Raw genomic sequence first — 219096 nt, forward strand, 5'->3', positions numbered from 1 at the left:
CTCACTTTTAGCAGAGTATTTGTTACACTGACGATTTGAATGTGACTCATTTTCCACCACGTGACTCCACTGAAGTTTTAGTTGTCACAACTCACGATCTGTTGAACCAGAGAGTTTTAATTGTTTGAGTCACAAAGAACTAAAACACTCCAATTCTGTCCATCCCTCCAACAGAAGTGAGAGACCTGTTACACCAGGGACAGATCACATATCACAGGGATGACACAAAGACACAAAGAAACGCTCAGACTCACAGCAAAGGACAATGACAGTCTCAAAGTAAACTGCCTGTCTTTGGACTGTGGGAGGAAGGTGGATTACCTGGGAAAACCCCACACAGACACAAGGGGTACACGGTAACTCCACATAGAAAGGCCCAGCATGGTCATCTGTCTGGTTCAAACTCAGCACTATCATGCTGTGACACAAAAGTGCAAATGTGAAAAGTCAAACAAAACATCAAGTTAGGATTAATCATCTCAAACCCTTTCAGATTTATCTCGTGGCCCTTTGGGAACCACCGGATAATATATTGACCTCGATAAGCTATAACAGTGAAGTACTTCACTGTATCAACAAACTCATGATTAAATCAAGATTAATACATCAGGAACAGAGGTCATTTTTTTACTTTTGATGCTATTGGTACATTTTACTTTGTGCTTTTACTTCTGACTCATTATTAATAAATTCAAAGTTTACATTTTACTTGTGATGTAGTATTTTTTACCTTGTTTTAATGATACTTTTACTTAAAAATCTGATTACTTCCTCCACCATTGTAAAACCAGTGAAAAAGTACTCCACATGCATTTGACCTGGGCTGACATTAACTGCTTATTATTGACTGTAATAACAGTCAATCCAATTCATTCAGGCCTCATGAAACTATATGCTTTTTAAAATTTGTCAATGAGAAGTGAATACACGGAAAAGCATCAGCTATAGAGACACAGGTACAAGAAGCAGAAGAAAACCAACAGCAAGAAGATAATTAGGAGAATAGGAGATCCTGCAGTATGATCCGAAAGAAGTAATAATACGTAGTAATCATTGACACTGTGTCAGAGCAGTAACGTGAAAAGCTGAGGTCTAAACATCCTGAATGTGACTTATTTTATCTTTCAAAGGGAAGGTATTTTAGGTTTAAAGTCACACAGCATGGAGTTTATGGGCTAAACACCACATCAGCATCTGTAGGTCTGTTTTTATAAATGTTTTATTTTCATTATTGTTGGTGTATTATGTAAAATCTTTAATTTCATTATCGTTGTTACATTTCATGTTTTTTTTAAGATGGACCCCAGAAAGTCCAACAGTACAAGGAAATAAACATCAAACGGAGGATCATCTAAACTTAGAAGAAAATACTTTGGGTAACAAAACTTTCGTTCAGGTTCAAGCCTAATATTATGTTTTCAAAAACGACCTAAAATGTACAAATGGGATTTAAAGCAGGAACTGAACATCTACCATTTTTAGGAGAGCGTTCAGTTACTATGGTGGTTTTAAGATGAGTCTAACAGTTTGTTGATGTACTTTTCTTTATCACCTCTTCCAGTTAGCATGCAGGTCATTGCAGTTTGCATGTTGTGCCACAAGAGGGAGCCGTTTGGCCTTTAAAAGGGAACGCTCGAGGTTAAGTACTTTATTTACAATTCAACTTTTTAAGAATGTAAATATTTTCAGAAAGTAGCATTGAGAGAAATAAAAACCCATAGAAGATAAATTCACAAAGAATCAGTGGTACAATTTGGACTTCAAATGTCACTATATCACAGTGATGATCCTGACTTGAGCTTCAATGAGTGAACTTTCACTCTTTTACCTTCTGGAAAATCAAACTCATATTGTGATAGAGCTGGAAACCTCGCTCTATGAATTTAAAATACTTCATCTCGCTTGTTTACAAGCTTGAACCAGTAAAACCTTCACTGATACTGGTTGCTGTTTGTTCCTCAAACTCTGCTGAACCATGTAGCCTGGACTCAAAAGGACCGTGTGAACTGCTGCAGTTCAGGCTGAGGGGGGCGCGCCAAGCCAAAGGATTGTGTCGGGGACCCTCTGAGGTCAGCACGGGTCAGAGCGCAGCGCCTGACAACACATACACATACACACACACACACACACACAGCACGCACACACACAAAAACACATACACAGACGCACATTCAATTAGGCTTAATGGCTTGAGGCTTGTTTGTATTTTCCTGTAACAGTCTGGTTTACAGATGTTACTGTGATAACACTATAGATCAAAACACACACCCACACACCCACACAAACATACACACACACAGTGGTCCACACTACTTGAATAAGCAGATACAACGACCATCACCCGCTGATACCAACAAGAGTAGGCTACATGTTTGTTTATTTTATTTATGGAGCCAGTCTGTGTGTATTTGTGCACTTGTGCATTTTTGTATTTGTAGCAATAGGCAACAGAGTAAAAGCTTTTTTATCAAATCAACCACGCATAAACGTTATAAATAAACTGTAGCAATAACAGTGTAGGTTTTATGAGGCAGATATCTGTATATTTGTATACATTTTTATTTAAACATGTTCTGATTATACGTTATATGCACAATAAAGGTGGATTGGGATTCATTGTTGACCTGCTATCTTGTATATGTTATAGCCAAAGTGACACTATAAACAAAAAAATATTTGGAAGATGAAAACCTGCTTATTTAACAAATATTAAGAAAAAGTAATTATTGTGGACAGCAGATGAACCTGGAGGTGAAACATATTATTCCAACAGTTTCCACTCGCACCTGTTACACCAAGAATGTTTTTTTTTTTGTTATAATGTGATTTCTATATTTCATCCAAATATTTTCCCCCTCACTTGTTTTTCTGTGACTCATTTTTCCATTAGATCTTCTTTTGTACTGCAAATTGGTATCTAGAGGAGCCCATATGAGAAATAAAACCAAATACAGCCAAGCTGTCAAACATTCAAAATCATTTCAGGATATATTTAGATTTTGTCCAATTTGAGGCCATTCTGGCGAATTTAGACAGATTCCAGCCCAAAATAAATATAAATATAAATTTTAGGGATAATTTTACTCTCAAATCAGCAACAAATCGTAAATTCTTTAAATAAAATCAATAACAGCACATACGCAGAGGTTGCCAAACATGTATGAAATAAGCTAAAACGATGGAAACGCAGTAATATGGTATATATTTTACACTGAGGATCATATTAGTGGAAACCTTTTACGTGTTTTCATTCAGTCAGAGTTGGCAGGCCATTTCTAAAACATGGAAAAACAAATTTCACATCAAATAAGCGCAATAACTGTTAACAATAAATATCCCGACGCATCATTTGGTTTCATTCTGCATGACGCAACAACTTGGCGTTACCAAATCTGTCAGCAAAAACTTCCAGAATTTAATTCAGTGAATTAAAAAAAGCAACAGCACATGAGTCCGGTTATATTTCAAAGGACAAACACATAAAAAGTGTTAAAAGTGCACAGTCAAGTAATTGGATTTAATGCCCCCGTCCCGCTCGCTCGCGCTTTTCTCTCCATGGTGCACTAAAAACTCGCCAAACGCCTCTTCAGATGTCTTGTGAGCTTTTCTTTATCAATCTCCGCCGCTTTTTATTCTTCGACATCGCTCACAGGATCAAATATATCCCAGCACTGGCGAAGGTTTCGAGATTAAAACGTTCACAGTGGAGAAAAGGACTGGGTGCAAACTGTTTTGGCGCATGAGAGCAGTCTGAATCTGTGAGAAGGAGCGCACACAATAAACCTGTTGTTAACCTTGCTGTGAAAATATGTTTGAAGAAAACAGCCAATTGTTGTATGAAATGTATTCAAGTATAAAATAATGCCCTTTGTTTGGGGGGAAAAACTTGAGCAATGTGAGGGTACAAAAGTCCCCTGTGGCATTTACTAGCACCCTTTGTGCAGTGTGCGCTTTGGCGTCTCCACTTGGCGCATTACCCAGGCCCCTTTAAACGCGATTGTTTCTTTCTTTCTAATGACATTTACCGGATCAAAACATGCTGTTAATTCGATCAGAAAGCTTCACCCTTCATAACAATGGCAGTATAATTTCTTCCAAAGTTTGTTAAGTTGACCGAAATTAGGCAAATGAATAGGGGTCTCCAGGCTACCCATCTTGCAGGTGACGGGGAATAATGCGCGTTCACACCAGCTGCATTCTTCTTTATTTCTCCCTTTCTTTCACAGCATTATTAAAATTTAGGCCAATGAAACTATTCATTCGACTGAATAGACATTTTCTTATAGGATAATAGGATACAAATTGAGCCTCTCCAAAGAGTCTCCAGTGGTGGGTAACCCTCGTGTGCCAGAGGCTGCTGGAGACGCTGGCCTTGACGCAGACGACGCTCGTGTGCCAGGGCTAATCACACACCTGCCTGGGAGTCCTGCGAAATAAAGAATGTAAACAAAAAGCTTGCCATCTCTCATAAAAGATGGACGTGTCACCAAGTCGTGTGAGAAACGCCGAGAACAAACGGGGGGACTCTGTCTCCAAAAGATCTCCCCTGAACTTGGCGGAACAGCCTATTAAAGGCTTACTTAATTACTCTAATGACACTGGACAGGCCTTAAACCTCGGACCGGGCTTGGACGAGAGTTAAGATCGCTTGCTGGGATTTGTAAACAGGCGATCGTGTGAGAAACGCGAGTTGGAAGAAAGAGTGTTTCTTTTTTCGCCGGCTTTGTTTTCAGTGCGCACAGTGCGCCCCGCCGGATCAGGCGATCCCAACGCTCAGTTCTTGTTTCCCGCCTGGGTTCTTACTATGCAAATAATATTCCAAAAGTAATCACGTGTCTTTAGAACAGCCACGTGGATTAACAAAGCAGGTTTGCCCCCCTGCTAGCCCATGGCTTTAGATTTTTACTATTTCTTTAACTGATCCTAAATGCACACATTTACCCAAAAGCATGTCTCTAATCCCATGGAATAATTTACACCATGAATGCAGGAGTCCCTTGGATGATCACTTTAAAAGGGGCAGTTCTCTACTCACACCTCAGTCCGCTTCATCTCCTACCAGAGCAACACACTTCTTCATCATCCAGCCTAACTCATTTTAACACTTTTGACAGAAATTCGTCGATGGCATCGAAGATGAAAGACAGGAAGGTACGCGCTCCTCGTGCGCTCTGCATTTTGACGACTTAAATATCATGGCAACATGACACTTTTAACACTTTTTAGTTGCAATTTGGAATTTTGTACTTTCAAGAACTATTGTCAAACTGCTATTTGGAGTAATTTTTACAGCAGTGGAACCGAAATCCACTGTGCACCTGCTTGTGGCACGCGTTACTGGACGATTAGGCGCGTAATGATGTGAAAGAGCCTATCTGACAATTAAGCAATATTTAGTGACAGTAATCGACTTAATTACGTTAAAAATACCTGATTTTGGTTAAATATGCTGAAAGGTATGTCTACTGTGTCCAGTGGCGGCTCAGATTTATACAAACTCTCCAGAGCGCGCAGATGTCCGCTGCGCGCTCTGGAGCAACAAAGCGCGCGGCGCGCAAAAGCTGCCTGGAGTTTGTGTACAGTCCCCAGCAACACGTTCTTCGTAATTCAGTGGACTACTGCGTGTTTTAACTTTATAATATGTCTCTGTAAGTTGAGATTCACTTCAGTGATTCCATGTGCTCATGTCGTTTCTCCTCTGTTTTGCAGCGAACTCCCATCTCTCACAAAGTCATCGAGAAACGAAGACGGGACCGAATTAACCGCTGCCTAAACGAACTAGGGAAAACAGTACCGATGGCAATGGCAAAACAGGTAATGTAATAATATAATATTTGTATATTTGATTTATCAATTATGCTATCTTGATGCATTTTTACAACTGATCGATGGATGCTTATAGCAATGCTACTGATTGGAGGTTGATAATTGCGGTCGTTCATCTTGTAATGTTGAATTATTTCTTTACTTTTTTTTTAGAGCTCTGGAAAACTGGAGAAAGCTGAGATCTTAGAAATGACAGTTCAATATCTGCGAGCGCTGCACTCAGCGGATTTTCCCAGAGGGAGAGAAAAAGGTCAGTAAACTTTTTACGCATCTCTTTTACTTTACGCATTAAACCACCACCAGCCTGTCCGCAGAATGAAACTGAATTTCTCTATTCTGGTTGCATATAGATCCGTGGTTACTGGTATATTTGTGTAATTTTTTATTCTAATTATTGTTGAGTGAATTTTTAAGTGAGAATTTCTAGATAGTCGACATTTTGTCCAGTTTTACGCACCGGAATCACACTACAAAAACTTGGCTTAAGATATCGACAGGGTTGTAATCGTTGTTCACTTTATTTAACTACAGGTGAACTTCTCGCTGAGTTTGCGAACTACTTCCACTACGGATACCACGAGTGCATGAAGAACCTGGTGCACTACCTGACCACAGAGGACAGAGCTGAAACCAAAGACATCAAGTACGCACGGATCCTCGCCTTCTTACAGTCCAAGTCCCGTGTGGTTACCGAGCCCGTGTTCGGCTCCGTCGGCTCGATGCCAGAGGCGTCTGACTACCTCGGCCAGCTTCTCTCCTCCCCGGAGCACCAAAACCACAGCCCGTCCGACTCCGTGTACCAGCAGAGTCCACCGGGACACTTCTCCTGGCACAGCTCGGCGCGCAGCCCGGCCATCACGTACCCAACAGTGCCGCTCTCTGCGCACACACAGCAGCACGGTGGATACCTATCACCGGTGCAGGGACTCGATCACCACTATTTTAACTTCATAGGTCACACGCACGCAAACACGTTTAGTTTGCACAGTGCGCAACACGCCATGTAAAAACGTCTGCTATTTTTTGTTGTTCTTTCTATTTATATAACTGTGAATGATGGAAACTGTTTCTGTACATGTTGTAAATAAATATTTCTGACTTAAATTCAGCTTATTTTGTCTCTATTTAAATTGGCTCAGATTAAATCTCAGTGCGTAAAGATCATCGAAGGTACAATTACAACATTGATGCCTTTCAGAAAGAATCCATTGCTCGAAAAAAAAGAGAAGAGAGAAACTAGTGCTCATATTTAAACGTCAGTGAATTCTTACAAATTTTGTGGAAATGTACGAAAAGGAGATTATAGTCTTTATCCTCGGCATTGCCCTTTATCGTATTATATAAATGAAAAACAAATTGTGTTATAGATTATTCTTGTTAGGAGTGACTTCACAATAAGAAGGAAAATCATTTGAACAAGAGCTGGACTCTAACTTTATCCTAGAACCCCCAAAACACCCAGTTTTTGTGGCGTACTACAATCTGTACCGAACATTTTATAAAGCGCAAAGACTATTATCTTTAGTCTGGCCCACAGACCTGCTTAAGGATTTATCTGTGGGTTTACTGAGTGACACATGAGGTTCCAGGGTGGCAGACATGAGCCCCACTGGGCCACCCTCTACCACCTTAAACAAACTTAACACACTTAACAAAACCATTGATTCATACAACACTCCCCCTTCCTGAAAATTTACATCAGATGTTTCATTAAAAAACAAGACAATTTGGTTTGTGATGGAGATAAATAATTGGATGAATATGTTCACACAAGCAATACAAGATAGTGTGATACTGAAGAAATCAAAGCACATTTGGAGTTTCCAGGATCTTTGAGAGTTACAGAAGAATGTGTCACAAACAGGATAAAAGTTGCCGTCTCTGAACTTTAGCCAAGTTTGACTATTTCCATATATTTAGGCAAATTAGACTTTTCATTTGGATTAGGAGGGGGTGTTATGCATGATGGAGGAGAGGCACCTTGGTTAAAATGTGGCATTAACCAATGAGTAAAAGTTGGAATTTTCTCCCACAAACAGAGCGAGCAGCTGAGGAGCAACATGCATCTCCATGAATTATCACAAGAAAAACCATGAACCTGCTCTCGAGCCTTTCAAATTGCTTTCCTCACTTTGCCATATGAGAGCAGTTAGAGGCTCTTTGCGTCGCACAGAATGAGGAATTAATCCGATCAAAAGAGAACTGTTTTTGGCAAGCTGCTGTCTGCTATATGTGACCACACGCATCTCAATAAATGCATCAAACTGCTTCCAGACCCCGTTCTGTCTTTCTTTAAGTGAGTTGTATAGAGGTGGATTGTAAAAAAAAAGAGAGAGGGAAGGGGGGAAACTTCTTGTTGTTCCTTTTCCCCCCTTTAAAACCAAGGAGCCCCATTGTGGAGCATCTGAAAGGGGAACAATCTCTGCCTCCTTGTGCTTCATCCTTGAGTGATTGCGAAGAAAAATAATCAACACCATGAAATCAAAGTTTCTCTCTGACAGCAGTGCAAGAAAAGAGTGAGAAGCAAAGAAGCAAAGCCTATGTGATTGCACATGTCTCTCTCCTGTGTCATTTCAGGCTCCTGTACCTGAACATGACACCAAAAGACAGAAAACTGAGTTGCGTTATGTGTCCTCATATTTGCACGTATGGACAGATATAGGATTGATGCAAGAATAATTTCCGGATGGAGGGGTAGATAACGGACGCATGGATAAGCCCACATTAATCGGTTGGATGGTTGGATAAACCCACATTAACCAGCCTCGGACCAAAAAGGACAGGCAACAAGAGAGGGCAAATGAAAGAAAGAAAAACATTGGGCATGCAGATGGAAAAAGTGACAATACGATAAAAGAGAAAAGGCTTTGAAGAAACACTTGGATCCCTGCGGCGCCAATATTGGTTTAAATCCTGACTCTGAACAGGAGAAAAAAGACTCATGTGCAGCCAGATGAGAAAGATTTAGCCACAGCACCTCACATGAATAATAATAAATTGAGCAGGGATAAGAAAAAAAAAAAACTCCCCAGCATTTTATTGTCATGTAAACTGAGTGAAGCTCCCGTTGGAGAATGTTTATCTTTTGCATTAATATCACATGCTGAACATGAACAATCTGCTCTTGTGAGAAATTATTCATCACTTGAACGTCAAAGAAGAACAGCATCGTGCTCAGACACTTTCACTTTGATTCAGATGAAAGAATGGACAAAAGTTTATAAAGAGAAAAGCATCTTCCTCATCCTGTCGAAACAGGAACTATGGTGGGAATCAGATCAATTCTTCATCCATGAGAAATAGTCAGGGCCCGAGCACGGACAGTGCAAAGGTCCTATTTCTTTTCATTATTAGGGAAAATCTATCTGATATTTGACGCCTCGAACCTACTCAAAAAATCACAAAATTTTGCGGGCGAGTCAGGCTTGGTGAAAATGGTTGTATTCTGGAGTAACCGGAAATGGGCGTGGCAAAATACCTCAACAGCGTCCCCAAGAACGCAGCAATTCATTAATCAGTGTCTTTAAAAATACATAGAGAAGATCACTGTTCCTGGCTGCTTTACAATACACAGCTCAAATGAGCTCAGGCAGGGCATGATAACATGGTCAGAATGGGGACATTTCCTCAAAACCGTGTTTACATTGCGGTGCGACAAAGGTTGATCCTTCGCAAAAGGAGATGAAGTTGTCCTAACTGTACTGTGCATTGTCCAATCAGCACCAAAAGCCTGTCTCATCATCACATTCCAGACCTGAACAGATCTTTTAGTCTGTATGTAGTGATAGCGACACCTCCTGGCAACAGGAAGTAAGCTTCATTATACAACTTTAATTTGATTGATATTAAATGTTTTAATGCATGATAAGTGGGCTTGGTTCGATGTTGCGTGCTTGACAGAGGAAGTGAAGCATACAACACTGAGCAGTTTTCAAGGGGGCGTGGCAAAATGGCTCAACAGTTCCCCCCAAGACCCCAGGAACGTGTTCACATTGACCGATCTTCACAAAAAACGATAAATATGTGTATCATGACCAGACAAACAGAAAGGTCTTTGGATGCTATTGGAAAACACAACAGGAAGCCTGCTATTTTGCATTTAGTGGCCAGTTTGGCCATATTCCACATTTTAACTTTGAGGTACTTGTACCAGGACTTACATCAGATAAACTTCGAATTGAGATGAGTGTCATGACAACAAGATGGAGATACAAACTAACTCAAAGATTGATTTTTTCGTCACACGGTGTGACCGTGGCGTGACATCAAAGTTTGATTACAAGCCTATAAAACATGATGTTCTGTATCGCAGACATACAGTTGCAATCAGAATTATTAAACCCCCTCCCCTCAGAAGACATTATAGTGATGTGGATGACAGATAATGACATTAAATTACAAAAAACCTCATTAAACAACAAAAGATATTTATTGATACATATTTCAGTTATTTTGACAACAGAAGTTGACTTAACTTTGAAGTTCAAATGGAAAATGTAACTCTTTTAACACATGTGCATGTTCAGTATTATTCAACCCCCAGCTTCAGTACTTTGTGGCACATCCTCTAGCTTTTATAACTTCTAACAAACGTTTTCGGTAATTGCCGACAAGCTTCTTACACCTCTCGATCAGAATCTTTGCCCATTCTTCACGTGCAAAAGCCTCTAGCTCTGTGATGTTCCATGGCTTCCGTGCTGCAACTGCCCTCTTTAAATCCCACCAAAGATTTTCAATCAGATTTAAATCTGGTGACTGAGAAGGTCACTCCAGGACGTTACAGGATATTTTTTCTCAACCAAGCTTTGCTTGACTTGGAGGTGGGCTTTGGATCATTATTTGTCTGGAGAGTCCAATGATCACCATGGTTTAATTTGTCAACAGAGGGCATCACATTCCTCCTTAAAATGGCCTGGTATTTCTGAGAATCCATGATGCCAGGTACACGATCAAGATTCCCATTTCCTGCCGCAGAAAAACAACCCAACATCATCAATGACCCACTGTCAGGCTTGACCTTGAGGATGGTATTCTTACGGTCATAAGCCTGGCCTTTTGCATGCCAGACATACCGCTGGTCCATATGTCCAAATAGTTCTAGTTTGGTTTCATCAATCCATAGAACTGTCACCCAAAACTCATTCGTCTTATCAGAATTCGTCATGGGATATTCTAGTCACCTTTTGATGTTCCTTGAGGTCAAGAGCTGAGTGCGTCTTGGAAGTCCTTGTTCATTCAGTGCACGTCTTATAGTTGCCACTGAAGCGCTTGTACCAGCCTTCATCAGGTCGTCCTGAAGGTCTCTTGCAGTCACAAAGGGGTTTCTCCTAGTTGTTCTGACTAAATTGCTGAGGGCCCTTGATGAAATGTTTGGCTTTCTTCCACGGCCAGGCAGCTTGAAGCTGCTCCATAAGTTTTAAACTTCCTTATAATGCTCCCAATGGTGTCATATTTTTGGAAAGTCTTCTTATACCCAAGGCCCTTCAGGTTTGATGAAATCATCTCCTCTCTCAGCTTTTGTGCAAGCTCCTTTGTCTTTCCCATGATGCACCTCACCTTGAATACCTTCAAGGGTGGGGTTTATATATGCATCCCAGCTGAAGCAAATGAGGGATCATTATAGAGTTCCTAAAGGCTTAATTATGTTTCAACTCCACTTTAGGCCATAAAAAGTGTCAGACAGCTTTAAAAACAACGATATTATAAAGGGGTTGAATAATTGTGACATGGCTATCTTAACAAAATATATTGTTACAGAGAAATACTACATCATGCATTTTCTGTGCTGATTTTATGTATCACTCAACTAATAAAGAAGGCATCTGAAGCAGAATCTTGCTCTTTGAAAAAACTAATTGATAAATCCTTAAAATCTTTGGGGGGTTGAATATTTATGATTGCAACTGTACATGGACCATGCATCCTCTGATGCTGAGCCGTAAACTAACAACTCCACTCCTGCAGTGACAGTGTCAGTGTTCATAGATCATAGGAATCTTTATGTCATGCTAGGGTTACGTCTCTCTCTTTCAGAATTGAGACATTTCCTCAAACCGTGTAAACATTGAGGTAAGGCGAAGGTTAATTTGTTACTTATATCATATATGGGAATTATTAGAGGCAATTATGATCCTATGTTTAACCTTATATGGTATAAAATGTCCTTTGATCCTTTGATCATTTTATCCTTTGATCCTTTGATACATTGATCTGATCGGAACTCATTACTGTATCCTCTCATTGAACAAACCTCACTTGCTTCCTTGATCCTGAGATGAGCAGCTGCACTTTTCAAGACTTCGGAGCAAACTCTGCGATGGACAGAAAACCCAGCAAGGTGAGATCATTTGACTTTAACTGTCCGTTGCACTGTTATTTATTATAATATATTCATGTTTGGGCTAAAGCTCAAATGCATTTTCACAGAGTTTGTTTAGTTAATGCATCACAATTTGAGTGTCTGATATCCAGTGAGCTATATAAATATTAATAATACTGTACTTCTACAAATCAAATAATCATAATGCGATTTTTTTTATAAAGTTTAAACACATACAGAAAGTATTGATTTTGAGGTAGCAGTTGTTTTTGTTGCACAAATGTGTAAAACAAAACAGATAATTTAGAATTATAATGTTTTTACCGAAGCTAACAGGTAAACAAAAAAGAGATGTGCACTATTGATTTTAAGGTTCAAGGGGAAAGGGCCGAGTCTGTTATATTTTTATTAAGTACTTTTCCCTCACTCTTGTTGAGGGTTATGGGAAGAGGATGTCACACCTTGTTAAAGCCCTATGAAACAAATTGTGATTTGTGATTATGGGCTATACGAATAATATTTGATTGATTGATTGACTTCAACTGAAGTTAAACACATGCCAAATGTTGTGTTAAGGTGGGACTGGAGTTTAAATCATGAATTCTATGTTTCATTTTTCAGGCCCTTCGCCGAGCCCCAACATCTACAACGGAGCGGTTGGCAGTGGCGAAAAGGAATTCCCTTATTATCGCTGGAGCTTCTGCAGCGTCGGGGAGATCTGCTGGCACAAAATGGAAAAGGCAGGTTGAGCACGACAAAGCGCCTGAGGATAAGAAAGCTCGTGGTGAGGTGACTCAGCCTGCTCTCCTTCCTGAAGAGCTCAAGAGGATCTGCCTGTCCTATAAAACACTGGAGAAATGGTGCAACATGCCCTTCTTTGCCACCACGGTGACCGGCTGCTTCGTCAGGGTAGCTGCTAAAGCCGGCATCAGCGACCAACCCTACTTGGTTGCTGAAATTGTGTCAGTGATGGGGACGAAGAATGTCTACCAGCTTGGACCAAACCGGACAAATCTGGAACTGAAACTCAGGCACGCTGGAAAAGAACAGATTTCGCCTCTTAGGTGTGTTTCCAGGCAGGAATTCACCATGAGGGAGTTCATGCAGTGGAAACTGGCGATGATGGTGGCTGGGACCAAAGTTCCAACATCTGAAATAATCGCGAGTAAAGAGAAGTCAATCAAGGAAGCCCTGGATCACACATTCACTGAGGGAGAGATTGACTTCATTGTCGCCCTCAAGGATGGATTTCGAACAGCACCTCTGAATTTTGCCAAGAAGAAAATCGAATTATTGGATCAACTGAAAGCTGCAAAAAGTCAGGGAGACGCCGACAAGGTGGAAAAGTTTCAAGACGAAGTGACAACGTTGGACGAGGAGACACAACGACTTTACGAACTGAGGACGCCAAAGCATGCCCCAAAGATCACCATCCCTCGCATTGCCATGTCCAGGAAACGACCTGCTCCTAAAGCACAGAGTGAGGAGTACCAATACGGGGACCCTTTCACCCGGAAAAAGACCAGGCCCATAATTTTCACAAGCCTGAAAATCGAGGCCGTCCGTAAAAGAGTTTACGCTGAGCTGGACTTGAGGTACGGCCCTGGATTCCCACCAGAGAAAGAGGACTGAGCTCCCCCACCATCCTGCCACCACCTCCCATATATGTCACTTGAATATGTCACTCGATATACACTTTAAATAAATGATCTTAGTTAACATATTGTTGTGATTCATTCTGTGTGACTCCTGCTGGTGATGATTCACTCTGACAACTGAAAGTTTCCAAAAAGTAATTATTGGTCCCAAAAATCCAGTACCAGACAGACTGTACTTCATAAGTTATCTTAGTTTATTCAACACTCAAGAGTCTTTATGGTCATATGTAGTAAAACAGACAATCCTCCAAATACAAATAAATAAAATACCAATAAAGATCAACTTATTAATATCGATTTAAAATATGATTTATACCTCTGTTCTACAAACTCAACGTGCAGACAGTGTTGGTTTACTTCACGTCAAACACACCCAGAGGTTAATGGTCTCCTGGATGAAATGGACAATGTGCTGACTCTATTTAAAACTCGTGGCTGCGTAGTTAAGCATCACCAAGCGGCGCACAAGCACCTCGATCGTTTTCATTTTATATCGAATTCTGATAGTAAACCAAACTTATCCTCAAATACTTTTGCATACAAATATAACCTTTTTAGAACATTAAATCAGATTATTTGACTCTTTAAGACATAATTGTACTGCTAAAATTATAATAACTATATTTCAAGCTATTACCACACACTTCTGTTGACATCACACACTTACCTCCCCACCCAATTAAACTCATTTACCTGCAATTTCTCCACTTCTGTCTCTCCTTACAGTCAGTGTTAATGTTGGTGTAAATATACTGGTTCCTAAACTGGAGGTCATATTCATTCAGATGATTCCAATGATCTCCGGGTTCACATGATCGCTTCTTTGTAGACTGTAACGTGTCATATGATGATTCTGATAAAGGCCGAAAACGCCTTGTGATAATGTTGCTCTGTAGTTGAAGGTCTTTAATCTTATAAATAATCTGTAAATGAATCAATCTGAGAAGGGAAAACTGCTTCCTACTCCACAATGTAGCAAAAACCTGTGATCGGTGTGTTACCTCCACCAAGGAGTTACTTTTTTCACCCATGGCTCCCAATTCAGTGGGGGATCCAGTGAACTATTAATGATAAATAAATTATTTAGGTAATCAGACCACTTCCTATTCTCTTTTATATTTTTGTCAGGATTAAACAATGTGTAGGACTGTTCGGCCTTGGCGGAGGCATATGCTCTGCTGAGTGTTGTTTGTGAAAGATAGATGGAAATATCGATAAAGACTGGAAAGTGGAACACTAAATACTCACTATATTCATGCTGGTCAAGAAGTCTGGCACATGTGATTTTACATGTGAGCTAATCTGTTTCCAATAAGCTGAATGGCTCTAAGTTGGCTGTATTGCTTTATATTTTAAGGATAAGAGAGCGGTATAAATCCTCTCATCCTTCTCTCTGCAAGAGCTTAAACAGGCATGTGTCCCAAACTGTGGAACTATTGCTCTAAAGGGTGACAGGTCAAAAAATACTGGAGAGCGGCTGCTGTATCCTAGAGAGGGACGCAAGGGTTGTTCTGATATTTGCACATGCACAAACACTGATGGCTGTCGGCTAAGCCTCTGACTGAACAACTGCAAATCTTCTTTCCTTTACCATACTGTGTGTTTGTGTTGCACCTCACATGAATAATAATAAATTGAGCAGGGATAAGAAAAACAAAAAAACTCCCCAGCATTTTATTGTCATGAAAACTGAGTGAAGCTCCCGTTGGAGAATGTTTATCTTTTGCATTAATATCACATGCTGAACATGAACAATCTGCTCTTGTGAGAAATTATTCATCACTTGAACGTCAAAGAAGAACAGCATCGTGCTCAGACACTTTCACTTTGATTAAGATGAATGAATGGACAAAAGTTTATAGAGAGAAAAGCATCTTCCTTATCCTGTCGAAACAGGAACTATGGTGGGAATCAGATCAATTCTTCATCCATGAGAAATAGTTAGGGCCCGAGCACGGACAGTGCAAAGGTCCTATTTCTTTTCATTATTAGGGAAAATCAATCGGATATTTGACGCCTCTAACATACTCAAAAAATCAAAAAAAATGCGGGCGAGTCAGGCTTGGTGAAACTGTTTGTATTCTGGAGTAACCGGAAATGGGCGTGGCAAAAATTGCTCAACAGAGCCCCCAAGAACACAGCAATTCTGTCTAGTTTAACAGATCTTCACGAAATTAGATACACACGTGTTTCATGTCACAAGAAACAAAAGGCACCAATATGATTAACTCAACAGGAAGACAGCCATTAGGGAGTAAGTGGCCATTTTGGCAATTTTACACGTTTTGGATTTTAACGAAGTTCTCCGAGAGCTTTCATCAGATCAACTTCAAATCAGTGTCATTAAAAATACATAGAGAAGATCACTGTTCCTGGCTGCTTTACAATACAGAGCTCAAATGAGCTCAGGCAGGGCATGATAACATGGTCAGAATGGGGACATTTCCTCAAACCGTGTTAACATTGCGGTGCAGCAAAGGTTGATCCTTCGCAAAAGGAGATGAAGTTGTCCTAACTGTACTGTGCATTGTCCAATCAGCACCAAAAGCCTGTCTCATGATCAGAGTCCAGGCCTTTACAACCCCATATGTCAGTATTTAACCCTGACATCAAAGTTTGATTACAAGCCTATAAAACATGATGTTCTGAATCGCAGACATACAGTTGCAATCAGAATTATTCAACCCCCTCCCCTCAAAAGTCATTATAGTGATGTGGATGACAGATAATGACATTAAATTACAAAAAACCTCATTAAACAACAAAAGATATTTATTGATACATATTTCAGTTATTTTGACAACAGAAGTTGATTTAACTTTGAAGTTCAAATGGAAAATGTAACTCTTTTAACACATGTGCATGTTCAGTATTATTCAACCCCCAGCTTCAGTACTTTGTGGCACATCCTCTAGCTTTTATAACTTCTAACAAACGTTTTCGGTAATTGCCGACAAGCTTCTTACACCTCTCGATCAGAATCTTTGCCCATTCTTCACGTGCAAAAGCCTCTAGCTCTGTGATGTTCCATGGCTTCCGTGCTGCAACTGCCCTCTTTAAATCCCACCAAAGATTTTCAATCAGATTTAAATCTGGTGACTGAGAAGGTCACTCCAGGACGTTACAGGATATTTTTTCTCAACCAAGCTTTGCTTGACTTGGAGGTGGGCTTTGGATCATTGTTTTTCTGGAGAGTCCAATGATCACCAAGGTTTAATTTGTCAACAGAGGGCATCACATTCCTCCTTAAAATGGCCTGGTATTTCTGAGAATCCATGATGCCAGGTACACGATCAAGATTCCCAGTTCCTGCCGCAGAAAAACAACCCAACATCATCAATGACCCACTGTCAGGCTTGACCTTGAGGATGGTATTCTTACGGTCATAAGCCTGGCCTTTTGCATGCCAGACATACCGCTGGTCCATATGTCCAAATAGTTCTAGTTTGGTTTCATCAATCCATAGAACTGTCACCCAAAACTCATTCGTCTTATCAGAATTCGTCATGAGATATTCTAGTCACCTTTTGATGTTCCTTGAGGTCAAGAGCTGAGTGCGTCTTGGAAGTCCTTGTTTATTCAGTGCACGTCTTATAGTTGCCACTGAAGCGCTTGTACCAGCCTTCATCAGGTCGTCCTGAAGGTGCCTTGCAGTCACAAAGGGGTTTCTCCTAGTAGTTCTGACTAAATTCCTGAGGGTCCTAGATGAAATGTTTGGCTTTCTTCCACGGCCAGGCAGCTTGAAGCTGCTCCATAAGTTTTAAACTTCCTTATAATGCTCCCAATGGTGTCACATTTTTGGAAAGTCTTCTTATACCCAAGGCCCTTCAGGTTTGATGAAATCATCTCCTCTCTAAGCTTTTGTGCAAGCTCCTTTGTCTTTCCCATGATGCACCTCACCTTGAATACCTTCAAGGGTGGGGTTTATATATGCATCCCAGCTGAAGCAAATGAGGGATCATTATAGAGTTCCTAAAGGCTTAATTATGTTTCAACTCCACTTTAGGCCATAAAAAGAGTCAGACAGCTTTAAAAACAACGATATTATAAAGGGGTTGAATAATTGTGACATGGCTATCTTAACAAAATATATTGTTACACAGAAATACTACATCATGCATTTTCTGTGCTGATTTTATGTATCACTCAACTAATAAAGAAGGCATCTGAAGCAGAATCTTGCTCTTTGAAAAAACTAATTGATAAATCCTTAAAATCTTTGGGGGGTTGAATATTTATGATTGCAACTGTACATGGACCATGAATCCTCTGATGCTGAGCCGTAAACTAACAACTCCACTCCTGCAGTGACAGTGTCAGTGTTCATAGATCATAGGAATCTTTATGTCATGCTAGGGTTACGTCTCTCTCTTTCAGAATTGGGACATTTCCTCAAACCGTGTAAACATTGAGGTAAGGCGAAGGTTAATTTGTTACTTATATCATATATGGGAATTATTAGAGGCAATTATGATCCTATGTTTAACCTTATATGGTATAAAATGTCCTTTGATCCTTGGATCATTTTATCCTTTGATCCTTTGATACATTGATCTGATCGGAACTCATTACTGTATCCTCTCATTGAACAAACCTCACTTGCTTCCTTGATCCTGAGATGAGCAGCTGCACTTTTCAAGACTTCGGAGCAAACTCTGCGATGGACAGAAAACCCAGCAAGGTGAGATCATTTGACTTTAACTGTCCGTTGCACTGTTATTTATTATAATATATTCATGTTTGGGCTAAAGCTCAAATGCATTTTCACAGAGTTTGTTTAGTTAATGCATCACAATTTGAGTTTCTGATATCCAGTGAGCTATATAAATATTAATAATACTGTACTTCTACAAATCAAATAATCATAATGCGATTTTTTTTATAAAGTTTAAACACATACAGAAAGTATTGATTTTGAGGTAGCAGTTGTTTTTGTTGCACAAATGTTTAAAACAAAACAGATAATTTAGAATTATAATGTTTTACCGAAGCTAACAGGTAAACAAAAAAGAGATGTGCACTATTGATTTTAAGGTTCAAGGGGAAAGGGCCGAGTCTGTTATATTTTTATTAAGTACTTTTTCCTCACTCTTGTTGAGGGTTATGGGAAGAGGATGTCACACCTTGTTAAAGCCCTATGAAACAAATTGTGATTTGTGATTATGGGCTATACGAATAATATTTGATTGATTGATTGACTTCAACTGAAGTTAAACACTTGCCAAATGTTGTGTTAAGGTGGGACTGGAGTTTAAATCATGAATTCTATGTTTCATTTTTCAGGCCCTTCGCCGAGCCCCAACATCTACAACGGAGCGGTTGGCAGTGGCGAAAAGGAATTCCCTTATTATCGCTGGAGCTTCTGCAGCGTCGGGGAGATCTGCTGGCACAAAATGGAAAAGGCAGGTTGAGCACGACAAAGCGCCTGAGGATAAGAAAGCTCGTGGTGAGGTGACTCAGCCTGCTCTCCTTCCTGAAGAGCTCAAGAGGATCTGCCTGTCCTATAAAACACTGGAGAAATGGTGCAACATGCCCTTCTTTGCCACCACGGTGACCGGCTGCTTCGTCAGGGTAGCTGCTAAAGCCGGCATCAGCGACCAACCCTACTTGGTTGCTGAAATTGTGTCAGTGATGGGGACGAAGAATGTCTACCAGCTTGGACCAAACCGGACAAATCTGGAACTGAAACTCAGGCACGCTGGAAAAGAACAGATTTCGCCTCTTAGGTGTGTTTCCAGGCAGGAATTCACCATGAGGGAGTTCATGCAGTGGAAACTGGCGATGATGGTGGCTGGGACCAAAGTTCCAACATCTGAAATAATCGCGAGTAAAGAGAAGTCAATCAAGGAAGCCCTGGATCACACATTCACTGAGGGAGAGATTGACTTCATTGTCGCCCTCAAGGACGGATTTCGAACAGCACCTCTGAATTTTGCCAAGAAGAAAATCGAATTATTGGATCAACTGAAAGCTGCAAAAAGTCAGGGAGACGCCGACAAGGTGGAAAAGTTTCAAGACGAAGTGACAACGTTGGACGAGGAGACACAACGACTTTACGAACTGAGGACGCCAAAGCATGCCCCAAAGATCACCATCCCTCGCATTGCCATGTCCAGGAAACGACCCGCTCCTAAAGCACAGAGTGAGCAGTACCAATACGGGGACCCTTTCACCCGGAAAAAGACCAGGCCCATAATTTTCACAAGCCTGAAAATCGAGGCCGTCCGTAAAAGAGTTTACGCTGAGCTGGACTTGAGGTACGGCCCTGGATTCCCACCAGAGAAAGAGGACTGAGCTCCCCCACCATCCTGCCACCACCTCCCATATATGTCACTTGAATATGTCACTCGATATACACTTTAAATAAATGATCTTAGTTAACATATTGTTGTGATTCATTCTGTGTGACTCCTGCTGGTGATGATTCACTCTGACAACTGAAAGTTTCCAAAAAGTAATTATTGGTCCCAAAAATCCAGTACCAGACAGACTGTACTTCATAAGTTATCTTAGTTTATTCAACACTCAAGAGTCTTTATGGTCATATGTAGTAAAACAGACAATCCTCCAAATACAAATAAATAAAATACCAATAAAGATCAACTTATTAATATCGATTTAAAATATGATTTATACCTCTGTTCTACAAACTCAACGTGCAGACATGTTGGTTTACTTCACGTCAAACACACCCAGAGGTCAATGGTCTCCTGGATGAAATGGACAATGTGCTGACTCTATTTAAAACTCGTGGCTGCGTAGTTAAGCATCACCAAGCGGAGCACAAGCACCTCGATCGTTTTCATTTTATATCGAATTCTGATAGTAAACCAAACTTATCCTCAAATACTTTTGCATACAAATATAACCTTTTTAGAACATTAAATCAGATTATTTGACTCTTTAAGACATAATTGTACTGCTAAAATTATAATAACTATATTTCAAGCTATTACCACACACCTCTGTTGACATCACACACTTACCTCCCCACCCAATTAAACTCATTTACCTGCAATTTCTCCACTTCTGTCTCTCCTTACAGTCAGTGTTAATGTTGGTGTAAATATACTGGTTCCTAAACTGGAGGTCATATTCATTCAGATGATTCCAATGATCTCCGGGTTCACATGATCGCTTCTTTGTAGACTGTAACGTGTCATATGATGATTCTGATAAAGGCCGAAAACGCCTTGTGATAATGTTGCTCTGTAGTTGAAGGTCTTTAATCTTATAAATAATCTGTAAATGAATCAATCTGAGAAGGGAAAACTGCTTCCTACTCCACAATGTAGCAAAAACCTGTGATCGGTGTGTTACCTCCACCAAGGAGTTACTTTTTTCACCCGTGGCTCCCGATTCAGGGGGGGATCCAGTGAACTATTAATGATAAATAAATCATTTAGGTTATCAGACCACTTCCTATTCTCTTTTATATTTTTGTCAGGATTAAACAATGTGTAGGACTGTTCGGCCTTGGCGGAGGCATATGCTCTGCTGAGTGTTGTTTGTGAAAGATAGATGGAAATATCGATAAAGACTGGAAAGTGGAACACTAAATACTCACTATATTCATGCTGGTCAAGAAGTCTGGCACATGTGATTTTACATGTGACCTAATCTGTTTCCAATAAGCTGAATGGCTCTAAGTTGGCTGTATTGCTTTATATTTTAAGGATAAGAGAGCGGTATAAATCTTCTCATCCTTCTCTCTGCAAGAGCGTAAACAGGCATGTGTCCCAAACTGTGGAACTATTGCTCTAAAGGGTGACAGGTCAAAAAATACTGGAGAGCGGCTGCTGTATCCTAGAGAGGGACGCAAGGGTTGTTCTGATATTTGCACCTGCACAAACACTGAAGGCTGTCGGCTAAGCCTCTGACTGAACAACTGCAAATCTTCTTTCCTTTACCATACTGTGTGTTTGTGTTGCACCTCACATGAATAATAATAAATTGAGCAGGGATAAGAAAAACAAAAAAACTCCCCAGCATTTTATTGTCATGAAAACTGAGTGAAGCTCCCGTTGGAGAATGTTTATCTTTTGCATTAATATCACATGCTGAACATGAACAATCTGCTCTTGTGAGAAATTATTCATCACTTAAACGTCAAAGAAGAACAGCATCGTGCTCAGACACTTTCACTTTGATTAAGATGAATGAATGGACAAAAGTTTATAGAGAGAAAAGCATCTTCCTCATCCTGTCGAAACAGGAACTATGGTGGGAATCAGATCAATTCTTCATCCATGAGAAATAGTTAGGGCCCGAGCACGGACAGTGCAAAGGTCCTATTTCTTTTCATTATTAGGGAAAATCAATCGGATATTTGACGCCTCGAACATACTCAAAAAATCAAAAAAAATGCGGGCGAGTCCGGCTTGGTGAAAATGTTTGTATTCTGGAGTAACCGGAAATGGGCGTGGCAAAAATTGCTCAACAGAGCCCCCAAGAACACAGCAATTCTGTCTAGTTTAACAGATCTTCACGAAATTAGATACACACGTGTTTCATGTCACAAGAAACAAAAGGCACCAATATGATTAACTCAACAGGAAGACAGCCATTAGGGAGTAAGTGGCCATTTTGGCAATTTTACACGTTTTGGATTTTAACGAAGTTCTCCGAGAGCTTTCATCAGATCAACTTCAAATCAGTGTCATTAAAAATACATAGAGAAGATCACTGTTCCTGGCTGCTTTACAATACAGAGCTCAAATGAGCTCAGGCAGGGCATGATAACATGGTCAGAATGGGGACATTTCCTCAAACAGTGTTAACATTGCGGTGCAGCAAAGGTTGATCCTTCGCAAAAGGAGATGAAGTTGTCCTAACTGTACTGTGCATTGTCCAATCAGCACCAAAAGCCTGTCTCATGATCAGAGTCCAGGCCTGAACAACCCCATATGTCAGTATTTAACCCTGACATCAAAGTTTGATTACAAGCCTATAAAACATGATGTTCTGAATCGCAGACATACAGTTGCAATCAGAATTATTCAACCCCCTCCCCTCAAAAGTCATTATAGTGATGTGGATGACAGATAATGACATTAAATTACAAAAAACCTCATTAAACAACAAAAGATATTTATTGATACATATTTCAGTTATTTTGACAACAGAAGTTGATTTAACTTTGAAGTTCAAATGGAAAATGTAACTCTTTTAACACATGTGCATGTTCAGTATTATTCAACCCCCAGCTTCAGTACTTTGTGGCACATCCTCTAGCTTTTATAACTTCTAACAAACGTTTTCGGTAATTGCCGACAAGCTTCTTACACCTCTCGATCAGAATCTTTGCCCATTCTTCACGTGCAAAAGCCTCTAGCTCTGTGATGTTCCATGGCTTCCGTGCTGCAACTGCCCTCTTTAAATCCCACCAAAGACTTTCAATCAGATTTAAATCTGGTGACTGAGAAGGTCACTCCAGGACGTTACAGGATATTTTTTCTCAACCAAGCTTTGCTTGACTTGGAGGTGGGCTTTGGATCATTGCTTTTCTGGAGAGTCCAATGATCACCAAGGTTTAATTTGTCAACAGAGGGCATCACATTCCTCCTTAAAATGGCCTGGTATTTCTGAGAATCCATGATGCCAGGTACACGATCAAGATTCCCAGTTCCTGCCGCAGAAAAACAACCCAACATCATCAATGACCCACTGTCAGGCTTGACCTTGAGGATGGTATTCTTGCGTTCATAAGCCTGGCCTATTGCATGCCAGACATACCGCTGGTCCATATGTCCAAATAGTTCTAGTTTGGTTTCATCAATCCATAGAACTGTCACCCAAAACTCATTCGTCTTATCAGAATTCGTCATGAGATATTCTAGTCACCTTTTGATGTTCCTTGAGGTCAAGAGCTGAGTGCGTCTTGGAAGTCCTTGTTTATTCAGTGCACGTCTTATAGTTGCCACTGAAGCGCTTGTACCAGCCTTCATCAGGTCGTCCTGAAGGTGCCTTGCAGTCACAAAGGGGTTTCTCCTAGTTGTTCTGACTAAATTGCTGAGGGCCCTTGATGAAATGTTTGGCTTTCTTCCACGGCCAGGCAGCTTGAAGCTGCTCCATAAGTTTTAAACTTCCTTATAATGCTCCCAATGGTGTCACATTTTTGGAAAGTCTTCTTATACCCAAGGCCCTTCAGGTTTGATGAAATCATCTCCTCTCTCAGCTTTTGTGCAAGCTCCTTTGTCTTTCCCATGATGCACCTCACCTTGAATACCTTCAAGGGTGGGGTTTATATATGCATCCCAGCTGAAGCAAATGAGGGATCATTATAGAGTTCCTAAAGGCTTAATTATGTTTCAACTCCACTTTAGGCCATAAAAAGAGTCAGACAGCTTTAAAAACAACGATATTATAAAGGGGTTGAATAATTGTGACATGGCTATCTTAACAAAATATATTGTTACACAGAAATACTACATCATGCATTTTCTGTGCTGATTTTATGTATCACTCAACTAATAAAGAAGGCATCTGAAGCAGAATCTTGCTCTTTTAAAAAACTAATTGATAAATCCTTAAAATCTTTGGGGGGTTGAATATTTATGATTGCAACTGTACATGGACCATGAATCCTCTCATGCTGAGCCGTAAACTAACAACTCCACTCCTGCAGTGACAGTGTCAGTGTTCATAGATCATAGGAATCTTTATGTCATGCTAGGGTTACGTCTCTCTCTTTCAGAATTGGGACATTTCCTCAAACCGTGTAAACATTGAGGTAAGGCGAAGGTTAATTTGTTACTTATATCATATATGGGAATTATAAGAGGCAATTATGATCCTATGTTTAACCTTATATGGTATAAAATGTCCTTTGATCCTTGGATCATTTTATCCTTTGATCCTTTGATACATTGATCTGATCGGAACTCATTACTGTATCCTCTCATTGAACAAACCTCACTTGCTTCCTTGATCCTGAGATGAGCAGCTGCACTTTTCAAGACTTCGGAGCAAACTCTGCGATGGACAGAAAACCCAGCAAGGTGAGATCATTTGACTTTAACTGTCCGTTGCACTGTTATTTATTATAATATATTCATGTTTGGGCTAAAGCTCAAATGCATTTTCACAGAGTTTGTTTAGTTAATGCATCACAATTTGAGTTTCTGATATCCAGTGAGCTATATAAATATTAATAATACTGTACTTCTACAAATCAAATAATCATAATGCGAATTTTTTTTATAAAGTTTAAACACATACAGAAAGTATTGATTTTGAGGTAGCAGTTGTTTTTGTTGCACAAATGTTTAAAACAAAACAGATAATTTAGAATTATAATGTTTTTACCGAAGCTAACAGGTAAACAAAAAAGAGATGTGCACTATTGATTTTAAGGTTCAAGGGGAAAGGGCCGAGTCTGTTATATATTTATTAAGTACTTTTTCCTCACTCTTGTTGAGGGTTATGGGAAGAGGATGTCACACCTTGTTAAAGCCCTATGAAACAAATTGTGATTTGTGATTATGGGCTATACGAATAATATTTGATTGATTGATTGACTTCAACTGAAGTTAAACACTTGCCAAATGTTGTGTTAAGGTGGGACTGGAGTTTAAATCATGAATTCTATGTTTCATTTTTCAGGCCCTTCGCCGAGCCCCAACATCTACAACGGAGCGGTTGGCAGTGGCGAAAAGGAATTCCCTTATTATCGCTGGAGCTTCTGCAGCGTCGGGGAGATCAGCTGGCACAAAATGGAAAAGGCAGGTTGAGCACGACAAAGCGCCTGAGGATAAGAAAGCTCGTGGTGAGGTGACTCAGCCTGCTCTCCTTCCTGAAGAGCTCAAGAGGATCTGCCTGCCCTATAAAACACTGGAGAAATGGTGCAACATGCCCTTCTTTGCCACCACGGTGACCGGCTGCTTCGTCAGGGTAGCTGCTAAAGCCGGCATCAGCGACCAACCCTACTTGGTTGCTGAAATTGTGTCAGTGATGGAGACGAAGAATGTCTACCAGCTTGGACCAAACCGGACAAATCTGGAACTGAAACTCAGGCACGCTGGAAAAGAACAGATTTCGCCTCTTAGGTGTGTTTCCAGGCAGGAATTCACCATGAGGGAGTTCATGCAGTGGAAACTGGCGATGATGGTGGCTGGGACCAAAGTTCCAACATCTGAAATAATCGCGAGTAAAGAGAAGTCAATCAAGGAAGCCCTGGATCACACATTCACTGAGGGAGAGATTGACTTCATTGTCGCCCTCAAGGACGGATTTCGAACAGCACCTCTGAATTTTGCCAAGAAGAAAATCGAATTATTGGATCAACTGAAAGCTGCAAAAAGTCAGGGAGACGCCGACAAGGTGGAAAAGTTTCAAGACGAAGTGACAACGTTGGACGAGGAGACACAACGACTTTACGAACTGAGGACGCCAAAGCACGCCCCAAAGATCACCATCCCTCGCATTGCCATGTCCAGGAAACGACCTGCTCCTAAAGCACAGAGTGAGGAGTACCAATATGGGGACCCTTTCACCCGGAAAAAGACCAGGCCCATAATTTTCACAAGCCTGAAAATCGAGGTCGTCCGTAAAAGAGTTTACGCTGAGCTGGACTTGAGGTACGGCCCTGGATTCCCACCAGAGAAAGAGGACTGAGCTCCCCCACCATCCTGCCACCACCTCCCATATATGTCACTTGAATATGTCACTCGATATACACTTTAAATAAATGATCTTAGTTAACATATTGTTGTGATTCATTCTGTGTGACTCCTGCTGGTGATGATTCACTCTGACAACTGAAAGTTTCCAAAAAGTAATTATTTGTCCCAAAAATCCAGTACCAGACAGACTGTACTTCATAAGTTATCTTAGTTTATTCAACACTCAAGAGTCTTTATGGTCATATGTAGTAAAACAGACAATCCTCCAAATACAAATAAATAAAATACCAATAAAGATCAACTTATTAATATCGATTTAAAATATGATTTATACCTCTGTTCTACAAACTCAACGTGCAGACAGTGTTGGTTTACTTCACGTCAAACACACCCAGAGGTCAATGGTCTCCTGGATGAAATGGACAATGTGCTGACTCTATTTAAAACTCGTGGCTGCGTAGTTAAGCATCACCAAGCGGCGCACAAGCACCTCGATCGTTTTCATTTTATATCGAATTCTGATAGTAAACCAAACTTATCCTCAAATACTTTTGCATACAAATATAACCTTTTTAGAACATTAAATCAGATTATTTGACTCTTTAAGACATAATTGTACTGCTAAAATTATAATAACTATATTTCAAGCTATTACCACACACCTCTGTTGACATCACACACTTACCTCCCCACCCAATTAAACTCATTTACCTGCAATTTCTCCACTTCTGTCTCTCCTTACAGTCAGTGTTAATGTTGGTGTAAATATACTGGTTCCTAAACTGGAGGTCATATTCATTCAGATGATTCCAATGATCTCCGGGTTCACATGATCGCTTCTTTGTAGACTGTAACGTGTCATATGATGATTCTGATAAAGGCCGAAAACGCCTTGTGATAATGTTGCTCTGTAGTTGAAGGTCTTTAATCTTATACATAATCTGTAAATGAATCAATCTGAGAAGGGAAAACTGCTTCCTACTCCACAATGTAGCAAAAACCTGTGATCGGTGTGTTACCTCCACCAAGGAGTTACTTTTTTCACCCGTGGCTCCCGATTCAGGGGGGGATCCAGTGAACTATTAATGATAAATAAATCATTTAGGTTATCAGACCACTTCCTATTCTCTTTTATATTTTTGTCAGGATTAAACAATGTGTAGGACTGTTCGGCCTTGGCGGAGGCATATGCTCTGCTGAGTGTTGTTTGTGAAAGATAGATGGAAATATCGATAAAGACTGGAAAGTGGAACACTAAATACTCACTATATTCATGCTGGTCAAGAAGTCTGGCACATGTGATTTTACATGTGACCTAATCTGTTTCCAATAAGCTGAATGGCTCTAAGTTGGCTGTATTGCTTTATATTTATTTATTTTTTATTTGCCTTTATTTAACCAGGTCGGTCCCGTTGAGATACAATGACCTCTTTTCCAAGGGAAGCCTGGCCAAGACAGCAGCATACAAAAAATGTCAACAGTCACAAGACACACAAAAATCACATAACACAGATCAAATAAGATAAGTTCCCTGTTCCCTTAAGATAAGGCAACAGGACTAAAGCTCCGGATTCCCACCAAAACAAGAACAAGTGCGGTATGAAGCCGCTCCAATTTCTCTCACACGAGTCTTCAAAGTTTCAAGGTTTATGAGCTCCTTTAACTTAAGAGTTTTTTGCAGTGCATTCCAAGCAGCAGGTGCAGCGAACTTAAAACAGTGCTTACCAAATTCAGTGTTTACTTTGGGCATAACTAATAAATATAGCTCATTTGAACGTAAGCAGTAATTGCTCTGGGATTTAAAGATGTACTTACATAAGTAGTGGGGGAGTAGTGGGGGAGCAGACCCACTCGAGACTACAGACTGGGATGCACTCTGCAGCCCCCACGGCACTGATATTGACAGCATGACCCACTGTATCACTGATTATATTAACTTCTGCGAGGAGAACACTGTGCCCTCCAAGCTGGTACGGTGTTTTCCCAACAACAAACCCTGGGTGACCCCCGAGATAAAGACCCTGCTGAACGAGAAGAAGAGGGTCTTCAGTTCGGGGGACAAAGAGGAGCTGCGCAGAGTCCAGAAGGAACTCCGGCTGATGATCAGGAAGGGGAAGGACAGCTACAGGAAGAAACTGGAGAAGCGGCTGGAGCAGAACAACGCCAGGGACGTCTGGAGAGGGCTGCAGACCATCGCAGGCCACGGAAAAGGTGTGGGAAGACAACAACCCAGCGGGGACAAGGACTGGGCAGACGAACTGAATCTGTTCTTCAATAGATTTGATTCCCCTCCCCCCGCCCCCTCTTCACACCTCTCCTGGCCAGCCCCCCCCCCCCCCCCCTCCTCAGCCTGCCACCTTCGACACCTGACCCCCACCAGCCCACCCCCACCCCATCTCCAGATCATCATCCCCCCTTGATACTCTCACCACTCCTCACCCCCACACCCCCACCCCAATCATCCTCCACCCCCCTCTCTATAACAGATGATCAGGTGAGAAGCCAACTCAAGAAGATCAAGGCTAGGAAGGCCCCGGGCCCGGATGGTATCAGCCCAAGACTGCTCAAGGACTGTGCTGACCAGCTCTGTGGTGTGATCAGGCATTTGTTCAATCTAAGCCTGAGCCTGGAGAAAGTCCCAGCCCTGTGGAAGACCTCCTGTGTGGTCCCGGTGCCGAAGACGCCGCGCCCCAAGGAGCCAAACCACTTCAGGCCAGTTGCCTTGACTTCTCACCTGATGAAGACGATGGAGAGGATTATCCTGAGACACCTACGACTGCTGGTGGGCACACAGCTGGACCCCCTGCAGTTTGCTTACCAGCCTGGGATTGGGGTGGACGACTCAGTTACCTACCTGCTGCACAGATCCCTGCTACACCTGGAGGACAGCAGGAACACTGTGAGGGTCATGTTTTTTGACTTCTCAAGTGCATTCAACTCCATCCAGCCTTCACTGCTCAAAGTGAAGATGGAGAACGTGGGAGTGGACCAACACCTGGCTGCATGGACAACGGACTACCTCACAAAGAGACCACAGTATGTGAGGCTCCATCACTGTGTGTCTGACGTGGTGCTCTGCAGCACAGGTGCCCCTCAGGGTACGGTGCTCTCCCCTTTCCTCTTCACCCTCTACACCTCCGACTTCACCCACAACACCACACACTGCCACATCCAGAAGTTCTCCGATGACACAGCCATCGTTGGATGTGTTCCTGAGGGGAATGACCTGGAGTACAGGGCGGTCATCACAGACTTCGTCAGCTGGAGTGAGCTGAACCAGCTTCAGCTGAACACCAGCAAGACGAAGGAGATGATCGTGAACTTCCGGAAAAAAGCATCCTACTTAACACCAGTGAACATCCAGGGATTGGATATAGAGGTGGTGGAGAGCTACAAATTCCTGGGTGTTCACCTCAACAACAAACTGGACTGGTTGGACAACACACATGCCCTCTATAAGAAGGGCCAGAGCCGCCTCCATCTGCTGAGGAGGCTGAGGTCCTTCGGAGTGTGCAGGGCTCTCCTCAGGACTTTTTATGACTCTGTGGTGGCCTCAGCCATCTTCTACGCGGTGGTCTGCTGGAGGGGGGGTAGCACGGACAGAGACAGGAGCAGGCTCAACAGACTGATAAGAAGAGCGAGCTCTGTCCTGGACTGTCCTCTGGACTCCATTGAGGAAGTGGGGGACAGAAGGATGTTAGCCAAGCTGGCGTCCGTCATGGGCAACACCTCTCACCCCCTACATGACATTGTGGGGTCCCTGAGCAGCTCCTTCAGCAGCAGACTGTTACACCCACGGTGTAAGAAGGAGAGGTTCCGCAGGTCCTTCATCCCGGCCGCAGTCAGGCTCTACAACACCAGCACCACCTGATAATGTTGTAGTCCCTGTCGATTATCTCTATCTCCACTCAACCTCTCACCATAGCTGTATTTGTATTTTTATTTTTCTTATTTATGTTTGTATTTTTTGTTTTACTCAGTCCACTACCATGCACAATATTTATTTACAACACTTTACATCTATATTTATATCATGGTCACTTAAAATGGTTACATTGCATTATTTATATTTCCTGTATGCTATGTTGTAGTATTATTTATATTATGGTCACTTACTTTTTAATTATTTTTCTGTATCATGGTCACTACTGTTGCAATATTACTTATAATATTTTTGTTTTCATTACAATAACACTTACATCATTCCACTTTATCCCCAGCACCTGCTTTTGCACAGTGTCTGTTTTGCAGGTTGTTTGTTATCTGTTTGTTATCTGTACTCTTATTATGTGTAGTCTGAGTAGTGTACATATTGTGATCTTTTTTATTTGTGCTTCGGCACTGTTACTTTAATTCTGTTTTCCTTTATTGCTGTAACAAGTGAATTTCCCCATTGTGTGGATAAATAAAGAAATCTAATCTAATCTAATAGCTTTATAAATAAAAATATGCCAATGTATAAGGCGGCGTGCTGCCAGAGATGGCCACTCAACTCGAGCATATAAGATGCAGCGGTGAGTGAGGGCTTTACAACCAGTGACAAACCTTAAGGCACCATGATATACAGTGTCTAGAGAGCGCAGACAGTTAGCTGGGGCATTCATATACAAGAGATCACTGTAATCAAGTACAGGGAGGAAAGTGGTAGCAATCAACTTTTTTCTGGTAAAAAAAGAAAAACAAGATTTGTGACGGAAGAAGAATCCCAGTTTCACTCTTAATATTTTTACCAGATTTTCTACATGTGGTTTAAAAGAAAGTCGATCATCAATTAAAATGCCGAGATACTTGTAACAGTTCACAAGTTCAATTTCATACCCTTGCAATGACAAAATGCTGGGTGGAGACACGGGCACTTTTCTGCCATTGGAAAATATCAACAGTTTGGTTTTGGCGGCATTCAAGACAAGTCTTAGTTCAATGAGCTGATTTTCCACAAGGTTAAAAGCAATTTGTAAGTTGCCAAGGGCTTCGGCAAGAGTGGTGCCACAACAGTATATACAGTGCCTTGCATAAGTATTCACCCCCCTTGGACTTTTTCCCATTATGTACTGTGACTAACTGGAATTCAAATAGACTTAAATAAACTTTTTCCCGTTTGATCAACAAAACATGCATAGTACTTTGGAGGTGCAAAATAAATTTTATTGTGACACAAACAATAATGAGAACAAAAAAGTTGACATCTGTTGGTTGCATAAGTATTCACCCCCCTGTGTCAATACTTGGTAGAACCCCCTTTCGCTGCAATTACAGCTGCAAGTCTTTTGGGGTATGTCTCTACCAGCTTTGCACATCTAGAGATGGAAAGGTTTGTCCATTCTTCTTGGCAAAAAAGATGAAGCTCAGTCAGATTGGATGGAGACCATCTGTGAACCGCAATCTTCAAGTCTTGCCATAGATTCTCTATTGGATTGAGGTCTGGGCTTTGACTGGGCCATTTTAAGACATTAACATTCTTTAATCCAAACCATTCCTTTGTAGCTCTGGCTGTATGTTTAGGGTCATTGTCCTGCTGGAAGATGAACCTCCGCCCCAGTCTCAAGTCTTTTGCAAACTGCATCAGATTTTCTTCAAGGATTTCCCTGTATTTGGCTCCATCCATCTTTCCCTCTATTCTGACCAGTTTCCCTGTACCTGCTGAAGAGAAGCATCCCCACAGCATGATTCTACCACCACCATGTTTCACTGTTGGGATGTTGTGCTCAGGGTGATGGGCAGTGTTGGGTTTTCGCCACACATAGCGTTTTGCATTGAGGCCAAAAAGTTCAATTTTGGTCTCATCTGACCAGAGCACCTTCTTCCACATGTTTGCTGTGTCTCCCACATGGCTTCTGGCAAACTCCAAACGGGATTTTTTATGGATCCCTTTCAACAATGGCTTTCTTCTTGCCACTCTTCCATAAAGGCCAGATTTGTGGAGTAGACGACTAATAGTTGTCCTGTGGACAGATTCTCCCACCTCAGCTGTGGATCTCTGCAACTCCTCCAGAGTAACCATGGGCCTCCTGGTTGCTTCTCTGATTAATTTTCTCCTTGTCCGACTCTTCAGTTTGGGTGGACGGCCTCCTCTTGGTAGGTTTGCGGTTGTGCCATATTCTTTCCATTTTCTTATGATGGATTTTATGGTGCTCAGAGAGATGTTCAAAGCTCTGGATATTTTTTTATAACCTAACCCTGCTTCATATTTCTCCACAACTTTATCCCTGACCTGTTTGGTGAGCTCCTTGGTCTTCATGATGCTGTTTGTTCAGTAATGATCTCCAACAAACTCTGAGTCCGTCACAGAACAGGTGTATTTATACTGAGATTAAATTGCAGACAGGTGGACCCTATTTACTCATTATGTGACTTGCAAATGTGACTTGTGAATGCAATTGGTCGCACCAGATCTTTGTTAGGGGTTTCACAGTAAAGGGGGTGAATACATATGCACTCAACACTTTTCAGATTTTTATTTGTAAATAATTGTGAAATCCATGTAATATTTCCCCCCACTTCCAAATGATGCACTATTTTGTGTTGGTCCATTACATAAACTCGCGATGAAATACATTTTAATCTGTGGTTATACCATGACAAAATGTAGAAAAGTCCAAAGGGGGTGAATACTTATGCAAGGCACTGTAACTGTGTCATCAGCATAAAAATGAAATTTGGCATTTGGGACGTTACTGCCCAATGTATTTACATAAATAACAAACAGAATCGGGCCAAGAACTGAGCCCTGTGGCACACCAGTAGAGACATTTAGCAGTGTGGATGAGCTGCCTTCAAAACAAACACATTGTTTTCTATTAGACAGATAATTATTAAACCAGCCAACAGCCTGCTCAGATAAACCTATATCAAGCAGGCGTTGCTTCAGAATGGAATGATCCACTGTGTCAAAGGCCTTAGAAAGGTCAACAAAGAGAGCTGTGCACACTTTCTTTTGATCCAGCCAGTCTATTATATCATTAGTGAGTTTGAGTGAGGCTGTAGTTGTGCTGTGTTGTTTCCTAAAGCCGGATTGGTATGGGGAGAGAATGTTGTTAGTATGGAGAAAATCTTTCAACTGATTGTTTACTAGACCTTCAAGGACCTTTGACAGGATGGACAACTTGGAGATGGGTCGATAATTATTCAAGCAAGTAGGGTCCCCCCCTTTCAAAAGGGGAAGGACGTAAGCGACTTTCCAAATTTCAGGAATACAATTTGTGGTGATAGTGAGGTTAAAAAGATATTGGAGCGGTTTGGCAATAAAATCAGCTGCTAACTTTAAGAAATATGGTTCCAAGTGATCTGGACCTGCAGATTTACTGATATCAAGAGAGCAAAGAGCTCTATGGACCTCTTCCACTGAAAACAACCTAAAAACAAAGGAAGGTTGACCAGCAGAGATAAGGCCTTGAGACATGTTTCCAACATCTGGGGCAGAAGACGCAATATTAAGGGCAGGCATAGCAATCGTGGAAGAAGACCGAGAGAATAAGGAGCCAGAGGCAGAAAAATGAGTATTAAAACAATCAAGTATAGTTGCCCTGTCAGTTACAGTGGTAGCAGCATTAACAATACAGGGTGGGAGTTCGCTATGATTATCAGTGGCTGAGATAGATTTGATCACTTTCCAAAATTTTTTAGGGTCGTTTCAATTTTTCGTTATTGCAGAGAGATAAAAGCTAGACTTTGCTTTTTTAATAAGAAAGGTAAAAATATTTCTGAGTTGCCTAAATATAAGTTTATCTGCCTCAGACTGTGTCTTTCTGGCCTTAGCCCAGGCAAGATTTCTATTATGCAGTAGATCGGCTAAATCGGGCGTGAACCAGGGATTATCCCTCCCCTTAACCTTATATCTTCTGAAGGGAGCATGCTTATCAAGCAGGGAAGATAAACCTTCAGAGAAAAATTGCCATGCAGTCTCTACATCATTAATTAATTCAATACGATCCCAGTTAAAATCATATAAATCACGGAAGAACGCCTGTTCAACAAAGGCCCTCATATTACGTTTTATCAAAATACGAGGTTTGGATTTTGGAACTTTGGCATTTCTGACTGCAGCAATCACACAGTGGTCACTAATATCATTTGCAAAAACACCTGACATCGAATACTTGTGCAGTACATTAGTCAAAACCAAGTCAATTAAAGAGGATTTATCTGGACACTTCAAATTTGGGTGTGTGGGGCTTTCAATGAGCTGCGTAAGATTCAATGAAAGACAGGAATCTTTGAAGGCATCAGAGTTAGAATTTAGCCAATCCCAATTTAGATCACCAGTTAATATTATTTCATTATAGGTCAGTTCAGCTAATAGCTGATTCAGAGAAGTTAGCGCTTCAGCAGTAGCTGAATGGGGTCTATAGCAGCCCACAACAGTGATAGAAAACCCATTTGAAATATCAAGTTTTATGGCTAAGAATTCAAACTGTTTACTGATTGATTTGGACTGCAGGACATTTACATTAAATTTTGATTTACAATAAATTGCAACCCTGCCCCCTTTCCTAGGACGGTCAGCCCTAAATACATTATACCCTTTGATGGCGATTGCTTTGTCAGAATAAGATTTACTGAGCCACGTTTCCGACAGAACAATGACATCTGCATCAGTTGATTTTGCCCAGATATGCAGCATATCAATCTTTGATGGCAGACTACGAATATTCAGATGTATTAAACCTAGCCCGGTCCTATCCTTAAATTCAGCAGGTGTGTTACAAATAGCAATGCCAGGACCAGGATTTGGCTGGATACCAGAAATCAAGAGTAAAAGTAGCAACAGAAATCTTTTCCTATTAATTTCAGGGTTGCTAGGTGTTTCTGTTTTGGAGTGTAATCTAGCATGCAACATGACAAGAGACTTATCAGACTGTAAAAAGTTTGATTCCAGGACAGAGGTGCAAACAAGACATAACCATTGTGCAAAGACAAAAGGATCCAAATAAGAATGGGTCAGCACTTGTTCACTTCGTTCACTGAGCAAGTTATTGGTTTCAGGGTTTGGAATGATTGGAGGAGAGAGCACAATACCCGATGTGCACTCCCCATGGTAGCAGGTTAACCCAGAATCCGAGAAAATCACAGTAGCGATGAGGACCATGAAAAGAGAACACATAGTACCAGCACAGAGTTCAGTCCCATAGAGAAAACCAGGGGCAAGAAACGGTGTATCTGAGCAGGATACTGAAGCGAGCCTCAGGCTGCAGAGCAGGGTGGATGAACAGGCATCAGGCTGCAGAGCAGGGTGGATGGAACAGGCCTCAGGCTGCAGAGCAGGGTGGATGGAACAGGCCTCAGGCTGCAGAGCAGGGTGGATGGAACAGGCCTCAGGCTGCAGAGCAGGGTGGATGGAACAGGCCTCAGGCTGCAGAGCAGGGTGGATGCAACAGGCCTCAGGCTGCAGAGCAGGGTGAGTGGCACAGGCCACAAAAGCAATGCACAATGGATGAAGCGGATCCCAAGGCAGTGTACAAGAGACTGCTGTATGCTGCTGTTAGCAACAATCTCAAGCCCAACCACAGCAGCAACAGGCAGAAAGTCAATCACACCTCACAGTTCCAAGAAGCTGAGAACAGGCCACGGCTATGGCTAGCAACTCAATCCACAATCAGAAGGAACAGGCCGAAGCATAAGAGGCAGAGCAGCCTTCCAAAGCAGACAAAAACATGAATAATCCACAGACCTTTGAGAGTTGACCGTTCATCAGCACAAAAATCCTAAAAAATCCTAAAAAATCCCAAATAAAAACAATAAAACAAGACAGACACCTGACAGAGACAAAAGACATGCGGCCATCTTGGATGAAATACACACGTGTTTCATGTCACAAGAAACAAAAGGCACCAATATGATTAACTCAACAGGAAGACAGCCATTAGGGAGTAAGTGGCCATTTTGGCAATTTTACACGTTTTGGATTTTAACGAAGTTCTCCGAGAGCTTTCATCAGATCAACTTCAAATCAGTGTCATTAAAAATACATAGAGAAGATCACTGTTCCTGGCTGCTTTACAATACAGAGCTCAAATGAGCTCAGGCAGGGCATGATAACATGGTCAGAATGGGGACATTTCCTCAAACCGTGTTAACATTGCGGTGCAGCAAAGGTTGATCCTTCGCAAAAGGAGATGAAGTTGTCCTAACTGTACTGTGCATTGTCCAATCAGCACCAAAAGCCTGTCTCATGATCAGAGTCCAGGCCTGAATAACCCCATATGTCAGTATTTAACCCTGACATCAAAGTTTGATTACAAGCCTATAAAACATGATGTTCTGAATCGCAGACATACAGTTGCAATCAGAATTATTCAACCCCCTCCCCTCAAAAGACATTATAGTGATGTGGATGACAGATAATGACATTAAATTACAAAAAACCTCATTAAACAACAAAAGATATTTATTGATACATATTTCAGTTATTTTGACAACAGAAGTTGATTTAACTTTGAAGTTCAAATGGAAAATGTAACTCTTTTAACACATGTGCATGTTCAGTATTATTCAACCCCCAGCTTCAGTACTTTGTGGCACATCCTCTAGCTTTTATAACTTCTAACAAACGTTTTCGGTAATTGCCGACAAGCTTCTTACACCTCTCAATCAGAATCTTTGCCCATTCTTCACGTGCAAAAGCCTCTAGCTCTGTGATGTTTCATGGCTTCCGTGCTGCAACTGCCCTCTTTAAATCCCACCAAATATTTTCAATCAGATTTAAATCTGGTGACTGAGAAGGTCACTCCAGGACGTTACAGGATATTTTTTCTCAACCAAGCTTTGCTTGACTTGGAGGTGGGCTTTGGATCATGGTTTTTCTGGAGAGTCCAATGATCACCAAGGTTTAATTTGTCAACAGAGGGCATCACATTCCTCCTTAAAATGGCCTGGTATTTCTGAGAATCCATGATGCCAGGTACACGATCAAGATTCCCAGTTCCTGCCGCAGAAAAACAACCCAACATCATCAATGACCCACTGTCAGGCTTGACCTTGAGGATGGTATTCTTACGGTCATAAGCCTGGCCTTTTGCATGCCAGACATACCGCTGGTCCATATGTCCAAATAGTTCTAGTTTGGTTTCATCAATCCATAGAACTGTCACCCAAAACTCATTCGTCTTATCAGAATTCGTCATGGGATATTCTAGTCACCTTTTGATGTTCCTTGAGGTCAAGAGCTGAGTGCGTCTTGGAAGGCCTTGTTTATTCAGTGCACGTCTTATAGTTGCCAGTGAAGTGCTTGTACCAGCCTTCATCAGGTCGTCCTGAAGGTGCCTTGCAGTCACAAAGGGGTTTCTCCTAGTTGTTCTGACTAAATTGCTGAGGGCCCTAGATGAAATGTTTGGCTTTCTTCCACGGCCAGGCAGCTTGAAGCTGCTCCATAAGTTTTAAACTTCCTTATAATGCTCCCAATGGTGTCACATTTTTGGAAAGTCTTCTTATACCCAAGGCCCTTCAGGTTTGATGAAATCATCTCCTCTCTAAGCTTTTGTGCAAGCTCCTTTGTCTTTCCCATGATGCACCTCACCTTGAATACCTTCAAGGGTGGGGTTTATATATGCATCCAAGCTGAAGCAAATGAGGGATCATTATAGAGTTCCTAAAGGCTTAATTATGTTTCAACTCCACTTTAGGCCATAAAAAGAGTCAGACAGCTTTAAAAACAACGATATTATAAAGGGGTTGAATAATTGTGACATGGCTATCTTAACAAAATATATTGTTACACAGAAATACTACATCATGCATTTTCTGTGCTGATTTTATGTATCACTCAACTAATAAAGAAGGCATCTGAAGCAGAATCTTGCTCTTTTAAAAAACTAATTGATAAATCCTTAAAATCTTTGGGGGGTTGAATATTTATGATTGCAACTGTACATGGACCATGAATCCTCTCATGCTGAGCCGTAAACTAACAACTCCACTCCCGCAGGTTAATTTGTTACTTATATCATATATGGGAATTATTAGAGGCAATTATGATCCTATGTTTAACCTTATATGGTATAAAATGTCCTTTGATCCTTGGATCATTTTATCCTTTGATCCTTTGATACATTGATCTGATCGGAACTCATTACTGTATCCTCTCATTGAACAAACCTCACTTGCTTCCTTGATCCTGAGATGAGCAGCTGCACTTTTCAAGACTTCGGAGCAAACTCTGCGATGGACAGAAAACCCAGCAAGGTGAGATCATTTGACTTTAACTGTCCGTTGCACTGTTATTTATTATAATATATTCATGTTTGGGCTAAAGCTCAAATGCATTTTCACAGAGTTTGTTTAGTTAATGCATCACAATTTGAGTTTCTGATATCCAGTGAGCTATATAAATATTAATAATACTGTACTTCTACAAATCAAATAATCATAATGCGATTTTTTTTTATAAAGTTTAAACACATACAGAAAGTATTGATTTTGAGGTAGCAGTTGTTTTTGTTGCACAAATGTTTAAAACAAAACAGATAATTTAGAATTATAATGTTTTTACCGAAGCTAACAGGTAAACAAAAAAGAGATGTGCACTATTGATTTTAAGGTTCAAGGGGAAAGGGCCGAGTCTGTTATATATTTATTAAGTACTTTTTCCTCACTCTTGTTGAGGGTTATGGGAAGAGGATGTCACACCTTGTTAAAGCCCTATGAAACAAATTGTGATTTGTGATTATGGGCTATACGAATAATATTTGATTGATTGATTGACTTCAACTGAAGTTAAACACTTGCCAAATGTTGTGTTAAGGTGGGACTGGAGTTTAAATCATGAATTCTATGTTTCATTTTTCAGGCCCTTCGCCGAGCCCCAACATCTACAACGGAGCGGTTGGCAGTGGCGAAAAGGAATTCCCTTATTATCGCTGGAGCTTCTGCAGCGTCGGGGAGATCAGCTGGCACAAAATGGAAAAGGCAGGTTGAGCACGACAAAGCGCCTGAGGATAAGAAAGCTCGTGGTGAGGTGACTCAGCCTGCTCTCCTTCCTGAAGAGCTCAAGAGGATCTGCCTGCCCTATAAAACACTGGAGAAATGGTGCAACATGCCCTTCTTTGCCACCACGGTGACCGGCTGCTTCGTCAGGGTAGCTGCTAAAGCCGGCATCAGCGACCAACCCTACTTGGTTGCTGAAATTGTGTCAGTGATGGAGACGAAGAATGTCTACCAGCTTGGACCAAACCGGACAAATCTGGAACTGAAACTCAGGCACGCTGGAAAAGAACAGATTTCGCCTCTTAGGTGTGTTTCCAGGCAGGAATTCACCATGAGGGAGTTCATGCAGTGGAAACTGGCGATGATGGTGGCTGGGACCAAAGTTCCAACATCTGAAATAATCGCGAGTAAAGAGAAGTCAATCAAGGAAGCCCTGGATCACACATTCACTGAGGGAGAGATTGACTTCATTGTCGCCCTCAAGGACGGATTTCGAACAGCACCTCTGAATTTTGCCAAGAAGAAAATCGAATTATTGGATCAACTGAAAGCTGCAAAAAGTCAGGGAGACGCCGACAAGGTGGAAAAGTTTCAAGACGAAGTGACAACGTTGGACGAGGAGACACAACGACTTTACGAACTGAGGACGCCAAAGCACGCCCCAAAGATCACCATCCCTCGCATTGCCATGTCCAGGAAACGACCTGCTCCTAAAGCACAGAGTGAGGAGTACCAATATGGGGACCCTTTCACCCGGAAAAAGACCAGGCCCATAATTTTCACAAGCCTGAAAATCGAGGTCGTCCGTAAAAGAGTTTACGCTGAGCTGGACTTGAGGTACGGCCCTGGATTCCCACCAGAGAAAGAGGACTGAGCTCCCCCACCATCCTGCCACCACCTCCCATATATGTCACTTGAATATGTCACTCGTTATACACTTTAAATAAATGATCTTAGTTAACATATTGTTGTGATTCATTCTGTGTGACTCCTGCTGGTGATGATTCACTCTGACAACTGAAAGTTTCCAAAAAGTAATTATTGGTCCCAAAAATCCAGTACCAGACAGACTGTACTTCATAAGTTATCTTAGTTTATTCAACACTCAAGAGTCTTTATGGTCATATGTAGTAAAACAGACAATCCTCCAAATACAAATAAATAAAATACCAATAAAGATCAACTCATTAATATCGATTTAAAATATGATTTATACGTCTGTTCTACAAACTCAACGTGATGACAGTGTTGGTTTACTTCACGTCAAACACACCCAGAGGTCAATGGTCTCCTGGATGAAATGGACAATGTGCTGACTCTATTTAAAACTCGTGGCTGCGTAGTTAAGCATCACCAAGCGGCGCACAAGCACCTCGATCGTTTTCATTTGATATCGAATTCTGATAGTAAACCAAACTTATCCTCAAATACTTTTGCATACAAATATAACCTTTTTAGAACATTAAATCAGATTATTTGACTCTTTAAGACATAATTGTACTGCTAAAATTATAATAACTATATTTCAAGCTATTACCACACACCAAGGGCGTAGGATTATATAGGGACGGTAGGGTCCCGACCCTACCAAAATCCAGCCTCTACTGTGTAGTCCCTACCAATAATACACCCGCTGTCCGTATTGTTTAGGCAATAATTATAGTACACAAAGGGTTAAAAATCAGTCTCTGATAGAAGTCCCGCCTCTAAACAACTATCGCGCTTTGATTGGCTGTAGCGGTTTCCCGCAAACCTATATTCAACCTGATTGGCCGTCCCCGCTGTCACTCCATCTTCTTGTTAAAAAAAAAAAAAGCTACCGGCAACTTGCTAGTCCCAGACAGGAGGAGCAACAGGACGCCTCAGTGCATAGCTAATATCTGCATCTGCGAGTGTAAGTTCTGCCTTCGGTCACGTCAGCGAGACGGATTTTAATATCAGTGATGTCATTTGCAGTAACACTTAAATTTGTGTGTGTTTTATGCTTGTGCGTGCGCGCGCTGTGCTTGCATGTGTGCGTGTGTGTGTGTGTGTAGGATGTCGAAGAAACGAAAACTGGACATAAGAGACTTCTTTAGAAGTCAACGTGTAAGTTAATTAAAAGGTTATATATTTTAGAGCCATAACAATACTGATATTGATTATTAGTCAGCATAGGCTATAATGCCAAAGAGATCCGCATTTTAAGGTATAGGCCTACCATTATTTTCATGTTTTATTTGTGTGGAAAGGGAGCAATGGTTTAAAAAAAAAATTTGGGATAAATAAACATTAATTAAATTTAATAACCTTTATTTTCCTTCAAGGTTTCCCTCTCATTTACAGTAACAACAAGCACATTGCAGATGCTCATGTGATTTTATACATATATATTTTGGGGGAATAAAACATAATAATTGTGTGAACATTTTGTCTACCCATGTATGTACCCTAATATATCTGTTCATATGTCATGCATCAACATACTTCTGTCAGGTGACAGACAGTGGAGAGACTGGAGGAGATAGAGGAGGAGAGACTGGAGGAGGAGAGACTGGAGGAGATAGAGGAGGAGAGGATAGAGAAGGAGAGACTGGAGGAGAGGATAGAGAAGGAGAGACTGGAGGAGAGGATAGAGAAGGAGAGACTGGAGTAGAGGATAGAGAAGGAGACAGAGGAGGAGATGCTGTAGAAGATGAAGGAGAGGCTAGAGAAGGAGAGGCTGGAGGAGATGGAAGAGAGGCTGGAAAATCACAGGTGAGGTTCAATAATGATTAATATGTTAGTCATGAGATTCAGCATTGTGTCAAATATTAGTCTGATTATGACCTGAATAACAATAGGCCTATATTAATAGTGTGTTTGCAGTAGTTGCTACAGCGTGGTCAAATGTATACTGTGATTTCTTAGGAAACTGATCCAAATGGAGAGAGCAGCAGGGAGAGTGCCAAGGATAGGGTCAGGGAGAGTGTCAGCATTCAAGAAGATATTCTGGACAAACCAAACCAACCTCACCCAAATTACATTCCAGTTCAACAGCTGCCACACAAGCTCCTCCATTTTCAAGAGAGTTGGTTCAAGCAGTATCCATGGCTGCACTATAGCCCCTCCATCAAAGGGGTTCTCTGTTTTCACTGTGTGAAAACATACACTATAAAGAAAAGCACACTATATAAAAAGGTAGACCCTGCCTTTTCGTCAAAGGGATTTAATAATTGGAAGAATGCACTTGCCAGTTTTCAGCGGCATCAAAATACCAAATCCCACCATCATGCCATGACAGTTAGTGCTCAAGAGGGAAGCCCAATAGATTCGCAGCTCTCAAGTGCATGGGCACAGCAACAAGAGGATGCTAGGTACTGCCTACAAAATATTGTAGGATCAATACAGTACCTTGCTAGGCAGGGCATAGCACTGCGAGGCCATGAGACAAAAGATGGCAATCTATTTCAACTTCTGAAATTTAAAGCCAGGGATGATGTACGTCTCAGTACTTGGTTAGCTCGCTGTCATGACTATACCTCTCCTCAAGTGCAAAACGAGGTTTTGCAGATGCTAGGAAACTGTATTGTCAGGAGTATTGCACAATCCATCCAGATGCTACCAGTTTTGCAGTATTCACTCATCATTGATGGCACACAAGAAGTCACAGGAACAGAACAAGAGGCTATTTGTTTTAGATATGTGGACCAGGTCCACGGGAGGTTTTCATTGGTTTGTATGAGGTCCCTGGTACTACTGGAGTGGAGATTGCAAGAATGGCTGAGGATGTCCTCTTGAGGCTCAATATTCCCATTTCTGGGTTAAGAGGCCAGACATATGATGGTGCTGCTAATATGTCAGGCAAATATTCTGGAGCACAAGCAGAACTGAAGAGACAGCAACCGTTAGCGTCTTAACACTGTCTTAACCTGATTACGCAGTCTGCATGCAGAGCCAGTCCCTTGATCAATGATTCCTTACAGTGGGTGCATGAGCTTGGCACATTAAACAAGCAATCAGGAAAATTCAAGAACATATTTTCCAAAGCCATAAGTTCAGAGGTACCATTAAAATCACTCAGACCACTTTGTCCAACCAGGTGGACAGTGCGGGGCAAAGCTATCAGAGCGGTGCTGTCTCAGTATGAACGTGTTTTGTCTAGCTTGGAGGAGATGGCATCAAGTGGGTCAAACACAGGCATGAGAGCAAATGGTCTGCGTGAGAGGTTTGAGAAAGGGAAAACGGTACTTGGTCTTTGGCATTAGAAGTGATAGAGGAGCTGGAGTGTCTGAACACATCCCTTCAAAAAAGGACTGAAACTGTTGCAGGTATGAGAAGTGCCATACAGTGTGTGAAATCTACTGTACATGCCAAAAGAAATAAGGAGAGCTTTCATGAGGTTTTTGAGAAAGCAGTGGCTATGGTTGACTCCCTTGGGATTGAGCCCATTCAGATTCCTCACCAAAGAAAGACACCAAAACGATTCACGAGTGAAGCAAGCCAGCACATCCCCAAGTCAGCAGAGGAGCATTATAGAACAGAGTTCTATAAAATGCTTGATAGTGTGCGCATTCAGTTTGAGGAGAGGTTCAACCAACCAGATCTAAATGTCTTGCAAAAGCTGGAGGAAACTCTCCTTACTGGAGAAGTGAATGACATTGTAGATCAGTACCCAGAGCTGAACAGGGACATACTAAAGGTCCAACTAGCCATGTTTAGGTCCAAATACACTGTCAAATCTAGTGTTGAAGTGGCAGAAATAATGAGAGGATTGACAGTTGAAGTGAGAGGTCTGTTTGATCAGGTTGAGTCCCTTATCAGGCTGCTTTTAGTCATACCAGTTGCATCAGCTGAGGCTGAAAGAAGTTTCAGTGCTCTCAGGAGGCTTAAAACATGGCTGAGAACCACCATGACTCAAGTCAGATTGAACAATCTTGCAGTGTGCCATGTCCATCAGGAGACACTGGACAACATTGACCTTAAAGAAATCTATCAGCAGTTCATTTCTGTTACAGAAAGACGTAGGCATGTGTTTGGTTCTTTCAAATAGGAAGAGCACAATGGACACTAATCTGTGTATATGTTAGTATTAGTGATTCCTGGCTGATGACCCTGCAGCTGGCTCATGGGCACTGGAGGAAGAAATGCCCAGCAGGAAATTATACTGACCTGTACATTTAGTGATACACCTGTTGTTGTATTATTTCAAAAATATTTATTTACAATGTTGTTGATGTTGTTTACAGTTGCACCAGAGTAAAGTTGAAAACTCTTCTAAGTTGACTCATTTTCTTTCATTAGTTGCTTTAACCTATAACATTACAGAATGCATATTCTCTTTTGATATTCAGATATGCATTATAAACATGTTAATTAAGCCGATTTATTGATTTTTTTTTCAATTATCAGTGCGAATACAAAAAAAACCTATTAACTTTAGGAAGCACTTTCATATCCCACGGACCCCACCAATGTCCAAATCAAACCTACTCCCTTGCCACACACCTCTGTTGACATCACACACTTACCTCCCCACCCAATTAAACTCATTTACCTGCAATTTCTCCACTCCTGTCTCTCCTTACAGTCAGTGTTAATGTTGGTGTAAATATACTGGTTCCTAAACTGGAGGTCATATTCATTCAGATGATTCCCAAGTTCTCCGGTTTCACATGATCGCTTCTTTGTAGACTGTAACGTGTCATATGATGATTCTAATAAAGGCCGAAAACGCCTTGTGATAATGTTGCTCTGTAGTTGAAGGTCTTTAATCTTATAAATAATCTGTAAATGAATCAATCTGAGAAGGGAAAACTGCTTCCTACTCCACAATGTAGCAAAAACCTGTGATCGGTGTGTTACCTCCACCAAGGAGTTACTTTTTTCACCCGTGGCTCCCGATTCAGGGGGGGATCCAGTGAACTATTAATGGTAAATAAATCATTTAGGTTATCAGACCACTTCCTATTCTCTTTTATATTTTTGTCAGGATTAAACAATGTGTAGGACTGTTCGGCCTTGGCGGAGGCATATACTCTGCTGAGTGTTGTTTGTGAAAGATAGATGGAAATATCGATAAAGACTGGAAAGTGGAACACTAAATACTCACTATATTCATGCTGGTCAAGAAGTCTGGCACATGTGATTTTACATGTGACCTAATCTGTTTCCAATAAGCTGAATGGCTCTAAGTTGGCTGTATTGCTTTATATTTTAAGGATAAGAGAGCGGTATAAATCTTCTTATCCTTCTCTCTGCAAGACCGTAAACAGGCATGTGTCCCAAACTGTGGAACTATTGCTCTAAAGGGTGACAGGTCAAAAAATACTGGAGAGCGGCTGCTGTATCCTAGAGAGGGACGCAAGGGTTGTTCTGATATTTGCACCTGCACAAACACTGAAGGCTGTTGGCTAAGCCTCTGACTGAACAACTGCAAATCTTCTTTCCTTTACCATACTGTGTGTTTGTGTTGCTCTCTCTCTCTCTGTGTGTGTGTGTGTGTGTGTGTGTGTGTGTGTGTGAAGAAGGGTTACTGTCGTGCTTTGGGAGCGAAGCCAAAGACGGTACACAAGCTGTGAGAAGCTCAACATGTAACGAGTGCAGACAGGTGTGTGGATCCAATCGCACGACTCGGAGACACAAGAAGGTGCAATTAACCAGCTTTACTGTAGAATATTGGTACACGTCACGGCAGTCCAAACACGGGTACAATAATTCCACAGGAGACAGGCAGCGGCAGAGTTCGTAATCGTTCCAGTCCAAGGTCGGTACACGGGAGGGCAGTTGATCACAGGGCAGGGTATCCGGCAGGGAAAAGGCAGAGACGTAAACCGTTAAGCAGGCAGGGATCGGTAACAGGAAGGCTATCAGGAGGAATTGCTGGAACGCTAGGAACATTGAGAAACAAAGACGAACTGGCAACGCCACACAGGAACGCACAGACTAAATACACCGGGTGATGAGGACCAGGTGCAAACAATCAGGGAGGAGCTGACAATCACCCAGGTGGAACACACACACACGAGGGAGGGAGTGAGGAGTCTGAAACGAGAGGAGAGGTGAGTAAACAATAACAACAACACATAACAAGAATAAGTTATAAATCTCCAGCCAACTTAACTTAATAAACTGGGCTGGCCATAACACAACAGTCAGTCAGTCTGCTGGTTGCTAATCAAAGTGCTCCGGTGGCATCAGATCTCGGCCGGCTCACCTCAGGATGGTCGTCTGATCGGCAGCATGAAAAGACAGAGAGACGGAGAGTGGGGGGTGGGAGGGAGGATGGGAGGGGGTGAGACAGAGAGACAGAAACAGTGCGAGGGTGCTAAGAAAAGGGGAGGGGAGGAAAAAAAAGAGGGATGAAGATCATTCCCACAACAGATAGCACTATCTCACAGGGGTTTAAAGGGCCCCCTCTCTGTACACCCCCCAATCCCCTCTCCCCTCCTCTCTTTCTCCTCCTCCCCCACCCCCCTGTTACCCTCACCAATAATGCCAAAACTTGGCAGCCAACCCAGTGCATGAGCAACAGTTTCCCATCAGAGAGAGAGGCAGCCGCCCTACTGCCTTGGCACCGGCGAGACGTCTGGAGAATGGCGGGCACTGTAAGAGAGGACGAGAGCGAGACATGAATAGAGTCTGTGATGTTAAGACGAAAGGAAAAAAAACAACAACACATATCAACGGGTTTTGATCGTCTGGGGGGAGATTCTTGTGGGCAGATTGGTAAAAGTGTAAAAAAGTTATAATATTTGACTGGTTTTCATAGCGATAGGCAAAAGGTGGGTGTTTAAATAAAGATATTAAATGAATGAAAAGGATTTATATTTCTCCAAACAGCTTTTCTGTATTGGTTCATCCACATTGGGAGAAAATGACGTTAATCTGAATTTATCTGCTGTAACATCTGACATTTGCTGTAGGAGGCCTCTCCATAGTCGTCTGTGCCCCCTGCCAAGGGATGAGGGGCTTCACCTTTTTACACTTGGCACAACCCGCCATGCGCTCACCAGCAATGCCATCAGATTATGCAAATCCACGGAGATGTCCCATTCAACACTACCTCCATTTAGAACTGGGATATTTGAGCCAAAAATGAATAGAGTGATAAAGGAGGCAGTGTTTTAAGGGAGGGAGAGCAGCGAAGGGTCAAAGACATCTCCGATATAAATGAAAACATAATGAGTACTGTACAAAATATCCCACTGTGGAGCTTCCATTCGGTCACGCCCTCACTTCTCTCGCTCTTTGTCTCTTTCCTCTGTTTTCTCGTGCACAGGGCGGCCGCTAACCGCAGACAATCCGAGAAAATATGGAGGCCGAGAGCGGCATGGGAACAGCCCAACAAGCGTGCAACGACACACTATAGAGGAGAGCCGTGAGTCAAAGAAACAAAAACAACAAACAAAAAGAAACAAACTTGGACCAAGGTCTTTGTTATTCATGAGGAAAAGGAGAGCAAGCTTGTTAACTTGCACAATTAAGGCGTCATTTGCCAAGAAATTGTGCAGTCTTTGTTTTTGGGGGGACAAAAGGTTGAGAACGTGTGTTCTAGATTCGGCGCCGCGAGTTTCACGAGGGTGGGTTCGGCCCCAACAAGGGACACTTTTGTCACGAGCACAGACAGTGTGACATCAGAAAGTGCTCGAGATAAATCAGGTGATTTTGCATGGTAGTTAGACAAAGAGCGCCATACATTCCAGGATTTGTGTGTGTTGATAAAGGGCGTATGAGTAAAAAGAGGAGGCAAATATAACAACAGCATGTGAGTAATTTCACAAGACGTCTCCAACAGAGTGGGATAATTTATGTTTTAATGGCTTTTTGTTCAGGACTAATGGCATTAAGTTTAACAACATCAATAAATTATGGATATTTGAAAGAATATATTTAATCAAAGAACACACTAATCAGGACATTGGGATAATTTCCCCCTCTAGTAGAATAATTAAGAGAAGATGTGCAGCTTCTCAATTTTTCTGTCAATATTTTGCCTTTATTGGAATGACAAGTTTTATATCTTTAGTACATTTTTATCTATGTTTTAATTCAATTACATTTTTTATTAATTTCTAAACTTTAAGAAGATGCACATCAATGAAATTTCATACAAGTTTATACTGATATGAGATTGATAGCTATATTTACTAGTTACTTTACAGATTACATTTTATTTTCCTAACAATATCTATTTATTACCAGAGATTAAACAATCAAACCACTGATTATATGTTTAAACCTGATTGTAAAGCAGGCAAAATAAATGCAGCCTCAGTGAGCTAACTCAATAATAATAATAATAATAATATAATATTAAAACATTATTCAATCTGTTTGAAGTGCAATTTCTATTTTTCCTGCTACTAATTCATGTTTTTGGTTTTTCAGAATGAGAAAGGCTTTTTTCTAATGTGGATGATCCCCATCAACAATCTGTTGCTAAAAATGGTTTCTCCTTCCCGATGCGCTGCACACATGAGCAAAAGGATCAATGTCTTTGCTAGATGCAGAGCTGTTTTGTTTTGTGGACGTTGACCTGCTCTCACGTTTTATTTCCCTGCTCCGCTGCAAAGTCGTCCTTTCAGCCCCGATCACTCTCGTGCGTGTGAGGCTGCGTTCACGTGTGAAGGTTTCTTTAAGAAAGACTTAACGTCGTAAATCCGGGATGGTTTATTCCTGCCAGAAATCTTTCTCCAACATAACGCTTCAGTGATGTGGAGAATATGAAAACTGACATGATGAATCAGGAGAATGCAACGTGAAGCTGCTTGAAGCTGTGTGTGATGTGGTCAGACGGTCACAGCTGAGGCACCTGACAAACTTGACGCCCTGGTCGACTCTTTGCGGGGCCAAAAAGAAAGGGTAAATAAAACCCAGAGGTCCTAATGTGCTCCCTGTGCGCTTGGCTGGACTCATGAGGGGCGAGCAGGGGATGTTCGGCCTTTTGTCCGGCGAGCTGACGGCCGCTGCTCTGTATTTAGCTGTGTCCTGGGGGCCAGCGTAGGGCCAGTGAGGTGGGGCCCTGGGGGCTCCACAGGTCACCCTCTGAGGTCACGATCTGAGTAACCAATCCAGGGAAAGGAATAAAGCAGAAATGAGACTGGCAGCCAGTGAGGGTTGAAGACTTCATCTTAAGTGACCGCATGCTGCCGAACTGAATGAGATCCGGTCCAATACATTTTCTCGTGTGAATGTCGACAGACTGAATGCTTTTTATTTTTAACCCAATGAGCCTTTTGGGGAGAGGCAGCGTTCGTACAAAAGAGGAAGAAGCAGGAGCAAAGAAAGGAATTCACACACCCAGAAGAGACACACACACACACACACACACACACACACACACACACACACACACACACACACACACACAGGCACACAATTAAAGCAAAATTCAAAGACAAAAACCAATATTGTAAACTGCTTTTCCTTTAGTTTTACAACATATTGGACGTACGGTTGTGGTCATCGTGGCGGCGGGTGTATGGTCAGACCCTCGCTGACCTCACTGTGACCTTCACAGCAGGGCACCCATGTCCAACACCACGGACATGAGGCAACACAACACAGTCCGTGGAAACAACAGCCACGTCAGGAAATCAGTTTGAAATACAACATGTCATTCATCCAGTCAGACGGGCTGAGCTGCACTGATGCACTTTCACACAGTATGGGGGGGTTCATTCACTTTTTAAATAAAGTGGATTCAATTACAAAACAGCAATAACATATTTCACCAAACCCTTAGGATTGTATGTTTTATGGTGTGTATATAAGATATAATCAGCAGTTTCTCAAAGGGAGAGAAGAGGAGGAGAACATGCAACATGTCTCCAATTGAGTCCAGCTGGGGACATTTCTTTTAAACCCTCAGGCCACCAGGGTGCACTCACCACTCCAGACTTTGTCAGTGATAAGAAAGAAACGTCATTCACCCTGACCCACACACACACTGTTAGTTTAATCCCAGCTTGCAGTATGTGGACCTCGTAGCGACTTGTTGTGTGTGTGGACACAGACACACACTCTCAGTGGGGTTAAAACAAGTTAAACAAGTTGCTTTTAACTTGATACCTTCTTTAAACTTTAGTAATTACTGAACATCAAACATTACAAATATCGACCTGTCGCTGTTCTATCAACTGAAAGAACATAAAATAACTTATAATACAAGAACTGAATCCATAGTGTTTGTGGTTTGTTGATGTTTTCAGGACAAAAAACATATTATCATATTTATAAAACTAATGTTTCTGTTTTACTAACTTACACCAAATAAAGCACAATTTAGTGTGAGCTAACGTTTAAACTAACATCAGTTTACCCTCTATTATACAATTTTACACATAGTTGTAACCCTTGCACACGTCATACTGACTCATCTATAGGGACTGTGAAGATACAACAAAGGTAAATTAAGTTATTCTTATTTGTACTTTATCCGTAATTACCAAACTATGGTAATCACTTCATCAGATTTTGTGTGATTTTTACAGACGTATGAGCAGGAGTGAAAACATAACCTCCTTGTTATAAATAATGTGATCTTGAATTAGGATTATTCTGTCAAACATCCTTTAAAAAAATGTCTATGAGTTGATCTGTCTTTACTGCAAAATATCAGTCCAGCTGCCTCCGCTTAACTCCTTTTACACACACACACACACACACACACACACACACACACACACACACACACACACACATACAGACAAAGGAATGTTTTCTTATGCACAGCATTAACGCCCATTAGGAAAACAAACAGGGGTTTGAGAGTGTATCATTCAGACGTATCTGCTGCCGCACTCGGAGTTGGCAGCTCTCCCTGCCAACATGCCAACACTGGGGGGGGGGGGGGGGGGGCGGAGTGACTCTCAGGCTTCATCCATTCACAGCAGCGACTAAACTGATTCTCTGAGCAGAAAGAGTGAATGTGACCTTGTGTTTTGGATCCAGACACTAATCTATACACAGTGATTCTTCAGTCTAACTTGATATTGTCAATCCGGAATACAGGGACATATCATTACATTCTTTTTTTTGTAATGACACTGTACCACGTCTGAATAAACAGATTTATTTTAAAGATAATTCAAAAAAGGTCCGGGAGATAATATAATACAGACTTGCTCTTACTGGACGAATTTTTTTTTTACTAATGCAAACTTTTGTAAAGGAATTTAGCAAAGATAATTCATTATGGATTTATATATTTTTTCAATACAATTTTGGGATTATTAGGTGTTTTATTTAGAGACATGCATAAAGTTACAGCCATTCAAAACTTTATGTCCAGAGAGGTCAATGACACATTATTCTCAGCTGAAATCCAGCGGCAGAGAGGGAGAGAGGGAGAGAAATGGAAGGATTAAAATCTGCCAGAGAACAAGCCCGGGTTTGTGGGGAGAAGACACCCACAGATAACGTTCTGGATGGCCGCTTACGCTTCCCCTTTTCTCTCACCATCATAAGATAGCAGAGGGGAGGGCAAAAAAAAGGGACTAACAAGATGCACATTTTACATTGACAACTGTTATTGTTCCCCTTCCTAATCTGGCCCACCATCTGAGAGGAGGGCTGCGCTAAAGAGCAAGGGGCTTTAACGGGAGGACGAGAGCCAACTCAGGGATATGGGAGGAGAGAGAGAGAGAGGTGGGGAAGGGGGGGGGGGATGCAGGGGGTTGGTCTTTGGCTTTAAGGAGGGGATCAGTAGGGAAGTGTAGAATGGATGTTTCTTTTTCTGTATGGGGGGGAACTTTGTATTTGACTGTTGTTTGTATCTGTCTTTCAGTGGCCTGATCCCCGTGGGCCTGGACAGGGAGATGCCTCTATATGTGTTAGCATGTGTGGATGTGTGTGTGTGTGTGTGTGTGTGTGTGTGTGTGAGGCAGGGAGAGAGAGAGAGAGAGAAACTGATGGTGGGATCTACCCCTCTTCTTTCCTACAGCTGCAGCTCAGCGGATTAGCCGTCATCCACAAGGCAACATTACACAAGTAGCCTTTGAACAAAAGTCATGGATACTATTAATGATATGGTAATCCGTAATGGAGCTACCTCCCAGTAGTGATTATACTGACATGGGAAGAATGTCCAAGAGTCCTGGACGCAACTACCCAAACAACACTGTGGCTATTGTTGGCAGGTCTGCACCTACATCCACTGGCATCAGCCGACTAACAATCCCTTCCTGCTACACACACACACACACACAAACTGCCCCCTGCTTTTTTGACACCCTTCCCTCCACCCCGATCACCCTATGAATAAAAATGAAAACCCAAAAATGGATGGAGAGAAAGAGAGGGAGGGAAGGGGTGGGAGCGGAGGGGAGAAAAACAAAGTGTCTTGGCCGGGATCAGCCGGGGATTTCTCCCTATGTGGTTCCCACACACTGACTCCAGCTCCGCTCCCTCTGCCCGGGTCCATCCTTTCTCCTCCTAGTCAGGGGAGACCACACAAACACTAAATGATTTCATGATTTAATCTGGGACGGTGGTGGAGAAGATGAGCGTTGAGTCAGTCCTCCTCTTTTTATTCTTGGGCTGGTACAAGCCACTATAGTGGGTGTGGTGGAGGTGGCGGCGGCGGCGGTGGTGGTCCGGGGGGGGGGGGGGGGGGGGGGGGGGGCCCTGTTTGCCAGGGTAAATGTTCTCCACTGGACAGGCTGGGTCACAGCGGGGGTGTTTAACCCTAAAAACCTGCCTCTTTTAAAATACAATTACCAATTTCTGTGTTCACTCCTGCCACTAATCCACTGAGAGCTCAGAGTGCACGATATCAGAAGAGCGTGCACTGTAATAACAAACAATGAGGCACATCACATTAATTACAGTGCACGACTTAGAGTGTACGGAGAAATTTACACAATGACTAGCATTCAGGACACACCTCCACATACCTTTTTTCATCATGATCGATAAAACACTTCCAGGGGAAATTATGAAAATGTTGAAAAAACACTGTACCTTCAATCCTGAAGAAAAAAATCCTGCATCCAACCCCTGATCCAGATTGGCACGGAAATGTTACAGGTTCCTCACTGACCCAAACCACATCCTTCCACCTTGTATCGTGGATATCCGTTTCATTGTTCTTGTGAAATGTGATTCACAAACAAACACACATCAAAACAATCCATGAAACATGACATCCTTAATTACCCAAAACTTCATGGGTCTGTTTGTTAAACCAGAAACTACCTTTAGGTTCCGAGTCCTCTTTCCCAAATGGAACATACTTTACATTGAAATGTCACACAGATCATACATTTTTGTGTCTCATATATTCACTGCAGACAAAACAAAATTACTTGTCTTCGGGGTCTTAGAGAAATCAGCTGTTTTCTAGCCAATTCATTTACCGATCTGTGCATTCATCATATATTTCATGTCTTTATATTTATAATAAAGGATGAGCAGTGCATACATAGAGGAAGTGTTAGTGTCAGTGTTGAGTACTAAGACTGGTTAAAAGGTAATTATATAGAAGATATAAATGTTGAGTAACTCAGGAATGGACGATTCAGGGGAAACTAGAATATGAATGATTGTTGTTAAAGGAGTTGTCAGGATTACACTTATTAAAGTTAAAGTTTAGGTGTCACATGACACAGAGTAAAAGAGGGAGAAGCTGGTTTACTGAAAAAAAATGCACAGGAGGTTATGTTTTCATTGCTGTTTGTTCGTTTGTGTGTCTGACTGTCTGCAGTCTTGAAACTTTATGGAAGGGTTGGGAAAGGATCAATGAAGAATTCAATAAGTTTGGGATCAGATTCAGTTAAGGGATCAGATCCTGGATTTCTCTTTTGTTAACAAAGGGCGTCTATGAACAATTTGGGGAATTTCTTAAAAATGAACGCAGAGATCCGTATTCAAACAACAGGCATATGTAGAATGCTAATACATATGAACTGGTGAAATGAGGTGTGAATTTAAACAGTTTGCAGAAAATGTCTGTGTACATGGTATATATATCAAATCTCAATACCTGTACTGTACATGCAACAGAAAGAAGAGGCCATCAGCGTTGAATGTGGTCTTGAGTATCATTCTTTTTAGTAAAGATAAAAAAATTCAAAGTAGTACATTACAAGGTCCTGGTCAATTGTTAGACTTTTTCATTGTGTGATAATTTGTCATCGTTAAAACTAAGACAACTCCTGACTGAGGCGGAATGGCATTGACCTACATGTGTGCACAACACTGGCAACGTTTCCCTTTAACATGATTGAGACTCAGATCGACTGAACCTGAAACTGAGCTGAAGAAAAAATTGGTCTTCTAAATCAGTGAAAAGACAGAAGACGTTAATTTGCAAACAAGTGGCAAAAATTAAAAAGCCACATGTGAGGCTCGTCCATTCAGTTTAATTATTCAGATTTTACACAAACCAACTACCACACATGTACATACAAAAGTAGGGAACCAGACAGAAACTAAGGCAATAAATGATCTACAGTATTTCTTAGACTGATGCTCTCTACTACAGTTTTGTCTGTGATTTATTTAATTTGAAAGACCTTTTCAAAAAAACAAAGTTTGTGTGGATTGAAAAACTTATATTCGATAATATCAGATCAGTATTAGTATTGAGGCCAATTCAAACCTCTCTGCTGAATCAGTGTATGAAGCCTCCATTCTTTCAATCTGTCAAATTTTTGGGGGGTGCAGATCGTTCCACAGACGAAGCGTTCGGAAGCCCCTGGTTTCAAGAGGGCCCGGTTTATTCATGCAAATTTACTAAATAACATTTAAATGCCACTTCGTCGCCATTAGCTTGGCTCTGGCTCAGGCCTCTTTGTAACAACTGTCCTTGCTTGACTGATATGTCAAAGTTGAGGACACGGCGAAAAAGACGAGAAAAGAAAATACCACACAGGCACTGACACCGGGATCAATCCGATTTGGAATGATTTAGCATTTCTACGTTTTGAATAAAAATGAGAGCGCTAGACGGTGGAGCAGTTTGATTAGTGGGATCCTTAAGTCCCCCGGAGCCTTCAGGGCCTTTTCTCTCCTCCCTCACTGCCAGAAGAAAAGTCCTCTTTCTCTCTTTTCACAGGTCCCTTGGTACCCCAGCTTTTTCCTCACTGTTGGTATTACAAAATCCCCATTGAAAACAACCCTTGTCACCTGTCAACTAAGCCCGGCCGGTTTGCTAGGTCTTTATCCCCAGCACATACACTCACACATACACAGAGGCTGACTCCCAGGCCCCACCCCACCCCCATTTATGCACATCTCTCCCTACATTCATACACATACATAGACACAACTGCAAATCCCGACCGCACACACACACTGACACACACTCACGCCCACCCACTCACCCATGCTCACACACTAAAACCACATGTCTGAGAGCTGTTACTATAGCAGTTTAAAATTCATTACCCTGTTCGCTTTAACAAACGTCCACACTGGGATGGGCGGCCTTTCAGCTGCGCTACTGCCGAGGCCCGAGCCTTCACGTGCACGGAGAAGGAGAGGGCTGCTGCATCGTGGGCCGAATCTGACGACCTGTTGGGAGAGACCAACACAAACAAAGAACACTGAAATGTAAAAGTAAAAGACAAAAGGAAAGTGTGAGGTGCACATCTTGAATTTCCTGGGGACACAACCCAACATTAAATAGAGAATGAGAGGTTTCTTTAACAAGGGTAGAGCTGTGGAATGAGTGGGATTGTTTAAAGTATAACTGGTGTTTGTGATTGGTGTGTGTTTGTTTATTTGAAGCTAATCTTAATTTATTGGTGGAATTAATGTAAACTCCACAAACGAAGTATTTAACTTTTAGGAGAGGCATATAAACAACAAATATTTGCTTTAAAATGCGTTATAATGAAAAGACAAGCAGACATAGAACATATTCAAACTATTAATTTATCCGGGGGTTGATCGTCTAAATCACCTCATTCAACTTTTTGGATACTCCAAATTGAGGTTATGGTATATCCCACCAGTCGTACGTGCATTTATTTACTAATTAAATCTTCATGCCATCCATGAGCCACACTACGAAATACTTTTTTCAATTTTTCCCCCTGGTTTATTTCCTTATGTTATGTCTGAACGTATCTGTGGCCAACTGTTATTCAGGATAGGAAACTTAACTGATGCTAATGCTCGACACCACAATATCAGTTAGGATTTACTATGCCTGCATGAGTTCATAATATAATATAATGATAGAAAGCTTTCATATTAAATTACATTTAATATAAGCTTTATAGGGCACAGTGAGGATTCATCATCAATCAAATATATCACTGCTGTTATATCATAATAATTGAAAAGACCGTTTAGAAAAGAAACACATTTTTTAAAGTTTTTTTAAGAGTACAACATTATAGTTTTTATTAATCATTAATAAGATGTTTATAAGCAGTTTATAAATAATGGACTAAATAAATGTTTTAAGGAATTTATCCAAATCAATTCATTTGTGTGGTGTTAAAACAAAGATATTTGTGATTTAGCAGTAAGTTTATTGTTTCCAGTAATTTACTGATCTATATGAATAAATGTCCCTTGGCATTATCACATTTCCACTCAAATAAAAGTATCCCTGCTTCTTAAATCACCATTACAAATGGATAATGAACACCTCAGTTGTTACTGAGTGAAAGCTTGTGCAGAGCAGCTGTGCAAACCTGAGCTTAAGTGAGAGCCCCAGCGACGGGTGCCGGGTGGAGGTGGTGGTGGTGGTGGAGGGGCTTTTTAACTGATGGCCGTAAGGGTCAGAGCAGAGGGTGGTCATCCGGCCCGGTCACTTAGCCAAGGCCCAGCGTGCCCCGAGCAGCCGTCGCTCATTAACCCGCTGACAGCCACTCCGGACACCGATGAGCCTCGCCTCACACAGAAGGGTCAACGGGTCAATCAGCCCTCTCTTCGGCCATCACATCAAGATGGACGCACAAGCAGCGACTTATCCCCCAATCAAAGGGTCAGGGATGCATTGTCGGTGTCACTCACACGCACGCACCCACACACACACACACACACACACACACAAACACATACATACACACAAAGTCTAATCAAAACAAATTGATTTATCAAAGGTGTTAAGAGTTTAAAAAAAATGAATAACCTAATCTAATTTGAAGGTTTTCAGATGACGCGGGACGTATAAAGACGTAGAGACATATGTTTGACTGAATATTTGTGACATTAGTATGAAAAGTACAATAGAAACACAAATGTGTAGCCCAACGAACAATATAAAAGTCTAGTAACAATTTCTGAAAAACAAAATGACACTTTACACTTAATATAATATATGTAATCAAACATTAATCTAAACCATCCACTATTTAATTATATTTAGTAAGTAAGTTAAGTGTATACATAAATCACTTTTCATAGACAAGAGTCCCTAATATATGTTGTAAAGAAACATAAAAATATAAATAACGCAAAAGTCAGTTTAAACAGAGTTAAACTCACTTTTAAATTATTCCAAAGCCAGCAAACCCTAGAAGTGTTGGTAGGACTTTCCAAAACTGAATTCTGTATGTGACAGGGAGCCAATGAAGAGGAGTAAGTGGAATGTATGAAATACTTAGGGGATGTAAAGTGCTGTTTAAGTTACTTTCAGATTAAAAGTTTAATATAAACGGGTATTTAAATCGTTTTTTTGTGTGGGTTGGTTCCAACTTCCTCAAATATGAGGATACATGTTGTTTTTCTAAGTATGGGTTTGAGCAATAGAGCCAGATGCAACGTGAAGACTTCACTCCTGTCTCCGAGCCATTTCTGATATTTTATCATTTCTTTCCAGACTAAATGGTTTTTAATCATTTAATTTGCAGTGAAAATATTTGATCTCCCATTTTACTTTACTTTAGTGTCCATACAGTTTATCGGCACTTCATGCTGCAGTCACATTCATCGTAAGGGATCTACACTTTCCAGTCCTCCTATAATTGGGTGAAGTCCCAGCTCTTTACTCTTTGTCTCTGAACACAAGACAAACATAAAAGATGTGCAGAAAATTTTGCCCAACCTCTCCACAACACAAAGGCAATGAGAAAACCAATACATTTTAATACGTCCATACCACCAGTATCGCACAATAGAGCCGCTGGTTAAACTCCTGACCCACTGTGTGACTGAGGGTTCCTTATTAGAAACTCTAATTCCAGATGAGATTAATCCACGGCTAAAACGACGACAACCATTTGGGCCTGAGGGCCTTAAATGATCTCAGGGTCTGAAGAGGGTGTTGTCTCTGAGAGAAGTCTGAAGAAAGGCTGAATGAAGTTCACACCCTTATAGGAAACCATCATCTTGAGGGTGCTACATAGATTACTCCTCTGAGTGGATGAAGGTTCTTGTTTTCTGAGCGAACGCGAGTCCAAGAAGAATTCTTTTATCGTGAGTGAGAGATGAGAGCTGCTTCTTGGTGTGAAGAAAACAAAGCAGTGGGAGGAAAACGATGCTGAAACGTCAGGGGTTTTGTTTCTGGCTTCATACTCTGTTGTGGGGGTTGTTGCAAAATCCCATTTAGATCCCTGCACCTGGCGAGAATATATACACACTCATGCAATAGTCAAGTGGTGGAAGTGAATGATGTTTCAATATCCTCTTTAAATAAAACCTAATCGCTGGATTGTGTATGTTGCACCATGACTGATTCATGTTTTTACTTGTATTTATAAAACCTGCTGTTTACAGGGACTTCTGAATAAAAGCTACAAAAAAAACTACAAAAACACATGAGAAAGATTTTTGATAGAATCTTGACTATGAGCTTTTTGGGCTCGGTGCCTCTTCAGGTAGGTTTAAGTAAAGATTAACTTCCCCTCAACTGACTTTGTGATTTCATCAACTGGGGGCAGATAAAGACTAAACCAGTGAATAAACATTTGGACATTTCCTATTCTTATCTCAAGGCCTCCGTAAACCCTGAAAATGAACTGCGAGCAACGTTTACTTTGTCTGATTTATCCAATTAAGGGAACTTAATCGAATCAAGTCTCCAAAGGCCAGCGTCAGAGCTGGAGACACTTCTGAACCCTGGACACTCCGCAAATATTTAACGTCAAAGCAGCAAATGCTAAAGTTGATGTAATTGGCCTCTGACATTTTGTTGGTGTGGTTATTTTTCAGTAGAATTACACAAACACTACTTAACAGATTTCCATGAAACCTGGTCGAAGAATGGGACAAGGGCTAAGAGAGAACACAGTACATTTTGGCAAAGATCTGCACAAAGGTGTAGATAAAGGAATTTTCCATTTCTTTAACTTTGTGAGGCAAGTTAGACTTTTTAACTGATTTCCCACGAAATGATTAATTTAGAGGACTGATATCTGCGAGTGTGTGAAATGTGATGCAGCTTGATTGATTTCAAGGGGTCTGGGCCTTGGTGGAGGTCTACTGAGTGCCATTCTAGTTCAATTAGATAAAGAAAGATTTAATAATGGAAAGATTTATTAATGGAAACAAGTGTATTTTTGGCTCTGCCAATTATATTTACTAAGATGACGTCGAGACCAGCATGATCTGCCATGTCTCCTCTTAAGTGTTTTTGAACCAGTGTCACCAGTAATACACAATGAGCTTCAAAAGTTAAAATTTGTTTGACTCCAGCTTCAGACCTTCTCCTCTTCACACTCGTCCTCTGTCTCTCTCTCTCTCTCTCTCTCCCTCTCTCTCTCTCTCTCTTTTTCTTTCCCAAACCCCAGATCTGCTCACATATTCCCTCTCTCCCATTTTTGGATTTCACCCCACCTCTGGTTCCCATGAACTTCTTTTTTTTACTCTCAGCCTCTCTCCCTTGGCCCCAGTGTCTCTCACCCTCAACCCCCACTCCTGCCATGTCCATCCCTTCGTCCCCCCACTGACTGTGTGTCTCCAGGTCTTCCTGATTGGTCATGGGGATTTCTCCTCCTTCTCCGCAGCAGCGTGTGTATGTGTGTGTTTATGTGTGCGTGTCACCGTGGCCGCTCGGCGATGGGCACTGCCTTGACTGCGGGTGAGAGAAGTCAGCTGCATGACGCTGTCTCCTGTTTTTTAAACCCACACAGACACACATGTGCCTTTGACTCATATTGTCCTCAGTCGGTGTTAATGAAAACAGGCCAACAGCCAATAATGGCACCAAAGAGAAGAGAGAGAGAGAAACAGTTAAATAATCTCCTTCTCTCTGAGCCCCGGAGAGCTCTGTCTGTCTGTCTGCTCAGGAGATCTCAGTGTGCGTCCACCAGAGGATTGTACTGTGGTGACTTTAGACAGGACACTCGTGGGACGGAGCATTATGAAGAAATAAACAGCCAACATCATCTCTTAGGAAGGAGCTGAGTTCTTCTTGATGCATATTGTGTAAAAGGTTGTGATAATGTGATCATGCTGCTTGTACTATTTATATCAGAGTTAAATGACTACTATGGACTTTAGTTATATGCACTGTTTTAAAACATCCTGGAGATTTCTACATAACTTTAATTCAGCTGTATCCAAATTTTTCCTATAGTCATCAAAACCAACAAATATTTGATCCCACTACAGAATAAGTATCGTCTGTATAGCCAATGTCTGATGTAGTTATACTATTATCACTGAGCCACAGTGTTGCACTTGGTGACATGTTAATTACAATGAATATGGCCATGTTGGTTTATTCTGATTAATACTCACTTCTCTTAGGAGAAACAAATGTGTAGTAATCTACTGAAACCTATATATTTCTCAATAAATGTGCAATTTACTACTGTTTGCGTAACATTTGCTAAAATAGAAAGTGTGCAGCTGTTTTCGCCTTTAAAAAATCTATATATTAAACTATATACCTGTTACTGGTTTATGTAACCATCAAGAACCATATAGGCTTCAGGCTGAGAGCTGAGAGTGCAGCTGCTACTTTTAAGCTGTGTTTGTATATAATGTTCATATGTATATACACATGTATACATATTGAGATTTAACTTTTATCGTTGCAGCACAACTCTACATGAGGTATATTTACACATTTATACACACACACACATATATATATATAGTTTTGCAAAGTTGTGGTGTATCGATACAAAGTTAAATCTCAAAATAATCTCTGTATTTCAGCTCAGTTATTCCTTTCATTCAATTCAAAGCAAAAATAATTTCCTAACAATCCATCTCTATGGTGTGGAACTGTTGGAGTCAGAATCAACCAGTGGCTTCATGCTGGTGAGTTTTGACCCTAATATCTGTAGTTTTAACCTTGTCTGACAGTCGTAATCTCCATTATCTTCACGTCTGAGCTGCTCTGAGATAGACAAAAAAAAAGATGGTTTTCACAGTTGCTTCTTAACATATGAAATCAGTGACTGTATGCTGCGCTTAACGGCTTTGTGTACGCTTGTGTGCATGTTTATATGTGTGTGGGGCGGGGAGGGGGGGTCTAACTGTCTAACACCTGCAGCTCTTCATACTCAAAATGCAAATCCAGGCCCACACCCCCTCCATGACCCCTCCCTCAACCTCCTAGATCCAAGGTTACTGAGCAACGAGTTTCGTAAATCTAGATCAGATTTAAATAACAGTGCAAAAAGAGTTGCAACGGCACTTAACACGGAATTAAAGCTTTTTGTGGAAATAACGTGCACAGAAAATTTTCGGATCCAGATGATTCATTGACCAACGTATTCTGCTAAATCAACTCTTATCCCACATATAGTCTGTACATTTTCAGATTATAGCTCTCAACTTTTGGTGTATTTTTTTTACAAATAATGATAATAATAAAGTATTCTGTGATACATAGCAAAAACATTGTGGTTATTCGATAAATTACAGTAAATTGTAAATCCTGTGAATTTAAGTAGTTTACTTCAATATTGCCAAAATAAAGATTCGGACATTATCTCATTGCAAAGAAACTGACACCATCCTTTACAACCGAGAATCATCAGCTTATAAAATGGAGTAAGATTATAAATAGTCCCTGGCAGCCCAGGATGGAGATGCTTTGTGAATTGGTAACAGTTAGTGAAGTCTCTGTGCTGTGAGACAGCAAAAAAAATGTGACCTCTGCCTGTCTGAGAGCAGGTGCTAGACCAGCCTCCGTGTCAGAGCACCTGCTTCACTGAAGGCAACAACATGAGCAAGAAGCTGATCCCCAACCAGCTCTGAGGTTGCAGCCCTGCAGTCTGACCTCTGACCTGCTGGTGGGGAAGACTTAGGAGCGACTCTCTTTGGGGGGACGAGTAAAGTGGTGCATTATCGGCTGTTTTCTATTGTTGTGTCTGTGGAGTGTGGAGTAAACCAGGGGGAAAAGCACCTGTTTCACTGGTTTATAACATTTGCTCTGTGGGGACGCTCCTGACGCTCTTGAACGTAAGCCAGTTCTCTAGTGCCACCCACTGGCCTTGTCCAGACACAACACAGCAGCATGGAGACCAGAGGACAAACTGGAGCTACAGCAGATTCAACGACACCAATTTGGTCTATGTGGAGTTAAAATGTATTATTTTTTTGTGGAAATAAGCTGCAAAAACAAAATACAATATTGTATAAAAATATTGTTAAAATCAGAGAAATACCTTGTAAATTAGATTCAATGCCTTCAAGTTATACTTTTAATAAAGAAGCAATAATAAGAACATCAATCAGAATTATTATTATTATTACTAATAATATAAGTTTCTATGTGGATTTTAATTAAATAGCTGTTTCTAGTTTGATAGTGTGTTAGTATAAGTATAGTTAACATTTTTTATATTTTGTCTATGGACCTATACACGAAGTCGAAGTGCGCCACCAGGTGGTCTTGAGTTGTTACTTAAAGTCCAGAAGTGAAGACCGAGAGGATGAAACCTTAAAAACATGACATCTTATTAAATTGAAGTTTGTCATTATTCTCCCTTTGAGACCTGTTTAAGTTTTCCAATAAGAAAGATCACATTTAAAAAATTTAAATTCAATTGAAATCTTTACATGTAACTGCTTTATTTCAATGATTTTGAAACGTTATGGCACTGCCTACTTTGTGGTAGGGCTATACGAATTAACTAGTCTCAGAAAATGGTTTATTCAGTGGAACCAAACGAAGACAGTGGGTCGGTTTGCAACTTCATGATCATACTGTTTTTTGTAAAGTCAGACAGAATCTTATTTCCGTTGCGATACTTCACAACAAAATTAATCAGAGTAGTTTGGCATGCTTTCCGGTGTCACACTTACTTTGAAAGACAAACACTCTCTTCCGTTCTTCCTCTTTTTAATCATCTGCTGACTTGACGCAGTCTTTCAACAGGTGCAAAAAATGAATGGGAAGCATAAAAAAAAGTCAGTTTGCTGCAAAGAGTCAGACTCAAATAAAGTAAATGACAATAAGACACAGTAAAATATGTCATACGGAAATGTTGATAGGCAGGGAATATCAATTTATGGGTCTGTTATGATGTGAAATGTTTAAATGGGTTAAACTGTGAGATTCATAATTGAAACCTCGGTTGGTTCCCTCTTTAGATTCGATTCAATAAGTCCTCGATTCATTTTGAGTATTTGGGAAACTGACTTGTCACCACAAGTGTATGTCTGGTTTGTGGCAGACAAGTTCCTCTGCGGCTGCACTGGGAAACTACATTATTACCACGATGAGAATAAGATAAGATTAATAAATAAATAGATTGAAATAAATTGTTACTTTCATCCTAATCCCATTTCACAGTGTGCCCTTTAAACGTCCCCGGCGCAGACTTGGCAAGGGGCACGAATATGGCGCAGGTCTTAACCTTCGACCTCGGATATTTATCCAACCTCGTTTTTCCGTTTGACAGAATCCAAATCCATCACTCAAAATTCTCGCGATAAATGGCGCGGATATATTAGGGCAGATGGAGGAGCCTCGTCCACTTGCAGGGGCGTTGGGTTTCCTTGAGGACCAGTGTGAGGTTTGGAACAGTCAAGGGTCTCGAGTGTGCACCAGAAACATCCAACCATGTCGGACGCGGTGATCAGTTTCATGAAGGACTTTTTGGCCGGTGGTGTCGCCGCTGCCATCTCCAAAACTGCTGTCGCTCCTATCGAGAGGGTCAAGTTGTTGCTGCAGGTAAAATAATTGATCCAACTGTTGCCCACAGCGTGGCCACGTGTTGACTGCCTTGTGCGTAAAGCATGCGTAAATGTTGGATAACTGATCCACCTAACATCAAATTGTACAAATGGATATGTTTTTAATAGAAGCAAAGTGTACTCGTGGGTGAATTGGGTTAATTTGATCCGGTGCCTAATGTCAAGTGGCACGTGGGAGCTCTTGCGTCAATGTGGAGATGGTTTTACGCACCGGACTTTGCAACGTTGCTGCTCTGACGGGGATGGTGACAAGTCTTTGATATGTGATTCCATAAAATCAAGACATCAATAATTTATGATGCTATCTGTTTATAAAGTTAATTTTTGCCCCACTTTCACAGACGACCGCAGTAATATTCAGAGAAATTGAATTGCTAAATTTAACTTGGAGTAAGTAATCCAATACAGAGCAGAATCTCAAGTGACAGGTGAAGAGCCTGGAGGCCGCTGCCACCACTACAGCACATGATGCCTGGATACAGAATAAGAAACAGATACTTATATTACGTTAAAATAATAAGTTATCAACAGTGAAATAAAACATATGAGCATTTACTATATCGTTATTATTATTAAATAAGGCGTGACAAAGTTCATTTGCACAACATTTAACCATATCATATTAACTCCCTGTGGTATTCACCTATTCTTTTCTTGTCTCTGCTTGCAGGTCCAGCATGCCAGCAGACAGATCACCAAGGAGATGCAGTACAAAGGCATCATGGACTGTGTGACCAGGATCCCAAAGGAGCAGGGCTTCATTTCCTTCTGGAGAGGCAACCTGGCCAACGTGATCCGGTACTTCCCCACCCAGGCCCTCAACTTCGCCTTCAAGGACAAGTACAAGAAGGTCTTCCTCGGTGGAGTGGATCAGAAAACACAGTTCTGGCGCTACTTCGCCGGTAACCTGGCATCCGGCGGCGCAGCTGGGGCCACTTCGCTCTGCTTCGTCTACCCTCTGGACTTCGCCAGAACAAGACTCGCCGCCGACATCGGAAAGGGCACAGCCGAGAGAGAGTTCTCCGGTCTCGGCAACTGCCTCACCAAAGTCTTCAAGAGCGATGGCATCAAGGGTCTCTACCTCGGCTTTAACGTGTCAGTTCAGGGCATCATCATCTACAGAGCGGCCTACTTCGGATGCTTCGACACAGCCAAAGGTGCCGCACATCTGTCCGACCTGACCTTTAACATGTTTTCAACATCTGGGTATGTGTGTTTTCCAGTAATAAGCGAGTGTCTTCACTCTTCCCTCGTGCAGGCATGCTGCCAGACCCGAAGAACACGCACATCTTCATCACCTGGATGATCGCCCAGACTGTCACGGCTGCGGCTGGTATCATCTCATACCCCTTCGACACCGTCAGGCGTCGCATGATGATGCAGTCTGGACGCAAAGGAGGTGAGTGTCACTCACGTCCTTTAACTGAGCAATTCTACCTGCTTGGTGCATTTTTACGCACGCATCCGTGGCATGTACGCATCACTAACTCGGTCTCAATTTCCACAGCCGACATCATGTACACGGGCACAATGGACTGCTGGAGGAAGATCATTAAGGACGAGGGATCAAAGGCCTTCTTCAAGGGGGCCTGGTCCAACGTGATCAGGGGCATGGGGGGTGCCTTCGTGCTGGTGCTGTACGACGAGATCAAGAAGTACACATAATAAACTCTCTCATCTCCGAGTGCCGATGGGAAACCTTCTCTCTGTTTGAGTCTTAAATCTTGGGATCGGGCGATAACAGCTTGTGGTGAATTACAATGTGGATATGTGCTCCTCTGCAGCAGCCCAGGGAGGAGAGGTGCATTTGACCTGGGTTTAACATGCCTCCCTCTGTATATATCCCATCTATCCTGTGCATCATCACATCTCCAATCAACCACCGGTCACTGCCCGCCATATGCTCCTCGTTGTGACCACTCTGACCCCTGTGTCCAACCTCATACACAATTTTATTAAAAATAAAAATATTATTCAATGGTCCAGTTTTTTTCCAACACATGTTCTATTGTCACGCCCAACACGTCATCTGCTGTTAAATGGACTTGTCACAGTAAAACACATTAATGATGGCTCTGTTCTATTCAAAAGTCACAGCAGCTCTTAGTGGCAGCACAAGGGGAAAATGTATCAAGACATACAAGTAACATTGAAAAATAATCTAGAATGAGTAAGATAAATATAGATATACCATATACAATATTAGGCTGTTTTTTTTAATGCAATTTAAAAGGTACATTTATCAAAAATCCTTTGCAATATACAATATGTGTAGCCCTCTTTCTTAGATTTGGGATTCTAGTCATATACTGTGGGTCTAGATGGTGTTACTACAGTCAGTGTAAACCCAATAGTTAAAATATCTGTATCAAGATCATGAAACCCTCTTTAAACTGAAAGATGAAGCCTGCGCCTGGATTTTCACTTCTAACAATCTGTTCTAAACAAGAATTCATTAAAAATCCTCTTTCGTTTTATGGCAATTGGTCACGAGAATGTTAGACAATTACTTAAGATCAACTGTTCTCCAAGATGTAAATAACACACTTCTTATTAATGGAACGAGCAGCCTTTTTATTCAAGTATCAATATATTAATAACAACAAATATTAACTTCCCTATATCCTTGTAATTTTGTTTATAATTCTATAGCACATCAGAATTTTGACAATTGTGAGAAATTGCAGAAATAAACCAAAATGTCACTTACGGATATAATAAATTAATTTTTGTTATTTTTGTAATGCATAATTTATAGTAGCAGTTGATGTAAAGGCAATATTCTCTACAGAAATGCACCCAGCGATCTTAAGAGTAATGAGAAGCCACAGTTGAACTATTGGAGTGCATAATTAGAGAGCATTGTTTGCTATACGTCAGCATCAAAGAGTAGAACATAATTCCAACTTCTTCATAAAAGTAAACTTGATACAAGGTCTACAGCAACGTGCTTCTTAAACTGCGTTCAAACACAAGGGGCTGTTTCTCCTGGCGGCCCCAAGGAAAATGACACTACATTACATGTCATTTGGCAGTCGCCTTTATCCGAAGCGACTTACAATTAGTCCATTCAACATCTATGAGGGGCCATTTAGGGGTTCAGGATCTTGCCCAAGGACACTTTGGCATGCAGATGGGGAAGAGTGAGGATTGAACCGCCAACCTAGGCCAGATAATATTCCAGTGAGAGAGAGAACAGCCGGAGGTTCTCTGGATGATTCACGGCGAGCGAGTGGGCACATTGGTGATGCTGCTAACCTCCATCGACGCAAAGCCGACAAAAAACACACAAAAAATCTAATATCTCAATATGAAAAAGCAATGCAGTACACAAGGAAGACACCGACGACGAGGATGATCCAGAGACCTGGGAAACTCCCGCTGTGTTCTTCGTATGTCAAAGGAATAACTCTGGAGTTCATGTCTGAAAACGGCTTGAGTAGCTGCAGCGTTTTTGTGACGTGGGTGCAGGCGTGCTGCCGGAGTCTGTGGTGGTGGAAACTGCTCTGGAGCTGTGTCTGGTGGAACTAGCAGACCTGGGACCCACTGCACAAAAGGAAGACACTTATCAATACACGCTCAAAAGAAATACCAAAAATTTTTCAACTTCTACATGTCATAGTGCAGGTCAAAACCCACACACAAGCACACACAGCAAATTGCCATTGAGCAGCTTTTATTCTACTTTGCAGGTTACACGATAATGCTATAAAGATGCAAGAAAATCTGCCCTTAATATAATCCTCAAAACTCCTAGATTTATTTAAATCAACAATAAAAGTGTTTTTGCGCTAAGAGCAGGAGCTTCAGCTAAGTTGTTATTGACGTGTGTTTCCACAGTTGCTTTGCTCTGTCTGAAAGTCGTGTTCTGTAGCCGTCTGATGGAGCAGCAGCACCGTGACACAAGCTGATTCTCTTTGCCCGTCTTAATCAAACCATCAGATTCAAACACCCACAGGCTACTACAGAATGTTCTGTTCACACCTGTACTTAGCAGTGACCACATGAGATCAGATCACAGATATTAAAACAAGGTCTGAGGTCAATGACTCCCTGTGAACCTACTTTTGAAGAATGATAACCCTCAGGGAGGGCTGTGTACTCAGGTGGTCAGATGCTGTGAAGTTACCTCAAGAGTGGGATTGTCTAAAACTGAAAATCCACAATTCCTGACCTTCTTGGATCTGTCGTACATATGAAATATGTAAATGGAGGAGAGATGGACAAGAAATGCTTGTTTTTAAAAACAGTCATGTGAAGTTGAAGACCCTGTATGAGCAGGTGTCCAGTTGCCAATTGAATTTGAACACAATCAAATTGTCAGAAGAAGAAACAAAGAACTTACCTGAGTTTAATTCGAAGGAGGACCTATCTTTCCGAGACAGTGGGTAGACAGGACCTCCATAATATGATGCTAGTCGCTGGTAATCCTTCTCCTGCTCGGAGCGCTTCATACCATATGAAGGCTTGGCAGACTCCAGTCGCTTCAGGAAAGCCTGCAAGGAACACATTCATTTCACCTTTTGAGAACCCATTCTAAGACATATCTTCTCGTACCACTAAATAAATCAAACCACCTATGTAACCGTCTTGAAACTGTCAGTTTCGATACATTGTTAAAGCCATCATGTCTGAGACGTTCAGGTAATCAGACTGTTGCAGATGAGGGAATATGTTTCAAGGAGGATGGTTGAACATCAAGTGCTTTACCTGTGCGAATTGAGCACTTAGATGTTCAGGCACGTATCCATCAGGCAGTGGAATCATCTGATTGTTTGGGTAGTGGCTTAAACGTTTGAACATTCCCGTATATTATCATAATTAAAGTCAGCTAGTATCTCTTGCTGTGTGTTACTATGTCTGACTTCAGCCACAAAACTTAAATAAGAAGTAAGACTCACAACAAACACACACAAATTCTCGAAAGATCTCCTGGATCTTACACTCACTGCAGACAGACTTGTCCCCTACTTATTTCTACAGTGTGTGAATAATTATAAATCTCTCCCCTCTACATTAGAAAATTAAGTACTTTGTGCGACTGGCCAATCTTGAAAGTGAACAACTAGTTCTACTTGTGCAGGACACATGTATGATGTGTTGGGTGGATACACTCATCACCCGGCAGATTCAATTACTTCACTCTAAGAATAGAGAAGGCGAAATGCATGACGTAGAGAGAATCAGGAGGAAGAAGAGTTTGTCCTGATAATGACGGGATCTCATTCCTCTATTCAAAAGCAATAAGTATTAATTGTCTAATCAGTAAAAATGACGAAACATTAGTGACAATAAAAGAAAAGAATGAGGAGTTTCCACTGTTTTCACTTATAAACAGTAAAAAAAAAAAAAGGCTCCTCCAGAATGAACTTGCTGAATTCACACTGCTGCTGGTCTGAACCTGTGCTTTTATGACTGCGTGGTCAGGCAGAGGGAATACAGGAGGAGAGAGGCTGCAGCTGCAGACGCTGAACTGTCTGTTAATGTCACTCTGTGGGTCTGAGGCGAGCCGCCCACCTGCTGCCGCCTGTCTCAGCCCATCCGTGTCTGCTTTCAGGGGTGACGCTTCACATCTAGTATCCTTAAACATATAGTAGGACGTATTCGTTTCCAGTGATCCTTATCATGTTAACGACGATATTAACAATGCAGAAAAGATTTGCATTTATGTTTACAGTTTTTGGAGGAAGATTATGTCTATTTTTTTATTGAAGATCTATATATTTGGTTGTATTTTTTCCACTGTAGTGACACATATCACAAACTAAACTTGACCTATCTTTTCATCTATACATCCCCACCTTATATTCTATGATATTTGGAAGATTTGCAATTGTTTCATTGTGGTCAATGGACTGTATTTATATAACACCTCTTCAGTCTTATCAACCACACAAACCGCTTTACAGCAGTCGTTGCTATATGCAGCACGGCTGGAGGTGCTGGGGATCAAACCAGCGACACCGTGGCTAGTGGACGACCCTCACTACCTCCTGAGCCACCGTCGCCCCATATATTAGGATGATATTACTTTTCTTTTATCAAATAATCAAATTGAAATCTCTTTTGCAAGAAAGACCAGAGAAGGGCAGAAGACAAGTAAAAAATAAAAAACACAGATTTAACAAACAGGACAAACACAGAGCAAGCAAGACAACACAATCAGAGACATACTGAAAATTGTATGGTAAAAGTTACCACAATAAATCAGTTTGGACTATACGACAAAAAAAACTCTGGAATTCATCCCATATGTTGCAAAGATTTTTGTTCTTTGATCTCTTGATCTTTTTGTTGTTTTTGAAGGCCAGCCCAATTTTTCATATAGTTCACAGTGATGAGTATGCAATGTGTTGTATTGGAGCGAGGGACAGGAATACTTGCTATTTGCAAAGGGTGAGTTTGTGACTCTATTAATAGAGTGTTTTTCCACACTGACCTCCGATTTGACATCAGAGCTTGATAAAAAAAAAAAAAAGATTGAATCAACATCTTCTCTACTACCTTCCATGGATCAGATGCCACAACTGATGTGTGCTGATGATACCACCGAACCTTAATCCAATAAATCATTGTTCATTCACACGGATCAATCTCACTCACCAGATTCTCTGTCTCGATGCGTTTCTGGTCCCGACGCCTGTTAACTGCGCTGTGATGAACGTGCATGGCAGGCGAGTGGCCGGCTCTCTTGGTTTTCTTCTTCGCCGCACTCTCTGGTCCGGGCTCTGCAGAAAGGCGCGACAGCACCCGGAACAGTCGCTGGTTCTCCTGATCTATGCGCTGGACATCGTTGTTGTTGAATGAGAAGTTCTTCCGGTTTTTCCGTCCAGGATAAGAGGCGGCCGGTCCACCTCCAAGTTGACTATCTGAAATGAAGGAGCCTGATGGAGGAAAAGGACAAAGGTTCAAGTATTTTCATTTTCTTTAACAGAGTTGCTCGGTTTTATGCAAAGTGAATAAACTTAATCTGAGGCATCTCCTTTTATGCCCAATACTTTGTCTAGTCCCAGTTAAATGAACATAATTGATAATGTTTGTTTGTTAACTTACACTCTGAGTCCTCGTACTGAGGTGTCTCGCTGAGGCCACTGGAGGGCACACTCTCCTGCTGCGGCTCTGTCGGGCTTCGCTCCTCTGCCTCTGTGTGGTTCAGGTTCAGCGACTGCAGGGGGGTGATGTCAGGAGAGGAGAGGGGGCTCACATTTGTCACTGTGTCGTCCGACTCCTCTGTACAGCTGGTGGTCATGTCCTGAGATCCTGCCCCACCCTGTGTGGACCGTCCCTCTCGAGGGGATAAAGAGGACTTCTTGGGTTTGTGAGGGATGGGGGACCTTCTACAACTACAGCTAGAGCTGCTTTCGGAGTCCTCGGTTGAAGAGGAGGATGGAATTTGGCTGCGCAATTTTCTTGTCGGTTTTTTAGAAGCTTGTGTATCTCTCCATTTCGAGTGTTTGGACGTGGACCCCGCCTCTTCTTCAGTCTCATCTGGACTCTGGTTGTATATGTCCCTCTCATTTACCTCATCCAACAAAGCCATGGATGTCTTAGTGGGTCTTTTAGAGAGCACCTTGTAATCTTCCTCACCATCACTGCTGTCACTGCTGATGCCTTTATCTGACATAGAGGCTGCAGGTGATAGGTTAGAAACCCTTCGCTTACTTTCCTCCTTTGACAGAGAGCTGTTCTTTTTACTTTCCCCACTGCTTCCGTTGCTGTTAACTTTCTGCCGGTGTTTTTTTGTCCCATAGGTCCTCTGGGACAAACCACTATTTGCTTTTTCAGTCTGTTTTGCTGGAAGCTTCTCTTTCACTGGTGCAATCTCCGTCGTTTCACGTCCTTCTCTACTGACGCTACCGTCGTCAGCATCACTGTCGAAAAATGAATGATCCACCTCATCTTCAACTTCACTGGAGGTGAGCATGACTCATCTGCTCTCACCCACTGAACCTGTCGGAGAGTGTGAGGAATGAGATGATGTCATTTATTGATTAAAGAACAATTTTTTTCCACAATTTAGGACATTTTACATAACATTACCTTACTTTATAATACAGCTTACCATAGTGGTCTGTCATTACATCCACACAACATTAAAGTCATGTAGCAAACTCATAAAAGTATCGATCAACAGTTTTCAACCTGCGTCAGATGAGCAAAGAATTAGAATTAGTTCAAGGTTCCCACGCTTGCCTTGAAAAAAAATTCCATGCTACCTCCTGATTTTCCAGGTACCATATTAAGTGATGATCTATAGGCCCCTGAGGCTTCCCGCATGTATTTGACCCTTCTATTGAGATCGCGAGCAACGTTTCTCGGTTATTATTCCCACCAATCTGAAACTATAATTTTAAAGTCTATATCACCAGGTTGCCTGCATCAAATTCCAACATCTAATATACCAGACAGGATGCCAAGAGCATGCTCTACAACATGGGATCATCCATTTCTATCTACAGTAAAAGCTTTTCACATGTAGAGGGTTTTTATAAACTCATCTTAATTCTGTGCTCAATAGTTTCATTTTATTACTATTTTACACATCATCCAATAAAATTTTCCAGGACCACTGTTTCAATTTCCATGTAGGTGCTCACTTTTGCTCAGTTTCCATAACTTTTCCAAACCTGGAAAATGAAAAAGTAAATTCCATGTTTTCCATGGATTCCAGGTACCGTGGGAACCCTGTAGTTATCTACAATGTATTGCACGTTAGAGCTTAAATGATTGATGCCTAGAAAATAAATATTTTTTAATTTTTAAGTATAAATAATCTATAATAATTATCTATATTTGTGCATAAGCTTTAGTCGTCAAATAATACAAAGTCAGTGTGCTGGATAGAGATGGATTGTTTTGACAATTTAAGTTTAGAATATTATTGAATATATATTTTTAGGAAAAAGAAGTTTGCCTAGTTACTGGCAGAGTAAATTCACTTTAGATGTTTTACTGTGTTTGTTTTGTTTGATGTATTTTCTGATTTGTCAACAAGTCTGTTGGTTTTCGGTTGTGGATGCAAAAAAGTATTCCTTAAAGCAGAACTTCCAATTTGATCTGTTTTATTTGGCATCAGGTCAAGTTGTTATTCGATTTGAGGAAAAGACCTTCAAACATACAAGGGATGTTCACCATCTAGTCCTATCTTCTTAAAAACAAGTTGCATATCTTTAGAGGCTAAAACAAAACCAAGCATATAGAGCCATTGCCTGAGCTTGACGAGACTGAGATGCAGAACTGTCATTTATTTGTATCTGAGGAGCTGAAAGCTGCTAACACACTGGCATGGTCTTGTGTCTCATTTGAATGAATAACAACGAGTGCACATATTAAAACGTCATTAGTCAAACATTGTAATTATGTATGACAGACATATTTAACTTGAGATTTAGACCGACGAGCTCTTGTAATGATAATTCCGGGTCAACAGGGACACTTTCCTCCGCACAGTACACAGCTGCTCACCCAGGGAACATGATGGAAAGCCTTGGACCTTTGAAATGAGGTTTTTATCCAACTAGCTTAACTAAACTCCAGCGGGTTGTAGCTAACTTCAGCGGCGTGGCAGCGAGATCGTACCTGAGGTCGAGGGACAGACGCTGGTTGACGTGTCGGTTGATGAGCAGAAGAAACACAGAAACCCCGTCGGTGAGGGAGAGCTCAGGTCGTGGCAGCGGTAGCTCGTGGAGTCATTTCCGCTCAAATCGTGCAAGTCGTAAAGGCATTTCCGGTGTCAACAGAAGCGGCCTCTGATCCGTAAAGGCAGCTGCCTATGTTCCACGATGTTAAGTTACAACTGCCTCTGTCAGGACACTGTTTAGAGGCAGCTGCCTTTGGTGTAAAACTGTGTGGAGGCAGCTGGGAGTGTTTACACAAGTGTTTGTCTGAGGGCAACTTCATCTGTTAGTGATTTATTCAATAAGATAAACACTCAAAATGATTCAACAAAAGCTCCACATCTATCAGATCCATATGCATGGTCTTGGTGTCTATGGATTGGTAAAAACTCAAAGACTGTATTCTCAGTATCACGTACAGTGTGTCTGATACTATGCCTGAGTAAACTGTGATAAACCTAAGGAGAAATGTACATTTGTATTCTTTCATACAAATGTTCAAAAGGTTCAACGTGTAGAATTTAGTGACATCTAGTGGTGAAGTTGTACATTGCATCTAAACACCCTTCCCCTGACCCTCCCCTTCCAAACACAAAAGAGAACCTGTGGTGGCCTTCAGTTATCATAAAAACTCAAAAGGTTTAGTTTGTCCAGGCTGGATTACTGTAAAACAAAACATGGCGGCCTCCGTAGAGAGGACCCCCTCCTGATATAAATATAAAGAATTGAAATATAAAGGGCAAATTCTAGGGTAAAGAAAACAACAAGCCCAATTTAGATGAAACACACAGTGAAAACATCATTAGGATTATTGTATATTCAATTTCTGCCAATAAATCCCTTTCAAATCAATCCTGTACATTGAACCTTTAAATTCTATATAACAGCAGATATATAAAAGAGTACCTGGGCATAGAGCCATAACCCCTAACCCCTTAGACACTTTTTTGGGATGAAAACTAATATATCTCAATATTTAGCATAGAAAATATATATTTGGGAATTCGTCTGTATTAAAATGCAGACACATAAACTACCATGTTTTACAATAAAAGTGGAGAAATACAGATCAATTATTCTTGGTGCTCAGAACAGTAACACGCTGATAAACATTCACAAACAGTGACAGCTGCCTCAAATGTTTCTGTGGCCACCGGAAGTGCCGCCACGAGCTGCCGCTGCCACAGGCTCGAGCTCGTGGTCTCTCGAGCTGCCAGAGCGACATGTCGTACAAGTAACAACAAGACGTCACTTCCTACCAACAGTTGCTATGCGGCAGCCAGCAGCGTTAACCGGACAAATGGATAAATGGCCAAGAATAAAACAAATATACACTCGAAAGTTATCATAATAGTTTTTATATTTATATTTTATATATTTTTGGAATTTATTTATATATATTTTAACCGTTGTCTTTATTTATATATTTCTACTTATTTTGTATACCTCTTGCCAGTTTTTTTTTTTTATCTTAAGTCTCTGTTTCATTCCTAAAGTGTTCTTATTGATCTATCTTATTTCGTGTCATTGATTTTATTGTAAAGCTCTTAAAGTTGCATTTTATATATGAAAAGTGCTGTATAAATCAAATGTATTATTATATTATTATTATTGTTATAAGTAACGATTAAAAAACACAGAATACAATAAAAGTATACAACACTTACCTACGCTGTTCAGAGACGGTTTGTTCCTTTATACAACACGAGAAATAAAAATTGAACGAGGAGCTCAAGACACAGTTAAAGGGACAGATGCCCTTCAAAGTAAAAGTTCAGGAGACTCAAAGTCCTACTTGATGATTGATGGCGATCTGAGAGTAATACGATGGATAAATGTTATAATCTTCATCCAACAGATTATATTATTGCGAGATGGTAAAACTCAAGAGCTATATCAATTAAATTTAAGCTCACATAAAACTTTTCACGTGGTTTGGGATTTATTCTGCAAATTTATTTTATATATAAATGTTATTTTTATATATTGACTAAATTCCAAGTGTCTGCGTCAACATGTTAACACTACCTGGCTTTTAAACAGAGATTTCATAGAGACACCAAAATATAACCCCACATTGCCATGATTTGCCCTGACAGTCAAAAGTAAAACTAAACACAAACTATTTAAACATACATAGGAACAGAAGCTGTGGAGGAACAGAGAAGAGGTCATTTAGTTTTTCCATGGGGATCTATTATGCCAAAGTAACTGCTCCCTCCAGTGCATCTCCATTAACAAGGGAGGGGATTATCTGGAGGCGCGTCCCCTGAAATCACAATTTGTCATGGTTTCCTCCTTATAACGTAGTTAGACCTAGAAGTGACACACACTGATGAAATGCCGATGTCCTGGGACAATGGTCCTTGGAGGAATCTATCGTATAAACCTGTGTCTGGTCACTGTCATCGAATTTACATGCCAATGCAGGATGGGTAGAGATGGGGATTGAATAGGGGTATTACTGCGGCCGTCCCACACAATCAACCCATGCATAAGAAACCACAAAGAGTGACAGTGTAACATTCAAAGATATATATTTTTTTTAAATCATAAAGTGCACATTTCTTTATGTCTGCTGGTAAGAGGGGAAATAAATCTGACTCTGACAATTTGTGAAACTCTATTACAGCCAGTGATTGTTTTCCAATAACGTCAGAGGGATCAGCGATCAGACTCCAAAGGTTAAAGTCGCAGATTCTCCAAGAGCAAAGTATTTGTCAAGATGGAACCTTCACATGTTTCTAAGACGTCCACAGCAAAATTGTAAAAAACTGTCAATAAACTGTTATTCGTTCACCCACAAATATATAAATCACAGGAGCCTAACGATATGAATGAGGATATATTTCACTTCATTTTATCTCATCTCATAGATGCTACTTGTTTATAAATGAATAACAAAAAAAAATCCCTAATTGTCTGTTACAGGACTATAGCAACATATTGTATTGTTTATTAAATTTCAGAAACTCATAAATATAAAAAAAAGAAAAGAACTTCAAACTTTGAGAAGCAGTAGCTATTTCAATTATTTTATTTGAATACGTTTTATCAGTCAAAAATAATTTGGGTTTTACTTTCTATTGCGATGACTAATCTAACTAGAATGGCACTGAGAGGGCACATACCTCCTCGGCCCAACAGTCCCCTAATTAAAACACAATTAAATTCACTAGATAGAGAGTCTTTATTGGATCTGCACTAAATTACAAACACATATGTCAATCCCCTATCAAAAGGAAAGCAAATATATTGTACAGTTTAATCATTTTATGAGCTGGTCTTCAATCGGACACAAGATTGTTTACAGTAACCAGAGCTACAACATCTTTAGGTTTTGAAAACCTTGAGGCATCATATCTATCTTGAAAATAAAATGAGCCTGTTAAGGGACCATATTTCACAAGTCTTCTTTATATTAAATAATAGCGAGTACTTAGAGTGCTCATTATGATGATAATCAGAAATGACTGAAATTGGCAAAGTTGGACTTGTTCCTATACAACAAACAGGATATAGTGTGACTCCATGAGTTTTCCATATTCTTTTCCATTATGAAACAATGTCCATGAGACAGGTTGTGAGCTCAGATGATCTTTGGCCTCTGAGGCAGACACAGATTATAATACGCTGTCTGATCCCAAAAGTCTGGTCCTTTCCATCCACACCAGCCCTGAGGGAGATACAATACACAACAAGGTCAACACTGTTCATGAAAAGTTTTTTTTTTTTTTTTTCACACCGAGCAAAATACAGCCACTGTGAACAGTTACCTTGTCTGTGATAACCTGCAGGTCTTCTGCTCCCGTGTAATGTGGATCTAAGATGAGATAGCGGATCTGCCCGGAGGTCTCGCTCCAGGTCACACCCAGAATAGTGTGAGCTAAAACTCCCCCACCTGCAACACAGCTACTGTTAACAAACCTCTAAATCTGACTGGGAATTAAAGATCTACTGACTTTGTTAGACACAACTAAAAATTATTCTTACAACATAATATATGCTTTTGAAAATGCAGAACCCCCCTTTCACTAAGTCCGGAATATAGTATTTGCATTTAAGGGGAAATGTGTTGTTTTTATGAGCGGTTAATTCAAATCTATTAATAATTACAGTATACATTACCCAAAGAATTACATTGATCAAATAAGCATCACTGTTTCTCATACTATCGTTGAGGCTATGAGGATAATTCACCCTGTGTTGACAGATGCGATACTAAATGTGCCTTGTGGTGATTAGACAGATTTAGATGCTGTCTAGACTCTGGAATAAATAACCTGTCAATCAATTTAGGTCCCACAGAAGGGTCCAGTCCTGTATTTGGAATTTTCAAGGTGATCCAATATATCATATCATTGTTAATTACATTGTTGCTGTAAATTGTAGGTATGATGATATTATAATCTTACAAAAGATATATATCCAAATGTATTATTTACATATAGTAAACAATACGGTTATAACTATGTGTTGTTGAGTAGGTTGATTTAAACACAAAATGCTTATGATAATAATAATCTGTCATTCAGCTCACCGATCATGATAGGAGTTCCCTCTGTAAGGAAGTGGTTGGCCAGTTCTCTGCCTTTAGATCCCAAGTCAGACCCCTGACTGAAAAGTACACAGATTAGCTTTCAGATAAGAAAAAAATAAAACATCCATTAGAAATGTATCATACACAAGGCGCTGATATGTAACCACACCTCACAAACATGATCTTGGAGGTGACCCCGAGCAGCTGGTTCAGAACCAACTGAACCTCTATGGATCCGATCCACTGACGTGATCCCACAAAGGACGACTGCTTGTCTCCAACATCCGCCAAAGCCTGTGAAACAGAGACCAGCAGATATGCAAATTAAAAACAAATAGAAGTAAAACAGGTATATTTCCTATTGTGTTGTGGTCAAGTTCACAGATATACCTGTTGGATCTCCTTGTGAGTGGGCACGGGCCGCTCTACGAAGCCTTGCTGCTGGAACCAGGAGCAGATGGTCTGCAGGGAGCGATAAGCGCAGCCCCAGCCATTGTCATCCATGCGGTCCTGCATGTAGTGGTGATAGCTGTAGATCCCCTGGACCAAGTACAACTTCAAAAAAAGAAAAAAAACATTATTATGGTCTTATTAATGCACATTTCTGCAGCAGACAGAGTGTGACATGGTAATTATCCGTACCTTCCCATCATCCACAGTAGGGTGTGTGAGGGCCAGGTGAGGGTTGCGCAGGTAACCGTCTCTGTAGGGCTCGCTGGGAAAGTGGTACACATTGGCTCTTCTAAAATAAGGCCGGTCATCGGGGAGCTCAAACTGTTGATGCAGCTCCTACAGACAGAAATGTCATGCAGAATTCATTTACAAGTACAAGCTGGAGCTAATCCAACGGCTGCCGGATAAATACAAATGTTGGACTTTCTGTATCTCAGTTCTCGTCTGGATCACATTGGAACGACTTAGACTCCACCAGAGTTGAACTCTAATATCAGGAGATCTACAAGTTGCTTGCCAGTGCATTATAGATTTTAAGGAAGCTCAGTCTGAGGCTCTCACCTTACGCTGCGTCTCCAGTTGGCCGTCAGCCACTCCTGCTGGGTAAACCACGGTCACTAGGCCTTTAGGCTTTGGAAGAAGAAAGTGCAGCGGTTCGGGCACCAGCAGCGTCGTCCCTTTCATGTGCCGCAGGGTCACTTTCTCCATCTCACACAGCTGGTGAGTGAGCGCTTCCACAAGGCTCTCGCAGGCACTGCAACGTCACAACCAATATCGTCAACAGTGAGAAACGAGGAGTACTATGTTTGGTGTAGAATATTTGAAAAAGTTTGATCAGTAGTATGAATCCAGATAAAACAAATTAAAATAACATACTCTCTGACCGTGTCGTCGCAGCTCGTACAGACAGCACAGTCCATGGGAAGAGTCGCCGACAGGAAGTGGGACTTCTGGGCTGTTCTGGTGAGGACGGGAGCTGAGAGGGGACCTGGGTTTGTCACCTCCATCATCAGTTGAAGGTTTATGACACTCTGCATGATACAGATACAAATATGGGGGAATATAAAACACTTTAGGATGATGCAGTGTTTTCAAATATCTGAAATGATCCTGCAGCTACGGTGTGGAAAATGAGTTGGCTGATATTTTTTGGTCCATGCGATAAAAACTTGAAAAATATTCTTCAGTGTTCCAGAAATATTTCTGATCTATTGGGACATTATTACTATTTCTGTCTTGGCACTCCCACACCCTGAGCGCTGTTAGAAAAACTTACCGCCGCTGAACTTCTCCGGCTTTTCTTTTTTCCAGATTTCTTGCCAAAGCTCTCCTGCTCGTCTGACCTACAGCGAGTAAAAATAGGAATGACTGTGCTGCTGATGAAGAAAGAGACAAAACTACAGACTCGTCCACAAGATCAACAAAAGCTGTTACTGACTCACTGTATCCACTGATGTACGTCTTCAAACAGCATGTCTGGCGTTATGTCCTCAGGTGTGACATGTATGTCTTTGTTTGGCCAGATAACAACGGGGCTGTCGCAGACCGCGAGGGCACAGGATTCAGATTGCACCTGAGAGCGAAGGGTCTCGAATGTTTCTGAGATGGCCTTGTGCATCCGAGACACTGACACAGGGACAGGGAGAGAGACAGTGTTAATCACTTGAACATTTCAACACAGGATGAGGTGATAAGGACGAGGTCTGAAGTTACTATACATAAACATTGCGTTGGTTTTTCATGGTTTATTAGAGACCGCCTCACTTAATTCAGGGTAAATCTTGAGCTGATTTCAGACATTTGTTTTAAACATATGAATAAATCAGCAGGAGATTATCTAGGTCAGAAATTTTTGCAACAACAGGAAGAATTTCCGGAATATTCAGTCGAGGGATGGCGCCTGGTGTAGAGGATGCAGGGTGCATTACATGACGCCAGGAAAATCATGTGTTTGTTGTTTGTTTACAGAAGATCCCCACCAACAACGGCCCTCGAGGCAAATGCTCTTGAATCTCGTTGTCTTTCCAAGTTGACATATTCCCCAGTTAAAGGTTCAGTATGTAACATTTAGGTGAAAGGGATCTACTGGCAACAATTAAATACAAATTATCCTACTTATATTTTCACTGGTGTGTTTCATCTAAACTGTACGAATTGTTGTTTTATTTTCCTGTGTTTTTTTTACAGTAGCCCAAACTGGACAAACCAAACACCTTTTGAGTTTTTATGACAACTAAAGGCTACCACAGGTTGTCTTTCATGTTTGGAAGGGGATGGTGAGGTGAGGGGTAGTCAGCTGCAACATGCAACTTCACCACTAGATGTCACTAAATTCTACACACTGAAACTTTAAAACTTCAGGACAAGTTTACTATGATATATAAAAAGATTTTAATCATTTGAATAATCTATGTAAGGACAGCTCAGATTAGGTGATGGCAAACCAGCTCATCAGCCTGAGACATCATCCGCCAAGTGAAAATCGTCATTCCAGCTCCCTGCAAGAATTCCTCACACAGTAACTTTACTTTTACTTTTCTAAGGGATTTGAATACAATATTCACCACTGGTGAACTTCCTCACATGTATATAGGATCAGATAAGGTACAGGAGGGGAGTGAACCCTGAAATAAACAAATACAAGTCGGTACCATCTGTGGTGTCCAGGTGACATCTGAGCTCCAGCTGCCCTCTGAGCCGGAGGATGGTTCCAGTGAGGGAGGGAACAAGCTGAGGAACCAGAGGAGAAGTTAGCAGCCTGACCCAGAACCAGCTATATTATCATTAGAACCAGAGGAACCACAGAAGAGAAGTTAGCAGCCTGACACAGAACCAGCTAAAGACAATCAACTGCATTATCATATTTAGTGTTGAATAGAACCCGAGGAACCACAGAGGAGAAGTTAGCAGCCTGACACAGAAGCAGCTACATTATCATATTCAGTGTTTAATGGGAGCTGATAGACGCGGTGAGCAAACTGGGATCAGTGGAAACAGACTCTAACACTGAACCGTGTTCATCTGAACCCGCTCCCTCATCGGTGTCTCCATGAATCTTCTAAACTCACCATCGTGGAGCTGAGTTCTGTCACTTCAGGATCCGGAGGCGGACATGTCTGATGGAGAAAACCTCTGACGTGTCCGTCACCGCTGCATCCTATTGGTCCACACTGACTCCACCCACTGGTGCTGCATTCAGGGTAGCTGGTTATTTTGGAATATAATAACAGAATGTTTATTTCTCCCTTCTTATTGACGATCAGCACAAAGGGCATTTTCATCACATTTCAAGTCCCAATGATGAAAACAGGACTTTGACAATTTGTTATAATGACTTAAATCAAAGACGAAAAGTAGGAATAGCATCAATATATGGTGTGCTTTGTAGAAAATAAAAAATATTTTCCTCCTAAATTCATATACATTTGAATATTTTGTTGTTGTAGAAATAGACTCAGCTGCTCTCAAACTCTCAACTATAAACTGTACATGAAGACGAATGACATGACTGCGCCCCCAAAGTGAAGCCAAAGCGTCTTGATCGCCCTCTGGTGGCTGGTAGTACGTGTAATTTTCGGTAGTTCATATCATACCGGTGTTGCTTCAACGGCTATTTCACTCAGTAAGTTTGGTTGTTATTAGTGTTTTATGCTACAAAAAATTGACAGAACAACATAGTTGACAGCTAAAACTGATTTGTGGAGATCGAGCTATACCTCCGGATAATGAGAGGATGCTGGAGACACGTTGTCCATCTTTCTACAGTATGCTTTAATGATGAAAAAATAAATAAGAACACTGGGGTTCTTGAGTAGAACAGATCTGTCGTAATGCTTTGAGGAAAACATTATCAAAATATCTACTGTGAGAGCCTGACTATCAGGAACTCTTGTAATTCAGACAGAAAGCGAGAATGAGCAGCCTCATTGGATCCCCCTTACCTTTAAATACATCCATGGTCACATCTGTACAAATAACTGAGGCACTAAGTACAGTAAACACATACTCTGTAGTGGTTAAGATTCCGAAATGAAGGGCTTGTCACACAGAATAAAAGGCTATAGCACATATTTAGATCATCATAAATCTACACTATGTTTTTACATTAACTGAGATATAGATCACTAAGTAGCTGAACTCTGCATCAAGGGCATAACATTGAGACAATTCCTTTTTGGTCATCTATTACTCTTCATTTGTCGTATATAGTTTACTCTCAATTTAGATTTGTTTGAGAAATAATACACAATATAACAGAATCTTTTGGCACTTGACAGTGGGGAATGTTAGATGTACATTGGGGCAGAGTCATACTGCTTCCTGCTAATGAGTGTAACGTAAAAACTCCTGTGGGGGTGCTGTCTGTACATTATCAAGTGTGTTCGGCTTTAGTGAGGCATACTACATCTAATTATGCCAGCATCAGTGCCCAAGTCTCCCATCTTACGCAACACTTGAAAACATGCATCAATATCCTTGTTTATTTTATCTTTTTGTTCAGCTATCTATTTAAAAAATGTATATATTTATATATTTTTGCACAGGGCTGAATAATTCAAAGGGATTAATACATAGAATGAAAAATACAGTAGAAGCTGTTTCTTGGTGCATTTCATATTTGCCCCAGGCTGTTACATTGCAGCCATGCATGCAAGCCGGGCGGGCGGGATGAGGACACAGGGTTAGAGACACTGTACTGTATGTGGTTAGTATGCATGTTAGAGGAGGATGCTTTCTAACCATCGTCGCTTCCAGCAAACATCACCACGAAATACTATTTGAACTCAACAACCTCGAAGGAGAAAGGAAACGATCACCAGAAGCTTCGCTTGAAGTAAAAAAGACAACAGAATGTATTTAGCTGCTTTTGCTCTGCCGAAGAGAAATATCTGTAACTGAAAGGACCTGAGATATCAAAGGCCTATGTCAATTGAATATGTAAAAAAAAACTATTGACAATTCTTATTGATTGTGTCACAGTAAAATAAGGGCAATGTCAGAAAGCAGAGTTGAAATTGATTCTAGTTTTTGCTCAGTGATGTTCTAGTGTAATGTTTCTCGTGGAAAAAGTCACCATGGGTTTGTTAGAATCTGCTAAAAAGAGATGAGATAGTTTGTGCAGTACTGGGCCTGTGGCAACAGCAGTATGGGCATATGCTAGGGGTACCAGAAATTATAGAAGAAAAAAGGAATCCAAATAATTAACTTTCACTTCTTTTACCTCTGGCAAGGAGGTTATTTCCCCCCCCTGTTCATTTTTTTGTTGATATGAATAATTTTATATGAGCAAGATTACACAAGAATAACAGAACTGTTTTCCATGAAATGGGACCAGGGCCAAAAAAGAACACATACAATTTTAGTGCAGATGCGGATAAAGAGGCAGATCAAGGACTCTATTTTTTACACTTTTGTTAACATTCCGAGTTAGGGCTTTTTGCAGCATTTTTGTTATTTTCCCAGGGAATGTTCAATGGAACTTGAGGGGGAAATTCAGACATGTCCGTGAGAGATATTAATGAGATGTGCAACTTGGTTGCAACAAAAGCCCCAATCGAGTGAGTTTAAATTTAGTTTTATATGCATTCCGCTGTCGAAGATATGTACTTTTATGAAAACTAATCTGATACTAACATGTCTAAAATGTGCAAACTCCAATGCTCCTAATTAGACTGGATTCAATTACCTGACCTGAAATAGATTCTGATGTGCACTCCCGGAATTTTGATCTAAACATCCATTAAAGGGCTTCAACTTGAAATCTGCTTGAAAGTAATAAAACTGTGTGTACATTTTAACTGTCTGAGGTCATGGCTGTTAAGTTCCTGTGGACTTAACGTGCTGGGTTTGATTGATTGATATCTATCTCTCTGCGTATCATCAACAGAGTGGATGGTCTTTTGGGGAGTGTGTGCCCGGGTCTGAATAAATGGAAACTCACGTTACAAATACACATTCATCATCTGCACGTTGACAAAGATTATCCTTGGATTCCTTTGGTTGCTTAATAAATAAAGATGACTCACTTGGGCTTTTTCCTTTTACTACAAATTCAATTCATGCTATTTAGATTTTTTTGCGACCATTTGGCTAAATTATACAGATTAATATGTGTGTGATGAATATAAACTCATGATTTAAAGATAATATATGTGTTAAATTAAGGGACGGACTTGGACGGAACTTGATTCTGCGATTTGAGATGATGAAGATGTTGTGTCCTTACTTCCAGCCCCTCCTCTTTCTCAGGATTCAGATTATCAGTATGGACATATTGGACTCAGGCCCAGGGTCTCCAGAGGTCAGGGGGCCCCTAGGCCCTGTGGAGACTGTCTATGAAATGACTGCAAGTATTTCTTTTTTGCAAGCTGCACCGCTCCAAAAGACACAAATATCTGAAAAAGTTGCAAAACCAGTACAAAGAGACAAAAATGGCCATACACAAACACAAAAGATGAAGACAAAAATTATTTTGAAGAAAACTAAATGAAGAAACACAAAAATGGCTACAGAATGGGTTTATGTCAAGTAGTTGATGTCTATCTCCTTCAGTCTGTGGGTCTTATATCAGAGTGGTGGGTCTTTAGGCTCCATCCCCTTATATTCCATCCATGATCAGTCATATCTATTGTCTTGTTCAGTTTCCATAAGTGACTGAAATGATCTTTGAGGACAAAGAGGAAATTGGCCTGTGCCCAGTGACTCCTGCAGTGTAGAACAGATGCTTCAGAGTTTATCGTCTTCACCTTCCGCTCCAGTTGTGTTTTACTCTCCAGCTCAAAAAGAAAACAACGATTAGAATCACAATAGCACAAAGCCAACACTCCAACTGTGAGACTTTTCTCCCCTGGGACTGAATTCACTGTCTCACCTTGGCTCAGATTAGAAAGTCCATGTTGTAAATAATCCAGACAAAGAGGTTTGTTCATGCCGGTGCCGCTGGTGCCGTCTCCTCTGGGTCCTAGTGAGAGGCAACAAAAACAGCTGTCAACGCTGTGGTGACAGATGTGATGCTAAGACCTGACGACGGCCTGCAGATCTCCACACTTCACCTGTAATCGCTTCTCATCAAATTCGAACACACACGCTTCAGAAATAAATGTCTATTTACTGTAAGTCTTTTGAGTAAGAAGTTCACTTTAAACTTAGATGAGAGCCGAGGTTGTCAGGCTCAGTGTTCCTGTCTATGTAGTGGCACCTTGAGGTTGCAGAGTTTCTATTGTTTTATTTTGTATTATTTACAGAGAACATCTTAAAGACAGACACGACTTGGTCACACATGGCGCCACATGACAGGATCCCCCCCTTTATCTCTAACCTATTAACATGTTAATGTTTATAGCAGCTTCCGGGACCGGGTCCAGAGTTTTTCTGCAAGAAATGACTCCAACTCCCGAGTGACAAAACTGTTCATTATTTAAGCCCTGAAATGGATTTATTATGTCAGACAATGAAATCGCTCTTTTTCAGCCCAAACAAGGCCAGTGAGCAGAGCCTCAGACTCATCGTGGCCAATAAAAGCTGTTTTTGACAGAAATGTTACAAATTACCCCTGAACATGTCTGATCAACACCCGAGCATTTCCTCAGCCCTTTTGAAAATAAACAAATCAGAGTCGATTCATGTTGCACCTCAACCTGAACCAAATCATGGTCAGTGTATGTTGTGTGTGGTCTTTGGCATAGACATGTAAGAATAGAAAACATGATGAATATGATGTGTGTTAATGAGCAGAGTAGTAGAGCTGAAATAGTTTGTCAATCAATAGACAGAACATGGATAACTATTTTCTCATTTAAAACAGTAAAGTTTTCTATTGCAACTCTCCTGTTACTCTGTTGGACATTGATATGCAGCCTTTAAAATTGCAAAACTATAGATGTCTTCTTTTTTACATTTGTCCATTATTTTATTTTTATTATTTTATTTTATTCTTCCATGTCAAAACTTGCTGCCAGTGCCTACATTACCCACAACACCACTCAACTTGCTCTTAGCATTAACATTTTCATATTTTTCATATTTTCTCATGTCAATATAGTCTGAAGACATCAAACAGGATTCCACAATTCCTATGACACCAACATTCCACTTACAAAAACAATGAAAGGACGAATCATTCAACACATTTATTTCAAATGAAACTAATTGTTGCCTGTAGCCATGATTATAATTAGAAGAAGTGCTGATAAGGACTGTTAATGTGACTTGGAAGACTGAAACAAAAGGGGCTGAATGTAAAATGGTCATGTGGGGGGGTTGTGGGTTGTTTGAGACGACATTGCGATTTATAATCTTCTAGACCAGATAAATAGATTTTCAGGTGTTTTATAAGGGAAATGCAGAAGTGAAGATATGGGTGATGTAGGTAGGTAGGTGTGTGTGTGTGTGTGTGTCCATGAGAGAGAAAGAGACGGACAACAGAGAAACGAAATAATTAGAATAAACTTTAGAAGCCGAATGTAAACTGAAAACAATAGTATCCTGTCCCATCAATAACACAATAAAGACCACATCCTCATTGTGCACCACAGCAACATCCTGGACATAATAGGAATATGTTTATTCCCTTCTGTGAAACCAGTTTCATATGATGGGACCACAGACTGTACATGGGACCCAGTCCAGCGCATGATCTAAATAATAAAAAGTCAGTTGCATGCGAGGAGTCGCCTGGAAATAATGTCTCTGTGCTGATAGGTTGTTCAGCTACACCAGCCCCACTTGCGCATGGATTGGCCTGGTGCGCTCTTCTCTCCCCCCTCCAGTTTCTCATTGGCTTTTGGTAATGATAGTTCTTGGCCATCATTTGCCCATGCAGTTTTTTTTTTTCCAATGAATATATTGTATGTGGTCTTGTGGCTCTGATGCTGCCGATCATTTGAATCGGCGGAGCACTAGGTAGAGGAGGAGCAGGAGGAGGCGGAGGAGAGCTCTCCTGGATGAGCGCACCAGATGATGGAATTTCTCCCGGAGACCGCAGCTGCTGCTCGACCAGAACAGTCTCCCCCGGAGATAAGATAGAGAAGAGCCGCAGAAGAAGGAGAGGAGTGTGCCGGCGGTGCCAGGCTGCAGCAGGGGGGGAGGAAAGATGTTCTGCGCGAAGCTGAAGGAGCTGAAGATATCCGGAGAGTGTCCGTTCTCCAGCGGCGCCAGGAGGAGCGAGCTGGGAGACTTTGAGGAGCGCGCAGGTGAAGCCGCGGATCTATCGCCTATTTCTAAGGACGTGCACGGGAAAATTGGCGAGGACGTGCCGCGACACAAGCCGAGCAGGGGCAAAGTTAACCTGCACACACTTGGGGAGAGCATCCGAAAGCTGGCATGTCCTGAGGTGAGACAAATATGAATATTCACTGGCCTAAAAAAGAACAAATTAATAAATCACATTAATTGGATTGTGCAATTTGTGTCCTTGCACCATCACCGCCTGTTCCTCCCCTATAATTAAAGATAATCCTGCTTCTCTTAATTATCTGTCATAATTAAAGCTGCATTAATAAAGTGTGGCCAGACAATGACCTTAAACTTGCTGAACACTTTGCCATTCAGTTTCACAGACTGCACGCGGCCCTCCATCGAATGATGAGACTCAACAGGGACTCTGAAAGGTAACATTTCTTGTTCTGAAACATCCACGCCAGATGCACTCCTCCTCCCAGACAGACACAATAACTACTATGCAGCTACTGTAAATTACAGGCCCCTATACCACCATCACCACAGCACGTGCTCCTGTATTACCAGTAATGATGCTGAGATGTTACAGCCTCTTTTGACCCTCTGTTGCACAAGATTTCGCTCTCACTACCAGACAGAGAGTAATGACGACAACAACAACAAGGTGTGAGGCAGACCCAGACTGTTATGGAGACAACGTTACACAATCGTCTGAAAAACATAGTGGAAATAACAAGCTGACATTGGAGTCTTCACGATGAATCTATCAGTATTGTCATATAAGATGTAGATTCAAAATGATTATCAAATAAGCAACTATTTTGATCATTTATAAATGTTTAATCTTTATATTTAAGCTAAAATGGCAAAACATTTGTTGGTTGCAGCTTCTAAAATGAGTCAGTTTGCTGCTGTTATGCTTATATATAACTGATAATTGCTTATTTTTGGTGTTTTGGCCAGACAAAACAAATGGAGCAGAGCTGGGAAATCAACGAGCATTTTTCACGAGTTAATTGAGTTTAGATATTTGGCAGATTAACAGATTGTGAAAACTAGAGGTAGCTGCAGCTCTATTTGGATGTTTTCCCGAATACAGTCCACCGAGCACTGGTTCATGTGTCTAAATCCTTCAAATTCATTGTCTCTCCAGTCCAACGATTTGCTGCACAGGCGATCAGCGTTGCAGTCAAGAACCAGAGCATTTATTTGAGATGATCAACATTTACTCGAGTAAAACAGGTAAAACACGTGATTATCCTTTTTATACTTCTGGGTATTGTGAGCTTTCCTCCCATCTTCACCTGCTTCCCCTTCATGTGGCTTCCTGACAGCAATCCCTCTGGACGCGTTGAAAGTCTCTCTCGGCGTGGAGCTCTTCAACATGTGTTACGAGGAGGACGGACACATTCTGCGGGTGGTGGGGGGAGCTCTCCACGACTTCCTCAACAGCTTCAGCGTCTTGATGAAACAGAGCAGCACGCCGCCCAACCCGGACAGAGAGGATTGTGTAAACGAACCTTCAGTCCTGTGCTTAGACAAGGATCCGGGTCTGCTTACTGTCTATTTCTTCAACCCCCACCCAACCACTCAGCTTTTTTTCCCTGGAGTCATCAAAGCTGCTGCTCGCTTGCTGTATCACACCACGGTGGATGTGTTGATGGACCCCCCCAGTGCCAAAGACAGCATCTTGCAGGCCAGCCCGCAGCCCAGTCTTCTGTACACAGTTGTCGTTAAGGATGCTAAAACTCTGAGCCCCAGTCCGCTGAGGGCTACCTCAGCTGGGACCCTTCCCACCACTCTGTTCTCCACCATTTTCCCCTTCCATCTGATCCTGGACCAGGACTTGGTTCTGGTTCAAGTAGGACATGGCCTCAGGAAGAGACTGAGCAGGAAGGATGGACCGAGGCGATCCACTACCTTCCAAGAACACTTCTGTATCGTCTCCCCGCAGATCAAATGTACCTTTCAGGGCATCCTGACCATGCTGAACACGCAGTTTATCATTCGGATCAAGCATGGAAACACAGATAACACAGGGAAGGTACGTTGATATATCTGTGAGATATCTGTGAAAAGTGACGTCACTGGCTTGTGAGGCAGAAAAGGTCTTCTGGTCAAAGTCTTAATATTAAATCAAGTAAGACAGGATAAAAGAGATCTGGTTATTTATAAGCAGTCTGGCTTATTAGTGGTGTAGATGGCCTGAGGTAGAGATCAACATTATACCCCCAGTGGAGATCAGAAGCAAATGTCAAACCTTTTTACCCATCAAAGGCCCAGCCCTGCTTGTGCTATTTATGTAAGGGGGCACAGCGATTGGTCGCCATGACATGAAAAAAAGCATCAGCGACTCAACATGACAGTGGTGTAATAACTAATGACATCCAGTCAGAGAGGATTCCACACAAGTCATCCAGTGGTAATTTAATCTTAACCTTTAGTGAGTCCATTTACAACAGGTAAAACTTAAATGCACAAACAGTCCTCTTCAATTCAATCCAGCTGCAGCAAATTGCACACACAGAGAAACAGATTTTTTTCATGCATTATTCTCTGGGAAATTTGTGAAAATATAAAGAATACAAAAACAACAAAAAAGCCCTATCGTCCAAAACCCTGGATCCGCCCCCTGATCCAAATCTGTGTCTTGGAAATCCGCCCAGTAGTTTCTCTGCAATCTTTCTTACAATCAAACCAACAAACAAACGGAAAGCGTTCACAACATAACTTCCTTGGTGGAAGTAATCAGGAAGTGGAGGAGGTAGTGTCTCCATTTCTCGGGTTGACGATGTATAACCCTGTAAGCAAGTCTACTTAACACAAATATGACTGACATAGAAACTGAAATGGCCCATTCAACATTAATTACATAAGAATTTGAAAAATACTGCTGTAGCTGTAATTTTTCCTATAGCTCTTGAAGAAGACTAAGTATCTGCTGCTTGGTCAGACTCTACTAGTATAAATCAAACCATTAGATTGATGACAGCGAGTTATTAAACACACATGATCTAGTATTCCTTTTTTCCGGGAAAATTGACTGAAATGTCAAAACATGCCACATCTTGAAAGGTAACGTTGATTTTAAAGAAATGCTGTATTGACTCTGTTAACTGGATCTGCAGCTACATTTAATTTAATTCAATGGCCGATGCCCCACCCCCACTCCTGCTGATAACCAAACAAACTTGGTTGAGTTACTTATTACACTAATCATTAGCATTCGGATTCAAATAATAAGTATTCAAAGTAGCATAAAACCCTAATTCTAATGTCTAGCATATCATTTTACCCATCTTGGTCGAAGTACTAGCATGATAAGATTTCCAAATTAGCCCAAAAACTCAAAGTCAAGGCTTCACCAACAGCTTTGAATGTGTCTCCCAAATTTAATGGCAATCCATCCAACAGTTGCTGAGATGTATCGCTCAGAGCCACAAATATTAACCTCATGGTGGCGCCAGATAAAAAGTCTGCATGTCAAAAAAGTTGCTAGAATTCATCCTCTGGGGACCATGAATGTCTGCACCACACATCACAGCAATACATCCAATAGTTGCAGAGATATTTCAGTCTGGAGGAAAGTATTGGACTTGACCAGCTGTTCTTGCAATAGAGCCGCGCTGCTGCTGTGACTAATGTAAATGTTGACTCTGACGGGACTTTTCCCTGGAACATAAATAAGCTTTTGGTTGTGTTTAGTGTCGTGGGTGACAGACAGCTGCAAACAGCTGCCGCTTCACCAATAACATCCAAATGGAACGTTTGCTTTACTTTTCTCTGTTTACATGTCTCGGTCTCGAGGGAGTTTATGTATCTATGTTGCTTATTTTTTTAATGAAAAGATGCCACAGAGAGAAATAACATTATTTTGATTCAGTTGTGGGAAGTTTGTTCTTAAAGAGAACAGTAGAGGAGCAGGGGGGGGGGGGGGGGCTTTATTCTGAAGTAATCGTAATCACTCTTCTTTCAACTAAAAAAGTTGTTGAGTTGTGAGGACAGTTAGACCAGAAAAAGCACCTTACTCATCATATGATTTTTCCTGTCAGCTCATGGATCTTAAAGGTCAGATGATCTTCGTGTCAGAGTCCAATGCCATCTTGTTCCTGGGCTCCCCGTGTGTGGACAAGCTGGAGGAGCTGACCGGCCGCGGCCTCTACCTGTCAGACATCCCCATCCATAACGCGTTGCGTGACGTAGTCCTGGTTGGTGAGCAGGCCAAAGCCCAGGACGGTTTGAAAAAGCGTCTGGGGAAGGCGAAGGCAGCCTTGGAGCATGCTCACCAAGCCCTGGAGGAGGAGAAGAAGAAGACAGTGGACCTCCTCTTCTCCATTTTCCCCGGCACAGTGGCGCAGCAGCTGTGGCAGGGGCAAACGGTCCAGGCCAAGAAGTTCGACAGGGTCACAATGCTCTTCTCCGACATTGTGGGCTTCACAGCCGTCTGCTCGCGCTGTACCCCGATGCAAGTGATCACCATGCTCAATGAGCTGTACACCAGGTTTGACCACCATTGTGGAGAGCTTGATGTTTATAAGGTAGGTTAATGGGCCGTGAGTGCATAACCGTAATGTTAAATTGTGAACGTTCTTACGTAATTGTAGCTTTCGTAAAGAGCATTTGGGGTTGTACATACAATATTTATTACCACTAGATGGCGCACTTCCACCAGCATCTTGAACCAAAACAAATATCCCCCCCCCCCCCCCCCCCCCAGCGTGACTTCTGCGTTTTAGTGTAAAAGCGACTTTATGCTACTGCTGTAACCTTGTTTAGAAAGGTGCTATACAAATAAAGTTATAATTTTGTCATATTATTATTTGGCTGCCCCACTCTCGAGTTAGCATGGCTAGCATTTTTAACTGAGCCGTGGTGGGCTGTGCTGCATTAAACCCATAACATGCATAAAAATAAGGTGTAGCACTGATGTTAGTGGTTTGACAGATCTGTGGTGGGCAGGCGTCAAGTGTATGTACGGTGTTTGTGCTCTGAAAGACATCAAAATACAGAAAAGGGTCAAACATTATCACGACTGGAGTTTGAGCCTCACATACATTTATATAACCTTTAAACCACAGTGAGATTGATTAAAAAGATACAGCTTATTTTGTTTTTTAACTAAAAATATAAAATTAGGATGTTTGGTACTAGGAAAGGCTACATCAAAAAAAAATTGGTGCAAATTCCACAGAACTGACATTTTTTAAGTATTGCTTTAGAAATTTAAACAGGTTGAAAGGGCCGTAACTCAGCCACCGACCTTAGTGTCTGCCAGAGGCCGTTAATCTACAGGGAGGTTGTATAATATAATCAACGTGTCACAGAGCCATAACAGACAGAGCAACATGTTTGACAAATATCTCGTAAAACACTAGGAAGTCAGATGTTCCTTCAGGTCCCTGTTTCCACTCCACATGCACGAGCCTAAAAATAGTTTTCCTTGTCTCATAGCCGTCTTGGCCACACCGCTCCAGACTGCTCTGCGGTCCAGATTTACACGTAAAAACGCGAAGAAGAGGAAGACAAAACGTTTCTGGACATTTTAATATGACCCAGGATCAAGTGCTATTAGAATTTAAGTGTTATTATTCCTAGTTTCTTGCCCCCTGTCTTGCACAGCAAGATGAACAGCGAGTGAGATTCTTAATCAAAGACATTTTGATGAATATCCACTTCACATTCATTATTCTGTTCAAGGTTCATTGCCTTTATTGCACAGTTCATTTTAAATACAGTTTTAACTCCCTGGATAAACAAAGCTAATACTTCAGATCCACGATAAGAAGCATTGGACTGTGGGTGGAGGGGGGGGGAGCACAAACAGCATCTTTATTCTGCCTCAGCGGCCGGGTTAAAAGTAATTTGAATGATCCTCCACTGTGTTCAGGTGGAAACCATTGGTGATGCGTATTGTGTCGCCGGGGGCTTACACAAGGAGAGTGAGCTGCACGCCGTCCAAATTGCACTCATGGCCTTAAAGATGATGGAGCTCTCCGATGAAGTCAGGACGCCAACTGGAGATCCAATACAGGTGAGAGTCAAGTACTGCAGGCTGTGATTCTCCTCATCCAACCATTTGAAAGAGAAAAAAAATGCTTTCTATGAATATGTACGAGATTGAATGAAAGTTAATTTAAAATACATTCTTAGACCTTTGTTTAATAAGTTATAGTTATGCTTTCATTTAATGGTGTTGACTTATTTCTTTACATTGATTAATTTCCAACCCCGGCAGATGTAATAATACAAATACTTGGATTAATCAAGAAACCGAAAAGCGACATGATGCTTTAATGTGTTTAATATACAAATGATTTGAGTTTTTGTCTTTCTTCGAAGGCAGGATTGTGTGTCGCACACTGCCTGCAGCCGTGTGCACATTTAATCATTTTGCCTAATACAAACAAAATGGGAACCCACTCATAAAAGCCCTGGTACCAGTGGTCAAAAGCTCCACAGGATACCTTTAAAGAGCAGTAAATAATGTATTAGTCCAGGACTATTTTCAACTGCAGATTTGGAGAGCTGGTGAGAATATGTAGAGCAGCAGGGCTGAGTGTATGCCTTCATGTTGGGGTCAAGATTTCTTGCTGATTAATTTTGACTTTACATGCGATTTGTTGATCATACAAGAAATAAGGAATCATAATTTAAAAGCATCTCTTTTATTACTTGAAGCAGAGAAATTGATCTGCAGATGCAAAGCAGGGTTACTTGAGAGCTACACTGGTTTAGATCATCTCATTAATATCTGTTGATTAATAAAAGACGAGCAGAATGTGTTGAATGACTCTTTTTTTTTTCTAGATGCGTATTGGCCTTCACACTGGCTCAGTTCTGGCTGGTGTAGTCGGGGTGATGATGCCGCGCTACTGCCTTTTTGGGAACAACGTTACTTTGGCCAACAAGTTTGAATCGGGCAGCCAACCCAGAAAAATCAACATCAGCCCTACAACCCACAGGTGAAGTTGCAAATTATCAGATTTCCATTGCCCAATCTTTGTTGGTGGTACCTGTTCCCACAGGCTATTGATGCAGAGAGTTAAAAAACTGCGTTTGTTAATAATTGTTTGTAGATTCATGTTTTCCCTGTGTGCTGTTTGTCCCAGTTTGCTGGAGCATCGGCCAGAGTTCGTCTTTGTTCCCAGGAGCAGGCAGGAGCTTCCGGCCGACTTCCCAGAAGACATCCCTGGTGTTTGTTACTTTTTGGAGGCGTCCTTCGAAACGGACTCAGAAGTGAAGTCAAGCTGCTGCACGGCCCAGAAATGTTAGATATCAAGAAATATAAGCGTGTTCAGTGAACACGGTGTAAACCCCTGTTGTCTTTGGTTGTTTGGATATTGATGATATTGTCCGTCAGTCAAACTCTCGCAGCCGCTTGATAACAGAGTTGTCAGTTTGCTGTTAGACATGAGTCTCGTCTCTGTACAATTATCTGTTTGTATTGTTATAGTGGAAAGAAACACTCGCTTCCTGCATTTTTCTTCCAGAATGAGTCATCTCTCCAAAGTGTTCTCCGAGCTCCCAGCACAGACTGTCAATAAAAGATTTTCTGAAAATTTTCTGACAAAAAAAAAATACAGCATTGAAGAGGTATAAAATGTAGACAGTAAAAGGTGTTAGCTGTCTTTTATTTGCAGATTTGTAAAGAAATGTATACAGGTCATATTGCATAATGTAGATATTATTCAGAAATACATTCTGGATGTTGATTCTCAACGTGATGCAGTTTAACGGAGTCGTTCTTTTTGTCGAGGTTGTTGTCTGTAAGTATCTGACTGGTCCATTCACGTCTGTCAAGATAGATATAATGGTTTCCTGTGCATCAGTGGGAAAGATTTCATGACAAAGGATATGGAAACGCTGAAGCAAAATTTACCGTTATTCAACGAGTTATGATCAAATAAAGTCATGTGGATTAGATTCAGGTGCCTTATGGGAACTGAATGGGCAGGATCAGAGATGTTAAAAATGTCAAGCTGGTTATTCCTTGTCAATTTTACCCCCCCCCCCCCCCCCCCTCGTTATGGTTCAATATGAATTCACATGTCAATCATTTCTTCCAGAGGTATTTGGTCCTATATATTTTATATATTCCATTTATTAGACAAAAGCATTCCAATTGAATTTTCCTAATAGAAGTAATGTATTTATACTTTTTAACACTCTACACATGTTTATACTATATTTATTACATGAGTTTCACAGCACTCCTTTCCCATATAGAGGAAATACGACACAACAGAAATACAATGAATGTTCTACTATCACTCATAATGATGTGCTTTAATCATTGTAATGTAATCAAAATGCAATAAATATTGACATTAAAAGACATAAGTGACTGGCTCCACACTGTTTAGAGTAGTATTCTATAAATAAATAAAAAATGTAATTGCTATTTACATGAACAGCTATGCTATGATATAAAATGGTGGACAGTAACCGGGTATATTATATTTCATTTAAGTCATGAAAAATGCAAATACAATTTTAACTTACTTGCATTTACAGTGCAAAATGTTTTAGTTTTTAATCTACTATGCACCTTTGTGTGACAGCAGTGACAGGTTACCTTGATTTGATATAAAAAACAAAATACATAACATATATAAGATGCATCACATAAATGAATACGCATTTTAGATATTACATCATCACTAACGATAATAGTGCAACAATGAAATGTGCCTTTATATTTTGATATTCACTCGTAGCAATACACATATTGAGAACTTGTACTTTTGATACTTATTTTACTTTTATTCAGTAAACTTCTGTTATTTCAATGATACATTTTCAATGCAGGACTCTGCATCTAATTACATCATACAAATGTTTCTAAATAGTCATGTTGCCATGCAAATCACTTTTTACGAAATAAAGAATACTATAAAAATTACTCGAACCATATATCTAATATATAAAAAGATGTATATAAAATATATATCGTAAAAATACTATTTTCTAAAACTAGTTAATACTATATTATATGTTAAAATTAGATTATATTTATAAATGTTAGTATTTTTACAACAATGAATGAGAAAACAGTTATTATCTGAAAAACACTTGCACTTCTCAGATATTTCATGATGTTCAGTTTAGGAAACACAAACTATGAATAAGCGGAAATCTCAGGTTCACCAGCATCACTGTGACAACGGCAGCTGCGTCCCCATTGGACAACAATCCCTTACGTAAGAGCAGCACTGCGCCGCCATTGGCCAGACCCACCGTCAGTCGCGAGGTGAAGGGGGAAAGAAAGGGGGAAGGGGGCGTGGCCGCAGCAGAAACAGCATCTGTAGCAAACGATGAAGGTTGAGTCACAATCATCGGGTTTTATCGCAGAATAAGGAGAAAGCGGAGCCGCCGACATTATGGTATGTTTCCACACGCGTTGTATTGTGTCTTTAACATATTGTGTTTGTGTGGCGACGCGTAGCGGTGGACGTTTCCTGTTGGTTCTGTCCACTGTGAGGCAGTAACACAATATTTAGTATTTGCTGTGTTGTGTATTAACAGGTGACACACATCTGCAGCAGGGTGTGTTTTAAGTAAACATGCATGTGATCTGTGTTATGTGTGTGTGTGGGGAGGGGGGGGGGGGGGTAAATGTGCATTGAATGATGCTGACGCTGCTCGTGTTTATTCCCAGTATGGATTTGTGAATCACGCCTTGGAGCTGCTCGTTCTGAGGAATTATGGACCGGAAGTGTGGGAGGACATCAAGTGAGTTCATGTGCATCCTGTGTTTACCGATGGTCCGAGGATCAGGCTGAGGCCATCCACACCACAACACAGATAGATACAGATACAGATATATATCAGGCAGATCTCAGACCAGCCTGCTGGTCAGAGAGCTGCCTCTCAGCTCCCACTCTGTCAGTGACAAGGTGTCAGCAGGTCCTGACATCTCCTTTCATTGGAATGATTCACCTCACTCTCTACAGGCTCACACCGACACCCAGTTAACATGAATACACCACATTGAGAATTAGTTCCCACAGAACATCCAGTATGAGGCTGCAACAGCCAAAGATTCTATCAAGACTTAACGTTTAATATATATTTATAAAGCTGATCCAAAGTGAGGATAGCTGACTCACATTTGTTCTACGTCAGCTTTGTACATGTTTTGCTGTTTATCAAGTGTTTGTTATTCTTGGCTCATAAAGTTTAAAACAACAACAACCTTCACTCAAGAGCTTAAGTCAATCTTTAAACTAGAAATAAGAATAAGAAGAATCATCAATCATCATATATATGGACTTTGTTGTATAGGTATTGATGAAAAGGATATTGCGATAATAAGTTTAATTGTTTAATTGCCCAGATTACTCACTCAATCAGAAGTCTTGTTACAATAATTTGAGAAAAAACAACAACACGTAAAGTAAGTACGTGCAAGTATGGTCAGATACAAATATAAATATATATCATATTATATATGATTACTGTTACTGATGCATTAAAGTGAACATTTTAGATCTGTAGCTTCTTTACATGTTGTTTGGGAGTTTCATGGGTAAAAAATGTTTTATTTAAAAAAAGGGTTGTTTTTGCTTTAATGCAGTGAAAAAGGGAAATATATTTAATAAATAAAAATATTTATCTTAGAAATTAAGTGAAGTAGAGAGTGAAACATAATGTAGAATAAAGTTTTCAATAAATGTAAAGTTAGTAAGTTACATTCCAACTCCTTGAAGCTGCTTTATGTTAGTTTGATTATTGAAGCCCATACAGACGATTATCACTGTTCAGTGAAAACCAAGCATTTCCCTGTTTTAGCTTTTTCACAAAAACTATCAAAACTAACAATTTGTTCCTTCATGTGTTGAAAAGTTTGCTCCCCTTCTCAAGATAAATTTACCGACTTAAGAACATGTTGTTATTATCTAGTAATTGCAGTGTCAAAGAGCTGAGAACTGGAATGTTGTCTGAGCTCATGAAAAGTTAACTTTTTGGAGATATTGTGGATTTCGAAAGGATAATAGTTTATGTTTCATTTAGAAGTAGAATGTGGCACATCGCAGTACAACAGCAAGTTGAAAGAATAAAAACCTTAATGGAGCAGAGGCCCTTCAACGTGTTTTATTCATAGTGATGAGAATGATCGTGGCCAGTTACATCTTAGAGGATTGATAGCATTCCATTCTCCAGTGTAACGCTCACACGTCATTTGTTCTACATGTTAAAACACTTTGCCCCCTCGTAGTTTATTTTTCATCTGCAGTATCAGCTGCCCTCAACTTGACCCTGTTGAAAAAAGAAAGGAGGAAAAACACAGCAGCAGCTGCCTTGTGTAAATGTTTTCAAGCTTCTCCAGCCACCGCAAAAAAGAAAAATACATATAGCGCTGCGCAGCATCTCCGAATGTAACTCATCGTTATTTAACGCACGATTTATCATGTTTGGTCTGTTTTCCGACTTTGGAAATGAATTTTTATTTTCTTTCCGAAAGCTTTCGAGGCTTGGTATGTTTTTCCAGCTGGTAGAGGTTGTGATAAGATGGCGGCTGCTGGTCAGGCCTGTAAATCATTTCTGTTTTCTCAGTTAAACAGGAGTAATCAGATCCTCATTAAGATTTCTGACATTTAAAAAGAAGTGGATGTCAAATGTATAAATAGTAAAGTGCGTATTCACTGTAGTGTTGAAACCACACAACAACTTCAAAACAACATGGAAACCGTTTTTATTTTACTGACTGATTTAACATTCAATAATCAATAATCAATTCAATTAATAATTTAAATATGTAAACCCATAAATGAGATTTGTGAAAAAGGGTTGTATATTATTATTATTATTATTTAATTTGATGTGATTTTAAAATATGTTAAAGCAGGATATAATTATGTTAATCTGCATTTCACTCTACGTCTACCTTTTGCTTTTAAGAGAATGTTTTGCATAGTTTCTAATGTGTCCATGTGTTTTATTTCTTCTCAACGATGCAAATATTAGCATGCTGTAATAAAACTACAAACAAGTACTGATAACTGATTGAATTGGCTGGGGGGGAAGACCATATAGATACCTACTGTCTTTGTCTGTAGTTTAATAGACATTGTGGCGTTTCGAGGGTTATTCTCTCTCGGCCACTTTACCTTATCTTCATTCATGGGGTTAGTTCTTGTCATATAGGGACTCTGATCTACCCTCATATCTGTACTTGCCATAGGTTGTTAATTTCAGTCATAATTTTCTAAAAAGTCAAATTTAACTTTTTGAAACCTGCAGGAATCCTTATTAATCCAAAAACGGAGTAAGAGTCGATTGCTTGAATAATGACAGTGACTGTTTACCTGTGCTTCAACACTATCTGCAGCTCGTGAGTAACAGCTTCACTTTGTTTTCAGGCGGGAGGCCCAGCTCGACATCGAGGGCCAGTTCCTCGTCAGAATCATATATGAAGACGGCAAAACGTACGATCTTGTAGCGGCCGCAAGTAAAGTTCTGAGTAAGTGACAGAATTTCTCTTTAACTATATTGTAAATAAACACACACTCACAGTAGATGATATATGGTACAAATAGAGCTTAATGACACAAATACAGTGTGTGTCACAAGCTGAGACATCAACACGCTCTGTTCTGTATTTCAGAGATCGACGCAGGAGACATCTTGCAGATGTTTGGGAAGATGTTCTTTGAATTCTGCCAGGAGTCCGGATACGACACCATCTTGCGAGTGTTGGGATCAAATGTTCGTGAATTCCTGCAGGTAGGGTTCTCTCCTCTTCTGTAAATATAACAATGTCGGGCTCATCTGTGGGAAATGTAGAAAAGGATCAAATCGATGCAGAGATATCTTCCCTTTGTGAGTCCATGTCAAAAGCTGGCGTGTACATTTCTTCTAATGCATGTGAACAGATGACTGATACACCCAGATACTTTCTTCTTTTCAAACTTTTAGTGTTTTGTGGCTTTGTCTGACAAATGAACCCTTGGTGATGTCACAGTGATGTCATCAGGGGCTAGAGACTTCATGTTAGATTATAGGAATTGTAGGATCCAGAGTTTTTGGAGCTAGTATGTGAACACCATCATCTGTATGTAAAGATGGACGACATGACTGCTCCCGAAAAGTGAAGGCAAAGCAGGTCATATATCTCACCTCCTCCAATCCTGGACTGCTCCTGCGCAGACTCTGGGAATATGGTAGTGTTTGTATCTGGGATATTTTCATTTTAGTAGTCAGAGGAAGTGGTCTTTTTTTTTATACAGTCTATGGTGGATAGAAGTTGAAAAGTGCCACCACAGCACATACTTCCAACAAGGCTGAAGATCTATCTCGCCATGTTACTCAATGTAAAAAAAAAATCCTGGATCCACCTGTTTATCCGCATCCACTTTGAAAAGTAATGGCTTTTTCCTTGGGTCAGCTCCCAGCCCTCAACTAAATTTCATGGAAATTGGTTCAGTACTTTCGGAATCATCCTGCTGACAGCCACACAAACAAATGGCAATGAAAACCCAACCTTCTTCAGGAGATCTCATCCTCTACTGCCTCCTTCTTGAACATTCATATTTAAAATCTGTCTCTCTCAACTCATTATGGGGGTGCACCACCCTTTAATGTTTAATGCATTTTGTCCAGCTCATCATACCTCTGCCAGCTTTGAATTAAAACGTGCTGTGATTGAATGTTGCATATTTTATCTTCAAACTGAATTTTCAGAATCTGGACGCTCTGCATGACCACCTGGGCACCATCTATCCCGGCATGAGGGCTCCCTCGTTTCGCTGCACCGACGCCGAGAAGGGAACCAATCTGATCCTTCACTACTACTCGGAGAGGGAGGGCCTGCAGGACATCGTGATTGGCATCATTAAAACCGTCGCTCAACAAATCCACGGAACAGAGATCGAGATGAAGGTGTGCGTCGCTGTTGTCATCCCCCTCTTTGTGCTCGGTGCCGGTGATAAATGAAGATGACTTCCTTTTTGTTTTGCCTCCCCCTGGTTTCTCTCTAAATTATGGTACAACATTCAGTGAGGCCTTTAAGTGGTCGTAATGCTTTCTGTCAGAATGTGTAAGTTTCAGTCTGGGGACATAACTGAAGACGTAATAACGTGGAGATTAAACAACAGAAAGTTTCCAAATATCCAAAACGGCAACAGAGCAGCGCTGTGACAACTGCGGCTCAGCACTTCGTTTTTTGGCATCTCCTCTTTGAGTCAGAGGATATTTTTAGATCCAAGTTATAGAGTCTCGAGCTTTGAGATGTCGGGGATTTGTTTTTCCTTTCCGTGGTTTTATTTTAACTTTTTTTTCTAAGTGTTGTTTCATTTGTATCCGACTCGATTCATTAGATAATCAATCCTGAGAGCCTCACAATCTGATTTGTGTCAAACTAGTCAGAAAAAAGCAAGATCTCCTAAACTTCCACAGATCACAGTGTGTAATCTACACTAATACCTGGGGTTTGTTATCCTCCTCCGACATTAACTCTACTTTAACCGGAGTTTTCTCCTCATTTTCAGGAGCGAGTGACATTTACTCTCAAACTGAATCATGTTGTACAGACAGGCTAACATTTTTGCCAGCAATTGTGTGTGTAATGAAAGAACAGAAAATGGCAGACGCTCCAAATGTGACACCCAATTTTTCTGGAGGTATTAGCCTCTGTTGCTGTGGCAACCGGGTGCAGAGAGCGCAGCTTGACGTCAGAACGCCTTATGCCCATAAACCCACAGAATAATGTCCTGTTCTACCCTCCTAATTTTAGAATAAGACTCCGGAGATTAATAATAATGTTAATGGGATGATATTTAATCACACTGAAAATGGCAAAGGTTACATTTTTTATCCAGAACTGTGTCACTGCAGCAATCATGTGCCACAATATAGGGGGAGTTTAACTCATTAATCAGAAGAGCAGCATCCTAATGCAAGCGTTCTTGTTACACAGATGATCCAACCGAAAAGCGAGGAGTGCGACCACATCAAGTTCCTCATCGAGGAGAAGGACTCCGAGGAGGAGGCGTTCTACGAGGATCTGGACGGCTTCGAGGAGAACGGCACGCAGGAGACTTGGATCAGTCCGTACACGTTCTGCAAGGCCTTCCCCTTCCACCTCATGTTCGACAAGGACCTGATGCTCACCCAGTGTGGGAACGCCATCTATCGAGTGCTGCCACAGGTTCATGAACTCAGCTCCTGATTGTGTCTCTGTGTTGATCTGGATTTCTCAAAAACTACAGAGGAATTAATAATACAGACAACAAATATTACAATCTATTCTCATTCTAACCTTCTTATTTTTGATTCCCCAGCTTCACCCGGGCTCGTGTATCCTTCCCTCAGTCTTCTCTTTGGTCCGTCCTCACATTGACTTCAGCTACCACGGCATCCTGTCTCACATCAACACCGTGTTCGTCCTGCGAAGCAAGGTACAGTCAGTGTGACACATACTACACTAAACACAGTTCATCACATTGTTGTTGGTTGATCACATCAATATTTTTATTCTGAAATAAACACTGGAACAGTCCCAGAGTCTACATGATCAAAACCTGATTTTATTCCACACGACAGAATGTGCTTATAGTCTTATGATAACATATTGATAGGGATGAGCAAGCTGATATTTTTAGAAGCTGCATAATATTTTGTTAATGTGGGTTTCATCAACACCGGTAATGAGGATGAAATTGTTTACGTGGCGAGATTGTTCAGCGTGTGAACAATCAATCAAATAAATGAATAATTTTAATTTAGCATAGATATTTATGCACAGAGCAAAGAGTGCAAGGGTTTTATATTGAATCCTGAGACGCAGATAGAAACTCGGGTGGTTTGCAGTACAGTGAGAAGAGGAAATGTTTGAATTTGTGTACTTGTGTGTCCTCACGGGACAGTCAATTCTTACATGTCAGTATATTAGCGGCAATGTTGTGAAAATGCACATGGGACTCATTGTGAGGAGAATTGTCTCAGAGCGCCACCGAATTCCACATGAAATCTGAACTAATGCTCTCCAGTGGTAAAAGATGCACACAACACGTAAAGCAAAAAAAAGGTATAGAAAATAAAAGTTGAGCTGAAGTGGTGCACAGGTTTGAGGGAAAGATTTGAAGAAGAACTTCGTATGAAATATTCATAAGTATGATGTAATCCTGCCAGGAGGGCGTGCTCAACGTGGAGACGGTGGAGAACGAGGACGAGCTGACGGGTGTGGAGATCAGCTGTCTGAGATTGAAGGGACAGATGATTTACTTGCCAGAGGCGGAGAACATCCTTTTTCTCTGCTCACCCAGGTAAAGCCACAGAGCCTCGGCTCCGACAGAAGCTTTACGCTCAATATCCAGACCCAGACTGAAGGGGAACACTCCACTAGTCTGGCACATATTCAAAATCCTGACAAATAAAATGTGTTGTCATTTAACTTCAATTTATATAAAATAAAACTAATAATATACATAAACATACAGGCCAATATAGTTTTGAATACATTTTGAAGCTTGCTACATCTGCTCAAATATCTCACCAGTATTTGTGTTAGTCCATTGGTCGTCATTACCACTATATTGATAACATGCTGAAAGGTTATCTCCATTGTGTTAATGTTCCCAATTTAAAATATTTGAACCTAAAGATTTTTTAGTAATATTTTTACACATATATTTACTTCATTAAAAAGAGTTTGTCTTGTTAGTCATAAGTCAACATCTTATTTTGAACATATAGAGAATGAGTACACATAGTATGCCATATACACAAAGCAGTGGGAGTGTCATATCTCATCATAAATACTTATACTTATTCATCGTTCTTATTGATCATATCTCATCATAAATACCAAGTATCACATTTTTTCTAAAATAAATTTGTATTCTTATACATTGAATTGTTAGAGCTGAATAACATTGGTGCAAAAACTACAAGAAAAACAGTCTATGACTTCAACACGAGTACGTTTCACATCAGATCTTTTCTAATATTTTATCTCTATATACTGTATCAGAGGGTAAAAGGTGATGTATTATTTATTCGCACAAGAACAATTTATATTCTATGACTAACCCAACCAAATGAATTATAGGGCACATGGTGAGAGAAAAACATCTTGACCAGGAAACAGAGAGACCTGTGAGCTGGTAATTACATGGCTTTTCCTGCAGTGACCTCCATTAGCCTCCGTGGCCTTCATACAACCAATCAGACATCTCACATGAAATATCGGACGCGGGAGAGCAGGGTTTAAGAGATCTTGTCCTCACGGATCGAAAACCACTTTGCAGAGGACGAGATCGGTGTTTTCACGAAGGGTTGCCGCCCGAAAGGAAATCAGCAGAGACACGTTCACCGGACTGGAGAGGTCTGGTACCACGCAGTGTCTGACCTCACGCTGCAAGAACAACATTTATCTGGAGACAGTCCATGATCTCACTGCTGCTGGTTCCCACTTCATGCTCGGTTTTAATTACATCTCGTTGTTGAGATGAGCAACACGTCTGCAGTCCTCCTCCCTCCACACACTCAAATCAGACATTTACGACTATTGCTGTTTGAAAATAACTCACTTCAGCTGTAATGAATGAATATTGCATGCCGTGTCTTCTCCCCCCTCATCCATTCTCCATTTTTGTGATCAGTGTCATGAACCTGGACGATCTCACGCGGAGGGGGCTGTACCTGAGCGACATTCCGCTGCATGATGCTACACGTGACCTGGTGCTGCTGGGCGAGCAGTTTCGTGAGGAGTACAAACTGACCCAGGAGCTGGAGATCTTGACGGATCGTCTGCAGCACACACTCCGGGCCCTGGAGGACGAGAAGAAGAAGACGGACAGGTCGGGCTGTTTTTATCGATTGTCATTTTCCATTTTTTGCTCAGGATATACCGACATGCTGCACCTCCAGCTTTGAGTAAATGACAGAACTCTTATTTTAGACATAATTCATCGTCAGCTCAAATAACGACTCTCATACCTGCCAGATATTTATTTACCTCAAACACAGAATTGTAAATAAACTGTATTGACCCACTCAGAATCAGAATCAGAATCAGAATCAGAAAGGATTTATTGCCAAGTAGGTTTGCACCTACCTGGAATTTTCTTTGGTAAAAAAGGTGCATACATTGAACATAAAACATAAAAACACAATAAGTACTACAAAAACACAATAAGTACTTCACATAAGAAGGAAATAACTATACATAAAACAAACAAAACAAAATAAATATAATATATAAATGCAAAACAGGAGAGAATGAGGATGTGCAATGTGCAATATACTGTAGTGTGTGTGTTAATGTAACACAGAATTGGGGCGTGGGGGCGGAATAAGAGTCAAAGACAGGTGGGGGTCCCGGGCCTTATTGATAAGGCCAGCTGCAGCCGGGAAGAAGCTGGTCTTGTGGCGGGAGGTTTTGGTCCTGATGGCCGGCAGCCTCCTGCCGGAGGGAAGAACCTCAAAAGTAACTGAGGCATTCACAAAAAAACACTGATCCCCAGGGAATTCCAAAGCTGTTCCTCATGAAAGTTTGCATATTTGTGTCTGTCGTCATCTGACCACACATTCTCCTAAATGTAATATATCAGAAACCCCCACAGGGAATTTTATCACATGTGACACAAACAATCACTTGGACTCGACGAACTGATAAGATTTTAATGGACAAAGGTCGAAAACCCACAAGAATTCATGAGCTAATTATGACAAAGTTTCACACAAATGTCTAATAGGGTAAAACGTGATATGTACACATACATGATGTATGAAATGTGACAGCCAAAGGGTCAAAGGTCAGCTTAACTATCACATCATAACTATCCACCAAAAAACACCATCATTCAGAAAAAGAAGGGGAGATTGAGACGATATTTCCTAAAATCGATTATTTTGCTATTTAAGAGGCCGGAAAAGGCTATTTCATTTTAAACAAGTAAAATACATAGATGAGGTAAAGGACATATTGCCCCCGTTGAGGGGTCGTGATCCTCAGGTTGGGAACCACAGCTCTGAGCAATAACTCAGATTTTTCACTCACATCTTAATTTGTTTAAAAACTTGAAACTTGAAGTCACTGAGAAAAACATTCCTATTAGAGTCATTCAAGAATATTTGGATCCCAACACTCGGGAAGATGATGTCGTATTCTGAGTCTTGGCAGAATTTAAGAAACATCTTCCCAAACATCTGCAAGATGCGTCAATCTCTGAAGAACAGACCCGAGCTTGTTAATATATCTCAGCGTGTAACACACATTATGTGTAACTATATGTTACATGCCTGTAATTATCTGCGGGGAAGTCAACCTCCAGCTCACCATGTGTACACTGGTGTTATTCTCGTTTTATCTTCCTCCAGTGGAAAAACAAACACCAAAGATCGTTCATGAACTTGTCTTTTAAAAGTTGGGCTTATTGCCACTTATTTTTCAACTACTCCCTTTTATGGACTGATTTTAAACAAGGAACACCGGAGATCCAGTGCGACCACCTACGGTCAGAATCTATTGATATACTCAAGTTGATATTTGCCTCAGCTACTTTTCAGCCCCTGTTATGGTGAAGACACTTTGACTCCGGCTCTCAGAGGAAGGCCTGTCATAGTAATTTGGCACAGCAGCGGGTGACAGCTGGAGAGCAGCACGGAGGTGGACCGTGCTCTTTATTAAGACTGGAGCAGCCCAATCTTCTTCTCATAGGAGAAGACTTCCACTCCCCGGATGGATCCCGACATTATTATTCTCACCTCTGGTCTCAGCGCCTCAGGCTCCCAACGTTGATTAGAATTCATGGCTCCACTTTAAATATTAATGATAACTGTTGCTGCTCTGTCAAGCTTCACGACAATGAGCCTCCCGGCCATGAAAACATATATTTATATGCTGTTTTGCTGCGTATTACCTCATTAGAAAAATGTCTTTATATGCTCATGTATGTGAATCATTTAAGATGTTATAGATAAATAAGTGCAGCCTTGTCTCCTGGGTGAATACACTTTATATACACATGTATAGATTTCTGTTTGGTTACTGTTTATCATGTGTCCTCAAACTACGATGCATCATGGAAGGTATTTTGCTTTTAACAGGCTGCCATGATCGAACTAGTTACCATAGAAACACCACACTCCCATCCGAGAGCAGCTTGCATAGCAAAGTGACCGAAAGGTGGGGGGGGGGGGAGCGTGTAACATGCCGATCCAACGGCCAAACTTCAGTCTGGCAGCCCCGGCCGATCAACTGCTGCCATAACCACGCTTCCAACTCAAATTGTAAATTTCTCTCCTTCCTCTCAGATTGCTCTATTCCGTTCTGCCGCCCTCTGTTGCCAACGAGCTGCGGCACAAGCGGCCCGTCCCGGCCAAACGCTACGACAACCTGACCGTCCTCTTCAGTGGCATCGTGGGATTCAACGCCTTCTGCAGCAAACATGCTTCGGCCGAGGGCGCCATCAAGATCGTCAACCTGCTCAACGACGTGTACACGCGTTTTGACATCCTGACAGACTCTCGCAAGAACCCTTATGTGTACAAGGTCAGGAGCAAGAGCTGCACCGTATTACACATCATGTTTATTTCTAGATATCTCTATCTCTAAGAAGGCTGAAAAGGACTGGAGTTAAGCAGCACAGTGAAAAGTAGCATTTCCTAGAGCTCATATCTCCACAAGGAGCGTCAACTCGCGTTCAATTTCACACACTCATAGGTATCAGTCTCTTAAACAGCTGTATGACCTATACCGCATCCTTCCACCAAGTGTCGTGGTAATCTATAAAGTACTTATTGTGTAATCCTGCTAACAAACGAAAAGTCTCCTTATTAAACCACAATTAAATTCACTTTATTTCAATTTCTATTTGGATCAAATTGCACACATTAATAAATATCAGTCCCTTCAATGCATCTTATTCTTATTTAATTTATTTTAATTCAAGATCCATGAATTATTCTCTGAGAGATCAATGTGCAAAAATACCCGTCTCACAATGTTACAGAAAGGGGATAATAACCCTCCTGAATCGACTCTCTCATCCGGATCTGCACAAAATATTCAAGGGGTTTTACCTTGGGTGATGCCGTACCCCTCCAGAAAACTTTATGGAAATCGGGTTGAGTTGTTTAATCCTGCTCACAAACAAAAAAATGCAGATGAAAACAAAAGCTCCCTGGTGGAGGCAATAATCAAGCTGCAGACTTCAAATCTATTTAAATAAAGAAGTACAAGTACTGTTCACGCCGACTTTCTGAGCTGGTTTCTCCAGCTTTAATGCACGAAGCCCCCCCGACTCTCTGTTGACTGATGTTATGTAATTATATCCACACAGAGTCAGTAAGAGAGGATTTATACCAAATTGACTTCAGTTTTTCACCATGTGAAGAGTAGAACCAGCTTCTAAACACGGTGCAGTCTAACCGAGGCTCTGCACGGTTTTATAGGCCTCGTGCAGCAGATTTACACTCCAGGCTTTCAGACAAGAATGCACTTTAAGAAGTCAAACAGACCTCGCCACTTCCAGAGGATCAGCCTCAGGCACTGGGTCACCAAAAGAAGTAATATTTACTCTAGGAGCTGAATGGCTCGGTGGTCCCGGGCTTTTCAGCTGGGCTCAAAGAGGCCCTGGATGTCTTAAAGCTGATGTAAGTGTTTAAGTGTTTATCTCAGGGTGTTTCAGTTTATTTTTAGCAGCACGGTGAATTCAAGAAATCTCAGTGGGAACAGATGATTTTTGCATGGAATGACACTAAAGGCACAGATGAACCAGGCTCTGATGTCATTCACATGTCTTTGCTCCCACAGGTGGAGACGGTGGGTGATAAGTACATGACAGTGAGTGGCCTGCCGGAGCCGTGCACGCACCACGCCAAGTCCATCTGCCACCTGGCTCTCGATATGATGGAGATCGCTGGACAGGTCAAAGTGGATGATAAACCAGTACAGGTGTGGTAGAAACAAATTCAATGATTATCCCAATATCTATTTCATCTATAGCAGTATAACAAAAGTCCAATACGTATCAGTATTATTTGTATGCATTGTGGACAGTGAGGACGTATATAACACATAATTGATCAACCTCAGAAGTGTAAAATCAAGTGTTTGTCATCCTCTGCTCATAAAGAAGAAAACCACAACCCTCACTAAGGAGAAAAAGGCATCAGTCTTTAAACAAAAATAAATGATTATTATATTTATTATGATAATTTACTACTGACTGAAAAGAAAGTTTTTATCTTGGCTGTATCGCTCAACTCCATTGGGAAATATATATTTTGAATCAAAGTTTATGAATCAAATTAGGCGTTGATGGTTCTGAAGGCGTGAGGGTCCTGTGCATCACGTCCTCCAGGGGAAGCTCAGAAGGGAGATGTAGGCTGGTTTTATTAATGTAATTATAATAATAATATGTATATATACATAGCACATCTCATAAATAAATCCAGCTCAAGTTGCTTGACAAATAAAATAATATAAATTGAATAAATGAAATAAAATATACAAAAGCTTTTAAAAGTTACACAAAACACCAGACCATGCAAAGTTGTTATAAGAATGAAAAATTACGTTAAAACATATAAAGTATTAAAAGACCAAAAGTCATGATAAAATCCAGAAGCACTAAAAAAATGCGACTAACAAAACAGGATTGAAAAAGAGCCGCAGTGTAAATAAGTTTGGTGAAACAATCTGATAAAACACAAGGTTCTGGATCGAAATAAAAAGATCTGTTTTGTTTTGAGATGGTTCTTTTTGAGTTTGAGTGTGGGCAGAGCACATGTATAAGAATAATAATTAGTAGTATTTTTGTGTTATTTTGAATCCATGTTGGTTAGTTACTCTCCTTCGTTGCCGTTTCAATTTAAATTTTTGCCGCATGTGTTTATTTCATTAGCAATAGAAATGTTATTTTGGCAAAGATCCTTTCCCTCTGCTACCGTCCAGTTTTTCTTTGAATCTCCAGACGGTAACATGTAGGACTTCTATTGCAGCCGACTCAATACGAACAACTCCTCAGCCCTGGGCCCTTTTCTCTTGCTGATTGATTTTTAGAATAACTGCATCTGTGCATCTGGACATATTTCCACGGTGAAGTAATGCGCAGTGAAAAGTTGGAGAGAAAACAGCAGACTTTTGTTTAACCGAGTGTTGGAGATTGTTATTGTATCAATGACTGTTGAGACCTGACTCTGGAAAATCATGTCTGCTTAACAAAAGGCTGTTTATTTTGGGACATGGCACTGGCTGAAGAGGGGTCCGGTCTAGAAGCAAAAACAGACTCAAATCATCTCACGACCCCGCCGCTAAAAATAGAAACTCATTTGTCGCAGACACTTACAGCGTCTTCACGGTCTGAAGACAATAAGCACTGAGGAGCCTTCAGGTTCAAGTATAAATATTAGGCTGTAGATTGCCTCAGCCTACTTTTGGAAGTGATAGTTTTCCGCCAACCCCGATTTCTGGCAAAGCAAACCTTATACCCACCCACCAAATGTTGCACCTTTTCAGTCAGAAGCTTTAAGATTTTGTGCCAACACACTAAGAGAAGTGTCTCACTCGATAACTGCTTCAATGTTTTTATCTTGTTCTTTATCTGTTAAACACAAATCATTTCCTTTGTCCTTGTTTTAACATTTACAAGGTTTATTATAAAGCTACGATTGTTTTTCCTCAAATTCAATTTGTACATTTTGTGTTATGTGGCTTTGAAACATAAATCAGTGTAAAGCGCCCGGTTCAGGAATGAATTTAACACAGATAACAAATTATAAAATTGAGGTAAACTTAATATTTAAGCCTGAATTTTTCAGTACTTGACATGAAGTATCAACATTTTTGGCATCTTAATTTGCTTAGTTAGAATTATAACCAAAAACACGGAGCAATAATAATAGATTTCGTGAAGAGTCTCTTCATGTGTCTCTCCAGATCACAATCGGTATCCACACGGGGGAAGTGGTGACTGGGGTGATCGGGCAGAGGATGCCCAGATATTGTCTTTTTGGAAACACGGTCAACCTCACCAGTCGTACTGAAACGACTGGTGAAAAGGGAAAAATAAATATCTCCGAATATACTTATCGGTAAGTGAAAGCACCTCCTTGTTTCATACCAGTGGCATATTGTCTCCTTTTTTTATCTATGCCAAGGACTTTAGGTTTTACTCTGACATGACCCAAGAAACTCATTACATTTTGGGGATTTAGGGAGATAGGGTGTGTGATTCATAAATCATGGATCTTGATGGAAAAAATAGTGTATAGGGGACTGATATTTCTGAGTGTGCGCAATTTGGCGCAGATCCTGATAAATATATGGATGGAGTGAATTTAAATCTGGTTTAATAAGGGGACTCTTGGGCCTTGACGGAGGTACGCGCTCTACTGCCCTTTTAATTTCATCAGTATTTATTCTTCCTCTTTGTTCAGTAATTCCTTTATAGGGAAAGGCCACGAATAGATAAGAAGAAGTTGGAAACCATTTTGACATACGCTGCTATAGGAATCGTTGACAGAAATATTTGATGTTTAATGTTATTTGCTAAATTGTGAGATAAGAACTCACCCGGGCTCATATACAGCGTGGTTGATTTGCGATACTTCCAGGTGTTTGCAGTCTGCTGAGAACGCCGACCCTCAGTTTCACTTGGAGTATCGAGGACCCATCACCATGAAAGGAAAGAAGGACCCGATGAAGGTCTATTTCCTGTCCAGGACGTCCACAGACTCAGAGTCGGCCACAGAAGAAGCTTGAGCGTCCAAAGCTGATGAAGACTTCAGTCTGGCCCGGGTTTGAGAACGAGACGGATTAGAAGAGTGATTATTTATCCACAGACAGATATTTGTAGAATTATGAACCACAGTTTGTTTCTGATCAAAGTGAACCTGTTCCCTGTTTTCTCCCTGACTAGTGACATCACTTCACAATATGTTTTGGGGGGTTAACACAACATTGCAGTGTTTCATGATCAGTAAAAGTCAGATATACAATGTTTGATTCACTCTTGGAGAGAAATAACTCACGTTGCTGTTTTCGGAAGGTTTGGATAAGAAAAGCATTTTTCCATCTCATACATGTTTTTAGTTACTAATTTTATACACTGTTCTTCTGAAGTTTGCCAAAAATATTGAGAATCTATTCAGCTTGCCAAAATGACTCATTTCACCTCAGATAAATGAAATACTGTATTTTTTAAACTTTGACATTTTCACCGTTGGAACAACAATAATTACATCTGGATAAAGAGTGTAATTCAGATACTAGTAATACACTCTTTCTTAGTAGTAAAAATAAAAATCAAGACGTTTGTGCCAAACATTACTATCTATTTGAGATATGAGATTTTACACTGAATATATTTCACAGGCGTCAAGACCATTTAAAGAAATCAGAATTTATAAATGTAGTATTTATGTGGATTTAATGTTCTTCTTTAAAGATGTATAACATGTAGCGTTATTTTTTTAAGTCACAAACGATGCAGTGTTGAGCCATCACTAAACCTGTGTTATCATATATCGATCACTGAATCCTAGAATATTGTCCCATAAATATAAATGTGAGTAACCACGACTTTATTTAACATATTTATTGCACCTTTCTACTTATCACACAGTCAACTTGTCTGGTTTTATTAAATAATAATGAGTAATTATTTTCAACTGAGCTCTGTTACTTCTACTTATTTATTGTTAGTGTTACTTTTGTATTTATTCTTTGACTCTTTAGTTGAAATGTAATGATCACCCGTAGAGAAACAAATGTAGTACATTTTACGATGGAGGAAACTACTATAGAAGTAAAACTGTGTGCTTTATGTGTTTGGTTCATTTCACCTGTGTACATGTGCTGTATTTTTTCACCACGTTTTTTTTTTTTTGTATTACACGTCACATAGTGTCCTCTCCAAGAAGAAGAAACAAACCGGTGCCTCATGCGCTGTATGAGTGCAGCTCTGTGGTTCTCAGACAGGATTGTTTTAATAGTGTCTCTGTGGGGAGGTGATCTAATAAAAAGTCTAAAGACATATTGTTTACTGTGTGTACTCTTTTGTACAGAACAACCTCCGCGGTCAGATCGCATATTATGGCTCAAATAAAAAAAAAAACATGAACTCCATTTTATAGTCTAAGGGGTGTAATAAAGAAGATTTACTTTGCTACTGTACCGAGGTCCATTTTATGATGCACCTGTACTTTACTTAAATTGATTCATTTTCTGGTACCTCTCACTTTACTCCACAACATACATCAGCAAATATCTGTACTTTTTACTCCTCCACATTTCACTATGGATTGTGTTCATGCTTCTTTATTTATATAGTTTTGAAAAGAAGTCAATACCGGGAAGGTAACAGTAGACACTGGTTTATTGATTTATGAAACATGCAAAATGAATTTGGCAACAACCATAACCAGACACTCAGCCATAATGACGCAGAAGAGAATAGGCTACATTCTGCAAGTACTTCCACTTCTAATACTTCCAAGTCTATTTAAAAGCAAGTACCTGCTGTTAATCAAGTAGACAAGTTAATGTTGAAAATAAAATGAATCAAATTAAATTTATTTGTACTTTTACCTAAGTATTATATTTGTGTAATTCCTTCAGAGTATAAGTCAAAGAATAGCATTAACTTGCACAAGGTATATTACATTGTAAAGTGCTCTCTCTAGTGGCCAGACAGGAGATTACCACCATGGAACTGTGAGCGGCTGACACCTGCTGCTTTTTAGTTATTGAAGCTTTATAAGTTTTCATATTGACATAAATAATATCATACTAATGCCATTTAAGACCCTGCAAGTTAGATAGTACACATGGAGTAATTCATACGTGTTGTTTTCATTCCTATTATAGTATCTGGGTGATTTATGGACTGATCACTTTTGTTCATATTTGTCTTATGACGTGTTTCTTATTTTCGGTCAATTATTTACTCTGTGAGTTTACTGCATCTGAAGGAGGAGGCCAGTACATTCTGAAAGACGCGTTATCACTGACTTGTCTGTGCTCCACATTATCTAATCAGGATGAACTCCTTTTTCCAGGACTGTAAAACAAAAGGTCAGATTGAGGTTTTTGAACAGTCGATAGTTTATTTTAGATTCCACATTTTTAGACTTGGTTTTTAGATTCTTTTAGATTAAAATACCTTCATCTGATCTGTGCCAAATTCCTTCTGCAGCAGGACAATGACCCCAAACTGACTCGTAAACCTGTTACCTTTGTTTTTTACATATCTGTCGGTTCAGAAAGTAAACTTCAACTGCACTAGTTCCCTTTGTATATTTATATGTCACTTTAGAAGGGTAATGCCTTTTGTCATTATCTTTTTAACGTCCTCTACAAATCAACGTTGATAGGGGCAATCATGTTAATCGACAGCTGATATTGTTTGAACACTCATATATGGTCATAAAATCATGTGAACTTCAACCACTTGAGGTCGTCATAAACCTGCTCTGCTTGCTTGTTCCCCTTTAAATGCTCTGTTCACCCAAAACTAAACAGAACCTCTTCTCTCTAACCCCTGGTGGTTTGTGGCCTTCCAGATAGATTTGGTATCTCTGAGATGTTCCGTCTTTTTAAAGGGAACAGAATTCAGTTGTTGAAAGTTTACATTTAAAAAAGTGAAAGGGCAGCATTTATTTTAAGAATAGGCGTTCCTGCTTCTTTGGATCAGTCATCGTCAGGCTCTGCTTTACACCCGTCAGTCAATCTAATCCATGTATGTTAGACCTGTGTTTGAGCAGTCATGTGACTCGGCCCCCGCCCCACAGCTACTTAAACATAAAGACAGTGAGAAGAATGGTCCAAAAATGTTTTGAGCAATGCATCATCAGTTCATAAGAAGTATAAGTGTCTTCTTTTTTATATTGATGTAGTACTCGATTTTAAAAAGTCCAAATCTGCTCTGGAGTGTGTCAATAACAAAACCAGTTGTATGTAGAATAAAACATCTTTATCCAGTATATGACTCTAAAAGTGTAGAGACATTTCTATATCCTGAAAATGAATTGTTTGACCTTTTCAAAATGAAATTCAAAACAACCTTATTTGTTCCCGGAAGGCAATTCAAACTGTCATCGTAACTATATCATATAAATCTGAACATCCGTCCAAAACCTTGTGGTACACACTGTGACACAATACATGACTCATCGGTTCTGTAAACTCCAGCAGAGCTACTTTGTGACATTAAACCAGATCACGAGCCTCCTGAACTTCCTACTGAAGTAACAAGGTTAAACTATCAGATTGTGCTGCTGCTGTGCTTTCGAGTGACCTGAACGGAACGGAGCCATTCTAAATGTCATTGTGGTTTGAGGCTCTGTTTCTGAAATACAACCTCGGAGCCTGAGCCTGCATGAGGAGGAGAGTCTTCATATTACATCATCATCTCACCTGTAGTGTTACAGCTGATGCCACAACTTTCAAACCTGGTGTGATATACTTGTGTTAAAGATTAGCTTCAGGCTCACCGGCCAATGTCATCACCCCAGTCATAGTGGAAGCGTCTGTCTTTTGATAAGAGGCAGATTCTCAGGTGGAGGAGAAGGTCAGGCAACATGGTAAAGATTAGAAGACACTCAGATAAGAGTGAAATCAACCTTGATGCTTGTTGTAGTCGAACCCTTCGTCAGACTCGCTGGGGATACACTTGCTTTTATTCTCTTCAGAGAAATATTCCTACAACATTTTGTGACCTTTGCCCTCAGAAAATAAACGTTTTTAGATCATTCCTTTGCCCCAAAAAGACTTTAAATACCACAACAGCCAAACTAAAAATCAACAAGACCTTTGACCTTCCACCGTTGTGTTTATCCAGAGAGATAAAAGATGTCATACTCAGTTGAGATAATGGCAAATAATAGCATTTGTTTATTATTAACTTTGAACACTAAAGGTCAATATCCAGATTAAGGTCAAAGGTTTCCAATAAAACACTTTATCTATCAATCCGATCACCGATTGGAAACAATTGCAACAAATACAGTGACACTGAGGGAGATAAGGTTCAGTAAAAACTAAATTAAAGAAAAGCAAACGTTGCAACCTCCCTCTGCAAACAGGTAGAACAGGTTGACCTATTTAAAAAGTACTCCTGTGGTTTATTGGGTTATGGCACGGTCCCTCCTTCCCATTCAAAACCATGACATTGCCCAATCGGCTGCGGCTGGTGCTATTGCCTTTGAAAAAGAAAAAACAAACCCATCAGCGTTTGGATAGATGGTGAGATAAGAGGGTGTGTGCTTTAAAAGGGTGAGACACTCCCCGCTGCAGAGTCCTTCACCTCAGCCTCTCACCGCCACCATGACTTTCGACGGCACCTGGAAAATCGAGCGCAACGACAACTATGACAAGTTCATGGAAAAAATGGGTGAGTGATGTCACGCCCCACTGATGATCTGCCGTAGACTCTCAGGGATAAATGTTTAAAAATAGATGCTTCTTTTATTTCTTCGTTTAGTCCTTGTGTAAAAGACTTGACACTTGATAAGGCAGCTGATGAAGCACTGTGCAAAGCTCCACTGGTTCTTAATCAGCACTTAATTTACGCAGCAAACAATGTGTGCACTCATAATTTAAGTCATAAGTTAATACCTTCTCATGCTCAAAAATCATACCAGCCTAGGAACATCCCTCTGTGCACAAAAAGTGATGAAATCCATATATTGATCATTATTGGTGTTGGTCTGTCGACAGGTGTTAACATGGTGAAGAGGAAGCTGGCCGCTCACGACAACCTGAAGATCTTCATCCAACAGACCGGGGACAAGTTCCATGTCAAGGAGAGCAGCAACTTCCGCAACCTGGAGATAGACTTCACCCTGGGGGTCACGTTCGACTACAGTCTTGCAGATGGAACTGAAGTATCGGTGAGTACATCTGGTATCTTGTGGTTACACACGCGCCTCTCATTTATTTCTTTGCAGGATTATGTAAAAAACGAATCAACTGATTTCCAAAACATGGCGGAGGGATGGGGCCTGGGAAGCTTTGATGCAGATTAAGGGGATTTTCTCTTTCTCTGACATTGCAACATGGGGCATTTTAAATTTTTGTAAAATGTTCAAGAAATAATGCACAGTTCTTGATTTTCAAATGCTCAGGACTGTGTTTTTCCTCCATAAGAAGGAGACAATCATGTGTATCCGGGCCTAGAGAGAGATGCTCTACTGAGACATTGTTCAAAAACACATATTTCACTTCAACTTTGAACCTTCGAGCTGCAGGACAGATTTTCCTTCTGTTAGCTGAGAACACTGTTCATACATCAAGGCTTGACCTCGATCGTGGAAACCATTGTGCCCTGCTGGTTTTGTGCCCACCACTCCTGACTGAGCTTCATGTTTCCCCCTGCAGGGCTCGTGGACCATGGAGGGAGACACGCTGAAGGGAACTTTCGTCAGGAAGGACAACGGAAATCAGCTGACAACGACCAGGATTATCCAAGGGGACGAACTCATACAGGTGGGAGGAATTACCTTCACGCAAATGCCCATTTGTAAAGCAGTTATGTGGTGCTGGGATAAAGTTTGCTCAGTATTAGTTATTTGATATTCCAGCTGTAACTCTTGACCTAAAAGATGCTGGCATATGCTTTAAAATACACAATTCAAAGGAAGTGAATATATAAATTATGAAAACACATTATAACTGGTCTTTTTCCTCCAACAGAGCTATAGCTACGAAGGCGTGGACGCAAAGAGGATTTTCAAGAAGGCTTAGACGAGAAGCGTTTCCCTTCAGGATTACAATCAGTATTGTGTTGAATTATGAATTACTTTCACCAACATGACCTAAAGTGCACTAGACTTCATCTGCCTGTATAGAAAACAACATCTTTTTTAATTGCACCATATTTTGATACTTGCAATAAAGAAGGTCTTCATATCTGTTTTTTTTCCCCTTTTTTTCATGAGAGGATTGTGTGAATTTGAAGCAGACACATGAAAACGAGTTTAGAGTGGTACAATAATTTAAACTTTATTCAACAATGAATAAAAAATAAATATATATTATCTACAAAAATATAAAGTGTAGACAGATTTAACACGTCTCTTTTAAATTGGTCTAAACTTCAAGCGAGCAGCCGAGTCGTTCACCGGAGCACCGGCGACGTCAGACCGGACTCTGACCACACACAGAGGTACGACAACAGGTGTGTAGGAGTGTTGTACAGTGTAATTAGGCTCTTTAGTTTTTATATTTAGCGCAAGATAAAAGATATGGTTTTGATGCAATGCCAACTGTGACACAGTGTGACACAGGTTAAAAAGACCTGTTGAAGAATGGGCCTATATAGAGGACGGTAAATAAAGCCTTTAACTGATGGCTGCAGATTGTGGGTGCAAGAGGAAAAAAATCAACGTTCATCTCCAACCGCACTCATTCTGTTCATGAAGTAACCCAAATCAAGCACTGGAACAAAATAAGTTTTGTATGTTAAGGCTCCTTCAGACTTAAAAGCACCAATTGACCAGGAGCTGGGATGCACTCGCCTCCCTCTGCCTACGATATATGAAACCTGCCAATTGCTGCTGCAAGAGGAGCAAACTGCTGCTTCCAAGTCTGAAAGGGCCAATAGGAGAATTAGACCTGGCACAGCACCACCCTTCAAATACAGATCAACGGTGCACACAGAGGAGTGTCACCAGATATGTCACTATTAGCATTGCATATTCAAAAGTTTGGACATGACCTCTCCAATCACTTCCACTCATCTCCCTCGTTCTGTAAGTGTGGTTTCACTCACACACACACACACACACACACACACGTATGCACGCACAACAAAAAAAATGTCCCACCGAAAACTTCAAGGCACTCTCGATACAACTGAAGACACAAAGTTCAGAGTGTGAAATAAAAAACTGAAAACAATAAAAGAAATCTCATTTTCTTTTTTCTTTACAGATACAGAAAATTAAATTAGAATAAAAAATACTGTTAAATAAATGTTAAAACAATTTGTCACACAACTAACCAGGGAAAACACTTTGCAGGTGAGACAACATGGAGGAAACCCGGTTAATATATTCAACTCAGCTTCATCTTGTCCAGTAATTGAACGACTTTTATGTCATTAGTTCGAGAATAGATTTAATTATAATCACCTCAGCACAATCGAATCTTTGCATGTGTCACCGCGCTTAGTTGAATTCAAATTAATCAAAAAACCTTTTTCAAATTGCTGAGGTACATTTTATGCCTCTTTTTTCTTAGATTTAAATATAAATATAACATGAAAAATGCAAGATGTTCCCATTTACTTTGTGTGTGATTATTATCCACAATGTCGGACACAAACATGAAGTATAGTGACTCAGTGTGTGCAGCTGAGAGAGACAACAATGCAAATAAAATTAACAAAACACGTGCATGTATAAATGGCAGGATGATCAGGAAAGTGACAAAATATTTGAAAGTTGAAAACACAGATTTCTTTTTAATGTGTATTCTCAGGAATGTCTGATGGACACAATACAAAGCTTAAAAAACACTGAAATGTGCCGTCAAAATAATCTCAAAGTAACCGTCAGTGGATGCATAGTTTGTCTCGGACAGTCGTGTTGTTCGCATTATATGTTTGTATTTACAATGGATTCATAAACAGCAGATTATTCAAGCATTAAAACGTTTCCAAATCAACTGCAGTAACAAAATGACATTTAATGAATTTACTTTATTACCATTAAGTAAAATCCAATAGAATTTCTGTTCGTTGGACTCAGTCCAGTATTTTCATGCTCATGCTCAAGCTGTACACGCAGCTATTAAGACTTCTGTAAAGGCCACATGCAGGTTTTAGAACATTAATCCTATTGACAAGAATATTTGTTGTACGGTCAATAATGATAATAATATCGGATAGGCAAATTACCTATATTGGCATCTTTAGGAAAATACCTGCAATTACACACCTGTTTAAATATTTCAACTTCAACAGGAAGACTGAGAAAATACAATTTGACATCACTGAGTTTAAAAAAAAAAAGGATTAGAAGGATCGAGGTTCGACTACACAAGTTTACATGATGGAATTTAGTGACACATAACCTGAGGGCTGTCTCTGAAAGTTCTCTACATATTTATCAGTGATTGATTTGTTGTTTCCCAAAGAAATGTACAAATGAACAAGAAGCTCTTTCCACAGATTTGTTTTTGTTTTACGGCCGAGGAGGTGGACTGTCATTCATCGACTAATAAATGTTGTGAAAGAGCTGATAAGTGATAACAGATGAGACGAATCACTAACTAAATTAAAGTGTTGCCACGTCTGCTCCCTGGTGAGCCAAAGCCCTCGATGTGCAGAAAGTCAATGAGCGTCTCACTCTCGCTGATTCAGCCTCCTTCAGTGACACTACCGCCAATCATGACTGTAAAGATGGAAGACATGACGGCTCCCCAAAAGTGAAGCCTAAATGTCTTGATCGCCACCTGCTGGGTGGCAGGAGTAGCGTTCATAAACCCATGGATCAAAGTGGAGCGTGGATGCTTGACCCTTGCACCTCAGGACAGATTTGTTTATACACTGCGCGTGTTTACTTTTGAGGAAAACAAGTAGTAACCACCTGTGAGGGAGAGGGAGCTTTAGTGCGGCTCATATCAACTGCACAAGGACACAATGACCCAGACGGTCAAAGTTGGCCTCGATTACTTTTCTCTGAATTTGTACAGAAACATGTCGCCTGACCCAAACTCAAATAACTTTTTCCCTAAATATGGTTTCAATCATTTTAGGTAGTTGTTGTTGTTAGCACACTGTTGTTTGTTTAAATATACATTTTTCCAGTATGTGGTTTTAAATAGTAATTTGATGCTATAAAAAATGGGGGTTAAACATCGTGATTGACAGCTGAGACAGACTCAGGATTGGTCAAACGCATGAATCGATGAGACCTCGGCGCCGCAGTTCCTACTGTGTGCAGAGGAGGAAGATGGTTCCACTCGCATCCAGGATATCTTAGCTACATTTCTGGATAGTGGAAGTGGAGACGTGTCATCCATCTTTTTAAACAGTCCATATCTGCTGAGGAGTCAAACCTCGACCGGTAGGTTTTATTTCGTTGAGTAGAATGACATCATGTTCTGACGAAGGGAATTCAACAAACCATTTCATGTCATCGTGCTGTGATTTGTTATCACGCCTCATACCACAGTACAATCCATCTACCGGTAGCTCACCATATCAGTACATCACAGTTCTGCAGCACTTTTGCAGAACTGCTGTAAAAAATAAATAAATAAACATTTTAAACTTGAGTTAAAGTGACCGAAAGACTCTTTTTGTGCAAACTGGAAACAGTCTAGATTTTGGTAAAAACAAATATCTTCTCGCAGCAATGCAGCAGGAGAATGGAAGACGATAAATGTGACGGTTGAAAATCCATCAAACAATACGTAACAGCTTTTTAGACATTTTTCTTCAGTGACGAGCTTGCATAAATAAAGTCCACTCAGTTTGGAGATGTCACGCTTCAGAACATCTTTCCATTCCCTAAGCTCTTTGGCATCCAGTTAATTCTCAACTGACCACAGTCCATCTCCGTAAACACAACGTACCGACTCAACACTCATAAGAAACCACGATCGTCCAGTCCTTTGGCCGTCACCGGGTTCCATTTTGCAGTGGGTTTATTGCTATTATGGCCTGTGGAGAGAGATGATGGTTTATACAGGTTTCTCACCACAGCGGAGAAGACAACGGATTTCTGTCACTTCTCATACATCAATATCTTTTAAATAGAAGTGGGTGATATAAATAAAACCTTCCATCGGGGCAATATACAGTTTTATATCGGGATATAAATGCACAAAGATCAGAAATGAAGCTATTGATGCATTCGAAAGAGTGAACACATATTTGACAAATCAAGTTGTTTTCATTACATTGATGCAGATATCTTATAAAAGTCTGTATTTGCCATATAACAGTTCCTAATTATAGGGACACAAGGGATAATAATCAACAATGTACAACTTTGATAATGCAACAGCGCCCTCTACAGCCACATGTGGAGATTCATTCTGTTGGGATATTATGGTCCTCGGCTTCCTGAACCAGAAGAGCTGCCACTGTAATAAATCCACCAAACTCCATTAAGAATTCATCATTCTTCCAAAGTTTCCCACTGAATATTTTAATACTTTTAACTGATCTACAATTCAGCATTACTCTGCACATGACAATTTAACTTTCACTGGACTCTGCTCACAGGAGATTACCCGCTCACCACAGTTACATGAAGAGTGGGAATGAAAGAGGCTCCATTCTCCTTATTCCAGGTCAGTGAACTATATAAATCTGCTGTTTTACATCGTGTTGGTTTAAAGTAATGAGTGAGTTTAAAGTTAGTTTAAAGTTATCGCTGCTACCTGTATAAACAGTTGAGAAAAAATCCCTGAAGTCTGATTTTAAACATCTCACAGTGCATGTGTATGTTACACCGGGGGAGGCTTACTTGTTTCAGGTCTGGTTTTTGGCACGTCTTGTGAGTGTGTGTCGGTGGGGAGTGTGTGGCTGGTATCTCTGCGCTCCGTCGTGACCACTGTCCGCGGCACCGTGGCTGAGAGGACCAGAGGCCTCTGGTTGTGGTACTTGAGACGGTACGTTTCCGTCATGCAGTTATCCACGGTGAAGTAGGTTGTCAGAGAAACCTCTTGAGCCGCCGCCGCCTGCTCCGCTCCGCCTCCGCCGAGTCGCTCCTCGCTGTCGCAGGACGACGGCGTGCTCCTCTCCGGGTCCGAGCCCGACCTGGAGCTCGCGTCCGAGAAGGTTCGGAGGCCAGACAAGTCGGGCCTCCGGAGAGGACTGACGTAGGACGTGGAGGGAAGACGAGGACTCGGCGGTGAGGGTTCTTGGAGCATCCTCGGGCGAAACGCGGCGTGGCTGGATTCAGCCGGGTGAGCAGGGATCCGCTGGGAGGGTCGGAGGTGAGGCGACCCCGCGGTGCTGAGCGGACGCTGATTGCTCATGGGCTCTGCGGTCACACTGCAGGGCGGCTGGTAGGGCGGCGTCATGTGAGGACACTGGGGATCGGAGGCGGCGGCCTCGCTGTTGCTGGAGCGATAAGTGCTCTCTCTGTCCTCGGACTCGGAGAGGGCGAGGTCGTCGGAGCTGTTCCACTCGGAGCTGCTGGTTTTGGTGATGTGCCTCAGGGCTGTACTTTCTCTACAGTTCACCAGCTCCTGATGATCACACGGCCAGTTCTCACAGCCAGTGGAGTCCCGCTCGGAGCACACAGCTTTCCTGGAGGTGCCGGACGTGTACTTTGATTTCCGTCTGTGGGCAAAAGTGTTTGTATCAGATAATGATGGAGTATTATTGAAATACTTGAATACAATGTCCATGTTTGATTCTTGACTGTACGTCTTTCGACAATCACTTAATAATTGCAAAATAGAGGACACTACCTTGAACATGGACTGCACTTCAGATGTGAATGTGAAACTTGGTCGTGGTTCTTTCCCTGAGGTTTGGCATGATGTTTACCTATAAGATATAAAATAAAGGTTTTAAAACATAGTGTAAAAAGGGAGATAGCAGTCCTGTTGGAAAAGTCGTCTCTATTGTGGCTATAACTATTTACCTCCTGTAATTACTGGAAACTTTCATGTATTTTATTTCCTGAGAATGAAATACTTATTTCCTAAGTGCTGAGAATAAACTCGGAGTGTATTATTTTCCCAGAAATGATTCAGATTAATTCCGGATTCCTCAGAATAAAGTCAGAATTCCGCTGAATTGCAGTTTTCAGACTTTAATCTTATAATTCAGATTGGTTTTTCTCTGAATTCAGAGATTATTATGTTGCTCTGAATTTTCCCACTATACCCTTATCTTCACACACACACACACACACACACACACACACGCACACACACACACACACACACACACACAAACACACCCACACACCCACAAACCCTTAACAGATGCCTTCACATTAAAATGTATTGATTTATGTTACAGGGACTTGTTTCCAGACGAGGTCCCACAATGTGACTCTGTGGACAGATTTAAGTCCAGATTTGAGACGCTGCCGTCCTCTCAGGACAGCAGGTGGCAGTATCAGAGTGGTAACCTCACTGGAAGCTCTCACAGCTGGATGAGCCAGTGATCGTGCTCACCCCTCGTGCACCAGCACAGCGAGAGGCAGTGTGGTGCCGAATTCCTTCCCTTTAAAAATAGATGTGTTATTTTTTTCTTTGCTGTTGCCCCGGAGAGGTCCATGCAAGGATAAAAGCTTTAGCTGTTGGTTGGAAACACAGGCTCTCTCTCTCTCTCTCTACACACACACACACACACACACACACACACAGCCTCGACTGGGTATCAAGTGCAGTGGACTTAAAGAACGACATGAAACAGAGAAGATATTTATGACAATGCCGGCAGCCACGTCCAGCTGTGCTATCCGATTGATTTTTTGTGGGATTACGGTGCTGACTTGGTGAAGAGGTTAAATAAAACAGGCCGAGTTCAGAAATCAACTCAGACAATCAAACCTCAGTTTCTCTCACATTATCAGCAGAAGAGGCAGATCCCAAGTCAGCAAACAGATAACGACAAACACAAATACTAACGGAAATACATAGAAGGAGGAAAACAAAACGAGGGTTGTGCATACTTAACCTATTATGTGTAACCAAATGTGAGTGTGTATCCTGTTCTTGAACTTGAACTGACCATTCACACGTTAATAAATTCTCTAAATCCTGTTTTAATTTTAATTTATCTTCATCTTACTTTTGTTCAGTTCATAACTTTCCTTTGTGTCTGGCCCATCGTCTTTCTTTGTGTTTTTATGTTAGATCGACAGGCCACAACATGATGTAAACTAAATTTACCCAACTAATTAGAATCTTAAAACACTACTCGGCTGTGGCTGAGGGGTAGAGTGGTCGTCCTCCAACCTGCAGGACGGCAGTTCGATCCCCAGGCTGACCTATCTACATGCCGAAGTGTCCTTGGGCAAGATGCTGAACCCTGAATGGCCCCCCATAGAATAACAAAGTGTTGCGAATAGATGCCCTGTATGAATGTGTGTGTGAATGGGTGAATGTAAAACTGTACTGTAAAGCGCTTTGAGTGGTCATCAAGACTAGAAAAGCGCTTTATAAATACAAAAAAAACAAAAAACATTTACTTATAAGATTTTCACTCTTCTCAGAAAACCTGTCTCAGCTCTTGAAGAACGTGAACTCACCGTTGTGTGAAGGTGACGACGCTGTACTTGACTTTGCGTCGTCTCCTTTCTGATGCAACAGGCTGGAAATAAAAATACTAAAATTATTCCAGACAGTTCTTCAAGCGGGGTTTATAATTAGCACAGCCACAAAAAATACTAAACATAGACCCAAGAAGAACACTAGAATAAATTCACACTAAGCATTAAAGAAGGCTTTAAATTAAAACAGCTTTATGTCTTAATATATTAATTTGATATCTCAATATATCATAAAATGTTCATTATAATAATTTGTAATGAGAAGTTGCAATTTAGTTTTGACCTAAATCTCGAGAATTGAGGTTTGATAATATATTTCTGCTTGAGTCATCTTCCACATGGATATTACACAAGCTATTTGAAAAGGTAGTATCAGTGTTTTATTGTCGTCCAGTTTTACCAGAGTTTCCAAGGATATAAGTATTTCCGAGTGAGGATTTGAGATCAAAATAGCAAGAGGGAAAATATATAAAAAAAATAGGAGAAAAGCATTAGTCATTAATAATATCCTTCCTTCACTGACATTAAATCAGTTTCATTGTTGCCATATGGAAGGGTCGTGACTAATTACTGGATGTAAAACATTATTTAAAGGACATGCATTTCAGATCCAGAGTTACTCGTTGACCCTTTTCCAATGAATAAAAGTGTTTCTATCGTCTTTACATGGAAATAGGCCTTTAGCACAACAGTAGGTCTCTGTCGATCCAGCACTGACTGAATCAGAATTGTATTCAGTTACCTTATAATATTCATACTTTTATATGTAACGAATAAAGTCTATGTTTCTCACCTTTGCAGCTGTGCCTCTGGTGTTGACCTCTGGTCTTTAACAGCGAAGCCATCGACCCCCGGTGAGTCCGGGTTGGTGGAGCCGCTGCTGAGTCTGTCGCTGCTCTCGTAGCCGGACTCCGTCCTCGTGATGATCCAGGTCTCGCTCCTCAGCAGCGTCTTGGGGCCGCCTGCCAGCCGGCCGCCCCTCTGCTGGTTGGCCCTGCTCTCCGACTCCACGGAGCTGTGGCTCTCGGTCTCGTGCCTCTGCTCGTCCTCGTAGATGGTCATCAAACACTTCTGCTGCTTCCGATCTTCTCGGGTTCGTACAAACTCCCTCTCGCGCTCTCGACTTGGTTCGACGTGCACCCTGTCCTGGGAGGGCCGGGCGCGCCGCGGGCTGTCCTGCTGCTGCTGCCGGCGCTGCTCCAGCTCGCTCAGCACGGTGTCCACGTTCAACACCTCCCGGATGGGTCTCCAGGTGGACTTGGATTTGATGCGGCCTCCTCCGCCTCCCCCTCTGTCCCACTGCTCCTGGCAGCAGTCCTGGTCGTAGCGACTCGGGGAGGGGTGGTTCTTCTGCCCCCCGCCCTGCGTACCCACAGACTGTCCACGAGGCTCCTGGGACCCTCTGCTCGGATGGTTCGATGACTTCTCAGTGCGTGGGTGACTTTTGGATTTGTGTTCTGCAGAAGGCCTCAGTCCGTTCTCTGGAGGGGATGAAGATGTCGTGTGTGGCGTCTCTACACAAAGTGAACACAGATCATTTGGATTGATACATTTTCATACGTGTCGTGACGTACGGCAGGTGTATGTCTTGGTTTTTGCCTCGTTAACATCACAGTGCACCTTTGTGTGTCGACGGATCCGTTCTCCGATGCCCTCGCTCCTTTCTTGAGGTTTCACCAGGCCTCTGCAAATTCTCCATGAAAGGTTCCTGGTATTTGTGAGGGCTGCAGATGGGATGTTTCACTAAAGGATAGAAAATAAATAAAATCAACAGACTTGCATTTTTTAAACGTTTTACTGCTGACATCAGTGAACCAGCATTTTTTTCTACGTGTGAGCTTTCTCAGGATGTGTGCTCTGATTTCATTTAGACGTTTTTTTAAACTTTTTATCATTTTATTGTGGCTCTGTTCCTACTGCCTATTCCAATAATGAAAATATAAAAATGTTACTTTGTTTTGTTTTACTCTGCCCTAATATTGTGAGGTGTTCAAACCACTTTTAATTATTTCCTGTTGTTTGTCTTCTATTGTTCATTTGTATGCCTCTGCCATTATGTTTTCAGGTTGTCCTTGTGAAAACCATTTCTTAAGAATACCTTGAGGGAATTTCTTCAAATTTGGCACAGACGCTCAGTTGGACTCAAAGATGAACTTATAACATTTTTGTGGTTAATGGTCAAGGTCACTGTGACCTCAGGAACATATTTTTACCTTGTGAATGTGATATTTCAGGATCACCTGCAGGGAATTTCTTCAAATTTATGACAAATGTAAGTAATTATGACTCTCTGACCTTTGACCACTTTCAGACGGCCCTGCAACTTGTTCTAGGTTAAAATAAAGGCTTGACAAACCTACACTGAATTTCCGACTCTACGTTTTAAACTCATCTGTACTGACTCTTCCTCATTACACATTCAACACAACTAAAACCGATGTGAAAGGTCACTGTGAGAAACTGAGCTGCAGCGGAAACAGCTGCCACCTTCACCTTTATAACTCGAATCCTCCTTTCTGCACATTAGTCAGTCGGACCACTTTGTGCAGCATTGTTGCCTTCTTATAAATTATGTGTGAGGCCTCTCTGATATATGAGGCCTGAAAATACATAATGCTGTGTGCATGTGCGCGGTTGCTGCATGTTGCAACAGCAGTGAGTAAGCTGTAGTATTATGGATTACAGAGCCTAATGCTGACATTTACGTAGTTCCACTGAAAAAGGATACTAGAGCACACTGGACTTACACAACTTATACAACTACCACATAATTACCCCCACCCCCCCCCCCCCCCCACACACACACACACACACACACTGTTAACATAATGTTGCCGGAAGTTATGCAGAAGCACTCAAGCTAGAAATATCAGTACAGTAAAATACTGCAGGGAAAGTTGTAAAACTCAGTACTAAGAGTAAGATAAACTCCTACCCTATTGCAGGACAAATTTAAACCTTAATTCAAATAATTTACCAAATAGGATAACGTTAGATAATGAAAATAGTACAAGTATTATTTTAATCTGAACCATGTTTGACTCTGAATCAAAATAAAAATATCATTTACTTACATTTATTTTCATAAAAACAAGAATCCTGTCCCATGCCAGTCAAAGTGTTTGGCCACCTCACTAAAGCAAAACAATCCATCTAAGCGGGCAAAGGCACCATTGCCAAAAAAAACAAACCCACGCAGATAAATTAATGGAGGCAAACATCGGAAATGTCTAGGGGAGGAGTGAGAAGTACGGAGCGGCAGCATGAGCGCGCTTGGCCCCGGGAGCAGGGATTAGAGAGGGAGGCGTGGGTGGTAATCTGCGTGCAACAGAGGCATCATCCTCATGTCAAGTTCAAGCCAGCACACAGGGCAGGACAATCTTTCTGCCCGAGGTTTAACAGTGCTCTCTCTCTCTCTCTCTCTCTCTCTCTCTCTCTCTCTCTCTCTCTCTCTCAATAACTGTAATTTGCGGAGTGACATCCTTATTGTCAGAGGAACCGGTATCGCTTCTCATCTAATTTTTTTTACTTTCAGATATGAAAGGTAGATATGAATATGGGTTTTAGGAAAAAAATTGAAACAAATTAAAATAGATGAGGAATTCAATGTGGTGAATTTCTGCACATGACTAAGATCTTCACTTGTACTATTATTACAAATAATATTTGTTATTACATTGTATAAAAAATATGTGGAAAGGTTATTTTGTCCCCCTGAATAAATTTTTTTTGCTTGATAAACAGTAATGAGTGACAAGGCGTCCTGTCAAATGAAAATAATAAATCTAATAGAGAAAAGTGAATTTTAGTTTTATATGCACTACATTTACTGCTCTGTGGTTATACGCCTGTGCCAACAACTGCAGTTTCAGTCCCTGCGGGTGTCCCTGACATTATGCATTGACAATAAGTTGAGGTCAACTCATGACCCTTGACCAATGAATTCTAATAAGTTCATCCGTGAGTCCAAGATAATGTGTGTCACAAATTTGAAAGGATTCCCTGTAGTTGCTCTTGAAATATCAAGTTCACAAGGCAAAAACAAGATTAGTGAGGCCACAGTGGCCTTGACCTTTGACCATCAAAATCTAATCAGTCCAACTCAATGCTTGTACCAAATTTGAAGACATTCCCTCTCAGCATTCTTGAGATATCGTGTTCAAAAGCATGAGTAGAGGAGAAGAGAACATCATGTCTCACGAGGCAAATAAAGAAAACTTTTCCTTAAAGGTCCCTGCTATTCAGACAGCTGCGTTTATCTGTCACATTGTTTAATACAGTCGTCTAAAAAGGAGAAGTTGTGGCATAAGTCGTGCTGATATCTGAAGGATCTTCTTACCTGTCACGTCACCATTTACTTGTCCTTTGTAGCGGGGACACATTGTGGTTTGTCTCGGTGCGTCTTCATTGGACACTGGACTTCCCTCAGGATTAGTGTAAAACAAGAGAAGAGGCTGGAAATGTCCCCTGATGCATTTCGAGGCCACATCTTTCCATTTGGATCCGATCTAGAGGGAGAGACGGGTGTGATTTCAGAGCATGTGACCGACAGTGACAGGTAGTCGGCATTTGAACCGGGCTGAAGCAGATTAAGAGCAGGGTTCCTGACCTCCTTTACAGTAGCATCGTCAAAAAACATCCATTTTGAAGATTTGGTGTGATAGGCAAAAGCTGAGTAATGTTTACTCGAAAAACAGATCATCCCCACCAGATGTAGCTCGCTCCGTTTGGCATTTTCATCAGTGACCCGGTTGAAAAGCTGAAAGAGAGCAAATTGAAGTTTGATCTCTGCGTATTTCTCTCTGGCAGATGCTAAATCCTATGAGAATATAATTTCAGTGTGTGGTTTTGATAGCCGTTTTTTTTTTTTAAGGATTACAGCAAACTGACCTTCATTTCTCGTATATTATAACCGAACTGTGATCAGTGTAATTTTGTGGATACGTGATTTTATCCTTTTTTTAGATAAAACAGGCAGATTGGTCTGTGCAGAACAAAGTGACGATGGATAAAGATGGGGAACATGATGAATTCTTATTTGTCATCTGGTGCTTCCAAGCAGCACATGAGGGTCTGAGGGCCTCTTACCCCACACAGGTTCAAACGGGGGCCAAGCGACCGGATGACATCGTCCGTGAGATCCGACTGCTCGGCGTCCCACACGAATCCTATGGTCACGATCTCTGGACAGTTCATGAGCACACGGCGGATCTTGATGCTCTGACCACAGTCGCTCTGCAAAACAAGAAGAACTAGAATGACCTCCCTGTGGTTAGGGTTAGGGTTAGGGTTAGGGTTAGGTTTGGGTTAGGGTTAGGGTTAGGGTTAGGGTTAGCATTTTTTCCCCCAGTCTCACCGTGAACCTTGACTTTTGACCACTTTAATTTGAACAGTTGGCCTCAGTGATCATTTGTGCAAAGGATTCTCTTGAGGCCCCCTTATGATGACACGTTCATGAGGCAAAACAGTGTTTGTGAGGTCCAAGTGGCCTTGACCTTTGACCTTTGGCCTTTGACCATAACCGTAACCCTTTTGACTAAGCTGAGGTTAGTGGTTTACCTGCTTCTTGAGTGCTAGGCTGAGCAAACACCAGTGAAAACACTGTGAGGAGAGGTCCCAGTGACCTTGACCTTTGACCCTAACCCTAAACCTTTTGACTCAGCTGAGGGTAGTGGTTCACCTGCTTCTTGTGTGCTAGGCTGAGCAAACACAACTGATATCACTGTGAGGAGAGAAAATTCATGTTTTATTCTCAAATCCCTATGTGAATCCTTATTTCCACAGAAGTGCTTCTGTTTGTGGTTTTCTCTCCCTCTCTCTCTCTCTCTCTCTCTCTCTCTCTCTCTCTCTCTCTCTCTCTCTCTCTCTCTCTCTCTCATGTGACTCATTACTTGAAACTCCCCAAATCAGGGCTTATCGCAGAGATGGAGCCGAGCCAGCTATTATTATTATCTTCATATTAGTGTCATTACAGTTAGTGTCACATTACAGGAGGAATAATTAAACCGAGAAGTCAGCTTCACCACACTGACGCCGAGTGAAGAGGAAGACAGTGGCAGCAAATACAGATGAGAGAAAACACAGTGAAGCTCTGACCGCTATTTATATCCTAACACTAGTCTGGCACCATCTCCTTCCGGCGGCTTCAAGTGGAGTGTCACAGCGGAGAGCACACAGTGTACTCTGCGCACTCACAGGGATACTTCCCTCCGTGGTTCTGTTTTACAGTATCATTCGAACCGATCAGCTGCGTGGCTGTGTTATGAATTCACAGCTGCCTGTATCCGGTCAGAGGTCAAATTCTGATCAGATGTTTTGGACAGAACAGGTTCAAGTTCTGAGACACCACAAGATTAAAATGCACGATGCTAAAGGACTTACCGGGCAGCTGCGGAGGTCCCCTGTTGTGTTTGCTGCCTGCAGCAATTCTCCAAACATGTCGGACCTGAGCCGCTCGTTCTTTCCCAACATTCGATCAACCTGTTGGCTGCACAGAATAAAAAGAACAGAAACACTATATCAATATTATCTAAATATTTTTGAAAATCACCAAACTAAAGCCAACTGATATTTGAGCTTGAGCCTTTCAGAGATAAATCAGAATCTCTATACATGTTTGCCAATATGCTGCAATAGGAAAGCTTCTATTTTACAGAATTAACAACGAAAAAACGAAACATTAAAGCAATAATGTGTTTTTTCGTAATTTGAGTTTTATACTCTGTAGCATTTTAGTTCTCTTTGCTTCATGCTTCCTGGCCTCTTGATTGTATTCACCACTACAAATTATTGCAATCAAATACAAAATATATCCAATTCTTAATTAAGGAAGATGATAAAGTTCAGTTTTTTGTTCACATTATATTTCAAAGTCTTTCTAATATTCTTTCCTTTAAGGAAAGGAAATTGATCTAAGATCCTTATAATTGTAATCAAATATTTTTTGATGATCCTTGGTACTGAAATCAGGAGAAGTTACTCACCATAATGAAGTGGTCGAGACATAATGAACAAACTCTGTGAACGGGTGTGGATCTGAAGATGCACCACAACAGCGACACACAAACTGTAAAAAAAACACACAAAATCTATGATTATATTTTATATTTACATCTGAGTAAGTTGTCGTGTGCATTAAGGAATAAAAACAAAAACAGCATGTTATAGCAGCTCTAGGAGTCATTCTTCTGTATTATGATTATTCAAAAAATGTCTTTCTCCTATAAAAAACTTAATCTTCATCTTTCAGTATGTCCCTGACATTGATATCTATCTTAGTACAGTCTTGCCCTATTTGATCATTAAACAAATGAAATGACAAACAGCTCAGAACATGTTATTTACCTGCTCATAAAGCATCATTGCAAACTTCTGATGTGTGATGCAGGATTTGGATGAACAAGCATCGGTCGCTGTGTCTGAGACGATGTGTAAATGGATTCGCTCCAGGATGTTCTCCTAAAGGACGACAGGAAGAAAAAGAGCCAGTATGGCCGACGTGCAAACACACATGAAACACGGCTCTACTGCACAGTTAGAAACACAGAGATTAAAGGATTGTGTCCATCTACACCCTAAGAATTCAGTGTGTTTCCTTACAAACCTAATAAACCAGTGGTGGTCTAGAGCCTGACTCATATGGATATTTGGGGGCCGATATAAATACTGATATCAGGGAGTAAAAAATGTTAAATACCGATATATAGGCTGATTTAGATATTTAAAAAATATATTTTGCAAGTCCTCACAAGAAAGAGAGGTAATTGAAGCATGATATTTTACAATTTAACCGTAAACTGTAATATAACTGCTTATAAATCCAAATTAAAACCAAAATGATTATTGAATTTGAATAAGGTGAATTCAGAAAAAATTAATCTTATGTAAAATTGCTTTCTGCATTGTCAATTCTTTAAAATAAATAAATATTTGTAAAATATTTCTGTGAAACGACTCATATCAGTAGATTTTGATCGGCCAACAGATACATATAAGTCAGGTTCTACTGAGGTCTCCTCCTCTTTTCCCCAACTACCTGCACACCTAAACAAATAAAGGAATTTTAGATGCTCTAGGATCTATACAGACACAAAAACAAAACATCCTAACAGGGCTTCAATATGTAACAAAAAAAGACAAGAGGCCAAACTGCACCTTTACATACGGTAGATAAAGCGTACACAGAGCGGAGGCATTTTGTCAGTGGCTTCTGCTTCCTTATACCTTCAGTGTCACAGAGGAGGAAGCACCACAACATTATTTAACAAACAGCAACTGTGGAAGTGTCTTACTGCGATCGAGTGTTTACTTACAAAGCACTCGGCAGCGTCGTCCATCAGGCCCAGCTGGAAGCGCTGCTCGTCCTTGAAGGTTTCAGCCAGGGCGTTCCGCAGGCTGTCGGAGGGAAGCACACGCTCTCTGCTCTGCTGGAACTGGCTGAATATACTCTGAAGAAAAAAATATATATATAATGATATCTGTTTAAACTTTCCCTGATAACCAAGATTAGGGCTGTGTTTAAGGAAATAGAAGCTACAAACCTTTAGAGCACAGAAGATGCAGCCATCCCCCAGACAGAAGTGACCCGAGAGCTGCCTCAGACTTCTCCTGAAGATGTCCAGCTGCCAAAGCACCTGTGAAGAAGCAACAGCAGCCGAACTTATTCAAGGGACTCAGACTTTCAAACTGCAGAGACAGATCAGAACTTTCTTAAATTTTAACCTGCAATTGAATGCCTTTTTACATTTACTTCCACTAAGTAGATCTAGTTTTATTATCACAGTCACTAATATTTCAGCAGGATCACTCGGAAAACTACTGGATGGATTTCCATGAAACTTGGTGGAAGGATGGGGCACGAGCCAAGAAAGAACCCAGTAAATGTTCATGCAGTTATGGTCACAGGGGAGATCCAGGACTTTTTTCAAGATTCATATACTGTGACCTTTACTCTAGTTCATCTTTGAGTCTAAGTGAATGTTTGTACCAAAGTTGAAGACATTCCTTCAAGCTGATCTTAAGATATCACGATCAGTAAAACACATTTTGTCAGGCCGCTGTCACCTTGACCTTTGACCTTTGGCAACCAGTCAGTTAATGCTTCCAGTCCAAGTGAATGTTTGTGCCAAATGGGAAAGGATTCCTTCACGCTCTTCAAGACATATCACTTTCAAAAGGCCCAAAACTGGCTTGGTGAGGCCACCGTGACCTTTGACCACCAAAGTCTAATCACCTCATCCCAGAGTCCAAGTGATAGTCTGGACCACATTAGAAGAAATTCCCTCAAGGCGTTCTTGAGATATCGTGTCCATGAGAATGGGACAGACAGACAGAACCACTGACTTCATAACTAACAGGCAGGTTTAGAGGACTGATATCTGTGCATGTGTGCAGTTTGGTGTGTGTCAGTCTTGGCTGAGGTAAGAGCTTTCCTGCTGGTGCTGCCAAAGCAACTGAAAATGAACACTGGAATCTGCAGATTTTCACAGATTTTAATTATTTGTGTTTGCCGGTCCATGCTCCATATAACCCACACAGGCAGAAGTACATCCAGCTCACACAAGTCACTGAGACAGTGCCAGTGAAGACATAAAGAACTGTAGCTAATAAGCTCGAGACATTTCAGAGAAAAATATGAATAAAACATCCATCAACATTGGTAGGATTCTTCACATATAGTTGTTTCTTACAAAATGTTGATATGATATTTGTCCTAAGTTTCTGGACACAATGAGATTTTTATTTGTTGCTGAGTTGGTTTCGGGGCACACTCCTGCCCTCTAGAGGCCTTTCATCCTGCTTTCATTGTAGTGTTTAAAAAACTAAACTTGCAAAATAAGAGGGCGCATTTTGTAGGAAGGAGAATTTAATGTTTGTTAACCTCTGTCAAGGAGGTTATGTTTACACCTGTTTGTTTGTTTGTCAGCAGAATTACGCAGAAACTACTGAGCAGATTTCCAGGAAACTAGGAAGGATGGAACATGAATTAAGAAAGAACCCAGTATATTTTGACTTGAATCTGGACAAATGGGTGGATCCAAGATTTGCTTTCCTTTTTCTTCAAACCTGTGATATAGGGTATTTATTTTTCACATCCTCTCTAGAATCCCAGAGATGATTTCTTGGATTAATCATATTTCGGGGACTTATATCTACGAGTGTGTGAAATTGGGTCATGGTGCAGCATGACTGTATTTAAGATGACTGTTGGGCCTCAGTGAAGTTATGTGCTCTACTGAGTCCCATTCTAAGTATTTATTAAGTCATTGAGAGTTAATGGAAAGTACTCCTCACCTGAACAGCGCTGTTTAGGAAGCAGCTGTTCTGCCCGGGCTCGTTCAGCAGGCCTTTGGTGAGCGCGAGTGACAGCATGCTCCCAGGCTGGTAGGACTTTTTCATGCCCCCTCCGGGTTTCTTGAACATCTTAACCCATGCCATGGAGTTAGAGCCTGCAACTGATGAACACAATCCTCAGTGGCCCACATACAAGATGTCTGTTTGGGTTTTTAAAGACATTAACATCCGATATAGAACTATAATAAATTGTGCTTGTTTCATCGCCACACTTTTTTTTAATTCAAATGTTCAGTTATCTAATCTAACCTAAAGAAATCTAGTGATCAACATATTCAAACCTGTAAAATAACTAGTTCTGGATAAATAAATAAATAATTCACTTCATCTTGGACCCAGCTTTCATTACGTCACTAATCCATATCAATGTTTTGGTCACATGACAGTCGAGTCGGGTCATCTACCTTCTCCAGAGTTGGAGGGAGACTTGCTGCAGCCGGACATACTGGGAGGTGGGAGCTGGTGTGTCGGTCTGGCCACGGGCTCCAACCATTTCATCCCCACGCGCCTCCTGAGCGGTTGGTGGAAAGCATCGTCGGGATCAGCCACAGGGCAGCTTCAGCCACGTGCTGCTGGACATCGAATCGCGACTGGACAGAGTCTGTGGGGGGAGCAGAGGAAGAGGTGAACCACCGCCCGCTGCACTCACAGATGTCTGAGGTGCAGCTTAAAGCATGAAGAGCAGAGTAATGCAAAGTCTTTCCTCCGTGAAACAGCTGCTGAATGTAGCATTTGCAAACTTCATGACATTGCATCGTTCATTCTCAAGCAATTCATTCTAAAAACAGTATCTCTGCTCAGAGGTGTGCGACTCCTCCATGATCTGCAGCCTTCACGACCCGCCACAGCCTGATACAAGAACACAACACCATTTGAACTGTTTTTAATACTTTACACATGCTCATAGAAAACATGAAATATATCCAGATATTGTTGGAGTTGTATTTGTGCTCGACGCAGCCACTGCTTGAATAATAATGGAACGGGCAGCGTTGCAATATATTCAAACACATTTAAACCATTATAATGTAACTATAACACTTGCTTACAATATTTATATATATAAAAGGTGTCAATACTATTCTCTATAGAAACCTAAAATGGTGCCACATTGCTTAAAATCAAGTTTGCAAGAATGGTGCACGATTTGTCTTTGCTCTGGAACGCTTTGTTTTCTTGAGGGTATGATAATGATGTTACATTATAATAGGTAGTTAGGGGGCTCATAAATAAACAGTTGTGGCTCTTATTTGAAATTCAGTTTTTGCTCCATACAATTTGAAACTCCATTATTCAGTCAGCAGGATAAACAAAGAGGCTCAACCCAACGGCAGAGAATAACCTGAACAACAGAGCTGAAGCTCTGAGGCTGTTTTGCTTTGTTTACATTTTGTAATGATTAGACAAATCAATATTTTCCATAATGATGAGATGAGAAATTAAATAAAAAATTCTACAAGATGTCAAACTTTTAAAGGCATGTGCTGTTTACATATATATATAACCCCAGTCACTTCACACTATCATGCGTTACGTAAATATTCTACCATTTTTCGATTTTAAAATCCATATTCCAAGCCTGTGTCGGTGCCATGTGTTTGTGCACCAGCCTCTCTGACACCATGTGATTCAGGCCTGTGACACAAACACCATCTCTGCCGTGTGGGGTTCGCGGAGGGGACATAAATCCTTTATTGACCGGGCCTGTTATGACCACCCTGTGTTTTTCCTGCCTGGTTCATCAGGAGCTTCGACGAGCGCGCTCCCACCGCAGCCGCAGCCGCAGCATCATCACCAGCAGCAGCCAGTGCTCCACCAGCCCCACGGTGAACTGTGCATGTGGGAGCTGCGCCCGGTTCAGCCACTGTAGCACAGATATGCCGCAACTCGCACGCAGATCTCTGGGTGTGAAATATGAAAAACAAGCTCTGTGCAGACTCACCTCTCGGAGGAGCGGAGACCCCGGGGCTGGGGGCGCAGCTCAGCGCGGCTGTCAGCGCGCAGATCCCGGCACCTCTCCCCCGAAACCTGCGAATAAAGCCCGGCTCGAGATGACTGCAGCCACGTCCCGACGCATGTAACGCACTGTCTGCCACGGTGCAGCACTCACAGCCCCTGCGACACGCACACAGGGCGCACGCACAGCCCGAGCCCGCGTCCGAGGATGGCACCGCGCAGATCCCGTGTGGGAACAACAACGCTCGGATGGAGATTCGTCCCGGTTCTTTTTCCTTTCCTCCCACGAGCGTCTGCAGCTGACGGCCCGAGCCCGAGTGTCCGCCCGCGGATTAGTGATGTTTTGAGACTTGAGAGGTCAAACTCCGCCCCTAGTGTCGCCTCGAGCGCACTGCCGCTGTGCTGCAGTCCTCGGTCTCCCTGCGTGGAGAACTGCGCGCTGGCGGAAGGTCAGACTTCCAACTTGTCATCATGATGAGAGGAGACATCACATGACCGCGCTGGTTTCATAACAGCCCGGTTTCAAAAGCCTGCTGGATTTTTTATTTTTCTCTCTAAAGGTCAAAAGGCACAACAGGAAAAACCGTGTGATGTTTTCGTTTGGACTCAGTCTGTAAAAATGCCACAATCGCCTTTAGGAGCCTCGCTGCACAAAGAGGCCGACACTCCTTCTTGTATTTGTGTTATGCTGATTATGTCTGGGTATTATGACAAAACATTACATCACAATACATTTTTAATATCAGTTGATAATGACAGTTGTCGCGATAAATGTCAGATTATTATTTCTTCCAAGTTTTCCACGCTGGAGTCATCGTGCTTTTATTCATAACAAACATACAAAACAGAAAGAAGGAAATAAGTGTAAAAAACAAAGAAAAAGAAATGAGGGCTTAATTCACTTTATTAGGATTTTTTTTAAATATATATTGATAATAGCGGGATCATTGATAATATGCAGAGCCCATGACTTTATCTCTAAACTTCATAAATTTTTCCCATTTTCTGGTAAAATCATCTTCTTCACTCGTAAACAATCTTTTCCAGCACTTATATGTTCTGTATTATTTCCTAAAATTTATGTCCACTTTATTTGTCATTGCTTCTATGTTTACATTTATAACAAACAAACAAAAAAAGAAAAAGGAGAATCAAAAATAGCAAAGAAAAAAATGCAAATGTACATTGGGTTCAACTTTACAATTTTTACAGTGTAATTCACCTTTATCTGGAACTTTTATCCGATATTTTATATTGATAGAGCTGGTGTCTTTATCTCCTTATCCATATCCCCGTTATCTAGTTAATACATCCTTTTTCACTCATGCATTCCAATTTCTGATCTGACCTAGATCATTTCATGCAAAAGCAATATATTGATATATATTGAACTTTTCTTGTATTGTTACAGATGAAAATTACATTGCAATAATTATTGCTGTTGTTTTTATCTCCCTGCCCTAATGCACATAACACTTAATATACATGATAGCAGCAAATGGGATATTTGAACATATTTACTGTTTCCATGTCTCTGACTGCTGCAGTGAACCGGACAGAGATGCAGGCAGATGGAGGGCCTGGCAGGAGGAAGCCTGCAGGGTTTTAAGAGTAGACAGGACTGAAAGAGGCTGATGGTGCATGAGAGTCAGCGTCAGCAAAAAATGACTCTCACTAATTAGTGCATCGCTCTCAGTTCCCCCCCCACACTCAAGTTTTAGTGGATCTGTTTCATTCTGGCAAAGAGAACTGGTGACATGTTTGCATTATAGCCAACACGTTTCAAACTAAATGTAAGATTTCCAGAGTCGTATTCCAAAGGAGTGTTTTGTTGATGCAGTAAACACAATGTTTACCATCACCTTGCTTCATGCCAAGTGTGTATCAGCTGTTCCTGTTCGCACATGTAAAAACAGCACGTGCAGTGGATCCTTACACACTGTTGTTGTGTGTGTCCACAGCGTGTGGGCCAGCCTGTGAATAACACAGTGAAACACTCTTCATTAGATGTTACACTGATTTGGTTCTCATTGATTTTGAGTCCAAGAATGAAATCTGGGAACTCTGAACAAGCACTTTTATGTAGGAAGTTGAAGGAAGTTATTTCAGTGATGCTGATGAAGCACATCCAACAGCAATGGCCTGCATGATCCTGTCAACCAACCAACCAACCAACCAACCAACCAACTATCCAACCAACCAACCAACCAATTATCCAACAAACCAACCAACCAACCAACTAGCCAACAAACCAACGAACCAACCAACTAGCCAACAAACCAACCAACTAGCCAACCAACCAACCAACTATCCAACAAACCAACCAACCAACCAACTAGCCAACAAACCAACCAACCAACCAACAAACCAACCAACCAACCAACCAACTAGCCAACAAACCAACCAACCAACCAACTCGCCAACAAACCAACCAACCAACCAACTCGCCAACAAACCAACCAACCAACCAACCAATCGACAAAGGTATATGAAATGGTGTTTGTTTGCAGCCCTGCTGTAAATGTGCCGGAAATACATGATACCATTAGGGCTCTGTTATTTTCTGGTCATGTTGCTAACAGTTCAAATCGGCCATCACTGTAATTCTCATACAGGTTCTAATACTGTATATTCGTCAGCACCATATATACAAGTGGAATATACTGTGGAAAAAGGGTGGAACATGTGTAGACCACGAGATGGACACACATCTATAAATACTGTATATTTATATATTTGGCATTTCTCTAATCCTGTCTTGGCTCTAGCAGTTGCCCTGAAACCTCTCTGGGGACACATGAAGAGTTCTTGCTTGGTATTTATAAAAGTATTTCTCCGGCTCAGTGCTCTACAGCTGAGATGTGCTGTCAAACTCACTTGTTCTTAAAGGTATTTTGGGAACTTGTTTCTTGTGTCTGTTTTCTTTTCTTTTTCAACCTTTCTGAAAAGGCTCAAATAGAGGAACTTCATAAAACCCTTCAAGTTATGACCAAACTGAGTGGATATGAGGCCAGTCAGAGTAAATATAGTAGTTTTGAAGTGGTTCTCTCTGCATCAAACTGAATTCAGGCCAGTTTTGGATGCTTTAAAATCCCTACACATTTTTATAATTATATCAAAATGCATCCAATTGCCTATTGTCTAAATTCATTCATAGGTTAAAAATTGACATATTGTTTTGAAAAAGCATTGTAACAGCTGAAACAATACAATCAATTGCATTGACTTCATCTGACTTGGTGGATTACTCATGTCAGTCTGTGGATACTATTCTATCATGATGGTATGCAAATACTTTGGAGTGCAAGGTTTTGAATGAAAGTCATGGGATATCTGTCCCCACTGGCCTTGAATTCAATCTGGCCAGATCTCCTCCCTGCAGTTTCCCAGCTGTCTCTCACATCCAGTTTATATATATGTTCTTATATAATGAAACATATTAAAAGAATATATCTTACTGCATGTTCCAGCTTTAATTTTGTGCCATCAATAAATAAGTTTGCATTCTTTATTTACATTACATCTTAATGTTCTCGTTTGAAAATTGATAAAAATTTACAGTGGGGTTTTCAGTATCCTTGGAAACATTGAATATCTTGAATTATGTATAGCACATTCACTTTGCTATTTACATGATTTTTTTTGGACAGCAAATACATACTGGTCAACTTAGAAATAAAAGCACAGCACCATAGAAAGATGGACGACGTGTCTCCACTTCCTCCCACTGTCCAGTAATGAATAAAAAATATCTTTGATATGAAAACTGCAATTGTTTGCATTTTGGATCAGTGTCTACGCAGCAGTCATCAGGGGATATTCTGCCAATACACATGCTTGACCAATCATGAGTCTGTCTCTGCTATCGACCATGATATTTCCCCCCCCTTTTTTATAACATTGAAAAGAATTAAAACCATATTCTACTAATAAAATGAACAATTGACTACACACCAATGTGGTGATAAACTGCCTAAAACAACAGAAACATTCGTAACCATTTATTTGATTTTGACTTTGACTTTGTAGTTTTGCCCATTTCCCACTCTCTGACATGGATGAAGCAGGATTTATGACTTATAATGCAATCAGGCATAGGACAGCAAACTAGACTTTTGAGTAGCGATCATGTCGTCCATCTTTGTCTACAGTTTATGATTCCAATGCAAAATCACTGTGAGGGTTTGCCACTGTGCTACTAATTCAGTGTTAAGTTGTCATGGCAGGCCGAGGCTAAGATACTACAGCCAGGTTACGTCTACAGATCTTCAGACTCTGGGACTTCAACGGGCTCCAGGGTAATTGTGGGTAGGATCAGATGGGTGCCCTCGGTTATCCATCCCTGGGCTGTCCTGTTGAAGGTGGGCCGCTTTACCCCCGGCTCCTGGAGCTCTGGGTATCTGAGCAGGCTCAGGTCTATCTCCGGGAGTTTGAACGTGATTCCTCTGGGAGCTTTGTCAAAGCCACCATAAGGAGTGGCAACCCTGCAATTGAGATCAAGGTGTCAGTTCGCCTCGTTTTTCCACCGTCTTACATAAAAAATTCAAAACGGTTGGCAGTTTTCTCACCGGTTGAAGGATTTGTATTCGGGAAGCTCTGATCTTGGGTCCAGTCCAGCCATTGCTAGTTTGAGAGACTCAGCAAGGTCGGGGTCACTGAGGATTGCTTGCTCCCATGGAGAGTGGTAGCACTTGTGCAGGACTGTGACCTCTGACTTTTCTGCTTCTGAGGAGAAGAAGAGAACGAAAATACACACAGGTTTACCAGAGGGGAAACATCAGTATGAGATCCTGTAGCAGAGGAATTATTTCTTAAAAGTCAAGGGGTCAAAACAGAGCTGCTTCCTATTGTCCTCTTTTTTTTTTTTAGGTTTTACAGTGGATTATGAAGAGAAAGAACACTTTCACACAGGCAGACCGACTTGTCCATCATTACGATGCGAGGCCTTAAAATAGCACATTGCTGAAGTGTGCACTCATCATATAAAGTGTCAATATGAGATGACACCCCCCCCGGTCACATTTTAGAATGAGCACCGAGCTCTGTCTGCTGTTCAAATAGAAGAAAGAACAAAATAAAGCTTCTAAACTAATTCAGGTTGTGTCGCAGCTCAAAATAGCCGGAGATAAGTCCAGCTTTCACCAGTTGTCATTGTTATGATGTTGTCTTACATAATCAGTTGACTGTGATGCCTGGTGGAATAAATTTAGCTTTGTGCTGAACACTTTGATGGTGGGAGAAGTTCTACCAATGATATTCAATGACATAATTCTAAATGCCAATTTTAGCACATTCATCTTTTTTTATTTGTTCTTATATCGCAGAAGTCCCATGCTCAGCAGCATTATTACCTGATTTTGAGTTTTCTGCGTCACCAGCACTTCCTTCATGGTCGGGTGCGTCCACTTTGATTTCCACAGTGTGTGCGTTGGCCACTAAAATATCATTCTGCAAAACCAGAGCAGAGACAGTGCGTCTTCAGATTCAGATAAAACACAGATTGTGCGACATAATTCAGAGTTGGCTCACTGATAGCTGCGATACACTCACACACACAGACACACAGACACACACATACACACTCATATACACACATCATCTGACACTGATAAAGTGGGAGCTGCCCCTTAGCAAAGTGCCCGAGCAGCCTCTCCAGTAGATTTGGCTGAAGGACGGAGGAGGCACGAGGCACATGTCTCTTTTATCATCCATGTTTTCTGACACGTTCCTTTTTCAAGAGCATATCTGCTGATGAATTTACCGAGTGAGTCCCACACAGACAACTGTGACGAATGTCAGTTCTGTGCAAGGCCATTGAAATAGTGCCTTCACTAAATCCCGTCATTTTAAATGAATGAAATGAGTGACACAGACACACAAGTAGACTTACATTTAGTTGTGTGTTTGCCTCATTTTGGATGCTTTCAAACGTGTATTTGTCGGATCTCCTCCCGCGCATCTTAAAAAGACGAGAGCCTCTGTTGGAAAGCAACGACAGCTCCTCCAACATGATGTCTTTCGGGGCGCTCAGCTTCTTCCCAAGATCAATGGTGTCCCCTGCTCCACCACAGAGGCGGGGGGAGAAAATTGTGATTATTGCTATCATCAACATTTATATACTTGGTGCTTGCATTGTTATACAATGTTGAGCTAACATTTTCAAAGTCTATTTAAATTATGCAGACATGTATAATTCAGTCTAGGCAAAGTTTGTGAAAGGTTCACAAAGAAAAAAATGCTGGTTTGATATTTGCCAGTAAAACTGTCCCATGAGTGCCAATTGTCCCTGGTGGTCCAATGGTAATTTGATAAAGTTTGAAGCAGCAAAAGATCTAGTTTGAATACCTTATCAATGATGTCATGCTTATATAATGCCTATATTCTCAAAAAAGCTAGTGTATTATTAAACTAATTTAGGAAGGGTTCATCTTCACCCCCTGGGCCCCCTATTGGGTTAATCCAGTCCTGGATTTAGAGCTGGAAAGTGCAGGATGGACAATATGAATAGAAATATCCCCTGATACAGTTCTGTCATCAGGTTTAAGGGAGGGTCCATTACTAAGTTCAAAGGTGTTACTGAATAAAACATTTTTGCACGTTCTAAGTTCGGTCATGGAAAATGAGTGATCATTGTTTTGGAGAATAAGACTTGGATGTGTGTGGTGCTCCCTCGCCCACCAATATTGGCGGAATGCGCCCCAGCTGTCACGAACCTTCACATTATCCAAACAGCTACACAGTAGCCCCCCCACCCCCTATCCCACCCAACCAGAAATAGACTTTAGAAAAGGACAACGACAAAGGATTTTCCCCATGTAGTAAATCACCCCTATTAGCTTATTTATGGCAAGTGCTGGAGAGTAGCCCTGACATTTTGAAACCAGATCAGAGTGGAGATTCTCAGTGTTTGTGTGCAGAGCCTCAGCTCCATAGCGTCATACCATTGGTACCATGGACCTCTCGGCAAATAGCTGCTGCGCACTTCTTCCTCTCTCCGGCTGGCATCGTACAGAACTGTGACATTTCGGCTGGCAGAGGTCCGGAGGACTGGAAACACATACAGGACACAGGATGTAGTCGTTCTGCTCAAGTCATACAGAAGGAGCTTTACCCCCCCAACACTAGTGACCCCCACAGAACATCAGTGCCCATCGGCCGCCAGGGCTTCAAGCTAAACACACAGTTTGGTGAGAGCAAGTGTAAGGTCGTTTCTCACCAGCTGTCAGTGAAATAAAAACCTTGAATCGGTAATCCTGTATTATTGTCAACATGACATGGGGCAATATTGAAAGATTGACAAGGACAGAATGAGACACTCAGGATACACAGAGACTTACACTTGATTAGACATATTTATTCCTCTAATCTTCTCTGTTACATAACATATAAGCTGAACACGATTTTGTTTTTACTCTTAAAGTCAACCCCATGCTTTCCATCCACATACACTTGAATTGGAAGATGATCTGGAAGGTAACCGGTTGAAAAAATCTGCGATACCAGCGTTTGTCATGTTGTGATAATCCACGTAGATGTTACTTTTCCCAGATTACAGTTTGTTGCATAATCCTGACGCTCCCATTGTATTTGGATTGGTGGCACACATGTACTTCTAAATCTGGCTTTGCCACTAGACCCAATTCTTTTTGAGGATGTGAGCGACTGTCGATGACGACTGCCATTAATATTTTTACCAGATACCTGACCTGTGTAAAGGTCAAGGTGAATACTGTGTCCCACTTTTGTATCGAGTTACAAATGTCCTGCGATAAATAGTTCAAAAAGTAATAAACATAATAACTTATATATAATGTTCGCTTCAAATGTAAAACATGATAAATATACAATTCATTTTTTTTAAATGTTCAGCCACTTAATTGTTCCTGACAATTTTAAAATAATTTCCCAGCGAAATCAAACAAAGCTTTATAATTCTGAAGATAAAAATTCTTCAAATTAACTGTTAGTCTCTCAGATGTCCTATTTCCATAGGAAAGCCATGATTACAATTTACAGAAAATACACATTTTAGTTAGATGCAGCCGAACGTCATTTATCGCAACGCATCAGGGACAATGCTCTAACCTCAATCAAATCGAAACACACAGCATATTCACAAAACACACCGTGTCGAGGCTCGTCCATACCTGAGATGGCGTCCCTACTGCGTAACCTGTATCCTTGAAGGGGAGACACGGAGACTCAGGGGTCAACCTACAGTTGGTAGTTTGATCTTCCCTGATCTTCACAGTCCCGCACACTAAAGCCAAACTGTGAGTGTGTGTCCCTGTCTGTTGTGAATGGAATGCAGCTTACATCAATAGGCTAAATTTAACCTGCCAAACACTCATAACCACTCTCTAACACCACGGGGCAGGGACAGCGACAGAGAGGAGAGGGGACGATGGACAACGCACACACATGGCGTCTGGAGGCTTCACTCCTGAGACGTGTGGCTCTCCTTGTGTTAAATCTTCACAGTCAACACTCCTCAGCTGGTTGATGTAACCTCTGGGGCGCCGAGCCTTCATGTTAGGGAGGTGGTTAATACCTCTCGTCCGTCTGAGACGTGTCACGGCCATTATGTGTGATTATGATAATGTTAGATAATGAAATGCAGATGACTGGGGATGGTTAAAGGGCCGTGTGGCTGAGACAGTGGTCAGCCAAAAACATTTTTTCTAAAGGTCATCATCCTGGCAACTAAACACATTGCTATCTCAGATTTACTGTGCATTGATTCTGCTGTAAAATAAATTGGCCCAAATTGAAATAGTCCATCTAGTCCTTATGCAGTCTTATTCTGTTTAGAATCAGTATTATTATTATTATTTACAGATTTTCTTATATTAAGTGATAATACAATGCTCTTTTATGAAGGAAGGAATGTACGATATATGATCGGAGAATGGATCAAAAACTATCTATACAAAAATGACCCTTATAAACTCTGGTACATTCTTATAGCCTAGGATTAAAAACACCATGAAGACATAAAGCTTTTTCATATTTTTTTATTTTTAACTTTGTGTTTAAAAGGTGGAAAAAGTATCATTTTAATCAAGGAAATTGTCAAAACCCAGAGCAACACTCATAATTCATAATTCCTGAATAAAAAAAATGCATTTCTAAATTCAAAATCTCAAATTTGGACACTCAGTGATACTTTAAAAACACACTGTGTATAATCTAAGGTGGCATATTACATGAATGTATGCATGCAACATTTAACTTTAACTTTAAAATCGTATATAAGAATGGCAAAAGCTTGACTCTTCTTTTGACTACCCATCACTTTTGTATTCTGCAACACTTCAGGTTCAGTGAAAGTTCACTGCTCTCCTGTTTCCTCACAATGTAGAACACAGAGAAGGTTTGTCCTTGCTAAATAAAATTTTCACTCCTTTACAATATGTTATTATTGCCTCTGCAAGAGTCGTTAAAACCGGTTCAAACAAGACGAGCAACAATGTTTATGACAATCACTAAGTTACATTTTAGGATGTGAAACAATCAAGCAACATCAACCTGAAAAGTGATCCCATTTAGTTCTAATGGTAAAGGAATGAAAAACTCACACATGAGAATTCTTAAAGTGCCTCATTTCTTAGTATATATTTAAGACCCACACTGTCACGATTACCAGCAACATCAGTGAGCAAACGCCTCATTTCTCGTCTAGAACACATTGACTTTACCTCACATGACACATGCTTCATATCATCCTATTGACAACGTGTCTCCAATGGTCTATTTCTGTCCCAAATCAAGTCTGTTGTCAGTGCTCAGCAGGATTATGTCTCATCAGCAACACAAGCTCTACAGTGAGTGACTACTCGTACCATGAGAGTAACAACCTTCCACATCAACTCCAGAAAACAAACATAAAAATATGGACATAAATACATTTTTATATTTATATGTTTTGGAATACGATTCATCACATAGGGCCTATATTCCATTTGTCTGTGCCAGATCTATTTTTTGTCTTCTCCGCTCAATATGCTGCATGATTCTCTCCACTCTGTAACTTCTATGTTAATCTACGTGCACCTCCGAGTGATTTTCTCTCATATATCTGACTTTTCTCAGTAGAGTGAACTTCTTGGGGCTGCAGCATAGAGGGGAGAGTACTGTGTTGGACCGGGGCCTTGTCCCATGTATCCGATCCTGGTCTGCCTGAGAGGCTGGGCAGGTCGGAAGGGGGGCCCATAGAAGGCTGCTTTCTCAGGTGAAAATGTCCTGCTCAGAGATGGGGCCTGGAAACCAGGGGCCGCATGATAATGACTCCTGCTGACAGCTGCAGGATCAAGAGACACCCTGCGCTTCCACTCATCTGGAGGCTCTGGCAGAGACATGCGTTGCCCTGCAGCTTTGACATTAGTGGCAACAGATGACGGCAGGCTCCGGAACAGAAACGCCTCGTCCACTGCACCAATGGGGCTCCTGGATGCTGCCTCCCACGGGGACAGTGGCTTATAGGCACTTTCCTGAAAGGAAATTTGCCTCTGTGCAGGTAGAAATGACCCCTGGTTTCCTGGTGTGCTCACAGGGGACAGAAGTCTGGGCGAGGGCATCGAACTCAGTCGCCTGGGCAGGCTCAAGGAGCGGCTTCGACCAAATCCCTGAAAGAACAAGCACATATCGGTTGTCTGGTGTTGGCAGCAGTGTTGTAGACTTTGCTGCCACCCGCTGGCTCCACTGACGCCTGTTTTGTAAATACGTTTTATTTATTGAGGAGGTCAAACTAATTCATCGTTCTTCTATCTTTCTTTCTCTATATTTCAAAAGGTTAGCCTGGTTTCTCTCAGTCTAAAATAACAAACAATGTTTGGAAAACGTCTCATGTGTCCAAATATTTGACATAAAGAATGGAAAGTATTTCAGAACTTACCTGCTATTGGTCCAACCAACTTAAAACATTTACAGTAGGACAGCAACGACATTTAAAAGACGAGGAAACTTTGCTTGGAACTATTTCTTGGCCAGCTTGTATTTGTCTTGTCTCCTCTAAGGGAAATCCATTCCTAAGTACATTTTAAACTAAATCTAACTATAACATATCCACGCTTATGAAAATACCTATATGTTTGACTGATTCCCCTCTATTGTGTTGTGGTGTAGAATTTCAAGTTAAATTCAGTGTTGTTTGTATTTTTGGGACGAGCAGTGAAATGTTCTGCAACACAAAAATTTTACCACAATAAAATACTCATCACTCAGAGCCACAGCTGCTTTTCTCTCAGCACCAAGTTCTGAAGGCCAAGATCATAGTTCCAAGCTTTTTATTGGTGATGGAAGAGCATTGAGAACAAATATTTGTGAAGCTGACATAAAATGATGTATCATGCAGGTCAGTGATGGTGGTAGTATTAAAATGTGCAATAATTTATTGACATCAAACGGATATTGAGTAAGGTGCCGTACATATGAATAACTCCTGTGTGAACGTGTGGTGATGAAGATAGAGGAGGAGAAATGTGTGGCTCAGACAAAAGGAGTAATAGTGCAGCTGTGGAAAAGAAGACAGAAGCTCACGACACAGGAAGAAGGAGAAGGAAAGTTTAATAGTGAGATTGTGCAGAGTACAAGAAGTGCAATAAACAGTGATATGTCAGAAAGACACAGACATAAAGACACACAAGAAAAATAAAGTTTTCTCGCACTCTAATTTTTCGAGTTGATATAAAGGATCAAACTCAAACCTCTGGGATGTTCTGCTCATGTTTACCCTCAAGGATGAGGATATAAGTCTGATAACTTTAGAGACAGTTTAAGAACTGGCCATAACTGACGATCCGCAAAAAAAACACACATTTAAAGTCATCAGGGTTCATTATCACAACTAAACTTTTTTACTTTTAGTTTGGAATGAGACTGAAGGATTTGCATCCCAAAAAAGAAGTGCATAGACAGTTTCTCCCCAGACACACTCAGCGATTCAAAATATTCCATAAATATAATTGTGCAAATGAGTTCCTCTTATCCCAGATGACGGAATTATAAATTAAAGATTTTTGACGTAACTTTTGCTTTATTTATGTTATTATTGTGTGTAGGTTTGGGGGTTGGTTATGACTACTGCTACATACAAATTCATGCAAACCTATTTCTTATAAAACACAATCACAAATTGGAGCCCTTGGTTGAACAAGGCTCTTAACACACACTATTGCACAGGTATTAGCACTTCCTGAGATCACTAAACAATATTTAGTCTCACATTTCCTTTTTTAATACTAGTGAACCTCACCTATTAAAGGAAGATGTCACAATATGTTGAAGTTATTCATTTTAGTTGTGATCGGTAAAGGTATGTGCATTAAAGTCAATATGCACGGTTTTCTAATGTTTATTGAAAAAAAAGTTTACCAACAAAGTATAATCCATCTTGTTCACTGCATGCCATCTTGGGTAATCGGTATGTTTATCAAGTTTCCTTTCTATATTCATGATGATGAATGAGTTTTTATCAATTATTTTATAAGGTAAATAGCGCATGAAAACAACTAACTTTTATGGTTTTATCTTAATAAGTAATTAAGTTACCTTATTACTGGTTATTGAATTTGAAAGGTAATATCAGGGACATATTATTTAACACTATATGGTTTTTATGTCTTCTAGTTTTTTTGATCTTCCATAATGCTTCAGGCCCAAATCAATGTGAACGTGGACATCAGCAGGAAGCGAGGACTCTTTTAAGACCAGAGTGGATTCCACCAGTTGAGTATAAGACATATTAGGTGCTAGTGTTCCATCGTCTCAGTGGCGTCTCCACCAATGACCATAAACAGCATTAGAACTAATGACTCAGAGCAACAGCCCTCCACTGTTTGACTGCCACTACCGGCTTCCTGGCAGAGAACTTTGGACGAGGAGCCATTTGACGTGCGCCTCGAGCAATAAGAGATGCAGGAGAGAAAGCTGAAGCTATGCTGTCACCGGTAGATGACAGCGTGGAGGAGGTGCTTGCAGACCGGGTGCTTGGTGCTTGCTTGTTGCTTATGTGATGGGCCGCAGGTGAGACAGTGTGCTTTCCATCCAAGCGCTTGTCAGCCGCAGGAGGCTCAGCTGATCTCGCGTTTTGGCAGGCAGAAGAGTTTTGGGAACTTACCGATCCAGGATACTTAGTGGGGGCTTCTGCCTTGGCCTGAACAGCAGGCTCAGATGTGTTATAAGTAGAATTAGAAGAGGCAGATCTAAGTTTGAGACTTTTTATGGCCTCAAACTTTGATGCCGGAGTAGGTTTGGGGCTGGGGCCGGGACTTGGGCTGGGGTTTTTGGCCTCAGGGACTGCATCATACTTGAACAGTGATGAGTCCAACTTATAAGGTTGATGTTTCATGATATCTAAGGCATTTAGGTGCTTTGGGGGGGCTTTAGGTTTATCTTTGGTCTTAGGCTTGACTTTGGAGCTTGTGGGCGGGGGCTGCTTGCCTGCTGATGGAGGGTAGAAAGGAGCAAGAAGGGGATTGTACGATAAAGGGGGAGCGGAGCGGACATTGGAAGAATACCTCCAGAAGTTAGGGAGGGAGGAGGCTGGGGAGGGGGATCTCCTTTTATTCGCTTGCACAGTTTCTGCATCAACAACAAACTTCTCCATGCGGGACTGTCTTCTGGCAAACAGCTGTGCACCTTTTCCTGCCATAGTTGAACCATCACCAGGTCGATTAACACCTCTGTCTGAGACTTGACCCTTTTGAGAAGGCTGCGCTGCTTTTGGTGCCTGGACATATGACTTCCCTGATTGTTGTGGGCAAGAAGCGACCGAGTTGGGAACACTGTCGGACTTATTCCTTGAGGGTGAAGGTGGGTGATGTGGGCTGTAAGTAGGACTTCGGGTCTGGATACTCACAGGGGATCGTGATGGCGGCTGATTCCAGCTACTGGTGGTTGGCTGAAGATGAAGCTGAGGAGAGGGGTCGACCGGAGCCCAGGCGTTGGCAGGTGTTTGAAGTGTTGCCTGAGTTTGATCTGTTGCCCAAGGGTTGACCATCTGTTGCTGCTGGACCCAATCTTGCTGCTGCAAGTAATGCTGACTGTGAGGTGCTCCGGGACCGTGAGAAGGATGTGGAACGGGAAACGGGTCACCAGATGGACTCCTGCTCATCCAAGGTGGACAGGATGGGTTGATGGTGGGTTTTGGGGCCACCGGTGGGGGATTCTTGAGTTTTATTGTTCTGGGTTGCATAAAGTTGCAAGCTTCAGCTCCGAGACTAAAGAAGTCTTCCTCTGACTCAATATAAGACCTCCTTTCCCCTTTGCGTTGTAGGTGGGGATTTGATTCTTGTGCCAGCGCTGACGACTGCTTATTAGCGCCTTTCCTTTTTGACTCTGGCAGGATCCCCGACTTGATAGCCGGCACAGATATCCGCTCATCTCTTGAGGCTATGATGTCTCCAGTCGGGGACCAAACATGTGGGATAGTGTTGATAGGCACAGATACTTTGAATCTTGGTTCGTTCTTCCTTGGGACAGGAACTGCGACACCAGGCAAGACGGTCGCAGTTGTGCCATGTTGAAATCCTAGGAAGGGCCTTGCAGTTCTGTTGGGCACCAGGGGTCTTGGCACATTGGCTAGGTGGTTCATCTGTTGGGTATTTTCTTGGTATTCATGCTGCTTGTGACTTGCATCCATGTAGTCGGCCTGGTTGTTAAGCATGTACATTTCCTTAGTGTCATACATAGTCTGTGCTTGTGTACATTCAGGCTCCACGGTTAATCCTTTATTCCTCATTTCTTCACGCTCTGACACAATCTCGTCCATCCTCCTGCGGCGTTGGACAAACATGGTAACTCCTTTCCCTTTTGTCTCCGGTAGCGCCTCCATTTCTTGAACTCCTCCCCAATTCAGACTCAAATTACGCTGCTGGTGATAAACAGAGTACTCCTCCTCTAACTCGGAATCACTCGTTGCCACAAAGTTGTACGCGGCTGATCGGACCTCTTCGGATTCCTCGTCTATCTGGTCTTCGCTGTGGAGCCTATTGCCAGTCCCGTAACTGACGAGCGTGTACTTCTTGACCCGCTGGCGACGTTTTTTAAACAGCAAGGCTCCCTTATTTTGAGGATTGGGTGCATCAGTTAGAAGGCGGGCGATTCGTTTACATTTAGACTTGGTCTCCTTCACATGCCTCTCTGATTGGCTCTCGCTGTGACGGAGCCCTGTGACATCGGAAAAGAGAGACAGAGGGAGAATGGGAGACAAAGAGAGACAAAAGGTAGCAGTGTGAGGACGATAAAAACTGAAATTAATAAATAAATAATAAATAAGGTAAAATAAATAAAATAATAAGTTATTATTATTATAGTTTTTTTCTTTATTAATATTATTTTCATTATTAATCCGCCTAAAATCCAGTAAGACACATTTTAAAGTTCCCCCTGCTGACGCAAGCGCACTATTAAAAGCCATCATATTTACTTACAGCTAACTTAGGTCCAGGGGTCCGTGAGGCAAGGCAAGCGAGGAGCTCACTTTCCATTGCAGTCAAGACTTACGATTGGAAAAGGGATCGGGTGACAGGCCAGGGGGACACATGCTCGCGTCAGTCAAATTTGTTCCTGTCCGTCTCATGATATGGTCATATTTTATTCTTGTCCTGCTCTGACCAATAAAGCCATGGGAATTCTCAAGGAGAACCCAGCATGAAAATAACCAGCTTTGCACATGATATTTATTGATTAAATGATGGAACATCAGATTTAAATGTAAGAATTTAGCCTCACAACGCCCCCGCAAACAAATGCAGGCAGAAAATATTATTTAAGGTGATTATCTTACATTCATTTGTTTGTTGGGCTGCATTCATGCCACACATAAAATTATGCAGATTAATAAAATTTAAAGTTACTTTAGGGTACACAGTTTGAATGACCATCTTCATATATGCAATAAAATGTATAAAAAGAGGGTAAAAGATTAATACTTACGTGTGTATCTTCCCCTGTGCCTGTCCGGTCTGCACAGATCTGTGGCAGACTCTGAGTTCCTCTTCTCTGCCTGCTCAGCACCCTCGTCTGCAATTTCAAAGACGACAGGAGCAGGAGGTGCTTCACTACTCCCTCCTTCCTCTGAAGATTCAATGCTCCTGTTCCCAGGGGCTGGGTCCTGCCTATTACTGGCTCCCTGCAACTCCCCTGTGGTCAGGGTCAGGGCCAGGGTCAGGTCAGCGGCATAGCCGAGGGAGGAGGAAGATGACGGAGAATGCAGTGGGGATGTTTGGCTTGCCTGAGGCTCAGAGTCAGGGTGCTCTTGGTGTGGGGACAGGGATACTGGCGAGGTTTGGATGTGAGGAGACTCTCTCGATTCACTGAGGTAGATATCGTCCTCTTCTTTGTAAGAAACATCCTCATCGCTTCCACTAAGTTCAGCCGGGGACTGTTGCTCACCTGCAGATTCCCATGCTTGTGGCTGAGGGCGTTCTTGGGACCCAGGGTCAGACTTAGGGACATGAGGAGGCTCTGGGTCTAAAGGGTCCTCATCACTAATATCATCCTCATCAAAGGACTCCGCCAAGAACTCAGAGGCACAAAGTTCCTGGGAGCCATCTGAACCCGACCAGGGGACCAGGTTGTGATTGTTGTCTGGGGCTTCGACCTCTGGCTCCATTTTCTGATGCTGTCTCACAATGTCCTGGGTGTCAATGATGATACCTTCATTAAAACACAGATAATCAACATCAGGCCTGGGAGCCATGCACTTAAAAGGGGATCAAAAGGACTTTCAATATTACATGATATCAATAAATATGTCAGATATCCATTAAAATAATCCTCAACTGGTCAAAAACCAATGATTTGCCAAAGGGCAAAAGTAAACATTTAACGGACGTCTTGCAGATTTGATCAACTCATCGAGCTTGGACCAAGACATTTCAGTATAATTTCACTCTGTGACATTTCTAACTACTGTTTAATTCTCTTGATCATTCCTATCCTCAATAGGAAGTGCAGTGTTGCTCTGGAAGTTCATGGGCAGCCATCGCTCTACATGGAATGGAATTCAACATCCAGAGGGAGGCAGCATTCGCATCCAAGACTATAAACAAAACAATGGGGTGGCTGTTTTCCGAACTCGTGTTTATACAGCGACGTCTCTTTCCCTCCACTGTTCCACATCTATCACTGCAGCAATGGAAGTGCTCTGCGTTTCCATTTAAGAACTAAATATGAGAGACTATTCATTTTATACATACTCTTCCCCCGTCTCTCCCTCACTTAGAGCCACATGTTTGTTTTCTTACAGAAGTCAAATCAACATTTAATCATTTACTCTCTTGAGTTATTCTGGTAATCAATTTTTGCGTCGAAGCAGGTGGAAAAAGATTAAATAAAATTATAAAATAACACATTTCTTTCATCAAATCAATTATTTAAGGTAAAGTAGACATTAAACACTGCAGTTTTGTGGTTCACACCTCACCACTCATAACCTCATATGAAGCTTGATCACCTGTTTGAATTGTTTATACTTTCTGTTCATAATATCATAATCTAGAAAGGTCTATAGACAAGAGTGCAGAGGAAAGAACATTTGAACACACATTTAGAGTTGGGAAAAATAGCAGGGACTTTCAAATCTAGAAGATTGTAGCGCAAACACAATCCTTTAACTCTTAAATACAACACCTCTCAACATCCAGAAGGTGGGGCCATAACACTGCAGCACCAGTGCAGCACAAAGTCAAATAACAACATGAGATAAGCTTCTTTTCATCTTTCAGTTTTACGATATGCAGTTTATTTAACTTTACAAGAGACAAAGACACAGAAATTTGTATAGGCAGTTGCATGAGTGGATCAATTCTTAAAAACCAAAACCTACTTAGCAAAGGTCAAATGACAGTTGAAAGAGACTGCTGCTAATGACAGAGGCTTACATTGAAATGACAAACCAATAGAATTTAATCAATGGATCTAAAGTCTTAACTGTGTGACAGAGGCCTGTTCTGGTTGTGATAGCGGTACAAAGTGCTGTTTGCTGTCAGAGCTACAATCAGCATGACAGTAACACAGAGCACACAGCCAGAGGCTTCAGAACCATGACGCTGTCCCCTCAGAGCCCTGATGTCAACATCCTGATGTCAGGGATCTCACGAAGAACACTGAGACTAAATCCACAGAAGAACTGTGACTCGCCTGGGAACAACAGTCCAGTGTACTGAGGATCTATCTATCTATCTATCTATCTATCTATCTATCTATCTATCTATCTATGTATATATCTATATTAACCCATAAATAAAATTAACCTACAGCTCAACTTACTTTTTGTGCCTAAAATGTCTGCACAGTGTTTTGCGAATGTGCACAATCCATAGAGCTGTGTGAAGGCCTGTGGCCCCTGATATTGATTAACTGTTGTTTACAGACACCAAACTGCTTCTAAAACTAGAAATGTGACCTTGAATTCTGTCCTTTTTACCAGCTGCCCTGCTGGAGTCAAGGGAGAATCATCTGAGGTTTCAACAACCTTCCAACTTCCAGTCCAAATAATAATGCGGGCCACATTTAAACATCTGAGCTATTGCGTGTCTGGGCAGTGATATGATACTGGTTGGAGGGAGGAGGATCATAGTCGACCAGTCCCCCCCCCCTCTCTCCCTGCATGACATCATCACACTGAGCAGTCCCCCCTGCAACAGACTGACTCTCCTTAAGTGTCTGAGGGAGAGGAATCACAAGACTCATCAACCTGATCCACGCTCCAAAAAGACCACAATCACCAAGTCTATTTCACTCAGGATTTAGAAATCTTTTTTTTTTTTGTGCAATTTCAATAATGTATTTATATAACCCTGTTCACACTGTATACTCTGTTTACATATATAGGATTGGTGTGGACCTTTTTCACTAATGCTCTGTACTTTTCTCTTTTTTTATATATATATTTAGTGTAGGTCCATTTATTTGTATTTTTGTCTTTCTTGAGATAAAATAATCCTAATCCTAATATTTGCATTCTTTATATTATTTATATTACTCCAACATATTACATGTTTATTAATTTAATTACTGATGTCTCTATTTGTATTATCCCCTTATTTAATCTTATACTATCTTATCTTATCTTATCTTATCTTATTTTATCTTATCTTATCTTATCTTATCTTAAAATATCTTATCTTATCTAATTTATTTAATCTAATCTTAATTTATCAGATCTGATCTGATCTGATTATGTCTTAATTGATCTTATCTTAACTTATCTTATCTCATCTTCACTTATCTTATCTTATTTTATCTTATCCCACATTCAACCACATCTATTTTGGAGCATTTTTACGACCTCAGTTTGACCCTAAAGATTCAACACATTTCCAGCACTGCTAAAAGGTAAAGGCTCTTTGGCTCTCTGTCCCATGCCAACTCTTCTCTCCCCTCTCGGTTCCACTTCATTTCATCATGTCACCATCATCAAACCTTACTGTAGTGCTGTCGGAGTCTCTGTTTCCTAGTATGGCAGTAACTCCAGTGTGTTGACTCATTGCCCTGGAAACAGGGAGTCAGCTTCCTTGACGGAGGAGCAGACTCTTGGCCTCGGGGGGATGGGGGGGTTGACCCCTGTGAGGACTGAGCTGGAGGATTAGGTGTTTCTATGTTATTGTATAATTAGACCATCTTCGCTTAAACACTAATGAGAATCACACCAGTTTGTAACAACTTCCCCAATTCCCTTTTTTAGTACTTGCTCCAGGATACAAATTAAAAAATATGTTTTATTGCAATTATGTGGCAATACATATATAATTTTTTTTTTTTATATTAATATTTTCTGATACATATAGGTATTAACCTGTTGCAGCAGCCAATAGAAAAGTTGTAGAATACTATACGCAGCACAGTTTAAATGAACCCTAAGATACTTAATTTGGTCCATTTCTGCTAATTGATAGATATATGCATCAGATTGAACAGTTATTTGGTAAATTAATAACAGGAAATACACAACAGTATGGTGATTAAATCATTCAATTCAAACATTTATAAAAGTAAGACAATATAAGGAGTTTGAGGTAGTGAATCAATTAATTCATAACTTACATTAATCATCCGTGAGGTGCTATCAAGAGAAAAATAAATGTTCAGAAATGGTCCCATCAGTAGATATCCAGCATCGTCACGTTCACGTCTCGGCAGATTTGGTGCACGGCCGTAGATAAGAGATTCTGAGCAGATGTTCAGGTCACCTAGCGACTCGCTCAAACCGTGTCCTTGCACATCCACGTACGCTGCTGTATTTAAAGAGAGAGAAGAAGAGGTTATCCTGGCTCGACCCCCCCCCCCCCCCCCCCCCCTCTGACACAGCTCAGTTAGCATCATGACCCTCTGCCTGTAGAACACAGTGAAGATATTCTTAGACGGATATAAAATGTGCTGTTCGCTCACTGCAGGTGTTTCATGTCAGTATTGAAATAATTCACCGATCGACCGCTGAGAGGAAAACAGGGACATTCTTTACCTCGTGCCATATCAATGGAAATATACTGTATATTGTTTTTCAGCAAGCTGCATTAATAATAATTTTTTATTGAAGTCGAATCGAGGAAAGAGATAGGATTAGGAAAATACAGGTTAATGTTGGACATGATAAAGCTGCTGTACAGTAGATGGATGAGGTAAGAGTACTGCTCTGTAGGACCGTGATGCCCATACATGGAACTAAATCTGAATTTGAAATGGTTGGTTGGGGAAGTAATATGGAACTCCAGAAACTACAGTTATTAGTACCCTGTGACGTCCTGTCATTTTAGTTTGTTAATTTCAATCTTTTGGTATTTTCTGTTTCCTGTTCCTTGTGTGTGGTTTCAGTCTTTACTTCCTGTGGTTGATTGTCATGCCCAATCCTCATGTGTTTCACCTGTGCGTAATTGCCCCTTCCTTTCCTCTGTATTTAAGCCTCTGTGTTTCCCTTTGTCCTCGTCGGTTTGTACTCGTTGTTGTCTACTCGTTTCCACACGTGTAAGATAAGGTTTGTTTTGTACTGCTGTCTCGACCAGCTTCTCCTGCCTCCTTGTTCACTGTGCGCCTTGTCGCCAGAAGTTTACACCTTAGTGTTAATGTTTGTTTTTGTCTTGTTAAAGACCTTTTTTGTATATTAAATCCCCTTTTTTGTTATAACCTCTGCATCCTCGGTCCATCTCCTCCACCAAACAGTAACATACCCAGTAAAATGCTGGTGAGCCTTCCTATGGAGCTCAGTGTTCATGTTAATGATGTTTTAACTTACATTTTTCCCTGCAACAGCGTTTTCATATTTTGATCTCCTGGTCCGAAGTACTTTTCAAACCAGTCATTTTGATTAAAACTAAGTTTGTTTGCGTTAGAAGGTGCGGACAAAACAATGTAGCCATGACAGCCCCCTAGAGGTCCATTGATATTTACAAGTGTGAGGCTCTGTATGTCATGTGTTAAAGTAACATACAACTATTTTACCTTAAAATAGCCGCTTCATAATTATTTTAATGGTTCACTGACTTGTTATAGGGAGAACGGAGCCTCTTTTATTCCCAGTCCTCACCCTGAACATCTGTTCTTGCTCTACATAACCAAAGTGAGCGGGTACTATCTCCTCTGAGACTGTAACTGTAAACAGGCCCAGCGGGTGCAAGAGTAATCCTGAACTGTAGCTTAGTTGAGAAGACTTAGAAGTTATTGAACACCAGCGTTTATCTTAGATGTTCAGCCAGGAAACTTTATGATATGAAGAATTGTAAACAGGGTTTGGTGTATTTGCTACAGCAGCAGCTCTACTATTTCGGGAAGCCGAGGATCATGGGTAATATCCGCCATTCAAATGTTGTTGCAAAGTTACAAAGTGTTGCTTCAAATTGACGTCTCCCTGTCTGTTGAGAACCCTTAATGTATCTTTGAATCCTGTACTTCCCACAGTGCATGAGAATGTGTAGCAAAACTGTAATGTTTAACCTGGTGCTGGTAAATGTGTCTCATTCAGTCTCCTGTCATTTTAATTCACATCACCGCTGCAGCATATTGCTTCTCGCCGACTCTCGCAGCGCAGCAACATGAAATTTGACACCATCCTCTCGGAGATCAATGGATTTGGAAGATTCCAAATCCAGCTGGTCTTGATTCAGGTCCTCTCTCGCATCACGCTGCCATGTCACTTTCTGCTGAACAACTTCATGGCGGCCGTTCCCGCTCACCACTGCAACGTCAGCGCTCTGGACGATGGAGACCTCTTCGGGAATCTAACTCGGCCGGAGAAGCTGGTTGTCGGTGTTCCAGCAGAGCGGGACGGGACCCTGAGCTCCTGTCAGATGTTTTCTCAGCCTCAATATCAACGTCTGTCTGGGTCGAACGGCAGCGAGGAGGCTCCAACTGTTCAGTGTCAAAATGGATGGGTGTATGACAACAGCACCTTTAGATCTACTTTGGCGACAGAGGTAAGCATCGTTAAAGAAATCAACATGTGTTCCTAAAAGACCATAAAGTCATATTTTCCCTTTTTTTTATGTGGGTGACTTTATAATTAAATAAAGTGGAAATAATGCAAAAAAAAATCATTTCAAATTCATTTTAGAATTCACGACATTTTAACCTTTCTTGGATCACTGTAAAAACTAAAAGGTAGGCTACATATTGTAATATCTTCTCAATGTGTTCTTTGCAGTGGGATCTCGTGTGCAGCAGCAAAGGGCTGAACAAGGCAACAGCCACTGCTTTCTTCATCGGGGTTATGTGTGGAGCGCCTTTGTTTGGATTTCTAAGTGACAGGTAAGATTTCAATTTAAAGGAAATTGCAGGCTGTACTTTATGTCCAAAAAGTCCCATATGCAACAAACTATTCATGAGTTAAGAAAAAACAATAATAATGCATACTAATAATGTATGATGAAAACAGTAAAAACTACAGCATGAGTAGAATTGATAAGACTGCATTTTACATGCCCAACTTATGTAAAAAGGCTTTTTTTTCTTTGCACAATTTCACAATTTCACAATGAAATATTGAAAATAAACATAAATCACGTAGCAGTAAGTTCAAGATGAATGAAGTAGATGTGAAATTATTGAATCACTTGACTGTATATAAGTTATATCCTGTTCATTTTGAATGGACATGCAGGTAATTTAACCCAGAGCTCTGATCACAACTCTCCACGTCCTCTTTCCACCACCAGGTTTGGGCGCCGGCCTCTTCTGCTGGCCTCTTACGTGACGTCCATGACATTTGCGCTGCTCAGTGCTTTCTCCCCGTCCTATATATTATTTGTCATCATGAGATTTTTTACAGGAATGTCGCTCGCCGGAATAAGCATCATCTCCATCGTTCTTAGTGAGTAGGCAGGTGTTAAAACAATTCAAATTCAAAAGAGAAAAATGTTTTGTATTTTAGTATGAAGGAATGAAAGCTCTTGATGTGCCATCTTCTGTGCTGCCATCTCTCTGCAGATGTGGAATGGTTCAGCATTGAACACAGGACCTTCTCTGGTATAATCATCAGTCTGGACTGGACTATTGGGAACTGGCTTCTGGTTGGACTTGCTTATGGTATAAACGAGTGGAGGAGGCTGATGCTCATTGTGACCACGCCCCTGATACTCTCCCTCTTCACTTGGAGGTATCAAAACTTCATACTTTCAACTTTGCACTATTGAAAAAACAATGAGCGGTTGATGAGGCACCGAACTCGCCGTGTTCCTCCCGTCAGGTGGCTTCCAGAGTCTGCCAGGTGGCTCTTGGTAAAGGGGAGGACAGAAGAAGCTTATCATTACATCATGGAATGTGCCAAGATGAACAACAGAACCGAATGCATGGCCAACATCACACCATTGGTACAGTCCAGTCAAGTTTACTTTGCTCAGCGGCCAACCTTCAGTAATTTAAAAAGAAAGATGTGTTTGACCCGGTTTGTTTGTGCTCTCTCACAGACATTACAGGAATCTGCCCAAATGGAAATTGCAGACAGGAAGTACACGTTTGTGGATCTTTTCAGGACTAGAAATATTAGGACACTTGCTATTTGCTCGGGGGTCGTATGGTGAGTGTGAGGTTAATGTTAAAGTATTCAACAGCTCAGGAAATACCTCATCTACTGTCTGACATGTTGTTAAGTAACCGGGAGAGGATTATGTTGGTGTGGCATTAGGAAGGGAATGTGGACAGCCTGTTCCCCCGGATCCGCTCAATTATTAAAACTAAGCCGGCCTGTGTCATCTCAACTTTTTCTGTTCGTGGAAATAACCAAACAAACCATGTTGTTGGTGCATTTTTAAACTTTGGACCAAGTCAGCTTAGCTTAGCTCTCATTCTCCACTTTTAGTACTCAGACATAAAACGTGTGATTAAACCTCTAGAGAGAAAACAAATAAAGATATTTCCCAAAATACCAAACTATTCTTTTGAGGTAAGTACAGAGCAGCCTATGCTGGTATTGAGCTTGTGACCGAAGTAATGTCAGTATTTTTTTAAAGCTAGGATAATGGATGTTTTTTTTCCCCTCAATTAAATAAAATGATAAACAGGGATTTCAGTGTAGATATTTTTATATAATGTTTCAGTGTTATTTCAAAAGCACAGTCCTTTATATAATTTATATATGTAAATAACTAATTCATTCAACATGTGTGACTTGACAACGTAAAGATTTTATTGTCCACACCACTCATTGATACTATATTTCTAAATACTAAATAATAATCGTTTTACGTAATATGATATAAAATGAAAGATGATACTTCAAGTACTCAAAGCAACTTCAAATTCCATTCTATTTGTATAACAACAAATCATAGCAAACACTATCTCAAGGAACTTTACATGCTAATAATCAATCCTCTATGCTGCAACAATAAATTACATTGTCATAGCAATGCTTAACTCATGTATACAGCCATGTTTTTTCTTTTTAGGTTTGGAGTTGCATTCACATATTATGGGATATCGCTGAACATAACCGGATTTGGACTTAACACATATCTCACGCAGTTAATATTTGCATCCATTGAAATGCCGATGAAGATCGCTGTGTATTTCTTCCTGGAGAAAGTCGGTAGGAGACCTGGCGAGTCGGGCACCTTGCTGTTGGCAGGGTTGTGTCTCTTCATCAACATGTTTGTCTCAAAAGGTCATTTTTGGTTTCTAGTCCGTCATGTAATTTTGGTGAATTCTCATTTTTCGTCCGTATTTATGATGATATTTTTCTAAACAATGTCTGTCAGATCAATGGGTCACTCGAACCGTGATAGCAGTCCTTGGAAAAGCCATGGCAGAGGCTGCGTTCACCATCATGTTCCTCTACACTACTGAACTCTATCCTACGGTCGTGCGGTCAGTCAATAACAGACTCATTAACTAAGGTTGAACACAGCCAATGATTTTGTGTTTTGTTCAGTTGGCTGCACACAAACAAGGTTTGAATTAACCACGGGACTTTGATTTTTCAGGCAGAATGGTTTAGGCTACACCTCGTTTTTGGCACGGCTCGGCGTGTCCATATCCCCGCTCATCATGCTGCTGGAGGACGTGTGGTATCTCCTCCCCCCGGCTACTTACTGTGCCGTGGCGGTCGGGTCTGGTTTGGTGGCTTCGCTCCTGCCTGAAACATTAAACACCCGACTGCCCGAGTTCATTCAAGACATTGAGAAACCCAGGTAACGAGGATTATGACAGGAAGTTCACAGCTAAAGAATAACTCAACGCTGAAAAGGAAAGTAGAAATCCGTACCCTTATAGTTTAACATTCATAACATCGTCTGCAATAATTTACGTATTATAATCATTTGCTGGTGTCTTTCCTTCAGCTCTGTAACCCAGGCACAATAAAATCACTAACTTTTGTTCTACCTGTATTGCAGTGTACAATCAACAAGGAAGAAGGAGATTCAATAAAAGATGGTGATGTTGTTCTACAACTGGAATAATTGAGGATGGGTTCAATGATATTGACAAAATGACATTGTGGAAAAGCACAATAACGGTTTGTCAGGAGTCAACAAGACCAACGTAAATAAAGAAATGCAAATAATGTACTGCACTTAAAAAAGTATAAATAAACTAAAGAAACGTAAGTGTAAATATTGGAAGTTGGAAATAAACTAAATTGGAGCGTGCGTGTGTGTTGAATTATGTAATGGTTGGGATTTGCAGAAGTTAAGGCTTTAAAGTTGAAAGTACAGACCTTATTTAGGAGCCCAAAGTATGAACAGCAAGGATAAGTACACAGGTACGTTTTGAACAATACAGTGCAACATGAATACAGAACATACAAAAAGCCTCATAAATGATCAAATTCAAGTTTCAATTGTAAAGTAAAGTTCAGTTCATTCTGTCCCCACTCATTTCAGTTTTGAAGTTAAAAGTATATATTGGAACATAGGTTTGAATTTCATATCAAGGTGATCCAGGCTCCACCTGACAGGACACTGCAGAGAAACCTGGATGGATCTATGGGAGTGATTGCTGATGACATTGCTGATGTGCTAGAACGTTGTTATGATACAGGCTGTTTGGGACCTACTGGTAATGTACACAGAAGAAGGAGGTTAGATGGGTTGGTTTTATATCCCTGGCTGTCTGTTATGCACAAAACTTTACAGATATTTTATGCTCTAATATCATGTTTCCAAATAGATACTCATTCTCACTGCATAAACTTATTACATTACATTTCATTTAGCTGACGCTTTTATCCAAAGCGATTTACAATAAGTGCATTCAACCCCGAGGGTACAGACCCAGACCAACAAGAATCAAGAAAGTACAATTTCTTCAAAATAAGGCAAAACTACAAAGAGCTATAAGTAAACGCCATTTAAGTGCTACTAAATTGTTAGTTTCAAAAATTGTTAGTATTGTTTTTTATTGTTTTATTTAAGTTATAGTCGGATGAGGTATGTTTTTAGTTTGCGGCGGAAGATGTGTAAACTTTCTGATGTCGATGGGGAGCTCAATCCATCATTAGGAGCCAGGACAGCAAACAATCGTGAAGTTGATTAGTGTTTAGCTCGCAGTGAGGGAGCAACGAGCCGATTGGCCGAAGCAGAGCGGAGTGAACGTGCTGGGGTGTAACGTTTGACCATGTCCTGGATGCAGATGTTATTAGATTCAATTGATTTATTAAAGACAAAAATAAAAATGTCTGGAGTTTGAAGAGTGTATTACTTTCAATATTTACTGTATTTACTGTTTTTAGTTTGTAGCTGTGTTATGCTGCTGGAAAATTGCAATGTTTGGTTTCCTATTAGTATCTTGTGTCACAAAGATTCGTCCTCTGGGGAACATGAACGTCGGCCAAATTATGATAATGACAGTATATAACAGATTAATCTATTTGGACCAAAGTGGGTCAACTGTCTTCCTCTTCCACAGGCCTTAGCGAATTATTTATTAAAAAAAATATTTTACTTTTCCGACAATTTTTATACAGCGGCGTGAGCAAAGTCTCATAGCTGACCATTAACTAGCTACATGTACCAGTATGCAAACAGGCCACTGTCTCACTTTCAAACTTCTTCTCTGTGAACATTTCTAGTATTTTCAGAGCTGCGTGGTGTCACTTATTATAGAAATGAAGTTTGAGAATGTGCTGGCAGAGGTAGATGGCTTTGGAAGATTCCAGATAGGGTTTATCATCATGATGGTGATTCCGCGGATGACTTTGCCTTTTCACTTCTTGATGAACAACTTCATCGCGGCCGTGCCCGCTCACCGCTGCGACATCAGCTCCCTGGATGATGGAGGGATCTTTGGGAATTTGTCCCAGAAGGAGAAGCTTGTCGTCGGTGCTCCGGTGCAGGAGGATGGGACTCCGAGCTCCTGTCAGATGTTCACAGAGCCTCAGTATCACCTGCTGCTCGACTCCTCCAACGTTACCGACCTGCCCACGGTGTCATGTCAGAACGGATGGGTGTACGATCACAGCACCTTCAAGTCCACTCTGGCCACAGAGGTGAGTTTTATGTATTTATTTATTGTATTTACAAAGCGACAAACTAATTCTGGTTCGTTTTGACCTTTCTCTCTCCATAGTGGGATCTGGTTTGTGATAATAGAAGAATGAACACAGCCACAATCACAATCTTTTTCATGGGCGTCATGCTCGGAGCTGCAATATTTGGATACCTCGGTGACAGGTGATCATGTCAAATGTTAAATTAGAAACCTTTCCATGTTTTCACTACTTTATGACATATTTTTAGATATACAAGGGAAATTCACATGATTGAATTATTTGTTTGCAAAAGTAATAATTATTGATGATAGATTTAGTTTGCAGTATAGCCACTGTGCAGCTGTCATTGTTCATTCACTATGCAAATAATGCAGTTAGCAACAGATGAGCTGGATTTGTTGAGATACTGACAAAAGAACATTTAAAGTTAAAACTATTTATATTTATATATTTTAGATTATTTAGTAACTTCAAATGAAGGAATATATATCTGTTCATTTGTATATTAGGTCATTATTAACTCATCATCTGTTTCTCATTTTCCGTTGCTCAGGTTAGGCAGGAGAAGAGCTCTCCTAGTGTCTTACATCATGACCACAATCTTTGGATTTGCGAGTGCTTTCTCACATAATTTCATGATGTTTGCTGCTATGAGGTTTTTGACTGGAGTTGGACTTTCTGGGATAAGTATCATCAGCACTGTCCTTTGTGAGACTTACTTTATAATCCTTCTTATATTTATCTTATTCCTAGTTCAAACGCATGTGAGCCATGTTCCTCCTGTAAAACAAAGTTTGTTGCAGTGATTTCACTCATTCTTCACATATAATGTTCTGTTAGGACAGACTACCTTTAAATGTGCATATGACCAAGGTCAAGAAATAATATGCAAATGAGCCTAAATACTCCAATTCTGTTTCTTCATATGTGTAGGACTATATTATAGATGTGTAATTAGACAGCAGCTGTTATGCTGGCTCATATTGGGTAGTTAGGACACTACATCTTGCTTATCAGAAAGTATTTTACAAAAAAGTTGAATTCTCTCATGTACCCCCGTTTTAAGAACTAAACTATACCCTGCAACGATAACATTTTGGGGGGATTTTTAGTTTTTACCTCAATAAATATTTATATAAAGAACCAGACAACAAATATGACTTGTTTCATATACACAAGATGTTTCTGTTTTTACACAAAAGTATGTTGTATTATATGTGTTGTGTTGTCATTGATCATAACAGGCATTGAATGGGTGGACATCAAGCATCGAACTGCAGTGGCCATTTTAATAAGCCTGGACTGGAGTATCTTTACTGCTGTACTACCGCTTGTAGCCTATTTTGTGAACGACTGGAGATACCTGATGGCCACGTTAAGCACCCCGCTGTTTCTGGCAATGATCTGTTGGTGGTAAGGAAAAATAATCACCTCATATTGAATCATTCAATAAACTGTCAAATGTGACGCACATATTAAAGGTTCAGTGTGTAGAATCTAGTGACATCTAGAGGTGACGTTGCATGTTGCAGCTGAACACCCCTCAACTCACCCTCCCCTTCCAATCATGAAAGAAAACCTGCAGTAGCCTTCAATAGTTTGTCCAATCAGGGCTCCTGTAAAAAACACGGCGGCCTCTGTGAGGACCCACTCCTGATTTAAAAATTAAGTAAACACAGTAGTAAAAAAACATCACTGGGATTATTTCAATAGATTTCAATATCCATTTCACCGAAACCTTACACACTGAACCTCGAAGAATGTTGTCTAGATAAAAGCACACAACACAATTTCACACAGTTATAGATTATTTTAACCCTTATTTACAACATGACTTCTAGTTTTCAGCTGTGACTCATGAATTTATATGAAAACCTGTTCAAATGTGGTCGCTTACTAAAACATATGTTGTCACAGGTGGCTCCCTGAGTCGTCCAGGTGGCTTATCAGCAACGGGAAGGTGGACAGTGCTCATTTCTACCTGAGCAAGTGTGCAAAGTTCAACCACAGGGAGCAGTTCATGGCAGACCTAAAGCCGGAGGTTCCGAATTTTGCACAATTTCGAAACTCCCACCTGGTACTGTTCCATTTGTCTGACTAAACTTTCGTGTCATTCTCCAGTTTCTGTCCAAAGTGATATTTGTAGAAGATGAAAACAGAAAATATTCCTATCTGGACCTTGTGAAGACTCCCAGAATGAGGAGGCTGGCTCTTCTCACTGGCATTGTGTGGTACTGTGTTGTAATTACTGAGTTGACCTTCTTAACCTTATACAAGTATTACATATGTTTACTCTCCTGTCTGTGTATGATGGCTCAACCTGAGAACAGCAATGTTTGTTTTTAAAACAATTAGAATTTGGTGATTTTGACAACAACCATTATATGTATTTATGAAGTACTGATATAATGTTATTAATACACACATGTCATGTGATGCAGTAACTATCTGGTTCACACCTACATAAGAAGTACTATTATTTTGAAGTGTTTCGGAGTGTAATTGATTTGCCAAAAAAGAGACAACGTTCACACTAAAACAATTGTCTTCTCTTGTATTACATGTTAAATGTCTCTTCTTTTCTTTCCTTCATAGGTTTGGAGTGGCCTGTACTTACTACGGAATCAGCTTGAATGTCACCGGATTTGGTGTGAACATTTATCTCACCCAGTTCATCTATGGTGCAATTGAAATCCCAGCGAAATTCTTCATCTTTTTCACCTTGGACAAAATTGGTCGAAGATTAAATCAGTCCGGATCTCTTATTCTGACCGGACTGTGTATATTCTGCGGCATGCTTATACCTCAAGGTAAATGATCCATTCTGGTGTGTGTCTTTGATGAGAGACTAACGTTATGGTGCCTCTTCTATTATGACTGCAAAAAAAAAAAAAATGATGACACTGGATAACTTCAAACTGGGAGATGCCAGTTTAATTTTGATCAAATTCTGCACATTTTAGTTTTAAATGTTAAAGTAAGATGTTTTAAAATGATCTTTGGTAACTTTGCAGAGATGGGACTGTATCGGACAGCTGTAGCAGCTTTGGGCAAGATGTTTGCAGAGGCAGCTTTTACGACTGTATATCTGTACACAACAGAGCTGTATCCCACAGTCCTCAGGTCAGTACAGAGTTTATATTTCACACTTCTGCAAACATGATTATCCAGAGGCTTCTTTCAAGAGCCACGTTGACTGAGACATTTGGAAAACTCAGTGCTTGAGAACCAGAATCATGTGTTCTTCTTGTATAAATTTGGGGTTTAAGGGAGTTGCAGTAGTCTTGTGAATCCGAAATCCTTCTTCTGTGGTCAGACGTGATGCTTTCTTCTGTTCCACAGACAAAATGGATTAGGTTACAGCTCCTTCATGGCACGTCTGGGTGTGTCTATATCCCCACTGATCTTACTTCTGAAAGAAGTGTGGATCCCTTTCCCGAGTACCATCTTCTTCCTGGTGGCTTTTACTGCGGGTTTCTCAGCTTTGTGTCTTCCTGAGACAAAAAACATCCGTCTACCAGAGACTGTTGAGGATGTGGAGCAGATTAGGTACTGGTCCCCATTTTACTCTTACTTTGCATCCAGACATTCACAGTGAGCGATAATAAAATATTTGTGTGTGTGTGTGTTTCAGAAGGCGCTCAATCTCCACATCCAACGAGTAGTCACCACCTTAAGGGTTTTCTTCATTTCAACTTAAAGACCAGTATGAACACAATGCAGCGGTTGCATGCAGTTGTTAGAAACCTACTGACTAATAAGTTTGTTTCCAAAGTTCCGTGATATGATGTAACATTTAAATGAGTCATGATTGTGGCCACCTGACAAATGCTTCCTGTCTTTTAAGCCTTAAGTTTATTCTCCACCCACTCAACTTACCAAGTACGCACAGACAAAATATTATGCATTGTGACTTTTAACTTGTTTTTTATTTTGTTATATTTTAGGCTGTTTCAGATTGCACACTACGATGTTTGTAGAAGCAGCTTTTGCAATTTCAATTCAGCTAAAATGTCCAAAATCGTTTTCCCCCAAAGGACTTTGGTCGAGACAGTTTTACTAAACATTTAAACAAATGCATTACCTCTGCTACTACCACTGATTTATGGTTTTTTCTTCATGATGTAATGCAATTAAATAAAAGATGACTCATTTTATTAAATCCTGAGACTCCTGCTTTAATTATTACCTGTAATGCTTCACAATCCCACAAATCAATCTCAATTCCAATTAATGTTATTTCTTTTTTTTGTATGAAGCCAAGTAGCATCATACGACTTCACAATAATATGATGAAACCACAACAGTTTGCACCTCAAACAAACGTTTGTGCAGAGAAAACAACAGGAAACATCTAGCAGATCCAGAGTCAGAGGCAGGAACAGTTGTATAACATAGAGGTTAACGGAGGTATAATATTTACCTTTTCAACTTTACAACAGCAGCTCAAAACGCCAAAGGTTACCCTGAGGGTTTTACACCACCCAAAATGAGGAAACTGGTCCTGAGTACTGGTCTGTATTCACATCACCATTAAGCCCAGTGGCTTTACGTCGAAATGTATTTACATTTTTATTTCTAAGACAGGGTTGGTTTTACTTTTCAAAGAAACAGATGAAAAACTAAGTGAACGTGTATCAAGGAACTGTTACTCGATTACATGAGTTTCCATTTTCTCTACCTCTAGGTTTTGTGTAGCGACGCATTTTATGGCATCAGCTTCAACATCACAGGCTTCAAGCTCAACACTTGGATGACTTTATTTCCACTACTCTTCCTTAAAAAAATTTACCTAAAGTTTAAAAAATGGTTTATTAAAAGTTAAACAATAATATAGTGAAACACAGTTGTGAAAAGTGCTTTAATTTATAAATGTCATCTAGCCTGTAACTGCATTATAGTCTTATTGTCTATCTAATAAATGCCTGTATTCTATTTATGCGAAATGAGAAGTTAAAGTTTATCTGTGAATTCTTTACAACGTACACGTATGGGATCAAATGAAAGTCTTTAAATGAACTACAGGGGTTTGCCTCCACCAGTCAGTGCAGTTTCCGTCTGCAGACACGTTTCCAGACGTCTACGAGGTCACCGTTACTTTGGACAACGGAAATAAGCTGATCATTAAGTGACAACTGGCCAAAATCCAAGTGAACGTTAGTGTCGGATGAAATGACATTTCCCAATGGGTGTCGTGATGCAGCGAAAACAAGAAGAAACCTATAGCAGGACCAGATTCAAAGTGGGCGGCCATCTACCTCAACCGTTTGGGGAAAGAAGAGAGGAGGGGGGGGGGGGCAGTTGTGTTACATAGACTGAAGTTAATTGAGTGGTTAAGGGAGGTAAAACATTTACCTTTTCAACTTTAAGACAGCAGCTCTTGGGAAAATCAAAAACCAAAGGTTACCCTGTGGGTTTTTTGTGATGCTCCGATCTGAAAGGAAGACACTTTGCACCACGAGAAGCCACCATGAGGTTTGAGAACATCCTCGCCGACATCAATGGATTTGGAAGATTTCAGATAATGATCATTGCGATCAGCTTCCTCGGCCGCTTCACGCTGCCCTGCCACTTCATGCTGAACAACTTCATCGCGGCCGTGCCCTCTCACCACTGCGACATCCGCTGGCTGGATGACGGAGGTATTTTTAGGAATCTGTCGCAGGCTGAGAAACTTATTGTCGGTGTTCCGGTCCAGGAGGATGGGACTCCGAGCTCCTGTCAGATGTTCACAGAGCCTCAGTATCACCTGCTGCTCGACTCCTCCAACGTTACCAACCTGCCCACGGTGTCATGCCGGAATGGATGGGTGTACGACAACAGCACCTTCAAATCTACTATTACCTCAGAGGTAGACTTCTGTACACTTTACTACAAATCACAAGGGAAACATGTACTTTGTCTTGATGAAGAAGTTACTTGTGTTCAGGGAACAGAAGTAACTTGTGTCATTTCTTCATTTGGTTTTAAGTGGGACCTGGTATGTGACCGAAAAAGTAAAAACAAGGCGACTGCTACCATCTTCTTTGTTGGGGTGATGTTTGGAGCTTTGACCTTTGGGGGTTTGAGTGACAGGTATCACGCAGCTTAAAAACACAAAAGTGTGAACCTTTACCAGCCAATCAGAAACACAGCATTTTGAGACCTCCTGATTTTCCGCAGGTTCGGCCGGAGGATCATGCTGCTGGTGTCCTACGTGTTTGGGACGCTGTTCGCTGTGGCCAGTGCTTTCTCTTCCTGCTATGTGATTTTCGTCGTGCTGAGGTTCTTCACGGGATTCAGCATCACTGGCATCATCATTGTCTCAACAGCCATCAGTAAATCGTTTCTGTTCATTATCTGAATTTATCTGCACAGACTAAAAGCAGATCTAGAGAAAATAAATGGTCTTAACACTGAAGGCTGTGACATGATCCCTGTGAAGTGAAGAGGTGTTTGTTCCTTACAGGCGTGGAGTGGGTGGATGTAGAGCACAGGAAACTGGTGGGAGTGGTGGACAGCTTATCGTGGACATTCGGGAGCGCGGTGTTTGCCACCATCGGCTACTTTGTGACTGACTGGCGGTGGCTCGTTGTCAGCGTCACATCTCCTCTCCTCGTGTCCATCGTCAGCTGGAGGTACGAATCGAGAGGCGGTGGACTAGTGGCAGAAACTTGGACTATGGGCAGAGAAGGTCTCTGGTTCGTCTCTGGTTCGACTCCACGGAGAAACAATAAAAAGACGAACCTGGATTGATCTGTCCAGAAATCCAAGAGGATTCCCCCTACCCTGTCTAGTGCCCCTGAGCAAGGCACCTTACTCCCCCAACATCTGCTCCCCGTGCGCCGTACATGGCTGCTCACTGCTCTGTGTGTCTTGCACCAGATGGGTTAAAAGCAGAAGTTAAATTTCCCTTCCATTGCATGAGTGTGCCTTTGAATGTCTGTACATGTGTTTGGGACAAATAAATGTATCTTAATCTTAATCTAACACGGAGATCATTCAGCCGTTATCCAGAGAGACTGCGACTGGTTAATGTTTAAGTGACATGTACCCATGTGTGGATTTAAAGTTGAACATTGGAAAATCAAAAAGCTTTTATCCTTCACCTGTTCCCCACAGTTTAAGACAAGGTATTTACAGTGTGGTACATTGTGACTAAAAGAGGTTTTTTCTTCAACATCAGGTGGATGCCAGAGTCGGCCAGGTGGCTCATTGCTAATGGGAAACTGGAGCAAGCACAGATGTATCTGAAGAGATGTGCCACAATGAACCAAAGGGAGAAGCAGATTCACTCACTTCAGACAGAGGTTGGCACATTGAATTTGTGTATTCAAGAGATAATGATCTGGGAAACAACTATAGGCTCAAGGTCTCACAATAACAAAATAGGTTTTACTAATAATAAAAGGACTATTTTCTCTGTCAATTACATTATTCTCTAAATATTACGACCTTATTCTCAAAATATCTTGATATTTTCTTCGACACCAACCTGATACTCATGATGTGGTTTGACAAATAACACTCCTTCGCATTGTTTCAGACACTATCCACGATTGTGGTGACAGAGAAAAGAGATCGAACATATTCCTACATCGATCTGGTACGAACACCCAAGATGAGGAAACTGGTCCTGAGTACTGGCATTTTGTGGTGAGTATTCACTTCACCTTTAAGCCCAGTGGCTTTATGTTGAAAACTATTTAAACTATTGTTTCCTATCAGACGGTTAGTTTTACTTTTTAAAGAAACAGATGAAATACTCTCAGTGACTGTGTATCAACAAACTGTTAAGGCGATTTCATGAGTTTCCATTTTGCTCTACCTCTAGGTTTTGTATAGCGACGACATTTTACGGCATCAGCTTCAACATCACAGGCTTCAAGCTCAACATCTACCTCACTCAGTTCACCTATGCTATGATTGAGGTCCCAGCCAAACTAGCCGTCTACTATTTACTGGATAAGATCGGCAGGAGATGCACGGAGGTGGGAGCTCTACTGATGGCCGCCGTCTGTCTTGGAATCAACATCCTGGTACCTAAAGGTAGCCTTCATTTCCACAGATCTACTCCACATCTACGGCACAGTGTAGTCACTACTGTTGAGTCTTTCAAGTGTTGTTCAAATTGTTCAAGTTTATTACACAGAAGTTTCACAGGTCAGGGCGGGCACCATGGTATACCCGGAGACATCACAAGCCAATAGGGAAAGTCTGCCTTGTCTCTGGAAGACAATGATTCTTATAGAGGAGTTCAGAGATAAAATGACGTCACCCATAGAGTCTCTGACTAAATTTGAGTGTGTGTCGTTCCTATAATTTAAGGACCTGTTGAAGATCCTCTTCTCTTACCGTTCCATAAGCAGGTCAAATAACGTTCAGAGGTTAGGAGGAAATTAACAGAGCACATCTGGAATAGCTTTTAAAGGTCCAAGCCTAAGAATCAAGGCGCGTTAGGATATTAACATGTCATTATGTTTTATACCCATGTTCAAAAGATCTCTTAGCTAAATATACTACACCACACACTGAAATATGTAAGGAATTGAAACCTACTAAATGTGATGCTTTTCTCTCAGATATGTCTGTGGTCAGAACAGTGGTGGCAGTCATTGGAAAAGGGTTCTCTTCAGCATCCTTTTCAACAGTCGTGCTCTACAGCGCTGAGCTCTATCCCACTGTTGTGAGGTAACTATATACCTTCTTTTCAACTTTGTCTCAACAAGCCGAACAGAACCTGTCCCATTTTGATCTGTAACATATATACTGTTGTGCTAACCAAACACTGCAGGACAGAGGATAGATCTTCAGATAGTGTTTCCACCCATGTCTGTACGTTGGTTGGTTGGTTTGTTGGCAGGATGGCTAATTCTTGTTATAAATGTTTCTTTTAGACAGAAAGGTATGGGCTACAACTCCTCCATGGCTCGACTTGGTGTAGCTGTGGCTCCTTTCATCCTCTTACTGGATGACGTGTGGAGGGATCTGCCACAGGTTGTCCTGTGCTGTTCGGCTGTGCTCGGGGCACTAGCCGCAAGAACACTGGCCGAGACACGCAACAGGTGCCTGGCAGAGACCATAGAGGACGTTGAGGAGCAGCAGAAGTAAAAAGCCACCAGCATTAGATTATTCAGTAAACAAACATTTGTTTTAACATTCTGATCTGTATGAATTGTTTAAAATTCATTTTACTTGAGTCCTCTTGCAGCTGCTGCTTGATTCAATCCAGCAGTTTGCTGTAGGTCTTCCCTGATCTCGCTCTCTCCCACCTGTACACTTAATTCTCTCCTGTTGGGTGAAAGCCAAATGTCCAGAAAATATCTTTTAATAAAAATGTGAATTATTTCACAAAATCTAGAAATACAACTTGACTTGATTTTGATTCCTATTCCTATCATTTAACCTAAGGTTTAAAAATGGTATATTCTGGGAGAGAATAGTGAAATAGTTGTATAAATATTGAATACTGTACATTTTAAAAGTCATCTACCATTTAACTACATTTTTTGTCTTAGAAACTATGTTATGCTAAATGAGAAGTTAAAGTTTATCTGTGAATTATATAGAACACTTTTGCAGAAGTATACGAGTTCACCTTGACCAACTGAAATCAGTTCATCATTAAGTCACAACGGGTCAAAATCCAAGTGAATGATTGTGCAAGATTCCCAATGGGTGTTCTTGATGTGTAGCTTTCACAGGAACATGACGTCAATTTGACCTTTGACAAAATCCAATCATTTCTTCTTGTCCTAGTGAATGTTTACACCAAATCTGAAGAAATTCTCACAAGGTGTTCCCGAGACATCGTGTTCACAAGGAAACAAAGATGATGTACGACAAATACCATGAGCATTAATAATATGCAGCTCATGTCGACCTGTGTTGGTTCAAAAGAAACAAGTGTTTATTTTCTAGACCAAATTAGCATCAACACAAAAGCAAAGAATTGCACTACAAACTACACAACTTTTGCAATCAACATGTTTTACTAATATGTACAGAGAAATTAGGTCAAAGCTCCTTTATTAAAGAAACATAGCAAGCACAAATCTTTTTTTAAATGACTCAACAGTCCCCTAAAGTAAAGTCCACCACATCTAAATGACATGTTTCTGATATTCCTTTGGAAAATCTTCAAAGCCAGGTCCAATACTTGCTGCTGATATTAAATCTGACATTACTCTTACAGAATAAACTTTGATGGGGGGGGAAAACAAACAAAATATAAAAATCAAAACGCCAAGTTTTTAAACATTAAGATACAATGATACAGAATCATCTAAAACTATAGTACGCAGCCGTTTTCCAGGACACTTCTGTTATTCAGTACTGGGAATACTCTTTAGTATCTAGTTTGGCAACGATTCGCTCCAGCTGTCGTTTAGCTTCACATTGTGGGAAGTTACTCATTTCATAGTACTGCGGGGCAATCTTCACCAGCCTGTAACCAAAGAAAGAGAACCATGTTAGATTATGACCACAGATACCATGTGCTACTTCAGCTCAGTTATATTCATTTATCTTTATGAACATTTATTTATAATAAAACCAGTAAAACTCAACACTCTTACCACTCGGGCTTGATGTCTGAGCAAGTGCGGATGTAGTTCTTGGTGGTGAGGACAAATTCGTTGTAGAGCACCCACTCAGGCTTGTGGTCTAGGACTGTAGATGGGTGCAGTTGGACCACTTGGTTGTCTTTCACTGTGAGGTAATGACCTGTGCGCTCCAAATGAGCCACCTGCAGGACGAGAGAAAACAGACCTCAACAAATCTGACAACAAACATCAGTACTGTAAACTACAGCTGTATATCGGTCTCTGCATTTGTTATACAAATAAGCATTAATATTAAAAGTATTATTTTACAAATTAAACTGATGTGCATATGTCTATACTTCAACAAAAAAAACATATTATAAATTTTCTCTTTAATTCAAGTTATACATGTTTGGTTGTATTAGTATTTCAATTTATTTATAGCTATATATTTATATATATATATATATATATATATATATATATAATACAATTATTGATTTAACTGTAAAACATCAAGGCTCAATACATGTTTTTGTCATAAGGGTTTGATAATGATATCTTAGAAATCAATGCCTAATACTTAAAAAGATCTTATGCATACAAACACCAACACACAGGCAAATATATCATATGGGAATTTTTGTAACCCTTATATCAATAACGGCACCTGTCCCCCAAAATGGTTGGGTTCTATTTTAACCTGACATTGTCAGAGAAATCTTTCAATTCCCCTATTTACAATATAGTTGTAATATAATGACAATCTAGTAAAGCACAGTAATAATGCAAGTACAGTGTGTTATAAGCTGTTAAACAGTATCATTGACATCATCCTGTGAATGTTCACCTGCATGAAGAAGCCGGTGCAGAGCGCCCGGCGGATGTTGATGTAATAATCTCTGCTGGTGAACTCCGTGCTCCGCCGGGGGAGGTTGAAGCGGTCCATGATCCTGGACAGCTGCTGCCGCACGTTGTCAGCAGACATCAGTGAACGGTAGTTGACGAAGTTGTCATAGCACCACTGGTTCGACTCATGGTCTGGAAGATAACATATAAAGCAAGTGATCAGATATTTAGTTCAGCGACAGGTCATTGCACTTCTGTACCAGCAGGGCTCCAGACTACTTACATTGGTTGCACAAAAAATATCCAAAATAAAATAAAATAAAATGACACAAAGGCAAAACAATAATTCAAACAGACTCTCTGGTCTCTGTGAGTGGGAGGGAGGAGAAGCATTATATGTTTACAGTAAACTCAAAGCTGCACTATTTGTTTATATTAACAATGGGTAAAATGTGAAATGCAGAATATTTAAACATGTTAAGACAACATTTATTTACATAATTTGCTCTAAGAAGCAATTTAGTGATATATATTTTTTTATTCCTTCACTTTAAATCACAGTTTCAAGCTACACGCTGGAGCCAACATATCTACCCCTGCCAAGGAGCTTATGTTTTGATCTGCATTTGACTGTCTGTTATTTAGCAGGATTGCTAACTGGCTAGCAGAGGGGTTTTCCTCCTTCATACATCGTTTGCCCCAGAAGTCAGAGCATAGGGCAAAGCCACAGCTAAAGTGGATACGACGCTTTTAAAAAAGGCGACAAAATGGAAGCGTTTTGTTAGCTTGAATTTTTCAGGGGGGAACATTGATGGAAACACTGTGCAAGTACACCGGTGAAAAAACTAATATAACAAAGGGCTAATGGTCTTAATGAAGAACTGTTTCATATTATATCTTTATCATTGCGAGATAGGGCTTTAGCTTATGTTATATTAATCAATGCAAACCTTTCAGTGCCGGGACATGAAAAAACATTTAGACTGTTGCTCACTTTGTTTGAAGGCGTGATAGACGTTGAGCAGCGTCAAGTGGTCTCCGTCGATGTGAGCAAACCTCATCTTGGACTCGTCGGCTGCCTTCTTAGCCTCCGTGGGGCGGACAAAACACTGTGGGACTAAACAAGGTTGGTATGGGCCCCAACAAAGCCGCCCATAGGGATGAGTCACAGATTCACAGAAATAGGGGAGCAAAGCCTATGATGCTAGGGCACTCGACACTGCGTTGGGACAGGGCAGGACCACAAGCTCTATCAAATGGGGCAGCAGTCTTTTCTCATGGTCATTCCCAACTGTACTGGCTATTAGCTGGTAGAGAGGGGGGGTCATTTAACCACATCTGTAAAACAAGAGTTTTCACACAACTACAAAGTGTTAGGGACACAAGCAATGTTTAACTTTCAAGATTCAGAAATCTGACCGAGACACAATGAGGTTGAGACTTTCAGAGAGTAGATCGTGTGTTAAGGCTACACATAACTGTTAAAAATCACATTTGATAATTTGAATGAAAAGAAAATTATGAAATATGACAAATAAAACATTTTAGTGGTTCCTGCCCTATCCACATGCTTTGGTGATGAATCCTCACTCTCTATTCAGTAAACCAGTAAACATACTGTACATTGAGGCTAAATTTAACCCTAAAATTTAAACAAAGTTCCAGATTGATTTACCATTTAGGTTAAGCTGTCCAGAGTTAAATGTATTTGAACCATAACTAAAATTGTGGATTAAAAAAAGGCTTTTAGGTGATAACATGCAATGTTTTGTAAAACATTTGTTGCACAGCTCGTTAATAAACTACAAACTTCACTACTCAAACAAACTCCACATGATGATGGCAAGATGGTCATATTGGTAAATTTGGTTAAACTAGAATTGAGGCTCACACTGGTCTGTGACTCAGTGTGTATTCTCAACGATAATGCCGCACACAAACTAAATTCTATGTGAGACGCTTCGTTTCAACACCGCCAGTGAACAGTAGCGTTTCCATCCCAGAAAGAATGAGCCTACGGAAGGCAAGGGAGATCAGCCCAGTTCTGGGCATTACCTGACAGCATGGCAGTAATGGAAAGGATCTCGTTAGAGCAGTTAAACTCGCAGCTGGCAATGACCATCTTGGCCAGCTGGGGGTCCAGGGGAAACTCGGCCATCATGGATCCCAGCTCCGTCAGGTCACCGTCGTCGTTGAGCGCCGCGAGGTAATTCAGCAGCTCCAGGGCCCTCATCAGGGTTTCAGGGGCTGCGGTTAGAGGGAGGGGACACACAAAAGGTCAGATGGTTCTGCCCAACTACAAACCTCTGCATTGTTAATTTTCCTTTAATGCAGTCTAACAGACCTGGTGGATCCATGAAGTCAAAGTGCACCAGGTCATCAATGCCGAGCTTTTTCAGCTGCAGCACCACAGAGCCCAGGTTGGATCGTAGAATCTCAGGGTATGTGTTATCCTGGAGAGAGATGATCACTGTGTTAAACAAATCTGATAATTCAAATCGGAGAAGATAAATGAAAGAGACATAAAGAAATATATATTTTTTTCTCCCTTCTGTTAATGATGCTGTTGGCTCTCACCTGCATCTCTGTTTTGTAGGCTTTCTCCGTGTAGAGACGGAAAGTCTTTCCTGGACGTGTTCTGCCGGCTCGTCCCGCCCTCTGCTGGGCGGAAGCTTTACTGATGGCTGTGACCAGCAAAGACTCCACTCTGATACGAGGATTGTACACCTGCACACATGGTCACAAGAATATTTAAGTGAAACAGCTGAACAGAGAATTGCAGGTTTTTACAGTGTAACGTTAATAAAAAAGGGGACTGAAAGGACAAGAAAACATCAAAACTTAGTTTTAAAGAATGACTCCAACTATTTTTTAATACAGATTTGATATAGAACAAAGTGCATAAGCTTGAGTAATAATCAGATGAGCAACTCTTAACCCACCTTCTGTTTGGCGAATCCAGGATCAATGACAAACACCACGCCATCGATTGTTAGAGACGTTTCAGCAATGTTTGTTGACACCACGACCTGTGAAGAATCAACAGTCCGTCAGATATCCTCTTTCCAAGTGGTGCAAACAGATGCCTCACGTGAAATCATTCAAAAGGAGTCAAATTGAATTGATTTGAATATAGCTTGTAATTATATCTATATTTCTATGTAATTTCAATTGTACCTTTCTTCCTATTGCACCATTAGGCTTCCTTGGAGGAGGAGGCTCAAAGATCCTCTGCTGTTGCTGTGGAGGCAGCGTTGAATACAGTGGAATGATTTTGATGTCCCCAACTTCAGGTCCAAGGTCATCAACCTCACGCTTGATTCGTTTGCAGGCCTCGTCAATTTCCTGAAAGGAAGTTTTGATTTAATTTTGCTGTTCAAGACGGTGATAATAACAACGTTTCTCACTGGACCAGTAATATCAGCACCACAAGTCTTACCTCTTGACCAGTGAGGAAGAGCAGGCAGTCACCTTCATCTTCCTCGCACATATGAATCTGGATGACAGTGCGGATCGCTGCCTCGAGGTAATCTCGCTCGGGCTCTGGGGTGTAGAAGATCTCCACGGGATGTGTACGTCCAGGAATCGTCAGCAGGGGGCAGTTGTCAAAGTAAATCTGGAACTTCCCAGCATCGAGAGTGGCACTCATGACAATCACCTGTCAACCAAGGAAACCAAGTTTCACAAGTCTGCCAATACATTTCCATATAGAAGTAAATTGAAACTATTGTGTGCCTGGATCAATAGGAAAATATCAAAATATCCTGTTGCAAAACATTCACACAGAAAGGGAATCATTATCCTTGATTCAAAAATGAAGAATACCTTTAGATCTGCTCTTTGACGCACCACCTCCTTGAGTACTCCCATCAGGATGTCTGTGGCCAGAGTTCGCTCGTGGGCCTCGTCCAGAATGATCACACCATAACGCTCCAGCAGGGGGTCATTCATAGCTTCTCTTAGCAACATACCGTCTGTCATGTACCTGAAGAAATATCAAATATGATTTGTTAGATTAAGACAATATGGATTAAAACAAATAAGTAAAGGCTGGTCTTTAGTGGAAATTATGCAATAGCAACCCTGAATCACTTACTTTAGTATGGTCTTGGCAGAGCTACAGTCCTCAAATCGAATAGAGTAACCCACTTCCTGTCCGAGCATGATGTCCATTTCATCTGCCACCCTCTGAGCCACACTCATGGCGGCCACTCTTCTGGGCTGTGTACAGGCCACCGCTCGCTTCGGACCAGGCAAGCCTTTCACCATGTCCACGCACCATTGTGGGATCTGGAGATTGAAGATATTGAAATTATAAAACTTTGAGCATAAACCACAGGAACCTTTTTAATGTACAATACAAATGATACGAGAGATGAGCTTTCCAACCTGTGTCGTCTTCCCAGAGCCAGTCTCTCCGACAAGGACAAAGCTCTGATGGCTTGTGATGATATCGGTAAACCTTTCCTTGTACTCCCACACTGGAAGCTGCAACCTCTTCTTGAGGATCTCATAGAAACGTGGTGTGTGCGGTAGGTTGGTGTATGGATTGATCTGCTGCTGCACCAACAGCTGCTTGAGCGGTATTACGCCTGGCATAGCTGCCGGGATGGTAGGCGGAGCAGCGGCGGGCTTCAGGTCTCTATCCCGGTCTCTGTCCCGATCCCGATCCCTATCTCGGTCCCTGTCCCTGGAGCGGTCCTCACGGTCTCTGTCACGGTCCCGATCTCTCCTGTTCAAACGAGCGCAGCAAGACTTTAAAAACATGTTGCTTCGCAAAGAAATCCAAATGGAAATCTAATTTTCCAATTTGTAAAGGATAACTGACTCAAATGGTCTCTCGCTGCGGTTTTATAATGGTAGAGTTAGTTGGACTTCGGCTGATGTCAAGAAATCAAGTTTGTTTTTAGTCACTTTATTATCATTAAATTTCAGGTCAACGACATGTGAACTTTTTGGAAAAGTGTTTCTGGATGCTATGATCAATTCTATTTAAAAGGCTAAACCTTTTAATGCCATAACTCTCAAAAACAGTGAAAGCATTTCTTATTTCTTTGCTATTCCCTGATATATTGTTGGCCAAACAACTACCTGACTAAAAGGACAGGTTCACATTTTGCATCACTATTAAATCGTACATGTCCTGACATATTCCCTAATGGAGATGATGAGGGACTCAAGTCTGCCCTCTGATTTTGTTTAAAGTTCTGTTATACCAGGCCTGAGCACTCAATAGTATAAAACCTTTTTGCCATTTCTACTGCAGAACATGGAAACAAGGAGAGAGTTTGTGTGAATTAAAGTATGGGAATGATTAACACATTTGCCATTGTGCTGATTTCAGAATATCCATATTACATGATATGCCTGTTTCAAAATGCAGACCTTCCCTGGTGTATTAATGAAAGAAGGAAATGGTTTGTTTGATTTTAATGCCTATAGCTCGGCTACATTTGTTTCTAAATGAATTTCAGATCAACGACACGTGAACTTTTTTGGAAAATTGCGTTTATGGATGCTATTATCAATTCTATTTAAATATCTAAACCTTTTAAATGCCATAACTCTCAAAACGTGAGGCATTTATACTTTTTTTCCCTTTTCTATTACCTGATTTGTGTTGGACATACAACTACCTGATTAAAAGGACAGGTTCAATTTTGTAATCACTCTTAAATCGTACATATACATATACAAGGCCTGAGCACTCAATAGTATAAAACGTTTTGCCATCAACTGCAGAACATGGAAACAAGGAGAGTTTGTGTGAATTAAAAAGTTGGGAATGAAAACACATTTGCCATTGTGCTGAATTCAGAATAACCATATTACAAGAAATGCCTGTTTCAAAATGCAGACCTTCCCTGGTGTATTGATTACAGAAGGAAATGGTTTGTTTAATTGTAATGCTTATAGATAGATAGATAGATAGATAGATAGATACTTTATTAATCCCGTGGGAAATTCAGAAATTATAAATCGGCTACATTTGTTTCTAAATGTTGAAATAAAACCTCAGGATGATCGATTTGCTAATTATTGTTACTGATGCTTCTACTCATGTTTCCTTCACTCTGTTCTTACATTTTCTAAAACAAATAGGTAAAATGCAATATATAATGGTGTCTGTGGGTATATAATGTGCATGACACTACAAAAAAAAAATCATTCTATCAAGTTGTGATAAACTGACAGTAACACTGTAAGATCTCCACTTGTTCGGATCATGTCAGACTGCTTGAGTCTCATATTCATTCAGATTAACTTCTGGATCAAGTTTTTAAGTCCACCCCCCCAACACACACCCACCCACCACTGCATTCAAAGGGATTGTTGTACATGACTGTTTGGACAGGACGATGACAGCAAGCAAATCCTGGATCAACATAAAGACTCATATAAGACACTGGGGATATTGTTGACGAATCTCTTAAAGATCCAATATGTGAGCAAGCTAATGAATATTTAATACAAACGTTGGCTTTTCTGCTTTACCTCTTCTGACTGCCGTTAACTAGCATGCTAGCGTAATGCTTGTGTCAACAGACCTTACTTTAATAACATAGGCGCAGCTGCATTGTCGTTTTAAAAACCAAATACTGTCAATACTGACGTGTGGGTCACACCAGTCGGCTAATTGTTCATGAATGTTGTTAGCACCGCGCTAAATTGAGGTGAGCCGCACGCACGTGTCTCAGCAGTGAGGAGAACGTCAAGGCTACGTTCGTTAGCTCGAGACTTCGTTAGCAACTGCTCACATTGACGTATCATTCTATTCAAGACGATGAAATAAAACAGAGAGATGTGGGGGGGGTGCTAAGAACAAGCGACAGAGCGCAGCTACAACAGTAACACCCGCTGCTACATTGTCTCGGGTCCTAGTAAAGGTTAGCCGGGCTACTAGCATCAGCTAGCAGTGGGCTAGCACCGCAGCGGTGTGGAGCAGCTCTTACCCCTCAGACCTCTTCTTATTGGAGTAGTCATCGCCTAAATCCAGCCGGTGTCTTTTAGACATCTTCACGGGAGGAAAACTGGATTCACTCAAATCAATTAACGCCGACACAATTCCGCCGGGAGATCGATCGGCAGCTAGCTTCCTGATTCCTGCGCGTTCCTGTTTTCCTCTTTTTCACATTAGGTTTTACACGATTCGTTTACCGCCACCTGCTGGTCCGGAGGGTTCATCTCCTTCTCTGAGAGCTCCAGGAGTTTCCCTGGATGTTTATTCCACAGCATCTGAGTTGACATGATTTGATTCATCGCGTCATGTGAGGCTGCCACCATTGGTTCTTATCAAGATCTGTGCATCTGACAATTATTTATTCAATGATCCACTGTCAAAATGAGCCTCATTACACCAAGTTATCAGGTTGAAATGTTTTTTTCTGGCCAACATTTGTTGTTGTTGTTGTTTCCATGAAGAGATTACAATCATTCAATTGGTTGCTTATCACTTTTCTGTTAATCATTAATTTAACCAATTAACCAGCTAATCATTTATACTGATCCATGAGTGCATGTCTTGGAAAATGATGAAACCACCAGGGTCTCAAGGGAGGTTTGTCGGGGCTGATTTGTCATCATTAGATTTCTTTTTTACAGGATAGGGTTAAATTACGTTTTTTACAAAATGCATTCCCAACTCGTACATACTTGTCAAAGGATCAGGCCCATAAAAAAACAAGTTAAAAATTCTGTGGATCAGCTGATCTGCTCCACCCTCAGCAGAGTAACGCCCCCTCACTCTTATACAAGACTTTTATGAAACATATTCAGAGTATAAACTGAGACACGGCTCCAGCAGCAGAGAAACCACAAACACTTCCAGCTTTTCCAGGATCTTTATTTATTTTGTGAAAATGCGTTTACACAGGTAAGTGGACTCTGAACTCAGGGCTTCAGTTTCAACTCTCTTTACAGGATTAGAACGTGTTTTTCTCGTGGTAAAAGCCGTTCGCACACTTCATCTGTTATTCAGCTTATTCTTTCTCATGGAAAAATATAAAGCACTGTTAATATTCCTTTTGTGTGTATCCAGTTTAAATAGCCGTGTCTGTAGAGAGGTAAGTGTGATGTGCCCTGGGACATTTGATCCTTTACAACAGGATGTCAGGTTGGAAAACAGCCCGAGGACATTTTTTCAGGAGATAAACGGATCTGCTGGGTTTTACTTTTACTCCGAGGGCAATATTGCACTCTTTTTGCATACTTTTATCAGAGTATGTTGTAAAGAAATTGAAATTATATAGGAAAATGTTCCTTTTTACTGCGTTAGATACTCCATAGTTTTTCTAGATTCATATTTAACATAAAAACATGCATTAATCCCTTGTTTTCGATATTTGTGTGCTCAGTGTTAAGTCATGCAAGACTTTTTAACTTTCTGTACATTGTTGTTGCTGCTTTTACATAAGTTTTTTAATTTTACACAATGTGCTAATAATTGTAATTGTATTTTTCAGGTCAGAGCATTTGTTGGGGGCTGCTCTGTTTGTTCTGCTGGCTGTCCGTCAACAATGTGTTTCAGCCGACCCTAACATTTTGGCCCCACCAGAGGTCACGATGCAAAATGGCACCATGTATGCAGCCTGCAAACTAAGACCCATCAACTCACTGCCGGACGGCGTGCCCAGAGTGTACGGTCATGTGCTGTTCAAACAGGATCACCCGGACGGAAAACTCAATGTCATCTTCCGGCTCAAAGGTTTCCCCACTGATGTCACTCCAGAGCCGCACAGAGCTGTGCACATCCACCAGTACGGTGACCTGGGCCAGGAATGTAAAGCCGCCGGTGGCCACTACAATCCGAGAGATGAGCATCATCCAAACCACCCGGGGGACTTTGGGAACTTTCAACCCCAGGGAGGAAAAATCCACATGTTAATGGAAATGGAGGCTACGCTGTTCGGAGGGCTGTCCGTGATTGGAAGAGCCGTGGTGGTGCACGAAAAGATGGATGACTTGGGCCTCGGTGGAGACGAGGGCAGCCTGCTGAATGGAAACGCAGGTCGGAGGATTGGTTGTTGTGTTATTGGGATTTACCCAGCCACTCTGTGGAATATGTATCACGAGCAGCTTCAAAACAATCTGCTGAGGGGGAATTAGTGCCGCAGTCACGGTACATAGTGTAAATCATTTCACAGATTTTGCCTTTGTGTTGTATTCTGTGTCTGATTATCAAATGTACTGAAAACGACAATATTCTTATGTCAATGCCATACAATTTTGGTTGGAACAACACTTTTGATGGATTGAAAATAAATAAGATAGAGAAATTCATGGTTCCCAGAGGATGTATAATTATTTGGTTTGTTTATTGACTTTTCTCAGTTAGATTCCTTTTATAAAACCTCACATAAGAGGCTGTTTTACATACTGTTACATACTGGGCCTATACTTCCTGGATGTCATGTGACACAATCCCCTACATTTGCATAATACAACCCTTGTGGTTAGTCTCACCCCCCGAAAAGAGCCAGATAAAGAGAGGAGGATGACATTTCCTGTTACACTGGAGGCTGTTGACCAATCACAATGGAGTGGACCAGCTGGTTAGTCATGCAATGGACACTGAGGAAAGTGATTCGTTTTCTGACTAAACCTAAACATTAAAAATGTGAAATAATATAATATGTCTCCTTTAAACTATATTTACAGAGAACACAATATATCAAATCCTATATTCTATAATATCTCATTTGTATTGCATAAAAAACTGTTTTCCCAAAAGCAGTAGTTTAAAATTGTTTATTTTCCACAAATATATGATTTAATTGTTCACATTTAACACGTATACGATACACAAAAGCACAGGTGAGACATTAGTGCTGGTAATCTACGTGGCTCCAGTGTGTAACACCAGAATTGTTTCTATTATGTTTGAGTGACTTGAAATAAATGGCCGATGAATCAATAACATCGGGCTTTTTTTAAAAAAAATCAATGGTAAAGAATGGACCGAGGTGGAAACCGACAACTTTCTGATGAAGATCAGCCCATAGCAGGAATGTTTGTCTTTCTTCAGGAAACTGAAACATATTACATTCTCCTTCTCTGGTGTTTGAATCCAGACTCTGAGTCTGAAGAGCTGAGCTGATCCACAGTGAGGCTGACATTTTTTAATCATATGAAGACAATTCTAATTCTCCACGCCTCATCGACAGTCCTTGTTTACTTCTTCACAGATCCTCCACTTTACGCCTCTGACACAGTTTGTTCAGCTTGTGCCAACATTTTTGGGAAAAAATATTTTCCTGTGTCAACACAAGAAGTCCACTGAGAATAAAGGGAGGTCCGGAAAGAACTGGTCTTATACAAGCTGTGTGCAGAAGGACATGACTTAGCTTCCAGAGATCTGACCTCAAAACAAGTTTTTGGATAAAATCCCACATCCTTGCCTAACCTCACTAATTCCCCGGCTAAATCTCTTGAGCCCAGGCTCTTGTGGAAATCTGTCCTGGAAGAGTTCAGCGCATTACAGCAGCATTTTAATGTCCCCAGTCTTGAAAATGAGGCGTTTAAGACTCACATTGGGTCGTTCACATTCTGTTGGTCATGTAGTATAATTCATCAGGTTCAACGGTTTGAATACATGAAAGCACAAGTAGTATAATCACTTATTTCTTAGGCTTGATTAACATTCTTGGGGATATAATATCAATGGAAGTGTTGTGATAACTGTGTGAACACATTTCTTTTCTACAAACATCTTTAGAGGAAAGAGAGAAACATAAAGTGATGTAATCAGGACTGTAGACAACCATGAACTTTCATGCATGGGCCACTGACAACACAATCATAGACAGTCTGTTCAGCCTATCAGCTAAATTATCCTTTGTAATCCTCATTATTAATACAAAATAAATTAAGTATCATTACATTATAAATGAATCTTCAGTAATTACCGTTGTTACATTTTCTCCTGATGCTGTGCAATCTGTAAGCGGCTCCTGGAAGACGTCAGACTTCCTGACCGACACAGACCTCAGTCTCATCTGAAAGCTCTGCCTGCTGGTTTGGCTCGGCGACGTCCTGCTGCTTCTCACCAGCGGCCGCGGAGGACGAAGCAACGTCAATGTCTTCCTCTGTGATAACACACTCAGCTTCGACAGTTTCAGCTTCATCCGACTCTCCTCCGCCTGTCGGGTCGGAGTCGGGTAAATTCAGTTGTGTGTCGTGGTCTGACGGACGAGGTGCGTTCACCTCCGTCACAGAGGGAAGGGGATCGCTCAGTAAATCCTCTTCCTGTGTTAAAGCAGCTAAATCCACAGCGATCTGTGTGTCATTGTTTGGATTTTCCATCTGAGGGCTGGCCGGCTCTTCATCATCCGACTGGTGCGAAGGCTTCTGTGGGGACGTCTCCTCGCTGGACGGCAGCAGCGGTGCCTCTTCATGAAAATCAGATGCTTCGGGTATTTCACTTTCTTGGACTTGAACTTCTGGGGAGATCTGCTGCATGGCAGGTTTGTCTTCGGGTCCTTTATCAGCTGTGAGTGTGGACAGAAGAAGAACATTCAGGAAATAAAGTTTTAGTACAGATGGATAAAGATTGTGTGAAGGCCCCTCTCTGAGGAGGTCTCTCGCTGCCGGGGCCTGATGGGAGTTTGGTGCTCAGGAAGATTCACCTCACCTGATCTGACACTTCATAAACTATAAACATCTACAAACGTCTATAAATCTATATTTTCATTTTTATTTCTTTAAATGACCTTATTCTTAGTAAAAACTCATGTGTGGTCTTCCCTCAGTTGTCCAGCCTTGATCTGGCCTGTGAACTGTCTACTCACCTTCCTGTGCAGGAGACTGTGGTGACTCTGTCGGCTGAGGGTTCATGATGACGGCCTCTTTTCCTCCTGTCAGTACAATGTATGACACTGAGTTAGCTCCTGTATGACAGTTCTCAAACATGTTGTCATCTGTATACGAATATCTGATGCGGTTCAATTGGATGTAGAGGAGTAAATTGAATGCAACACAGATGAGACGTGAGGGACGATAAAGATGAAGATTTAAGAGGTTGAAAGTTAATAGAAGAACATACCACCAAAAATTCCCAGAGACACATTATAAGTCAGGCCTTCAGGAAGCCAGAAGCAGAAGGCCAAAGAAAATGATAACACAGATGAATTATTGTACAGAATATTTACATATGTGTATTTATTTAATAGTCTTAATATATTAAGACTATTATATATCCACCTGGCAGGCTCCATAATCCCGACATCTCAAGTGCTTTAAGTTTCTTCTCCAGCTCCGCTACTCGATTTCCAAGAATCCTAATGAAGGAAAAATTCCACCAATCATTCAAGTTATTTATTCATATACAAATTAGAACCTCAAAAAGAATGTTTTACTCTAGCCTCAAGATGAAATTGATGCTAGTCGATATCAGTACTTATTGATTTGCCGCTGGTGCTGAATGACCATGTTCTTCTCATGGATGGTTTCCAGCAGAGCTGTGGCCAGAGACTTGAGGTCTGAGATGGACTGAGGAGTCACCGGCAAACTGCAGCCGTTTTCTTCAGAGAGCAACAATTCCTTCACTGCACACACACACACACACATCAGTGACAGTTCAGCTACACTTTTGTAACGCATTCAAACTGCAGTAAGATAGTTTTAAACCTTATGATCCTCTGACCTTGTTTGGCAGAGAGCACTCCTGTCAGAGCGCTGCTGTTGGCTTTGCCTCCGATTGTAGAGTTTTTCCGACACTCCAGGGCGCTCTGAGATCAAGGAAGTATTGATTATTGAGCATATGTAGAAGCTAAGGAAAAAATTACCCCTTTAAAAAGGATTTTATTTAAATGCAGCTACCTTGTACTTCATCAGATTTGTTTTGAGCAAGTTGACCTCCTTCTGCAGTTGAGTGAGGCGTTCATGCAAATACCTGGAACAAATGTTTCAATATCAACATTAATCAGAAATCATTGGAGTTCTATCACCAGTCCGCTCACACATTAAGTTATGATTGAATCAAATCTAATTGAACTAGTCAAGTATCACTGGGATAACACAGTGTCCGACCTGGAGATTGTTCCTGTGGACACTGCTATACTCTCTTAGTCCAAAAATTACACAAATACTCAAATAACATACATAACGTATAAAAGTAAAAGGTGTAACAAACCTGTTCTCCATGCAGAGTGCATCAATGTCGAGGAACCGAATCTCATCATTTCCCACGATGTGGTTCATTTCCACATTGAGACGATGAGCCTTCTGCTGGAACACGTCTCTCTCTGCTCGCACGTCCTGCAGCTCGTCAGTGAGCGACTTCACACTGAGCTCCAGCACCTCGTTCTAGAGCGACACAAAAATTAACACATCTACACAGAGCTCGGTACATCCTGGCTCCATGTTTAATATTTTGTTTTGAGCTGGACACACGAGCAGATGTGTTAAAAAAGTATTTGCTAAAATCGAAATTATGGAAAACGCAGTTTGATGATTCTTTAAACAACACCAAATACATTTTATTTATTCTTTACTAGCTTGGATTATAATGGAATATAAACAAAAGGATCAAAGATTTATTACATCAGAATTCAAAGAAATCAACTGTCCTGAGCCTGCAGATCTGTTCTTTGAGTATCTTGTGCGTATCTTTTCTCTTAACTTTTAGCAACAGAGACAATAATACCGTCCTAGCGTTGCAGTATATCAAATCATATCCCGGAATTATTCTGATTAAAAACCAAAGAGATGAGAGCGATCAGCGCAGCGAGCCTCAGTCGTCACCTGTTCTCTGGCTCTTTCTAACTGCTGGACCAGATCCTCTCGCTCGTGTGCGGGGAAGTGTCGAGCTCCGACCTCCTCGTCTCCCAGCCTCTGTTTGGTGATGGTCATTCGGAGGAGCTGCAGGAACAAGAAACACACAAACGGCCTTTTTACTTCATGACTGCAAGTGATTCATAACTGGATATGCTAGAGATGTATTCAGGAGTAAAAAAGAGACAGTGAAATAAACTAATATTATAAACTAATTTGATAGGGCCTGGTACCTTGTTATCTCCCTGAGATTCCACCAGTCGCTGTTTCAGCTCCTTCACCTCCTCAGAGAGCTGATGACTTTTCTCTCTGGAATCCGTGAGTAACTGAGCTAAATTCACCTGAAGAAGATGAAGACATGATGTCACGTTAGATCAAAAACTTCAGGGTTTGTCCAGATGCTGGATTCAATGTCCAGGGAGGCAGGGCTGATAGTCACAAGTGTCATAATTGGGTTTTAGGCTAAAAAATAAAGAGTAGATCAATGATCATTACTGACGCCGAAAAAATACTGTTGAAGTACCAGTTTGTATTTCTATTAGACAGTGATGTACAAAGAAAATCACTCACTTGATTTCTTTTCTCAGGAGGCAGAGAGAGATCTCCATCCTATCAGTTATAGAAATAAAGACACTGTCAGTAAATGTAACATATTTACAATTCAATAGTGGACAATTGACGTTTTGCTGCCATGAGCCCACAGATGATAGCTGAGCACAGAAGTCTTACGATGAGCTCTCGGTACTTCTTCTTGAGGCCCTGGTGCCGCTCGCGGAGCTGGTTGGCCATCAGCTTGTACTGGTCCCTCTCCTGCTGACACGTGTCCAGCTCCTTCGACAGGATCAGGAGCGCCTCTTTCTTGCTCTCCAGTTTACGCTTGCAAATTACAAACTGCACGAGGGAACAGATGTTAAAGGTCCTGATATGTGAACAGTGAATGATTAGACTAAAACCAGAGAAACAATAAGCATGGCATTAGGTGTATTAGATCCCCTGCAGGTGATGTTTGTCATGCCGTCTGTTGAGGTCGAGATCCATGTTGTATTCTAATCCTTTATCTTAGTACAAGTACATAAGTCATGTCAGCAGAATAATAATTGTAACTTTTGCAAATACTCTCTTGTGTTTATATATGATGCAAGTTGTACTATGCAAAGTATTGATTATTATTATTAGACGATTATTATCATGATTAATTTAATAGGTGGATTTTTTTTAAGAAACTTTAAAAACACCCAGTGATGAAAATTCCTTTTTACTTTATGGAAAACAAAGGAAACCAGGAATACACACATCTGAGAAACCAGGGCAATATTTGAGTAAAACTACTTTCCACAGCAGTCATCTGTGGATTGTGTTATTAATGCACTAAAAATAATGTATTGCCAATACTCCTACAGTGTGGTGCATGTTGTTTTGTATCAGACTCTCTATTCTGCAGGTGCAGGAAACAGGAAAAACCCACTTCCTTGTGTACATAGCTCACACATAGAGAGAAAAACTGATGTTTGCTCAATCTAACCTGGATATTACATTTTATACTCGCAGAGAATATACAGATAGATGATTGTGGTTGTATATTTGTGTTGCATGTACATGATCAGAGCGGGTTACAGTGGGAATAACCTCAGTGCTCCAGTCTCACCTCGTTGATCAGCCCCTGCCAGTCACCCTCACTCCTCCTTGACGGATCCATGCTCCCAGTCACAGAGATAACAATCACGATAACGATAAATAAATAATAACGAGTAAATAAAAGCACGAGGTGAGTTTCAGATCAAACCATCCCCATGTTGGCTCGTGTTGTGTTCAGGGACCTTTTGCATCATCATAAACGGATTATCAGACAACCTGCATCACTTCCGGGCCCTGTGACGTCACGGAGGCGTCACGATGCGTTTATAGACCCTCGTAAAACTGGGAACAACCCAAATTTGTGTGGAACTCTCATTGTCCCAACGTTAACTGACAAGCAACATGGCTTATCCCATGTATATTTGCTATTGACAACAAAATGAGAGAAGTTAGCTGTAAAAGAACCTAATGAATAATATCCATCCCAGCAACTAATAATAATATTTAGGGATACAAATGTGAATTCTATGAAACCTAAGGAGATACGACTAACTGCTGTTTCATGAAGGTCAATACACACACAGCAGGCTTCTAGAAAAGTGTATTGGATAGGCACACAAAACAAATTAAATGAGAAGGTAAAGATGTTTCATTTTATTATAAGACTAATATTCTGAAAGTTCTGCTTAGTATGAATTTATTCATTTTAATTGGAAAATTGCACATACATAAAGTTCTCAAGGTCTCGCCCATCTTGTGAATCTTTTAGATTCGATTTTAAGATCTTTTCTAAATCTACTCAATGCATAAACATTCCAAAATGTACTCATATGACTAGTATGATAAAATAGAGTAATTTAATTAAATTTAATTCACCCTCTTTATTGTTTTATTATATTCCATCAGGTTTTATTTTGTTGATTTATTATCATATTGCTTCATAATATACATGATCCCATAGGAATGATGCCCATAGGTTTACAGTGATCTGATTTGTCACTAGTTGCTTTGTAGGGTTCAATTCCTTTCCATTTGAGATGTTTCACAATAACATTCAACTGTCTGATAATAAAACAAAGAACCTCTTCCATAGTTTAAATGCATTTTATTTTTGATTTAATCTTTGTTGGTGTATCATTGACCTCCAGCTGTTTCACCAACATGTTTCATGTTTTCAAAGCATTTTATTCATTTCATTACATTTCATATGCATTTTTCCTCCCTTGCCACTTTCCAGTTCCTCATACGAATTCAAGGCAGCCACACATTTAAGCTTCAGCTTCTGCAGCAGGCAGAGATCCCTCTGTTATATTCAAAGGCAAACCGTGTATATAATCTTTAAGATAAATGAAAAATGTTAGTAAAAAGAGAGCAGACGTTATTTGGCATAAAACCATATAAATGCATTCAAGTCATACAGCAGCACAAGACCTCATGATTGTAGCAACACTTAGTATTTGTATACATTTTGCATAGGAATCCGGAGTGATTACATTTCATTTTGCCACTAATCAGGCACTCTGTTCATACAGTAGCTGGTTATAAATGCACATTTAGTCAATACTGCTGTTATTTTGTCAATAAGAAAATGTCGGTGTCATGCACTGGTAACACTGGGAGGAGATGGCTTCGACATTTCTGTTGTTCAAAAACAAATCACCTCACTTAAAGAGTACAAAGCGTTTTAGGGGTAACAGTCTTGCTTGCAGTGGTCGAGCCAAACACATTTCACACGGCACAGAAATCTGTACTTTGTTCAGTTTGTTTCTGAGTGGGCCAGAGCCTTGGCCCGTATATATTCATGCTGTTAACATTGCAAGGGTTGGCATTTCTGTCAGTTTTTGTTAGCTGTTTGAGAGTTGATTATTAATTGATAGAAATGCATATGAGTCCTAGAAACTTGCCAATTTTTTTTACTGTCCCAAACAAGATATATCTGGCGGCTGCATAAGGAGCATAATACAGTGTTTGAGACTCTTGGAAACTTTGTGGCATAAACACGGTCTCGACCAACTCAAAATGTCCTTAGTTGTGGTTTTCGTGAGGCACTATAGGCTCAAATCGACAGTAATATGCTCAAAAACCATGGATTTGCCCTTGAAGCTGGAGGAGAAGATGAAATTCCTGCGGTCTGTGGTGACAACTGTAAAGGACCGAGGCGATTGCACGTAAATGTCCTTGAACTTGTGAAAGGTTTTGGTCTCCGCGTCCCAGAGGTAGATCTGTGTAAAGGAGTAGTCGCTGCCGAGGGCGAGGTAGTGTCTGTCCCTGAAGGAGAACGGCTGGAGGACCATCGCTCCTCGAGACGGCAGAGCCTGCACCTCCGTGAACAGCTTGTTGGCCCACTTGAGGATTTTGGAGTCCCCGATGTAGCAGGTCGTGGCCAGGTACAACTCTCCGTCCTCCCGAAACGCTTTGACCGCCACCACGTCCTCGACATTCTGAATCTCACCATGGAGAATGAACTTCAGGGAGCTTTTGTTCCACAGGTAGATGACAGGGGACTGAGATCGACTGGCTAAGATGAGGTAGGACTTCCCGTCCACTTGAACAAACTCAGCGTCCGTATCGCGAAACCACTCGTGGAGAAACTGGTAGGAGTTAAAACCAGTTTCATTGCGGTCTGGCTGGTCGATCCACTTGTACAGAGTGGACAGTCCAGCCTTGGAGCTGTCCACAATCACAAAATACCAATCACCGTCCATTTGGAAGACCTCGATGTCATTAGGCTTGGAGATGTTGACGACCTCAATAGTTTGAAACTTGGTGAACTTGTTTTGTTGATCGTCAAACTTATAAACGTGGGATCCACCAAAGAGCTGGGTGACAATTATCAGGACGTGGTTGTCGATCAGGACCGACTTACATCCCACAACCGACTTCCCTGCGAGAAAAGAGAAAAATCACATTACTATTGACTACTGACAAGAAAAGAGAAAAGCTTAATCGACTATGCCTATGTTGGTTTTGGTCTTTTGACGAGATGTGCTGACATTAGAAAAATACAAAACAGCGATTTAGAGTGTGTTTGGTCAAACCTGTGATATTGTCAAATTTTCTGAAGTTCATTTCGATGTGATCCCACTCCATGACCACGCAGCTGTTGGTGTTGGGAGCAGCCATCGCCACATAGATGTCCTCTTTAAAGGAGAAGATGTCTGCTGACATGGACTGAATGGGAATGGACTGATGACGCACAAAGTCTGTGAGACGCAGACACAAACAGCAGCTGTCAGTTGGTCCACTAACTGGGGGAAACAATCAGGAACTAACTACTTAATTTACATTTATAAGCTGAACAGTCGGAGCAGTCATCTACCGAATGACTGAAAATTGGTTTTAATACTTTGAATTTAATTCATTGGACCTTCTAATATCATTCATAAGTAATTGACTCGTGTCTGTTTACATGAGTGAAGAAAATCATTTTGGGTTAATAATAATTGTATTTATACTATATTTAACAGATTTATATAGGAATGAACTGACGTTCTGTTCTTTCTCTGTTAATAATCAGATGAGACTGTAATACTGTCGTCTGCTTGAGTGCTGAATGGTGCATGTTAGCATCCTGTTTATTTATTCAACACTTTTATTGATTCTTTCTCTCTTCCGCGTTGCACTCGTCATTTTTACCTGTGGACATGCACTCGCCCGGTGGAATAGGAAGGTCTCGGAGCCGCTTGCCCTTCATCTCACTGGACCCTGCGCAGAAGACATCCGACACTGTGGCGTTTGTGTTTTTCAGCCACGTCATCAACCATTTGTTCTCACAGCTGCACTGGAAAGAGTTGCCTCGTAGATCCCTGAGACACGGCAGAGAGGGAATCGGCATTTACAGAACCAGTTTGGTTTACTGGAGGAAACAGTAAAACATGAAACATTTGTTTTTATATTGATGAGAGGGAAAGATTGAGAAGGTACGAAGCTTGAGAAGTCACAAAGCCTCAGGCCAGTTCAGTGAGATCTGCCTATCTATCCATCCATCCAAAAATGTACACCTATTGCATTAATTCAAATGACAATGTTGCATTCTACAGGATAAAACCTTCCCTACACACACACAAACACACACACACACACACACACACACACACACACACACACACACACTGCTGACTGTACAACTGCTTACTCACAGTTCCAGCAACGAATCCAAGTCAAAAAAAAGATCTCTTGGCAGAAAGCTCATCTTGTTGTTGGCGAGGGAGCTGAGAGACGCAGGAAACACAAGAGGAGAAACACACTTCTGCTGTCAGTGCTCTGTGATATCATCTGTTCACAGGGAGTTCAACGCATCAATCATTTCAGGGAATGATAGTTGACTTACAGATGAGTCAAATCTCGTAGACCACGTAGGGCATTTTTGGTGATTGTTTCAATCTTGTTGCCTTCAATGAATCTGCTCAATGAACAAGAAAACTGAAGTTTAGTATCGTGGACCAGCAAGGAGAAAATGAGTAAACGCATCATGTCATGTTTATGTGTGGATAAGACAGCAGTGCTTTCAATGTGATGTCGTCTTTTTCCATTTGTCGTTCTCTCATCAAGTTTTATGTTACTGCTTCCTGCAACTTCACTGCTTTTATGTGATCACGTTTTCATGTCACATAATCTTATGTTTACATATGTAATTTGAACACTTGTTTGTTTTCCACCACTTCTACGTTCTCACTTTTCTGTCAAAGCACTTTGTAAACTCGTTTTTTAAAGCAGCTACATAAATAAAGATTATCATTATTATTATTATAGATATCAGAACATTTATTTTTGTATGTCCATGAGTAGGCCTGGGCTAATATGTGGCAAGTGTTTGGTCATAGTTGCCTACGACTGGGACGTTACTTGGATACTGGGAGTACATGTGATCTGCAGATGTATTAACAAGATGATGGAAAAGATAACAGTTCTTTAACTCTTGTAATAATGCAATAAATGCATGTCATTTTGCATGTTTCAATAAAAAAAGCAGTATTGAATAATACTCACAAATATTCAAGATGTGGGAGACCAGAGAAAGCATCATCTTTAATGGTGGTCAAAGAATTTGCATTTAAAAGCCTGTAAATAAAACAAAGAACCTTGTGACTCAACAGATATATACGTATTATTGATAAACTATTTTTACTAATCCAGTTAATCACTGTCAACCAACGAACCGATGGAGGTTTCACGTTTCACAAAGTGCACTTACAGCAGCTGAAGAGAAGGCATGAGAGCGAACATGCCCTCTGTGATTTCAGGGATGGATCCATTCACCATGCTCCTGTTGGGACGAGACACAAACACTAATCAAAGTCCAACTCTGACTGAACGGGACATCTCACCTCATCACTCTGTAGCAGAGCCACTGAGAGCCCACTCTGCAGCACAGCAGCAGCAGAACCCTTCCCCTTGAAAGCACCATTGACTGTGCCCTGCTACAATAAAGAAAAGAATGACACTCAGACTGAAGAAGCACTGTGTTGTTGAAACTCACAGCGAGTTGATGTCGCTGGGTATGGTCCTGGGCATGTGAGCCGGACCCACGCAGATGATGGTCTCCTTGGAGCAGGCGCATCCTGAAGGACATTTGAAATTCCTCTTGGATTCAGCCGCCCCACTGATGCAGAGAAGTGTGAGGAGCACCAGGAGCCTCTGCCCGGCGGATGTCATGTCGCGTCTGGAGCGTGAAGAGCAGTGAGACAGGAGCGACGGCAGCAGCTTATCTGATCTGCCTGGACGACATCAGTATGCAGCAGTGTGGAGGAAACTCCTGACACAGGCTGACACAGGCTGCAGCACCGAGGGCTGCCTCCTGCACTGCACACTGATCGCAACGGTAGACGTTATTATGGAGGACACACACAGAGACACACACAAATAACAAACCACAACACCTAACAAGAATTGTACACTTATAACTGGTATCATAGGGTATGATACGTTAACATTATCACTGAATTATGGGCTGATTCATATTCAGCTACAACCCCCATGTGCAGGATTTGGTGATTCACAAGTTGAACCTTTAAAGATATTTGATATGTTTTCTACAAATGTGTCAGCTCCATTATCCAGCACTGATCAAATGGGGTTGGGCTACGCACTGAAAACATTGTGTTCGCTGATCCATCATACAATGGTGCAGTGGTCTACGTGTGCAGTTACTTGGGTTTACCACTAGAGAGCAGCTGCTGATTACCAAAACCCCAAGTGTTTCCGTCAACAAATAACAGGTTAGTACAGGGACGGTCAATACGGTCAAATTATGAAATCAAGATAAAAAGATAATAATTCTATATCGATAAGCATCAGAGTAGATGTCACATCATTATTCCTTTGAGTTTAAAGACTGATTTTGTGAAGGCTGTGCTTTTAAACTCTTCTTTCTGAGCAGAAAACGACAAACACTTGATAAACAACAAAACATTGTACAACTCTGATGCTGATCAATTGTGTCTTAAGCTTATCACTGTGCTCTCACTGTACATAGAATATCATCTTCCAAATTTGATTATACAACCTTTTAAATTATCTAATGTTCTGTAAATCCAAATGTGTCTGAACAGCAATGTTCCATGTAACAATACAGAGTCACATGGTGTCCAAAGCAGAGCGGGGAGACACTCCCCTTGTGTGTGTGTCCTGATCCCCGATGCTCTGATCTGTGTTTCGGTGGCCGCTCCGGTTCCTTGAAAATCTGTTGGCCTTCTGCATATTTATAAATCAAGATGGCCGCAGCTCTGATCAGCAGTGATGTAACCATGACCCCCAGGTGGTGTGAGGTGTCTGGACTTCACAACATCCACAGGCTGCGTCCACACTAGTGTGTTTCACTATGAAACAGTTTTAAAACAAAAGCAATCCCCGTCCAGACTAGTGTTTGAGCTCTGTATCAGAAACAAGCTCCGTATCAAGTAGCCATTCACGTACACTGGTTATGTGTGTGCCAGTGAACACATGGAGCAGTTTCTATTTACAGTTGGTTGCCTGGTTGCAGTAAATACTACTTAAGAGACACAGAAGGGATTTCTTTTATTGGACCAGCGACGATGTGGAACTGGTACTTAGACTAAGTCTTACTAATGAAGTGCATGTCCTGAGTGATAAGCTGCAATCAGGAAGAAAATGTGTGTGTGTTTAGAAAAGTCTCAGTTTCTGCCTGTCCAGACTAAAACTCCTGTAGTTTTCAAACTAAGACAAAGTCTGCAGCGTTTTCAAAAGTTTTTGTTTTAGGGCCAGGAAAACTTTGGAGTGGTGTGGACGCCAGACATTAACATAGGAAAGATGATGTATTTTAAAACACTCTGCATGTTTTAACTAGACTTTTACTAAAAATAATATGAAAGATGTGCAGCATATTGTATTTTATAATGTATAACAAAATCATAATGTCATTAAGAACAATCGCTAAAATTGTGTGTTTATGAACATGGGTGTTTTTTATTTAAATTTTAATAAAATTGTTGAGGATGTACATTAGCCTCAATTTAATCTTTGTACAAAATAACTCATACAAAGTCTGACCAATTGGCCTGTTTCTTCAAAATTTATCAAATTTTGTTACTCAATTTAGAATAGCTGGTGTATCACAGTTCTGTCATATGGCTAATAAATTAATTTCACTACTAAATTTTCTCTGTTTTCAAAGTGAAACACAATATAACATTTGGTCGAACGAAGTATTCTCTCAACAATAGTGTTGTAAGTTGTCGCAGCCGAACCCTAACAAGGTGCTGACCTTTGCTGGACGACCAGTGGTCAGTGAGCATGAGTGAAACCAAATACCCCGAAGGGAGCAACCGTACATGTCTGCCATTGCTGGCATAATTCTTGACAGCTCCACATGGAGCATTGCTGTTTTTAGGTTAGAGTAAACCCCCGAAACACTTGAGACACGTGCACGCTGAAACCAGATGACGCCACAGCAAACATCTCCTCGCCATTTCCTTCTAGACAATGATGAAGATGTGTTTAACGATCTGGAAACAGAAATGTACAAATTTTTCAAGTATTTGACCCTTGACACAGTTGGTGTCATATTAATGCATTTTGCTCCGGTCTGGGATGTCTGTGCAACTACATGAAAACAATGAGAATTGAGCTGTGAATCTTTTGTTAAGTCAAAAATCTTTTAACAGCGTTACTTCAAAAAAGCTTGTGCAAAAAATAATCTCTGGAAAAATGGAAAAATAGAAACCAGAGCAATGAAAGACATTAGTAGTTTCTTAAGTTGTTGTTCTCAATTGTCAGATAAGTTGGTAACAACTTTAGTGTTTAATTTAATCGGCCATATACAGTTAGGTCCATAAATATTTGGACATTGACACAATTTTCATCATTTTGGCTCTGTACACCACCACAATGGATTTTGAATGAAACAATCAAGATGTACTTTAAGTGCAGACTTTCGGCTTTAATTTGATGGTATTTACATCCAAATCAGGTGAACGGTGTAGGAATTACAACACATTTTTTATGTGGCACCCCCCTTTTTAAGGGAAATTTTTCATTTCAAATCCACTGTGGTGGTGTACAGAGCCAAAATGATGAAAATTGTGTCAATGTCCAAATATTTATGGACCTAACTGTATAGATATTTGCTGACATCACACTATCATGTGGTTGATAGAAGATTTATTGATATCAATGCTGCTATTAACAAATATATGTCTACGTGGGAGGAGTCAAAACTGCTGTACATTAAAAAGAAAGTCTCCTTATCTCTGCCAACAAATACTGTCATGTATATCATGTATCAATGTTTATATAGGCTACTTTTATACGCTGATTTACCAATGTTGTGTCAAAAGGCTCCAGATATATCAAGAAATTAATTTGAATAGATTCTGTCAATATGGCATCTTCTCCTCATAGAGTTATACCTGTAAAACAACTCAAAGTGTGGAGTAGTGTTACTGAGCACAACTCTGCTGTAACTGAAACCATCTCCTTATAAAGTCAAATAAGCCGTCAGACTACAGGTAAGTTTAGAAGGTTGGCACCGTGTTGCTCTTATATCCAATAAATACAGTTACACTCCAGCTACTGCACAAATATCTCAGTAAACCACACGTCAGATGTATCTGCTAAAACTTTACTGCCATCTGATGGTGGTATTGAGGCTGCTGGTTAACTTTGAACTCTGAAGTAAATAATACAACTTTTAAATCAGGCATCATATATAATTATTCTTTAATAAGTAATTGATAGGTAATCAATGAAATGTGAGTTGTAAAACATTTGTGAAAAATCCTTCATAATTGTTAATTATGTCGTTATAAATGTTTGTAACATGTTTAGCACTCAAATATTTTTATTTTAGCTGACAGAAAAGCATTGGGACAGTGGTAATATCATCAATATCATTAAGAGACATGTTTATGATGATAAGACAATGAGTCAGCAGTTGTAAATTAGTATGAAGTTATACAATTAAGGTATATTATTTAGTTATAAGTCAATGGTTTTTTGATCCAAAGGCTCTGCAGCTTGTTCACAACTGGTCAAATGAAAATATCATAGGTCTAAAAAGCATTAATTAAACATTAATGAAAACAGTTTGTTGTATCTTACAAATCCTTTACAACGACTGTGTTATTTGAAAGTGGTAAATTCATGAAGGACTTGACAATCTGGTTGAGACCATCTATTCATAGACCTTTGATTATGTTTATTCCAGCTGTTGTAGTCAGAGGAAAGGTCATATTGTGCAGAAACTTTATGATGTCTGAGTGGCCTGGATAAAAAAAACTAACTTGACACAAATTTTGCTTTCCAGTTTGATAAATGCATTTTAGGCTTCATGAAATAAATGACTCGTCTCTTCACATGTGTGATATTTAGAAATCCAGCAGGGACTCAGTAACATACAGTGATCGTGAATCGTCCCTAAGTGAATTGTCATTATCCAGGGTGTCGGGTGACGCTCTAAATTCCTCACATCCAGTAAACCAGCTCACATCTGACACTTTCAAATCCGGAGATGACCTGTTACCCTTCAAACCCAGGAGTCGGGGGGTGGTGGGCTGTGGGTTGAGGGGGCAACCTGGAGAAGTTCAGCGTCTGGCTGCTGGTGACTGCTTCACAGCAGGTGCTCCAGCTCTCAGACATCTCCAGTTCCCTCTCAGAAGCTGCAGAAGAGTTCAGAGGTCGGGATCAGAAACTCTGCTGGACGGTGCGGCCGCGCAAGAAACAAACAGAGGAATCTGACGTGTCGAGAAGTCTGTGTTCAACATTACTTGTGTAATTTATACCTCAGGGAACGATCCTATATTTCAAATAACATTTAAATGTTCCTTCTTATTGTAAGGTGGTACCTCACTTGATGGTTTCAGCCTATTCTCTTTAAGTAGCTCTAACCCTTGGCATATTTGGACCAGCGATTCAATTTATGACTTTAACATAGAGTATGTTATCAGAGGATTGGACACAAAAACCACACGAGACTCATCAGATGATTTGATCACATCAGTGTGATGTAAACTCAAAGTTTAATTTAATGTTTATCTGTATTAGCCTGGTCATCTAAGTCGTCACCATATTCATTTTGAAATGTATTAACTCTGTGGCCATTTAACTAATGGTGTTCATGACTGAGGTCATTTTTTTGTTTTTGTTTAATTAAAATAAATAAATACATACATTTTGTGCCATTTCAATACATTTACTGTCATTCCTACATTTATTTGGGTTAAAATTACTAGTAAATCTACAAGTTCATATTCTGTATATTCATTTATATACTTTGTATGTATTATTCTGTCATTGTAATTATTACTTTTTTATTTTTACATAAATGTAATTTTGAATGTATAGTGGCCTATTTAAGAGTTTATTAAAACGGAGTTAATGTTAACTCTGAATGTCTGTGGCTGTCAAACCCACACTTGTTAACGCAGGAAGATGTTCCGTGTTACTGCTCGGCACGTCCTCAACTTTACACCAACTTATTTTTAGAGCAGGTATCAATTCTCAGTGATCACTGATCTGTATCAACAAGTGAAGTGTGAGGCAGAGGGAGCAGCTTGAAAACACAGGGTTATGTTTGTCGCCTTTTATTCCTGATGGGGTTCTTTTGTTTTCAATCCCCTTATGTGGTGCGTGTTTGTCTCCTTCTCCTCTATGTCTTTGTGAGGACCATTTTAAGGAGAAACATTAAAGAGTGAGGAGAATTTGTGAAAGTTAGGTCATTTTGTCTTAATTTTTCTTTTTCAAAAGGCCGTTTTGATGGTAAAGACTTGCTCTGAGGGTCAGGGTTAGGTCGGACGATACCTGCTCCCGCCGATTCCCACCTGCTGCTCCTCTGGATCCTTCTGCAGAGTCTCCACCACATTGTTCAACCATCACTAATGGTCCTGCCAGTTCTGCAGGATTTCAACCTAACTAACAGTAAAAGCTCGACTGGTTCCAGAGTCTGCACGTCAGCCACCGAAGAATAAAACTGGGTGTCAGAGGAGAAAATGGAGATCTCATGGTGTTGATGAATGGTGCTCATGATTTAACACCTGCTGTTTTAATGTGGCCACTGTAAGAAACTGATCTCAGCGTGCTTGTGTGAGTGGTGTCCCCATTTTAAATAGCTGCCTAATTTTATCAGCTTTGAGGAGGCCAGTACACCCCGTGTGTGTTTGTGTGTTTTTGTGCATGTGTGTGTGTGTGTGTGTGTGTGTGAGTCATGGTTTTGCAGAGAAAGATTAAAAACTTTATCAGGCCAATTTGAGGAAATAAATACCCATGTTTTCCCTGTATTCTCAGCAGCACTGTCACTACAAAGGTATTTATAAAGTAATCTTATATTCATGAAAGTAATTTTGACATTTCATCACTTTTCAAAAGATTTTAAAAGAGAAAATACATGTAGATACTGTACCAGCACTATTCATTTAACACAAATATATGTATTTTAGTATCGAAGTACTGTTATGTAATGTGATAACAGTATCAGTTGTCGGCATGAAATCCAACCATGACTCATGACCTTTAGTTTACTGCTGTTTGTCTTTGCTGGGTGGTCGATGCAATACAGGCTATAGATAAATGCGTCATTCAAGTTATCGAATACATTTTAAATTCTTTAACTTCAGTAAATGTATGAACACACAAATGTAGAGACACAAACACACCACATTAATTATATTTAAGTGAAGAGTATTTAAGTACTCTAGTGTATATTTATCTTGAATATTTGTTTTAATGTGTGCTTTAAAAAGCTTTAAATTAATTTCTTAGAATGTTGTTTTTGAATGTCCCTGTGCAGCGCTTTGAAATGTGCTTCATAAATAAAACTGCATTGCCTTGTATATCTTACATTATGAGGTTATTAATATTGATGCATGAGTACTTCACTTTAAGTGGCTGCAGTGCTGGTATAGTTTCTACTGCTTCATATACAGTTCACAATATTTCTGTCCAGTGGTTCCCAAAATAGGGGTCAGAGCCTTTTTCTGCACTTCTAAAATCTTTGATATTTTTACTCAAATTGAACAAGTTGGAAATTTAGAGAGGAAATGTATCTTTTATGGAACAGCTATCAAATCCTAGACACCTTGAATATGATAATAGGCCTTGATTAGTTATCTAAAGATACTTATATTGCATAACATGACTAGTAACTAGAGCAAAGCCATTATGGTACTTTTTGCAAAAAGTGCAATATCTCCCTCAGAATGTGGAGAATAAGTATAAAATATAATTAAGTATAAACTTTACTTAAAAGTATAAAGAAACAAAACACCCACCTCCCCTAAACTATAAGAATAATAATACACTCGCTTCCACCACTGCCAGAAACAATATTTATAAGAGGTTACACCATGCTATTGACACTGAGGGTAAGTGTGGGATTTGAGGGGGACAAAGGCTTTATACTGGTGGCCTCTGTCCTTGATATCCCTGTCAGTGTGCCCTCCACACGGAGCAACTGTCGGCCCAACCCCTCCCGGCTGCATACCACCACTCTGGGGCCCAGTCCAGAAACAACACTTGTGTCCTCAACGCAGACAGAGCTGCAGAAGCTGAATCATTAACATGCATGATAGATGGTTTATTGTCTCTGTTCCTGATGGCATCCATTTCTCTTTTGTCCAACATTCAACGAGCCCCAGTTCAGCCCGGTGGTTTGGAGCTGGACTGAGCTGTGGACAGAAAATACTGAGAGAAACCTTGTGCTACAAAAGTGGATGAACGGATGAAGTTATAGTAAATTATTTTAGCTGACTGGCACCAGCTGCTGAATGTTTCTCTCCTTCAATGGAAGACGGATGTTCAGTGAGTGGGCAGCACATTGACGCAATCGTGTTTCCACAAATACTGTTTGTGCCAATATGAATAACTATTCCTTTTTCCCCTGGATATTGAATCTGTCCTTCTTTGAGTGAGGAGCCAGCACGCAATGTGTAACTTGACAAGTACTCAAAGTGCTTACAGTAATTAGATGATATAATAAATTAAATGATTATTAATTATCTTCACAAAAAAGATACACTCATAAGTAGTATATGTCCATATATTTAGAAAAAGGCAGATTGTAAATTATATCTATATCTATATATGTATCTATTTTCTACCTATCTAACCCATTGAGCATTTTATAGGAACACCAGACTAATACTGGGTTCTTCCTTTGCGGTCAAAACGCACTTGGTTTAAATAGCATGGATTTTATTACAATAATTCTTGTGACTATTGAATCATACAAAAAATGTAATGAAGAAATTAAGAATAATTTTTATTGCACTTTTCCCAACAATAGTTATTCCCGATAAAAAAAACACTGAATATCAAACATCACAAGCAAAACGTCAAACTGAAATAATGTTATTATAATTAGTAGTGAGAACCAAAGCTCCGTCAACCAAGGTTGTTTCAGTGAACATTCAGTAATAGATTGTAACAGAGGAGCTGTTCTTCCCTGAAGGTGCTGAATCTGAATCCGGTTAGTTTCATTCAATCTGATAAAAACTTTAAAAGTTACACAAAACACAAGTAACATGACAAATCATCAAGGGATTTTCCTTGGGACTCCCCCACCTCTCTCTCTCTATCTCTCTCTCCCTCACACACACACTTTATCTCTCTCTTTCCGTTTCTCCCTCCCCTCACACACACACACATCCTCTCTTTCTCTCCCTTTCACACACACTTTCTCTCTCTTTCTCTCGTCTCCATCTCTCTCTCACTCACACACCCACACCCACAACCCTTCTCTCTCTCCCCCTTACCTAACATGCATACACACACACACACTCTCTTTCTCGCCCTCCCTCCCCTTACTCTCTCGCTCTCTCTCACACACTCACGTACACACACACTCCCTTTTTCTCTCCCTCCCTCTCTCCCTCCCTCCCCTTACTCTCCCAATCTGTCTCACCCACTCGCCCTCCTCGCCCTCCGTCCTCCCCCGTCCCTCCAGCCCGCAGAGTTTTCCGTCCTGTGTCAGGATAACATCGTAGACGAGGACCACCGGACGGTGAGACCGGACTAAATGGAAGCAGTGGAGGAAACTCTCACTTACCTACATAACACCGGACTTCACAGGAAGCTGCTCCCAGGGGACAAGGGGGACAAGAAGAAGAAGGAGCTGGAGGACATTAAAGGCCACGAGTCCAACTATGTGGATTTGGACATGAAACCGGAATGCGCAAAAACTGTGAAAGTGACTTTTACCGGCGAGGGGAACCAGCTGTCTGTCATCAAATGCGACAGCTCGAAGCAGGGCACCGGGGACGAACAGGGTGAGCCCCCACCGGAGACCCAACTTCCAGACTCCGACCCGGGCTCAGAGACCGACGCGCGGCCGCTCCGGGACGAGCTCGACCCGAGCGACTGCAGCGAACATGTGCGCAGCGAGAGCGACGAGCTCCAGTACACCGACATGTACCTGAACAGTAAGACCGAGTCCGACGACGGGGTCAGCGCCGTGCTGTCCGAGCGCAGCGGCTCCGACACCGTGGAGGACGAGTCCCACTACATCACGACGCACGAGATCCAGCTGACCGAGCTCGACCACGACGTCGACTACGACCTGGGCCGCGGCACCTGCTGGGAGTTTGAGGACGACAACCTGGTTTACTCCTTTGTGGATTACGCGTCTTTTGAGAGCGACGAGACGCAGGAGGGGACTCTGATCCTGGAGGGCAGGAGTCAGGGCAAACCGCAGGCTAATCTTGGGGGAGCGGCTGTCAGCACCGAGCAGGAGGAGAGTGATCTGTGTGCCAGCTCTGATGAAAGCCTGTGCAACAAACCCCAAGGCGGAGACGCAAATACTGGGAAAATCCATCTATCCATAAAAGCCACCTCCAGAGCAGTGAACGAGCCGGTCTGTGTCCCTGAGAGCCTTTTCTCCTTTGTCGGTCCCGGCGCCAGAGCGGGGCCCTTGAGCGACAGGGCCCCATATTTCATCCCCGCGCCGGGCCGTCAGCACCTTGCAACCAAACTGAGACGGAATGAGTATTCGAGCGGAGCCTCCAGCTCCATTAGTGAGCTGGATGACGCGGATAAAGAGGTGCGTAATTTAACCGCCAAGTCTTTCCGCAGTCTGGCATGTCCGTACTTCGATGCCATTAATCTTAGCACCTCCAGCGAGTCCTCCATGTCGGAATATGGGCTAAATAAATGGTCAGCCTACGTGGACTGGAATTATGGAAACATATCTCGGGGGGGCGAGCGCAGCGTAATTGCGCATAAGACTTCCAGTGCAACACTGGAAATGAATAACACTGTGGAGAGTAAGAGACACGATACGTCCACTACAGACACGGAATCACCACAAAGCAAAATGTACGCACTGAACAAGAGAACGACTTTTCAACAAGTGAAAGATCCAGTTCAGGCAGAGCAGCGAGGAGTGACGCTGAATTTCCACTGTAATGTTGAAGCCCCTGAAGGCACCAGGCGTCCACAATGCACCAAGAACCCACGATCCACCGAGGACAGCGGGGCAGTGTCGGCCAGAGCAGGTTGTGACATGCAGTGTCATCTCACTGAGAGCCCGGGGGACACGCACAACAGGGCCATTTTAGCGTCAAGTCTGTTGAAAAATGTGATTTCAAAGAAGATGCAGTTTGAGAAGGAGCGCGAAATGGAGAGGGGCGACAGACAGAGCCGGGACAGGCAGAGGAGCCTGGGAAGAGGCTTTCAAAGACAAAGCTCAGAGTCGGGCTCAGGACTAAGTGTTAACTCTGCTGATGATCAGCACATGGAGGGCAGCCGACCCAGCTCCTGTGGTTCTGCAGACGAACTGAGAACCAACAAAGCCCCAGAGAAGTCAGATAAGGGACAACATGAGTGTCCAAAGTCATCACTCAACCACAGTCAGAGCAGTGCATTCAATTCACTGAAAGCAGATGAGCCAGAACCGGTAAAGGAGGCTGAGCCCACAGCTGTAAGTGACACACAACACAACGCAAAGGAAGGATTAGACCCCAGCAGCATGCTGACAAAACTGCTTTTTGTTCCAAGCTACCAGCTTCACTCAAAAGAGAAGGGTTTTGCAGAGGACATGAGCCACACAGCTGCCTCAGGCACAGCAGCCGGCCTGCAGAACTTTGAAAAAGATGAAATTGGAAAAGGGGGAAAACCGCCTGAGATCAAAATACGCCTGAGAACCATGAAAGAAAATAAAGGTTGCACATTGAACATTGCCAGCCTGTTAACCCCGAAAATAAGTTACAACTCTGTCAACACATCCAAGGCAGCAGGTGAAGCTAAATGCCACATTTTATCTGCCACGGATAAAATGCCAACCTTCACAGTCAGAGACATAAGAGACACCAAATGCAAGTTTCAAATGCCGATATATCGTGTCAGGGATGTGCGTAAACTGGTCAAAAGCTCATATCGCTTTGTTTCCCTGGATAATAGTGAGAGTAAATGTTCCACAGCAGCGGAGAAACTTGAGGAAAAGGGCAAAACGGAGCCAGCTAAACAATTATCACCATCTCCGATTGTGATTAAATTTCACTCTGTGAAGACAAATGTTAAATCACAGGGAACCGAAGCGTCACAGACCCAAACGGAGACATGTGACATAGCTCAAAGTGAACATGCACCATCACATTGCGTGACGAGCAGGGTGCCACCTATCGTTTCCAAGCAGCTCCACGCTGACCCGTCAGACCTCCAACCGAACTCTGAAACCAAACTGACGAAGCAGAGGCACGTCCCAGGGGAGCCGGCGGAGTGGAGGAACGAGCCCACGATACCGAAGCAGGCTGCGATAGAGAAGCTGAGAGCTGCAGTCAAAACCATGGAGCAGCTGTATGTGTTCGACAGAAATGAATGGAAGCGTAAAGCTCAAGCTCCACAGCCCATCACTGAAAGCCACGTGCGCTCGCTTATAGCCAGAGAGGAGCAAGGAGGAGAGCAGCCGGAGGGGGCGAGCACCGAGAGGATCCCTCAGGCCACAGAAACAGGGAGCAGAGCTGTTGATGTAATCCAGGTCCCATTTAACGACGACTCCTTTACAACACAATCCCAGCAGAGTCAAATATTTAGCAATAAAAGCGTCCTTCATTTGGGCAATGGCAACCAGGCACGTGTCAGCATCAGTTCAGTCAGAAACTCTATTCCCCAAAGCTCTGCGCCGCAAACATCGTCGACTATGAAAAGCTCCAGGGCACCGGCGGCTCCACTGTCGGTGAAAATAGAGCCCCCGAAACAGGTCCAGGTGCAGCAGGGAAAGGTCAAAATCATTCCCACTAATCCCACTGTCACACAGGGCTGCCCAGACTCCGAGAACTATTTAACCATCCCGGGGATGGGGTACACGAGTGAAATCAAACTCTCAAAGGAGGGGAGTCAAGCCCACACAGGTGACGGCAGCATACCTGAGCAGAGAAGGTCACCGCTCATCATGGAGTACCCGGCCACGAGCATCTACCATCACTCTGCAATGCCAACCACGACAGGGCCACAACCCCCCCAGCAGGTGTTGTGCTTCTCCCCCACTGCATCTTCGATCAGGGAGGCCGCCCCACAGACCCAGCGCAAGATGCTTTTGGACCCCACAACAGGACATTATTACATGGTGGACACGCCCATACAGGCCACCACCAAGCGACTGTTTGACCCCGAGACAGGCCATTATGTGGACGTACCCATGACCCATTCACCAGCGTCCCCTGTCACCCCTGTGCCTCTGTCCTTGTCCCCCCTGACACTGACCCCAGGAGCGTTCGCCCCCACCTACATGATCTACCCAAGCTTCATCCCCTCGCCAACTCTCCAGGCTCAGGCCGTGCTGCCACAGTCGCCGTGCCACTCCGAGGACGCAGGCTTGTACAAGATGAAACACGCCAGAAGTCCAAGGCTGGAAACGAACACGACAGGCGCGGAGAGCGTGTACTACACCGCGACGGGGGAGGCTCCGCAGGGGCCGCTGCAGCTACCTGTGAGTTTGGGACACGTGACCAGCAGAGGAGGCGGAGCCAGCTCAGACAGGAAGCCGGTCATCAGCATCACGACGCAACAAGGTCCAAGAATCATCGCCCCTCCTTCCTTTGACGGACAAACGATGAGCTTTGTGGTGGAGCATCGGTGACCAAGAAAACGCCTCATCATCCATGTAAGCTCGCACAAGTTCCACTTTTAGAGGGACACATATTTGTGTGAATGATGAACACAACTGTAGATCCCTTCTAACCAGAACAAACACGTTTTTAACATGCTTCCCGATTATAATGTTTTTTGAAATCTTGCAGACAAATGCACTGTCGATCTAGAGAAAGATATTCAGTTGTGTAAGCCATCGTAATGCAAGTTGCAGTTTTTTAAGTATCACATTAAGAAATAGAAAAAGTAGTTTGATAGCATTGAATGTTATTCAAGTACAGTATCAGTAACTTAAGTAGTATTATGAACAACTTTAAAGTATGAAACCAAGCTACATTTGGTAAATGGATTTGTATAGCGCTTTTTTAGTCTTGATGACCACTCAAAGCGCTTTACATTACAGTTTCACATTCACCCATTCACACTCACATTCATACAGTGCAGCTACTTGCAGCACTTTTGCTATATATGGGGGGCCATTCGGGGTTCAGCATCTTGCACAAGGACACTTCGGCATGCAGATGGTTCAGACTGGGGATCGAACCGCCGACCTTCAGGTTGGAGGACGACCACTCTACCCCTCAGCCACAGCCGCCCCTAAACCCTCAATGAAATGAATATAAGACGGACAATGCAGCACACAATCTGTATTTCCTACAATCCAGTTTTGGAAATGGCACAAATAGCTGCACAAAGGCACTGATATACTTCAGAAACTTTGACACAACGTTTTTTGTTGTACTTTTTGTGCTGTAAATGCTGCTAAATCAGAAGTCCGGCGTGGACGCTGCAGTAGTGGTATGTCAGTGTTAATAGACATGCTGTAGCTTCTTGACAGGTAACCTTACTCCTCTGAGCTCAGGCCGGTCTTGCTGGGAGATTGGATGTTCAGCCGCGGCTCACACCAAGTCGGTTGAGATCCCTTTTCTCTGCATTACACACCGTCGGGCTATTTTGATAGCGTGAGGCGAGTTTGTTTACACGGTTTATTCTCATGCCTGAAAAGTGTCACGGGAAACTATTCCAGTCAGTGACACCTCCGTCAAGTTATTCAATGATCGGTGTTATAAAAGGCTTTAATTGCTCAGGTAACGTTACACCTCTTTAATGTGTCTGTTCCTCGTTCGGGACATTTCACGAGACTTTCTCACAGCTGAATGTGTTGGAACCAATTTTATAAAAAATACCTACATGAGATGCTCGTTCTAAATATTGAAGTCCAAACGTAAATATAACATATCATATTTATACCATAATCATGTTGGTTTAAACAATAACAACCGCTCCATGATCCATGTGGGAATTGTTCATAGATGGATGAGACAACTCAAAACGCATTTATAAAGAAATAAAGAAGATAATGAAACACTGGGAAACAGTAAATAATCATACAGTTTAACAAAAAATAACAGAAACAACACATCCACACTAGTTTACGCTGGTGTTTAACTCAATCTGTAGGGTGAACATCTATCACACTTCAGCCTAAACCTGACATTTTAGCATGCTAATGGATATTTTCTTTCCACTGCACATTTAATGTCACACTGAACCAGTCTAAAACAAAATAGGTTTACCAAACCTATTAAACCTTATTTGGCCTGTTCACTTTTTGTTGATAGCTTCAGGTTAGCTGCTAAAACAATGAGTTGTGGTGACTTAATGGTGGCAGCAAACAAGAAGCAGATCCCAAACAAGCAACATGCTAACACATCTAAAGGTCCAATCAGGAAAGAAGCTCCACTTCTTAATTCCTCATTTAGGACAAATAAATTATATCTTCAACATTTTACACTGTATGTTTACATTAGAGTATTTAAAATGTATACTTTTAAAACAAACCCTGTATCCCTTCATTCTCTAGTGACAACATGTAGCTTCACCAAACTTTGCCTTGTGGTGACTATCGCTTCACAGCCAATTAGCAAGTTATCAAAAAACTTTATTTTGTCTCCATTTGTCATAAGCAGCATCAAAGTTAACTCTTATGTGGCTTCTATTTCAAATAGTTCCACATCTGCTCCTGCTGAAGTCAGCAAGCTAACCGGCTACAGCCCCGGCCCCGCCAGCCTGTCTTATAATTAACGATTGCGAGTAACTGTAGCGTTCCGTCTGCCCGGAAGAATTAGCACTTCTTATAGGCCGTATTATAAACTTGGCTCTTGTAAATGCAGCGATGGCTGAAGCTCTTGGCAAGGGCTCATCCACAAAACACGCTCCTGGCAAGAAACCACGTTCTGCAGCAGAGAAAACTTACTTAGAGTAACTTTAATAAAACTTATCTTTTTAACGGCATGACATTTTGGCATGTCATAGCAAGAAACAGCAGGTGTAACCACGGACATTAACAAGGTGTCTATTTCCTTCAAAAGTCTCACGGCAGCTAAAAGAACACTTCAATTTCCAGTTATCAATTTGAAACTGGTGTGTGGTGAAACCCCCAGTAGACCATTAACCCACTGGTTATCAATGAGTTTTTCGGCAATAAGAACTCCTGAAAGATAGAAACATAGAGAAAGAAATCCTTCTCTACAACAAACTGTTAATTGACTTTCAGTCTCTCATACACCTATAGATACACACTTTACAACTAGTCACAGTCCATTCACAGCTAATGTGTCAGAGCAATAATACAACGGCATGAGCATGAGGCATACATATCAGCTGGGTGAGTGGCAGGCAGGGGCCTAGCATGGGGTTGAGTAGTGGTGTGAAGGGGAACACAGGGTATGTGTGTGTGTGTGTGTGCGTGTGTAGTTCGTGGGGGGTAGTGTCGGGGGTCTTTCGGGCGGAGGGACGTGGGGGCATCGCTGGGATAGTGATGCAGGAGGAAAAGGTCAGGCAATGTAAAGTATTTGTTGTGCTGATGCAGGGAGAGGACAGCTGCTCGGAGAGATCAGATGCTGCTGCAGCTCCAGCTTGGAGGCGAGTCTGCAGGGCTGAGATGGGGTCAACTTTTTATAGCCCCCTCCCCCTCGGCTTTTTCCTAAACAGGGAGGAAGGAGGTGGAGAGCTCTGCCGACCTCCAGCACTCCTACGTAAACAAATCGAGTAGCGTGCCCCCAGAAGTGAGCTGGCCAAATCTGGTCAGCTGGTCCACAACCAGGAACCGCAAAGTGAAAAGTCACTGCACTTTAATGGCTCATGGCAACGCCCTCTTTCAATAACTGGATGAAAACTAAACATATATCTCCCTCTAAAGTCTCATTTTGTTTCCCTTGCATCATCAACTTGAATATTGAACTCCTTTCATGTCTTCTTTTTTATTTTTAGACATCTCCTGTGAAGAATCTGGATTCAATCACCACAAGTGCAGTCCCCCCCCCCCTCACTCCACCATGCGATCCACTCCCCAGGACAACTTCCAACAACAAGTTAACCCCCCCCCCTTTTTGTTGTGTCGTTTATCCTTGCGGCAGACATTACTGTATTCTCTATGCATTGCAGCACTTTGTATGGTACATGGATTCAGCCACATCCTCTGGCTGATGCTCTGCCATGTCGCTTTATGAATCAGCTTTGAAATACTTTCCATTCAGCTGCTGTGTAGAAAACCTATCTCTGCTGAAATGCTGTTTGGGCCCTGCAACGTGTCTATTCAAAAGGAAACAAGTTTCGGTTAAAGTTCATTGTCACTCATCATCGGCAAAGCCGCCATTTTATCACTATGACTGAGGCTGTCTTGACAAATTAAGTTGTAACATGCAACCTTGCTCAAGGAGACATTGCCAGGAGACATGTTTGTTGCCTCCAGCTTGTCTCTTTGAGAAGATGGACGACATGGCCTTATAGAGAAGGACATTCATCTTACCTTGCTTCTTAAAGTTTTAACAGCAAAGTCATATATAAAGAAGGTTGTCTGGAGTTTTTGCTGAATGATTTGACAGTGTACTGACATCCAGTAACTGGTGCTCATCATGAATCATGGCTCTGAGGGGAAAACAAGGAGAATTCACTGTATTCACTGCAAGTTACATAACCTTACATTGATCCACACAATAAGGTAATTTATCACAATAATGACATCATACAATGTGTATTTTACACAGATTTCTCAAGGACAGGGACCATATGTCTGCACTGAACCAAATATATGCAGTAATGTTGAATTACATTATATTTTCTATCATAGTAACTACAGTCAGAGGAGGATTTGAAATGATTTCTGGATTTCAAAAAAACACATTATAGAGTTTTCCAAGTCAACAGTAGCCAAATTATTAATATATTACATTAATGTGTATCATGTTACTACCCCATCACTATTTTTTCACGATGACATTTCCATGTTTGTATGAGCTGGTGGCTCAAGTTCTACTAAAAGTACATGTTTCTTTGGGTCTTGACTCACAAAAAGCTGCTAATACCTGCACGACTGAGTTGTTTGTTAAATTCTAAATGCACACATTTTGTATGTTACGGTGAAAAGAGAAAAACACCGAGTGTGTTGCTCAGATGTAGCAGAGCTGGGACTCTGGTTTAACAGTGTACTTAGGTCATTAAGTAGTGTTGGGCCTAATGAGTCAGAACCAGCTCCGACATTTAGGGGATAACTTCCTCTACTGGTCTTAGTTTATTTGACACTTTTGTGTAATGAGATGGGAGCGTGAATGTGTGTCTGTGGGTGTGGGTGTGAGTTATGTGTGGCATTTCAGCATTCTGTGATCGCACAACAAGGAGTCATGTTACTTCACTGTAGACAGCAGCATACAGACTGTACATGTACTGTGTCATTTTCCCCTTGTTTAAACTACTTGACCTTTGGCAAAAATATGCATAAAGTGAGGTTTTTGTTTTATTATACATTAACCGATGACACCCAGATAAGAATTAAAAAAAAATGTTTTATTGCTTTCTGCACAATGTAGTTCTCTTTCCTTTTGAATACACATTGGGGCATGTGAGCCATTTTGCTTTACTTGACTCAGTTTTAATAGGATCCCTCTGTGGGAATAATGCAAAAACATAGATTGCTATTTTTGCATGTTTCAAAACTAAAGGTATTTGGAGCTGCTGGTCAGTCTGTGTACCTTAATCCTGTAAAATACATATGTTATTATGCCTCTTTGAAAACAGACTTTATTAAAAAAATACCCTGTGAGTTGATTATGAATTCATGCAGTGATTTGGAAGATTTGTTGTTGATTGAGCAGTAGATTGGTTCGTAAATTGCTGTTGCAACATTTAATGCATTTTGCGGTGAAATGTAATTCAAAATTTGTACATTAAATTAATGACATGTTGTCATTCTTAATAATAATGTTTTAACTATTATTTTAAATGAAGTTGCCTTCATGACCGGTGAGCACAGTGCACATAAAAACGTTATTTTTTTAGAAACAATAAGATCCGTTGTAAAAAACTGATCAATTTTGCCAATGAATCCTATAAAAAATTACTTTAAAGCAAATTGTGAGATATGATAGTCTACCTCCTGCCACAGAGTTTTTAAACTATATGTCTGAACAGAAAGTTGCCAAAGGTGAAAGATAATTAACATATTTTTACTAATTTCAGATTATTTATTTAAACAGATTTACATATCATTTTTAAACCCTGTGAACAATAACGCCAGTCACAACTATATTTTGATTTGTAAGCTCCAATAAACCAGCTATTCTAATGTCCTGAACATAAAATTCACAAAAAGAATTCTTCTGATCATTATTAGCTTCTTGTATGACCTTTATCTGTGAATAATAATGTACTTAATGCACTTGGATGGTCACTCTTGAGTCACCCGCTCTGACACCAGGGAATGGCTGTAAACCTTGGTGACAGCAGGAGCACGATGTCGACTTATTGTAAAGTGAAACATTTGTAATGGTTTCTGAAAGATGCACTGTAATTTAGATGATATCATGTGTTAAATCATTCTTCCAGGTGTCCTTCAACAAGCCTGCTGACTTCGAAGTTAAATATGAGAAACGGACTGTGTCGATGCTTGCTTTTGTATAAAGACAGATGGATCAGTGGATGTGAGATGGTTCGAGGCAAGTGCATAAAGATTGTAAAGGTTTGAAGTAAGAAGGGGGCACATATTTGAATGCAATGCCTTCGTGGCTCCACGCTCAAAGTGACATTGTGCTGTGTTTTATGTCTGATGCCAACTGTGTCGCATGGCTGCCCCCGAAAAAGACAGAGGTCAGGATGAACCGCTCGGTACCTTGAAAGCAGGAGTAAGTGCTGTGTTTGCACTTACTCACTCGAGAGTAATGGCTATGATGAATGTGTGTAATGTAGACTGACAAGCCTACATATGTTTGCAATAAATTCAAAACGCAAGCTACTCAACATGTTTGTGTCCATGATTTTAAATCACTTCAAGGCCTTATTTTACACTTTTTATTGGAAGACTTACACAGAAGATTCATATATTTATATTTGGGAAGTTGGAAAAGAGCCAACTTGAATGATTGATTGAGTCATTTATTTATAGATTGATAAATGTTATTAAATGATTTTTTAATCTCCAAACCAATAAATTGATCAAACAGAGATGGGATTGTTTTTTTTTTTCACAACATGGAGGCCCCCAAATCATGTTATTATCTATTAAAGGTTTATAACTGATCTTTGAAATGTAAATGAATTGTGTATTATTTATGAATGACTCTACTATAGTAACGTATTTATCCTCTAAATATTTGGTTTAAAAAAATGGTGCCATTGATTGAGGATGAATTCATCAAAATTACTAAAAGAAAAAATATATACTATTACCAAATTATGTTGTAATCCTCCTCAATAAAGATAAAGCTGTGGCTACATTGAACAATATATACAACCATGCCTGTGTCCATCCCTCAATACTTAAACACTGGTGGATAATCCCTTTCAAACTATTTTCCTATATTGATTGACAGACTGTTTCTGAGAATTAGCACATATTTTTCATTCTGTGGTTTAATGTGTATCTATCTTTGCATCGCCTTCCCTTCAATTTGACACATGACCGATAAGGTTTCACCACAAAAAACACGGAAAAGTTAATGACATGGGTCAAAGGCAATCAAACAGATTTATGCCAGCAGAAGTACACATTTGGCATCTGCCTGCCTGCGAGGTTAGCTTTCTGGTGACACTGAAACATCACCCGGGCCGGGGGCTTAAGTTTAACCTGACAGTTTGCTGCTGTGTTGATTCGGTTGCCTTGGATGCAGCGAGACTGGCAGACACTGGTTTGGCCCCAGCTGCTCTCGGTGGTTTCTAAAGAATCTACATTAAGGCCCAGTTGTTGTGTTTGGATGCCAGCAGGGGCTCTGAT

The 219096-nt window shown here is 41.1% G+C and overlaps 17 protein-coding genes and 1 pseudogene across 23 annotated transcripts; 10 read left to right on the top strand and 8 right to left on the bottom strand.

Annotated features, from left to right (window-relative positions):
- Positions 1–5124: 5124 nt before the first annotated feature.
- On the top strand, positions 5125–6833 carry helt (helt bHLH transcription factor). Its single transcript, XM_053419454.1, has 4 exons — positions 5125–5151; positions 5710–5814; positions 5980–6076; positions 6358–6833. The coding sequence occupies exons 1-4, from the start codon at positions 5125–5127 to the stop codon at positions 6831–6833; spliced, it is 705 nt and encodes a 234-aa protein (XP_053275429.1).
- A 57325-nt stretch (positions 6834–64158) lies between these two features.
- On the top strand, positions 64159–66235 carry slc25a4 (solute carrier family 25 member 4). The gene is made up of 4 exons (XM_053419533.1): positions 64159–64338; positions 65032–65518; positions 65620–65760; positions 65869–66235. Exons 1-4 carry the CDS (start codon positions 64228–64230, stop codon positions 66024–66026), a joined length of 897 nt encoding a protein of 298 aa, XP_053275508.1. The 5' UTR covers positions 64159–64227; the 3' UTR covers positions 66027–66235.
- Positions 66236–66347: 112 nt separating this feature from the next.
- cfap97 (cilia and flagella associated protein 97) lies at positions 66348–74055 on the bottom strand. 4 transcript variants are annotated; one of them, XR_008338205.1, is made up of 6 exons: positions 73941–74055; positions 71415–72311; positions 70965–71245; positions 68707–68857; positions 68427–68545; positions 67787–67907 (listed from the first exon to the last, which is right to left on the bottom strand). XR_008338205.1 is itself a non-coding variant. In XM_053419534.1 (5 exons), exons 2-5 carry the CDS (start codon positions 72283–72285, stop codon positions 67780–67782), a joined length of 1431 nt encoding a protein of 476 aa, XP_053275509.1. In that variant the 5' UTR covers positions 72286–72311; positions 73941–74055; the 3' UTR covers positions 66348–67779. The 4 variants fall into 4 exon arrangements, 3 of the variants coding, with proteins under 3 accessions (XP_053275509.1, XP_053275510.1, XP_053275511.1); XM_053419534.1 differs by lacking the exon at positions 68427–68545 and having other exon boundaries at positions 66348–67907; XM_053419535.1 differs by lacking the exon at positions 68427–68545 and having other exon boundaries at positions 66348–67907; positions 73827–73958.
- A 2942-nt stretch (positions 74056–76997) lies between these two features.
- On the bottom strand, positions 76998–82141 carry ufsp2 (ufm1-specific peptidase 2). Its single transcript, XM_053418338.1, has 12 exons — positions 82040–82141; positions 81623–81701; positions 80414–80597; positions 80248–80314; positions 79848–80002; positions 79533–79725; positions 79161–79307; positions 78909–79073; positions 78688–78812; positions 78519–78595; positions 77755–77879; positions 76998–77654 (listed from the first exon to the last, which is right to left on the bottom strand). The coding sequence occupies exons 1-12, from the start codon at positions 82040–82042 to the stop codon at positions 77568–77570; spliced, it is 1407 nt and encodes a 468-aa protein (XP_053274313.1). The 5' UTR covers positions 82043–82141; the 3' UTR covers positions 76998–77567.
- A 5736-nt stretch (positions 82142–87877) lies between these two features.
- gucy1a1 (guanylate cyclase 1 soluble subunit alpha 1) lies at positions 87878–96104 on the top strand. Its single transcript, XM_053419202.1, has 8 exons — positions 87878–88302; positions 88521–88579; positions 89302–89390; positions 89483–90192; positions 92201–92686; positions 94036–94179; positions 94956–95110; positions 95258–96104. Exons 1-8 carry the CDS (start codon positions 88063–88065, stop codon positions 95418–95420), a joined length of 2046 nt encoding a protein of 681 aa, XP_053275177.1. The 5' UTR covers positions 87878–88062; the 3' UTR covers positions 95421–96104.
- Positions 96105–97411: 1307 nt separating this feature from the next.
- Positions 97412–114133, top strand: gucy1b1 (guanylate cyclase 1 soluble subunit beta 1). Its single transcript, XM_053419203.1, has 13 exons — positions 97412–97531; positions 97807–97880; positions 100511–100611; positions 100756–100874; positions 101832–102029; positions 103066–103296; positions 103430–103546; positions 104280–104413; positions 105752–105949; positions 108408–108645; positions 109909–110049; positions 112036–112190; positions 112713–114133. The coding sequence occupies exons 1-13, from the start codon at positions 97529–97531 to the stop codon at positions 112858–112860; spliced, it is 1857 nt and encodes a 618-aa protein (XP_053275178.1). The 5' UTR covers positions 97412–97528; the 3' UTR covers positions 112861–114133.
- Positions 114134–117331: 3198 nt separating this feature from the next.
- On the top strand, positions 117332–119007 carry fabp2 (fatty acid binding protein 2, intestinal). The gene is made up of 4 exons (XM_053418711.1): positions 117332–117490; positions 117817–117989; positions 118477–118584; positions 118792–119007. Exons 1-4 carry the CDS (start codon positions 117424–117426, stop codon positions 118840–118842), a joined length of 399 nt encoding a protein of 132 aa, XP_053274686.1. The 5' UTR covers positions 117332–117423; the 3' UTR covers positions 118843–119007.
- A 618-nt stretch (positions 119008–119625) lies between these two features.
- usp53b (ubiquitin specific peptidase 53b) lies at positions 119626–136799 on the bottom strand. Its single transcript, XM_053419728.1, has 15 exons — positions 136641–136799; positions 134888–134980; positions 134660–134794; positions 133692–133805; positions 133331–133413; positions 132729–132834; positions 131436–131582; positions 130957–131106; positions 130687–130855; positions 127968–128090; positions 127141–127861; positions 126327–126388; positions 124531–124609; positions 123579–124399; positions 119626–122767 (listed from the first exon to the last, which is right to left on the bottom strand). The coding sequence occupies exons 1-15, from the start codon at positions 136782–136784 to the stop codon at positions 122691–122693; spliced, it is 3024 nt and encodes a 1007-aa protein (XP_053275703.1). The 5' UTR covers positions 136785–136799; the 3' UTR covers positions 119626–122690.
- Positions 136800–141801: 5002 nt separating this feature from the next.
- Positions 141802–146948, bottom strand: myoz2b (myozenin 2b). The gene is made up of 6 exons (XM_053418923.1): positions 146804–146948; positions 145598–145703; positions 144547–144713; positions 144008–144104; positions 143225–143381; positions 141802–143140 (listed from the first exon to the last, which is right to left on the bottom strand). The coding sequence occupies exons 2-6, from the start codon at positions 145677–145679 to the stop codon at positions 142915–142917; spliced, it is 729 nt and encodes a 242-aa protein (XP_053274898.1). The 5' UTR covers positions 145680–145703; positions 146804–146948; the 3' UTR covers positions 141802–142914.
- A 1796-nt stretch (positions 146949–148744) lies between these two features.
- Positions 148745–158873, bottom strand: synpo2b (synaptopodin 2b). Its single transcript, XM_053416740.1, has 4 exons — positions 158706–158873; positions 154593–155315; positions 151774–153824; positions 148745–149281 (listed from the first exon to the last, which is right to left on the bottom strand). The coding sequence occupies exons 2-4, from the start codon at positions 155269–155271 to the stop codon at positions 148745–148747; spliced, it is 3267 nt and encodes a 1088-aa protein (XP_053272715.1). The 5' UTR covers positions 155272–155315; positions 158706–158873.
- A 1793-nt stretch (positions 158874–160666) lies between these two features.
- Positions 160667–164282, top strand: LOC128430641 (solute carrier family 22 member 7). The gene is made up of 9 exons (XM_053416750.1): positions 160667–161068; positions 161296–161399; positions 161807–161961; positions 162078–162246; positions 162337–162460; positions 162557–162666; positions 163538–163752; positions 163847–163955; positions 164072–164282. The coding sequence occupies exons 1-9, from the start codon at positions 160688–160690 to the stop codon at positions 164280–164282; spliced, it is 1578 nt and encodes a 525-aa protein (XP_053272725.1). The 5' UTR covers positions 160667–160687.
- Positions 164283–166188: 1906 nt separating this feature from the next.
- LOC128430651 (solute carrier family 22 member 7-like) lies at positions 166189–170255 on the top strand (annotated as a pseudogene).
- A 1793-nt stretch (positions 170256–172048) lies between these two features.
- On the top strand, positions 172049–175668 carry LOC128430660 (solute carrier family 22 member 7-like). Its single transcript, XM_053416772.1, has 9 exons — positions 172049–172429; positions 172550–172653; positions 172741–172895; positions 173027–173195; positions 173744–173867; positions 174104–174213; positions 174392–174606; positions 175140–175248; positions 175455–175668. The coding sequence occupies exons 1-9, from the start codon at positions 172049–172051 to the stop codon at positions 175666–175668; spliced, it is 1581 nt and encodes a 526-aa protein (XP_053272747.1).
- Positions 175669–176445: 777 nt separating this feature from the next.
- On the bottom strand, positions 176446–185102 carry LOC128434028 (ATP-dependent RNA helicase DHX15). The gene is made up of 14 exons (XM_053417830.1): positions 184904–185102; positions 182340–182682; positions 182047–182240; positions 181776–181935; positions 181390–181608; positions 181128–181295; positions 180893–180979; positions 180528–180677; positions 180295–180403; positions 180006–180197; positions 178945–179067; positions 177952–178142; positions 177135–177304; positions 176446–177004 (listed from the first exon to the last, which is right to left on the bottom strand). Exons 1-14 carry the CDS (start codon positions 184963–184965, stop codon positions 176887–176889), a joined length of 2286 nt encoding a protein of 761 aa, XP_053273805.1. The 5' UTR covers positions 184966–185102; the 3' UTR covers positions 176446–176886.
- On the top strand, positions 184266–187229 carry LOC128434076 (extracellular superoxide dismutase [Cu-Zn]). Of its 4 annotated transcripts, none has more exons than XM_053417835.1 (2): positions 184266–184395; positions 186413–187229. In XM_053417835.1, coding segments are annotated over exons 1-2 (645 nt in total). In that variant the 5' UTR covers positions 184266–184393; the 3' UTR covers positions 187056–187229. The 4 variants fall into 4 exon arrangements, with proteins under 4 accessions (XP_053273810.1, XP_053273809.1, XP_053273812.1 ...); XM_053417834.1 differs by lacking the exon at positions 184266–184395 and adding an exon at positions 185649–185823; XM_053417837.1 differs by lacking the exon at positions 184266–184395 and adding an exon at positions 185847–185893.
- A 453-nt stretch (positions 187230–187682) lies between these two features.
- LOC128434044 (coiled-coil domain-containing protein 149) lies at positions 187683–193590 on the bottom strand. Its single transcript, XM_053417831.1, has 12 exons — positions 193366–193590; positions 192450–192611; positions 192291–192329; positions 191954–192061; positions 191691–191807; positions 191080–191252; positions 190767–190839; positions 190591–190675; positions 190345–190492; positions 190149–190225; positions 189737–189802; positions 187683–189436 (listed from the first exon to the last, which is right to left on the bottom strand). Exons 1-12 carry the CDS (start codon positions 193414–193416, stop codon positions 188910–188912), a joined length of 1626 nt encoding a protein of 541 aa, XP_053273806.1. The 5' UTR covers positions 193417–193590; the 3' UTR covers positions 187683–188909.
- Positions 193591–195343: 1753 nt separating this feature from the next.
- Positions 195344–198950, bottom strand: LOC128434060 (leucine-rich repeat LGI family member 2). Its single transcript, XM_053417833.1, has 8 exons — positions 198775–198950; positions 198490–198561; positions 198285–198356; positions 197626–197697; positions 197435–197506; positions 196932–197101; positions 196334–196498; positions 195344–196179 (listed from the first exon to the last, which is right to left on the bottom strand). Exons 1-8 carry the CDS (start codon positions 198948–198950, stop codon positions 195344–195346), a joined length of 1635 nt encoding a protein of 544 aa, XP_053273808.1.
- An 8812-nt stretch (positions 198951–207762) lies between these two features.
- On the top strand, positions 207763–211818 carry LOC128437314 (uncharacterized protein C4orf54 homolog). Its single transcript, XM_053419416.1, has 2 exons — positions 207763–210389; positions 210465–211818. Exons 1-2 carry the CDS (start codon positions 207763–207765, stop codon positions 211816–211818), a joined length of 3981 nt encoding a protein of 1326 aa, XP_053275391.1.
- The last annotated feature ends 7278 nt before the right edge of the window (positions 211819–219096 follow it).

The sequence above is a fragment of the Pleuronectes platessa genome, chromosome 3 (genome assembly GCF_947347685.1).
Source record: "Pleuronectes platessa chromosome 3, fPlePla1.1, whole genome shotgun sequence".
NCBI lineage: Eukaryota > Metazoa > Chordata > Actinopteri > Pleuronectiformes > Pleuronectidae > Pleuronectes > Pleuronectes platessa.

What these genes read in the sequence shown, in the direction of transcription:
- synpo2b (XM_053416740.1), bottom strand. Translation starts at nt 155,271, where the DNA reads ATGGAGCCAGAGGTCGAAGCCCCAGACAACAATCACAACCTGGTCCCC. An exon ending in GCACAGGGGAAGATACACAC is followed by an intron (nt 153,825 to 154,592) that starts GTAAGTATTAAT and finishes CCGATGTCACAG; the next exon opens with GGCTCCGTCACAGCGAGAGC. An exon ending in CCACTAAGTATCCTGGATCG is followed by an intron (nt 149,282 to 151,773) that starts GTAAGTTCCCAA and finishes TTGTTCTTTCAG; the next exon opens with GGATTTGGTCGAAGCCGCTC.
- LOC128434028 (XM_053417830.1), bottom strand. Translation starts at nt 184,965, where the DNA reads ATGTCTAAAAGACACCGGCTGGATTTAGGCGATGACTACTCCAATAAG. An exon ending in TCTTCCTCACTGGTCAAGAG is followed by an intron (nt 181,296 to 181,389) that starts GTAAGACTTGTG and finishes ACTTCCTTTCAG; the next exon opens with GAAATTGACGAGGCCTGCAA. An exon ending in CCTACAAAACAGAGATGCAG is followed by an intron (nt 180,404 to 180,527) that starts GTGAGAGCCAAC and finishes ATCTCTCTCCAG; the next exon opens with GATAACACATACCCTGAGAT.
- LOC128430641 (XM_053416750.1), top strand. Translation starts at nt 160,688, where the DNA reads ATGAAATTTGACACCATCCTCTCGGAGATCAATGGATTTGGAAGATTC. An exon ending in ATTTGCTCGGGGGTCGTATG is followed by an intron (nt 162,667 to 163,537) that starts GTGAGTGTGAGG and finishes TTTTCTTTTTAG; the next exon opens with GTTTGGAGTTGCATTCACAT. An exon ending in CAACATGTTTGTCTCAAAAG is followed by an intron (nt 163,753 to 163,846) that starts GTCATTTTTGGT and finishes AATGTCTGTCAG; the next exon opens with ATCAATGGGTCACTCGAACC.
- LOC128434044 (XM_053417831.1), bottom strand. Translation starts at nt 193,416, where the DNA reads ATGGATCCGTCAAGGAGGAGTGAGGGTGACTGGCAGGGGCTGATCAAC. An exon ending in TAGAAAGAGCCAGAGAACAG is followed by an intron (nt 191,253 to 191,690) that starts GTGACGACTGAG and finishes GTGTCGCTCTAG; the next exon opens with AACGAGGTGCTGGAGCTCAG. An exon ending in CACCAGCGGCAAATCAATAA is followed by an intron (nt 190,226 to 190,344) that starts GTACTGATATCG and finishes TTCCTTCATTAG; the next exon opens with GATTCTTGGAAATCGAGTAG.
- ufsp2 (XM_053418338.1), bottom strand. An exon ending in TCACCTGGACACCACAGATG is followed by an intron (nt 80,598 to 81,622) that starts GTACCGACTTGT and finishes TCCCTGTGTCAG; the next exon opens with TGTCTCGGATGCACAAGGCC. An exon ending in TGCAGGTTATCACAGACAAG is followed by an intron (nt 77,655 to 77,754) that starts GTAACTGTTCAC and finishes TATCTCCCTCAG; the next exon opens with GGCTGGTGTGGATGGAAAGG.
- gucy1b1 (XM_053419203.1), top strand. An exon ending in ATGTTCGTGAATTCCTGCAG is followed by an intron (nt 100,875 to 101,831) that starts GTAGGGTTCTCT and finishes CTGAATTTTCAG; the next exon opens with AATCTGGACGCTCTGCATGA. An exon ending in TGTTCGTCCTGCGAAGCAAG is followed by an intron (nt 103,547 to 104,279) that starts GTACAGTCAGTG and finishes TAATCCTGCCAG; the next exon opens with GAGGGCGTGCTCAACGTGGA.
- usp53b (XM_053419728.1), bottom strand. Translation starts at nt 136,784, where the DNA reads ATGGCATGGGTTAAGATGTTCAAGAAACCCGGAGGGGGCATGAAAAAG. An exon ending in GGATCCGTCGACACACAAAG is followed by an intron (nt 127,862 to 127,967) that starts GTGCACTGTGAT and finishes CACTTTGTGTAG; the next exon opens with AGACGCCACACACGACATCT. An exon ending in AAGTGCAGTCCATGTTCAAG is followed by an intron (nt 124,400 to 124,530) that starts GTAGTGTCCTCT and finishes TTTTGCCCACAG; the next exon opens with ACGGAAATCAAAGTACACGT.
- gucy1a1 (XM_053419202.1), top strand. Translation starts at nt 88,063, where the DNA reads ATGTTCTGCGCGAAGCTGAAGGAGCTGAAGATATCCGGAGAGTGTCCG. An exon ending in ACACAGATAACACAGGGAAG is followed by an intron (nt 90,193 to 92,200) that starts GTACGTTGATAT and finishes TTTTCCTGTCAG; the next exon opens with CTCATGGATCTTAAAGGTCA. An exon ending in GAGAGCTTGATGTTTATAAG is followed by an intron (nt 92,687 to 94,035) that starts GTAGGTTAATGG and finishes CACTGTGTTCAG; the next exon opens with GTGGAAACCATTGGTGATGC.
- LOC128434060 (XM_053417833.1), bottom strand. Translation starts at nt 198,950, where the DNA reads ATGACATCCGCCGGGCAGAGGCTCCTGGTGCTCCTCACACTTCTCTGC. An exon ending in CCCAGCGACATCAACTCGCT is followed by an intron (nt 198,562 to 198,774) that starts GTGAGTTTCAAC and finishes TCGTCCCAACAG; the next exon opens with GAGCATGGTGAATGGATCCA. An exon ending in AAAATTTGACAATATCACAG is followed by an intron (nt 196,180 to 196,333) that starts GTTTGACCAAAC and finishes CTTTTCTCGCAG; the next exon opens with GGAAGTCGGTTGTGGGATGT.
- cfap97 (XM_053419534.1), bottom strand. Translation starts at nt 72,285, where the DNA reads ATGCTCACCTCCAGTGAAGTTGAAGATGAGGTGGATCATTCATTTTTC. An exon ending in TCAGTACGAGGACTCAGAGT is followed by an intron (nt 71,246 to 71,414) that starts GTAAGTTAACAA and finishes TTCCTCCATCAG; the next exon opens with GCTCCTTCATTTCAGATAGT. An exon ending in GCATCGAGACAGAGAATCTG is followed by an intron (nt 68,858 to 70,964) that starts GTGAGTGAGATT and finishes TGTTCCTTGCAG; the next exon opens with GCTTTCCTGAAGCGACTGGA.
- LOC128437314 (XM_053419416.1), top strand. Translation starts at nt 207,763, where the DNA reads ATGGAAGCAGTGGAGGAAACTCTCACTTACCTACATAACACCGGACTT. An exon ending in AAGCAGCTCCACGCTGACCC is followed by an intron (nt 210,390 to 210,464) that starts GTCAGACCTCCA and finishes GGCGGAGTGGAG; the next exon opens with GAACGAGCCCACGATACCGA.
- helt (XM_053419454.1), top strand. Translation starts at nt 5,125, where the DNA reads ATGGCATCGAAGATGAAAGACAGGAAG. An exon ending in CGAAGATGAAAGACAGGAAG is followed by an intron (nt 5,152 to 5,709) that starts GTACGCGCTCCT and finishes TCTGTTTTGCAG; the next exon opens with CGAACTCCCATCTCTCACAA. An exon ending in CGATGGCAATGGCAAAACAG is followed by an intron (nt 5,815 to 5,979) that starts GTAATGTAATAA and finishes CTTTTTTTTTAG; the next exon opens with AGCTCTGGAAAACTGGAGAA.
- fabp2 (XM_053418711.1), top strand. Translation starts at nt 117,424, where the DNA reads ATGACTTTCGACGGCACCTGGAAAATCGAGCGCAACGACAACTATGAC. An exon ending in CAGATGGAACTGAAGTATCG is followed by an intron (nt 117,990 to 118,476) that starts GTGAGTACATCT and finishes TTCCCCCTGCAG; the next exon opens with GGCTCGTGGACCATGGAGGG. An exon ending in AAGGGGACGAACTCATACAG is followed by an intron (nt 118,585 to 118,791) that starts GTGGGAGGAATT and finishes TTCCTCCAACAG; the next exon opens with AGCTATAGCTACGAAGGCGT.
- LOC128430660 (XM_053416772.1), top strand. Translation starts at nt 172,049, where the DNA reads ATGAGGTTTGAGAACATCCTCGCCGACATCAATGGATTTGGAAGATTT. An exon ending in GTGTCCATCGTCAGCTGGAG is followed by an intron (nt 173,196 to 173,743) that starts GTACGAATCGAG and finishes CTTCAACATCAG; the next exon opens with GTGGATGCCAGAGTCGGCCA. An exon ending in CTGAGTACTGGCATTTTGTG is followed by an intron (nt 174,214 to 174,391) that starts GTGAGTATTCAC and finishes CTCTACCTCTAG; the next exon opens with GTTTTGTATAGCGACGACAT.
- myoz2b (XM_053418923.1), bottom strand. Translation starts at nt 145,679, where the DNA reads ATGTCACAGTTCTGTACGATGCCAGCCGGAGAGAGGAAGAAGTGCGCA. An exon ending in AGAGGTCCATGGTACCAATG is followed by an intron (nt 144,714 to 145,597) that starts GTATGACGCTAT and finishes GTGGTGGAGCAG; the next exon opens with GGGACACCATTGATCTTGGG. An exon ending in GAATACAAATCCTTCAACCG is followed by an intron (nt 143,141 to 143,224) that starts GTGAGAAAACTG and finishes TCTCAATTGCAG; the next exon opens with GGTTGCCACTCCTTATGGTG.
- slc25a4 (XM_053419533.1), top strand. Translation starts at nt 64,228, where the DNA reads ATGTCGGACGCGGTGATCAGTTTCATGAAGGACTTTTTGGCCGGTGGT. An exon ending in GGGTCAAGTTGTTGCTGCAG is followed by an intron (nt 64,339 to 65,031) that starts GTAAAATAATTG and finishes CTCTGCTTGCAG; the next exon opens with GTCCAGCATGCCAGCAGACA. An exon ending in GCAGTCTGGACGCAAAGGAG is followed by an intron (nt 65,761 to 65,868) that starts GTGAGTGTCACT and finishes CAATTTCCACAG; the next exon opens with CCGACATCATGTACACGGGC.